General features: G+C 37.4%; 2 protein-coding genes and 2 pseudogenes across 5 annotated transcripts; 3 read left to right on the top strand and 1 right to left on the bottom strand.

The window, feature by feature from the left end:
* The first annotated feature begins 38,510 nt into the window (after positions 1–38,510).
* Positions 38,511–165,090, top strand: CATSPERB (cation channel sperm associated auxiliary subunit beta). Its single transcript, XM_061181498.1, has 26 exons — positions 38,511–38,589; positions 49,887–49,975; positions 52,140–52,280; positions 56,419–56,479; positions 66,347–66,442; positions 78,451–78,600; positions 84,526–84,621; positions 84,761–84,879; positions 86,197–86,229; positions 90,019–90,085; positions 90,383–90,429; positions 90,838–90,990; positions 92,349–92,501; positions 99,982–100,126; positions 116,184–116,338; positions 118,507–118,661; positions 131,414–131,604; positions 135,660–135,992; positions 142,692–142,831; positions 144,998–145,195; positions 145,935–146,045; positions 149,328–149,438; positions 156,179–156,314; positions 159,108–159,208; positions 159,910–159,984; positions 164,956–165,090. The coding sequence occupies exons 1-26, from the start codon at positions 38,511–38,513 to the stop codon at positions 165,088–165,090; spliced, it is 3,270 nt and encodes a 1,089-aa protein (XP_061037481.1).
* Positions 64,357–65,514, bottom strand: LOC133085789 (pyruvate dehydrogenase (acetyl-transferring) kinase isozyme 3, mitochondrial-like; annotated as a pseudogene).
* Positions 165,091–182,886: 17,796 nt separating the features above from the next.
* LOC133085649 (acetyl-CoA acetyltransferase, mitochondrial-like) lies at positions 182,887–184,294 on the top strand (annotated as a pseudogene).
* A 41,986-nt stretch (positions 184,295–226,280) lies between these two features.
* On the top strand, positions 226,281–264,718 carry PPP4R3A (protein phosphatase 4 regulatory subunit 3A). Of its 4 annotated transcripts, none has more exons than XM_061181178.1 (15): positions 226,281–227,303; positions 239,663–239,718; positions 242,782–242,880; positions 246,810–247,427; positions 250,621–250,698; positions 250,780–250,896; positions 251,341–251,457; positions 253,341–253,472; positions 253,574–253,676; positions 254,972–255,130; positions 260,258–260,427; positions 261,306–261,448; positions 262,125–262,315; positions 262,739–262,965; positions 263,984–264,718. In XM_061181178.1, exons 1-15 carry the CDS (start codon positions 227,162–227,164, stop codon positions 264,092–264,094), a joined length of 2,463 nt encoding a protein of 820 aa, XP_061037161.1. In that variant the 5' UTR covers positions 226,281–227,161; the 3' UTR covers positions 264,095–264,718. The 4 variants fall into 4 exon arrangements, with proteins under 4 accessions (XP_061037161.1, XP_061037160.1, XP_061037162.1 ...); XM_061181177.1 differs by having other exon boundaries at positions 251,341–251,496; XM_061181179.1 differs by lacking the exon at positions 263,984–264,718 and having other exon boundaries at positions 251,341–251,496; positions 262,795–262,862.
* Positions 264,719–267,234: the final 2,516 nt, after the last annotated feature.

Below are 267,234 nucleotides of genomic sequence, written 5' to 3'. Positions count from 1 at the left end.
GCTAAAGGCTGCCAAATTTATGCTTGTATACAAATCTTGCTAACGAGCTTCACTATCATTTGACTAATGTGGACATCTTTTCCTGAACATTATCCCAAACACAGCTTTTGATTTCCCATTCCTACCGCAAATCTGGCCTCCATTGCTCCCCATCTAAGTAAAATGAACTAACATCCACCTGGTTGGTCATCCCAGAAACCTAGAAATCAACTTGGAACTCCTCTCTCATCTTCCATAGTCAATCAATCACCCTATTCAGAAATGTACATCATAAGTAGATCTTGAATGCACCCACTTCTCCATCTCTACTGTAACTTACCTTGTCATCTTCTACCTGTAGTATTGTACTTTCCCCATAATCGGTCTCCCTCTTGTTTCCCTCTAATACATTCTCCACCCAGCAGCCAGAGTGGTATTTTTAAAACGCAAATATGATTGTCACTCCTTCGTTCCCATTGCTCTTGGTGTGAAGTCCAAAATCCTTCACATAGTTTATAAGGCCCTGCATAGTCTGAGCTCTGCCTTCCGTTCCAGCCTCATCTTGAACTATTCCCACTGGTCTGTTTTACGTTCTTGGAAGACAGTATTCACCTAGTTTCCTCAGGATCTTTGCACATGTTTTTTCATCCATGTGGCATAGTTTTCTTCTTTGGTCTTCCCTTTGCCAGATCCTATTGTTTTTTTAGGTGCTAGCTTAAATATCTGTTCCTCAGAAAAGCCTTTTTTTACATCTTAGGCAATGTTAGGTCCTATTTTCATATATAATTTTCCTTTATAGTTTTTTCATAGTTGTGATTAAATAATTGCATAATTTTTGTTTATTGTCTCTTCTACACTGCAGTTTCCACAAAAGCAGAGTCCTGTTTATTGTTGCATTCCTGAGGCTAGCACAGTTCCTGGCACATAATGGATACATAGTAAATATTTGTTCATTCATTCAACTGATAGGCAGTATTTTGGGTGTTAGGGATATAGCAGTGAATAAACAAAAAAATGAATGAGCACACTGAGTCATGTTATATTGCTCAGTGAAGTGATAGCTAAAGGCCAGTATCTTCCTGTGGAGAGAGATAATGCTGGATTATACACTATTAGTACATTTACTTTTAAAATTCATTGATGTATTTCTTAATTATAGAAAAGAGAAATATGATAGCCTCACACTATGAGTTACAGCCTAGGAAAAATAGGCCTAGAAAGAAAATAATTTCTGAAATTCTGAGCAGTATTTATAACATAATTGATGCTAAATTTCGTGAGTTGCTGAGTATTCATCAGATTTTATGTTATTGTTGCGTGTTAACAGCTTACTATGTATCATTACCAAGCACAAAAATTGTATTAGTTTATTTAAAAAAATTTTTTTTTTTTTTTGCAGGGAAGCAGTTAAGTTTGGTTCCTGTATAAAATAGGAAGGATACATAGATTGTGTCCAGCTTTGAAATTTTCCTGTAAGATGTAAATAACCTATTTAAGTTATTTACCAGCCTAAACAGCATTCATAAGTTTTCTGTAGAAAAGAACCTGAGTAAAAGATTGGTTAGGTCACAGTTCTAATCCTCGAAGGACAGAATGAGAATTTTGAAGACCTTTTCTGATAGAATTTAAGAAAGGGATTCGGAGAAGAGGCTGTTCAGAGAAGTAAACCTAACCATATATACAGCTCAGTATTAAGGACATGTCCTCACAGATAGTAAGTCTGGGGATAAGGAAGGTGGGTAATATTTTCTTACTCATAATGATGTAGTCGTATAGTGATCTCTCAGCAAGGTGCCTAATACTGTACACTTCCTAATACTATGCACTTTTTCTTTTTACATAAGACACCTTGTCATAATTTAGATTTCCTTCAGAGAAATGTATACAGAATTCTTATACTATCCTTCCCTTTCCTCCTTTCCTCACTCCCCTCCTTCCTCCTTCTCTCCCCCATCTCTGCTGTTTACCAAAACTCATGCTCAATTTTTGCTCTCTTCATAGAAAATCTGAAAACTAATTTGGTCAATGGTAATAAAATCATTGACTCTTGTGTCTGGACAAGACCTGAAGAGTCCTCTAGTGTAAATTCCCACCTACCTAGAACATAGGGATGTTGATTCAACAAATATTTGTTGGATAACTACCTTGTGCCACTCATTTTTAGATGCTGGGAATACACCTAATAAACAAAAACTGCCCTCATAAAGCTCATATTATAATGAATATATCAGAACACACAAGAGTATTTCTGAGTAAAATTTGATGGATTTCAGTCAATGAATGAGCAAATACAAGATCAGAAAATCTGTTCCTGGTCTTCCTTCCGTATGACTCTTTCATATACTAATTGTCATCATTTAATTTCCTTCTGTCTTAGGTTACTTCAAATGCTCATGTTCGTAATATATTGATGAGTTATCTGGGGGTTTTTTTCAAAAGAAGTACATTCGGAGGTATTATTTTCCTTGAGCTACTCTGAGCTAAAACAGGATGTATGTATATATCAAGTGACCATTTGAAAAGAATTACCTCAGAATTCTTAACCTAAGGAAGTACTGTGGTTATTGTAAGAACAACCCACTTGCAAATCAGTTTTTATCTGAGTTACTTGTATATTTGGGTTTTCCTGGCTTTAAAAGATAGTAGAGATGAGGTTGATATTCTCTTTCTTTCTTTCTTTTTTATTTTTATAAATTTATTTATTTATTTATTTATTTTTGGCTGCGTTGGGTCTTTGTTGCTGCACACGGGCTTTCTCTAGTTGTGGCGAGCGGGGGCTGCTCTTCGTTGCGGCGCGTGGGCTTCTCATTGCGGTGGCTTCTCTTGTTGCGGAGCACAGGCTCTAGATGCGTGGGCTTCAGCAGTTGTGGCACGCGGGCTCAGCAGTTGTGGCTCGCGGGCTCCAAAGCGCAGGCTCAGTAGTTGTGGTGCATGGGCTTAGTTGCTCCGTGGCATGTGGGATCCTCCCGGACCAGGGCTCGAACCCGTGTCCCCTGCATTGGCAGGCGAATTCTTAACCACTGCGCCACCAGGGAAGCCTTGAGGTTGATTTTCTAAATGTGTTTTTTTTTTTTTAATTGACTTTAACCAAAAAAGACAATGGACGTCTTTGTATTGTAAGAGATTATTTTTAGAGTATCTGGGAAAGCCAAAGAGAAAGTATGCTCAGTTTTCTGCATTTACTTTCTCCGTGTGTGTATGTGTGTGTGTATTCATACTTATACTCCCCAATGTAGTCACATATGTTAATTATTTTCTGTCTTTTAAGACTGGAAAACGAAGGAGAGGCAAAAGGCATCAGAAACATTTTCTTAAAATGTTAAAACTAGATTGTTTATTAACTAAGCACAGTTTCTTCTCTGGGACATTGAAAAAGTAGGCTTTTCTTAAAACATTTTATTTCTATTTTTCTTAAAGGTATTTTTAATTTCTTGAAACATATGGACAAGGCAAAAGGAAGAGTGGGCTAAAGACAGGGGGCTCTTTCAGGGAAATAGTGTTATCAAGGGTCAAGAAAGTAACATTAAGTGGTAGGATTTGCCGTAAAGTGTGTGTGTGTGTCCATGCACGCAACACACATGTCCTTTATCTTGTAGAATTAGAAGAATGACATCTGTTTTCTTGAAAGTGAGGGGAATAAATGATTCCAACAGGGCTGGAAGAGTGATGGAAACATTATGACAGATTTGATCACAGTCAAGTTTCTTTTCCCAGTCCAGAAAACACTAAGCTTGAGAAATAACAAAGGGGAAAAGTTTTCCTTTTCCTAGTCCAGAAGAAAGTAAGTTGCAGAAACAACAAAACAGGAAAATGTTTGGAATGATGTCATTGTTTTTTGGCTCAGAGTGTACAGTTCTAAGAGGCATGAGTTGCTCCCTGTGTCTAGCATTCTGTCTCTGCTGTGGAGATAATAAATGCTCTGCGGGTTCCTATTCCTGGTTCTTTCTTGAAAGCTGACAGAATTAAAAATTTTTTTTCCTAATGATATTACCTGGGTATATGAAACAAGATAATAGTTTTTCACTTTTTTTCTCCCCCAGCATACCTGAGGGGTTTAACACACTTCATCAGTAACAGTGAGTCACAGTGGCAATAATTTACATCCAGGTTGTGAATCTTGGCAGGGAAAAAAAAACCTCTAGGTGAATTTGTTATACCTATTATAGAATTATTGAAGTAGGTGGACCATAGTGAAATTCATACACATACCTAGGCTATGTAGTTTTGTGGGGTTTTTTTTCAGTTTTTATAATTGTGGTAAAATAGATATAAAGTTTACCATCTTAACCGTTTTTAAGTGTATAGTTCAGAAGTACATTCATAATATTCTGCAGCCATCACCACCATCCATCTCCATACCTCCATCTTGCAAAACCTAAACTCTATATTCTTTAAATAATAACTCCCCATTCCTTCCTCCCCCTAGCCCCTGGAAACCACCATTCTACTTTATGTTCCTATGCTTTTAACTGCTCTAGGTCTGTCATGTAAGTGGAATCATACAGCATTTGTCTCTTTGTGACTGACTTATCTCACTTGGCCCTCAAGTTTCATCCATGTGGTAGCATAAGTCAGAATTTCCTTCCTTATTAAGGCTGAATAATAGTGCATTCCATGTACATATGATATTTTGCTTATTCATTCATCCAAAAATGGACACTTGCTTCTTCCATATTTTAGCTATTGTGAATAATGTTGCTACAAACATGGGTGTACAAATATCTCTTTGAGACGCTGCTTTCAATTCTTTTGTGTATATACTCAGAAATGGAATTGCTGAATCATGGTAATTCTGTTTTAAATTTTTTGAGGAACCACCATACTGTTTTCCAATAGCTACTGTACCATTTTACATTCCCACCAACAGGATGGGGGCGACAAGGGTTCCAATTTCTCCACATCCTCACAAATACTTGCTATTTTCTGTTTTTTTTGCATTTTGTGTTTTTGTTTTTGTTTTTTGATGGTAGCCATCCTAAGTGATGTGAGGTGGTATCTCACTGTAGTGTTGGTTTGCATTTCCCTAATGAGTAGTACTGTTGAGCATCTCTTCATGTCCTTATTGGCTATTTGTGTACCTTTGGAGAAATGTCTATTCAAGTCCTTTGCCCTTGTTTGAATTGGGGGTTTGTTGTTGTTGCTGTTGAGTTTTAGGAGTTCTCCAAATGTTCTGGATATCAATACCCTATCAGAGGTATGATTTGCAAATGTATCCTCCAACCTTGTGGGCTGCCTTTTTACTCTGTTGATATTGTCTTTTGATGCGCAAAATTAAGTAATTTTTATGAAGTCCAATTTGCCTATTTTTACTTTTGTTGCCTGTGCCTTTGGTGTCATATCTAAGAAACATTGCCAAATCCTAGGCTATGTAGTTTTATCTTCAGGCAAGTCACACGTTAAAATGTAACGTATCTTTTCAAAGTTCTCAGTTACTTGTTCCTTATTAACATTGCGGTGTTAAGTATTTTTCATGGCCTAGGAATGAGGAAAATAAACTAGGTACACATATTTTATTTTAAAATATGTTTTTTAAATTTTTTTAAAAGAGTGTTGGAAGGTATTAATGTTTTGATCTTTGGGCCACATTTGGAAAACATTGATTTAATTCCTCAAATTATTACTTTGAAAAGTAAAAATAACTCTTTTCAGGGCCTGGTGTGATTGCTGTTGCTTGCCATAAGACAGTAGATAAACTTGGTTGTTGTTTGAGAAGGGAGGTGGGAGTAACTTGGGGAGACCAGGACTGCTCAGGACAGCTTCACCCGATTGAAGTCTCTGAGTGCAGCATCTGGACCCACAGTTGTGTGAGGCTTGAATTTTCATTCTCTCAGAAGACTAATAAATTAGAGGAATTGGCTTAGCTAACAAAACTTTCCAAAGTCTGATGTACAAACTACAATACCAGTTTATTAATTTATTAAGGGAGGATAGTCCCTTCCAGTGACAGAAATATTTATGTGTGCTTTCGCAATCCACCTCTGTTTTGTGTCAAGGCACCTACAGAATTGAATTTCAGAAGCCAGATAATTGTTGGGAGAGCATGAAATCAAAGCAAAGGGAAGCAGATTGTAGACAGAGGTATATTCCAGGTTCTGGTGTGGCCGGTTTAACATCCTGCCCCAGACAGGAGACTGCTAAAGATCCTTACTGTCTGATGCCCATATTTAGTGTCTTTCTCCTGGAGAGTATAGGACTCACACGGTTTATTCTGCCTCTTTGATTTTCCCTTTTTCTGTAATTCATTCTAATGATCCCCACCTATTTACAGTCTTTGGCCAGGCAAGTTATCATTTAATTGATGAGGTTTCAGCTTGCTAAGTTATAATATAATTACATTTTACGATGTCTACCAGGCATGCCCAGGTCATCCAAAGCGCAGTTTTAGAAATTCCCCCCGCTCTTTTGATAATATATAAATATATGTTTGGTAACAGATAAATGAAGTCTCTAGGTTTGCAGTTTTTATTCTATCAATAGCACTTGAAGCATTTGACACAGTTAATTACCTCCTCCTTTCAAAAACACTTTTCTTCATTTTTGAGAAAGTTGTTTTTTGATTCATTTGTTACTGCATTAGCTGGGGTAATTTAAAGCACTAAATGAAATATGAAGGAAAATACGGCACTGTCATTCAAATGGTAAGGAGACTAGACAGGGTTTGTATTATACTTGGTTGGGAGGCTTCACAGCACAAGGAAGGTAAGAGAAATTTATCAGTGCAGAATTCCTCTCCAGCTAGTCAAAGAACATCTCAGGTTATCAGCATCCTCATATCTGCATCCCAATGATATGTCAGTTTGGGATTTGGCATTTGGATCACTATTGTTTCCAAATAGTGATCTGTTTTCCATAGATAAAGGGAAAATGTTGTTATAAAACAGCTGTCTCTGTCTTTGTATGTGCCTCACACTCACTAGCAAGATTTCTGTTTTTATTGCAGGGTCATTTGAAAGTGTGAGAAGTGTACTTTTGATACTATCTGGCATCTTAGTTTACTGATCTGAAAGTGACAATGTTCTATCATTTTTCTGCCTTAGGAAGAAAATGATGAGAAACAGTTTTTTCATGCCAAGTATGGTGTAGAGCTAAAGAAATGTAGTGTTACATTGGTATTATGTTTTAAAGATTTACTGAGATTCCCTGTACGTCACACTATTTTCTGCAAGTTTCAGTAGAGTTTCTTGAGAACATTAGTTTATGATGTTACCTAAATTTTAAGGAAAGAGATTCTTTCACTCAGTGCTGTCTTTACCCGTTTTGTGGGATGAAAGTTACTGGAAAGCAATTTATCATCCACAGCATTAACCAACATGGCAGGGTAGTCATCACCAGTTTAGTATACACAGCATTATTTGCTAGAGAAGTTACAAGTCCTTAGAGCTAAGCTACTGAGGAATTTACTTAATCTGAGATTAACCTTTCTGCTTACTGTCTCTAGGATATGGTCACAGTTACAGAAACCATCAATAAAATTTTTTGAAGGGAGGAGGGTTACTATAGCGTACTTATAAAAAACATCTGGAAGCTTACATTTATGGAAAAGACTATATCTGCTAAGATTCCAAATAATTTCATCATAGAGGTGGAGTGATAATGAGGAAACAAATACGTAGAAACAAAGTTCTAGTTTCCAAGCATGGAGGAAAAAACAGGAATAAAACATCACTTACCATCACCAAGCCAATTGGTCATAAGTGTAATCATGTCCATTTGAAGAAGTTCATATTCCTACCCAAAGAAAATTATAAGCACATGAGAAATGCTTTATCTTATGCAGATAGATGACTTAAAACTAAGTAAATGTAGCTTTCAAATCAACTGTGTACAGGGTATCGATTGTATGTGGGTTCCAGAGAAAACTGTATTTCTGTATTTTTTTCTTTTTTATAATTAAATCTGTGTGCCAGTCATTTAAATTTTTAACTTTTAATTTTTTCAGTGTGTGTTTATATACTGCCTCACATGTATGTCTATGAGAAAGTGGTGGGAAGAAGTGCTCAACTGATTTTTGTGTAACTGAATGACCATTAATGGTTGGATGTCTTCCAAATTGAATCTGATTCAAGTTAAATAGCGATAGTTAATAATAACTAACAGAGATAAATTACATGCCAGAAGTCTCTTGAAATAGTCCTGAGAAAAAGAGAAGTAATTTGATGATATGTAAATCTATGGTCCTTGGGAATACTTATTTCTCCTTTTCTCAGGATACAGAATAAGAGACAGACTCTGATAAAATCTCAATACCTGGTATCGTTAGCTTAGGTCTAGGGCTTTCTATGTGGGTGTCTCATATACATTCTTGCCCTTTGGAGCTATGCTCATGTTGTTTTCCTTTGCCTAAAACACTTTAGTCAGTGCCTTCCGCTTTCTTTCACACTTCACCTACCTAATTTCTACATATTGTGAGTGTTTCAGAATCATTTTCTCAGGAAACCTTCTGCTTTAGGGTTCTCTAGAGAAAAAGAACCAATAGGATATGGAGATATAGAAATATATATTCATAATCATTTATCATTATAAATTAATATAATTCATAATAAAATATATAATTATATATTTAATGTAATTAATATATTTAATAATTTTAAAATATGTACACACACATACATATGCGCACACACACACAAATTGTAAGCAATTGGCTCACACAATTTTGGAGGCTGAGAAATCCAAAATCTGTAGTGTGGGCAGGCGGGCTCAAGCCCCAGGAGAGCAGATGGTGCGGTTCCGGTCCAAAGGCCAGTAGGCAAGGACCCAGATGAGGTCTGAAAGTCACTCTGCTGGAGAATTCCCTCTTGCTCAGAGAGCTTGGTCTTTTCATTCTATTCAGGCCCTCAACAGATTGGTGAAGCCCACCCACATTAAGGAGGGCAGTCTACTTTACCCAAAGTCCACCAATTTAAATGTTAATCTAATCCACAAACACCTTCCAAGTTGACACATAAAATTCACCATCACACCTTGCCTCTTCTCACCCAAACCCAAGTTTGGGTTTAGGGCCCTGGATGCCTGAATTAATAATTATCAGTGCTATGCAACTTTTTCTTTTGAAGAAACATTAGAAATAATTTATTTTATAAAATTAAGAAATTGCAGCATTTCTGGTTTGCAGTTATACTAAATGTTCTAGATATGATCTGACCAGCTCATAGCAGTTGCAAAAAGATTATTCCCTTCTGTGGTCTAGCTGCTATACTTCTATTACTGTGACCCAGGATTTCGTTCATTTTACCCCATTTTATCACTCTTGGGATTTGCAGTAAAACCACTGTCTTAGGCCAATTTCCTTCCTCCTCTTCCAATCCTATTTTATAGTAATTGATGACATTTAACATGAGGTGTGTATTTTCAAATTATTATTCCTATTTTAATATATTAATAGCTACTTAGCCCATCTGATTGATCTTAGAATCATAGAGCCTTAGAGACAAAGTGAACATTTTATAAAAAAAGACTGGGATATAAAGTAAATGTTGCATAGATTTATCAGCTAATTTGTGACAGAGCTGAATCAAGTATTCATGTTACCTGATGTCTAGTCTAGTGATCTTTGACTCAACAAACATCAAGTACTTGTTACATCCCCAGGTAATGTGTTAAATGCCATATTTTGGCTAAAATCATTTTAGAATATATAATAACTTTATAACATAAGTTACTGCCCATTTTAGTTGTAGAAGAAGAAATACTGAGATATCAAATATTATCCAGGTAATAAGCCTATGTCTTTGTATAATTCAAAATTTAATAATCATTTTGTTATATCTTTGTGCCTTAGTTATTGATAAAGTTTTTAAAGCAGCCAAGGTAGAGATGTTGCTCAAATGTTTGCCACTAGGAGCTGTTCCTCTAATATGCATGTTTTAAATATCATTGATTTAACCATTATTTAACCAATTAGAGATCTACCTAGTTGAATTACATTCATTCCCTTCCTTGACCCTTCTTTTTTTTTTTTTTTTTTTAATTTTATTTATTTTTTGGCTGGGTTGGGTCTTCATTGCTGCGCGCAGGCTTTCTCTAGTTGCGGTGAGCGGGGGCTACTCTTCATTGCAGTGCTTGGGCTTTTCATTGTGCTGGCTTCTCTTGTTGTGGAGCACGGGCTCTAGGTGCGTGGGCTTCAGTAGTCGTGGCACGCGGGCTCAGTAGATGTGGCGCATGGGCTTAGTTGCTCCGTGGCATGGGCATCTTCCCAGACCAGGGCTCGAACCTGTGTCCCCTGCACTGGCAGGCGGATTCTTAACCACTGCACCACCAGGGAAGCTCTGTCCCTTCTTTTTGAGTAATGAAATGGAATTATTTTGACATGACTGGAAAGGAAACATAACTTACTATAAGCTTGTCCTTTGCCTTGACTTCTTGTTGTTTTTACATCAAATATTGACAAGTCAAACTGTGAAGAAATAAAGGAAATCTAGTTTTTACGTTTATTATTATTTCTTAAATACCCCAAGTGGCAGTAAAATAGCCTTCATTTGAATTAGTACCCTCAGTTGCCTCCCTGCCTTTAAGAATAAGTGCATTTTGTAAAACATACTGGAAAATTTAGAGTTGAATCTCAAATGTTCATTCCATTTCTCTCCGATGATATATAGTGTCCCCATGAGATGAAAGGTTATGGTAATTTGCATTAAAAAAATCATTGCTATTTCGTTTTTTAAATTTTGCATTTAGTAACTGTAAGCAGTGTAAATCACAGCTTTAAATGTTTGCTTTGCTGCTGGCTAAAACATGGGCAGTTGTATTATTGAGAGTAAAGTCTCAGCTTTGAGACCTTAGATCTGAAAAGTCAAAACTCTGCCTTTCTGTTAACCATGTATTGATTGGTTCGGCCATTGACAGCAGGTGGTCAAAGTGCCTTGTGGTGTTATTGTGGTAGACGGAATCTAGGCCCTTCTAATGGGATCAATATGCCTCTCCTTGCCTGACTCCTGATGGGCAAGACTTAGGTGAAGTGCAGGGTGCAGGACATCCACCTCGGAGCCAAGTGAAAACTTTGGGCTCCTTCTCAACTGTCACCCTACCTTGTAATTGACAGCGCTAGTCTTTCAAAAATTTAAGCACCTTAGAAGCTTTTCTGATGCGTATTTCAGTATATTATTGCAAAGATGAGAAAGAATTCATTATGTCAGACCTACTTCAAAAATTTTAAGTTTGTTCCTTAAACCACTTTCAGAGAAATAAACAACCCAGCAATGAATGTGTTCATTGTATCCTACCTATTGTGGTGACTGGAATAGGGCACCTAACTAATAATGAAACTGAGAAACCCTTTCATTCCTGGAACTTCCTGTTGGGAGTGTAGAGTTTTCTGAGCAATATGTAACATTGGCTAGTTATACAATATGTTGGATTTTACTGCCAGCTCTTTGTTTAAAAAGGGCGTGAGAGGTTTGGGCCAACAGGAATGTCAAGTCAAAGTTAAGTATGGCGTCATCGTACCACCTGTCACATGAATAGACCCGGATTCGTAAGCAAATATGTTGTACACTTAAATTTTTATCAACTCAGATAAGCCAGCTATAGAATAATTAGTCTTCTCTAACTCTTACCTATGTATGATTTGGGGAAACTTTTTCACTCTAGGAAAATGTATAGAGGAGAAAACTCAGCCCCCAAGGTTGTATCCACAGGTTAATGGACACTTGAGGGAGGTTTCTTTGGTGGTTGCAGGGGAGAGGGATGCATAATCACAGAATATTTAAATCCCAATATGTGACTGAGAGCTGATTCTTCAGAATAATGTCTAACTTGCTGAGATTCAGGCCCCAGCTCTCCTCTGTCTAGCTTCTTGGATAGGTGCTTAGTTCTGCCACATAACATTTCAAGATCTGTTTTGAATAAGCCCATCCAAATCTTAAACAGAAAAGCAGCTATAGTCTATGCTATTTTTAGGGATGTATTTAGAGACTATGCTATAGTTTCCTTCAATAACACATTGCCTCATCTAATAAAGTCTAACAATCGGGAATGCCTTAAGTTTCCTAACTTCTCAGTGTCTTTTCCTACTATACCCCATACCATGCTTTCCTGGTTTGGCTTTAACATACTCTAACTCTCTACTTATGGGCATGTCCAACTACATGGGTTCTGTTAGGGCAGAGCCAACCATTTAGTAACCTACCCCACAGTGTGTACATAAAATCTGTAGTTATCCTTACAACTTGTACATATTGTTTTGAGTTGTTTTCCCAAAGTAACCCTGAGATGAAGACCTGTGTAAATGGTTTATCAGGAAATATTCTGTGGAAAGGTTGGTAGGGCAGTGGGGAAGTGGACAGGGAAGAGAAGGAAACCAAACAAGGATACAATAGCAGGCAAACTTCCAAGGAGGTAATTTTAAAAATATTTTAAAATTTTATTGGAGTATAGTTGATTTATTGGAGTTTAGTTGATTTTTGTGTTAGTTTCAGGTGTACAGCAAAGTGATGCAGTTATACATATACATATATTCATTCTTTTTTAAGATTCTTTTCTCATATAGGTTATCACAGAATATTGGGTAGAGTTCCCTGTGCTATACGGTAGGTCCTTGTTGGTTATCTGTCTTATATTTAGTAGTGTGTGTGTTCATCCCAAGCTCCTGATTTATCCGTCCTGTCTATGTTTCCCCTTTGGTAACCATAAGTTTGTTTTTGATATGTATAAGGCCAAGGAGGTAATTCTAGTTCAGTCTCACAGGAGTGCTCTGGAGACAGCATAGGTCATATCTCAGAAGTATCCAAATCAGGTCCAAGAGAACTGGAGTGTTTATACTTCCCTGCCAGTCAGTCATTGTTTAAGATGAAGTTTCTGATAGTTCTTTGTTCTTTGTTGCAAGAGTCTGTCCTATGCAGTGTAGGTGTCCAGCAGCATCCCTGGCTTCTACTTGCTACGTGCCAGTAGTGACACCCCCTTCCATACCCAGTAGTGTCAACAAAAACTGCCTGTAGACAGTTTGACCCCTGGAGGTCAGAATTGCCCCCAGCTGAGGACCACTGGTTTAAGGGTTGCCCCTGAGGAGGTATGAATTCCCAGGAACCTCAGGCTATCAGGCAAAGTGGTCTTTGGCAGCCTGAGAGCAGCCCTCAGACAGAGACACAGGTGCTGGCTGTGGAAAGTGAAAGCCCCCCAGGAGCCAGTGTGCAGGAAATGTAAAAGTATCGCCACATTTAGATAGGAAAGTTCAATATCATCATCATATCGATTCTCCATAAGTTAATCTGACTAACCCCAGGAGGGTGTTTTTGTTGTTGTTGTTTTGTTTGGAACTGGACAAGCTTATTCTAAAAATCATGTGGAAAAATTAAGAAGTAACAATCACAGTAAGTCCCCTACATATGAACCTTCAAGTTGTGAACATTCAAAGATGCGAACGTGTGTTCGCATGTCCAGTCTCGTAAGTTAGTTCACGTGTCTGGCATACATTGTCACGTGTGTGCATCCTCTACAAGTGGTTGTGCTTTTGTGTACTTTACAGTACTGTATAGAGTACAGTAGTGCAGTATCTTTATTTCAAGCCCAGGACGTGAGTGAGTGAAAGTGCAGCTCGCCCTCCATCTCCTGTTGCTGATGATCCTTCAGCTCTACCGTCTCCCACCCCTTCTCCCTCCTCCACTCAGTAACTCTTCTTGCCTGTTCACTCAATGCCAGCCCCTGTATGCCAGCTGTTGTACTGTACTACTGTACTTTTCAAGGTACTATACTGTAAGTTTAAAAATGTTTTCTTTATTTTTTGTGTTTGTTTTTTATGTATTATTTGTGTGAAAAGTACTATAAACCTATTACAGTACAGTACTATATAGCCGATTGTGTTAGTTGGGTACCTAGGCTAACTTTGTTGGACTTACGAACAAATTGGACTTACAAATGCGCTATCGGAATGGAACTCGTTCATATGTAGGGGGCTTACTGTACCAGGAAAGTTCTGAAAAGAGATTAATGAAAGGGCACTAACTGTACTAAATATAAAAACTTATTCTGCAATAATAAAAACAATGAGATACTGGTACGTTTGTGAATCAACAATTCAAAAACAGACTAGAAAACCCAGAAACAGACCCAAAATACATACAGCAATTATATGAAGGTTTTATTTCAAAACGGTGGAGGAAAAGAGGATTATTCAGTAAATGGTGTTGGGACAACTGAGTAGCCATCTGAAAAAAAAAAAGTTGGATCTCTACTTCACAGATTATACCAAAATGATTTCCAGATGAATCAAAGAAGTCATGTTAAAAAATGAAACCATAAATTACCACAAGATAAAAGAGAAAATCCATTTATTTAACTACAAAAAAATCATGTCACCATAAAAAAGTCAAAAGACAAAGGACAGATGGAGGAAATTCTTTGTAATTCACCTCATAGACAAAGGGCTAATTTGCTTAACATATAAGAATGCTTACAAATCAGTAAGAAAGAGATCAACATTCCAGATAAATGGGCAAAACCTCAGAAAAAGAAAGTATATACTATGAGAAATGCAACTACAGTGACAACATGGTATTTTCTGGGACATAATAGCTTGTGGTCAGCGAGGGTGTGGAGAACTGGCCCTCACGTGCTGTTGGTAAGAGTGAATATTAATTTCCACATCAACAGTGATGGACGATTTGATAATAGTATAATTTTAAAAGCACTTTTTCTTTAAGCCAACAATTTCATTCCCAGAAACTTATAGCCATATTTATACATGTGTGAAATGACATGTGGATGACAATATTCTTTACAATAGAAAAAGATTGGAAACAACTGCAATGTCTATCATAGGTAGCTGGTTATATAAATTATGGTACATCCACACGATGGAATAAGAAACAGCCATTAACAAGGAATAGGGCAGCTATAAGGAAAGAGCTTCAAGATGCATTGTTAGGTTCCAAAGTATAGAACATAACAGGGTGTATAGGAAGCTACTTTACAAGGAAAAGCAAAAGTATATATGAATACACACACATACTATGTGAGATAAGTAGTAGTATTATCCCCGTTTTTCAGAGATGGAACCTGAGGGTTAGAGGGGTAAGTAACCTTTTCAAAGTAGCACAGTTAACAAAGACCATAGGAATAAGAGTCCAAGAAATCTAACTGCAGAGTCCCTTCTCTTTACTAATCTATATTGTCTCCATTGGGGAGGAAAATTTTATACACACACACACACAGAGATTTTTTTTTTTTTTTTTTTTTTTTTTTGCCATACCGCACAGCATGTGGGATCTTAGTTCCCTGACCAGGGATCAAACCCGTGTCCCTGCAGTGGAAGCATGGAGTCTTAACCACTGGACCACCAGAGAAGTCCTTTTTTCTTTTTTCTTTTTTTTTTTCTACTTTTTCTTTTTTTTCATATATTTTTAAAAAGCTGTCCAAATGTTGCTTTCTTTTATTTAAAGATATACAAATATGTGGTAACAAAGTAGCACCAAAGAAATAATGACGAAAAGCAATAGTTTCAGGCTCCAGTCAGTTCTTGCCTTAGTCCCCCTCTCCAGAGACATGTTTTCTCATAGTTCCTGTGTTCGTCCAATGATTATCCCGTATAACTTTATAAAATATGATGATTCCTCTATTTTTTGATTTGCCAACCTATGCTTTTTCAAAAAGTTCAGTTTAAACGTCAGAAACCGGTCAGTAGCATTTATTATTATTGTATTGGAGTTCAGCCAGAGAAGCAGAACCAGAAGGAGATTACCTGTCTGTCTGTCTATCATCTATCTACCATGTGTCTTTGTATAAATAGAGACATATATGTGAATGTGTGCACGCACACACACACACACACACACACTAGTTTGTTTATTATGAGGAAGTGGCTTATGCAAATATGGAGGGCTGGCCAAGCAAGCCTGACGTCTGTAGGGCAGGCAGTCAGAAAGGGAAGATCGCAAGCAGCCTGGAGCCCAGGAGCAAGAGCTGAAGCTTGAAGCCTCTGAATTGATTAAGTTAGGTCAATCCAGGATAATCTCCCGTTTCCATTAGGGTCTTTGGCACCTGCAAAATCCCTTCACAGCAGTACCTAGATTAGTGGTTGAGTAACTGGGAGAAGGTACATGGACTCTACAAAATGGCTGTGGCTTTCTGTTTGTCCTCCAGCTCGTGAGAAAATATCCCTTGTAGCCCAACCTAACTAGAAACGTGGTAGAAAGAGAATTCCAAGGAATGTAGCCAAGCTGACACATCACAAAGCCATCACAGTCTACCCCTTGTCCACTTGGCTCTCATACACATTTGCTTAAATCATACTTAATGTCCAAATAAAGACATAACAGAGTCATATTTCTGCCTCACATAATGCAGTTCTGCCCAGCACAACTGAAACAGGCTAACCTTTCCCCCAGAAGAGGACAGAGTCCTTCAGTGATTGCACTCTTCTCCTTTGCTATGCTGTAACTTAAGTACTGAGATGTAAAATTAACTATGATTAACACATGCTAGATGATGAGGGGATGAGAGAGGGAAAGCACAAAAATATTTGGATATATATATAATACTTGGATATGTATATTTATATATGTAAATATATATTTACACATATATGTACACAAACATTCATATTAAAATTAGGAAATACTTATGACTATTATCATCTTTGTTTCTATAACTGGTCATGCGGTCATTGTTGGTATGTATAACTACCTTCTTCACTCATTCCATATCTCCTTTGCCCTCAGCAAGCATCTCAGCTGACTGTACTTTTTTGCCTGGTGGGGTGACCCTACCTTCATTCCTGAAGGGTCTGGCCTATTAGCCATCCTGCTTGAATTGAGTTGTTGTAGTTTTCCACTGACTCTAATCACAGGACATGAAAGTGCTAAAAAATGCTCTGGGGGATTCTCCTGTAAGCCATACATACCCCTGCTTACTCCCTTTTTGTAGGACCAACCTGATTTCTGCTTGGTAGTCAAGATCAATCACCCCAGCCAGTAGACTAACCTCCTTCTTCATCTGTTGATTCGGAGGCAGAAGAACCTGGAGTGGCTGGGTAGCAGTCTCTACTTGCAGGTCAATGAAATCCTTGTTGTGACCTGTACTAATTCTCCACTGCTGTGTAACAAAGCACCACAGACTTAGTGGCCTAAAACAACACACATTTATTACCTCACAGTTTCCATGGGTGAGGAGTTCAGACACAAGTTAGCTGGTTCTCTGTTTAGAATATCATAGGGCTGCAATCAAGGTATTGGCTGGGCTGATTTTTCATCTGGAGGCTCAACTGGGGAAGAATTTTCATCTTAGCTCAGATTGTTGGCAGAATGTCTTTCCTTGTGGTTGTATAATTGAGGGCCCTTGCTTCTCACTACCTGGGGCCACCTTCAGTTCCTAATGGCTGCCTGCAGTTCCCTGCTGCATGGCCCTCTCCATAAGCAACTCCCAACATGGCTATTCGCTTCTTCAAAGCCAGCAGGAAGATCCCTCCAGCCTGCTCAGTCTTCTTATATAATGAACCATCATCCTGGGAGTGACATACCATCACCTTTGTCATATAATGTAACCTAATCAGAGGAGTGACATATCATCTTTGCCATATCCTATGGGTTAGAAGCAAGTCATGGGTCCTGCCTACACTCAGGGAGAGGGGATTATACAAAAACATGAATCTTTGTGGGTCACGTTAGGTTATGTCAGCCACAATGGTTGTGTAAATACTGTTCATTTCCAGTCCTGGGTCCAGTGGGTCCAATGTCATAACCTCTAGCCCATCAAAGAGAATGTTCCTAGATGGATGTTAACTAAACTTATTGTGATCATTTCACAATACAGTATACACAAATCAAATTATCATGTTGTACACCTGAAACTACCTAAATTTTAAAAAAGAATGTGCCTATCATCAAAATCAAGTGGATTTCTTTTTTACTACCCTCCTTCAATTCTTTAAATTCATGGCACATTTAGGATTGCTGTTTATTGGTTTTAAACACACATATTTACTCTCACTCCTACCAAACTGAACACTAAAGGGATTTCCAAAGTGGCATAGACCCACAGGGACAGAGAGAACTGGAGAAATGACTGTAGGAACAAAATTTAGAAAGCTGCAAAGCAGATAGATAAATGGTAACTGAATTAGCAGACCTAGGAAAGCTAAATCCTAAACTGGCATGGAGGCAAGATTGGAAGCAATGGGGTTTGTACTGCAGAACCCCCAAAGGGCTCAGGACTTGTGGCAACAAGTACCTCTTGAACTGGAGATGAAAGTGGGGCTAAAAGTAGGATTGTTTAAATACCCATGGAAGGAGTTTTTAGATCCTCAGTATTCTGTACCCTAGCAGCTGCCCTTTCCCACCCAGCCAGTGGCTGGAGGTTTATTCTTGGGAGAGGGTAAAGCAGAGGGTTGCTGGACTGATCGAAATCAATTTGAGAAAGGGGGAGATGAATGCTTAAATACTAAATACTGACACCCCAGAGTGCTAGCAGCCAGGCTTGTACTCTTTAGAAAGAAGATGGGAAGACCAGGGGAAATTTGAGAAGCCAAAGAGAAAAGAGCTAAAAACATTGAGATTGTTCCCAAATGAAACAACTTCTCCAGAATACGCTACTCTTTCTTATCTCTTTTCACAGTCGATAGGCCATTCTCTTGGATCCAGAACTTCAAGTAAACTTCTTAGTACCGGCTTTTAAATCTGAGAAAACAACCAAGGATCATGAAGAATGCTGGGAACGTCTCAAAATTGAAAGACTTAGACCAGAAAAAATTAAAAGAAAAAAAAATGACTTGGAGGAATCTAGCTATGCAAAGAGATTATACAACAAACACACACACCCTATCATTGATAGCCTCAGAAAAGAGAGAATGTTACGTAAATGAAATAAGAATAGAATCTATGGAAAGGAAAATTCTGAGAGTAAAACAATTATTAGAAAATAAAAGTACTATAGGAATTGTAAAAAAATTAATATAAAGGCTTTGGAAGACAAAATTTAGAAAACTCATAAAATTAAAAAGACAGGAAATAGGAGTGGAAAGAAAATTAAATGAACAGATCAAAAGATAGTTGGATAATGGAGGAATAGAAAGAGTTCATATGTGTTGGGAGAGTGGAGGAGAAGAGAGCCAAATCGTCTCTTGCAGAGTGGAAAGCCAGTAAATGCCTAAAATGAACACAAAACAAAGCAAAACAACAAAAGATTGAAAGTGATTGTCTCTGGGTGGAGAAAATGGAGTGGAGGATACAAGGAACTACTGTATTTTTGCAATAAGCCTTGTAGAACTATTTGTGCATATATATATATATGCATATATATGCATATATAACTGATTTTAAAAAAACAGAAAAGTAAAGCACCCTAGCTTTAAGAAGTGTCATCTTTTATTATGATTTGGAACATTGCTTTATTGTAGAGCATTTTGATTTTTCTAGACTTTCTTATTCCCTTTCATTTTGCTTTTATTAACAAGAGAATAATGTGACTTTAATATCTTCAAGTTTTCTTTCTGAGTCCTAGTTGTATCAATTAGATCCTACAGTATAAATAGACTTGTAACTTAATCAAAAAGGAATTTATTTGAAGGATAAGAGGGTGCTCACTGACTCAAAGGCTGATGAACCAGGATTAGAAAAGATAAAGATTAGGCAGCTCCAGAGAGGATTATACAAAAAGTGCTTATCAATCTGGTTTGGAACCTGCCTCAAGAATGGACTCCCACCATCACCAGTCTTTTTGTCGTTCTGCTCATGATTCCTGCTCCAGGAAAGGAGCACCTGTTTGTCCTGACTTGAGGCACGTGCTCGTGCTTGCTAAGAGGCTAGATCTTAATTATTCCAGCTGGCTATGGAAAGAAGGCAGGGGTTCTTTTTTTTTTTTTTTTTTTTTTTTACTTTTTAAAAAAAAGTATAGCTGCTTTACAATGTTGTGTTAGTTTCAGGTGTACAGCAAAGTGATTTGGTTATATATATATATATTTTTTTCTTTTTCAGATTCTTTTCCCTTATCGGTTTTACATAATATTGAGTATAGTTCCCTGTGCTATACAGTAGGTCCTGTTGGTTGTCTATTTAATATATAGTAGTGTGTATATGTTACTCCCACACTCCTAATTTATCCCTCCCCCGACCTTTTCCCTTTGGTAACCGTAAGTTTGTTTTCTATGTCAAGGCAGGGAATCTTGATTAGCAGTCCCACCAGACTATAGAGATAGGGTAAGTTCCCCAAAGTAAAAAAGCTATTTTAGACTCCATATATATGCATTAGCCTACGGTATTTGTTTTTCTCTTTCTGACTGACTTCACTCTGTATGACAGACTCTAGGTCCATCCACCTCACTACAAATAACTCAATTTCGTTTCTTTTTATGGCTGAGTAATATTCCATTGTATATATGTGCTACATCTTCTTTATCCATAAAAAAAAAGCTATTATTATCAAAGAGTAATGGAATAGATGTTTTAAAATTTTTTTGTTAATTGAAATAATATGTGACATATAACACTGTATAAATTTAAGATGTACAAAATGTTGACTGGATACATTTATATATAGTAATATGATGGCCATTATAGTGTAATTAACATCTCCATATGTCTCATAATTACCATTTCTTTTTAGTGGCTGGAATAATTTAGATTTAGTCTCTTAGCAAGTTGATGATTATAATACAATACTGTCTATATTTACAGTACTGTGCATTAGATCTTTAGGGCTTATTTACTGCTCATTGCAAGTTTGTACCCTTAACATCTTTCCTATCCCTCCTCCCACTCCATTCCCTGGTAATCACCGTTTTACTCTGTTTTTATGAGTTTTTGGCTTTTTTAGATTCCACATATATGTGTTGTGATACAGTATTTATCTTTTTCTGTCTGACTGATCTCACTTAGCATAATGTCCTGAAGGTCCATCCATGTTACTGCAAATGGCAGGATATCCTTATTTCTCATGGCTGAATAATATTCCATTGCGTGTGTGTGTGTGCATGCATGCATGCACATGTGTATGTGTGTGTGTGTATATATAATATATATATATATATATATATATATAAAATATATACCACATCTCCTTTATCCATTTATTGTTTGGGGTTTTTTTTGAATTTTTGAATTTTATTTTATTCATTTTTTTATACAGCAGGTTCTTATTAGTCATCAATTTTATACACATCAGTGTATACATGTCAATCCCAGTCTCCCAATTCATCCCACCCCCACCCCCACCCCCCCCTGCTTTCCCCCCTTGGTGTCCATACGTTTGTTCTCTACATCTGTGTCTCAACTTCTGCCCTGCAAACCAGTTCATCTGTACCATTCTTCTAGGTTCTAGGTTCTTCTAGGTTCCACATATATGCGTTAATATATGATATTTGTTTTTCTCTTTCTAACTTACTTCACTCTGTATGACAGTCTCTAGATTCATCCACATCTCTACAAATGATCCAACTTCGTTCTTTTCTATGGCTGAGTAATATTCCATTGTATATATGTACCACATCTTCTTTTTCCATTCATCTGACGACGGGCATTTAGGTTGCTTCCATGACCTGGCTATCGTAAAGAGTGCTGCAATGAACATTGGGGTGCATGTGTCTTTTTGAATTATGGTTTTCTCAGGGTATATGTCCAGTAGTGGGATTGCTGGGTCATATGGTAATTCTATTTTTAGTTTTTTAAGGAACCTCCATACTGTTCTCCATAGTGGCTGTATCAATTTACATTCCCACCAACAGTGCAAGAGGGTTTCCTTTTCTCCACACCCTCTCCATCATTTGTTGTTTGTAGATTTTCTGATGATGGCCATTCTGACTGGTGTGAGGTGATACCTCATTGTAGTTTTGATTTGCATTTCTCTAATAATTAGTGATGTTGAGCATCTTTTTATGTGCTTCTTGGCCATCTGTTTGTCCTCTTTGGAGAAATGTCTATTTAGGTCTTCTGCCCATTTTTGGATTGGGTTCTTTGTTTTTTTAATATTGGGCTGCGTGTGCTATTTATATATTTTGGAGATTAATTCTTTGTCCGTTGATTCCTTTGCAAATATTTTCTCCCATTCTGAGGGTTGTCTTTTCATCTTGTTTGTAGTTTCCTTTGCTGTGCAAAAGCTTTTAAGTTTCATTAGATCCCATTTGTTTATTTTTGTTTTTATTTCCATTACTCTAGGAGTTGGGTCAAAAAAGATCTTGCTGTGATTTATGTCAAAGAGTTTTCTTCCTATGTTTTCCTCTAAGAGTTTTATAGTGTCTGGTCTTACATTTAGGTCTCTAATCAATTTTGAGTTTATTTTTGTGTATGGTGTTAGGGAGTGTTCTAATTTCATTCTTTTACATGTAGCTGTCCAGTTTTCCCAGCACCACTTATTGAAGACACTGTCTTTTCTCCATTGTATATCCTTGCCTCTTTTGTCATAGATTAGTTGACCATAGGTGCGTGGGTTTATCTCTGGGCTTTCTATCCTGTTTGATTGATCTATATTTCTGTGCTTGTGCCAGTACCATATTGTCTTGATTACTGTAGCTTTGTAGTACAGTCTGAAGTCAGGGACTCTGATTCCTCCAACTCCGTTTTTTTCCCTCAAGACTGCTTTGGCTATTCGGGGTCTTTTGTGTCTCCATACAAATTTTAAGATTTTTTTTCTAGTTCTGTAAAAAATGCCATTGGTAATTTGATAGGGATTGCATTGAATCTGTAGATTGCTTTGGGTAGTATACTCATTTTCACAATATTGATTCTTCCAATCCAAGAACATGGTATATCTCTCCATCTGTTGGTATCATCTTTAATTTCTTTCAACAGTGTCTTATAGTTTCCTGCATACAGGTCTTTTGTCTCCCTAGGTAGGTTTATTCCTAGGTATTTTATTCTTTTTGTTGCAGTGGTAAATGGGAGTGTTTCCTTAATTTCTCTTTCAGATTTTTCATCATTAGTGTATAGGAGTACAAGAGATTTCTGTGCATTAATTTTGTATCCTGCAACTTTACCAAATTCATTGATTAGCTCAAGTAGTTTTCTGGTGACATCTTTAGGATTCTCTATGTATAGTATCATGTCATCTGCAAACAGTGACAGTTTTTCTTCTTTTCCAATTTGTATTCCTTTCATTTCTTTTTCTTCTCTGATTGCCGTGGCTAGGACTTCCAAAACTATGTTGAATAATAGTGGTGAGAGTGGACATCCTTGTCTTGTTCCTGATCTTAGAGGAAATGCTTTCAGTTTTTCACCATTGAGAATGATGTTTGCTGTGGGTTTGTCGTATATGGCCTTTAGTATGTTGAGGTAGGTTCCCTCTGCCCACTTTCTGGAGAGTTTTTATCATAAATGGGTGCTGAATTTTGTCAAAAGCTTTTTCTGCATCTATTGAGATGGTTATATGGTTTTTATTCTTCAATTTGTTAATATGGTTTATCACATTGATTGATTTGCATATATTGAAGAATCCTTGCATCCCTGGGATAAATCCCACTTGATCATGGTGTATGATCCTTTCAATGTGTTGTTGGATTCTATTTGCTAGTATTTTGTTGAGGATTTTTGCATCTATATTCATCAGTGATATTGGTCTGTAATTTTCTTTTTTTGTAGTATCTTTGTCTGATTTTGGTATCAGGGTGATGGTGGCCTCATAGAATGAGTTTGGGAGTGTTCCTTCCTCTGCTATGTTTTGGAAGAGTTTGAGAAGAATGGGTGTTAGCTCTTCTCTAAATGTTTGATAGAATTCACCTGGGAAGCCATCTGGTCCTGGACTTTTGTTTGTTGGAAGATTTTCAATCACAGTTTCAATTTCATTACTTGTGACTGGTCTGTTCATATTTTCTATTTCTTCCTGGTTCAGTCTTGGAAGGTTATACCTTTCTAAGAATTTGTCCATTTCTTCCAGGTTGTCCATTTTATTGGCATAGAGTTGCTTGTAGTAGTCTCTTAGGATGCTTTGTATTTCTGTGGTGCCTGTTGTAACTTCTCCTTTTTCATCTCTAATTTTATTGATTTGAGTCCTCTCCCTCTTTTTCTTGATGAGTCTGGCTAATGGTTTATCAATTTTGTTTATCTTCTCAAAGAAGCAGCTTTTAGTTTTATTGATCTTTGCTATTGTTTTCTTTGTTTCTATTTCATTTATTTCTGCTCTGATCTTTATGATTTCTTTCCTTTTGCTAACTTTGGGTTTTGTTTGTTCTTCTTTCTCTAGTTCCTTTAGGTGTAAGGTTAGATTGTTTATTTGAGATTTTTCTTGTTTCTTGAGGTAGGCTTGTAGAGCTATAAACTTCCCTCTTAGAACTGCTTTTGCCACATCCCATAGGTTTTGGAATGTCGTGTTTTCATTGTCATTTGTCTCTAGGTATTTTTTGACTTCCTCTTTGATTTATTCAGTGATCTCTTGGTTATTTAGTAACGTATTGTTTAGCCTCCATGTGTTTATGTATTTTCTGGTTTTTTCCCTGTAATTGATTTCTAATCTCATAGCGTTGTGGTCAGAAAAGATGCTTGATATGACTTCAATTTTCTTAAATTTACTGAGGCTCGATTTGTGACCCAAGATATGATCTATCCTGGAGAATGTTCCGTGTGCACTTGAGAAGAAAGTGTAATCTGCTGTTTTGCGATGGAATGTCCTATAAATATCAATTAAATCTATCTGGTCTATTGTGTCATTTAAAGCTTGTGTTTCCTTGGTAATTTTCTGTTTGGATGATCTGTCCACTGGTGTAAGTGAGGTGTTAAAGTGCCCCACTATTATTGTGTTACTGTCGATTTCCTCTTTTATAGCTGTTAGCAGTTGCCTTATGTATTGAGGTGTTCCTGTATTGGGTGCATATATATTTATAATTGTTATATCTTCTTCTTGGATTGATCCCTTGATCATTATGTAGTGTCCTTCCTTGTCTCTTGTAACATTCTTTATTTTAAAGTCTGTTTTATCTGATATGAGTATTGCTACTCCAGCTTTCTTTTGATTTCTGAATCAAAAGAAATTGCTGAATTTGTCTTCTAAATTTAGAATTTATGCTGAATTTGTCTTCTAAATTTAGAATTTAGAAGTTATTACTTAAGGTAATTTTTGTTTCAATGTGCTAATCCTTGTTTCAACATTTTAATTCAGGTTAGAGTGTTGTGTTACAGTTTTTACTGTTTTATAGTTTTTCTGTTTGTTTTTTGTTTGGGGCAGAGAGAATATTCTTTTCTGCTGAAATATTTCAATTCACGTTTCTATCTTATAGCTTTGCATGGATATTTCCTGCTATTTTGTGTTCATTTTGAAATGTCATATGTTTTTTGTACAAGCCAGCAGGTAGGGGGCAAGGTTTGAGTATCTATGTCCCTTTTTTTCCCGTGTGATTCTTTTATTTTTTTTTTTCAAATTTATAGAAAAAAATTTTTAGAGCAGTTTTAGGTTTTACAGCAAAATTGAGAGGAAGGTACAGGAATTTCCCGTATACTTCCTACCCTGACACATGCATAGCCTCCCCTATTATCAAAATCCTCCACCAGAGTGGTACATGAGTTACGACTAATGAACCTACATCAACGTATCATAATCACCCAAAGTCCATGGTTTACCTTAGGGCTCACTCTTGGTGTTGAACATTCTATAGGTTTGGACAAATGTAAAATGGCATGTATCCATGATTATCATATCATACACAGTATTTTTCACTATTGCCAAAATCCTCTGTGCTCTGCCTATTGACACCTTCCTCCCCACTGCCAACTCTTGTCAAGTACTGATTTTTTTTTTTTTGGCTGCATTGGGTCTTTGTTGCTGCACACGGGCTTTCTCTAGTTGCAGCAAGCAGGGGCTACTCCTTGTTGTGGTGCACGGGCTTCTCACTGCAGTGGCTTCTTGTTACAGAGCACAGGCTCTAGGTGCGTGGGCTTCAGTAGTTGTGGCACACAGGCTCAGTAGTTGTGTGTCGTGGGCTCTAGAACACTGGCTCAGTAGTTGTGGCGCACAGGCTCAGTTGCTCCATGGCATGTGGGATCTTCCTGGACCAGGGCTCGAACCCATGTCCCCTGCATTGGCAGGCAGATTCTTTTTTTTTTTTTAACATCTTTATTGGAGTATAATTGCTTTACAGTGTTGTGTTTGTTTCTGCTGTATAACAAAGTGAATCAGCTATATGCATACGTATATCCCCATATCCCCTCCCTCTTGCATCTCCCTCCCACCCTCCTTATCCCACCCCTCTAGGTGGTTGCAAAGCACCGAGATGATTTCCCTGTGCCATGCAGCTGCTTCCCACTAGCTATCTATTTTACTTTTGGTAGTGTATATATGTCAGTGCTACTCTCTCACTTCGTCCCAGCTTACCCTTCCCCCTCCCTGTGTCCTCAAGTCCATTCTCTACGTCTGTGTCTTTATTCCTGTCCTGCCCCTAGGTTCATCAAAACCGTTTTTTTTTTTTTTTTAGATTCCATATATGTGTGTTAGCATATGGTATTTGTTTTTCTCTTTCTGACTTACTTCACTCTGTATGACAGACTCTAGGTCCAGCCACCTCAGTACAAATAACTCAATTTCGTTTCTTTTTATGGCTGAGTAATATTCCATTGTATATATGTGGGCAGGAAGATTCTTAACCATTGCACCACCAGGGAAGCCCAACTACTGATATTTTTATTGTCTCCATAGTTTTGCCTTTTCCAGAATGTCATATAGTTGGAATCATAAAATAAGTAGCCTTTTCAGACTTTTCAGACTTAGTGACTTTTTTCACTAAGCAATATGCATTTAAGTTTCCTCCATGTAAGAAGCTCATTTCTTTTTAGTGGTGAATAACATTTCATTGTCTGGATGTACCACGGTTTAGTTATTCATTCACCAACTGAAGGACATCTTGGTTACTTCCAAGTTTTGGCAATTATGAATAAAGCTGCTATAAACATCTGTGTGCAAGTATTTGTGTGAACTTAAGTTTTCAGCTCCTTAGAGTAAATACCAAGGAGTGCAATTGCTGGATCATATGGTAAGAGTATGTTTAGGTTTGTTAAAAACTCACCAGGGACTTACCTGGTGGCATCACTGTCAAGAATCTGCCTGCCAGTGCAGGGGACACGGGTTCAATCCCTGGTCTGGGAAGATCCCACATGCTGCAGAGCAACTAAGCCTGTGCGCCACAACTACTGAGCCAGTGCTCTAGAGCCCTCAAGCCACAACTACTGAAGCCTGTGTGCCTAGAGCCCATGCTCTACAACAAGAGAGACCACCGCAATGAGAAGTGCACGCACTGCAATGAAGAGTAACCCCCACTCAATGCAACTAGAGAAAGCCCGTGCGCAGCAATGAAGACCCAACGCAGCCAAAAATAAAAAGATAAATAAATAAAAATTAAAAAAAAAAACCTCACCAAACTGTCTTCCAAGTGGCTGTACCATTTTGCATAATCACAGCATTGGTGCTGTCAGTGCTCCAAATTTTGGTCATTCTAATAGGTGTGAAATGGTATTTCATTGTTTTGACTTGCATTTCTCTGATGACATTTGATGTGGAGCATGTTTTCGTATACTTGTATGCCATCTATATATCTTCTTTCATGAGGTGTCTGTTAAGATTTGTGGCCCGTTTTTTAATCAGGCTGTTTTCTTATTATTGAGTTTTAAGGGCTTTTTGTATGTTTTAGATAACAGTCCTTTATCAGATGTGTCTTTTGCAAATATTGGGTTGGCCAAAAAATTCATTTGGGTTTTTCTGTAAGATGTTACGGAAAACCCCAAACGAACTTTTTGGCCAACCCAGTATTTTTTTTCTTCCACTCCATGTTTTTTTTTCTCTTGACAGTGCCTTTCACATAGCAGAAAACTTTACTTTTAATGAAATTTGGTTTCTCAATTCTTTCCTTTTTTTTTAAATTTAAAAAACATTTTGTAGTGACATTTATTGGTTTTCTTTCTAATTTTACAAGCAATACACATTCATTGCAGACAACTAGAAATACATAAAAGCATAAAGTAAAAATCAACAATCACCTATAACCCACCCCCCAGAGATAACTATCATTAGCATTTTAATACATTATTTCAGTGTCTACATATTTTTTTAATTGAAGTGTAATTGACTCACAATATTATGTTAGTTCCAGGTATATAACACGGTGGTTCAATATTTCTATACATTACAAAATGATCACCATGATATATCCAGTTACTGTCTGTCACCATTCAAAGATATTACAATATAATTGACTATTTCCCTGTGCTGTACATTTCATCCCTGTGACTCATTTATTTTGTAGCTGGAAGTTTGTACCTTTTAATCTCCCTTACCTATTTTATTCATACCACCACTCCCCTCCCCTCAGACAACCACCAATTTGTTCTCTGTGTCTAGGACTCTTTTGTTTTGTTATGCTTGTTCATTTGTTTTGTTTTTTAGATTCCACATTCCATATACACTGACATATAAGTGAAATCATATGGTACTTGTCTTTCTCTGTCTGACTTACTTCACTTAGCAAAATCCCCTCTAGGTCCATTCGTGTCGTCGCACATGGAAAGATTTCATTCTTTTTATGGCTGAGTAATATTCCATTGTACATATTTATATACACACCACATCTTCTTTATTCATTCATCTGTTGATGGACACTTAGGTTGCTTCTATATCTTAGCTATTGTAAATAGTGCTGCAGTAAACATAGGGGTACAAGTATCTTTTTGAATTAGTTGTTTACATTTTCTTCATATAAATATCCAGAAGTGAAATTGTTTGGTTGTATGATAGTTTTATTTTTAATTTTTTAAGGAACTACCATATTGTTTTCCATAGTGGTTGCACCAGTTTAATACATTCCCACCAACAATGCACGAGGGTCCCCCTTTCTCTACACCCTTGCCAATATTTGTTATTTGTTGTTTTTTTGATAATAGCAATTCTTTCTTTCTTTTTTTTTGGCTGTGCCATGCAGCATGTGAGATCTTAGTTCCCTGACCAGGGATCGAACCCACGCCCCCTGCATTGAAAGAGTGGAATCTTAACTACTGGAATGCCAGGGAAGTCCCTGATAAAAGCAATTCTGACAGGTGTGAGGTAATATCTCACTGTGGTTTTGATTTTTATTTCCATGATGATGAGGGATTGAGCATCTTTTGATATTCCTGTTGGCCATCTGTATGTCTTTTTTGGAAAATGTCTAGTCAGGTCCTCTGCCCATTTTTTAATTGGGTTGTTTGTTTTTTTATGTTGAGTTGTGTAAGTTCTTTGTATACTTTGGATATTAACCCCTCATCAGGTATATTGTTTGCAAACATCTTCTCCATTCAGTAGGCAGCCTTTTCCTTTTGTTGATAGTTTGCTTTGTTGTGCAAAAACTTTTTAGTTTGTTGTAGTCCAATTTGTTTATTTTTGTTTTTGTTTCCCTTGCATAAGGAGACAGATCCAAAAACATATTGCTAAGGCCAGTATCAAAGAGCATACTGCCTATGTTTTCTTCTAAGAGATTGATCGTTTCAGGTCTTACATTTAAGTCTTTAATCCATTTTGAGTTTTTTTTTTTTTTCTTTACAGTGTGAGAGTGTAGTCCAGTTTCATTCTTTTGCATGTAGCTGTCCAGTTTTCCCAACACCAATTATGAAGAAGCTGTCTTTTCCCCATTATGTATTCTTACCTCCTTCGTTGTAGATTAAATTGACCATATAAGTGTGGGTTTATTTCTGGGCTCTCTGTTCTGTTCCATTGATCCATCTGTCTGTTTTTGTGCGAGTACCACACCATTTTGATTACTATCGCTTTGTAGTGTGGTTTAAAATCAGGGAGCATGATATCTCCAGCTTTGTTCTTCTTTCTCAAGATCGTTTTGACTATTCGAGGTCTTTTGTGTTTCTATACAGATTTTAGAATTATTTGTTCTAATTCTGTGGAAAATGCCATTGGTTCTATCTAGGTTTCTTAATTCAAAAGCATCCTCTTCTGTTGCTAAAGGGAAGTTGAATTTTTAAGTAGATGGAAACTTTTGGGGGTGGGGTCAGTGTGTTTCCCGATTTTGTGGTTCTCTTTTGTTTCTGTAAGATCTTTAATTCCCATTGTTTCCTTTCTTTTTTCTCTTCACCATCAAACATCTGAGAAATTCCTCCCCATTCAGAGGCTACCCCTTCTTCTGAATGGTGCCTTCCTAAAACTGCAAGGAGATTTTCAAGCGAGTGTTCTAATCTACCAGTTCTCAAACCTTTTCTCAGTATTTCTTTTCTCAGGTAGAACTCTATTAGAGAGGATTTCAGCTGTATCCTACCACTGCTATACTCCTGTGAACCTCTGTTCTTTTCCACACAATCTCTACCCCACTTTGCTCTGGTGTGGACTCTGGATTTGATCCTGCTGGGTTTAGATGTTTATTTTTCTACTTTTATGTAAATTGAAATTCTTAGTAATCTCTGTGCAATGGTTACTCTAGGATTGTTTTATTAATTCTCCTCTTTATTTATGTGATTTTTTTTTTGGTGAATATGTGGAGAAATACAGTTTTGAGTAGCCACAATGTATCTTCCATAAAGTTTATATATATATATATATGTGTGTGTGTATATATATATATATGTGTATATATATATATATATATATATATTTTTTTTTTTTTTTAAAGACTGGCCTAGCTCCCAAATTATGGTTTCTAAATACCATTTCCCAGTAAAAGGAATCAGAATTCCATACAGAAATGACTGATTCCATGTTTGGGACAGAAATGTATAAAGTGAGCCTGGAATATTTTGTCCTAGAAGAAAGGAAGAAAGCAAGCAATCAAAGACTCAAGTAGAGCCATGTCAAAAGGACTCAGGAGCCAACTTTAAGAAGACCATACCTGCCAAAAATTGGACACTTTGAGCATCAGTAAGGATAGTAACTGTAACATATAAACACTGAAATATATTTAAACAGAAAGCTATGAGTTCATAATGATACTTAAAAACAAATCTTATTGGTTGCTTCTATGAGGATGCTAGAAAATCAATTCTAGGGAACCAATGCTAGGGAATCAAAACTGGTAAGTGAAGGAAAAGAATGAAGCATTTATCTTGCCTTTCCTTAGGAAATATACCTCTGGGTAACCAAAATAGCTGGTGAAGGAAATTTTATCTTTATAGAAGTATTCCAGTGAATGAATAAAGAATGAATGATAAAATATCACCATCTTGCAACCTCCAATGAATTTAACAGATCTAGGCAATAAATGATTGCTGATGTATCATGGAAAGAGAGAACCAGTCATTATGTACCTCCTGTTAGACGTACTCAACACCACCTATGAAGTGTCCCTGCCAAAAAAATTAACCTGAATCTGATCAAGCATTTAAATCTACTTAGCAATTTACAGGACAAATGAGATAAACTTACGGTGTAAAAGATACCACGATGATGCAATCAGCAAAATCCAGAGGAAAACATTAAAACGAACTACTTCTTCAACTAATAAGCTGCAAGGAAAAAGAGAGAGAAAATGGGGGTAAAAAGGAGAGTTATCTGTGGATTTAAAAACTTCAAAAATATATCAACCAATTGCAGAGATGAACCCTATTGGATCTTGACTCATACAAACTATAAAAAAATTTAAGAATGGTATACTGAAGAAATGAAAACAGTCACTGGGTGGATATCCAGGAATCATTATTATTTTAAGGCATGATATGGTATTGTGGTTTTTTTGTTTTTTATTAATTTATTTATTTTTGGCTGCGTTGGGTCTTCGTTGCTGTGCGTGGGCTTTCTCTAGTTGCGTTGAGCGGGGGCTACTCTTCACTGCGGTGCACGGCCTTTTCATTGCAATGGCCCCTCTTGTTGCAGAGCATGGGCTCTAGGCGCACGGGCTTCAGTAGTTGTAGCACACGGGCTCAGTAGTTATGGTTCACGGGCTCTAGAGCACAGGCTCAGTAGTTGTGACGCACAGGCTTAGTTGCTCCGCGGCATGTGGGATCTTCCCAGACCAGGGCTCGAACCCATGTCCCCTGCACTGGCAGGCAGATTCTTAACCACTGCGCCACCAAGGAAGTCCAGTATTGTGGTTTTGTTTTATTTTAAAAATGGCATTTTGGGACTTCCCTGGTTGTCCAGTGGTAAAGTATCCACCTTACAATGCTGCGGACACAGGTTTGATCCCTGGTCAGGGAACTAAGATCCCACATGCTGTGGGGCAACTAAGCCCGTGTGCCACAACTACTGAGCTTGCGCGCCTCAACTGGAGCGCCTCTGTGCCTCTAACTACAGAGCCCACGCACTCTGGAACCCGCACACCACAGCTACAGAACCCACATGTCCTGGAGCCTGCGTGCCACAAGTAAAGAAGAGAAAATCAGCACGCCACAACTAGAGAGAAGCCTGCACGCTGCAACAAAAGATCCCACATGCATCAATGAAGATCCCGTGTGCCGCAGCTAAGACCTGACACAGCCATAAATGAATGAATAAATAAATAAATAATAAATTAAAAATGTCATTTTCTCTTAGAAATATATACTGAAATATGTATAAATGTCTAGGATATCTTCAAGATTATCCTGAAGGAGGATGATAAATGGGTGTGTGTATTGATGAAACAAGACTGAAGCTGGATGATGGATACAGAGAGGCTGATTGTACAGTCTTTCTTTTCCTTTTGTTTGGAATCTTTTTCTAATGTTGGAATATCCCCTAATAATTTTTTTTAAACTGGTAGTAATGTGAATCTGGGGTGATCAAAATGTCCTTGTTATTTTATTCTTTGAACCTTTTGAGTCTTTAAATTTTTTCTTTAACAGCTTTACAATGTTGTGTTAGTTTCTGCTGTATAACAAAGTGAATCAGCTATATGTATACATATATCCCCATATCCCCTCGCTCTTGTATCTCCCTCCCACCCTCCCTATCCCACCCATCTAGGTGGTCACAAAAAGCATAAGAAAAGTATGTCTCTGGATGGGAGTAGACTATGAAACCATAAGGCAACAGAAACAAAGGAGAATACTGATAAATTTGATTGCATCAGATTTGAATTACTATGCATCAAAGCCCATTGTAAACAAAATTAAGTGACTAATTGGGTTTAATATTCATTGTAAATATTGCAAGAAATTCTTTTACCATTTCACAAGCAAAACACTAAAATTCCAACAGAAAATGGTCAAGAATATGTCCAGATAATTTATAGAAGACAAAATGGCTAACAAGCATATCTTAAATATTAAATTGTACCAATATTTTAAAAAGTAAAACAATGAGATACTTTTTTGCCTATCAGACTATTACAGATTATATCTAATTCTCAACACTGCATTTTATTTTAACTGTATGTCCCACAGACATTTCTTTTTTTTTTTCTTTTAATTAATTAATTTATTTATTTTTGGCTGTGTTGGGTCTTCATTGCTGCGCACAGGCTTTCTGTAGTTGGGGTGAGTGGGGGGCTACTCTTCGTTGAGGTGTCTGGGCTTCTCATTGTGGTGGCTTCTCTTGTTGCGGAGCACGGGCTCTAGGGCACGTGGGCTTCAGTAGTCGCGGCTCACGGGCTCAGTAGTTGTGGCTTGCGGGCTCTAGAGCGCAGGCTCAGTAGTTGTCATGCACGGGCTTAGTTGCTCCGTGGCATGTGGGATCTTCCCAGACCAGGGCTCAAACCCGTGTCCCCTGCATTGGCAGGCGGATTCTTAACTGCTGCTCCACCAGGGAAGCCCCAAACACTCCATTTTCTGGAAAGCAATTTTCCAACATATACCAAGAATCTTAAATATGTTTGTATCCTAAAGAAATATTTTTAAATGCAGGGAAAGATTTTTGTTCAGGATTATTCAGTTATACTATTCATAACAGGAAAACACTGGAAACAACTGAATGACTTATGTTTAAATAAATTATAGTTATTTTAAATATGTAATTGTGAAAAAAAATTTTTTAAGTTGAATTACATGAGAAAATGGTCAGAATAACAATGACTGAAAGCTATATACTGAAGCTATATACAGAAGGATCCTACATGAAACACATAAATGTGTAGGGAACAGATTGTAGAAATAGGTCAAAGTGTTAATAGTGGTTATATCTGATTGTGGGTTTATGGGTAATTAATTTCTCTATACCTGTTTGTATTTTTCAAGTTTTGCACAATGAGCACTTTTATAGTCAGAGAAAAATTACAGAAAAAGTCAAAGTCATCCTTCCAATGAGCCCCCTTCCTTGTCCCCAAATTTCCTAACTAGATGCCCTGTGCCTGTCTTGTTTTCCAGGGAGAAGAACATTTTCATTCCACTGTTACAGATAAAAGCTCTGCTATGGGAGCTTTCCTTCAAATCAAAATGTAATTCAGCAGTAACTGACTGAAAGCAGATCCTTACCCTTAATAGGGGAGGAACTGAGTCTTTATTGGGAGAGAGATTTTGTTGAGTTTTGCACATTGTTGCAGGTTGAGGAGTAACTTTTTTCTTTCAGTTAAAGTCACCAGAAAAGGTGAGAGAAAGTTTTTCTTACATGGGCTCTTTAGGAATAGATAACCCAGATACCAGCTATCTTTCATGATATGGGTATAAGCAGATTCTACATGGCCATGTGAAGGGACTTCTGAAGGAAAACATGAATGTAAAGTAGGTTTTATTATCATCATTTAAAAAATTATTTGTTAGCCTCTGTGACCTTGATGACTAGTTAGGGTGCTAAGTAAGAAAGGTTCAGTCTCAGCCCACTAGTCAAAGGCAGCCTGAGTGGGTATAATCAACCCCACCAAGGACATTTACACAAGAATGAACCTGAAGAACAGATTGGCGTATCATTTGGTCTTACTGATTCCCATGCACAAGTAGCTCATTCCTATCTTTTTGCTTTGTGTATTTACTTTTCTTGCTTACCCTATCAATAAGGTCTTTATTCTTTTAAGTCCCACTCTTCCTTCAGGACACTGATGTGAACACAGAAAATGATCTTTGGTGCTCTTTGAAGAGGCAGTTAATTGGAAATTCCAACTGCCTGTCCTGTAGATTTTTCTAAGCATGCTTCTGTACTTGGTAGCAGCTGATTGGCTGTTACCAAAGTTAAGTGGACTACTAAACCAGTAAACTGTGAAAACTCAGCTCCGAGTTTTGGGTCTCCTTTCTCAGCCTGTATGGAAGAAAGCTTGGGAAAATATAAAAAAGACAAGTGCAACTGGTTGGGCATCCCACTAAGAGGGAATTACAGTAAGAAATAAGGGCCCTACTATAGTATGAATTTACAGTGTAATCACTCTTCCATGATAATAGAGTAACTAACTACAAGTGAACCGGTAGGTTCCTCCTTTGGGACAATTCCCAATATTTATTTGATGCCAGAGAATAGAAAATACCCAGATATATGACCTATATCTGACCGTTACATGAAACTCATAAGCATTAAATGGGAATAATAAGTGGGGATAATTTGACTGTTAAGGATGTGTAGGAGAGTGTGATGAAGATAAAGAAGTTGCTTCAATGTATAAAGATATGGATTCAGAGCTAATATTTATCAAGTGCTTAGTTTGTGTAAAGTAGCTAGCTGTTAGATGTTTTAGTATATTATTCATTTAATTCTCACAACAACCCTGTGAAGTGTTATCCCTATTTTACTGAATAGAAAGTAAACTTGAAGAAGTTAAGTAACTTTCCAAAGATCAAACATCTTAGTGGGCAGAGCTGATCTTAGGCCAAAGTCTGTGCCTTTTCTCTAACCATGAGATAATTGTTGAAAGAAGGTAGTGAGAAACTGAGAAAAGTCATAATATTGAAGAAGGAGAAGAATGAGACTAATGTATGTATGAAGCAGAATTATGGTGAACAAATTTAGCAGTTTTGGTGAGAGGTCAAATCTACTCAAATATGTAGTGTGGAATAAGTTTTTAAATTTTCATTTTGTGGCATCTTTGTATGCTGACTAGATCAATTCAATCAGGAGACCTTGGTTCTAAGCCCAACTCTGTAACTAACCAGTAATGGACTTTGGACATGTTACTTAATGTCTCATATGTCAACTCTAAAGTAAAGTACATTTCATCTCTAAATTTAAAAAAACTTATATATATATAAGTATATATATAGGCTATAAATATGAATTTATATATATGGGCTGAATTATTAGAGTAAGGGAATGTGCAGCTAGCACAAAGCCATGGAGAGTTCAAAGATCACTCCTTGGCTGTCTTGCCCATAAATATGCTCTCTCGGATTTCCTTTCCTTAATGAAAGCATTTAAAAGCCTTTCAAAGCAAGTTTTTAGTTCTTGACTCAAAGACAGATACAGTCAAATCCACTTAAATGAAATTAGAGATCTTCTTATATTTACTTGGAGAACTGAATTGGAACAACTTTGAAGATAACTTATTAAGAGGTCATCCAAACTGGGGTCCTGGAATATAATACATTTCAGACAGTATTTCAGGGATGAGGAAAGCTTATGGGTTCCAATAATGGTGTTATGTCATTTAATTTGAATGTTTAGCAAAATAATACAAGATTTTCCTGGTAAGGGCACTATTTTCAAAGTTTGTCTCTGGTAACTTCTCCATTTAATGTTAAATTCATTCTTATACCAAAAATAAAATTGAGCATAGCACTGTGCAGATGTAATTTTGATGGACCATTTATTTCCTCTTACCTTGTGAAAACAAGTTGTTTTCTTAGATGACTAAAAAATGCACTTAAAAAACAATTCTCCCCTAACCATGTGATAAGGGTGAGGAATTCAAAATCCAACAAATGTTGAGCTTTCTACTGTCAGTTAAATGTATTGAATCAAGCAAATCAATTTTGAGGCAAGAAAAACTTCAGTTAAATTTAATTTACTCAGCAGTTGTCAGGAACCCCAAAGGATCTGGATTTTACTCTTCCTATAGCTGGCAAGTCAGTCTGTTACTGTTTCTTGGGTGCTGGCAAAAGATACAGACTCCTGGGTCAGAGATGTAGGACTTTATCACTCACAGAAAAGCAGTAGTCACTGTCAACATGATGCTCACTCCAGTTCCCCATGTCCCCTTCCTCCCTCCCCCTTCCCACCCTAGTCCCATGGAGTCTCATGCTGTATTAGTTTACTAGGGCTAACAAGGTACCACACACTGAGTGGTTTAAGCAACAGAAATTTATTGTCTCACAGCTCTGGAGTTTAGAAATCTGAGATTATCCCGAACCTGGATTTGGGTCGGTTTCCCTGATGTGCAGCAAAGCCAATCTGACACCGGGTTGTGGTGAAGGAAAGTACGTTTATTGCAGGGTGCCAAGAAAGGAGAATGTGCAGCTAGTACTCAAAAGACCTGAACTCCCTGATGGCTTTCAGGGAAGGGTTTTTAAAGGCACCATTAAGGATGTGGGTTGCAGGGTGCCTGATCAGTTCGTGGACATTCTTCTGATTGATTGGCAGTGAGGTAACAGGGTGATGTTTCCAGAGTCAACACCATCAACTTTCTGATCCCAATTGGTCTGGGGTCTACGCGCTTGTGGTCAGCTGTTTCCATCTGGTGGGAGTCTAGTTTCTGTAAAAACAACTTAGGAATGTGCTTCAGACATTGTTATCTATGTCCTTCATGGACGAACTAAAGGTCCTGTGACTCTGCTATATGGCTGATCTTTTGTTTAAATTGTTACCAGTTTACTTTCCTGGCCCAGTAGTTATTCTTTATTATTATATGTTCACATTTTCCTAATCATTAACTCCTTAGCCAGCCTTTTGAGACTCGGGAGAAACCTGAAGACGTCAGGAGAAACCTCTTTTACTTCAAGAGATGCGGGGCACAGAGAGTCCCGAACGAAGTGAGAGGGTACCAAAGGGTCCTGCTCAGTTTCAACATCAAGATGTTAGCAGAGCTAGTTCCCTCTGAGAGCCACGAGGGAAGGATCTGTTCCAGGCCTCTCTCCTTGGCTTGTAAACGGCTACCTTCTCCCTGTGTCTTCATATCATCTTCTACCTGTACAACAGTGTGTCCAAATTTCGCCTTCTTATAAAGACACCAGTTATACTGGATTAGGGCCTACCCTAATGATTTCATTTTAACTTAATTACTTCTGTAAAGACCCTATCTCCAAATATGACCACATTCTGATATACTGGGGGTTAGGACTTCAGCATATGAATTTGGGAGGGGGGAACAATTCAGCCCATGACAGACACTTGCTAACACACATAGTGGTGTGCATTACAGGAGAAGAACACGGAGTTGGGAGATTCACCATGGAAACAAGCCTGTGCTTGTCCAGAGGATGTTACCTCATGCCTCAAGGTTGCTTGCTGCAAACACAACTCTGAGAAAAGGGCCTTGCATTCCTGGCACACAGCAAGGATGTGCAGGGATGCTCAGGACTCACATGGATTGTGTCTCCCAAGAGCAATGCTGTCACAGTCTCAGATCAAGGTACAACTGTACCATCCTGAGTCTTTATCAAGTCAGGTTGTGTTTTACACAGATGTAGAATTGATCATGCCTTTCTAACAGTTGCAGAAAACTCTGAGCCACAGCTCTTTAGTTTGCAATAATTATATTTATAAATATCTTTAATACCAGTTAAGGAGTAAGTGTAGAGCTTAGTCAATTGTTGTCTGCTTTTGTCACATAATGAGAAATATTTTTAATTCAAAGAAGAGATGATTTCTTTACTATGCCATTGTTTATAGCAAAAGGAACTAAAAAAATATCTTCAGAATAATTGAATGGAAATAATTCTTTTTTCTTCCAACAGATGGAATTGCCACTTTTATATGTTATGATTTTACTTTTGAACATTTTTGATTTTTCATCAGGAATAACATATAATAAAGGTAAGTTTCAGACTCTTTTTACTCTCTAAAAAAGAGAAGATCTTCTCAAGACTTCCCCTTTATATCCCTTCCTCACTAACAGTTAAAATATTTTTCTTTTAGTACTTCTTCTTTACCTTATCTTCCAGTTTTTCCCCGGTATTATCTATTGTACTCTGGTCCAGAGGTTTCTAATAATATCGTTGTTTATATCGGGACTTTTCTTTTGTTATAGTATTTCATTACTTATAAGTCATAGAATATTTAAATTTTAAGGAACATTTTATATTTGCAAAACTTGAATTATTTGGATAGAACTTTTTGATTTTTCCTCCATAAATGGTTGCATGTAGGATGAATTGTAAACTGAATTATAGGCTAATAGACTGAGAATTTTCTGAAATTAATACATGGATTAAATTGCCCAATAGGACTTTCATGGTGTAAAACTTTGCAAAAGGAATAAGACAAATCCACCTTCATTTGTGCAGATTGTATAAATTCTGTAGTATCCTGAACTGGATCTACCAGAACATAGTCGATGGTCAAAAAATTGTTGACTGAGTGGATGGAGAGACTCAGGCTCTCTTCTACACATGGGTGTGTTGCAGAATTGGGTGCGTTCTGGGATGAACCAGTTCTAGTTCCTATATTCCGCTAGAGAATATATTACACAAGTATGGACATAACCGAAGATTGGATAGTCACCAGCAAACTTATGAGATTTCAGAGAAGGGAGAATGTACTTCCAACTGGGGCAGGGGATGGAGTGAGTCAAAGAAAACACTGTATGAAAGATATCAACCCATATGTGTCCCCCAAATGTCTGTACATGCATGGGGAAGAGCATCCTACAAAGACAACATCAGGTAAGTGATGAATAAAGTCGTGGAGGTAGACAAACACAGAACGTGATGGGAGCAGTAAATAGTTCATTCTGACTTGAAAGAAGGAATAGAAGAAGTAAAATATTTTGGAAAGATAGGAAACTGGCTTATATTATAGAGGTACTTGAATGCCAAGCTAAGGAATTTGGGCTTTAGTCTATATTCACTGGAAAGTCATTTAAGATGACTGGGTAGGGGAGTAACATCTCAAAGCTACAATTTAGGAAGATTAATATGGCAGCATTATGTAAAGTAGATTGGTAGAGGGAAAGTTGGGAGGCAGAGAGAACAGACAGAAGACCATGACAGTAGTTTACACCAGATCTTCAGTCATGAAGTCAGTTTTTTGGTCATGCATTGCATCAGTTGAAAAAAAAAGTGTAAGCTTGGTTCTCCAATATTTTCTATTTATTTTTAAATTATGTACTTGTACTACTGTACTAATATATTGTGTACCTTGTAAACCTACACAAAAACCAGAAATTAAAAGGGGATGAAAAAGGATGAAATAATCTTTTAAAATTATTATAAAGTGTACTGATCAACATCATAAAATTCTTTGAAATTTAAAGATTTTTGGTGAGAAAATGTGATGTAAATATAGTTTTTGAAATCTTGGAGTCAAAGTTTATAGAGATTTGAATATCTGGCTCTAATTCAATTTATTTTGGTATTTGACTTTAATTAGCTATTATATTAAAAATATATCTCGCAAATTTTGGTATATCTAAATGGGATAAATGCATGTTGGCTTAATGAATAAATCATGATACTCATTTTTCAATCCCATCTATCAACTTTGTAAAGGTTTTTATTGAAAAAATTTTAGTAAGCTTCCAGCTTTCTGTATGTCAGTCAACTTTTTTCCATTTTAAGCAAATAGTTCCAAACTTCATTGAAATTCATTTGAAATATTTAAATCAAGTAAAAAAATTTCCATTTTCAAGTTTCTAAAGTATTGCAGATATGACAGTAATTATAGATGATATATTTATGAGATTTCCAGTAACAAAATCACATACTAATGTAAACATTTCCAGCTGCCTATATTCAAAATGCTCACTCCACAGCATGCATTTTTTAAGGTATTTAATTTAATGTTCATTGTTCAAATGAACCTTCAGTTTGGAAGGACAGACTGAGTCCTGATTTACTTTTTGAAACTATCTGTCAGCATATTCCTGACAGCAATTTGGCATTTCAAAAAGATAAATGGAAATCAAAAAAGCTGGAGTAGAAATTCTTATATCAGAAAAAATAGACTTTAAAATAAAGACTATTACAAGAGACAAAGAAGGACACTACATAATGATCAAGGGATCAACTCAAGAAGAAGATATAACAATTGTAAATATTTATGCACTCAGCATAGGAGCACCTCAATACATAAGGCAAATGCTAACAGGCATAAAAGGGGAAATCGACAGTAACACAATAATAGTAGGGGACTTTAACACCCCACTTTCACCAATGGACAGATCAACCAAAATGAAAATAAATAAGGAAACACAAGCTTTAAATGATACATTAAACAAGATGGACTTAATTGATATTTATAGGACAATCCATCCAAAAACAACAGAATACACTTTCTTCTGATGTGCTCATGGAACATTCTCCAGGATAGATCATATCTTGGGTCACAAATCAAGCCTTGGTAAATTTAAGAAAAATGAAATCGTATCAAGTATCTTTTCCGACCACAATGCTATGAGACTAGATATCAATTACAGGAAAACATCTGTAAAAAATACAGACACATGGAGGCTAAACAATATGCTACTAAATAACCAAGAGATCACTGAAGAAATCAAAGAAGAAATCAAAAGATACCTAGAAACAAATGACAATAAAAACACGATGGCCCAAAACCTATGGGATGCAGCAAAAGCAGTTCTAAGAGGGAAGTTTAGAGCAATACAATCCTACCTCAAGAAACAAGAAACATCTCAAATAAACAAACTAACCTTATACCTAAAGCAATTAGAGAAAGAAGAACAAAAAAAACCCAAAGTTAGTAGAAGGAAAGAAGTCATAAAGATCAGATCAGAAATAAATGAAAAAGAAGTGAAGGAAACGATAGCAAAGATCAATAAACTAAAAGCTGGTTCTTTGAGAAGATAAACAAAATTGATAAACCATTAGCCAGACTCCTCAAGAAAAAAAGGGAGAAGACTCAAATCAACAGAATTAGAAATGAAAAAGGAGAAGTAACAACTGACACTGCAGAGATACAAAGGATCATGAGAGATTACTACAAGCAACTATTTGCCAGTAAAATGGACAACCTGGAAGAAATGGACAAATTCTCAGAAAAGCACAACCTTCTGAGAATGAACCATGGAGAAACAGAAAATATGAACAGACCAATCACAAGCACAGAAATTGAGACTGTGATTAAAAATCTTCCAATGAACAAAAACCCAGGACCAGATGGATTCACAGGTGAATTCTATCAAACATTTAGAGAAGAGCTAACACCTATACTTCTCAAACTCTTCAAAAATATAGCAGAGGGAGGAACACTCCCAAATTCATTCTACGAGGCCACCATCACCCTGATACCAAAACCAGACAGAGATGTTACAAAAAAAGAAAACTATAGGACAATATCACGGATGAACATAGATGCAAAACTCCTTAACAAAATACTAGCAAACAGAATCCAGCAGCACATTAAAAGAATCATACACCATGATCAAGTGGGGTTTATCCCAGGAATGCAAGGATTCTTCAATATATGCAAATCAATCAATGTGATGCACCATATTAACAAATTGAAGGATCAAAACCGTATGATCATCTCAATAGATGCAGAAAAAGCTTTTGACAAAATTCAACACCCATTTATGATAAAAAATCTCCAGAAAGTAGGAATAGAGGGAACTTACCTCAATATAATAAAGGCCATATATGACAAACACACAGCCAACATCATTCTCAATGGTGAAAAACTGAAACCATTTCCTCTAAGATTAGGAACAAGACAACATTGCCCACTCTCACCACTATTACTCAACATAGTTTTGGAAGTTTTAGCCACAGCAGTCAGAGAAGAAAAAGAAATAAAAGGAATGCAAATCAGAAAAGAAGAAGTAAAACTGTCACTATTTGCAGATGACATGATACTATACATAGAGAATCCTAAAGATGCCACCAGAAAACTACCAGAGCTAATCAATGAATTAGGTAAAGTAGCAGGATACAAAATTAATGCACAGAAATCTCTTGCATTCCTATACATTAATAATGAAAAATCTGAAAGAGAAATTAAGGAAACACTCCCATTTACCATTGCAACATAAAGAATAAAATATCTAGGAATAAACCTACCTAAGGAGACAAAAGAGCTGTATGCAGAAAACTATAAGACACTGATGAAAGAAATTAAAGATGATACAAACAGATGGAGAGATATACCATGTTCTTGGATTGGAAGAATCAACTTTGTGGAAATGAATATACTACCCAAAGCAATCTACAGATTCAATGCAATCCCTATCAAACTACCAATGGCATTTTTCACAGAACTAAAAAAAAAATTGCACAATTTGTATGGAAACACAAAAGACCCTAAATAGCCAAAGCAATCTTGAGAAAGAAAGATGGAGCTGGAGGATTCAGGCTCCCTGACTTCAGACTATACTACAAAGCTACAGTAATCAAGACAGTATGGGTCTGGCACAAAAACAGACATATAGATCAATGGAACAGGATAGAAAGCCCAGAGATATACCCACGCACCTATCGTCAACTAATCTATGACAAAAGAGGCAAGGATATACAATGGAGAAAAGACAGTGTCTTCAATAAGTGGTGCTGGGAAAACTGGACAGCTACATGTAAAAGAATGAAATTAGAACACTCCCTAACACCATACACAAAAATAAACTCAAAATTGATTAAAGACCTAAATGTAAGGCCAGACACTGTAAAATTCTTAGAAGAAAACATAGGCAGAACACTCTATGACATAAGTCACAGCAAGATCCTTTTTGACCCACCTCCTAGAGAAATGGAAATAAAAACAAAAATAAACAAATGGGACCTAATGAAACTTAAAACCTTTTGCACAGCAAAGGAAACCATAAACAAGATGAAAAGACAGCCCTCAGAATGGGAGAAAATATTTGCAAATGAAGCAACTGACAAAGGATTAATCTCCAAAATATACAAGCAGCTCATGCAGCTCAATATCCAAAAAACAAAGACCCCAATCCAAAAATGGGCAGAAGACCTAAATCGACATTTTTCCAAAGAAGATATACAGATTGCCAACAAACACATGAAAGGATGCTCAACATCACTAATCATTAGAGAAATACAAATCAAAACTACAATGAGGTATCCCCTCACACTGGTCAGAATGGCCATCATCAAAAAATCTACAAACAACAAATGATGGAGAGGGTGTGGAGAAAAGGGAACCCTCTTGCACTGTTGGTGGGAATGTAAATTGATACAGCCACTATGGAGAACAGTATGGAGGTTCCTTAAAAAACTAAAAATAGAACTACCACATGACCCAGCAATCCCACTACTGGGCATATACCCTCAGAAAACCTTAATTCAAAAAGAGTCATGTCAAAGGATTAATCTCCAAGATTTACAAGCAGCTCATGCAGCTCAATAACAAAAAAGCAAACAACCCAATCCAAAAATGGGCAGAAGACCTAAATAGACATTTCTCCAAAGAAGATATACAGATGGCCAACAGACACATGAAAGAATGCTCAACATCATTAATCATTAGAGAAATGCAAATCAAAACTACAATGAGATATCATCTCACACTGGTCAGATTGGCCATCATCAAAAAATCTAGAAACAATAAATGCTGGAGAGGGTGTGGAGAAAAGGGAACACTCTTGCACTGTTGGTGGGAATGTAAATTGATACAGCCACTATGGAAAGCAGTATGGAGGTTCCTTAAAAAACTACAAATAGAACTACCATACGACCCAGCAATCCCACTACTGGGCATATACCCTGAGAAAACCATAGTTCGAAAAGAGTCATGTACCACAATGTTCGTTGCAGCTCTATTTACAATAGCCAGGACCTGGAAGCAACCTAAGTGTCCATCATCGGATGAATGGATAAAGAAGATGTGGCACATATATACAATGGAATATTACTCAGCCATAAAAAGAAATGAAATGGAGGTATTTGTAATGAGGTAGATGGAGTTAGAGTCTGTCATACAGAGTGAAGTAAGTCAGAAAGAGAAAAACAAATACAGTATGCTAACACATATATATGGAATCTAAGGGGGGAAAAAAAAAAAAAAAAAAAGGCCATGAAGAACCTAGTGGCAAGACGGGAATAAAGACACAGACGTACTAGAGAATGGACTTGAGGATATGGGGAGGGGGAAGGGTGAGATGTGACAGGGTGAGAGAGTGTCATGGACATATATACACTACCAGATGTACAATAGATAGCTAGTGGGAAGCAGCCGCATAGCACAGGGAGATCAGCTTGGTGCTTTGTGACCACCTAGAGGGGTGGGATGGGGAGGGTGGGAGGGAGGGAGATGCCAGAGGGAAGAGATATGGGAACATATGTATATGTATAACTGATTCACTTTGTTATAAAGCAGAAACTAACACACCATTGTAAAGCAATTATACTTCAATAAAGATGTTTTAAAAAAAAAAAAAAAAAAAGAGTCATGTACCACAATGTTCACTGCAGCTATATTTACAATAGCCAGGACATGGAAGCAACCTAAGTGTCCATCGACAGATGAATGGATAAAGAAGATGTGGCACATATATACAATGGAATATTACTGTCGATGGAATATGGTCTGTCATACAGAGGAGTGAAGGAAGTCAGAAAGAGAAACACAGATACCGTATGCTAACACATATATATGGAATCTAAAAAAAAAAAAAAAAGGTTCTGAAGAACCTAGGGGCAGGACAGGAATAAAGACGCAGACGTAGAGAATGGACTTGAAGACACGGGGAGGGGGAAGGGTAAGCTGAGACGAAGTGAGAGAGTGACATTGACATATATACACTACCAAATGTAAAATAGCTAGTGGGAAGCAGCCGCATAGCACAGGGAGATCAGCTTGGTGCTTTGTGACCAACTAGAGGGGTGGGATAGGGAGGGTGGGAGGGAGATGCAAGAGGGAGGGGATACGGGGATATATGTATAGGTATAGCTGATTCACTTTGTTATACAGCAACAACTAATGCAACAATGTAAAGCAATTATACTCGAATAAAGATGTTAAAAAGAAAAGGTCAGAAAATTTAAAACACTTTTTAAAAAGTAATATAAAAACATCCCTAACTCATCTTTAGACAGTTTTTTAAAAAGTACTTTGCCATTGTATACCACCAAAACCCATGTTTGTTACAAAAGATGTTTGTAGTTACCCTTCATCTAGCCTTACCTCTGATGTCCTTCAGTACTTTTGCAGTATCTGGCTTCAACTTCATTGTGCCAAAGAAAACCAGAGCTGGACAATATTTAAAGCTGTAAAACTACAATTTATTCAGGGACTATTGCAATTGAGGAAAAAAGATCTCAGTATAGAACTAGTCTCAATTCCAAATACAACATAGGCAAGTGGGAATTTATAGCCAAGGAGCAGGTTCATTGTGGGGGAAATTGTGTCTTTGGATGGAAAATTACTAAGAGGAGACATCAAGAGTAGGGAGGATTCTTGCTCAGCTAACCAAACAGTATTCTTGCTGAGGGCAGGCCAGCATGACCATCTGGGTAGATGGTAGGGGATGAAGAATTTGAGTAGATATTGAGAGTGGTTAGATATCAAGGATGGAGGGGGGGGCTTCCTGGTGGTGCAGTGGTTAAGAATCCGCCTGCCAATGCAGGGGACACGGGTTCGAGCCCTGGTCTGGGAAGATCCCACATGCTGCGGAGCAGCTAAGCCTGTGCGCCACAACTACTGAGCCTGTGCTCTAGAGCCTGTGAGCCACAACTACTGAAGCCTGCAACAAGAGAAGCCACCACAATGAGAAGCTTGCACACGGCAACGAGGAGTAGCCCCTGCTCACCGCAACTAGAGAAAGCCCGTGTGCAGCAACAAAAGACCCAATGCAGCCACAATAAATAAATTAATTAATTTAATTAAATAAATAAATTTTTTAAAAAGGATGGGGGGGTTTCTTTCTCAGATGACTTAGCAGGATTCTTGTGAAAATAGCTATGCAGGTCTAGCAAGGGATAGGGCCTATCCTCTTCATCAAATCAAGTCCTGCCTTTTTCCAAGAAGGAGTCTGAATTTATACCCCAGATTAGAGGAATACCTATGACATTGATGAGTGGTCCCATCACAGCCTCTTTCCTCAAACTCAAGATAAGGAGAAGGGATAGAGGATTCTGGGAAGATGGCAGGTGAGAAGCACAAGAAATCTGCCTCCCCAGCTGGACAGCAACTGCACTGGCCGAATCTGTCTGATGTAACTTTTTTGGAACTCTGAAGGCTGCTGAAGGCTTACAACTTCTAGGGGAAGGCTTGGACAGTAAGTTGCAGTTAACTTCAGTCATTGTCAACCCTTATCACTGTAGAAACTACCCATTCCCCACCCTCAGCCTCATGGCATGCAGCTGTGCACGTGTTCCCGGAGCAGTCACACACAGCTTGCAGAAGCTAGGGTGGGCAAAAAGGACCCTGTCTTCCAAATATTGAGGATCTGTACTCTGATTGCTGATTGCTGCTTCTGATCACAGAGGTGCAGACAAAGAGGCAGACAGCCATTGTTGTTGTACCTCCCCTCATTGTTGCAAGCTCCTCTCCCTCAGCTGAACAGATTTTCAAGGGACTTAAAGGGCCAGTGCCCTTTATACCCCCTTTTTCATTTTTCATTTTTTTCCTCTTTGGGAGCAAGACATTAAAGACTATCAAAAAAAACAAAAACAAAAAAAACTGCATTTAAGGGGATAAATTACAAAGTGCCCACACATGCCCAGGGAAAAACGACACAGGCTCATAAAAGACCTAAGAAGACCTTAAATTTACACCTGAGGTTGATCCTTGATACAGAGCCAACATACAACAATTTTTTAAAAACCCAAAAGACAAAAACAGTAACAAAAAAAAGCAAATCCTGGGGAATGAGGAGAATCTAATTTCCAGAGTTACCACACTATTAGATTCAACTGTCCAGTTTTCAACAGAAAATTATAAGACATACAAAGAAACAGGAAAGTATGGCCCATTAAAGGAAAAAATAAATCACCAGAAATTATCCTGAAAAAAGATTGGATGGCACATCTACTAGACAAAGACTTTAAAACAACCATGTTAAAGTTGCTCCCAAAACCAAAGAAGATGTGAAGGTCAAGAAAACAATGTATGAGCAAAATGGAAGTATCAATAAAGAAATAGAAAACCTGAAACGAAACCAAGAAGAAATGCAGGGGCTGAGAAGTGCAATAACTGAAATGAAAAACTCACTAGAGGGATTCAAAGGCAGATTTAAGCAGGCAGAAGAAAAAAATCAGCAACTTGAAGATAAGACAATTGTAATTATCAAGTCTCAGGAACAGAAAGAAAAAAGGTTGAAGAAAAGTGTAGAGTGTAGGAGACCTCTGGGAAACCGTCAAGTGGACCAACACACACATTGTGGGAGTAACAGCAGAAGAGAGAGAGAAAGGAGCAGAGAGACTATTTGAAGAAATAATGGCTAAAAACTTCCTAAATTTGATGAAAGGCATAAATATGTATAATATATATATATCCAGGAAGCTAAGCAAACTCCAAGTCAGATGAACTGACAGAGACCTACACCAAGACACATTATAATCAAACTTTCAAAAGCCAAAGATAAAGAGAGAATCTTGAAAGCAGCAAGAGAGAAGTGAATAACCACACACAAAGAATCCTCAATTAGATAATAAGCAGATTTCTTACCAGAAACTTTGGAGTCCAGAAGGCAGTGGACTGATATATTCAAATTGCTAAAAGAAAAACCAGTCAGCCAAGAATCCTATATCTGGGAAAACTGTCCTCAAGAGTGAGGAAGAAATTAAGGCATTCCCAGATAAACAAAAGCTGAGGGAGTTTGTTACCACTAGATTTGCCATGTAAAAAACGCTCAAGGGAGTCCTGCAAGGGGAAATGAAAGGACACTAGACAGTCACTTGAAGCCATAGGGAGAAATAAAGGTAAATATGTGGGTAATTATATTGTAACAGTGGATTGTAACTCCACTTTTTATCTTCTACATGATTTAAGAGACTAATACATCTAAAGAAAAAAATTATTAGTGCAAAAGTTACTATCATTGTAATTTTGGTTTGTAACTCCAAATCTTGTTTTCTACATATCTTAAGAGACTAATGCATTCAAAAGAATTATTAGTTCATGTTTTGGGGACACACAATATTTAAAGATATAATTTTATGATATCAACAACTGAAAGGGGTGGGGATGGAGCTTTAAAGGAGCAGAGTTTTTCTATGTTATTGGAGTTAAGCTGCTATAAATTCAAATTAGGGTAGTATACCATTAGGATGTTAAATGTAATCCCCATGGTAATCACAAAGGAAATAGCTATAAAATATACATGAAAGGAATTTACATGTTTCACTACAAAAAAAAAATCAACTAAATACAAAAGAAGGCAGTAATGCAGTAATGAAGGACAAAAAAGTTATAAGGTATATAGAAAACCAATAGCAAAATGATAGAAGTAAGTCTCTCCTTATCAGTAATCACTTTAACTACAAATGGATTAAATTTCCCAATCAAAACTGGGAGATTGGCAGAATGGGTAAAAACACATGATCAAAACAAAAACAAAAACAAAAACAAATACTCACACATGATCCAACTCTATGCTGTCTATGAGAGACTCTGTTTTATTTTATTTTATTTGGCCATGCCACAGCATGCTGGATCTTAGTTCCCTGACCAGGGAGCAAACCCATGCCCCCTGCAGTGGAAGCACAGAGTCCTAACCACTGGACTGCCAGGGAATTCCCAGAAAGACTCACTTTAGAACAAGATAAGAAGGAGGGATCTTCCTCCCAACACTCCCACCCTTTGGGGAGAGGAGTCACCTTCATATCAGTAGCTCTCTATCAAAACATAAATTCACTCTCCAATCTCCAACTTCTGTCCCTTTTATATGTTCACCAAGGTTGAGGAGTTTAAGAGTGAAGAACTGGTTTTTGGCCACCTCTGAAAATTTGTATCATAGCCTAGCACGTGTTATATTTTATTTTAGTGCTCAGTCAAACCTTCCTTTTTAGTGTCCTGACATTGTATCTTTAAAATGAAAAAATAAAGTGGAAGATTTAAACTTTATCTAGAGTGATGTGAATTTCAAATATACAATTATAATTCTTATACTTTTAAAAATATTTTCTGTTTAAAAAATATGGTTCTTTTAATGGAAATTCTTCATTAGTGACCTAAAAATATATATATATGTTTGTATTATTTAGGTGATACGGAGAAACGCTTTGCTTGTGCCAGCCAAGGTTTCCCCCAAAAGAATGAAATAATCAAGTTGTATCTTTCCTCTGATGACTTGGTAAGGTCCACTAATAGCATGTGCTACAACCCCTCATATTCCTTTTAAGTGCATAGGTGAAACCAGTAGCACTGTACTCTTTTCAAATACCTTCTACTATTTTCAGACTTGGGGAGGTGAAATTTGATACAAATAATCCTTTCTATGCTTTCTAATTCTTTCCACTTGGATCAAGTAAAATATTTCATTTAGCCATCGAACACCCTGGGTGGTTTGCTTTTTTTTTTTAAGATGCCTCCATCCCTTTTTTTTAAAAGATTGGCTGTAATGATCTTCATTTTTTATGGTTCTGATCTGTCCATTTGAAGTTTGACAGATGTAGCCTGTTAGAGAAAGAACGTTACCTCACATGACCTTGGGAAAGAATCTTTCCCTTTTATAACAAGTACCACATTGCAGGTGTCATTTTGGGTAAGGGATTATTTGACTCCTTTGATTCAAATAATGCCAAAATTTTTAAAAACACAACAAAATAAAATGTACTGTTAAGATAGTCATGCAACAAATGCTAACAAAAACATAAATTAATAAAAATTGCACAGATTGTCTAAAAATCTATGATAAATATAACAAAACAAAGAAAAACACCCCATGAGGACAAATACATTTATCCTAAAGTCTGTTTTGACTTAGTTCCCGGTTCCTTCTTAATATGCCAAACGTATATTTAGTTTTTTATTTACAACTATTGTGAAGTGCAAGCCCTTTGAGTCACACGTGTCTTTCCTATTTGTGATTAAATATTTTGGAAAAGGAATGGGCTCTAGAGGAAGAGAGACCTACAGAGCTGGGGTCAAATTTTGGTTCTGCCGTATATGGTATGTGTGCCCTAGGGCAGGTTAGCTAACCTCTCTGATCCTCAGTTTTGTCCTTTTGAAAGGGAAGTATAATCTACTTTTTGGATAGTTGTGATGTGGTAGTTCTAGAAGAAGTATTAGTAGAAATAATAGCTAGCATTTATAAAGTGTTTGTCAGGCATTTTTCAAAATGTTTTATGTTCCTTATGACATTTAATCTTCTGTAAGATAAGTACTGTAGGGGAGTACTGAACCTCCCCTCTTAGGTTCAGTGGCTGGAGCCTGTAAAACAAACTGACAAAAGACAGATTAAGCAGGAGATAAAAATGAAGTTTGGGAATTCCCTGGCAGTCCAGTGGTTAGGACTCGGCGCTTTCACTGCCGTGACCCAGGTTGAGTCCCTGGTCTGAGAACTAAGATCCTGCAAGCCTCACGGCACAGCCAAAAAAACCCTAAAAAACAAAAACAAACAACAAACAAACAAAACAAAAAAAAGCAAAGTTTATTTATACATGCAATGCACATACCCATGGGAGAACTCAACAATGAGTAACTCAAAGGGATCCTTAGAATTGGGAGCTTATATAACATCTTAACAAAGTGCAATAAATTGTGGAGAAGTGTAAGACAAAGGAAAAGGGTTTGGGTTTTTCTCCCTGCCAAGCCCCATTAGAAAATAAGTTCCATTAGGTCGGGGATTTTTGCCTGTTTTGTTCAATTCTGTTTTACCAGCACCTATAACACTGCCTGATTCATGGTAAGGGGTCAGTAAATATCTTTAAAATGAATATGTTTCCCCATTTTATAGATAGGGAAACTGAAATTCAGATAGGTAACTTGCCCAGAGTGATCTTAACTACTAGGAGAACTAAGTGAGATGAAGCTCTTCTTTTCCATATTGGTTTTCAGGGAAATCCACCATTTGTGATTGCTGCCTTTTCATATACCTTCTCAAAACTGGGAAATATTCAATAAAAATGCAGTAAAATGAGTTTTGCTTTATACATTTGCTTTTTTATTTAGACACAAAATAATGATTTTAATAAAATAGGAATTTCTACATATGATAGCATGTGACTTTAAGTCTATGTTTGTTAAACATAATAACTCTATGACCATTTCTATGACAGAAAAGATTATTACAGGATGAATTGAAACCTATGATGACACTAGCATAATAGGCTGATGGGTTCTGAAAGTGTACTTTTCAAAATAGATTTTTTTTCCAAGTTAAAGACTGGAATTACTAGAGATAGCAATCTTCAGCAGCATCTACTTTTCATAGATTTCTCCTCACTTTCAAATTAATGTAAAATATGCCTCTCACCATCAAATTGTCACTACTTGTTTTTTTCTCTTTCCTAAAGAAAATCCAGTGTTTTTTCCAATCTGAAATTGAGCTTACTTCAAAGGAATTTCTAAGCGTGTTCACATCAGGAGGACTTGCTCCAAGCTTGGGAATCATAAATAGTACATATACGGGCATCTTTCACTTTAATTTAACTTTGGTAATTACATTTTATTTTATTCTGTGGTTTGTTATTAACGAGAAGAATACTCTTCCTTTTAGCATGTGTTTTTAAAAACAGCTAGTCCAGTAATATTACATCTATATGTGATTTAAACCCAATAATACATTGTTATACTTTTTAAAGTCATTTTTTTAAAGAAATTAAGAGAAGAAAAGAAAAAGATTCATGTGAGTTTTTTTTTTACTTTTTATTCACATATTTACTGTTTCCACTGCTCCTCATTCTTTCTGTAGGCATAAATTGCCATCCAGTGTCATATTTCTTCAGCATAAAGAACTTTTAGCATTTCTTACAGTGCAGGTCTGCTGGCAATTAATTCTCTGGAAGTTTTTTCCCCTTGAAAATGTCTTTATTTCACCTTTTTGTGGGGGGGGGGGCAGTAACAACTTCATTAAGATATAATTTACATACCGTACAATTTGCCTATTTAAAGTGTACAATTAAATGGTTTTTAGTATATTCATAGAGTGCAACCATCACTACTATCTAATTTTAGAACACTTTCATCACTTCCAAAAGACAGCCCATACCCATTGACAATCACTCCGCATTCTACCTTCTACTCCCCAGTCTTAAGCAACCACTAATCTACTTTCTGTCTCTGTAGATTTGCTTATTCTGAACATTTCATGTAAATGAAGTCATATAATATGCAGTCTTTTGTGACTGGCTTCTTTCAGTTAGAATAATGTTTTCAAGGTTCATCCATGTGATAGCATGTATCAGAACTTCATTTCTTTTTATTGCCAAATAATATCCCACTGTTTTGGTACCATATTTTGTTTATCCATTCATCAGTTGATGAACATTTGGGTTTTTTCCACTTTTTGGCTATTATGAATAATGCTGCTATGAACTTTTGTGTACAGTTTTTGTGTGGAAATTTTGTTTTTTTATTTCTCTTCTGTATATAACTAGAAAATGGAATTGCTAGGTCATAGGGTAACTCTATATTTAACTTTTTGAGGAACTGCCAGACTGTTTTCCACAGTGGTTGGACTCTTTTACATACCCATCATCAGTGTATTTGGGTTCAAATTTCCACATTCTCACCAACACTTGTTATTTTCTGTTTTTTGTTTTGTTTTGTTTTGTTATAGCCATCCCAGTGGGTGTGAAGTGCTATCTCATTATATTTTGATTTGCATTTCCCTGATGATTAATGATGTTGAGCATCTTTTCATTGCTCAACAGTGTTATTGGCCACTTGAACATCTTCTTTGTGAAGATATCTATATAGATTATTAATTGAGTTGTCTTTTTATTGTTGAGTTGTAAAAGTTCTTTATACATTCTCAAGTCCCTTATCAGACAAATGACTTGCAAATATTTTCTTCCATTCTATGGGTTGATTTTTTACTTTCATGGTACTGTCTTTTGATGCACAAAAATGTTTTTGATGAAGTCTTAGGTATCTATTTTTTCTTTTGTTGCTTATTCTTTTGGTGTCATAAATAGGAAACCATTGCCTAATCCAAAGGAATGGAGATTTACCCCTATGTTTTCTTCTGAGAGGTTCATAGTTTTACCTTTTACATTTAGGTCTTTGATATATTTTGAGTTGAATTTTGTGTGTGGTATGGGGTAGGGGGGGTCCACATTCATTATTTTGTATGTGGATATCCAGCTATCCTAGCACCATCTGATGAAAATACTATTACTGTTTCCCTACTGAATTGTTTTGGCACTTTTGCTGAAAATCAATCAACTCTAAATGTGAGGGTTTATTTCTGGATTCTCAAATCTATTGCTTTGATCTATACATCTACCCTTATTCCGGTACCATGTTGTTTTGTTACTGCTGCTTTGTAGTAAGTTTTGAAATTGAGAACAATGAGTCCTCCAACTTTGTTCTTCTTTTTCAAGACTGTTTTTCTAGTCTCCATATAAATTTCACTAGTTTCCATATGAATTTTAGGATAAACTTGTCAATTTTTACAAAGAAACCAGCTGCGATTCTAATAGGGATTGTGTTGAATCTGTAAATCAGTTTTGGGAGTATCACCATGAATATGGGTTGTCTTTCCATTTATTTACATTTTCTTGAATTTCTTTCAGCACTTTTTTGTAGTTTTCAGAGTATAAGTTTCGCACTTCTTTTGTTAAATTTATTTCTAATATTTTATTCTTTTTGATGCTGTTGTAAAGAGAATTGCTTTCTTATTCTCATTTCCAGAGTGTTCTTTGCAAGTGTATAAAAATACAATTAATTTTTGTATATTTATCTTATATCCTGAACTTGCTGAACTCATTTATAAATTCTAGTAGTTTTTTAGTGGTCACCTTAATTTTTGAATGATTATTTTGTCAGATATAGAATTGCTGGGTGACTTCATTTGCTTTCAGCATTTTGAATATGTCATTCTGCATTTTGAATATGTCACCTGATACCATTGTTTCTGAATGAGAAGTCAGCTATTAATTTTATTATTGTCCCCTGTATGTAATGTGTTATTTTTCTCTGGGTGCTTTTAAGATGTTCTCTTTGTATTTACCCTGACAGGTTCTCTGGGCTACTTGGATTGTAAGTTTACCAAATTTGGAAAGTCTTCAGCCACCATTTCTCCAAAGAAATGTTCTACCCCTTTCTCTGTCTCTTTTCCTGCCTGGGACTCCAATTAGGCACATTTTGGAACATGTTTTATTGACCCACAGATCTCTACAGCTCCATTTATTTTTCTTTAATCATTTTCTGCCTTTTTCAAATTGAATAATTTCAGTTGTTATATATCTAAGTTCACTTATTCTTTCTTTCTTTTTTTAAAATAAATTTATTTATTTTATTTATTTATTTTTGGCTGCGTTGGGTCTTTGTTGCTGTGCGCAGGCTTTCTCTGGTTGCGGCAAGCAGGGGCTACTCTTCGTTGTGGTGCACGGGCTTCTCACTGTGGTGGCTTCTCTTGTTGCGGAGCATGGGCTCTAGGCACGCAGGCTTCAGTAGTTGTGGCACACAGGCTCTAGAGCGCAGGCTCAATAGTTGTGGCGCACGGGCTTAGTTGCTCCGTTGCATGTGGGATCTTCCCGGACCAGGTCTTGAACCCGTGTCCCCTGCATTGGCAGGCGGATTCTTAACCACTATGCCACTAGGGAAGCCCTAAGTTCATTTATTCTTTCTTTTGCCATCTCCAATCTATTGAACTCATCTAGTAAATATTTTATTTCAGTTATACTTTTCAGCCTCACTATTTCCATTTGGTTTTATTGTTGTATTTTTCATTTCGGTGCTGGATTTCCTATCCATTCCCTCATTAACACATTTTCCTTAAATCCGTTTACCTATTTGTAATAGCTGCTTTGAAGTCTTCATCTGTATCTGAACTCATTCTGAGTCCGTTTATGGTTTATCTTCTTTTCCCTGAATATCAGTTACATGTTCCTGTTTCTTGCCATGTCTTGTCATTTTTGGGAGAAAAGTGGACATTGAAGATAATAAGCTGTAACAACTCTGGATTCTGCTATTTTCTTACAAGAATTTGCTGATGTTTTTGTTGGTGGTGGTCTAAAAGGCTATTAATTGCCCTGGCACAAATTGCAAAATGTCTTACCTATTGTTTCAGCAGCTGATATCTCTGCTCAGTTCTACTAACTTCCACTGCTGACTTTTTTTTTTTCACATGGCCTTCTGAGGATCTCCCCTGCACTTGTGTTGCCCAAGGATATGGAAAGAGTTTATATTTAACTCTTAGATCATTATTTTTAAAGCTCCCTTTTGCCTGGGATTTTCCTCTTAAATTCCTAAATTTTCTGTCAGCAGCATGTTCTGTCCTCTGACACATCAAGTCAGTAATGCTTCAGCTTTGTGCTGTCTGAACTTGGCTGTATGATATTCCATTTCATGGCTATATTCTTACACATAACTGATGAATACTTTAGTTATTTCCAATCTTCTACTATCACAAACAATGATGAAAAATATCCTTGAACACATTTCATTTCACACATATGTGAGTATAATGCAGGATAAATTCCCAAGAGTGAAATTGCTGGGTAAAGGACATATACGTTGGATGTTTTTGTTTAATTTTAGTTTTTAAAATATAGGGTAGAATATGCCAAAGTAAGTGTTGCTATTAACATTGTAAAACACTGTTTTCTGATGTCTTCTTTATTCAAGTTCAGTGATCGAGTTTATTGGTTGATTGATATTCCCAGAGAAAACATTACAAAAAATACAGGTAAGAATGATCTGAATTCACTATTTTACACATGGGTCTGGATTGCCAAATTTATCAAATAAAAACAATTTATTATGTTAAAAAATTATGTTATCTCATGTTAATGTCTCCTGTGGTATTTGGGACATACATACTTACTAAAAACTAGTGATTCATCTGAAATTCAAACTTAACTGGGCTTCCTGTATTTTACCTGGCAGTTATATTATAGATAGATGGTTCTGACATACATAGCATTTATATTATTCTTTAGTTAAAGTAAACTCATTTTCTAGAACTTGAAATTCATAGTATTGAGAAAGTCAGGTACCAATTAATTTTAATGAAATGGAATCATTAATTTTAAAATGTAGTATGTAGTGTATTAGTTTACCATTGAGTCTACTATTAAGTGCTATGTGGCAGCCTAGTTTATATACTACTGTAAATACCAAGAAGGAAAGAGCAGGAAAGTCAAATTCCAGAAGGTGTGAGTATTGAGCTAGTGGACTGAGCTAGTAGATCTTCAGGCATGAGATACAGACCCATAGTTTAAAAATGATAAAGGGTATATTATTCTAATATGGTAGGTGCAAGAAATAGAAACCATCCTGACCTCACTAAAGGAAAAAGACTAAATTTCTTTTTGTTGTGGAACCCAAAGACAAAAATGAAGCCAGATTATAAGAAGGAATTAGAAGTAAGAAATGGAGAACCATCAAGAACCCAGGGAATATTTTCACCGTTTCTCTTATCTATATTTTCTGTACATCTATATTTATTTTTCCTTTTATGCAGACTAGTTTCCTAAAGCTGCCTCACTGCTGTCAAAGTTTTATATGTATTTCCTAGGGGCCAGCCCAATTTCAAATCCCCAGGAGAGTATCTTCAACTGGCCTAGAATTGATCCTGCACCCACTTGTGTGCCAATCAAATGTAGCAGGTGATGAGGAATTGGGACAGTGGGATGGGGGGATCATACAGGCAAACCCCTCTAAGTATGGGAAAGTTAAAGGCCGAACCAAATTGTGTGTCCTAAAGAGTAAATGGCAGGGGGAAAGTGAGAATAAGGCAGAAAGGATAGAAAAGACTCTATATAAGGAAGCATCAAAGATAAAAGACTGCAAAAGAAGCCCCAGTATTATAACAGCTAACATGGATTATATCACTATTTTTATCCTTTATTCATCTCAGTTTTTTCAAATTAATCTATCAGAACTTTTTGTGATTTTTTTTCAAGGAATTCATCCTGAAAATTGTACTCCTTTAAAAAAAAAAAAGGGAGTACAGTCTAATGATGGATTGTTCTAGCTGCTTGGCCTAATATTGACATTAGTTTGACAATCGAAGAAGTGAAGATCACTTGTTATTTTCACTTCTTCTATTTATAAAATTTAATTTCAGAAATGCATTGATTCTAAGATCACCCAGGCAAGAACAAAGGTGATCTGAAAACTTAAGTATTTTATGGAAAGAGACCAAATGATCTCTGCCTATCTTGATACAACTTCTGGATTGAGTAAAAAGAAATATATTTGAGCTTATAATGTAATAGAAGAGAATGGTCTAATATTAGTAATATGATAGAAATCAGGAAAGAAAATCTTCAGGGGGAAGGAGACCATATTTGCTCATTCACTTTTTACTCCTTAATCATATCTTATTTGCTGCCATGCCATGAATTTGAGTATTATGTATCTGTAAAATCTTGGGAAGGGTAGTTTACGTAACATCAACAGCAAAGGTAGCAAAATAATCATCATAGTAGTAGTAGAACTTGCCGGTAGCATTTACTGAATTCTTATATTTTCAGCACGACTCTAAACACTTTACCTAACTAAATTCATTTATTACTCAATATGTGTTAGTTACTATTGTTAGCTCCATTTTTGAATGATTTAACTGAGGCCTATGGAGCCATATGGAGATTTGGTGATAGCTAGAAAGTGGTGAAGGCAGTTTGAAATTTGAACTACATAGAACTGTTGAAGGTAAAAAGAGTCCCTCCTTAATTTATACTTCACAATTTGTTCTCTTTTTCATTTTAAAATAAGGTATAATTTACATTCAGTAAAATATACCGTTTTTAGTGCCCAGCTCTATAAGTTTTCACAGATGTATACAATTGTGTAATCATGAATTGAGATTTAGAACAGTTCCATCATCCAATAACATTACCCCAGCAGTATTCAACTCTCTGTCTCCTGAGCCCCAGGAACCATGGATCTGTTTTCTGTTCCTATTGTTTTGTTTATTCCGGAGCCATATAAATGGAATCATCAAATATGTAATCTTTTGAGTCTGGCTGCTTTCACTTAGCATAATTCATTTGAGATTCACTATGTTGTAGTTTTTTTTGTTTTCTTATAGTTCCATAGTTTATTTTGTTGCAGGGCATTTGGATTTTTTCAGTTTTTGGCAATTATGAATAAAGCTGCTATAGGCATTCTCATACAGATTCTTGTGGTGAACACAAATTTTTGTTGCATTTGGCTAATACCAGATAGTAGGATTACTGTGTCATATGGTAAGTGTAAGTTTAACTGTGTAAGAAATTATCAAACTATTTTCCAAAGTAGCAGTATCATTTTGCATTCTCACCACCAGGTTATCTGGATCCATGCCAGCACTTGGTATATATAAGTGTGTGTGTATGTTTGCATACATGTATACATATACATTTATACATATATGTATATTTATACAATATGTATATATGTATACTTATATATAAATATATTTTAATATGTATGTAATTTAGCCATTCTAATAGGTGTAGAGTGACATTTAATTATGGTTTTAATTTGCATTTCCCTAATAACTAATGACAATGAACAACCTTTTTTGTGCTTATTTGCCATTTGGTGAATTATCTGTTCAAATCTTTTGCAAGTTCATTGTATGTTCTGGATACAACTCCTTTATCAGATATATGATTTATAAATATTTTCTCTCAGTCTATGGCTTGTATTTTTAATCTCTTAAGAATGTCCTTTGTAGATCAGAGTTTTTAATTTTGATGAAGTCTAATTTATCAGTTTTTTATTTTATGGATTGTACTTTTGGCATCATATCTAAGAAATCTTTGCCTAACCCACAAAAAGGTTTTCCTATATTTACTTCTAGAAGTTTATGGTTCTAGGTTTTGTATTTAGGTCTATGACTGAATTTAAGTTAGTTTTTGTACATTATATGGACTGAGGGTAATTTGGGGGAAATATGGATATCCAATTATTCCACCACCTTTGTTGTAAAAGCTATTTTGTGTCCAGTGAGTTGCTATTTCTGGGCTCTCTATCCTTTACCAATACCACACTTGATTACTTTAGCTTTATAAATAATAAGCTTATAATGAGTAATATTAACCCTTCAACTTTGATCTTTTTCTTTTGTTCTTTTAGTTCTTTTGTCTCTCCATGTAAATTTTACAATCAATTTGTTTAGTTCTACAAAAAATTCTGCTGTGATTTTTTTTTTATCTCAATTAGAATTGCATTGAATCTATAGATTAGTTTGGGGGAATTGACGTCTTAACAATATTGAGTCTTCCAATCCATGGACACAGTATATCTCTCCATTTATTTACATCTCCTCTGATTTATTTCATCAGGGTTTTGTCGTTTTCAGCATAGAGATCTTGCATATACTTTAAGAAATTTATATCTAAGTATTTCATGTGTTTGGTATTACTTTAAAAGGTTATTTTTAATATTTTAATTTCCAATTGTTTATTAATAATATGTAAATATGTAATTGATTTTTGTAGATTGACTTTGTATCTTTCAACTTTGTTAAATTCACTTATTAGTTCTAATAGTCTTTTGTATATTCTTTGGGATTTTCTACATGGATAAACATCCATCTAGAAATAGAGATAATTTTATATATTTCTTCCATTCTAATATGATTCATTTTATTTATTTATATATGTATTTACTTACGTACTTACTTACTTGTTTATCTTTGCCTTATTGTGCTGGTGGGATCTCCAGTACAATGTTGAATAGGAATGGTGAGAGAGGACATCTCTGCCTTGTTTCCAACTTTAGGGAGAGAATATTCAGCCTTTCCTCATTAAGTATGATGTTATCTGTAGGTATTTTGCAGATGCCCTTTATCAGGTTAAGGAAGTTCCCTTCTATTCCTAGTTTGCTGAGTTCAAGAATTGATGTTGAATTCTGTTAAATGCTCTTTCTGCGTCTATTGAGATGATTATAAGGATTTTCTTCTTTCATCCCATTATATGAAGAATTCCATTGATTCGTTTTTGAATTCTCAACCAGCCTTGCAATCCTAGGATAAACAACTCTTAGTTACGATGCATTATCCTTTTTGTGCAGTGCCGGACTCATTTGGCTAGTGGGTTCTTGGGGTTATCAGTCTGGAGTTTTATTTTCTTGTAGTATCTTTATCTCGTTTCGGTATCTGGTAATGCTGTCTTTACCAAATGAATTGCTCAGCTGTTGCTGATGATGAACGCTGGGGGCGGTGCTCAGCTTTAAGCTGAAAACCAAGGGCGCACAGGGCTTTGGGCAGGAGTTGAGGGAGCCCAGCACAGGTGATACCAGACTTGAGTTCATACTGAGCTTAAGAAACTTTAGAATCTTCATCGCCCTGGGGAACTTTCCATGAGTCCCACAGGATCCTGCTGTTGGCTCTTGAGCCCCAGATATGGAACTCGGAAGACACGCGCTCAGACACCAAGTCTCCATTCCTCTGTTCCCTACGACTTAAAGAATGTTTTTGACGGGAAAGCCAAGCCAGTGACCTTATCAGAAAACCCAGGCTCGTGGTGGGTAGGAAAACGTTTGCCAAGATGCACGTGGTTTTCCAGCCACATCACTGTTTTCCTTTCAAAGGTATTTCCACTTTGATTTCTGAACTGAAATGCTGTCTATAAGGAGTATCAGGAGGGCTTGTGTAAGGGGCTGATAACACTGCATTCCCCATAGACAAAAGGACTTATCTAGATCGTTTTTATCGTATTGGAATCCGTCTTCCAACAAGCTTTTACTAGAAAGTTGTTTCTATTTCTTGATTTTCTTTTGAATAATCATCTTTTGGTCTGAATTACACAGATTTTTAAAAATCGTTTTTATCCAGGAATCTGAGCAGAAAATTTAGCTTCTGAGTTTTATGGTAGCCTTTTTATTGGACAGTGTTTATGAGTAAGGAGCAAGTTCATTGTTTCTGGGTCTGACAGCAGTGCTGGGACCAGCAAGGAGCCCTTTGTCTACATTCCTCCCCGGTGGGATCCGGCTCTGCTTGCCAGGTGGGGTCGTCTCCAGGACTTTAAGAGTGAAGTATTGCTGATTCCCACGGAAGACAGTTGGCAGATGCAGACAGGGGTGTTACGAGAAATTTTGCCTTGCCTTGAAGCCCTCTGTTAAATAAAGGAAATTTTGGGGCTATTAATTGTACAATTGCTAGAATGAAAGTGATTTATGTGGTGATATTGGGACTGAGTTCTAAAAGTTTGGGTTTCTGGGTCTTCTTTTTAAGTGGGTGAATTCAAGGTGGAAAAACAATGAGCCTCATTCTAGGAAATACGGCGTTTTGCACAGAAGCTTCTTTCAAAGGGAGTCCTGGTTTAATTGCCACAATGAAACGAAGGTGGGCGCTGCCCAGAATCTCACAGGTGTTTGATTTGCTTGCAGTTTTTGAAATCCTGACTGGTAGGTAGACCTGGTCAGAGGACAAAGTATGTAGGCTTTTAGATCTAAATTGCTTTGAAATAAAGCTCTTTTCTAAAAAGGGAAATACATAAATATGAGTTGAGAAGAGTTCCCTCCTATATTATGGAAGAATTTTTGTAGAATTGATATCATTTTTTTCACTAAATGTTTGTGGGATTCACCAGTGGAGTTTTCTGGGCGTGGAGTATTCTTTGTGGGAAGGATTTTAACTACAAATTCAGTTTCCTTAGTAGATATGGGAATATTCAAGTTTTCTGTTTTTTCTGAAGTGAGTTTCGGCAGTTTGTATCTTTCAAGGAACTTGTCCATTTCATCTAAATTGTTAAATTTGTAACTAAAGCGTTTTTGTGACATTCTTTTATTAACCTTAAAGGGTCTATAGTGATGTGCCCTATTTCATCTCTAATATTAGTTATTGATATTTGCATCTTTATTTCCTTCTTGATTCATCTGGTGGAAGTTCATCAACATTATTGATCCTTTCAAAGAAGCATCTTTAGATTTCATTGATTGTGACTATCGTTTTTCTGTTCTTCATTTCGTTGATTTCACTGTTTCATCCTTCTACTTCCTTTGGGATTCATTTGCTCCTTTTTTTTCTAGTTTCTTAAGTTGGGGACCTTTAGATCAGGGGGTGGCAAACTACAGTTTGCAGACCAAATTTGGTCTGCTGCCTGTTTTTGTAAATAAGTTTTATTGGACCACAGCTGTGCTCATTTATTTATGTTTTCTATAGCTGCTTGTTGGCTACCATGGCAGAGTTGAAGTGTTGAGACAGAGACCATATGGCCCACAAAACCCCAAATATTTACTATTTGACACTTTATAAGGCCAGTACTATCTTTTAATCCCTGCTTCAGATAATTGATTTGAGATCTTTTTTAATATAAATATTTTACTACTATATATTTCTCTTTAGCACTGCTTTATCTGCATCTCATAAATTTTTATGTGTTTTCATTTTCTTTCAGAATATTTTCTAATTCCCCATGTCACTTTCTCTTTGACCTGTGGTTATTTAGAAGTGTGTTGTAAAATGTCCATATATCTGGGAATTTTCCAGATATCTTTCTGTTACTGATTTTTCTAGATTAATTCTATTATGTTCTGAGAACATATTTTGTATGATCATTTGTTGAGATGGTTTTTATGGCCTGTTTGGTGAATCTTCCCCGTGCACTTGAAAAAAATACTTACTTCGCTGTTTTTCACTGGAGTGCTCTATAAGTGTTGATTGGGTCAGTTGGTTGATAGTGTTATTCAGCTTTTCTATATCCTCACTCACTACTCAGTTACTTAGAGAGGAGTGTTGAAATATCCAACTATAATTGTTGATTTGTTTATTTCTCCTTTTAGTTTTATTAGGTTTTTTTTTTTTTTTTTTGGCCATGCTGCACAGCTTGTGGGATCTCATTTCCCGGACCAGGTATTGAACCTGGGCCACTGCAGTGAAAGCCCGGAATCCTAACCACTAGACCGCCAGGGAAATCCCCAGTTTTATCAGCTTTTGATTCATGTATTTGGAAGCTCTGTTAGGCATGTGCACATTTAGGGCTGTCATACCTTTTCAGTGAATTGATCCCTTTATCATATGTATTTTTCCTCTTTATTCTTGATATTACCTTGATCTGAAGTCTCCTTTGTCAGATACTGATATAGCCATTACACCTTTCTTTTGATTAGTATCTGCATAAGATATATTTTTTCATTCTTTTACCTTTTTTCCCCAAGACAACTTTTAGAACACATTAATCAACAGAATAGAAGTACACAAGTGAATTTTAAAGTAAAATCAGTGCATCAGTGAGTGCGATCTAACACAAAAGTACAGATGCCTCACAATGGGGGAGGAAGGCATAAATCTAAACCAGAGATTGGAGGAGAGATGCATATAAGGGAGGAAGGACCTTGGCATACTGACTTATCAAGGTAGATTCAACTGATGTCTTTAACTTCCAAATACCTTGGGCCCTAATTTGTAGTCTGAGATAAGCACGATACTTGGTCACAAAGAGCAACAGTAGGTATCTGCTGTGTCTGGAATGGGGAAGAAGTTCAGAATCCTGAAGAGACTGTGGACACTCAACTCTATAATAATGAGGTGGAGGGTATGAGGCTACAAGAACCATAGGGAGACTGCACTCTTCTATGTCAGGCAGTAACCACACTGCAGCAAGGTAAAATGAAAAATTACTCAAGTTACTAGTTTAATGGAAGAACAGGAGTAGCTGTAGGAAGGACTCCATGGAAAATGTCCAGCTGATATAGAGAAAATAAACATTCGATCAGTGGAATAACTATGGTGCTATTTTTCAGAATAGGTACCATCACCTTAGTCACTGATCTAATGGATGTGTCTTCTTAACCTAAAGTAACAAAGGTTTTAACAGCCAGATAGCCCTCTTTTCTGTAACTCTTGGTGCAGTTCTATTGTTGTTCTCACTGAGTTGTTAAATAGCATATGAAACAGATATGAGGTCACATAAACTACCTGAATAGGTTTGCCTGGAGCTTTGGCATTGACCTCTTCAACTTCCAGCTGTGGGTCTACCAGTTGACACTGTTCACACAGTCTCTTGGCTGCTCATATACATCTTTCACTGTATGAGCCACATTACAGGTGAGATTAATATTTCCTGTGTGTTTAGGATGAGCAGGATTAGTATCACCACCAAACAGAAGTGTATGCTGGTTAATATGCATGTGGGAAGAGATACAGTTGGTATAAAACCAATCCAGAAAATATTGGCTATTACTGCTGATGAAACCCATACTTCCCCTTATATTCAATCACTCCATGTACCATTATAGGAACCACATTGTTGTTTCTATTTGTGATTTTTATCAAGACTTGTAGAAAGTTATACAAGACCTGTGGATTCTCAGGGCTCTTATTTTCATGTTTCAGAAGTTCAAGAAAGCTATGCATATACCAACTTTGAACCAGTCACACTGAAGGCCAGTTAAGTTACCCATCAGAAGATTGACTTCTCTCATTGTGTTGGCCAGTTGTGCAGGAAGCTCCTTTTGTAGAAACATATAGGATATTTTCTCACACCATTATCTTTCCCCCAATCCAGGAATTGCTTGATAAAGAGCAGTGACAGCAAGAAGCATAAATAGCACTTGATCTACTTGTTTACCAGCTGTTTAAGCAGCCACTAGAAGAGCCATATCCTCGCCAGGGTGGTGCACAGATCCACCTAGAGGCCTGGATGGACATGAGGGCTTGTGCAGCTGAGCTGTTCGGGTCAGGCGTGTTCTTCGTGAGCACACCCTGGTTTCAGCCTCAACTTATGGGTACAACTGCTGCAGCACCCAGGCTGAGTTCATCACCTTGGCTTCCCCAGGCCCACCCATTCTTTAACTTTTAACTCAGTTATGCTTTTGTATTTAAAGTGGGTGTCTTAGAGTTAGCATATCTTTCAGTCTTGATTTTCACATCTAATCTGGAAATCTGTCTTTTAATTAGTATTTTTAGGCCGTTTACATTTAACACAATTTTTAGTATGGTTGTACTGAAATCTACCATTAGGGTTTTTTCTATTCTATCTCTTCTGTTTTACTTTTCTTTTTCTGTCTTCATCCATATTAATTATTTTTTATGATTCTGTTTTGTCTCAACTATTGGTTTATTATTCTTTAAAAAAATTTTTTGGTGTTGGCCCTAGGGTTTATACTATTTATTTTATTTTATTTTATTTATTTTATTTATTTTATTTAATTTATTTATTTTTGGCCATGCCACGCAGTTTGTGGGATCTTAGTTCCCTGACCAGGGATTGAACCTGTGCCCTGGGCAGTGAAAACACAGAGTCCTAACCACTGGACCACCAGGGAATTCCTGATATACTAAATATTTTAGTTAATCGTGGTCTACTTTCAAAAAATATTATACCACTTCACCTGAAGTGTCACAGTTTGCTTCTTACCAAGCTACAAGAGCTCTCAGAGAAAAATTATAATCTAAAATACTATTATCTGGGTTCATTGCTGTGTTGGTAAGATCACTTCATAATTCTTTTTTCCTTATTTTATCATCAAAATGTTTGCTGGGAAAACATATATAAATGCAATCAAAATGATTGCGAAATAAAAGGTAATTGTGGTTGGTAATGTTCATATAGTCTTAAATTTCACCAACATGACATACAAAAAAATATCTGATTGTTTGCCTTTTGTTTTCAAACAGATATTGCAGCTGTAGAAGAATGGTTAGTAAGGATCACTTTGCAACATGGATTAAATATTTATACTACTGAAGGAACACTGTTGGATAGTATTCGAGGTAAATGCCAGTAGATAAAAGTGAAGTGAAAATCTGTAATATTCTTTCAACAAACCTTGTAAGCTATGATATGCCAGACTCTGTGCTAAGTGCTAGAGATAGATAAATAAGACATGATCATGACTCTTGAAGGGCTTACAATCTGATGAGGCAAAGAATTAAATACACATGGGTAATTGTTAATAGAGCTCTGCAAAGAGTGCTATAGAAATATGGAAATATATGTTTTCTGTAGCCATATTGGGGAGTCATCATAAACAATGGCTTTATAGAGTTAGTTTTTGCATCTTCTATAAAGATGTTATAGAAGATATTGTTTATTGCATCACAGTCTACTTTATGACGACCATCAAGCAAAAAGTTTTGCTCAGTCTTAGTAAGAACATTTGTATTTCTTCATAAAAAAATTGGCTATTTTAAGGTTATGAGCACTGAGGAATATAACTGACTAGCTTTTCTTTTTCAATTGTCTGATCTATAGCCCAATTTTTGGGTCAGCCATAGTATACAGAAAAAAACCTCCGTCCTGGAGTTTGTATTTATTCTCATTTTCCTCACCTTCCCTTTTTACTTTTATTCTTTTGCACCCACTTTGATATGGTGGTATGTAGAAGCCAGAGTAAAAATAAATATTTCATCTTATGGAAAGAAACACCTGGGTAGCTTTAAGAAAATAATGATGATTCAGGGCCAAGATTTTGAAGTAGGAAGACCCTGAGCTCACCTCCTTCCATAGGCACACCAAAATTACAAATATTTACAGAGCAACTATCTATGAGAATGACCAGAAGACTAGCAGAAAAGATTTCCCACAACTAAGCAAATAAAGAAGGAACCAAAATATGATGAGTGGAAGGGGTAGAGACACTGTATAGTCAAGACCAACATCCCCAGGTAGGCAACCCACAAATGAGAGGATAATCACACTTTCAGAGGTCCTCCCTAAGGAGCAAGGGGTCCAAACCTCACATTAGGCTCCCTAGACCAGGGGTCCTGCACTGGGAAGACAAGCCCCCAGAACATCTGGCTTTGACGGCTAGTGGGGCTTGTGTGTGGGAGAGCCAGAGAGCTGTGAGAAACAGAGACTCTGCTCTTAAAGGGCACACACCAAATCTCACATGCTCTGAGTCTCAGTGCAGAGGCAGTAATTTGAAAAGAGTCTGGGTCAGACTCACTTAAGAGATCATCAACTTAAAATAATCATGTGTATTATCATGTAAATAATCATGTACATAGATTGTTATATATGAACCTCATGGTACCCACAAACCAAATACCTATGATGGATAAACAAAAAAAGAGAAATGAATCCAAACATAATACTAAAGATAGTCATCAGGCACAAGGGAAGAGAGCAAAAGAAGAAGAGAGGAACAGAAAAAAGAAAAAAAAAACACAAAACAAACCAGAAGACAATGAACAAAATGGTAATAAGTATATACATATCAATAATTTTGCTTTAAATGCAAATGGACTAAATGCTCCAATAAAAACATAGTGGCTGAATGGATTAAAAAAAAACCCAAAACACAAGAATTAACGTTGTTAAAATGACCATACTGCCCAAAGCAATCTACAGATTCAATGCAATCACTGTCAAAATACTAATGGTGTGGGGGAACTTCAAGACAGAAGAGGAGTAAGAACACATGGCATGCCTCAGGCTGTTACAATGTCATGCCAGCCTCTCCCGCCACAGGCTCGCCCCACATTCCATACCTCTCCCTCCCCCAAGCCTGAGTGAGCCGAACCCCCTAATCAGCTGCTATTTTAACCCTGTCCTGTCTGGGTGGGGAACAGATGCCCTCAGACGACCTACACACAGAGGCGGGGCCAAATCGAAAGCTGAACCCCAGGAGCTGTGCGAACAAAGAAGAGAAAGGGAAATTTCTCCCAGCAGCCACAGGAGCAGCAGATTAAATCTCCACAACTTCATATACCCTGCGTCTGTGGAATACCTGAATAGACAACGAATCATCCCAAAATTGAGGCAGTGGACTTTGGGAGAAACTGTAGACTTGGGGTTTGCTTTCTTCATCTAATTTGTTTCTGGTTTTATGTTTATCTTAGTTTAGTATTTAGATCTTATTGGTAGATTTTTTCATTGATTTGGTTGCTCTCTTCCTTTTATATATATATATATATTTTCCTTTTTCTCTTTTGCTGAGTGTGTATGTGTATGCTTCTTTGTGTGATTTTTGTCTGTATAGCTTTGCTTTTACCATTTGTCCTAGGGTTCTCTCTGTCTGTTTTTTTGTTGTTGTTGTTTGTTTTTATATAGTTTTTAGCACTTGTTGTCACTCACTGGTGGATTAGTTTTTTGGTTTGGTTGCTCTCTCTTTCTTTTCTTTTATTACTTTTAAAACTTTTTATTTTTAACAATATTTTAAAAATTTTTTATCTTAATAACTTCATTTTATTTTTCTTTCTTTCTTTCTGTCTCTTTTTTTTCTCCCTTTTCTTCTGAGCCATGTGGTTGACAGGGTCTTGGTCCTCCGGCTGGCTGTCAGGCCTGAGCCTCTGAGGTGGGAGAGCCGAGTTCAGGACATTGGTCCACCAGAGACCTCGCAGCCCCACGTAATATCAAACGGCGAAAGCTCTCCCAGAGATCTCCATCTCAACGCTAAGACCCAGCTCCACTCAATAACCAGCAAGCTACAGTGCTGGACACCCTATGCCAAACAACTAGCAAGACAGGAACACAACCTCACCCATTAGCATAGAGGCTGCCTAAAATCATAATAAGTTCACAGACACCCCAAAACACACCACTGGACTTGGTCCTTCCCACCAGAAAGACAAGATGCAACCTCATGCACCAGAACACAGGCACCAGTCCCCTCCACCAGAAAGCCTACACAACCCCCTGAACCAACCTTACCCACTGGGGGCAGACACCAAAAACAACAGGAACTACAAACCTGCAGCCTGCGAAAAGGAGACCCCAAACACAGTAAGTTAAGCAAAATGAGAAGACAGAGAAATACACAGCAGATGAAGGAGCAAGGTAAAAACCCACCAGAAAAAACAAATGAAGAGGAAATAGACAATCTACCTGAAAAAGAATTCAGAGTAATGATAGTAAAGATGCTCCAAAATCTTGGAAATAGAATGGAAAAAATACAAGAAACGTTTAACAAGGATCTAGAAGAACTAAGGAGCAAACAAACAATGATGAGCAACCCAATAAATGAAATTTAAAATTCTCTAGAAGGAATCAATAGCAGAATAACTGAGACAGAAGAATGGATAAGTGACCTGGAAGATAAAATAGTGGAAATAATTACCACAGACCAGTATAAAGAAGAAAGAATGAGAAGAATTGAGGACAGTCTCAGAGACCTCTGGGACAACATTAAACGCACCAACATTTGAATTATAGGGGTCCCAGAAGAAGAGAAAAAAAAAAGGGACTGAGAAAATATTTGAAGAGATTATAGTTGAAAATTTCCCTAATATGGGAAAGGAAATAGTCAATCAAATCCAGGAAGTGCAGAGAGTCCCATACAGGATAAATCCAAGGAGAAACACGCCAAGACACATATTAATCAAACTATCAAAAATTAAATACAAAGAAAAAATATTAAAAGCAGCAAGGGAAAAGCAACAAATAACATACAAGGGAATCCCCATAACGTTAACAGCTGATCTTTCAGCAGAAATGCTGCAAGCCAAAAGGGGGTGGCAGGACATATTTAAAGTGATGAAAGGGAAAAACCTACAACCAAGATTACTCTACCCAGCAAGGATCTTATTCAGATTAGACAGAAAATTAAAACCTTTACAGACAAGCAAAAGCTAAGAATTCAGCACCACCAAACCAGCTTTACAACAAATGCTAAAGGAACTTCTCTAGGCAGGAAACACAAGAGAAGGAAAAGAACTACAATAACAAATGCAAAATGATTAAGAAAATGGTGATAAGAACATATGCATCGATAACTACCTTAAATTTAAATGGATTAAATGCTCCAACCAAAAGACATAGACTGGCTGAATGCATACAAAAACAAGACCCATATATATGCTGTCTACAAGAGACCCACTTCAGACCTAGGGACACATACAGACTGAAAGTGAGGGGATGGAAAAAGATATTCCATGCAAATGAAAATCAAAAGAAAACTGGAGTAGCAATTCTCATATCTGACAAAATGGACTTTAAAACAAAGACTATTACAAGAGACAAAGAAGGACACTACATAATGATCAAGAGATCAATCCAAGAAGAAGATATAACAATTGTAAATATTTATGCACCCGACATAGGAGCACCTCAGTAAATAAAGCCAATGCTAACAGCCATAAAAGGGGAAATTGACAGGAACACAATCATAGTAGGGGACTTTTAACACCCACTTTCACCAATGGACAGATCATCCAAAATGAAAATAAATAAGGAAACACAAGCTTTAAATGATACATTAAACAAGATGGACTTAATTGATATTTGTAGGGCATTCTATCCAAAAACAATAGAATACACTTTCTTCTCAAGTGCTCATGGAACATTCTACAGGATAGATCATATCTTGGGTCACAAGTCAAGCCTTGGTAAATTTAAGAAAATTGAAATCGTATCAAGTATCTTTTCTGACCACAATGCTATGAGAATAGATATCAATTACAGGAAAAAATCTGTAAAAAATACAAACACGTGTAGGCTAAACAATACACTACTAAATAACCAAGAGATCACTGAAGAAATCAAAGAGGAAATAAAAAAATACCTAGAAACAAATGACAATGAAAACACAACAACCGAAAACCTGTGGGATGCAGCAAAAGCAGCTCTAAGAGGGAAGTTTATAGCAATACAATCCTACCTCTAGAAACAGGGAAAATCTTAAATAAGCAATCTAACCTTACATCTAAAGCAATTAGAGAAAGAAGAACAAAAAAAACCCAAAGTTAGCAAGAGGAAAGAAGTCATAAAGATCAGATCAGAAATAAATGAAAAAGAAATGAAGGAAATGATAGCAAAGATCAATAAACTAAAAGCTGGTTCTTTGAGAAGTTAAACAAAACTGATAAACCATTAGCCAGACTCATCAAGAAAAAAGGGAGAAGACTCAAATCAACAGAATTAGAAATGAAAAAGGAGAAGTAACAACTGACACTGGAGAAATACAAAGGATCATGAGAGATTACTACAAGCAACTATTTGCTAGTAAAACGGACAATCTGGAAGAAATGGACAAATTCTCAGAAAAGCACAACCTTCCGAGACTGAACCAGGAAGAAATAGAAAATATGAACAGATCAATCATAAGCACTGAAATTGAAACTGATTAAAAATCTTCCAACAAACAAAAACCCAGGACCAGGTGGATTCACAGGTGAATTCTATCAAACATTTAGAGAAGAGCTAACACCTATCCTTCTCAAACTCTTCCAAGGTATAGCAGAGGAAGGAACACTCCCAAACTCATTCTACAAGGCCACCATCACCGTGATACCAAAACCAGACAAAGATGTCACAAAGAAAGAAAACTACAGGCCAATATCACTGATGAACATAAATGCAAAAATCCTCAACAAAATGCTAGCAAACAGAATCCAGCAGCACATTAAAAGGATCATACACCATGATCAAGTGGGGTTTATCCCAGGAATGCCAGGATTCTTCAAAATATGCAAATCAATCAATGTGATAAACCATATTAACAAACTGAAGGATAAAAACCATATGACCATCTCAATAGGTGCAGAAAAAGCTTTTGACAAAATTCAACACCCAGTTATGATAAAAGCCCTCCAGAAAGTAGGCATAGAGGGAACTTATCTCAACATAATAAAGGCCATATATGACAAACCCACAGCCAACATTGTTCTCAATGGTGAACAACTGAAACCATTTCCACTAAGATCAAGACAAGGTTGCCCACTCTCACCACTATTATTCAACGTAGTTTTGGAAGTTTTAGCCACAGCAATCAGAGAAGAAAAAGAAATAGAAGGAATCCAGATCGGAAAAGAAGAACTGTCACTGTTTGCAGATGACATGATACTGTACATAGAGAATCCTAAAGATGCTACCAGAAAACTACTAGAGCTAATCAGTGATTTTTGTAGCGTAGCAGGATACAAAACTAATGCACAGAAATCTCTTGCATTCCTATACACTAATGATGAAAAATCTGAAAGAGAAATTAAGGAAGCACTCCCATTTACCACTGCAACAAGAAGAATAAAATATCTAGGAATAAACCTACCTAAGGAGACAAAAGAGCTGTATGCAGAAAACTATAAGACACTGATGAAAGAAATTAAAGATGATACAAACAGATGGAGAGATATACCATGTTCTTGGATTGGAAGAATCAACATTGTGAAAATGACTATACTACCCAAAGTAATCTACAGAGTCAATGCAATCCCTGTCAAACTACCAATGGCATTTTTCACAGAACTAGAACAAAAAATTGCGCAATTTGTATGCAAACACAAAAGACCCCGAATAGCAAAAGCAATCTTGAGAAAGAAAGACGGAGCTGGAGGATTGTGGCTCCCTGACTTCAGACTATACTACAAAGCTACAGTAATCAAGACAGTGTGGTACTGGAATGAAACAGAAATATAGATCAATGGAACAGGATAGAAAGCCCAGAGATAAACCCACGCACCCATGGTCACCTTATTTTTGATAAAGGAGGCAAGAATATACAATGGAGAAAAGACAGCCTCTTCAATAAGTGGTGCTGGGAAAATTGTACAGCTACATGTAAAAGAATGAAATTAGAACACTCCCTAACACCATGCACAAAAATAAATTCAGAAATGGCTTAAAGACCTAAATGTAAGGCCAGACACTATAAAACTCTTAGAGGAAAACATAGGCAGAACACTGTATGACATAAATCACAGCAAGATCCTTTTTGACCCACCTCCTAGAGAAATGGAAATAAAAACGAAAATAAACAAATGGACCTAATGAAACTTAAAATCTTTTGCACAGCAAAGGAAACCATAAACAAGATGAAAAGACAACCCTCAGATGGGGGAAAATATTTGCAAACAAAGCAACGACCAAAGTATACAAGCAGCTCATGCAGCTTAATATTAAAAAAAAAAAAAAAAACCCAATCCAAAAATGGGCAGAAGACCTAAATCGACATTTCTCCAAAGAAGATATACAGATTGCCAACAAACACATGAAAGGATGCTCAATATCACTAATCATTAGAGAAATGCAAATGAAAACTACAATGAGGTATCACCTCACGCCAGTCAGAATGGCCATCATCAAAACATCTACAAACAATAAACGCTGGAGAGGGTGTGGAGAAAAGGCAACCCTCTTGCACTGTTGGTAGGAATGTAAATTGATACAGCCACTATGGAGAACAGTATGGAGGTTCCTTAAAAAACTAAAAATAGAACTACCATACGACCCAGCAATCCCACTACTGAGTATATACCCTGAGAAAAACATAATTCAAAAAGAGTCATGTCCCACAATGTTCATTGCAGCTCTATTTACAATAGCCAGGACATGGAAGCAACCTAAGTGTCCATAAACAGATGAATGGATAAAGAAGATGTGGCACATATATACAATGGAATATTACTCAGTCATAAAAAGAAATGAAATTGAGTTATTTATAATGAGGTGGTGGACCTAGAATGTGTCATACAGAGTTAAGTAAGTCAAAAAGAGAAAATCAAATACCGTATGTTAACACATATATATGGAATCTTAAAAAAAAAAAAAAAAAAAAAAAAATTGGTTCTGAAGAACCTAGGGGCAGGACAGGAATAAAGATGCCAATGTAGAGAATGGACTTGAGGACACGGCGAGGGGGAAGGGTAACCTGGGATAAAGTGAGAAGAGTGTCATGGACATATATACACTACCAAATGTAAAATAGATAGCTAGTGGGAAGCAGCCGCATTCACAGGGAGAACAGCTCGGTGTTTTGTGACCACCTAGAGAGGTGGGATGGGGAGTGTGGGAGGGAGATGCAAGAGGGAGGAGATATTGGGATATATGTATATGTACAGCTGATTCACTTTGTTATACAGCAGAAACTAACACACATTGTAAAGTAATCATACTCCAATAAAGATGTTTAATAAAAATACTAATGGCATTTTTCACAGAAGTAGAACAAGTAATTTTAAAATATATATGGAAACACAAAAGACCCTGAATAACCCAAACAATCTTTTTTTTTTTTAAACATCTTTATTGGAGTATAATTGCTTTACAATGTTGTGTTAGTTTCTGCTGTATCACAAAGTGAATCAGCTATATGTATACATATTTCCCCATTCAAACAGTCTTGAGAAGATGCTAGAGGTATCATGCTCCTTGATTTTAAATTGTTGTACTGTAAATCTATAGTAACTAAAACTGTGGTACTGGCTTAAAAATCAGACACATAGATCAATGGAACAGAATCAAGAGTCCAGAAATGAATCCACACTTATGCGTTCAAAGCATCTACCGTACAAAAAAGGAGGCAAGAATGTATGGTGGGAGAGAAGACAGCTTCTTCAATAATTAGTTTTGGGAAAATTGGAAAGCTACAGGCAAAAGAATCAAACTGAACTAATTTCTCACACCTTATACAAAAATAACTGAAAATGGATTAAAGACTTAAATGTAAGACCTGAAACCATAAAACTCCTAGAGGAAAATGTAGGCAGTACAGTCTTTGACATCACTTGTAGCAGTATTTTTTTGGATATTTCTCCTCACACAAGGGAAACCAAAGCCAAAAACGACTGGGACTGCATCAGCTATTGTAAAAGGCTTTTGCACAGCGAAGGAAATTATCAACAAAACCAAAAGCCTACTGAATGGGAGAAGATATTTGCAAATGATATATCTGATAAGGCGTTAACATCCAAAATATACAAAGAACTCATACAGCTCAACATAAAAAAATGAAAAACCTGATTTTAAAAATGGACAGAAGAACTGAATAGACATTTTTCCAAAGAAGACATGCAGATGGCCAACAGGCACATGAAAAGATGCTCAACCTCACTGATCATCAGGGAAATGCAACTCAGAACTACAGTGAGCTCTCACCTCACACCTGTCAGAATGACTATTATTGTAGAGTCAAGACGTAACAAGTGTTGGCAAGGCTATGGAGAAAAGGGACCCTTGTGCACTGTTGGTGGGAATGTAAATCGGTGCGGCCACCGTGGAGAATGAATAATTCTTAAAGGTTGCAGCTGCAGAGAGGAGGCCAGTGTCGTTGGGGCACAGTAAATGACAGAGTGGTGTGGGGTGAGTGTAGAGAGACTGGCAGAGACCACGGTAAAGTGTGTGGATTTTATGCTAATTATAATGAAAAGCCACTGGAGTATTTTAAGCAGGACAGTGATAAATTCCGACTTATGCTGTGTGAAAAAGATCACTTTGGCTGCTGTGTAGAGAACTGACTGTCGAGGAAGGAGGACAAGAATGGAATATAGGAAATTGGTTGGCAGCTGTCACCACAGTCCACGCAGGAGATGGTCTGGGGTACTTGGGCTGTGGGACGAGCAGTGGAGATGGTGAGAAGTCAGAGTCTTCAGGATACAGTTTGGAAGTAGAGCTGATATGACCTCCGGGTGGACTGGGGATGATGGACACAGATATTAAGGATGAATCCTAGATTTCTTACTTGAGCAATCAAGTGGATGGTGGTATCATTTTCTGAGATGCTGAAGACGTGAGGAGAAAACATTGGGAAGTGGCAATCAAACATTAAGGTTAGAGTTACAGTTGGGAATCTTTCTTCATTACCTAACTCAAATGAGATGTTGAAAAATATTGTCCCTACTTCCTCATCTCTGATCTGGAGTCCAGAATACTCCACTAAAATTGCTCTTAATCACAATCACCAGTCACTTTCACATTGGTCACTTTTCCATCTCCTTTCTACCTTCTCAGCAGTCAAGACTTTTGATCACTCCCTCATTCTTAAAACGTTTAAAATAGACCACATGGGTAAAGAGGCATTTTCGATTCAGTGCAATCATGTCCCAGATACAAGCTCAAATCTCCCTGTCCTCTAAGATCTGGTCATTAATTGTACACATATGCTATACCCTGGAAAGTCAACTGCCTTACCCCAGATTTCTTTGAATTTCAGAGTGAATTAGTTTGGTTATAAATTGTGTCTCTTCTTCTTCTTGGCTGTCGCCGTGCTACACTATGTCAACCCAGATGGAAACTTAGCTCCTTTTCTTGCTTTGCACAAAGTGAAGCATATATCACCTAAAGTCTTTGGTTTTGTAGCAGATTTTATTGAAAGTTTGATGAGGAGATGGAGGAGATTCACGATGCAGAAATGTAAACAGCTACAGAGTGATTGTATCTCTATTCTTAAAAGTGCTTTGACTATTTTTGAAATTCGGACAGCAGTAATCTGTCAAACTGTCCTGGCTTACTTTTTGTATTCTCTTTTCTCATTTTTTCAGAAAAAAAAAAATCCTCCCATTTCTCATGCTTTAAAATTTGACTTTATCCAGCTCCAACCCTTTGTATATCTAAGAGTAGATTGCTGCATTGAAGGGTTGGAGATGTCCTACCTCTGATTAGTTTTTCCTGTTTGTCCCTCCCTAACTCCTTTGTATCTTCCAGAAATCCTTCTAAGTGTCTTGGCCACTGATGACAACTTTCCCTGTTCCCTATTGCTTTTCTAGATTTATTCTTATTTATATATATCTCCTGCTCTCTATGGGATTGGGAAAGTGAACAGAAAGTAAATGTGTGGCCTCTCAAAGCAGAAGTTATTCTCTGTGCTATAAATGTGCAAACCCTGTGATCCAGCAACTCCATTTCTAGGGATAGATCCTGTGGCCAATTGTATTTTCCAAAGATGTTCAAAGCAGTATCTCCCACCTCACCTGCTCTTCTGCAGTATGACCTTGCCAGGCCCCCTTCAAGGAAATTAGACTTCATTCCTCCTACTCTGGAAAATAAGAATCGACAACCTATTTTTAACTGATGAAAAGTGAGGTAATACACCCATTTTTTAAAACAATGGAACAGTTCCTTTACGTAGTGCCTTTAAAACCCAAGAAAAGAAAGCAGTTATGAATTATCAGAGAAATATAAATCAAAACTACAATGAGGTGTCACCTCACGTGGGTCAGAATGGCCATCATTAAAAAGTCTATGAATAACAAATGCTGGTGAGGGTGTGGAGAAAAGGGAACCCTCCTACACTGTTGGTGGGAATGTAAGTTGGTGCAGCCACTGTGGAAAACAGTATGGGAGTTCCTCAGAAAACTAAAAATAGAATTACCATATGATTGAGCAGTCCCACTCCTGGGCATATATCCAGACAAAACCATAATTCAAAAAGGTACACGCACCCCTGGGTTCATAGCAGCACTATTCACAATAGCCAAGACATGGAAACAACCTAAATATCCGTTGACAGATGTACAGATAAAGAAGATGTGGTACATATATACAATGGAATATCACTCAGCCATAAAAAAGAATGAAATAATGCCATTTACAGCAACATGGATGCAACTAGAGATTATCGTACTAAGTGAAGTCCGACAGAGAAAGACAAATATCATATGATATCACTTGTATGTGGAACCTAAAGTATGACACAAATGAACCTATCTAAGAAACAGAATCACGGACATAGAGAATAGACTTCTGGTTGCCAAGGGGGAGGAGGGTGGGAGAGGGACGGATTGGGAGTTTGGGATTAGCAGATGCAAACTGATATATCTGATAAACAGATATATTAGCAGATGCAAACTGATAAACAACAAGGTCCTACTGTATAGCACAGAGAACTATATTCAATAGCCTGTGATAAACCATAATGGAAAAGAATATGAAAAAGAATGTGTGTATATGTATAACTTAGTCACTTTGCTGTACAGCAGTAATTAACACAACATTGTAAATCAACTATATTTCAATTTATAAAAATTAAAAAAGAAACTTTTTAAAGACAAAAACAAAAAAGAAAACAGTAATGTTCTATTTTCAAGAGTGCTGCCACAACTTAAACACCAAAACTTGATTTCCACAGAACCTATTCTTCAGTGGAAACTTGGGACTATAATGACAAAAAACGACATTGGTAAATTATATCCACATGTGGTAGATCTCAAAACGACAAAGTGCCCATGTGCCAATGATGTAGTGTTACTTGGCTTCATTATGAACACCACACTTGATGGTAAGTTTGCGGCTTTATTCAAATTTGGAGGTGGTGTTTTGTATTTTATTACAGTGATGTTTAACTGGAAGTACAAGTTAAACACATAGGCGTAATGGAGTGAAAATGTCTCCTAAAAACACCTAAGAACTTACTCTTCATCACTTTCCCTTGTCTACTTGCTAGTGTGATAAACTTTTTTCTCTGTGACTTTTGCCATGTTACTAGTGACTTTAGTGTCTCTCCAAATTTCCTTGATACTCTGCCCTCTGTTAGTATGTTCCTCCCTCCCAGAGATTATTCATTGCATTTCTAATCCATCTTCTATGCCTGCCATATGTGAATAGGTAAAGTTGTTCTAAGGTATCACATTATTTTATTTGTTACACATGTGTTTTTCAGTTACTGTTGTAATATTTAATAGCATCCTTACACATTTCAATTACTAATCATCTTGTTCTAGTTTGTTTTTCTTAGGTCATTGATGACCTCCTAGTCCCCAAATCTAATAAATATGAGGGAAAAAAAGAATTAAAAGATAAGAAACAAAATTTTATTACTCGTAGATTATATGTGTATCTATATAAAAATCCAAAAGAATCAACAGACAAACTATTGGAACAAATATGGGAGTGCTATGGAATTGAGGATCATATTAACAATATATAAAAACCACTCCACCAAAGACTAATTAAAGATTATAATTTTTAAAATCCTATTCAGAAAGTAATAAACCCCAATAGGGACCTAGAAATAAACAAAAAACGACTTGCAAGGCCTGTTGTATAGAAATTATAAAACTTTAATGAAGGCTATAAAAAAAAGACTAAAAAAGATATTTTATGTTCATGAACAGGAACTTCTGGTACTGTAAAGATGTTAATTCTCTCCAAGTTTATCAATCAGTTTGATGCAAGTCCAAGAAAAATTACAGCAGTATTTTGTGTGTGTGGAAATTGATAAGCCAATCCCAAAATTCAGGTGGGAGAATAAAGCAACATAAATAACAAACATAATTTTAAAGAAGAATAAAAAGCACAATAGGTTGCCTACCATGACATTATAAAGTAATAGATTCAAGCAGTATGCACTGGTATAGGAATAGACAGATAGCCTTGCCCCAGATTTCTTTGAATTCCTAATGTCTTGCAGTCTTTTAGATACCTCTAGCTTGGAGTGCCTGCTTGTGCTGAATTAGTTTAGAGAACCTGTGTCTCTTTTTCCTCTCTCTCAACCAGATGGAAACTCCTTTTCTACCTTTGTTCCACGGATGCCAGGCTAGGGCCCCCTCCTCCTCTCTGTCCAAACCTGCCTTACTTTTGTGAGTCACAGGAAAAGAGCCGGTCTCTGCATCCTGCCACACCCCTGAGAGTCATAGGAGAGACGGGGCAGTCTCGACTCCTTGGGGTCTCACTCACCCGATCACTTCAACGTCTCAAGAAAAGAAACAGTTTGGAAACCTGTTTTTAGATGAAACCACCTTTTCCCCCAGCTGGCCCCCACTGTGCTGAAGCAGAAAATAAGTTCCCACAGTATCAAGCTTAACTAGCAGTTTCTTTGTGAGGCCCTGGTTTGTCCATCCACCGGGTTTCATCCCACATGGAGTTAATGGTGGGAACAGGTATCCAGGAGCCCCATGTGTTCCAGTTTCGACTTATTACCCACCTTTCTCCTCTATGACACTCCTAACGCCATCATGCCTCTCACCCCAGTTCTATGTCACCACCAGAAACCTAAGCCTCCAGGTCACTTATGGTTACTCTATCCCACATACTCTTCTGGACTTCCTTTAAATTCACCCAAACTTCTGTCCCTCTCCATCTACCCAAATCCATTCATTGGAATTTGTGGTCTGTCATCAGCAAATTCCCCTGTACTACTAATCTTTTCTCAGAATGGTCCCTTAACTTTCTTGCTGTAAAGAGTAATCTGGCCACTCCCAGTTAACATTCTTTCCCCTGCGGCCCTCTCACATGTCACATGCCTGAATCTCAAGGGTCATTGTCCTTGTTCCTTAAGGGCTACTTATTAATAATTACTCCTGTCTTCTCATTCAGAATGCCCAGTTCCTTTGAACTCAGACTTTACTCCCTCTAACTCTTCTTGGTTGGCAGACTATGATGACCTTCCCATCACTCACACTCATTGATGAGTTTAGCGTCTGGACCCCTGCCTTCCTCTCCACCCTATTTTTGTCACTATGTTTGGGGATTTCACCACCCATATGGACCCATGCTTTCAAGGCCTCCTCTCCTCCAATGATCTTTCCCCCATCTTACTTCTGTGGTCATTTTCTTGACCTTGTTGTCTCTGATGTTGTTACTGTCTCCAAAATCTCCACTACAACCATCTCACACTCTGCCCACTACCTTCTATTCTTTCAGTCTACCCTAGTACTCACACTCTGACATTTCTTTGATTTCACGGAGACTTCAATATGTTGTTTCTACCACTTTTTTCACTCCTCAACGTCCTTAACTTTTTCACCATAATTTTCGTAGTCTCTCCTTATAAATACTTCTGTAACTTCTTTGCCCTTCTCTTTCTTCCTTTCCTGCACAATCCCAACTCTCCTTAAAACCATCTCTACAGCACTGGAATAGCAGAATATTACTAGAAAAAAGTTGCACACCAGTCTCACTTTAAAATTCCAACAAGTGGTCTCACTATAAATTCATGATCACAAGTCCCAAGTGGGTACTCAGCACTGCCCAGAAATCCTATCTCTCTTCCCTGGTATGTTTATTTTCCCACTCTGCAAAATGACCTTGTCACACCTCTTCCCACTCCTCAAACACTCTACCTCACCTCCTTTCCTTCTCTGGTCTCAGCTGTGCCTTTAATACTTGATGTAGAAGACTAAGACTGATCGCAAGGCATTCCATCATCGCTCCTGTGCGTGTCTGCCACCCTACTTGCCTTTGTACTTGCGTGCTTTGCCTTCTTGCCTGTTGCATCGTGAGAAGTGTCTCTGCTGCTACCAAAGGCCACCCCTCACCCCTCATGTCCTGCATCCCATTCTCCCCCGTCATCTGGAGAACCTTGCTCCTGCATCTGTCCCGCAGTTCTCACCTTTCTCTCCTGTATCATCATGCTTTCCCTCTTTGCTGGATTAGATGCATTAGCATACAAACATACCCTAAAATCCCCCATCTTAGCCAAAATCTTCATTTATCTCACTTTACCACTATCCCTCATCCCTCTGTTCTGCTTCAGACAAAATGTATGGGAAGAATTTATTGTAGGTGGTGCTACATTTTCCACCTCCCTTTTTATCTTCATTTCACTGCATATCGGATTGTTGCCATCACTGTTCTGAAACAATTCTTCCCAAGATCACCCGTGATCTCCATGTAGCTGATTCCAACAGCCAATTCTTTATCCTCATTCTACTTTCCCTCCCAGCAGAATTTGACACAGTTAACCACTTTATTTCTCCTCAAAACACTTTATTCTCTTGGGTTCTTGACACCACCTTCAGTTACATTTATCTTACCTCATTGATCACTCCTTAGTTTTCTAAGCCTGCTCTTTTGTTGTGACCCCTAAAGTGTCGATGAAATGGGGCTTTGTCCTCGACTCTCCTTCCTTATGTAACCAGATTCTCTCTGGGAAACTTAATCCAGTCCTCTGGTAATAATGCCACCTTCAGGCTAATGATCCCTGAATTTGTATTTCTGGTGCTGACTGCTTCCTTGAAACTGAATTCCTATATTCAGTTGTCTGTTTTACAATTCCTCTTGATGTCTAATGAGCATCTCAGCTATAACAAGTCTAAGCCAGAACTCTTGATTCATCTCCCTCTAAAACTGTTCTCCTCCAGTATTCTTCATCCCAATTCATATCCAATTACTCAAAAATAAAATCTAGCGTACACTCTTGACTGTTCTTACTCTGATGGCATTCCAGGACGATGCCACATCCAGTGTCTATCCTCAGTGTGGCCACTTCTCTCCTCTGCTAAAATCTTTGTCAAGTCAGCATTGGTTTTCCACGAGACTAATTCACAGCCTCTTAAGTGGTCTCCCTGTTTCTAAACCCAGTACAACTCACCCTCCATACAGCCACCACAGTGATCTCAAATGTAAAACAAATCACATCATTTTCCTGCTTCAGACATTCCAGTGGCTTCCCTTTGCCCATTAGAATAAAATCCAAAATCTTTGCAGTGGTCTACATCAGCTTCTGTAACCCTGGGATGCAATTGTGGCCAGTGTGTCATAGAGAGTGGCCTATAACTTAATTTCAGGCTAAAATATCAACCAGAATAAAGCATTTATTTTACTGCTTACTTCTCCATTAAATATTTCTAGACTTTGCAGGAGTCCGGTCATGTGATATGCTGGATACCTATAATCATCCCCACTTAGAATATAGTGCAGTGTTATCTGCAGGACTAGATTTCACGCTTAGAAAGGCACAAGCTTGTCTTTAGCTTCCCTCTTTCTGGAAAAAGTGGATGATGATAACATTTCCTTCTACATCTTTCCCTCCACAGAAAAGAGCTGGGAGTTAAAACACACACTTCACAATACGAGTGATCCTACATTCTTCTTTTGGAAACAAAGCATGTGCCTTGGATTATCAGCTCTCGTCAGGCTCCCTCTACCCTCCACTGCCCCCATAGTTATGCCTGTTGACTAGACTTCAGATTAATGTTCTGCATTTAAAACACAAAAGACTTGGGACTTCCCTGGCGGTCCAGTGGTTAAGACTCCGCGCTTCCACTGTAGGGAGCATGGGTTGGATCCCTGGTGGGGGAACTAAGATCCCGCGTGCTGTGTGGGCGGCACAGCCAAATAAATAAATAAATAAAACTAAAGAACAAATATTAAAAAAAGATAAATAGATAAGAATTTAAAAAATAAATAAAACACAAAAGACTCTAAGCATTCCTAGCTATGGCCAAGGAAAGGTGAGATCGAGGAGCAAAGCGCTTTCAGTATTTCCAACATGCTCAGTCTCCTTTTAATAAGTTCTCATAAGTTTTAATAGGTTTAATATTCTCATATTAACAGTTTTTTTTTCTATTTTTAAAATCACAAATATTAAAGTAAATCACTTTATAAGTAAATCAAACATACTTTCTTCCCTCTTGGGGTTCACATTTTAATTTTCTTCTTTGGAGTTTTTGTACTGTTGACTATAATTGTATTCTTGAAATAGGAACATATTTTTGCTTAGAAGGATATTTCAGGGAGGAAAAGCTCTTCCTGTACCGTCTTAGGTTATGATTGGGGGCCTACAAATTAACCAAGACATTAGCAGGAGAAAAGACATGCAGTTTTTATTAATATTTATATTCACGAGAGTTCACAGAAAAGAAATTCAAAGAAGTGGTTAAACTTGGGGGCTTATATACCATCTTAACAAAGGAAAGTGGTCTAGGCCTCAAGGGACAAGAAATTGTGGAGAAGTGACAAGGAAATATGTGGGTGGACTAATGGGAGATAAGAGTTATTTTAGTAAAGTCTGTTTATGCAAACTCATCTTGGTGTCAACTCCCTGTCTCTGGTGATAAGATTGCTCTCTCTTCTCTTCCTGATACAGAGGTGGTTAGAAAATGCCCTGCTTTTAGGCAGGCAAGGGGAGGCACAGAACTCTTCCTGCATCAGTTGATTCTCAGTTGCCTCCAGCTCAACATAATCTTTATGCCAAAGTGCCATATTCTGGGGGTGGCGTATTCTGATCCCCTTCAATACAAAACAAAATCCTTAATAATTAGATGGTTGACTAAACTCCTGTGGTGTAACCCAAGTTACTTTATCTTCCAGTGGTGGGGGAAGTGAGATTCAAACTGAGGGAGGGGAGTTGAGGCAGGGGTGGAGAGTGGGCTGGAAGGTGGGGCAGATGCAGGCTCTGCCCACTAAAGACCTAGCACCTTAGGAGTTGGTTACTCACTTTGCAAAGTTGTGTTGCCTTAATTTCCCTTTTCTCTCATGGTAGGTGTTTACATAGGCCTCAGCTTTTCTGGATTTTGGAATTATGATGATACCACGTGGTATAACCTGACAGACGTGGTCTATTCCCAAGTTGGAGAAGGTAATTCCTCTAACAGTGCCTTCATCTTCAGCATTTCCTTTACATCAACACTTGATGGATATTTATGAAATGTCTTTGCTTTGCTGAGGACGTCACTTTTTCCTTACTTTTTAACCCATGGTATGATTTCTTCCTTTAGAACACACAGAGCTTTCCATGGTGGATATGGTTTTAACAAATCATTTTTTAGTTATCCTCACCTCTTTGGGTCTTTTTATAAGTGGAGATCTTCGCTATCCATCCTCCTCTGTCTTAATGGTAGGTGAATTGCTCTGTAACTAATAATTAACCTTAAATATCTTCTGTGACATAAAGTAGAAATAGTGGATACTTGAGTTATGTGTGATGTATCTTAGAACTACAATGCTTCTTCCTTTTAAAAAACGTAAAAGCGTAATATAGTGACTTTTTCCTTTGCCTTATAGTGTTGAATATATTTGGAAATGGTGCTAGCTTTATTGCTATACAAATTTATGAGACGTTTCAAATAATTCATATAGAAAATACCCTATATACTTATAAATAGTCATATATGTTCCCAAAATGCTTTAAGGTACATAAAGCCAGATATAGTATTACAAAATAACATAAATTAAAATTATGTCCTTCTGATGAGTTTTTTCTTTTTATTCTTAAATGGCTGTATCAAAGCTTCAACACCACATTTTTTGTTTTAAAGCGCTTCCTCAGCTTCTGCTTTGTCACTCCCATCTGCTCCAAAATAAAGCATTGAAAAGAGACATTAATAAATAAATAAATAAAGTAATTAAAAGTAAGTTTTGGGATTGAGAGAAGGGAAATCAATTCTTAAATATGTTAATAAATAGCTCTCAAAATTACCTCAACAGAAATAAGAACAGTAATAAAGACTTAGGAACAGTAGGAGAAAAGATTGGGGAAGTGTAAAAGGAATGATTGTACTGGTTAAGAAATAGTTATTTCTTATACATGGTAATTATTACCTTTTTTCAGGTTTACGAATATTCACAACCTTCCTTCTTCCTCATTATCTCTAAGAAAGTATCATTTGTTGCTCTGACAGCTAATAGATCTGGCCTTTTATGTGCTTATCATGTGGTTGCTAAAGAAGAGAGTTGAAACAGCCAGGAGCGTGACCTGAGGTCAAAGCACAGAGAATTAGGTGTGGGCTGTACATCCTGAGGGCCTGGTCTAGGGGCTGTACTGGGCTGGGCAGAAGACAGAGTGGCCGTGGAGAAAATAGTGGGATAAGGATGTGCCTTCCTAAACCCCAGTCGGTGGCCGACCTAGTTTCTTCCTATACACTTCCTAACTCCTCCATTTAAATCATTAAAAGGTGGGGTTTTGGTCTCAGATCCTTTCTGGAATTAAGTTAAAGTATAAATAAATTAATCAAATGGTGAAACAAGGCAAAGACTGAGGGGGAAATCTCCAAGACACGGTGCAAACTACTTAAGAAGCTGGTTTTAGTGTTTGATACTCCTAACTGCTGGGATGTAAAAAACATCGTCTCCTTTAGTATAATTTAAATTGCTGTTTTGTTATGCCTTCTGATTTACAAGCAAAGATTAAAATTCCTTTTTTTCTTTCTTCTAGTTCTCAAGGGCAGACTTTTGTGGTTTCGAAAGGGTAAGAAGCTTTCAGTTTCCAAGGGTTGGTTAAAAGATATGTGTTTCCTTAGTGACCTAAGAGATGAGGTGCAAGACAAGAATTCATAATATAGATTATTATTGCTGATACTATAATATTATTTACAGTTTGAACTAAAAACACGTATTTCCAATAACCATTAAGCAATGATATCCCCTTCTGTTTCAAAGGAGGAAATGCCCCTTCTTTGTCTCTGAGGTGGTCCCCACCCCATCTTTATATGTTCTGTCCAGGATTGCTGTGGTTGTTCAGTGCGTTCTGCACAAGGACACCCAGTTGAAAAGATAGTGAGAGCCGAAATATGGCTAACACTTGACTCCCCAATCCGCTTACCCCCCACCTCCGTGTGGGTCTGTGCCTACCTGGAGAAAGGGGCACTCTTTCTTTTTCATTTTTTATAAATGTATTTATTTTATTTATTTATCTTTGGCTACACTGAGTCTTCGTTGCTGCGTGCGGGCTTTCTCTAGTTGCGGCGAGCGGGGCGGGGGCTACTCTTCGTTGAGGTGCGCGGGCTTCTCACGCGGTGGCTTCTCTTGTTGCGGAGCACGGGATCTAGGTATGCGGGCTTCGGTAGTTGTGGAGCGCGGGCTTAGTTGCTCCACAGCAGCATGTGGGATCTTCCTGCACCAGGGCTCGAACCCGTGTCCCCTGCCTTGGCAGGCGGTTTCTTAACCACTGTGCCACCAGGGAAGTCCCGGGGCACTCTTTCTAATTTGATACAAGTACCATGTAAACTCTGATCCTACAGCTCTGATTCTGGATTTTGTTCCATCAGTTATCTCCCCTCTCTGTTACAAGGTCAAGTTCTGAGATTCAACTAAGTCATTCCCATCAACATATAAGCATGCTTTAGTTTGGAAAGCACAACAAAATTATGAGCATTTCTAGCCTTTTGCCATGTCTCCTCCCCATTCTGTCCTCATACAGGCCTGTGGGCACACACTCACCTGTGCATACCCACGCACACTCACTCAGACCGTCTAAAGCAAAGGGGCACTTATTTCTCAGGAAACAAAAGGAACTGACTTCTTGCTGTACTGATTGGAAGAAATGTGAAGCTGAGAACTGGGAAGGCCAGGTAGGCAAAACTGATTTACATCAGAAAGAGCAAGGGGGAAAACTGTCAAGAGAGAGTTCCAAACCTAGCTAAACTATATCATTCAAAAATGAGGGTGAAGAAAAGAAATTGTCACAGATAAGGCATCAGGAGAGCTTACTATTCAGAGACTCCCGTGAAGGGGTGGGGTGCCAGAAATAAAGACAGAACTAGAAATGTAAGCTGTAAGTGAGGCAGGAACCTTGTTTGTGCTTTCTACCAGACCTAAGCCTGCCGTTCTTTTTTTTTATAGCTGCAAATATTCCATTGTGTGAACTTAACCAGAGTTTACTTAGCCTGTCTCCTATTGATGGATACTTGGACTAACCTCATCAGACTTTAGGTTTCATGTCAAGAACTATCCTATTTACTATTGTATGCTATTATTAGGCTGCCTTGTAGATAGGCTGTCTCAATAAATATTTGCAGAATCCATGAGTGAATAAATGAATACGGACAGGAGTCCAGTCTTGGACAAGCTTAGTAGCCATGCAGCATGGAACTTTGAGCAGTCATATACCTCTCTGGGCCTCAATTTCTTCATTTTAAAATGGGCATGACAATATCTACCTCTTAGAGGTGAAGTGATTAAATAACATTACATAAGAAAAACCTCAGCCTGGTTCACGAATCAAGGTAGCAACTTTAAAAAAAAAAAAGCTGGGTTTTCTCCCCAAACAGATAGTCAGAAACTTCTGAAGGCAAATGACAGAAACCAAACTAAAACTGATTTTAGTGAAGGAGAGGAAGTTGTTGGCTCATGTGAACAGGGAATTCAAGGAGTGAATGAATCCAGCTTCCAGACATGACTGGATTTAGTGCCTAACAGATGTCCGTCCGACCCTGTCTTCTCAGCATTTGAGTCTGCTTTCCTCTACATTAGCTTCATTCTCAGTGGGTTTTCTCCAATTGTCAGGAAGAATAGCCACCAGGTTTATGTGCCATCAGTTTAGCACTCCCCACAGGAATAAAGTATCTCTTTCCCCGTGGTTCTAGCAAGCCTCAGGGCTGACTCATTAACCTGAGTTGGATCCTGTGTGTATTCCTGACCCATCTTTGTGACGCTAAATCAGGCCTGGGGCATGAGCTCATCCTTGGAATAAAGTCAGCCTGATCAGATTAAATTATCCCCAAGGATATTCACTGGACTATTACGAGTTTTATTCCAGGTAGGAAAAAAAAAAAAAAGAAGGAATCTAAAGAGTAAAAAAGGAATCAAGGCCCGATAAAGATTCTATACTAATTGCCCAGATATAATCATGATAATTATGGCATCCTGAAAAACTGAAGATTTATATGAGAACTCAAAAGGCTCATTTGATATAAAACCATAGGTTGAAATTCAAATAAATTATTGTCCACTCCATTTTAAAAGGCTTTTTTGTTTGTTCAGCGGTTTTATCAAGATATAATTCACATAGCATAAAATTCACCCACTTAAAGTGTACGATTCAATGGCCTTTAGTATATTCACGGAGTTGTGCAAGCATCACCACAATCTATTCTAGAACATTTTAAAGGCTTTTAATGCACAGATTATGCAGATTTTATTACTGGTCTTTAAAAATGTAAGAAGGTCTTCCTTTTGTCTCAACAATTATATGAGAGTCAGAATCTTCCTATGTTGACTAAAAAAAAAAATACACAACCTAAAAGTTGAGTTATGTTTTATTCAGTGGACAAAACTGAGGACATAAGCCTGGGACACAGACTCTCAGATAGCTCTGAGAGACTGCTCCTAAGAGGTAAGGGAGGAGGAGGATATTCAGGAGTTTTTGCAACAAAGACCAGGTAGTCGGAACATCAAAAGATTACTGTTAATTAAAGAAAACCAGATATCTCAAGTTAAGGAATTTAGTCCTTTTTCTATGTATGGGAAGATGCAAGAGTCTGGGCTCCCTGAAATCATTCCTTTGATGTGCACCTCAGCTATCTGGGGCCAGTATCCTGTGCTTTGTCATCCTGAGTCTCCTCAGGGTGCATCCTTGGGGGGTGGCTGCAGTGACTGAGGGCTTGGCAGTGGGCAGCTCATTTGTCTCCGTCCTGAGTTCCCTCAGGGCTCACCATCGGAGTGGCTGTAGTGGCTTGATGGCTGCAACATCCTTTGTTTACTGATATGGCAGGCAACATTTTTTCATTGACACCTATTACAAAACCATCTCAAATTCTTGCATATAATTCATATCCAACATATATAATCTCACCTTCTTGGAAGCTTCTCCCATATGACCAATTTTTCAAAACCTGTATTTTTGTGGCTTTTTTTCTTATTGCTTCTTGCTGCTGTCAGGCCTCTGGGAAGTCTCCTTAAACCTAGCTGCAGCTGAAGGAGAATAAAAGATAAGCATGTGACCCATTTTAACTGTAATGAAAGATCAACAGCTCCTGAGAGCCTCGGAAAGACAGCTCATAAATAGTAGCATCTTCCATTAACATATGCCAATCATGCGAAATTTCTTTTTATTCCTTTTTTGTGTGTTGTTCAAAAAGCATATTCTTGTTTCTTGTCCTCATTCTACGAACTTTTATTTTGCTGGCATACAGTTTTTCTTCTTTTATTTGCCTCACATTCCTGAACTATTGAACTTTTAAAATTTCTTATAAGTTTTTCTATTTTTACATCTTAAGGCTACATATTGCCTAAATGACATTTTTGTTTATTTATGTAGGTTGACTACATCAAAGGAAAACTGTGGTATAATGAAAGATGTTTTGCTAACAGAGAACACTTTGAAGGTAAATTTTAGTTAAAGAACTATTAATAAGCTTTTTTCAACATAGCTAGCATATATAGATTAGATAAAATGAAATAAAATAAAAACAGAATTAAATATAAAGATAGGTTTGTTTTGTATAAGTTAATGGCCTAAAACTGGGGGAAAAATTAGTTTAAATCTGACACAATAGGCATGCCCTGTTGTAAGTGCAAGAAGATTGTATTGTAAATGATACAATTAAATTGTATCATTTAATTAGTGATACGTTTAAAAATATAGATGCTACTTATAATTTCTGTACCTTTATATTTTATAGTTGATTATGTTACTATCACCTTTGAGAGAAACAGGACCCTAAGTGAGGTATGGTATTAAATATTTTTAAAAGTAAGAAATTTTATTGTTCATGATTTCATAGGTTGTTATTAATCTAAAAAATGGCAATTCTATAGACTCAAAAGCTTAACAATCACTCTTTGCTCCCAGTGGTGCCTGTACTTAGATTTAATGGTAATTACCTAATTATGTTAAATCTAGACCCACACAGTGGTTCTAGAAAAACAATTCATGCCAGAAAGGGATGCTTTGCAGTGTTTTCTGGACTCATATCCCCCAGAAGAGAAGCACAGGCATTAAAGATATATCACTATTATTTGTGACCAGTCACGACAACACAATTAGTGTTGTTCATTAGTTTATTAGCCTACAAGAACTAATTAGGAACTTTTATAGTTCAAGAATGGCATTAACTTTTCCTTTCTCTTTTTGTAGGCAAGCTCTTGTTTTTATAGTAAAGAACCATTTCTTGAATGGTTACCTTGCTTACCCCCCATTTCAAAAGGAATGAAAACTATTCTTTCAACTGTGGTAACATTTCTTGTTGACCAAGAACAAAGTTCTGGAGTCTACCTCTTCCATAACCAGGTAGGCCTTATAGCCCAGAGGTGATTGCTCTTGACACCACAGTAGTGAAAATTTACCTTTGCAAAACTTATTTCCAAGTTCTTTTTATCTTTGACAATAGAAGGTGATAAAATTGGCTACAGTGAAATTATTTATGGTTAATAATATAGTTTGATACTTTATAGATGTCTTGCCTCTTATTGTCATTCAGTTTGATGAAAATGGAAAATACAGCGCTGTTTGTGTAGTAATGCTTCTTTGCTTATTCTTCAGGAGAATGTAAGCTGAGTTTGGTCTATATAAATTTAAGTGTCTGTAAAATGGTTAGTTTAAATGAACAAAAAGTGGAACTAGCCCTACCCTCATGATTTTAGGGGAGAAAAAAAATAATTCTCTTCTACCCTCTTATGTTCAATTTTTGGGGCCCTGCAAATTAAACTGACAAAAGACAGATTAACAGGAGAAAAGAAAACAATTTATTTATGCATGCAGTGCACATACGTGTGGGTGAAAGTCAGTGGTGAATAATTCAAAAGGTAGTTAAAATTTGGAGGTTATATGCCATCTTAATAGTTTAAGGGGTTGAGCGAGAAAGGTACTTAAGGGAAAACAAATGAAAAGATAATGGTTTACAGGAGAACAAACAGGAGATAAGGAAGTTTGTGATGTTTGTTTGTACAGGTATGCGTGGTCTTTCCGGCTCCTTCAGGGCCATAAAACTCCCCTGGAGAAGGGATTTGGGGTAGGTTTTGTTCACATTCTGCCTTCTGGGAGTAGATCTGCTCTGAAGAGGAATTAATGGCAGCCTTTTATCCCAGAAGTTGCTGCTTTTAGTCAGATAATGGAAGGATTTTGTCTGCATCTCTTGAATCTCAAATATCTTCAGCTTAAAATAATCTTTATACCAAAGTGGCATGCCTTGGGGGTGCATATTCTGATCCCCTTCAAAATCATGATCTGACAGAATTGGAGTGTGGCCTAGGCATCCACACTTTTAAAAAGTAGTTTGACATTATAGTTATGAGCATGGGTCTTGGAGTCTGTTGAGTTCAGTAATGATTCTACAATAAATCCCCCCATGACATTTATTATTTAATAATAATAATTAAATTATTATTATTAAATAATAAATGGGAAAATTATTTAATCTCCTTTACTTCATATTCAACATCTATAAAATGGACATATATGGTGGGGGGACGCAGAGTAAAGAGATACCAGTAGTTGCTAATCCTTCCAATTCTATGCTGTGTTAATGGTTTTGTGCCTATCTTAATCCAAATCCAAGTAACAGGAAACTCTAAAAATTGTAACATAGACTAGTACTGTTGGTGGAAAAATTCTTATGATTTGCTTCTGCTTTGTTTATCTATTTCTAGAAAAATACCACTGTCTCTGTGAGGATCCTAAAAAACAACAAACCAAGATTAATACAAAAATTTCCACTTTTCTTATTTCCTTCATCATTCTCTTCTCCTGTTGGAATGATATTCCACCCACGAAGCCATTTTCTGTATGCTTATGGTAATCAGGTGTGTATGAAACTTCACACTCTAGTATAGATGTAAATCATTCACTTGCTCTTTGCTGAGTGATTATACATCAAGTAAAGAACAGAGTCACTCTGATGGTCAGGGAGGTGGAAAGCCTGATGAAGAGAGAATGAGAGGAGAGGAATTAGTGACAGTGAATACAAACAAATCTTTTGCAAAGTTTTGCTGAAAAGTGGAGCACGGAATTGTAGCAGTGTTTGAAGAAAGAAAGGTCAAAAGAAGAGTTTTTTTAAAGATAGGAGGAATTATGTTGTGTGCTTATGGGACTTATTTGGTAGAGAGGAAAAGCTGACGATGCAGGAAAGAGAGAAAAGAAATTGCTGGAGTGACATTTCTAAAGAGGTGAGAGGAGATGAGGTCTATGAACTAGTGGAGAGATTGGCCTTAGGAGCACAGACAGTTGTTCTATAGTAACGGGAGGAAGGAAGGATTTTCGGGTTCAAAAACTGGTAGGCAGGTGGGTAGCTATGGTAATGGAAGGTGTGGGAATTTATCTTCTATTTTCTCAACAAAAATCAAAGTTATTGTTTACTAGTGAGGATGGAGGAGGAATGTTGAGGGGTTGAGGAAGGAGAGAACAGAGTAAAATAGTTGCCTAGGAAGATGGGAGAATGAATTGACTAAGGTAATCTAATATGATTACTTGAGCTTTGTGCTCATGAATTCAACATGTGACCAGTTCAGCATTATCAAATGTTCTTTTCCACATTCAACTGTGGAAGAGGCAGGGGTTTGTATTAACCACAATACAACAGTTTCTTGGAGTTCTACCAAGAAACTATTAAGAAGTGAAAAAGTATACAGAGGGGAATGCAATAAGACAAAGAAAAAAAATTAAGAAATCAAAGGCATGAATATTAAAAAGTAGCGAACAAAATCTATTTACTTACAGAAGATCTGATTGTCTATATAGAAAATCTAAAAGATACATACAAATTACTAAAACAAGATGGGAGTTAAAGTTAAACTAGGCAGGAGGTAAAGTCAATTTCATTTCTGCACACAATCAACAATAAATTTGAAAACATAATTTTTAAGACACTATTTACAATAGCAGAAACAAAGCAAAACAAAACAGAAATACACAAACAAAAACTATAAAGTACCTAAGAATAAATCTAAGATTTCTAAGACCTATATGTAGAAAATTATAAACTTCACTGAAGGACATTTAAAACTTTATAAAGAAATGAACATAAACATGCTTGTGGACAAGAAAACTTGACTAATAATATCAATTCTTCCTTAAATGAATCTGTAGATCTAATACAACTCTAATCAAAATCCCAAGATTTGTTGTGGAGTTTAAGTTGACTCTAAAATATATATGGTATATGTCAATTATACCTCAATTAAAAAATTTTTTAAGTAAAGCAAAAAGAAAAAAATAATTATACATGGAAAAACAAAAGACCAAGAGTAACCAAGACACTTCTGAAGAAGAATAAGGGGGAGGGACTTGTATTACCAGATATTAACACTATTTTAAAAGTTGTAATAATTTTGGTAATGCAGTTTTGGCCCAGGAATAGACAAATTGACCAATGGGGTAAAATAGCCCACCAGTAGACCCATGCAAATCTAGAATATTGATAGAGGCCAAAGTGACATCACAGGGGGAAATAAGAGACTGCTCAAAATGGGATGGGAAGTTTGGTTATACATACAGAAACTGTTGAAATATATCCCCACATTGCAACATACATCAAGCTCAAGTCCTGACAGATTACTCATTTAAATATCAAAACTTTTAGAGGGAAAAAAATGAATATCTTTCTGAACTCAGTGTGGGAAAGCATTTTAAAACAAGACTAAAAAAACAATAACCATAAAAGAAAAAGAGAACTTCACCTTCATTAAAAAGAAGAATTCTGGATCAGCAAGATGGCAGACTAAGAAGCTTCAGGCCATTGCTCTTCCACAGAGGCACTGAGTTAGCAACAATATACAGATCAGAGTACCTTTACAAGAACTTTAGAGACCAGTTGAGAAGCTACAGCACTCAGACCAACATAAAACCAAAAAAGGATTCTAACAAAGGGGTGGGAAAATTTGCAGTGTGTGCCCATCTGTCCTGCCCCCATTCAATTTAGCATGGCACAACTAGGAAGAAACCTCCCACACCAGGGATCCTCCCTTGGAATAGAGACAGAAGAGTGGGCCTTGTGTCCAACATTCTGGCTTGTCTGTGGGCTGCTCAAGGGACTGGTTTCTGTCTTGCCTAACTCAGAACACTGATGCGACATGCAGCATTGTTTGGAAACTGCTGAAAAGGGGGAGTAATATTGACAAGATGGCAGGCTAGGAAGTTTCAGACCCTCACTTTCCCCCAGAACCACAAAGATAGCAATATACAAACCAGCATACCTTTGCAAGAACTCTACAGGCCTGTTGAGAAGCTACAGCACCCAAACCAAGCTAAAACCAAGAAGGGATTCCAGCAAAAGGGATAGAAAAACTTGCAACATTTTGCACATACATCCATGCCTCTCCTCCTATTTGACTTAGTGCAGCACAACTTGAAGGAAACTTCCCACACCAAGGATCCTCCCTCAGGACAGAAACAAAAGAGCTAACAGTGCATCCAATGTTCTGGCAAGACCAGGGGCTGCCTGACAGACTGGAATCTGTCTCACTTGACTGAAAGCACTGATGGAACTGGCAGCCTTGTTTGGAAACTGCTGAAAACAGATATGATCACTGCAGCACATTAGAATTGCAGTTCTGCAGGCAGATGCCAGCGGCAGCAAGAGCTTATGGGCTTCTGAGAAGAAGCAGGGATAAACAGTTTAGGGAATTTGAGACAACTAAAAGCACAGAACAAGCCAGAGAAGGCACATCCTCAGAAAAGATTTCAGAGGTCCTAGAATCTCTAACTGGGCAGATTGGTAGAGGTCTGCATAAAGCCAGTCCATAAAAACTGGAAATGTGGTTGCTTTATCTGATGCCCAAGTCTCAAAACAACAATAGCAACATCAGAAGGCATACAAAGAAACAGGCATACATGATCCAATCAAAGGAACAAAATAAAACTCCAGAAAATGACCCTAAAGAAATGCAGGTCTATGAGATGCCCGACAAAGAATTGAAAACCACTGTCATAAAGGTGCTCAATGAGTCAGACAAGAACACAGATAACTAAGAGAAATCAGGAAAATAATGCATGGACAAAATGAGATTATCAAAAAGAGATAGAAATCATTTTAAAAGGTCAAACAGAAATTCCAGAACTGAAAAATACAATAACTGAACTGAAAAACTCACTAGACAAGTTTAACAGCAGACAAGATCAAGCAGAAGAAAGAATCAGCAAATTGAAGAGAGGTTATTTGAAATCATCAAGTCAGAGGAGCAAAGAGAAAAAAGAATGAAGAAAAGTGAAGGGAACCTCAGGAATTTACAGATACTATCAAATGGACCTACATATGCATTATGGGAGTCCCAGAAGGTGAAGAGAGAGAGAGAAAGGGACACAGAGCTTATTTAAAGAAATAATGGTCAAACACTTCTCAAATTTGAGGGGGAAAATGGACATACACATTAAAGAAATTCCAATCAGAATAAGTCCAAAGAGACCAACACTGAGACACATTATAATCAAACTGTCAAAAGTCAAAGACAGAATCTTGTAAGCAGCAAGAGAAAAGTGACTTTGTCACATACAAGGGAACTTTCATAAAATTATCAGTGGATTTCTCAGCAGAAGCAGTGCAAGCCAGAAGGGAGTGGGATGATATATTCAAAGTGCTGAAAGGGAAAAAAAAACCCAAAAAACTGTCAATCAAGAATACTGTATTTGGTAAACTGTCATTCAAAAAGGAAGGGGAAATTAAGATTTTTCCCAGATAAACTAAAGCTGAAGGAGTTCATTACAACTATACCTGCTCTGCAAAAAAAATGCTGAAGAGAGTCCTGCAAGACAAAACTAAAGGATGCTAGATAGCAACATGAAGTCACATGAAAATAAAAAGTTTTGCAATAATATAAAAACATGGACAAATACAGTAACTTGTATTAATGTTATTTTGGTGCATAAGTTCACTTTTAATTCTTGTATAGGATTTACATGAGAAAAATATTTTTAAAACTATAAATATGTTAACAAGTATATAATATAAAAGCATGTAATTTATGACATCAATAACGTAAAGTGTGGGGGTGGAGCTGTATAGGAGGTGATTTTGTATACAGTTGAAGTTAAGTTGTTATCAGATTAAAAATAGAATGTAATATTTTATGTAATTGCAGTGGTAACTACAAAGAAAAATATATATGTGGAATATATACACAAGAACACAAGAAGGAAATCAAAGCATGTCACTACAAAAAAAAAAAAAAAAAAAAACACAAAGGAAGACAGTAAGAGAGGAAAGGAGGGACAAAAAGCTACAAGACATATGAAACAATAAACAAAATGGTAATAGTAAATCCTTTCCTGTCAGTAATTATTTTACATTTAAATAGACTAAATATCCCAATCAAAAGACATAAATTAGCTGAATGGATTTTAAAAAAAAAACAGGATGCAGTTATATTCTGTCTACAAGAGACTCACTTTAGATCTGAGGACATAGGCTGAAAACGAAAAGATTGAAAAAATATTTCATGCAAATGGTATCCAAAAGATCAGGGATGGCTATACTATTTTGTAATCATACAAAATAGACTTTAAGTCAGAAATCATTGCAAGAAACAAAGACATTGTATAAGAATAAAAGGTCAATTCACCAAGAAGATACAACCATTATAAATATTTATGCATGAAACATCAGAGCAAACTTTGAAATATAAATATGAAGCAAACTTTGAAAGAATGAAGGGAGAAATTGATAGCAACATAATCGTAAGAGACTTCATACTCCACTTTCAATAATGGATAGAACAACCAGACAGAAGATAAATAAGGAAACAGAAGACTTGAACAACACTGTAGACCAATTGCACCTAACTGATGTAATCAGAATACTGCACCCAGCAACTGCAGAATAAATTCTTCTCAAATACACACAGAACATTCTCTAGGATAGATCATATGTGAGGCCACAAAACAAGTCTCAACACATTTAAAAAGATTGAAATTATACAAAGTATATTTTCCAATCACAGTGGAATGAAACTAGAAGTCAATAGAAGGAAAACTGGAAAATCCACAAGTATGTGGAAATTAACACATTCTTAAACAACCAGTGAGTCAAAGAGGTAGTCATAAGGGAAATCAGAAAATACCTTGAGAAAGTTAAAATGAAAACAAGACATATTGCAGCACTATTTACAATAACTGAGACATGGAAGCAACCTAAATTTCCATCAACAGGTAAATGAATGAATAAAGAAGATGTGGTGTATATATACACAATAGAATACTACTCAGCCATAAAAAATAATGAAATAATGCCATTTGCAGTAACATGGATGAACCTAGAGATTATCATACTAGATGAAGTAAGCCAGACAGAGAAAGATAAATATCATATAATATCGCTTACATGTGGAATCTGAAAAAAAAAAAAAAAAAGGATACAAGTGAACTTATTTCAAAAACAGAAAGAGACTCACAGACATAGAAAACAAACTTATGGTTACCAAAGGGGAAAAGGGGGTGAGGAGAGGGATAAATTAAGAGGTTGGGATTAACACATATACACTACTATATATAAAACAGATAAACAAGGACTTACTGTCTAGCACATGGAACTATACCCAGTGTTTTGTAATAACCTATAAGGAAAGAGAATCTGAAGAATATATATATATATATAACTGAATCGCTGTGCTGTACACCTGAAACTAACATGATATTGTAAATCAACTATACTTCAATGAAAAATAAAAAATAATCTGTGAAAAAAAACTTACGGGATGCAGCAATAACAGTACTAACAGGGAAGTTTATAGCTATAAACACATATTAAAAAGAAAAATCTCAAATTAACAACCTAATTTTACGACTTAAGGAACTAGAAAAATAGAATCAAGAATAGAAAAATAGGAGAAAAAGCAATGAAATTGAGCTGCTTTATTGACAAGCCTTAGCTAGATTAACTAAGAAAAAGAAGACAACTAAAATTGAAAGAGGGGACATTACAATTGATGCCACAGAAATAAGGAGGATATGAGAATATTATGAACAGTTGTATGCTGACAAACTGGATAACCTAGAAGAAATGGGTAAATTCCTAGAAACATACAACCTCCTAATTCTTAAATTGTGAAGGCATAGGAAATCTGAACAGACCAGTAACTAGTTAGGAGATTGAATCAGTAATCAAACCTCCCAACAAAGAAAAGCCCAAGACGGGATGGCTTCATTGGTGAGTTGTTCCAAATATTATATTTAAAGAAGAATTAACACCAATCCTCCTCAAACTCATACCAAAAAAAATGAAGAGGAAGGAACACTTCCAAGGTCATTCTATGATGCCACCATTATCCTGATACCAAAGCCAGACAAGGATACTACAAGAAAGGAAAACTAGAGACCAAATCCCTAGAAAACACTGATGCAAAAATTCTCAACCAAATACTAGGAAACTGAATTCAACAGCACATTAAAAGGATTATACATACCGTGACCATGTGGGATTTGTTCCTAGAACACAGAGATGGTTCAACATATGAAACTGATCAATGTAATAATACACCACATTAACAGAATGAAAGAAAAAAAAACATCACAACATCATCTCAATTGATACAAAAGAGCATTTGACAAAATTCAACATACTTTCAAGATAAAAACACTTAACAGGCTAGAAATAGAAGAAAACTACCTAAACATAATGAAAACCATATATGAGAAACCCACAGTGAGCATTATGCTCGATGGTGAAAGACTTAAAGCTTTTCCTCTAAGATCAGGAACAAGGCAAGGAAGCCCACTCTCACCACTTGTATTCAATATAGTACTGGAAGTTCTAACCAGAGCTATTAGACAAGAAAAAGAAATTTAAAAGTATCTGCATATAAAAGGAAGAAGTAAAATTATCTCTATACACAGATGATATGATCTTGTATGTAGAAAACTCTGAAGATTCTACAAAACAAACGAAACAAAAACAAAAAAACCTGATTAGAACTAATAAAGGAATTCAGCACAGAAGTCTCATTTTAATATGGATAAGCACTCTCCTCCATATCCAAATACATCCAACACTTCATCCTTTTATGAACAAGGAGGCCCAGTTGGGAGATGATGGAATAACTTTGTTCTTTGGTACATTCACAATGCATACTGTTTAAAACTGAAGACTGCCACGTACACTTTTGCACAAACTCTAGGAAGGAAATAGACGGTTTACCAAGTAGGTAAGGAGTCTGTACGTCTGTGTGTGTGTGTGTGTGTGTGATGGATGTGGGAGCATGGTCATGGTTCATGACTTTTCTTATGTAGGAAGATTAGGTAACTGATGACTGTTACATGGCAGCTCTTTAGTGAGGTATTATCTTTTTATTCCCTTAGGTATGGCTTTCAATTGATGGCGGCAACACCTTTGAATTTATAGCTGACTTTGATGATGATATCATAAAGAATACTTATCATAGTTTTTATACTTCAGATATTACTTTTGTTTCCCAACGTGGAAAGGTTTACTTGACAAAGGCAGGTGAGGAATTCACTTTTATTGGTATAAGCACTACCTGTGAGCCAGGGATTAGAAGATTTATTTTAAAATCTGCCATATTAACTAATCCTAAGGTCACAGACCGATTAGGGATGATGGATTTAAAAAAATTTTTTACTGTAATAAAAATAAACATAACAAAATTTACCATCTTAACCATTTTTAAGTGTATAGTTCAGTGGTATTAAATACATGCAAATATTCTGCAAGCATCTCCAACATCCATCTCCATAACTCTTTTCATCTTGAAACTCTATACCCTTTAAAAAATAAATCCCCACTCCTCTCTTCCCCACAGCCTCTCACAGCTACCATTCTACTTTCTGTCTCTATGATTTTGACTACTTTGGTACCTCATATAAGTGGAATCATACAGTGTTTGTCCTTTTGTGACTAGATTATTTCACTTAGCATAATGTCCTCAAGGGTCATCCATGTAATAGCGTATGTCAGAGTTTTCTTCATCATTAAGGCTGAATAATATTCAGTTGTATGACATATATGACATTTTGCTTGTCCATTCATACATCAGTGGACAAGTGGGTTGCTTCCATGTTTTAGCTATTGTGAATAGTGTTGCTATGAACATGGCTATACAGATATATCTTTGAGACCTGCTTCTATTTCTTTTGGGTATATACTCAGAAGTGGGATTGCTGGATCATATGATAATTCTATTTTTAATTTTTTGAGGAACTGCAATACTGTTTTACACAGCACTGTACCATTTTACATTCTGACCCCCAGTGCAAAAGGGTTCCAGTTTCTCCACATCATTGCCAACCCTTGTTATTTTCTGGTCTTTTGATAGTAATCATCCTAATGGATGTGAAGTGGTTTTTCATTATAGTTTTGATTGCATTTCCCTAATTATTAGTGATGTTGAGCATCTTTTTATGTCCTTATTGACCATTTTTATATCTTCTTTGGAGAAATGTCTTTTCAAGTCCTTTACCTGTTTGTTAATCAGATTGCTTGTTTTTATTGTTGAGTTTTAGGAGTTTTCTATTTATTCTGCGTATTAATCCCTTGTCAGATATATGATTTGCAAATATTTTCTCCCATTCTGTGGGTTACCCTTAACTAATTTGGTTATTTCTTAAGTAGTTTTTGATGCTATTGTAAATGGAATTGTTTTCCTAATTTTATCTTCTAATTATTCATGTTAGTGTACAGAAATGCAACTGATTTTTGAGTGATGATTTTATATCCTGCTACGTTGCTGAATTCCATTATTAGTTCTAATAGGTCTTTTTTTTTTTTATTGGTAGAAGCTTTAGGGATTTCTACATATAAGATCACATCATCTGTGAACAGAGATGATTTTACTACTTCCTTTTCAATTCTGATGCTTTTAACTTCTTTCTCTTGCTTAATGGCTCTGGCTAGAACTTCCAGTACTATATTGAATAGAAGTGGTGAGAGTGGGCTTCCTTGCCTTGTTCCTGATCTTAGAGGAAAAGCTTTAAGTCTTTCACCCTTGAGTATAATGTTCACTGTGGGTTTCTCATATATGGTTTTCATTATGTTTAGGTAGTTTTCTTCTTTTTTTTATAATTTTTATTGGAGTATAGTTGCTTTACAATATTGTGTTAGTTTACACTGTACAGCAAAGTGAATCAGCTATACATATACATATACCCCCTCTTTTTTTGGATTTCCTTCTCATTTAGGTCACCATAGAGCACTGAGTAGAGTTCCCTGTGCTATACAGTAGGTTCTCATTAGTTATCTATTTTATACATAGTATCAATAGTGTATATATCTCAATCCCAATCTCCCAATTCATCCCACTCACCCCCCCATAGTTTTTTTCTATTTCTAGTCTGTTAAGTGTTTTATCATGAAAGTATGTTGAATTTTGTCAAATGCTGTTTTGTATCAGTTAAGATGATGTTGTGGGTTCTTTTCTTTCATTCTGTTAATGTGGTATATTACATTGATCAGTTTTCATATGTTGTTTGCATTCAATGTTCCTTGCATTCCAGGAATAAACCCTACTTAGTCATGGTGAATAATCCTTTTAATGTGCTGCTGAATTCTGTGTGCTAGTATTTTGTTGAGGATATTTGCATCATTACTGATCAAGGATATTGGTCTACAGTTTTCTTTTTTCTTTTTTGATACTGTTTTTGTTTGGCTTTGGTATCAGGATAATACTGGCCTCATGGAATGAGTTGGGAAATGTTCCCTCCTTTTCAATTTTTTGGAAAAGTTTGAGAAGGATCAGTATTAGCTCTTCTTTAAATGTTTTGTTGAATTCACCAGTGAAGCCATCAGGTCCAGGGCTTTTCTTTGTTGAGAGATTTTTTATTACTAATTCAATCTCCTTACTAGTTTTAGGTCTATTCAGATTTTCTATTTCTTCATGATTTACTTAGTCTTGTAGGTTTTTTTTCCTAGGAATTTTTCCATTTTATTTAGCTTATCCAATTTGCTGGTGTACAGTTTTTTATAATACTCTCTTATAATCCTTTCTACTTCTGTAGAAGTAGCAGTAATGTTCTCACTTTCACTTCCGATTTTAGTAATTTGAGTCGTCTTTCTTTTTTTCTCAGTTCATCTAGGTAAAGGTTTATTGACATTTTCAAAGAATCAACTTTTGATTTTATTGATTTTCTTTCTTGTTTTTCAACTCTCTATTCCATTTATCTCTGCTCTAATCTTTATTATTTCCTTTTTTCCTTGCTAGCTTTTGGTTTACTTTGTTCTTCTTTTTCTAGTTCCTTAAGTTTTAAAGTTAAATTGTTGATTTGAGAAATTTCTTGGTTTTTGTTTTAACAATTTTAATTGAGGTATAATTGACATATAACATTATATTAGTTTTAGGTATACAACATAATGATTTTATATTTGTAGACATTGCAAAATGATTACCACAATAAGTCTAGTTAACATCCATCACCATACATAGTTACGAATTTTTTTTTCTTGTCATGAGAACTTTAAGATCTACTCTCTGAGCAAATTTCACATATGTAATACAGTATTATTAACTATAGTAACCATGCTGTACATTATAGGTATATGTAATTTTATTGTGCTTAGCTTTATTGCACTTTGCAGATATTGCTTTTTTTTTAACGAATTGAAGGTTTGTAGCAACCATCCATTTTCAGATGATAGTTAGCATTTTTCAGTGATAAAGTATTTTTAAATTAAGGTATATACATTGTTTTAAAGGCATAATACTATTACACCCTTAATAGACTACAGTCTAGTGTAAACGTAACTTTTATATACACTGGGAAACCAAAAAATTCATGTGACTTGCTTTATTACAATATTTGCTTTATTGTGTTGGCCTAGAAACAAACTTGCAGTATCTCCTAGGTATTCCTGTACATCTCCATGGCTTATTTATTTTATAGTTGGAAGTTCATACTTTTTGGCTCCCTTCACTCATTTCTTCCTTATTTTTAATGTAAATATTTAGAGTAATAAATCTCCCCCTTAGCACCACTTTTACTTCATCCCATAAGTTTCGGTATGTTGTATTTTCATTTTCATTTGTCTGTAGGTATTTTACAATTTCCCTTGTGATTTCTTCTTTGGTAGGTTGCTAGTTTAAATGAGTGTTGTTTAGTTTCCACAATTTTGTGAATTTTCCAGTTTTCTTTGTTATTAATTTTTAACTTCATCTCCTTGTGATCAGAGGAGATACTTTGTGTGATATTTATCTTTTTAAGTCTATTGAAACTTAATTTGTGGCATAACATATGGTCTGTCCTGGAAATTGTTCCATATGCCCTTGAGAAGTGTATGTACTGTTGTTGGGTGGAATGTTCTGTGTATGTCTATTATATCCAGTTGGTTTACTGCACTGTTTAAGTACTTGATGTCCTTACCTGTCTTCTGTCTGGTGTTCTGTCCATAATTGTGAGTGGGGTATTGAAGTCTCCAACTACTGTTGTTTCAGCTGTTGATGTCACAAAATTACATCATTATACATTGTGTGCCTCCAAACATAAATTAGTAATTCTTTTAAATGCATCAGTCTCCTAAATTATGTAGAAAACGAGATTTGGAGTTACAAACCCAAGTTAACAGTAAGTAATACTAGCTTTCACATTAATCATTTTTTTCTTTAAATGTATTAGTCTCTTAAATCATATAGAAAACACAAGTACAGTTACAAACCATTATTCACTTTGCTTCAATGGTTTTTCTTTCTGTTCCTCAGACTCGCTAATTTTCATTGTCCTATTTCCAAATTAACTGATTCTTTCTTCTGCCTTTCAATCCCTCTAACAAATTTTTAATTTCAATTATTGTGCTTTTTCATCTGTAGAATTTCTTTTTGGTTCTTTTAGTTTTTCTATCTCTTTGTTGATATTTCCATTTTGTTCATATATTATTTTCTTGACTTTTTCCACATCTTCCTTTAGTTTTTTGAACATCTTTAAGATGGAACATTTCTGTTGATTTAATTTTTTCCTTTGAATGGGCTATATTTTCTGTTTCTTTGTATGCCTTGTGAGTTTTTTGTTGAATACTGGACATTTGAATCTAATAATATAGTAGATATGGAAATCAGATTCTCCCCCTTCCCCAGGGTTTGCTTTTTTGTTGTTAATGTTTTTGTTTTTTTTATTGTTGTGGGCTGTCTCTGTGCCAAGGATTAGCCTGAGATGTAAACTCAAGATCTTCTTAGGTCTTTCCTGAGCCTGTACCTTTCCCCAAGTGTATGTGGTCAGTTTCTAAATTTTCCTTGTGTATGCAGTTGCTTTTGAATGTCCTAGTCTTTCTCCCCAGCTTTATTGAGATATAATTGACATAATATTGTGTAAGTTTAAGATGTACAGTATAATTATTTGATATATGTATATATTGCAAAACGATTATCACAATAAGGTTAGTTAACACATCAGTCATCTTACATAGTTATAATTTTTTTGTGTGATGAGAACTTTTTAGACTTACCATCCTAGCAACTTTCAAATATATGTATAGTATTGTTAACTATGTCACTGTACTGTATGTTGTATCCTCAGAACTTATTCATCTTATAATTGGAAATTTGTCCCCTTCAACCACCTTTACCAATTACCCCCTCCCCATTCCCCTGCCACCACACCCCTGGCAACCACCATTCTGCTCTCAATTTCTATTAGTTTGACTTTTTTATAGATTCTACATATAAGTGAGGTCATACAGTATTTGTCTTTCTCTGACTTATTTCACTTAGCATAATGCCCTCTGTTTCATCCATTGTTGCAAATGGCAGGGTTTCCTTCTTTTTAATGGCCAAATAATATTCTATTGTGTATATATACCACATTTTCTTTATCCATTCATCTGTTGGTGAACACTTAGGTTGTTTTTCTGTCTAGATTATTCTGAATAATGCTGCAATGAAAATGGGGATGCAGATATCTCTTTGAGATAGTGATTTCATTTCCTTTGGATATATACCCAAAAGTTGAATCACTGGATCATATGGTAGTTTTATTTTTAATTTTTGTGGAGTCTTCACACTGTTTTCCACAGTGGCTGCACCAATTTACATTCCCACCAACAGTGTTCTCTTTTCTCCACATCTTCACCAACACTTGTTACCTCTTGTCTTTTTGATAATACCTCAAATGTCGTAGTCTTTAATGTCTCGTTCCCAAAAGGGAAAAAAGAGACAAATGAAGGGGTAGATAAGGGGGAAGGGCCCAGACCTTTAAATTCCCTGGAAGTCATTTCAGCCAGTGGGGAGTGGACTTGAAACACTGAAAGAGGTGCAACAAGAATGGCCACCCTCCTTTTTGTCTGCACCTCTGTGATAAGAAGCTGCAATCAGCAAACAGAGCACAGATCCCCAATATTTGGAGGACAAGGTCCTTTTTGCCCACACTGGCTCCTGCAAGCTGTGTGCAACTGCCCCAGGAACACATGCATAACTGCCTGCCCTGAGGCTAGAGGGGGGGTGGGTAGCTTCTACTGTGCTAAGGGCTGAAATTAACTGCAATTTACTACCCAAGTCTTCCTCTGGAAGTTCTAAGCCTTCAATAGACTCCAGAGTTCCCAAACAATTACATCAGATAGATTCTTCCAGTGCAATTGTTGTCCAAGTGGGGAGAGAGATTCCTAGTGCATCCCACTCTACCATCTTCCCAGAATCCTCTGGCAGGGGGTGGGGTGGTGATGATGGATTTTTAGGATCCACAAAAATGGGATCCTATGAACAACCCTAAAGCAGGGGGACTCTGAAACATCATGCTTTATTCTCATTTACAATTTCAGTGATTTTTTTTTTTACTCTCCCCAAAGACAAATAATAATAGCTCCCACTCAGTGAGCTACTATAGTTGTACTCAGCATGTTACAAATATCATCTCATTTAATATTCACAACAACCAAGTTGAAATAGGTAATGTTAAATTACTTTTACAGTTTAAATTGATATGATTAAACTCACACAGCTTGGGCTTCCCTGGTGGTGCAGTGGTTAAGAATCTGCTTGCCAATGCAGGGGACATGGGTTCAAGCCCTGGTCCGGGAAGATCCCACATGTCACGGAGCAACCACAACTACTGAGCCTGTGCTCTAGAGCCCACGAGCCACAACTACTGAAGCCCATGTGCCTAGAGCCCGTGCTCCGCAACGGGAAACCACCGCAGTGAGAAGCCCGCACACTGCAATGAAGAGTAGCCCCCGCTCACCGCAACTAGAGAAAGCCCATGCGCAGCAATGAAGACCCAATGCAGCCATAAATAAATAACTAAATAAATTTATAAAAATAAAAAAAAATAAAGTCACACAGCTTGTAAGAGGTGGAGTTGGGTAAATGATATATGGCTCTCCATTTACTTGGTTTGGTAATTTTGTGATGTCATTGATCAAGCCTACATAGCTCCTCTCAGTTTGCACAGTTGAAAGGAAAAATTCATACTGATTGACCTTATTGACAGATGCCTCCCCCCTTCCAACACAGTTAAATTTTGTCAGCCTGTCTTGGAGCCTAGAATGATAAAGGGACATGGCTTTCAATTTATTTATCTCTGTGATCTGCCTTTTCATGTTGTCATTCAGTTATTGAGGCTTTGAGATCTTGTCTTGTTGAATCTATTAATTCATTAAAGTCTTTTGATGCAAAATACAGAGGAAATTTTACCTTATCTTGGGATATGTTTTGTCTGACTGGATTCTGTATATCTCTTATATGCTATCAGTGCCTTCCTATTCTGCCTTTTCCTGTCCCCTTCCCTCCCCTATTCTACCTTCTTCTTTACCCCTTTCCTCCCTCACATCTTCTCCTCCTTCTATTCCTCCTCCTCGTTTTTTTCTCTGGTTCATCACTAAAGTGTGCAGCACTGGTAGATCTTCAATTTGCTCTGATGCAACATGGGTAAATTATTCTTGAGACTGTTTGCTTCACCTCATCTAGGTAGCACTTGATTCATTCTCTCAACTCAGTAAAGGACCTTGGAAGGTGGTGAACCTGACTTCACTTAAGAGGGCTGGGTTTTCCCTTTACTTTTCCTTTGGAAACCATCTCATCCACTGTCAACCTCTGTCTCCTTAGGAGGATATTACTGAGAGTCCTCAGGATTTTGTTGATTTACCTTCCTTCTCTCTATATTGCTTTAAAGGGTTAGACATAGAGTAGTGTGACCTGTTACATCAGAATTTTCTCTTCCTTTCCTTAGCTCATACTTTTCTACATTTTGGCATAATATGGTTCTTTTTTTTTTTTTTCCTTGATTCCTGCTGGTGGTTTAGTTTACTCCAATTTATTTATTTGTTAAAATATACACAACACAGACTTTAACATTTTAATTTCTTTTAAGGGTATGGCTCAGTAGCATTAGGTATATTCACATTGTTGTGCAACCATCATCACCATCCATCTCCCTCCAGAATGTTTCCATCTTTCTAAACTTAAACTCCATAGCCATTAAACAATAACTCGCCATTCTCTCTTCCCTCCAGCCCCAGGCAACTACTTTCTGTCTCTCTGAATCTGACCACTCTAGATACCCCATATAAGTAGAATCATACAGTATTTGTCCTTTTGTGACTGACTTATTGATTTAATATAATGTCTTCAAGTTTCATCCATGTTGTAGCGTATATCAGTACTTCATTCCTTTTTATGGATGAATAATATTTTATTGTATGGATTTGGCATATTTTGTTTATCCATTCATCAGGATATTTGGGTTGATGGACATTTGATGTTTTTTACACTTTTTTGGCTATTATGAATAATACTATTATGAACATCTGTGTACAGGTTTTGTGTAGACATATGCTTTCAGTTCTTTGGGGTATATACTTAGGATTCTCATTGCTAGGTCATATGGTAACTCTATGTTTAACATTTTGAAGAACTGTCAAACTATGGCTGTACCATTTTACATTCCCACCAGCAATGTATGAGGATTATTTCTCTACATCCTCACCAACACTTATTATTATCTGTCTTTTTAAAATTTTAGTTACTGTAGTGGATGGGAAATTGTATCTCGTGGTTTTGATTTGCATTTCTCTAATGACTAATGATATTAAGAATCTTTCCATGTGTTTATTGGCCACTAATATATCTTCTTTGGAGAAATACTTATTCAAATCCTTTGCCCATTTAAAATTGAGTTCATTGTTTTTTTATTGATGAGTTATAAAAGTACTTTATATATTCTGAATGTAAGTCCCTTAAGAGATATATGATTTGCATGTATTTTCTCTCATTCTATGGGTTTTTTACGTTCCTGATGGTGTTTTATGTGGCACAAACGTTTTAAATTTTCATCAAGTCCAATCTCTTTTTCCTTTTGTTGTTTGTGATTTTGCTGTCTTATCTAAGAAACCATTGCCTAATTCATGAACATGAAGCTTTACTCTTAATGTTTTCTTCAGAGAGGTTTCTATTTTTCATATATTTTAGGGTTCATTTTTTCAGGTGTTCATGAGATAATAAAACTACCAATTGTAAAAAAAAAATAATGCTGAAATTCAATAACTTAATAGGCAAGGAAGATCTACCTTCAATACTAGTCTCCTACTAGCCATCCATTTTACATTTGGTAGTGTATATATGTCAATGCTATTTTCTCACTTCATCCCAGCTTCCCCTTCCCCTAGTAGGAAGCTACCGCATAGCACAGGGAAATCAGCTCGATGCTTTGTGATGACCTAGAGGGGTGGGATGGGGAGGTTGGGAGGGAGGCTCACAAGGGAGGGGATATGGGGATGTATGTATACATATAGCTGATTCACTTTGTTGTACAGCAGAAACTAACACAACATTGTAAAGCAATTATATTCCAATAACAGTTTAAAAAAAAAAAAGAAATACAGTCTCCCCAAAGGTAGATCTCCCAATGTTCAAGTACACTTTTATAGATCATTGGGTAAGTTTGGAGATTGGGGTAAACTTGGAGATACCTGATTAGGTATAACCAGAGTAGGAAATGTACTAATTGTCTCCAAGACAAGAATGAGTCTGGGGGTTTTTGTTTGTTTCTTTGTTTTTAACATTGCCAGCATTCTTGACTGTCCAAGCTTAAAACCAGGTTCTTCTGATCTTGTAAGTCTATGACATGATTCTAAACAACAAGCTTTCTAAAGGTTTCTGATATGACTTCATAAAGCATGGTTTCTAAGGCCTCGATCCTGTGTCCTTGATGCTCGCCAGCAGGGACAGTTTTACCATCATAAAATCTCCTCAATGGTCCTTCCTTATTCAAGGATAAGGAGAGAGCACAAAATTCTTATTCTATTCCCTCAGATCTTCCCCACAATGTTTATTTATTCTCGTTTCTGTCAATAAAATTTTGTTCAATTTATGTTGGTATCAAGGTTAATCTTGCGGTTAATTTGTCTGAATCATTTGTTGAGACAGCAGGTGTGCAGTAGTAGCATTCAGAATTCTGACGATCAGGCATCCTGTGACTGTGAAATAAACAAAAATAACTATCGGTATCATTGGGAGGGGTTGGAAAGTAGAGCAAGCTATGGAACATTCCCAGTACTCTGGAAGGGTCCCACATGCCCTTTCTTGTCAGTATACCTCTAAGGGTAGCCATTATCCTGACTTCTAATACCATAGATTAGTTTTGTCTCGTTGTGAACTTCATATAAATAGAATTATGTGGTATATATTTTATGTCTGACTTTTTCCAGTCAATATTATGACTTTGAGATTCCTCCATATTGTCACAAGTATTAGTAATTTGCTCTTTTTCACTGCTGCGTGGTCCTCCATGGTCTGAATATACACCAATTTATTTATCCATTCCACTGCTGGTAGGTATTTGAGTTGCTTCCATTTGGAGCCTATTATGAATAAAGCAGTTATGAACATTCTTGTATAAGTCTTTTGCTAGACAGAGCTTTCATTTCTGTTGGGTATAAATGTCGGAATGGAATTACTACATCATAAAGTATATGTTTGTTTAGCTTTTTGTGAGAAAAAATATTAAGTGCTGCCAACATTTTTCCAACATGATTTTATCAATTTACTGTCCCACCAGCAATATGAAGGAATTCCAGTTGCTCCCTCTTCTGGTCAACACTTAGTATTGTCTTTTTAATAGTTAGCCATTATGGTGAGCATGTAATGGTATCTCATTGAAGATTTAGTTTCCATGAATAATAATGTTGAGCACATTTTCACATGTTCACTGGTCAATCTTTTTTTTTAAATTTTATTTATTTTTTGTCTGCATTGGGTCTTCGTTGCTACGTGTGGGCTTTCTCTAGTTGTGGCGAGTGGGGGCTACTCTTCGTTGCGGTGCTCGGGCTTCTCATTGCAGTGGCTTCTCTTGTTGCGGAGCATGGGCTCTAGGCGTGGGAGCTTCAGTAGTTGCAGCACGCAAGCTTCAGTAGTTGCAGCGCTCGGGATCTAGGGCATGCAGTCTTCAGTAGTTGTGGCACGTGGGCTCAGTAGTTGTGGCTCGTGGGCTCTAGAGTACAGGCTCAGTAGTTGTGGCACACAGGCTTAGTTGCTCTGTGGCATGTGGAATCTTCCTGGACCAGGGATCGAACCCGTGTCCCCTGCATTGGCAGGCGGATTCTTAACCACTACGCCACCAGGGAAGTCCCTCATTGGCCAATCTTTGTATCTTTTTTTGTAAATTATCTCTCCAAGTCTTTTTAATCAAGTTTTATTGGATTGCCTTTTTTCTTATTGATTTCTATGAGTTTTTAATGTATTATGGATATGAGGCCTTTTTTAGAAATATAATTTGCAAACATCTTTTCCCAATTAGTGGCTTGTAATTTTTATTCTTTTCGTGGTGTCTTTGGATGAACAAAATTATTAATTTTTTTAAAAATAAATTTATTTATTTATTTTTGGCTGCATTGGGTCTCCGTGGCTACATGGGCTTTTCTCTAGTTGCATCAAGCAGGGACTACTCTTCATTGTGGTGCATGGGCTTCTCATTGCGGTGGCTTCTCTTGTGAAGCATGGGCTCTAGGCGTGCGGGCTTCAGTAGTTGTGTCATGCGGGCTCAGTAGTTGTGGCTCCCAGGCTCTAGAGTGCAGGCTCAGTAGTTGCAGCACACGGGCCAAGCTGCTCCGCAGCATGTGGAATCTTCCCAGACCAGGGCTTAAACCCGCATCCCCTGCACCAGCAGGCAGACTCCCAACCACTGCGCCACCAGGGAAGTCCAAAATTATTAATTTTTAAAAGATCAATTTCTCAGCCTTTTCTTTATAGTTAGTGCTTCTTGCTTCTTATATCCTGTTTAAGAAATCTTTGTCTATCCCAAACTTATGAAGATATTCTCCTGTTTTCTTCTAGGAGATTAATTGTTTTAGATTGCTTATATAGGTCTGTTTAAAATTTCTAATTTTGCGTGTGGTGAGGTAAGGTTCCTTTTTCCCCATACAGCTGTCAGGTTCTCTACTCTGGCCTTGAGCTGGATATTCAAGGTCATAAGTTGGTTGTTTTGTTGTTGTTATTGTTGTTGTTTTCGGTAAGCTTTCTAATACATCCAATAAGTCATGCTAAAAACCATGATTGTTATTGTAATCAAGCACAGCCACCCCATTTGATCACCTAAAGTCTTGCCCTCCACAGACCTACTCCATCCAATATAATTTGAGTAATTGTGTTGCCCTTGCTTGGTATGGATTGCCAGTTCACAATATCTGCCGGGCATAAGAAGTCATCTTTGCATTCCTTAAATGTATAAGCAACTCAGTCCCAGAATCCCACTTTGATACTGTTTCTAGGGACATGTCTGGTAAAAAAAAAAAATATACTGTATCAGTAATAATCCTGGCAAGAACCTAATACCACTCAAGTGTTTCACCTGAAGAGCCTTTATAAGGGAATTATTTGCAGAATGGTGGACAGAGTTAAAGGAACCAATAATAATATTAAAATATCCAGAGACTAGCAATGGAAGAAAGCCATTACAGTCCCTTTAGTTAAAGGGGTAATGCAAATAAATAGATGATAGATAGATTGATAGATAGACAGATAGACTTCTCTTTCCTTCCCTTGTTCTTATCTCCTCCTAGTGCCCTTCACTGGCCAAACCCATTCAGAAGCCAGCTGGAAAAAGAGTGGAAGTATTGAAATACATAGGGGTGAGCCTTTCAGTGCACTGAATAGGGAAGAGGAAGTCTGAGAATGTATCCAGGGGAATGGGCAAATAGAGAATAAACACATATTATGAAACAGAAGTCAAAATAGGCTAAGCAAGATTACTTTGAAAATAGTAAAAATATTTAATACCTCCGAAAACTAAACTAAATTGGCAATATAAGTTATTACAAATTATAGATATAAACTATAGAAACATGTCCACATATAGAATGAATAGATAATTAGAAAGAATCTCGGATGACAAATATAGATGCTAAAGATTGAGAAATTGCAAGTGGTAGGGATCTTCAGTGATGAACAAAGGTGGTGGCTCTGTATTTCTCTTCCTGGCACATTGTAGCCCTCTGATATGAATGAATGGATGAATAAATACTGAAAATAGGAAGAATAAAGGAAACCAAAATTGATAAAACATTAATTTTTTTAACTAAAAGCAAAACCAATAATAACAGCAAAAACACTTCTGAATTATTTGAAATAGAAAATGTAAAGCCAGGGACTTCCCTGGTGGCGCAGTGGTTAAGAATCCGCCTGCCAATGCAGGGGACACGGGTTTGAGCCCTGGCCTGGGAAGATCCCACATGCCGCTGAGCAACTAAGCCCGTGCGCCACAACTACTGAAGCCCACATGCTCTAGAGCCCGTGAGCCACAACTACTGAGCCCATGCTCTGCAACAAGAGAAGCCACCACAATGAGAAGCCCGCACACCACAACAAAGAGTAGCCTCCGCTCGCCGCAACTATAGAAAGCCCGCGCACAGCAATGAAGATCAAACAAAGCCAAAAAAAAAAAAAAAATTTTAAAAGCACATCAAAAAATCAAGCCAGACTTGGATTTTTCTGCTGCAACAATGAATATCACATATTCTTTTAAAGAACTTTCAGAGAAAAATATTACCTAAGAACCAACTCAACTAGTTGTTCATATGCAAAACCAACAGAAGAATGTTGTAAACATATTTCATCAAATGTGAGCTTCATTGAGTGTAAGATACACTTTGTTCTATTAACACAAAGAAAGGAAAAACTCTTCCAATTAAACTTTAACACAGTGTTTTAACAGTGATCGTGGATGATGCATGGATTGTGCTGACATTTCCCCAGCATTCTGTGTGATAAGGCAATAATTTCATGTGTATCTCCATAGTAAAACATAATGTAATTTCATCTACTTGTAGGTTTCTTTGTTCTTAGGTCTTATAAAATACTTGGTGATTGTTCTACAAGAAAATGTGGCAGTGTGGTAATTCTTTAGCTACTTTTGCTTTATTGATAAATCTATGCCCTGCTTTGTTTTTCTCTCTTGCTGAACCCATAATAATTTTGTTTCAATACCAGATTATAATGTAATATTTTAAGGCATTTTAAGCAGCATTAAAACTCAACATGTATTATACCAGTGATTCAGGAAAGTGATGACAGTATAAAGAGTGGAGACAAAGTATAATACGTACATGTGTAGCCAATTGACCATTATGGCGTGAGTGCCACCTAGTGGACAATGATTATAAGACAGATCAATTATAAAATATCTCCATTTCCAAGATGTTAAAATGTGAAGGAAAAAAAAGTGTATCTTATGGTTATAGATGAAATATGGCATATTGAACCTTAACAATTGTAATGGTTAATTTTATGTGTCAACTTGACTGGGCCAAGGCGTGCCCAGATTAAACATTATTTCTGTGTGTGTCTGTGAGGGTGTATCTGAATGAGATTAACGTTTGAATCCATAGACTGTCCTCCTCAGTATGGGTGGACATCATCCAGTCTCTTGAGGGCCTAAGTAGAACAAAAAGGTGGAGGCAAGAGGAATTCACCCCTTTTGCTTCTTGCCCGTCAGCTTGAGCTCAGACATCATCGGTCTTCTCCTGCCCTCCCACCCCACAAGCCCAGTTCTCAGGCCTTTGGGCTTCAACTGGGATTTACACCATCAGCTCCCCTGGTGCTTGGGCCTTTGGTTCTCTACCTTACAGACAGCAGATCATAGAACTTCTCAGCCTCCATAATTGCATGAGCTAATTCCTCATTATAAATCTCACAATAAATAAATATATATATTGGCTTGTCCAGGGTGATTGTGGTGAGAAGTGGCTGGGTTCTATATGTATTTTGAGGCTAAAGTCAGTAGGATTTGCTGATGGATTAGATACAGGGTGTGAGAGGAAGAGAGGAATTAAGAACGGCTGTATGGTTTTTGGACCGAGCAGCAGGAATAACACAGTTGCCCTTCCTGGGAATGAGGAAGGCTGAGGATGGAGGAGGCTTGTGAGAGGATTGGGAGTTCAGTTTGGGATGAGTTCCATGTGAGATGCTCGGCTGACATGCATATGGAGATGTCATTAGGCAGTTAGATAAGTCTGGAGTTCAGGGAAGAGAATGAGACGGGAGGTTTAAATTTGGGAATCATCCACATAAAAATGGATTTAAAATCCTGAAAGCAGAAATAGAGACACAGAGATAGAGAACAAATGTATGGATACCAAGGGGGGAAGGGGAGGTGGGATGAATTGGGAAATTGGGATTGACATATATATACTACTACATATAAAATAGATAACTAATGAGAACCTCCTGTATAGCACAGGGAACTCTACTCAGTGCTCTGTGGTGACCTAAATGGGAAGGAAATCCAGAAAAGAGGGGATATATGTATATGTATAGCTGATTCACTTTGCTGTACAGCAGAAACTAACACAACGTTGTAAAGCCAACTATACTCCAATAAAAATTAATTTAAAAAAATAAAATAAAATCCTGGAACTGGATGAGATCTCCAGAGATAATGGTAGAAGATATCTAAGAACTGAGTCCTGGGGCACTCCAGTGTTTAGGGGTCAGGACAGGAGAAACTAGGGAGGATTAGGGAGCTTGGTGGGGGCGGGATGTGGAAATCAACCTGTCTCATCCTGAGACCTCAGCGTTCACTCTGTCTCCATCCTCCATCCAGGGGAGGGGACGCTTTCTTTGTCTGGATCAGTGTTTGGTTCAGTGAATGTTGCTGCATCACCAGATGACTGCCAGTTCCTCTCAACGTGTTGCCCTAAGACACAAGAGAAACGCAAAACACCAAGTTTGGTTCAACATATTAATCCTAGTATAGCTAATGACCCAGTGGTCTCTACTGATAATTCCCCCTTGCCTCCCCAAGGGTTATTTTCTCACTGCCTTCTACCTACTCAGGAGTCTGATTTCAGTGTTAGGAAGAGAACTCACTGCCGGAGGAGCTAACCTCTTTTCCTCTATACCTCTAGACACCCCCTCACTCAGTCCTTCACCTACTTCAGCGAACAGGTTCTGTAATGAAATGGAGCTTGAAAAAGACTTTCCAGGGACTTACCGAAGACTAACATGAATTTTGCTAATTCTGGAGTCTCAGAGCCCTTCTCCCACCTCTTAGTTTAAATAGAGTTTTCATAAGGTATAGTTTTTAAAGTTCTCTAGTTGTATCGTACCAATATCAAGAGATGTCTGTTTCTTTCCTAACAGGGTTAGGAAGATATAGTAAAATTGGATCTATTTCTGATAAAATTTTCACATTATACTATGACCACATGGGATTCATACATAAACTGACTCCGGATCATTTTGAAGCTGGTGGGTCACTTGCTGCCTTTGGAAATTCTAAAGGTATTTTTGGACAGGTCAGTGATATAATGCATTGAAACAGTTTGTCTTGTTTTAAGTGGAAATGGGAAAGTGTTTTCCTTACAAACTCTTATTAATGCTCTTTGCTCTATTTAACTAAAGGAAAAACCTCCATATATCGGGGAACATCTCCAAAATCTTTCAAGTCACATACAGAGCTATATAGATTTACATCCACCCAGAATATTTTCATATAAATGTCTTCACAGCAAGCCACCAGATATTCTAAGCTAGATCCAACCCAGGTCCATGGTGGGTTTGATTCTCTGCCTCTCAAGGTTGACCTTGAAGAAACATGAGTTCTGTTTTTTCCCAATGTTTGACCTTTCTTCTTTCATATTAACCCTGCCCCCCTTGTTTCTTCCTTTTCTAATGCTAACAGAGAAAGGCGTTATGTGTGTCACAGAAGATACTTCATGCAGATTTTTCTAATAATTTTAATGTATAATGTGCCACTTATGAAGGTATATATGCCTAAGAACTCATCATGGGGCACATAATCATGAATTAATAATAATTAATAATGAATTTTCATCAGTGTATCAGCAAAGAATCAAACAGATTTTTTGACCGGGACTTAATAAAACCTGCCCTTTGGCTTAAAGGAAACAGAATAAAGGAGGACTCAAGGATGACTCTAGTTTTAACTGTGGTTCAGAACATGGTGTTTTAACTTCCCTGTCTGTACGAGATATTTGTAGAGAGTAAAGTGGAACTTTCTAGTGACAGTAAGATGCCATCACGTGACTCCTTGTGTATTTATTTGCCCATCTGTTGTGTGGCTCTGCATAGAAATAAATCAAACCACGCGAGCGGGAGGGTAGCACTAACCATAAAAGCAGTTACCCCAATTTTCACTAACTTCACAATTTGTAGAAAATGTCTTAGTTCTCTTATGTGAAAGTTTAAATTATTAAAATCAAAAGCCAGTGGGGGTTTTTATACTCAGGGCGAGTGAGTTCAAGGAACTTACACTCAATATTATGACCTCCCTCTCCCAAAACAAACTATACATATATTGTCTCTGGATACAAATGATCCCTAGACCTTATTTGGCTCTGACTAGGTGCCAGGCACTGTCATGAGCACTTAATCTTTATAACAATTATTTACCCTCATTTTACCCGTAAGGAAAGTGAAGTGCAGGGAGGCTAAATAATTCACCCCAAATTACACACATCACTGGTTAGTCACTGGAATCAGACATCGAATCAGGTAGCAAGTTCCAAGGCCTCTGCTTTCAGTCATTCTGCTGCCTTTCCCTGGACTTGCACATTCTTTTCATGGGATGTTCTTGCCACTCCCAGGCTAGAACGTCATGCAGAACTCTTAAAGCATTGTCAGTAATTTTCAAGACTCCTTAAGCCATCTGTTCAGTCCCACATGTATTCTCCTGGCATCTGTTACCCACTCTCTCTTCTCCGTGGGTTCCCAACTTTTAGAGGCCAGAGGAAAAGGCATGACAGAAAATGGGTCTGGAAGGCACTACTTGATGGTGGCGTCCCAACCAGTCTGTACCATCTACCACCCCTCCTCCTGTCATAGCATCAAGGGCAACTCCAGCATCCCCTTGGGGGCTGGTCCCTACCTGTCTTCTCACCCCTGCAAGTTCCCAAATCTGGACAAGATCAGGATCAGAGAAGGGTGTGTTGGAAAGAAGACCTGCGGGTCAGAAATCTGGTCCAAAGGTGCCCGTGTTGACAGTGAGGGAAAGCCTTGTGAACCACCAGTGTTGGGGACTCAGCGGCAGCTGTGCAGAGTCACCAGCGTGAGATTGAGGGGGGGGCAGCTCTCAAGTGACGAGAGGTTCTTCCCTGCCCCTCGCTTATAGAAAACTCCAAATAGGAACTGAATTCTAGAATCTGCACCTCCAGACTCCTCCCCCACACACAAGGCAAGACATTCACATCTCCCACTGCAGCCTTCTTCACGGGAATCTTAAACTGAACTTTACTTCTCAGAATTTCTTCTCCTCCTCAACAGAAAAGTGTGTTTTCCCTTGCACATGCGTGGATATTCAGACAGAATGTGTTGAAATATTCCTCCTATTGATAAGCAAAGCAGTATTGTTTTGATGTGAACTGGAAGCAAATCTTATTTTCATTTTGTCATAATGGAAATATAAGCTCGTTTAAATTCAATATTTTCTTTTTTCGTGTTCCAGGCTCCTGACATGGGCTTTGAGACTGTCCTTGCTCCACAGTATATCACCTTAAATGAAATGATCTTTTATGCATATGTGCCCGAGAATGAACCGAAGGAAAGTATATACACCAAGAAATTCAACGACATTCACCTTGGAAAATTGATACACTCCAGGTAGGTACTGATTATCTTCACATTTTACTTGGATTGCACACCAGTATCGATATTCTAAATCTTGAGCCTATCTTTTGGAGTAATTTTCCTAGTCAAGGAGAGTAAGTCTTTTTTGGACACCTCGCAAGGCCAAATACATTTACTTATAGACTCCAAGGTGCCTTGCACAGTGCCCCAGTTTGAGAAACATGGGGCCAGTTATATCAGCACCATCTGGCCAAGCTAAAGAAATGTGTGTTTGTCGTCCTGAGTATCAAAAATGTCTGGGCTACACTGGATACTGCTTATCCTCTGAGTTCACTCCCATGGCAGTTGTCATATGTCCTAAAGACAAGCACATCTAACGTAGAGGAGGCCATTCTGCATGAAATACTGCATGGCAAGGTATGCAGAGTTCTGAGGAACGCTTATTTCGAAGATGTTGGCAAGAGCCAGGGACCCTGAAAGCTGCCTTTAAGGCCTAAAATCTTTCTTTGAAAAACAATATAAATTCTATAACCCCTCACCCCCACATCTAACAACCAGAAAAGAAACAGTTTCAGATTACCAGAAACTCACCTATCTCCAAAGTGGTGAGCCCTGTTCCACCAGGTTGAAATCTATTATACATGCATTGGGCTGTCAACTTGGATCTTGTCCCATAGCCAACAACTCCAGCTCTACGGGACAGCTCACTCAGAGGTAGAGATGGGGACAAGAATCAAACATAATATAGCAAATGCTGGCATTAGGGTTTTCTTCCACAAAGACTGTAGAAGCTTCAGCCTCTGAGAAAAGTATCTGTGATCACCTAGAACTATTTGTTTTTGATGGCTTTTGGATGTGTGATATTCCAGATCAGTTAGTGCATGTTTACATAGGTATGTCCTTGTAGAAAACATAGAGAATCACTCTTTAAAATTAACATATGATTAACATCATCTCAACATTAATATCAATTTCTTATATCCTAATTATTTTTAAAAGCATATGATAATTCTCTAAAGGATCAGAATATTTGAAAACCAGCATAGCATGTTCTGAGATCAAATTCAATAACTGTGCTCCACTTGCACAGAAACTAGAGAATGAGCATCTCCGAGGAAGGAAATGGGAGCAGAGAGCTGGGATCAGGGAACTGGAAGCAAGTGGGACTTCAAGCAGGAAGGTCAAGGATGTGGGAGCTGGAAGTTATGAGGTCAGCTGTGGGCCAAAGGCAGATATCTAGATAGTCAGGAGGTGAAGCAGGGTGAGCCCTTCATTCTTCTCTTCCACAAATAGTTATTTAACACTTACTGCATGCAAGGCACTCTGGAAGGTGCTGTGATAGAGAGTGAGGAAGACGTTCAAACCCATGTACTCCTGGAACTTGTATTCTAGCACAGGATATAGACAGTTGTGTAATTACCGTTGATGTAAGTCTGCAACAGAGGAGCATGGAGCATTGAGAGAGTGAGTTCCTGGGGGTTGAGCCCTTATTTGGAGGATCTTGGAAGGTTTCCCAGAGGCAGTGATGCTTATGATGAGATCAGGAAAATGAGGGTGAAGGAAGGGGATAGGGTGGGGGGAAGGTTCCAGCCTGAGAGCACAGCGTGGAAAAGGCCCCCAGGCCAAAAGGAACATGATGTGTGCTTGAGAAACCCAAGAAAAACCAGAGTGACTTCAGTGTTGTGAACCAAGGAGAAAAGTCATTCTGAGACCAGGTCAGGTGGGGCCTTTTGAGTCCCAGTAGGGAATGTGGATGTTATTCTAAGGGAGGGGGAAGCATTGAAGGCTTCAAATTAGGTGAATAACCAGATCAATTATGTGTAATTTGTTTACTGAATCAGCTGGATATCAACTTTTTTTTCCTCCTGTCTCTTCAGACCACCTCTGTGGACCTATTTCCTTTCTGCCTCTAGATGAAGTATCAGCAAGTCCCATAGATTTTCCCTTAGAGAGTAAATAAATATTTCCTTAGCTTAAAAGAGTCTAAGTCAGTCAATTACCACATGACTCCATTCCTGCGCAGTGTTTTAAGAAACTTCAAACCCTTATCCAATTTAAGTTTGTTTTCCAGCCCCAGTTTTAGCCGGACCCAGCCTGGGGAGCCTGGAATGTGGGGAGGTGGAGAATTTCCTCATTCTTATTATTTTTAGATTCATATCCTCCCTCCCTCATAGCTGATGGTTTCCAGCCCCTTCCGGAGTTTGGGTGAGAAAATGGAGGTGAGATAAAGGGGCAAGAGGTCTGCTGATGGGGGTGACACTTCTACCTGGAGACAACTGCCCCCGTCACCTCTGGGCCTCTGGAAGTCTTCCACTCTTTTGGGGCCCCTGCACCCTTCCAGCTGTGCTTCTGTGTAGCTTTCCTTTTCTCTGCTGCCTCTTCCCTGCCCCAACACTCTGCCTCCTCAGAAATAAACATTATCTTGAATTTTGTGTAAACATTTTAAGAAATGTTTCTCTATAGCTTTAACATATATGTGTATCAAAATATATTGTTTAGTTTTGCCAGATGTATTACTTAGCAATGTATACCTTTTCCTGTGACTTGCCTTTTTCATACAACCTTATGCTTTTTAAATTACCCCATATGCTTTAAAAATGATTTGGTATTGATGTATGTGTCTGTATTCACTCATATGAATATACCACAATCTATTTAGCTATTCTCCTATTTTGTCTTGTAGTTTTTAACTTTTGCTTTGTATTTTTAAGTTTTTAATCTGTCTAGAATTGATGTTGAGTGTAGTATGAAGTGGGAATCTGATTTCTTTCTTTTTTTATATATATAGATAACCAATTGTGCAAACAAGACCCGTCTTTGCCCCTGATCTGCAGTGTCACCCCTGTGATATATCCTAGTTCCACATGTACATCAATCTGTCTCGGTCTCTCTTCTCCTTCATTGCTGTATTTGCCCTTCCCTAGATAACAATACCAGGTAACTCCTATGAATAGCACCCCCTCTTGGATTTTCTTGGCCTTTGTTCTTGCATTTAAATGTTAGATTCAGCTTGTCAAGTTCCATTAAGAAAAAAAAGCATAACAACCTGTTAATAAAAATTACCTCTTGCAGCCAAATTCTGCCTTGTACCTGCAGTTAGATCTTAGGTGGAGATTCCTGATTCTTCTTGCAGCAAGGTAACTCTGTTTGTTCTCCTAGAATTTTAGGCCCAAGACAGCTCCCTGACTCTCCATAAGGATAGAGAGTTATTATTTTAGCTTCCCTTATCCATGATGTGTCTTTGCCTGTGTCCCAGTGATGGTGGCTTTGCTTCCTCTCTCTCAGTAGCTTCAAGCTTCTGCTGCGTAGGGGATAAGAGGGAGGGAAGGAGCCAGCGCTTCAGTGCCAGCACCCTCCAAGCACTTCCCCCCAGCATGGATCACCTCTTTTGAGGCCTGTGTGCAAGTGTTGAATGCCCAACCTCCTGTAGCTTAAGGCTTTTGCTTCTTATGGAAGAAGGTTCAGGGAAGCGAGTGATGCTTGCTCCCATCCTCCCCACCCACCCCCCACAGTGACCTCTCCCGCACTTCCTTGATGCCTGCACCACCAGCAGGGACTCTCTGGTCTATTCCCTGCCCCAGTCTTTCTCCTGAGCGTCCAGGGAAACCCATGGGAAGGAGCTTGCAAGTGAGTGCAGACTCCATTTTGAAAGGTGCCTCAGCATTTCCAGACTCACATACCAGCACATACTTGACTTTTGACAGTTTTTTACAATTTTAGCTATTTCTTACTTGCTTCTTTTGTGGCCAGCACTGTTTCTCCCTCTCATGCTCTTCCATAAGTGAGTCTGTTCCTGTGTTCAGATTCTCCTCGGAATGGCTTATTCCCTTGGATTTCAGGTTAGTTGGTTATCTTGTGACTTTACTTATCTGATGGCTTAAGGAAAATGATGACTTAGTGATTTATCTGTTTTGTTTCTTGTTGGGTTGCTTCTTTCTGCATTGAAAGCAAAAGCAGATGTCTTGTAATTGACTTTTGTGTAACAATCTTTTTTTTTTTTAAGTATTTTGTTTATTTATTTTTGGCTGCATTGGGTCTTCGTTGCTGCGCACGGGCTTTCTCTGATTGCGGTGAGCATGGGTACTCTTCATTGTGGTGCGCAGGCTTCTCATTGTGGTGGCTTCTCTTGTGGGAGAGCACGGGCTCTAGGCGTGCGGGCTTCAGTAGTTGCGGCACGCGGGCTCAGTAGTTGTGGCGCACGGGCTTAGTTGCTCCGCGGCATGTGGTATCTTCCCGGACCAGGGCTCAAACCCGTGTCCCCTGCATTGGCAGGCGGATTCTCAACCACTGTGTCTCCAGGGAAGCCCTTGTGCAGCAATCTTAAATATTTCAAATTTGCTACATTCTTTTGATGATTCCAGTACTTTTTCTATATATTCTTTTGGATTTTCTGAGTAGAGGTAAATATTTTTCTAAGCAGATAATCACATCACCTGCAAATAATTTGTTTCTTTAACATTTCTTAGCATATTATACATTTTTTTTTCTGTCACAGTATCTAGGAGCTCATTAAATAGAAATGAAGATAGTTGGTGTCAGTCCGTTCAGGCTGCTATAATCAAATATCAAAGACTGGGTGGCTTATAAACAACAGAAATGTATTTCTCATAGTTCTGAAAACTGGAAGTCTAAGATTAGGGTGCCAGCATGGTTGGGTTCTGTGCAGGCTCTCTTCTGGTTGTAGACTGCCAACTTCTCGCCCTGTCCTCGCATAGTTGAAGGGGGCAGGGGATTGCTCTGGAGCCCCTTTTATAAGGGTACTAAACTGATTCACAAAGCCTTCACCCTCATGACCTAAATCACCTCCCAAAAGCCTCACCTCCGAATACCATCACTTTGGGCTTTAGGTTTTCAACATAGGAATTTTAGAGGGATAGAAACATTCAGACCATAACAGTGGGCTTCCTTGTTCCTGACTTTTTAAAAGAATGTTTTAAACATTTCACCATCACGTATTGTCCTTTCCATAAATTTTTTAAACTCTTTTTCATTTATAGACAGTTATCTTTTTTTTCAGTTTAAGAGGTGTTTTATTTTTGTTTTTAAATGTTTCTTCTATATCTATTGAGCATATCTATAGATTTTTTTCCTTTAACTTTTTACTTAATGTTGTAAATTATATTATGGATTTAATGCTGAACCAGACTTGAAGTCATGGAATAAACCTATCTTGGTCATTGTGTATTATCTATGTTTATACATTTCGTACATTGTTGAGTGCAATGTTAGTATTTATTTGTTAGATTAATCTTGTTAATTGTGATTTTTCAATCTTCTGTATCCTTACTGATTTTTTTTCTGTGTGATCTATCTATTATTGAGTTATGTTAAAATTTTCTGATGTGATATTGAATTTGTTAGTTTCTTTTGTAGTTCTGTCAATTTTGCCTTATATATTTTGAGGCTGTTTTTGATACATATAAGTTTAGAATTGTTACATCTTCTTGATGAGTTGAACATTTTATTGGTATTTAATTATTATTTTTATATTTATAATGCTTTTTTGCATTATAGTACTTTGGTTGTAGTAAAATATACATAACATAAAATTTACCATTTTAACCATTTTTAAGAGTGCAGTTCTGTGACATTAAGTATATTCACATGGTTGTGCAACCATTGCCACTATCCATCTCCAAAACTATCTCATCTTCCCCAACTGAAACTCTGTACCCACTAAACAGTTCATTCCCCATTCCCCTCTCCCCACAGCCTCTGGCAACCTCTGTTCTACTTTCTGTCTCTGTGAATTTGACTATGAACAATTGTGGATACACCTAGATCAGTTACATAGGTGGAATCATACAGTATATATCTTTTGAGACTGGCTTATTTCAATTAACATACTGTCCTTAAAGTTCATCCGTGTTATAGCATGTGACAGAATTTCCTTCATTTTTAAGACAATAATATTCTGTTGTATGCATATGCCACATTTTGCTTATCCATTCCTCTATTGATGGGCATGGGTTGCTTCCACTTTTTGGCTATTCTGAATAATGTCGCTATGAACATGGGTGTACAGCTATCTCTCCGAGACCATACTTTCAGTTATTTTGGGTATACCAAGAAGTGGAATTGCTATATCATATGGTAATTCTATGTTTAATATTTTGAGGAAACTCCATACCATTTTCCACAGCAGCTGCACCATTTTGTATTCCCACCAACAATGTACAAGGGTTCTAATTTCTCCACATCTTTGCCAACATTTGTTATTCTCTATTTTTTTATTTTATAATAGCCATTCTAATGATATCTTGTGGTTTTGATTTCCATTTCTCTAATTATTAGTGATGTTGAGCATCTTTTAATGTGCTTATTGGCCATCTGTATATCTTCTTTGTAGAAATGTCTAATTAAGTCCTTTGCTCACTTTTTAATCAGATTATCTTTTTGTTGTTACCATGGTTTTTGTTTTATTTTTGTTGTTTTTAATCTGTTATTCATATAGTTGCACTAGCCTTCTTTGGGTAATATTTGTCTAGTATATGATTTTGATCCTTTTACTGCCACCTTCCTTATGTATCTCCATAAAAAACATATATAGGTTTTGTGGGCTTTTTTTTAGCCAATCTCTGTCTTTTAATTGGAGAGTTATGGAAAAACCCAAATGAACTTTTTGGCCAACCCAATGTATTTGAATTTATTCGTACCATCTTCTTTTGTGCTATTTGTCCTACTTTTTTTATGTTTCCTTTTTTGTTCTCTTTGTTTACCTCACTTTAAGGTTCTTTTTTTCCCCTCTTCCATTTTATTTTCTTTTACTGGATTGGGACTTTCATACTCCTTTCTTTTTTTTAGTGTTATCTAAGATTTTCACATGTGTGTTAACTTAAAGTCTAAAATGTATTGACATTTTTCTCCCTTTCCTACCACATATGTAACTTTAAACTCTAGGTGTCTGATTTGTCTCCACTCCTTATATTTCTCAGGATAAGTCCAACTCTGGTCCCTATGTCCCTCAAACCTCAGAAGGCATATTTCAAGTTATAAAGTGGTCCCCTGGAAGCCCTTCTTGACATATCATGAGGAGAAGCCCTTTCTTCTTCTCCATGTAGGGTAGAATGGAGATGAGAGATGAAATGCACAGCACACCATTACTCCTGCCTTCTTTAAACTCATAAACTCCCATTTATCTCAAATGGCCTAGCTTTTGTTTAGAATACCACTCTGCTGAGATGGGGAGAAGGAAGTAGATGGTAACAACTGTGGATGCACTGAGATCAGTTAGAAGGATTTCGCAATAGTATAGGCTAAAATTTTCCATGTTTCAGTCTAAGATGTTGATAGTAGAAATGGAGAGGAATGGATTGATTTGAGAGATATTTGGGAGGTAGACTCAACAGGACAATGGATCCAGAGTAATTTCCATTCCTTTACTCTATTGCCTGGCTCTTTGCTTTATAAAACACATCTATGCTTGTCTTCTGTGTGCCACATCCAGCCACATCTTGTCTTATTATTGTGAGGGAATCTGAGGTTCTCATATTGTGCTTAAGAAGACAGGTGCTTGTGGTAGACAGACTGTTGGGTGAGGAATCATGCAGTGTGGAAATGACAAACAGTAGGCTTGGAATTCAAAAGAGAATTTGAGGAATAAGAGGAACTAAGGTTAGATGATGGAAACAGACAAACAACAAGAACCTACTGTATTGCACAAGAAACTATATTCAATATCTTGTAATAACCTATGATGGAAAAGAAGCTGAAAGTATATATATATATATATATATATAACTGAATTACTTTGCTGTACCCCTGAAATTAACACAACATTGTAAATTAACTATACTTCAATTTTTAAAAATGGTTTAAAGAAAGATTCGATGATGGAACACAAGGGATTCAGAACATTAGCAAGGATTTTGGATTTGGGGGGCACTACCTACGAGATGTTGGATACTGAATCAAAATCCTTTCCACAGTGGGAATTGATTATATACCCACAGGTAAAAAAACTGTATCTGCTTGATAATGGGAAGTATAGTCGTTCCACAAATGGTGAAGTATTGAGAAGGAACTTCTCTCATTTCATAACAAGGTCAATTGTTTTTGAGAATCTCCACAAAATCCTAAAAGTGATAACTTAATGTCAATAATTCTACTAAATTGCTCAGAAAGAAAACATCATCAACATTTACACAAAGTTTTTGGTAAAGCTATTTGTTAATTCCATGAATATTATTGAGTGACGATTTCACATCAAGTCTTATGCTAAGACTGGGAAAATAGTGGTGAATAAGATAGACAAGGTCCTTGCCCGCATGGAGGTGACATTCTAATGAAGAGAGACAGATGATAAACAGGTAAGCAAAAAACAAAATAGTTTTAGATCTAATACATGCTATGAAGAAAGTAAACATGGTGACAGAGGGAATGAGAAGGATAAGCAAACAGCTGAGAACAAAGAGCGAAGAGCTTTCCAGGCAAAAGAAATTGCAAGTGTAAATGCAGTGAGGCAAGAAAATATGTGGGTGTATTTAATAAACAGGAAGGAGGCTGGTGTGGATGGTGCAGAGTGAGATGGTGTGGTGGAAGGTGAGCGAGGGGGTAGGTAAGTGCCAGATCATATAAGGCATTGTAGGCTGCATGAGGAGTTTACATGTTATTCTTGGTGCCAGGGGAAGCCATTGGAGAGTTTTACATAGGAGAGTGAAATTATTTTTATTTTCGAAAAGATCACTCTGCTGTGAAAAGTATAGGACAGAATGAGAAGTCAAAGTTTCCAGGCCCCTTGGAAAGCTATTGAAGTAATTAATACAGGTGAGAAATGAAGGCGGTTGAAGCAGGTGCACTTGAGAAAAGACAGGATTTGATGACAGATTGCCTGGTGTGGGTATTAGCAAGAGAGCAATCAAGAACTATCTAGGTTTTTGGTTTGCAGCTAGGTAGATCATGCTGTCATTTTATGAGATGAGGAATGCAGAGTTAGGCAGGGCGAGTGAGAGTTCCATATTAGAAATATTAACTTTGAAATGCCTGTTAGGTACCCAAGTGAAGATGTGAAGTTGGCAGTTGCATGGATGTACTAATGCATAGCACACAAAGTCAGAGCAGGAGCTCTGCATTTGGCAGTTGTTCCTGTATAAATGGATGTCTGTAGAGAAGAAAAGGCCTTGGGCACTTCAGGAAGAGAGCTTAGGCAGAAGAGGAGGCCCCAGCCAAGAAAACGAAGACAGAGCAGCCAGTGAGATAGAAGAAAAACCAGGGAAATGTGGGATCCTATAAGCCAAGGGAGGTGGGTGTTTTGGAAAGTATGGAGTGGACCACTGTGACCCATGTGGCTGAGAGACTGAGTAAAATAAGAACAAAGAAGTGAGGTGACCTTTGGATGTGGCAACATTCCAGGCTGTAGTAACCTTGATTTAAGCAGCTTCATTGCCATGGGGTGAGGGCAGTGGGCTGGGGAAACAGCATGAGTACTGGAATGGGAGCTTAGCATTACAGGCAGTTAAGTTTGATGGTGATTGTCTTTTTGCAGTGTTTTCCCCCCTCAACAGATATTCCTTTCCATCTCAGGAACTCCCTGACTCCTAATTTTAAGCCCATCCTTCATTGCCCAAACCCCATTCCCTCCTTTAAAAGCTGACTTCTTACCTCTCCTGGAAGACTGGAGCTTGATCACCCCCAAGAGCCATCCTAGACACTTGAGTACAAGAGGCTCATTTACCTCGCCAGTGGTGGGAGAAGTGGGAAGAAAAGTTCAGTAATAGCCTGGCTATTGGTCAATGACTTCAGATACAAAGAGGTTAATTTTTTTTAATTACGGTAATAAACTTTATTTTTTAAGAGCAGTTTTAGGATCATAGCAAAACTGATCAGAAAGTAGAGTTCCCATATACCCCCTCTCCACACATACCTCCCTCACTATTGATGTCCTACACCATAGTGTAGGACACTATACTATAGTATAATGCAGGTACATTTGTTACAATCCATGAACCTGTATTGACACATCATCAGTCACCTGAAGCCCATAGTTTACATTAGGGTTCACTCTTGGTGTTGTACATTCTATGGCTTTTGACAATTATGTAATGACACGTATCCACCTTATACTATTAATATCATACGGAATACTTTCACTGCCCTAAAAGTCCTCTCTGCTCTGCCTATTCATCCCTCCATCCCCACTAACCCCTGACATCTATACTGTCTCCATAGTTTTGCCTTTTTCAGAATGTCATATAGTTGGAATCACACAGTGTGTAGCTTTTCAGATTGGCTTCTTTCACTTAGTAATATTCATTTCAGCTTCCTTCATGTCTTTTCACGACTTGATAACTCATTTCTGTTTACCACTGAATGACATTCCATTGTCTGGATGTACCACAGTTTTTTTGTCCATTCACCTACTGAAGGACATCTTGGTTGCTTCCAAGTTTGGGCAATTTTGAATAATGGTGCCATAAACATCCTTGTTCAGGTTTTGTGTTTAACTCATTTGAATAGATACCAAGGAATTTGATTGCTGGATCATATGGTAAGTGGCTTTCAAAGTGGCTGTACCGTTTTGCATTCCCACCAGCAATAAATGAGAGTTCCTGTTGCTCTACACCCTCACCAATATTTGGTGTTGTCAATATTTTGGACTTTTGCCATTCTAATAAGCGTATAGTGGTATCTCGTTGTTGCTTTAATTTGCATTTCCCGATGATATATGATGCATATAAGCATCTTTTCATATGTTTATTTGCCATCTGCATGTTTTCTTCAGTGAGGTGTCTATTTAGACCTTTTGCCCACTTTTTAACTGGGCTGTTTCTTTTCTTACTGTTGAGTTTTTTTTGTTTGTTTTTTTAATTAATTTATTTATTTATTTTTGGCTGTGTTGGGTCTTCGTTTCTGTGCGAGGGCTTTCTCTAGTTGCGGCGAGCGGGGACCACTCTTCATCGCGGTGCGCGGGCCTCTCACTATCGCGGCCTCTCTTGTTGCGGAGCACAGGCTCCAGATGCGCAGGCTCAGTAGTTGTGGCTCACAGGCCCAGTTGCTCCGCGGCATGTGGGATCTTCCCAGACCAGGGCCCGAACCCGTGTCCCCTGCACTGGCAGGAGGACTCTCAACCACTGCACCACCAGGGAAGCCCCTTACTGTTGAGTTTTAAGAGTTGTTTGTATTGTAGGGGATTGGCATATGGCAATCCAAAATATACCACTTTGGCATGAAGATTATTTTTAGCCTAAGGCAATTAAGAAGAAGCAGACAGATGAAAAAATCCCTTGCCCTCCACCTCTCTACCAAGAAAGGCAGGATGATTCCTAATCACCAGAGACAACTGGAGACTCTTACCAGTTCAGAGACACTGAGAGGAATCTGCATAACAAGCATTACTAAAAACAACCCTTATCTTCCAATAGTTTCTCCCATATATTTACTTTTCCACTGTTTGCCGCCCCTAAAAGCCTTAGCCCCTTTTTCTTTACCTTGTCACTTCTCCACAAACTTATTGTTCTTTATTAAGATGCTAGACAAGCTCCAGGTTCTAACCACCCCTTTGAGTTACTCATCACTGAGGTGTCTCCCCTGTGTAAGCATGACACACATTAATAAAGTGTTCATTTTTTATTGTTTATCTGGCTTTCATCAGTTTAATTTCTAGGGTCCCAGGCACAGAACCTAGGAGGGCAGAGGAAAAAGAGGTTTTATTCCTCCCCTACAGTTTATTTTGGATAACAGTCCTTTGTCAGATATGTTTTTCACAACTATTTTCTCCCAGTCTATGGCTTGTCTTCTAATTCTCTTGACAGTGTCTTTCACAGAGCAGAAGTTCTTAATTTAATAAAGTATGGCTTGTCAATTTTTTTCTTTCATGGATTGTGTCCTTAGTGTTGTATCTAAAAAGTCATCGCCATACCCAAGTTCACCTAGGTTTTCTCCTATGTTCTCTTCTAGGAGTTTTAGAGTTTTGCATTTTATGTTTAAGTCTGTAATTTATTTTGAGTTAAATTGTTTGTGAAGGGTGTAAGGTCTCTGTGTAGATTTATTTTTTGCACATGGATATCTTAGCTTAACGTTTTAAAAATAGGTTGTTTTTCTTGATTATAAAGCACGTGCTCACTGTAGAAATTTCCTAAAAGACAGGCAAATATAAAGAAGACAATTGAAATCATGACTGTTAACACCTTGATGAATTACTGATTAGTCCTTTTCAACATGCATTTCAACATTCTTCACTATGCTTCTTTCATTTTGACATTATAATGTGACCACTTTCCTTAGGTAATTAAAAACTCTTTGTAAGTAGCATTTTAATAGATGTATTTTGCCTAGGTAGATCAGGTATTATCATTTACTTAATTTTCCTATTGTTGGCATTTTTATTTCTAGCTTTTATCATAATGCTGTGATGAACATCTTTGTATGGAAAGCTTTTCTCCCCCTCTGTGTTTCAAGTTCTTTCCTTAGGATAGAGCCCTATCAGTAGATTTATGGAATCAGAGGGTGAAGAAAATAATATTAGAGCTCTTAATGCATAATGTCAAATTGCTTTCTAGGAATCTTGTACCAGTTTACAATCCCATTAGTGCCTATCTCCACTAAATTCTTACCACTATTAAACACTGTCTTTTAAAAACCTTTCCTAATTTGATAGGTGAAAAATCATATCCCATTGCTGTAATTGACATTTCATTGATTACTAATGAGGTTGAACAAATGTTACTCAAATATTCATTTGTTAGCCATTTGTGGTAAATTTTATTTATAAATTATATGGTTATGAACTTGCTAATTTAAGCCACTGTTTCACCCAAGTTGCATGATGTTTGTTGGTTTGTTTTTAGGAAAACTGGAACAGCTTACATAAGAAAGATATTGCAACATAACACTCCTGAAGGATTTTTGTCGTCAGTTATTGCAGAAATTATAGACCCTTTTGGAATAGAGGAAGTGCATGAAAGCTCTTGTTTGTCTAGTTCCCTTTCCATTAATCAAGCTGGAAATTTCTCCTATAAGCTTAGTCTTCAATTACAAAGTAAGTGTAGTAATATATCTCTCTGATGGCTGGGGAAAATGAGAAATTATCTTTTGGGAAGAGTGTTCATGCTCTTTTATAGAAAAATAGATTTCAAAATTTAGTCCAATTGGTAATCTACAGAAGTCTACATATACTTAGATTCCTGGAGGAATTCTTTATTTCTAATATAATGAAACTTAGCTATCACTTCATTGATATTTCATCAATAGTAACACCTATCATTTATTTCTATAATATGATGTTATTTTGTCTTAAACAGTGCTCAGGAACAGTGAGAAAAGTCAAGAAGTCCAGACTTTACCCTACATAATGAAATAATTTTGAATCACTGTCATGTAGCATATTTCTATTTCAAAGGATTATATGATAGATACATAGCAAAAGTTAGTATAGTTTATTGTAAGGATTTGGGTTTTACTCTGAGTAAATGAGCCTTTGGAGTGTTTTGAGCAGAAAGTGACATGATTGAACTAGCTGCCCTGTTGAGAACAGACTGGGCATGTGACAGAGAGAGGGCAAGAAGGAAAGCAGAGAAATCAGTTAAGAGGCTATTGCAATAATCAGGTGAGAGATCATATTAAATGTAAGATGTCTGTTACTCATCCAAGTGGAAAAATAAGGTAGATATATAGAAAGACAAGTCTGGAGTTCAGGAAAGACCTCTGGACTGGAGAAATACATTTGAGCAGTCAGAAGGAGGAGAGAGAAAGGAGCAGAAAAATTATTTGAACAAATAATGGTTGAAAACTTCTATAACCTGGGGAAAGAAACAGACATCCAGATCCAGGAAGCCTATAGAGTTCCAAATAAGATGAACCCAGGGAGACCCACACCAAGACACATTATAATTAAAGTGTCAAAAGTTAAAGACAAGAAGAGAATCTTAAAAGTGGCAAGAGAAAAATAACTCATTATCTACAGTAGAACCCCCCCATAAGACTATCAGCAGATTTTTCAACTGAAACTTTGCACATCAGAAGGGAATGACATGATATAGTCAAAGTGCTGAAAGAAAAAAATTGCCAACCATGTATATCTATCTATCAGCAATGTTGTCATGGAGAATTGAAGGAGAGATAAAGAGTTTTCCAGACAAGCAAAAACCAAACAAGTTCATCATCTTAGACTGGCTTTACATGAAATGTTACAGGAATTTCTTTAAGGTGAAACAAAAGAGAGCTAATCAGTAATAGGAAAATGTGTGAAAGTATAAATTTCACTGGTAAAGGCAAATATATAGTAAAATTTAGAATAATCTTATGTTGTAAATGTGGTAGTTAATCACTTATAAAGCTAGTATGAAAGTTAAAGACAAAGGTAGTAAAAAAACTAACTACAATGATTAGTTAATGGATACACAAGATAAAAATATGTAAATTGTGATATCAAAAACATAAATTGGGGGGGTAGAAATGTAGAGCTCTAGAATGCATTCAAACTTAAGTTGTTATCAACTTAAAATAGACTATTATAAATATAAGTTGTTTTATGTAAGCCCAGTGGTAACCACAAAGCAAAAACCTATAGTAGATACACAAAATAAACAGGAATCTAAGCCACTACAGATAACCACAGAAAATCATCAAATCACAAAGAAAGAGAGCAAAAGAAGAAAGGAACAGAGAAAGTATAAAACGCCTAGGAAACAATTAACAAACTGCCAATAAATACATACCTATCCACCTTAATACATAAGGTGGTATGTATTCGGCCTTAACATGTTAACATATACATTCTTTGGTGCAGGTATGTATTTATCCACCAGTAAATACATACCTTCGCCTTCCCTGGTGGTGCAGTGGATAAGACTCTGTGCTCCCGATGTAGGGGGCCCAGGTTCGATCCCTGGTCAGGGAACTAGATCCCACATGCATGCTGCAACTACGAGTTCACATGCCACAAGTAAGGAGCCCCCATGCCGCATTTAAGGAGCTGGTGAACCACAACTAAGGAACCCTGGAGCTGCAACTAAGACTCAGTGCAACCAAATAAATAAATATTAAAAAAAAAAGGCAATAAAAATTGTTGGGGAGGATGTGTAGAAAAGGGAATCCTTGTGCACTGTTGGTGGGAATGTAAATTGGTGCAGTCACTATGGAAGACAACATAAAGGTTCCTCAAAAAATTAAAAATAGAGCTACCATATGATCAAGCAATTCCACATCTGAGTATTTATCCAAAGAAAATGAGCATGCTAACTTGAAAAGATATATACTCCCCCTTGTTCATTGCAGCATTATTTACAGTAGCCAAGATATAGAAGCAACCTGTGTCCATTGATAGATGCATGGATAAAAAAAATTGGGTTTGTATATATATATATACAGTAAAATATTATTCAACCATAAAAAAGGAGGAAATCTTGCCACTTGCAACAACATGGATGAATTTTGAGGGCATTAATTGTGAGATAAGTCAGACAAAGACAAATACTGTATGACGTCACATATATGTGAAATCTAAAAACAAGCAAACAACAAATAAATAAACTCAGAATAGATTGGTAGTTGCCAGAGGTGGGGGTTCGGTGAAGGGATCAAAAGATATAAACTTGTAATTATAAAATAAATAAGTCATAGGAATGTAATGTAAAACATGGTAACTATAGCTAACACTGCGTTGTATATTTCAAAGTTGTTAAGAGAGTAGATCTTAAAAGTTTTCCTCACAAGAAAAAAAGTTGTAACTGTGTGTGGTGATGGACGTTAGCTAGATTTTTGTGGTTATTATTTTACAATATATACAAATATCGAATTGTGTTGTACACCTGAAACTAATGTTATATATCAATTATATCTCAAAAAGGGGGGGGGAATCAACTGGTCAGCATATATGATAGTTAATGCTATGAGATCAGATGAGATCACTGGGAAAGCTAGTGTAGGTATAGAAATGAAAAAGTCTGAGGTCCAACAGTTAGTGGTCAGAGAACAGGAAGACCAGATGGTCTGCTAGGAGAAGAACTAAGAGAGTGTGTCTCAGAAACCAAGTGAAGAAGGTACTTGAAGAAGGAGGGAATGATGCTGTGCTACATGCTGCCAAGAGGTGAGGTAAGATGAGGAGAGAAAACTGCCCAATGGATCTGTGTCAAGTCATTGGTAACCTTGATAAAAGCTGTTGTTTGGTGGAGTCATGTAGACAAAAGTCTGATTGGGTTAGGTTTAAAAACTTATGAGAGGCGAGGAATTGAAGATAGTGAATAAAGGCAGCCCTTTCAGGGAATTTCACAATGAAGGGGAGGAGAGAAATGATGTGGTAGTTGGAGGGACTGTAGGAAAGGATTTTTGTTGGTTTGTTGAAATGGGAAAAATTAGAGCGTGTGTGCATAATAAAGGGAATTATGAGATTCTCTTCTGACTACTTCTACTTATTTTTTCAGAACGAGATGAGTATCATTGTTGACATGTTTCAAAAACATTTAAAATGATGACTTCCCTCTCCTTCAAACAGCCATCTTTTGGCTTCCCTCATATCCTCTCTGATGGATTTTCTCCAATCATTTCTTCTTTGTCTCCTTTGTGGAGTTTTTTTTTCCTTCCCATTTTTACATGATGGTGTTCCTTATGGTCCTGCCCTCAAGCCTCTTTTCTTCTAAATCTTCATGCTCTTCTTAAGCAATCAATTATTCATTTATTCAACAAATATTTATTGAGCATCTGCTATGTAATAGGCAGACCTTTAGGCCCTAGGGAAAACACTAGCTACATTATCCTTCTCTTATAAAATCACAATAAAGACTCTGGGTTATTAAGGCTCTTACCAGTTCTATGGTAAAGAAATCAGATTTCTTATAATTACTTAGCCCTATGTGGTTTTTTTCTGCTGAGAATTTTATAGAACTAGTTTCACAGTAAAAACTGTGCTTGGCATATTTGCAATACACTTTCTACAAAATAATTTGAATTATAACCTGAAATCTGGCAAATGTGTCCGCTAGTTAAGACCATAATTTAAAAACTCAACTAGTGTATTCCTCAGTTATGTCCACCAGTATTGCTTGCAGAACATTGGCTGTTTTATTTTATACCAAATCATTCCTGTTTTAGCTTCAGGTGTTACTTCCTCATTTCAAGATTCGGATATAGAAAAGACTGTGGTGATTCCCGGTTACAGCAGCTTCCTGATCACAAGGATTTTAGATAATGAGAATGCTTTAGCTATCGCTACCATGCCTGAAACAGTACCCCACAATATGACCTTTCTAAAAGGCTCCTGGTTCTTATACAACTTTGGACAAAGGGATGGACGAACATGGAACATACATTCAAAACCATGTAATTACTGGTTTCAACAACATGATGATTCACTATCCCTCAATGTCCTGAAATACATTGATCTGGGGAAATCTCATGCTTTAAAAATTAAAGTCATACCTAATACAAAAGGTAAGTTTATTTTTATTGGGAAATATCAAAAGGAGATGTTATTGCTTTTCTTGAATGTAAAATATACTCTTTGCTATTTCCTTTATCTTTGGTTTCTGTAGTAGGTGGCATTCTACCAATAACAGTATTAGTTCTAATTATTGAGCACTTATGCAAAGCTCTGTATTAAATGATTTTTTTATTCATTTTAAAATTTAATGTTTATAACAACCCTAAAAGGCTAGATTATAATCCTTATTTTATAAATAAGCTTAAATTACCAGCCCCAATATACACAGGCTTTTAGTTTAGATTTTTGCTGCCCTCTGAAAAGAAAACATTATAATTACCTTGGTGTTGTGATAATCATTTCGAGTATTTATTTTAAGCCACAAAAAAAAAAGACTTTTAAATAGAATTCTATACTTTTCTCCATTTTTCAAGGTATTTATTTATTACAAAACTAATATAAAACTTACTAAAAATGGGGCTTCCCTGGTGGCACAGTGGTTAAGAATCTGCCTGCCAATGCAGGGGACACGGGTTCGAGCCCTGGTCTGGGAAGATCCCACATGCCGCGGAGCAACTAAACCCGTGAGCCACAACTACTGAGCCTGCGCGTCTGGAGCCTGTGCCCCGCAACGGGAGAGGCCGCGACAGTGAGAGGCCCGTGCACCGCGATGAAGAGTGGCCCCTGCTCGCCGCAACTAGAGAAAGCCCTCGCACAGAAACGAAGACCCAACACAGCCAAAAATAAATAAATTAATTAAAAAAAAAAAACTTACTAAAAATGATGGGGATATGGCACACTGGAAAGAAATAAAACAAAAAATTTTAGTAAATTACTGAGCTAGAAATTGAGGGGAAAATATGGAAGGAAGGGGAGGGAAAATAGAAAATCCTGTCACCAGAAATGAAAAGGGAACTCAAAGTCGAAAAAATTAGCTAATATGTGGCTCCTGGAAGGTTTTGAGGCTCAGACATAGGCCATATAGGCAGTGGGATGAATTTTAATGCCCAAGCATTGGTAGAAGATGTAGACCTTTAGACATTTCTACCTTGTGGTAGGAAGTTGGAAATGAGAACATTAAGTAAAGCTGGAACCATCAAATCATGAAGGGTGAAGAGAAGATAAGGGAAACACTACCCAACAACTCAAAGAAAGAGGTAGGGAGATTGTCATCTCCACAGGACTCAAAGAATTTCTTGTAAAAAACCCAAACTCCAAGACTGTGTAACACCTAGACACTACCCACCAAATACAAGAATCCCAAACTGAGACATCATTACAATGCCTGGGTCCCAGCATAAGGAAGCACAAAACCCTCTGTAGGAATACTTTCATAAACAAGGTAACATGGAATTCCACAGAAAAATCAATCTTCATGAACATAAATTGAGGAAAAGAATTTTAAAACCACGTAAGGAAATGACCCAACATAAGAGAAACTCAACAAGCATAGGAAACAAAGTTTTAATCTTGAGTTAATGGAAAAATCAGAAACATACTATAAAAACAATTGTAAAGTATAAAATATGTAAAACTGTTAAAGAGATAAAAGAAAGCATATGAACCATAATGAAAGGACAAAACACTATTTAAAAAAAACAAGCTTTTTTGAAAAACATAACCAAGTGCAATTTATAAAAATGAAAATTATAGGCTTTGAAAAAAATTGGAGACATGCATTTCTATTTCCGTCAGTATTGTGGACTAAATATTCTGAAAAAACTTCTTTCTGAAACCCTTAGAACTTTCTCTTTGATTATATGACTAATTGTCCATATTTCCTTCAAGTAATTTTAGGGTTTTAATTTTATGGCTTTAACTTTCCATCTAATTATTTAATTTATCTACACTTTGTTTTGGTGTATTACAGGTGGTTAGGTAGTTGTTCCAACATCACTTATTGAATAATGTATTTTTTCTTCACTGATTTTTAAAAACAATGCAATTTACCTATTATTTTGACCATTTCTGGGTTTTAAAAATTCTGTTCCTTTGTTATTTCTCTGTATTCTAGTACAAATCCCAAATGTTCTAACTATTTTAGCTTTAATTGTATTTAACAACTAATTTGTTATATTTTAAACTTGTTCAGTTTGAAGAAACAAATAATAATCAGCAAATCAACTCAGTTACCTCTTTGAAGAAAAACCTAGTCCATGCTATTCAAGATGTGGTCCCTGGACCAGCTTCATTGGCATCACCTGGGTGCTTGTTAGAAATGCACAGTCTTTGGTGGTTGCATACAAATTTTAGGGTTTTCTTTTGTATTTTTGTGAAAAATGCCAATGGAATTTTGATAGGAATTACAATCAATCTGTAGATTGCTTTAGGTGGTATGGACATTTTAACAATATTAATTCTTCCAATTCATGAACATGAGATGTCTTTCAGTTTATTTGTGTCATCTTCAGTTTCTTTCACTGGTGTCATAGTTTTCAGTGTACATGTCTTTCACCCCCTTGGTTAAATTTATTCCTAATACTTTGTTCTTTTTGATGGTGCTGTAAATGGGGTCGTTTTCTTAATTTCTCTTTCAGCTAGTTCATTGCTAGTGTATAGAAACACAACTGATTTTTGTGCATTGATTTTTTATCCTGCAACTTTGCTGAACCTTTTTATTCTAACAGTGTTTTGGTAGAGCCTTTAGGGTTTTCTAAATATAATATTCTGTCATCTGCAAACAGACACAATTTTACTTCTTCCCTTCTGATTTGGATGCCTTTTTTCTTTCCTAATTGCTCTGGGTAAGTCTTCCAGTACTGTGTTGAGTAGAAGTGGTGAGAGGGAACATCCTTGTCTTGTTCTTCATCTTAGAGGAAAAGCTTTAAGGTTGAGTATGATAAGTATGAGTATGATGTTAGCTATGGACTTGTCACGTATGACCTATATTGTGTTGAAGTACATTTCTTCTAAACCTAATTTGTTGAGAGTTTTATTCATGAATGGATGTTGAATTTTGTCAAATGCTTTTTCTATATCTGTTGAGATAATAATTTTTATCTTTCATTCTGTTAATGTGGTGTATTCACATTAAAGACCCTGAGTAGCCAAAGCAATGTTGAGAAAGAACAAAGCTGGAGGAAGCACACTTCTTAATTTCAAACTCTATTACAAAGCTATATTAACCAAAACATTATGGTAATGGCATAAAAACAGACATATAAACCAATGGAACAGAATAGAGATCCCAGAAATAAACCCATGCATACACAGTCAACTAAGTTTTGACAAGGGAGCCAATGGGGAAAGAATAGTCTCTTCAGTAAATGGTGTTGGGAAAACTGGACAGCCATGTGCAAAAGAATAAAACTGGACCCCTATCTTACACCACTCACAAAAATTAATTCAAAATGGATTAAAGACTTAAATGTAAGACTTGAAACTATAAAAATCCTAGAAAAAAAACATAAAGGAAAAGCCCCCTTGACACTGGTCTTGGCAATGATTTTTTTTGGATGTGATACCACAAGCAAAGGAAATGAAAGCAAAAGTAAATGGGACTATATCAAACTAAAAAACTTTTGCACAGCAAAGGAAACAAAAAACAAAATGAAAAGGTAATCTTCAATAAGTGGTGCTGGGAAAACTGGACAGCTACATATAAAAGAATGAAATTAGAACACTCCCTAACACCATACACAAAAATAAACTCAAAATGGATTAAAGACCTAAATGTAAGGCCAGACACTATCAAACTCTTAGAGGAAAACATAGGCAGAACACTCTATGACATAAATCACAGCAAGATTCTTTTTGACCCACCTCCTAGAGAAATGGAAATAGAAACAAAAATAAACAAATGGGACCTAATGAAACTTAAAAGCTTTTGCACAGCAAAGGAAACCATAACAAGACAAAAAGACAACCCTCAGAATGGGAGAAAATATTTGCAAATGAAGCAACTGACAAAGGATTAATCTCCAAAATTTACAAGCAGCTCATGCAGCTCAATATCAAAAAAACAAACAACCCAATCCAAAAATGGGCAGAAGACCTAAATATACATTTCTCCAAAGAAGATATACAGATTGCCAACAAACACATGAAAGAATGCTCAACGTCATTAATCATTAGAGAAATGCAAATCAAAACTACAATGCAATATCATCTCACATCAGTCAGAATGGCCATCATCAAAAAACCTACAAACAGTAAATGCTGGAGAGGGTGTGGAGAAAAGGGAACCCTGTTGCACTCTTTGTGGGAATGTAAATTGATATAGCCACTATGAACAGTATGGAGGTTCCTTAAAAAACTAAAAATAGAACTACCATACAACCCAGCAATCCCACTACTGGGCATATACCCTGAGAAAACCATATTCAAAAAGAGTCATGTACCACAATGTTCATTGCAGCTCTATTTACAATAGCCAGGACATGGAAGCAACCTAAGTGTCCATCGACAGATGAATGGATAAAGAAGATGTGGCACATATGTGGCACATATATACTCAGCCATAAAAAGAAACGAAATTGAGTTATTTGTAGTGAGGTGGATGGGCCTAGAGTCTGTCATACAAAGTGAAGTAAGTCAGGAAGAGAAAAACAAATACCGTATGCTAACACATATATATGGAATCTAAAAAAAAAAAAAAAAAAAAAAAGTGGTCATGAAGAACCTAGGGGCAAGATGGGAATAAAGACGCAGACCTACTAAAGAATGGACTTGAGGACACGGGGAGGGGGAAGGGTAAGCTGGGGCAAAGTGAGAGAGTGGTAGTATATATATGGACATATAAACACTACCAAATGTAAAATAGATAGCTAGTGGGAAGCAGTCGCATAGCACAGGGAGATCAGCTCGGTGCTTTGTGACCAGCTAGAAGGATAGGGAGGGTGGGAGGGAGGGAGACGCAAGAGGGAAGAGATATGGGATATATGTATATGTATAACTGATTCACTTTGTTATAAAGCAGAAATTAACACACCATTATAAAGCAATTATACTCCAATAAAAACGTTAAAAAAAAAAAGAAAAGGCAACATATAGAGTGGGAGAAAATATTTGCAAACCATATATCTGATAAGGGGTTAGTATCTATAATATAAAAGGAACTCATACAGCTAAATAGCAAATAAACAAATAATCCAATTAAAAATGTGTAAAGGGCCTGAATAGACATTTTTCCAAAGATATGCAAATGGCCAACAGGTATACGGAAAGGTGTTCAATATCACTAATCATCAGGGAAATGCAAATCAAAACTATAATGAGATATCACCTCACACCTGTTAGAATGGCTGTTATCAAATAGACAAGAGATAGTTAAGTGCTGGTGAGGATGGGAGTAAAGGGAACCCTTTTGCACTCTTGGTAGGAATATAAATTTGTTCAGTCACTATGAAAAATAGTGTGGAAGTTTCTCAAAAAAGTTAAAAATAGAGCTACCATATGATCTAGCAATCCCACTTCTGGGTATATATCTAAAGGAAACAAAATCAGTATCTTGAAGAGGTATCTGTACTCCCACTTTCATTGCAGCATTACTCACAATAGCCCAGCTATGGAAACAACGTAAGGGTCCTTCAACAGATGAATGGATAAAGAAGTGTGGTATATATGCACAAAGAAATATTATACAGCCATAAAAAAGAAGGATGAACAACATGGATGAACCTGGAAGACATTATGCTGAGTGAAATAAGCCAGAGAAAGACAAGTAGTGTGTGATCTCACTCATATGTGGAATCTTAAAAAAAAAAAATGTCTAACTCATAGAAATAGAGTGCTGGTTGCCAGGGGCTGGGGGATGGAGAAAATGGGCAGATGTTGGTCAAAGAGTACAAACTTCCGGTTATAAAATAAATGTCTTGGGGATATAATACATAGCACGATAGCTATAGTTAATAATACTGTACTGTACAGTTGAAATTTGCTAAAAGAGTAGATCTTAAGTGTTCCCACCACACACACACACACACACACACACAATGTGAGGTGGTGGCTGTATTAATTAACTTAATTGTGGTAATCATTTCACAATGTATAAGTACAACAAATCTCCACATTATACACTTTAAAAATATACAATTTTATTTGTCAGTATACCTCAATAAAGGTATGAAGGGGACAGGATGTGGAATCTCAGCCCCCTCCTCAGAACTGTTAAGTCAGAATTGGCATTCTAACAAAATCCCCAGTTATAGTTTAGGAAGCACTGGCCAGATCACTTTGATTTAAGGGAAACTGCTAGAGCTGAGACTTGAGGCAACTTATTTACTACTCAGCTCTGATTTACTAACTAGTAAAGATGGCAATTAGATTACATGGTCTTTCAAATCTCTCTTTCCATTAAATTTCTCAGTATGGAGAGGTTGCAAACAGGAGCCCTGAAGGCAGGAAATGGCCTAATGACATATTGTGTTAACTGCCTAGGGTTTTTCTCTTGGCAGCAACTGATTGACAGCCCTTTAAATTGAGCGTGTATTCTCAGTTTCTCTACTGAGTTAGCCAACTCAGTGTGACCAAGACTATCCAAGTGACTGCCTTCGAGAACCTGGCTGAGGAATGAGGGGTGGAGGGGAACAATATTTCTTTGAAAAAAATTAGGAGAAAATATTTGCAAAGTTAAATTTTTCTAAGAACTATTAAAGTTAACTCTGTATAAATAGATTCTGTAGATGTTCTAGAATTCTGATCAGCCAGTCATTATGAAATTGCTTAAAATTTTCATGATTTCATGTTCACTCTTGGCTTTGTTTCCAAAGGTGTTCAGACACTTGAAATCCCGCTACTGAAAGTAGTCGTTGGAAACCCAAATTTGTTGGAAGTTAAAGTTGAAGGCTATTTTGATGGCGCTGATAGTTATCTAATGGAAATTTCTGCAGCCAGCAAAACTTTACGTCAAGTAAGTTTTTTCTTTAATTATTAAAAAATATCTATTGATTATAGAAAATTTAGAAAATAAGCTAAGAAAAAGGAAAAATTGTGCATAATCCTACCTATCAAGGATGACTAAACACTTTTAACATTTTGGGAATTACGAAAAGGCTGTATGTGATAGAGATTAAAAAAGTGAGCTCTGGGAAAGACTACCTGAGTTAGTTTTTACTGCTGGTACTGTTTTTGTGAGCTTAGGAAAGTTACTTTAAGTTTCCTCATCTATAAAATGGAAGTGATACTAATAATACCTACCTCATAGGACTGTTTTGAGAATTAAATGTGATAATTCAGGTAGGCCATCTAAAACAATGTCTGGCACATAGAAAATGCTCAATCACTATGAATTTATAGTATTTTCCTTTTTTTCCCCCTAAAACTGGGAGAGCATTGTATATACATTTTTAAAAATTTGCTCCTTCCACTTAATTATATAGTTTAATCCTTTTATGTCAATAAATATTTTTCTGCAAATTCTACAATCTGTTTATCATGAAAATTTTCAGATATAGACAAAAGAAGAATTTCCCTATACCTATTTCTCAAATTAAACAATAGTCAAGGTTTTGATACTTCTGTTTTATCATCTCTATTTAATTTTTTTTGGTTTCTATTCTGACGTACTTTTAAATGACTAGCAGACATTATGTCATTTCACTCCTATATGCTTCCATACATATCTCCAAAAAATATGTGTATTATCTCTCACATAACAAGAATGCCATTATCCCTGAAATTTTTTAAACGAATTTTTTTTTTGGTATCCTATAAAACCCAGTCCATAATCAAATTCCCCCAATTTTCTCAAAAAAAAAAAAGTTTAGGGTTGGTTTGTTTGAATTGGGATCCAAACAAGAGTCACACAGTGTGTGGTTATTTATTAATCTCTTAAGTTTCTTTTAGTTTAAGGTAGGTATGACTCCATTTTCTTCCCCTGCCATTGAATTGTAGCAATTGAGTCAGTTATGTTGTAGAATCTCTAGTATTCTAGATTTTTCTGTTTACTTTCTTATTTCTTATTGAACTTGTGCCACCCCCCTCCTCCCACCCCAAATTTCCTTTAATAGTAGAACCTTGCTTAGATTCTGGTTCAATGTGTTTTAGCAAAAATTCATTAAAAATAGATTATCTTTAATGGCTTACAGAGTATAGAGATGGGGGCAAAACTACTAGAGTCTACTATATCAGTATAATTATTAGTATTTCTACATTTTTTAATTTCAAGAAGTACTTAAAAATTTCAAACAGAATTTATCAAATTTTGTTAATGTTTAATATCATGCAAGGTTCAAATATTGTTTTTGTACATAAATTTCTACTAAAAACATATCTTTGTGAAATACAGTGATTGCTAAGTGAGTATCTTCTTTTCAAAATGTATACCAGTGGAAGTTATTTTACTCGTATTATCCAAGCAAATGTCAATGCTCATCAATGAATGAGGGAAGCCTTGCCATTCTAAGTTGGATTTACATCCAACTACATCCAATAATAGTGTTTATTTAATAATAAACACTTGATCCTTGCTCATTTCCAAATGTCACCCACAGGCAATTAGATTGGAATGTATTTCTTCCTGGAAAAGAATATGTCTTCTGTTAAGATTTATCCTCAAACAGATCGTTATGATCAAACTTATGACTCTATTTCTGTTTTCTATTATCTTTCTTTTTCTATTTCTTTTCATTTTCATTTTCTGTATTCTTTACTTGGGTACTGTGCTAGTTTGCCAGGGCTGCCATAACAAAATACTATGGACTGAGTGGCTTAAACAACAGAAATTTATTTTCTCACAGTTCCAGAGGCTAGAAGCCAAGATCAAGGCATTGGCAGGGTTGGTTTCTTCTAAGGCCTCTCTCCTTGGTCTGCAGATGGCTGTCTTCTCCCTGTGTCTTCACACGGTCTTCCCTCTGTGTGTGTGTTTTCAAATTTCCTGTTGTTATATGACACTCATCATATTGGATTAGAGCCTACCCTAATGATCTCATCTTAACTTTTGCCTCTTTAAAGGCCTTATCTCCAAATACAATCACATTCTGAGATACTGGAGGTTAAGACTTCAACATATGGAGTAGACACAGTTCAGCCGATAACAGTTACTTTAAATAACCTTCATTTATTTGGATATTTCCAGGGTTCAACTTCACTGGCGTTTATTGTCTGGGGAGCATCGACTGAGTGTCTTGTTACAACATTCGTGCCAACGTTGAAAAACAGCTGTAGTTATCTCAAGTCTATGCATCACATTCCTAGTGAAATTATCCCATTGGAGGACTGGATCAGTGGAGTTCACATGGACAGTCAGGGTTTTAATATGATCAAAGTTTTGCCAGTAAGAAACCTAAGCAGATTGTTTGAAGGGTACCAGTGATAGATTACTTTTGTATGATCGGCTGGCCATTCAGTCTTAGCATTTCTTTCCTGAAATGCTCAAAACAACCCAGTTATTTTTCAATCCTCATGTCATTTTGAGGATATGATGACTAAAATGTGAAAACTTTCTGAAATAATGATTTTTCTTGGTAACTTAGTCTTATCATTATTAATATCACGTTTTATGCTATATTATGGTGGCATAATCTTGGGCTTTCACAATATATACAGTTATTTGCCCTTAAGTTGACTCATTCTCATCCTGAGCTGATATATCTTACAGGTCCCATTTCAATGTAATAACAATTTTAATTTTTGCCTTGTCAGACTCTGTGACTCTTTTAAAAATATCTTTGTTAACTTATTACTTATAATTTTCTTTGTGACAAAAAAAAAACCAAACTTGAAGAATTGTTTACTAAATATGTCACTAAGCCTCTTTATAAGGTGTTTAAACTTTATTGCATTGACTTTATGACAGCTACTTTAGGTTCTAAAACTTTTTTCACTTATTTACAAGGTCCAAGTTGTATTACCATGGGTTGAGGGAGTGCTGGAGAAAGAGAAATTTACTTAAATACCAGGAGCTGAAAGTGAAATATTTGTTTTGAATGCTTTTCTGGAAAATCAAGATTTTTAAATGAAAGACTTAGTAAATAATAATGAACTTTACACTAACTTTGTTTAATCATTTTCAGATAAACTACAGGCCTCCCTCTAATATGGGAATAGCTATTCCACTTACAGATAATTTTTATCATGCAGATCCTAGCAAACCCATACCAAGAAATCTATTTCACAAGTCAAAGGTAAATATTTTTTCTGCAGATATACTAGTATTCATTTGAATTCAAGAAATCATTCAGTAAAATTACAGATGGACAGACCTAGCTGTGGAGATTAAATGAGAAGGTGCATTAAGCATAATCCGCCCTGATAACATCACTACTTCTTCTCCTCCTCACCCTCCCTCTCCCCCTCCCCCTCCAGCTCCTCCCCCCACTTCCCTCTCCTCCTCCCTCATTACTACTACTACTACTATTACTATTACTACTACTACTAATACTACTACTAATACTACTGCTATCCCTGTTCCTCCTACTACTTCTTTAGCCTTTTCTTCTCTTAGTGCTACTCCTGGATACAGTTTTGGAACCAAGAAGTCTAAATGGACTCTTTCCCCTTGACCTCTCCCTAGCTCCCATTTGAATTTCAAAGAGCATAGGTAGAGTGAGAACATCGTTTTTTAAATGAAAGGGGCCTCAGACCCATCTCACAGCTCTGTGAAAGGAATGATGTCCAAAAGGAGAGAAGAGTGTTTGCTCCAACATAGACTCATTTGAACTCCTGCCGAGGATCCGCCTAGAAAATAACCAAACCCCAGCAGCACTCTGGCTCTCTGGAGTCAGGGTGAGCAAGGTAGAACAGAGAGAAACCACTAGACTCAAAAGAAAAATACATCAGGACTTCCCTGGTGGTCCAGTGGGTAAGACTCCAAGCTCCCAATGCAGGGGGCCTGGGTTTGATCCCTGATCAGGGGAACTAGGTCCTGCGTGCATGCCGCAACTAAGAAGCCCGCATGCATATGTAACTAAAGATCCCGCATGCCGCAATAAAGACCTGGTGCAGCCAAAATAAATAAATAAATAAATACTTTTTTAAAAAAAAGAAAAGTACATCATGGGGTGGCTTCCCAAGGAAACCTCACAGATACCTGTAATATCTCTCTCGAGAAAAACGCACCTAACTGCATATACATATGGACAAGCAGACATTCATATCCATTCATGAACATACACACACACACAAAGACAGAAGATGGTTGTTTCTTTTATTCAAAATTCTTCATCATCTTCCCATCTCATTCAGAATAAAAGCCAAATTCTTACAATGGTTTATAAGGTCCTCTGTGGTTCAGCCTTGGCTTCACATCTGACCTGATTTCCCACAGGTCACTCTGTTCTGCACACATTGGCCTCCTTGCTGTTCTTCAAGTATACCAGACATATTTCCACCTCAGGGTCTTTAAGTTTCAAAAATTTCCTCTGTCTGGAATGTACTTCTGCCAGATATCACATAGCGCATTCCATCACCATCTTCAGATTTTTGCTTAAATGTCACCATCATTGTGAGACCTTCCTTGGCCACTCTATTTAGAATTGTAACCTCCACCTCCACTGATGCCCACTCCTGTCCCCCTTCCCTGCCTTATTTTTCTTCACTGCACTTTTACAATTTTACATATTTTACCCATTTATTTATTGTATTTCATTAAAAGGTAAGCTACATAAAGCAGGGTTATTTTGGGGTTTTTTTAATCTGTTTTATTCTCTACAATATCTTTAGTACCCAGAAAAGTGCCTGACATAGGGAGTGCTTAAAAATTGTTCAACAAACGAATAATACACATTTATACACATATGATTACAGACACACACACACACGAGGTTGACTTCTTGTTGAATCTTGGATTTCAGGGTAAGCAGCTCTGCTCCAGGCAATGAGCAACTCAAATACTGAATTCTTCAGTTGCAGTTTCTTCCAAAGATAAAGTCTGATATGTCACTATACGCAAGCCTCCTCTGTTGAAACATGAGTTTAATATATTTACATGGAAATCCTTCGTTTGGATTTTTTTTTTTCTTCTGGAGTTTCTTGGGAGTTGAATAGATAATGTATCTAATTTACACATAAATAAATAACAGGTTTTGGGGGGGCACTTTTTATACATTCAACAAATGTTAATTTCAGCATTTCCAGAGTTATCAGACACTGTACAAACAGATATTCTCTGGGGAGACAACAGTGAACAAGATAAACATGACATCTTCGTGGTTCTTTAATGGGGGAAAATAAGCTTTAAAAGTTATACAAATTAAATAGCATCATCTAGTGGAGCAGACTGCTCAAAATTTATGTAATTCTGCCTCTGATCACCTCAAAATATAACAGCTGGGAAAAAAGTACATCTGAACCAACACTGTGACTTCTTGTTATGCTGGCATCATCCCCTTACTAGACAATCATGTGTGATGTCATTCCAGATACAGAGTTGGCAGTTAGACTCTCCAAGGATAAGCAGACAACTGTAAAACACCAAATATTTGAAGAAAAATCCCACAATAAAAAAGAAGCATAAATCTAAACAACTAAAAAACTCATGCCTTGGAAAACAGTATCATAAATACAAGCAAACTTTAGAATAAGCAAAATAATTATTTCAGAACAGTTTCGGTCATATTGCAACCATGAAAAAAAAATTGGAGACAGACATCACACACAAAAAAAAGATGTCAGAAATTTAAAATGTAATCGTGAAACAGCTCAAAAGATTGGAAGAGCTGAATGAACCTAACTAAGCAGCAAATTCGTTCTGAAATTAGATAGTGGTGATGACTGAATAACATTGTGAGTATACTAAAACCCACTGCATTGTACACTTGAAAATGGTAAATATTATCTCAATAAAAAGAAGAAAAAAAGAAGCAGTGAGGATGAGAATGGTAATCTTAAAAGAAGTAGAAAGAAGAATAACGTTTTTAGAAATAGAGTTGATTATCAAAATCAAAAGCCAGTTCTTTGAAAAAACGAATAAACCAATCTCTAGCAAGAGTGATCAAATGAAAAAGTGAATGACAAGTGGATGGTTATAGTGGAGATTTTAAACAGCCTTAGTGACTGCTATGGGGAGAGATAAGTACAAAATAGTAGGTTTGGAGAGTATCCATAGTCGGCAGCCCATCATATCAAGTCTGTTCTTTTAGGTCTCAGTTTCCATGCCAGCGATGGAGGTGGGCATCTTAATTACTGCATTCAGAAAGACACAGGCTTTCTGGGTCCCATGCATGTTGACTATCAACTGCCCTGAGGTAAACTGGCAAGCAGCTGAGTGATACTTGGGTTCATTCCAAGCAAGGAGACAAAATTCAGAAATACTGTGCTTTTACCTTATTATTAATGGATTTTTTCCCTTTTTAACTTCTCAGGGATTTTATTCATTCAGGCAACAAATATTTATTGCACATTTACTCAGTTTGCAGAAATCCTGCCACCAAAAAAAGCACATCAACCTATTTTAATTCTATTTGCAGAAGTCTGGTAAATTCAAACAGTGTGCAAATGTGTCTACTCGGGAGGAGTGTAATTGCACAAATGATCAGAAGTTTTCACATGCTGTTGCTTTCTCAGACTGCAGAGAAAAGGTAAGATAATCTTTAATTTCCTGAAGACAGAGTATTTTCATATTAATAAGATTTTGAAATGCACATTTTGGTTAAACATGAAAACTAAGACATAGAAATACTGTTTTATTATGACATAGAATTAAATATGACATAGAGCTAAAAATATTTGAATTTAAATGTCCCCAGACATGGTAATTAACCTCATCTGTAGAATAGAATAATATCTGCATTGCCTTGTTCATTTCACAGGTTCTTATAAAGATACACACACACACATGCTTATATCTATGTGAAAACAATGTATAACCTGCCAAACGTTACACTAGATTATGGTGAATATTGATTCATTTAAAAAAGTATTGACTATCAAACATGTATCAGGTTCTGAGAATATAGAACTTAAAGCTCAAGGTACTGGTGACAAAATAGAAGACAGTATAATATATTGGTTAAGAGAATGGGTTCTGTGTCAAATACTTCATTCTGTTAGGCTCCAAACATTCAGACATGTATCAAGTTGATGTTGGTATCTGCATTAGCTGACTTACCTGTGCACTTGGTATAACTTTCAGGTAGATCTATTTCAAAGGCCTTGTTGGACTGTATACGGCATTATTTTAAATTACTTTGTACAAAGATAAAATCGCTTACTATAATATTGGGCATAGAGTCAGCAGTCAATAAACTATGAGGGTTGCTATTGTATACCTCCACAACTCCACCCTTGCTGAATTCCAGTATTTCTTGAGCATTTACTGTCTACCATGTACTGCTCTAAGGCTTCTCCATAACTTGTCTCATTTCATTTGAGGCACAGAGAAGCCTGGTAATTTGCCAAAGACCACATAATTAATATGTGATGGAGCTAGATTTGAACTCCAGAGCCTGAGTTTAATGAGTGTGGTTGAAAGATCATGACTGGGAGGGCAGCCAGCAGAAGCAAGAAGAACTACAATCCTGCAGCCTGTGGAACAAAAACCACATTCACAGAAAGATAGACAAGATGAAAAGACAGAGGGCTATGTACCAGATGAAGGAATGAGATAAAACCCCAGAAAAACAACTAAATGAAGTGGAGATAGGCAACCTTCCAGAAAAGGAATTCAGAATAATGATAGTGAAGATGATCCAGGACCTCGGAAAAACAATGGAGGCAAAGATCGAGAAGATGCAAGAAATGTTTAACAAAGACCTAGAAGAATTAAAGAACAAACAAACAGAGATGAACAATACAATAACTGAAATGAAAAATACACTAGAAGGAATCAATAGCAGAATAACTGAGGCAGAAGAACGGTTAAGTGACCTGGAAGACAGAATGGTGGAATTCACTGCTGCAGAACAGAATAAAGAAAAAATAATGAAAAGAAATGAAGACAGCCTAAGAGACCTCTAGGACAACATTAAATGCAACAATAGTTGCATTATAGGGGTCCCAGAAGGTGAAGAGAGAGGGAAAGGACCCGAGAAAATATTTGAAGAGATTATAGTTGAAAACTTCCCTAACATGGGAAAGGAAATAGCCACCCAAGTCCAGGAAGCGCAGCAAGTCCCAAGCAGGAGAAACCCAAGGAGAAACACGCTGAGACACATAGTAATCAAATTGGCAAAAATTAAAGACAAAGAAAAATTATTGAAAGCAGCAAGGGAAAAACGACAAATAACATACAAGGGAACGCCCATAAGGTTAACAGCTGATTGCTCAGCAGAAACTCTACAAGCCAGAAGGGAGTGGCATGATATACTTAAAGTGATGAAAGGGAAGAACGTAAAACCAAGATTACTCTACTCGGCAAGGATCTCATTCAGATTCAACGGAGAAATCAAAAGCTTTACAGACAAGCAAAAGCTAAGAGAATTCAGCACCACCAAACCAGCTCTACAACAAATGCTAAAGGAACTTCTTTAAGTGGGAGACACAAGAGAAGAAAAGGACCTGCAAAAACAAACCCAAAACAATTAAGAAAATGGTCATAGGAACATACATATTGATAATTACCTTAAACGTGAATGGATTAAATGCTCCAACCAAAAGACACAGGCTTGCTGAATGGATACAAAAACAAGACCCATCTATATGCCGTCTACAAGAGACCCACTTCAGACCTAGGGACACATACAGACTGAAAGTGAGGGGATGGAAAAAGATATTCCATGCAAATGGAAATCAAAAGAAAGCTGGAGTAGCAATTCTCATATCAGATAAAATAGACTTTAAAATGAAGAATGTTACAAGAGACAAGGAAGGACACTACATAATGATCAAGGGATCAATCCAAGAAGAAGATATAACAATTATAAATATATATGCACCCAACATAGGAGCACCTCAATACATAAGGCAACTGCTAACAGCTCTAAAAGAGGAAAACAGCAGTAACACAATAATAGTGGGGGATTTTAACACCTCACCTACACCAATGGACAGAACATCCAAACAGAAAATTAATAAGGAAACACAAGCTTTAAATGACACATTAGACCAGATAGATTTAATCGATATTTATAGGACATTCCATCTCAAAACAGCAGATTACACTTTCTTCTCAAGTGCGTATGGAACATTCTCCAGGATAGATCACATCTTGGGTCACAAATCAAGCCTGAGTAAATTTAAGAAAATTGAAGTCATATCAAGCATCTTTTCTGACCACAATGCTATGAGATTAGAAATCAATTACAGGGGAAAAAATGGAAAATACACAAACACATGGAGGCTAAACAGTACATTACTAAATAACCAAGAGATCACTGAAGAAATCAAAGAGGAAGTCAAAAAATACCTAGAGACAAGTGACAATGAAAACACGACATTCCAAAACCTATGGGATGCGGCAAAAGCAGTTCTAAGAGGGAAGATTATAGCTCTACAAGCCTACCTCAAGAAACAAGAAAAATCTCAAGTAAACAATCTAACCTTACACCTAAAGGAACTAGAGAAAGAAGAACAAACAAACCCAAAGTTAGCAGAAGGAAAGAAATCATAAAGATCAGAGCAGAAATAAATGAAATAGAAACAAAGAAAGCAATAGCAAAGATCAATAAAACTAACAGCTGGTTCTTTGAGAAGATAAACAAAATTGATAAACCATTAGCCAGACTCATCAAGAAAAAGAGGGAGAGGACTCAAATCAATAAAATTAGAAATGAAAAAGGAGAAGTTACAACAGGCACTGCAGAAATACAAAGCACCCTAAGAGACTACTACAAGCAACTCTATGCCAATAAAATGGACAACCTGGAAGAAATGGACAAATTCTTAGAAAGGTATAACCTTCCAAGACTGAACCAGGAAGAAATAGAAAATATGAACAGACCAGTTACAAGTAATGAAATTGAAACTGTGATTAAAAATCTTCCAACAAACAAAAGTCCAGGACCAGATGGCTTCACAGGTGAATTCTATCAAACATTTAGAGAAGAGCTAACACCCATTCTTCTCAAACTCTTCCAAAAAATTAGAGAGGAAGGAACACTCCCAAACTCATTCTATGAGGCCACCATCACCCTGATACCAAAATCAGACAAAGATACTACAAAAAAAGAATATTACAGACCAATATCACTGATGAATATAGATGCAAATATCCTCAACAAAATACTAGCAAACAGAATCCAACAACACATTGAAAGGATCATACACCTTGATCAAGTGGGATTTATCCCAGGGATGCAAGGATTCTTCAATATATGCAAATCAATCAATGTGATACACCATATTAACAAATTGAAGTATAAAACCCATATGATCATCTCAATAGATGCAGAAAAAGCTTTTGACAAAATTCTACACCCATTTATGTTAAAAAAAAAAAACTCTCCAGAAAGTAGGCATAGAGGGAACCTACCTCAACATAATAAAGGCCATATACGACAAACCCACAGCAAACATCATTCTCAGTGGTGAAAAATTGCAAGCATTTCCTCTAAGATCAGGAACAAGAAAAAGATGTCCACTCTCACCACTGTTATTCAACATAGTTTTAGAAGTCCTAGCCACGACAATCAGAGAAGAAAAAGAAATAAAAGGAATACAAATTGGAAAAGAAGAAGTAAAACTGTCACTGTTTGCAGATGACATGATACTATACATAGAGAATCCTAAAGATGCCACCAGAAAACTACCAGAGCTAATCAATGAATTTGGTAAAGTTGCAGGATACAAAATTAATGCACAGAAATCTCTTGCATGGGGGGCTTCCCTGGTGGCACAGTGGTTGAGAATCTGCCTGCCAATGCAGGGGACACAGGTTCGGGCCGTGGTCTGGGAAGATCCCACATGCCGCGGAGCAACTAGGCCCGTGAGCCACAGTTACTGAGCCTGCGCGTCTGGAGCCTGTGCTCCACAACAAGAGAGGCTGCAATAATGAGAGGCCTGCGCACCGCGATGAAGAGTGGTCCCCACTTGCCACAACTAGAGAAAGCCCTCACACAGAAATGAAGGCCCAACACAGCCATAAATTTAAAAAATATAAATAAATAAATATTAAAAAAAAAAAAAAACAATTCAGCCAGGAACTTGAAACTTCTCAAAAAAAAAAAAAAAAGAAAAGAAATCTCTTGCATTCCTATATACTAATGATGAAAAATCTGAAAGAGAAATTAAGGAAACACTCCCATTTACCACTGCAACAAAAAGAATAAAATACCTAGGAATAAACCTACCTAGGGAGACAAAAGACCTGTATGCAGAAAACTATAAGACACTGATGAAAGAAATTAAAGATGATACCAACAGATGGAGAGATATACCATGTTCTTGGATTGGAAGAATCAATATTGTGAAAATGACTATACTACCCAAAGCAATCTACAGATTCAATGCAATCCCTATCAAATTACCAATGGCATTTTTTACGGAACTAGAACAAAAAATCTTAAAATTTGTATGGAGACACAAAAGACCCCGAATAGCCAAAGCAGTCTTGAGGGAAAAAAGCAGAGCTGGAGGAATCAGACTCCCTGACTTCAGACTATACTACAAAGCTACAGTAATCAAGACAATATGGTACTGGCACAAAAACAGAAATATAGATCAATGGAACAAGATAGAAAGCCCAGAGATAAACCCAAGCACCTGTGGTCAACTAATCTATGACAAAGGAGGCAAGGATATACAATGGAGAAAAGACAGTCTCTTCAATAAGTGGTGCTGGGAAAACTGGACAGCTACATGTAAAAGAATGAAATTAGAACACTCCCTCACACCATACACAAAAATAAACTCAAAATGGATTAGAGACCTAAATGTAAGTCTGGACACTATAAAACTCTTAGAGGAAAACATAGGAAGAACACTCTTTGACATAAATCACAGCAAGGTCTTTTTTGATCCACCTCCTAGAGTAATGGAAATTAAAACAAAAATAAACAAATGGGATCTAATGGAACTTAAAAGCTTTTGCACAGCAAAGGAAACCATAAACAAGACGAAAAGACACCCCTCAGAATCCGAGAAAATATTTGCAAATGAATCAACGGACAAAGGATTAATCTCCAAAATATATAAACAGCTCATGCAGCTCAATATTAAAAAAACAAACAACCCAATCCAAAAATGGGCAGAAGACCTAAATAGACATTTCTCCAAAGACATACAGATGGCCAAGAAGCACGTGAAAAGCTGCTTAACATCACTAATTATTAGAGAAATGCAAATCAAAAGTACAATGAGGTATCACCTCACACCAGTCAGAATGGGCATCATCCGAAAATCTACAAACAACAAATGCTGGAGAGGGTGTGGAGAAAAGGGAACCCTCTTGCACTGTTGGTGGGAATGTAAATTGATACAGCCACTATGGAGAACAGTATGGAGATTCCTTAAAAAACTAAAAATAGAATTACCATATTGACCCAGCAATCCCACTACTGGGCATATACCCAGAGAAAACCATAATTCAAAAAGACACATGCACCCCAACGTTCATTGCAGCACTATTTACAATAGCCAGGACATGGAAGCAACCTAAATGCCTGTTGACAGACGAATGGATAAAGAAGATGTGGTACATATATACATTGGAATATTACTCAGCCATAAAAAGGAACGAAATTGGGTCATTTGCAGAGACGTGGATGGACCTAGAGACTGTCATACAGAGTGAAGTAAGTCAGAAAGAAAAACAAATATCGTATATTAACGCATATATGTGGAACCTAGAAGAATGGTACAGATGAACCGGTTTGCAGGGCAGAAATTGAGACACAGATGTAGAGGACAAACGTATGGACACCAAGGGGGGAAAGTGGCGAGGGGTGGTGGTGATGGTGGGATGAATTGGGCGATTGGGATTGACATGTATACACTGATGTGTATAAAATGGATGACTAATAAGAACCTGCTGTCTAAAAAAATAAATAAAATTAAATTAAATTAAAAAAAAAAAAAGATCATGACTGGCAGGGAGAGGGCCATTAAGGGATTTGGGCAAGACCCAATTCATGCAGTATCTTAGGGTATATGGGTTGGCCGAAAAAGTGTGCATACCATAATAGCAAATTCCTGTGAAAACTGACAGAAAGGCATGAGTTTTGTTACCACAGTCTTTGTGCACTACTTTTGGAGTTCACAGTGATTCTACTATAAGACAGATTTTTTTTTTTTTAATGCTCTGAGAAGGCAGAAACCCTCAGAAGCACATTTCATATAGAATAGACAAATTCTTGGGAATACATCTATTCATTCTTTACCGGGAAATGAAGAGTTAGTATTGAATTTTCCAAATTTACATTCATTCTTGGCATTTGCATTTTAGGTTCCTCGTTTTAAGTTTCCAGTTACACAATATCCAATTTCTTTGAAAATTTACAGTGAGGATGGACATATCCCAGTGGAAACTCCATACCTGGTTACTGTGACTGAAGTGAATAACAGGGAAAACTGGAAACTAAGTAAGGTTTGCTTTCTTCTACAATTATTACAGCTATGCGTACTGTTGTTACTATGTAGAGAAGTGGTTTACAAAACTGTTTACACAAAAGATAGCCGAGAGTTCTTTGGAAAAGAAGTCAAATCATTTGTCACGTTGCTGTTCATGCTGCTTCTATCATCTCACACTTTTTTTTTTTTTTTTGAAGTATAGGTGATTTACAATATCATGTTAGTTTCAGGTATACAGCACAGTGATTCAGTTATACATATATATATATATTCTTTTTCAGATTCTTTTCCCTTATAAGTTGTTAAAAAATATTGAGTAGAGTTCCCTGTGCTATACAGTAGGTCCTTGTTGGTTATCTATTTTATATATAGTACTGTGTATATGTTAATCCCCACCTTCTAATTTATCCCCTCTCCACCTGCTTCCCCTTTGGTAACCATAAGTTTGTTTTCTATGTCTGTGTGTCTCACACTTATTTCATCATCACTTCCAGTGACCTGGACTCAGAGCCATTATGTAGATTAGCAGCAAAAATGATTGAATTTGTGCTACACGTTGGTCTGGTGTCTCCTTTCATTGCTTTTGCAATGTTATGGAGGAAGATATAAAACGTGTTGCCACATTATCTATAGGATCTATCTTCTAATTATATGAGAAAAGTTTCTTAAATATTTTATGGTAAAATAATTGAAAGGATGCAGAAATATTTCTAAATAAGTAAAATGAAATCTACCACAATTCAGTTTTACCTCAAATATATAATTTTTTGTTGCACATTTGTGTTTGTTCACGAATGTGTACTTTTAAGGAGATCAATAGGTAGATAGATTGATAGATCAATAGATAGAGTTAAATGAAATTTCCAAATGTTATCAAACATTCAGACATTTGGTATTCAGTGAGAGTCTTACTCTGCCCAACATATGCATTTTTTTTTAAATTTATTTATTTATGGCTGTGTTGGGTCTTCGTTTCTGCGCGAGGGCTTTCCCTAGTTGTGGCAAGCGGGGGCCACTCTTCATCGCGGTGCGCAGGCCTCTCACTATCGCAGCCTCTCTTGTTGCGGAGCACAGGCTCCAGACGCGCAGGCTCAGTAATTATGGCTCACGGGCCCAGTTGCTACACGGCACGTGGGATCTTCCCAGACCAGGGCTTGAACCCGTGTCCCCTGCATTGGCAGGCAGACTCTCAACCACTGCGCCATCACGGAAGCCCCAACATATGCATTTTTGAATTGAAAAATTGAGCAAAGAGAATTAGTAAATATTTTGCTTTAACTAACATCCTCATTTTCTGTGGTGTGCTGGAGCCTGCTCTTTTTGAGCACTGATTGTTAAATATTCAAGCATATGGCATACTGGTTGTTAAACCATTCATTGCTTAAAATTAGCCATGGTGATATTCACATCCTGTATGGAGAGAAGGGAACCCTCCTACACTGTTGATGGGAATGAAAATTGGTGCAGCCACTATGGAGAACAGTATGGAGGTTCCTTAAAAACCTGAAACTAGAACTACCATGTGACCCAGCAATCCCACTCCTGGGCATGTAGCCCAACAAAACTATAATTCAAAAAGATACATGCACCCCTATTTTCATAGCAGCACTATTTGCAATAGCCAAGACATGCAAGCAAGCTAAATGTCCACGGACGGATGAATGGTTAAAGAAGATGTGACATATATATATATATATATATATATATATATATATATATATATATACACACACACACATACACACACACACATACATATATACATACACACACACAATGGAATATTACTCAGCTATAAAAAAGAATGAAATAATGCCATTTGCAGCAATGTGGATGGACCTAGAGATTATCATACTAAGCGAAGTAAGAAAAAGACAAATATCATATGATATCACTTATGTGTGGAATCTAGAATATGACACAAATGAACTTATTTACAAAACAGAAACAGACTCACAGACATAGAAAACAAATTTATGGTCACCAAAGGGGAAAGGAGGTGGGCGAGGGATAAATTAGGAGTTTGAGATTAGCAGATACACACTACTGTATACGAACTAAATAAATAAATAACAAGTCCTACTGTATAGCACAGGGAACTATACTCAATATCGTATAATAACTTAGAGAAGAATATGAAAAATTATTTATATATATAAATATATATATATATAACTGAATTACTTTGCTATATACCAGAAACTAACATAACATTGTAAATCAACTATACTTCAATTAAAAACAATTCGTACCCTGAAAATTGGCAAACGCTACAGTCGGAGCTTTTTTTTACCCCTTTAGATCCTATGTACCTTTACACCACTGCCATTTCTAACCCCCACACTACATGTCTGGTTTTAGAAAGAATTACAAGAAGATAGGAGTAACTGATCACTTCTTTCAGAAAAGATTTAAGTGATCTTATTGTGGAACTTCTCTGCTACCTTACTGGAAATCATTTACCAACTGCTAAGGTAGTCCTGAAATTATCTCATTGCCAAATACCCAAAACATCTGCAGGTCAGGATAGTCATAAGCATAGGGCAGGAAAGAAAGGTCAGCCTGAATTAAGGTGGTAAGAGGTCATCCTTCTTGACGATGCCCCTGAGAAGATGCAGTGTCAGATGCTAGGCCTAATTTCCTCTAACTATATTCTCCACAGAGTCAAGCAGAACTAAAATTATGTATAATTTAGCCATGTTATGGAGTGGAATCTTTCATTGTACCTTACTGTATTTAAGAAGCTTTACACAGAATGAGAAAATAGCATACATGTGCTTAAAATATACTTTGTGTAATTTTAGAACACACTGTGCCAGAAAATGTAAAAAAAATGAAAGACTACTTAGAATCGATTCTTCATGCTCCAGTGTATAATCCTTTAGGCCTCAACCTAAGTATAAAGGTAAGTTGACAGCATTTTTATTTTTCCTGTTTTGAGTTTGGATAAAACCTGTATGTCTTTGGTTTTAGTTTTAAAGGATAGGTATCCATGAATGGTGGAAATAGCATCGCTATTTGGAGTTTATTTTTCCTCCATTTCCCTTGATGCTATTATAATATTTCTAAAGATATCTGAATGTTGAATTTAACATTAACTTACCATTTTTTGAGCTAAAATCAAGACTAATAGATTATCAAGGTGGAGCAGAAAAGGTGTTTCCAAAAGTTAGGGGGAAATGGGCTCAGTATTCTTCACCTGGACATGTACAGACACATGTCTTCTGGGTTCAGCTGCCCCTAAGAACACATCAAGTTGACATAATCTAGGTGATTGTTGTGAAAGCCAATAAAAGTTAGGGGACATCTCAAAACCATGAATATGTGGATTAGCCCAAAGTACTCATCAAGGCCATGTTAGATTTTATGTTTCTGTTTCTTCATTCAAAAAGAAAAAAGTGTCAGCTATCGAATCCCTCTGTTTCTAACTCTTGTCCTTCTCCCTCCATTTTTATTTTGATACATGAAGTATATGCCCAAGAACCTTAGAAAAGAGATTGGAATTTTTCTATGCAGAATCTGTAGGGAAAGTGGCCCCAGTGTATATTTTTACTTAAAGGAACATACATGTCAATGTTGCTAATGCCTGGTGTGTTTCTTCCACAGGGCTCTGAGCTCTTTCACTTCAGAGTGTCTGTTGTTCCGGGGGTCTCGTTTTGTAACTTAGGTGAAGAATTTCAGGTATAGTGAAGGCACAGGTATCCAGTGGTATCCAAGGGAGTGATGGCTGGGGACGTAATATGACAGGCATCCGTCCAGGAGACACTTAAGAGAAAAAAATGGCAGAATTTGTATGATAGACAAGACCTGGAGATGGGGGACCCTGGAGACTGGTGGTGACATTATCAGCAGTGATGAAGTTAGGGCCCTTGATAGGTTGCAGGACCAGTTAATGCTGGGAAAATTTTAATAAGTGCCTGTATTTGTTTTTGTTCCCTCTCCACCTTCCATATTTAGCTTGGTTTTCTGACACCACCACCCACCCACCCCCACCCCCCCCGCCAACTCCCCACAGAGACCTATGTCTGTAACACTTTAGTTTCCAGTATTATCCTCCCTTTGGTTATTTGCATTGTAACGGTAGAGTCTTAAATACTCCCAAAGCCGTCAAGATCCAAAAGAATTGGAAACCAAAATCAGTCTCTCCAAATCACCCTATGATGTTCAATGACTCATTTTTGTTTATTCATGTAATGATATCTGCTGCCTGTGGCGGGTGGGAAGGAATAAGGATTTGATTAAATTGATTAATGGCTCATTCATTGTCAAATACTGGTACCACATTATCAAAAACAAAATCTCTTACTCTCTCTTTTTTCCTTTTTCTATCCTGGCCCTGCCTCAGTAATGAATCTGCACAACTGTGGTGATGGGTGCCATGGCAGCAGTGCAGACATCTAAGACCCTGAGAAAAAATCCATCCCACTAGATCTAGGAAAAGAAGCATCTGTCATATGAGGAGCATGAGAGAAAATCCCCATTATTTTTCTCTCTTTTTCTCATCTCTTTGTCCCAAGGTCAGCCCCAGTTTCATGGAACAGTACAGTAGTACAGAAGGCTAAAACTCTAATGAATCCCAGCTTTCTTCCCAGAGGACTAAGGAAAAGGGCCTCTAGGAGTAGAGAGTGCGGGGGAAATCCCTAAGAGAAGAGAGCTGGAGGAGGAGATTCCTAATTGTGTATATGTACTAGCGCAAGTACCAAGCAGCACACGAGTAGAACACACCTAAAGAAGCTTAGCAAAGGCTTCAAAATAAAACGACAATATAAACACCCACTTAAGTTCCCCTAAGTGGCAAAGGAGACAGGAAGACATGATAGCATAGCTAAGGCTTTTTTTGAAAACTGAGCAGACATTGGAGCCATACCCACAGACAGTAAGGCATTACTTGTGATCTGAATGCAACCAGTGTGATTGACTGCTGAAACAAACAAAAAATTCAACATTTTCCAGAGAATTTTTAACAGGACCCAAAGTCTCTAAACATAATATCTTAAATATCCAGGATACAATCCAAAGTTACTCAGTATACCAAGAATTAAGAAAATATAAGCAATTCAGGGAAAGAAAAGACAATCAGCAAAGGACAGCAAATGGAATTATCAAGACAGATATTTTAAACCAGCTATTATAACCATGCTCTAGGTAAAGGCAAGCACTTTTGAAATGAATGGAAAGGGAAAGGAAGAAATTCTCAGCAGAGAAATAGAAGCTATTAAAAAAAAAAAAACCCAATGGAAATTTTAGAACTGAAAAGTACAAATATTTAAAATTTTAAAATCACTGGATGGACTCAATAGCAGAATGGGTATTGCAGAGAAAAGGATCAGTGAATTTGAAAATAAATCAGTAAAAATTCAACCTGAAGAAAAAAGATTTTAAAAAGAATAGCCTCAAGGATCTATGCGACAGTATCAAAAGGTCTAACATTTATGTCACCAGAGTCCATGAAGGAGAGGAAAAAAGAGATTAGTACACGGAAAAAAAAGAAAAAAAAACTGAAGAAATTAAGGCTGAAAATGTCCTAAATTCGGTGAACACAAAATTGACAAATTCAAGAAGCTTAATGAATCCCAAACAAGTGAACTTAAAAAAAATCATGCCTAAACACTACACCTGAATGCCTAAATCATAATCAAGCTACTAAAAATCAAAGACAAAGAAAAATCTTGAAAGCAGCCAGAGAAAAACACTACATGTAAGTGAACAACAATTTGAATGACTGCTGATTTCTCATCAGAAACCACAGAAGAAGAAAGTTGTACAACATCCTTAATGTACTGGGGACAGTTGTAGTGTAGGGAAGAAGGACTGTCAACCCAGAACTCTATAGCTAGTGAAAATATCCTTGAGGAATGAGGGGAAAATAAAGGTCATTTTCAGATGAAGGAAAAATAAGATAATCCACTGTAGACAGAACTTTTTTGAAAAAATGCCTAAGGAAGTTCTTCAGGCTAAAAAGAAGTGTCAACAGAGAGAAACAAAGCTTCAGGAATGAAGGAAGGACCACGAAAATGAATACAAAAAAATAGGAAGTGATTGCATAGTTAATAAAGGAAGAGAATCATTAAGAAACAATAGAAAAAGACAAAGGTTCCTGAAATCTACTTTTGCAAGTATCCTGAAACAATGGAATGCAAAGCATGATCTTGGATTTTCTCTCATCCTAAAGGACATTATTGGAATCATTGATAAAATTTGAGTAAAATCTGGAGATTAGATAATAGCATTGTCTCAGAGTTAATATCCTGGTTTTGATAACTGCACTCTGGTTAAGTGAATTCTTTGCGTTAAAGAAGCACAAATTGAAGTATTTTGATGATAAAAAGACATTGTGTCTAGAACATACTCTTTTATGATTCTGGGGTTCAACTTTTTTTTAGACATGGCATGGAATATTTAGATAATCATAGAAGATTGGGAGGGAAACATTTAAGAAAAAACTGTTTTCAAGAACTTTAGAGATAGCAGTTTAGCTGGAGAACACAGGATTCACAGGTGACAGAGGTTTCTACTCTTAGAAATATAATAGACGACTTAAGCAAGTGAAATTTTTATATTTTCTGATAAGGTGACTGAAATTTTGTTTTAGGCAGAAATGGGTAAGGAAGGCATTCTGGGTGGAAAGAATAACAGCAGCAAAGACACAGATATAGGAAGTCATAAAGCAATCTCTTCAATAGTAGATCCATTTGGCTGGAATGTAAGGTTATATATAAGAAAGTGGGTAGGTTAGGGTCCCATTGTGGGAGACCTTGAATGTCCGAATGAGAACTTTGGAACATTCCTGTCAACAATGAGAAACTATTAAACATTTTTGAAAAAGGGTGTTCAGGGATGAGCACATGATTTACGCCTGCCCAGTCAGAGTGAATCACAGGACTTTTGCTCGAAGTGCTGGGACATGGACTTGATCTTTCTTAATGACATTGAACAAGGAAGTTTGCAGCCCCAGGAGCTACTGTCAGCCATAAGGACTGTTGGGACAATGGAGGGAGTTATCCAACGCTGAGGAAGCAGAACAGAGAAAAAGATTGATTATGATTACAATGGGTGGTTTCCTCTGGCTCTTCCTAACTTTAGCATAGAAAAGAAAATTCAGTTTTGAGATTACATGTAGCGCACAATTGTCTCTCTCATTTACCACAAACAGACTAGATCACTCTTACAAAGCTAATTATCCAACCTCCTCTGGTGGGCCACCTTTAAAAGAAAGATTTTTGGTATCTTGTAGCACCATATTGAAAACCACAAGTAGCATATCATATCCAATATGTAATATTTGTCTATCAAATCCCCAATAATTCCAGTAGCATTGGGCACATTGTCTGAGCCTCCAAGTACAATAGGACATGGTTAAACCAGCTGGTCCATTACCATGAAGATAATTATCTTCCCAGATTGGAAAGCACAGTTTCTCACTGCTTTCCACACCACTTGGCCAGATCCACCTTCTAAATTCTGTTGCTTACAATACTCCATTTCTGGTACCAGTTCTATATAGTCAAGATTCTTCTCGTCACAAATGAAGCAATCTCTCTTTGTTTAAAAAAAATTTTTATAGACAGACTGATGTTTTATAAAGATTAATCTGGCAAAGTTATTATGTCAACATGGATTGACAGCATGGAAAGCTGTTAGGGGAGCTTATTTATACAAAGTGAGGTATTAAAACTCACAATAGCAGCAACAAAAGTGGAATAGAAAGAATGAATGTGAGAGAAATTATAAAAGAACTCATAGCTTATGGGACTGTTTCTTAAAAACCAGATACATCCTTAGGTCACTGGGAGGATGGAGATACCTTTAACTTGATCTATACCCTAAAGCAGCTTTTTAATCCTTTATCTTGTCCTGGCATTTTCCCACATTCCTGCCATCCTGTTTTCATTCATCTCTACTTTCTTCTACCTCCAAAGATGATCTTCCTTCCTACTTCACTGGGAAAACATAAGCTTGAACCACCTTATTCTCCATATGCCCCCACTTCTACTTATAATGTCTATGGCACCCATCTTTGCCTCTAGTCTCAGAGAAAAAGATGACTCTGTGCCTCTGTCAATGATCCTGTCTCCCCTCCAGGAACTTGTTTTTATTAATTAGCCATTCAAGCAGAGGAAACATTTTGAATATACAGAAATTTCCCAACGTTAGCACTTGTACAGAGGATTTCTAAACAGAGGATAGTTTGGAAGAGCCCATGCTTATTCCCTCTACCTTGAATGTACCTTCTCCTCCTTCTCTTATTCTTCAAGATCCAGCTCAGGAAGCACATTACCTGATAACTCTAAGCAGTTAGGCACTTCTAACCATGTTCCCGCAGCACTTTGCCTGTTCCTCTGTAACTGAACACAGAATGTTTTCCTGCTGTGTAAGTGTTCTATCTGCCCGCCTCTGCCACTAAAGACATAGGATAAAGGAATAGGATATAAATCGAATTCCTATTCCCTGTGTATCATGTGGAAATTCACCACCTGTCAAATTGTCAAGAGACTGTTTGTAAGCTTTGTGGAAGGTAAATATCTATATCAGTCTGGACGGAATGTTGCTAAATGACTAACAATGTCTCCACCACTGTGGGAATCATGTCAAGTTCAGCGTTTTGAATTACTGAGTTCAGAAAGCTTAAATACTTTGCTTTTTCTGTTGCAGATTTATGTTGACGAAGCCCCTCTGCCATTTCCAGGACACACACTTATTGCCCTCGCAGCAGCTGTACTGCTAGGGGGATTAATTTTTATAGCATTTATGTTCCAAATACGTAACATCCACCCATGGGATACATGAAAAAATTGATTAGGACAAACAATGTGAATTCAACAAATATTACTGCTAATTAGCTGGCTCATCGACTGAAAATCTGAATAGTGAACAAATGGTAATCATAATTTTCTCTTTATTTCCTAGTTTCATTAGACAACTCCTAGAAAAAAAATATATTTAAATGTTAATGTAAAAACTAGCTAAAATACTATAGAATTACCATTTTAACCCAAATTGCTATTTGTCAACATGTTTACCATTCCATTCTCTTATTTTGAATACATGGAAAATTTCTTATGTCAACACTTATAATAGAGGATTTTCCTTGAGGTTTTTAGAAAAATACAAAATGATAACCATCTCTGTGTGGAATGGGTTTTCTGTATTTTTCAGCTTTTGTTGACTGGAGCCCATTCTGGGCCTTGCCCTTTTCAGATTGGAATATGAGTAGAATGCAATCCTGCCAGGGAAAGATAGGTGATAAAGGAGGCTCCTGTCCATGTGTGCCTTCAGAGCCTCATGGAAATTAAAGATGAAACCATTTGGGTTTCTTGAGGCAGCTTCAAAACCAGATTGTAACACCTAAAGGGAATGAATTGTGACCCCCATCGTGGGGTTGGACGAACACGGGGTCTGGGTGAGGTACTTATTTACAAAACTACATGCAACATGTAGAATTCCAAAAGATTCACCTCTGTGTACTCTCAGAGCACCTGCCCCCAGGTAGTCAGAAGATGGCCAATGCATTTGGAGATCAGAGAGTGACACCCTCCTGGAAAAACTCAGGAGGAGCTGCAGACTGCTCTTGACAACATAGGGAGAGGCTAGGCATCCGGTCCAGGAGAGCCCAGCTCTGAGAACTGTAAACCGTGGCTGTACCTGTGTATCATGAAAGTTCTTTTGAGAGGATAGTGGGCAAGGTAGATACAACAGTTAGACTCCGGAGCCAGACGTCCCAGGTTTGCCACTTCCTAGATGTGTGACCTGAGCAAATTATTTAATTTCTGTGTGCCTAAGTGTTTTCACCTGTAAAATGGGGATAATATTAATACCTACCTAATAGGGCTGTTGTGAGGGTCAAATGAATTAATACATGCAAAGTAATCAGAACAGTGCCTGGCTCTGTGAATACTCTAAGTGTTAGCTGTTGTTGTTAGGTTGTAAGTGATAGAAAGCCATTCTGTCTAATTATAATAAAAAGGGACATTTATTGGAAGGATACTACAGAAAGCCAGAAAATCAAAGCAAAATCTGGACAATCAGTTCTTGTCCACGGGGAGGAATGAGAACCATTCTGGAGACCTAGGAAAACAGGAGTTTGTCAACACCTCAGAACATCACTTGGGCCAGGGCTCTAGAGATAAAACATGGCACAGAAGTTAAAAATGTAAGCTCCAGAGTCTAACAACCTGTGTTTCTTCTTTTAATAAACTTTTTTTTAGAATAGTTTAAGATTTACCGAAAAGTTGTGAAGGTGGTACAGAGGGTTCTCGTATAACCCACACTCATTTGCCCCTAGTATTAATGTCTTACAGCCTGGTTTTTATCTAGCTCCATCACCTACTAGCTGTGTGATCTTGGGAAAGTTATTTAACCTAAGATTCTGTACTGTGCTCTATACATGTCATCTTTTGGCTATTTGAGCATGTAGATGCATGCCGTGTACACATCTGTCTTCCTGTGTGTTCAAAGATGCCCCTGCTAAGATAATTCATTCTACATGTAACCACAAATTCATTCACCTCTTCCCCCCAAAAACACCATCCAAAGTCATATCTAATGATGGGGTCCAGAAGTAACGTCATAGAGCCACTGTTCTTGGGAGTCCAGAATCTCTAGGTGCTATCAATTTCTCTTAATTTCGGTTGAAAAGGAGGAAATGGTGATGATTATTATACTTTAGCAAAAGTCAAGAAATGTGAATTGTTTATGACCCTGTAACTAACGCTAAAGCTGGCATTAGATTTCTCTCTCCACCACACATTCCATGTGCTGCCCTGCCTCTGAACAGCACCTCGCCTGATTAGGATCCTTTGCCCAGCAGAATGAAATGTCTTCATTTGTGAAGGATCCAAGCCTTTGGTAAATCTGCCCTTTGGTAATCAGATATCTATTACTCTGTAAGTTAGTTTCCATTGATTTTTATTTTTTCCATTGATTTTTTTCCATTGATTTTATCCATTGACGTTTACCAAGGATATCCGGGGTTATCCTTGGTAGTAGAAGTTTGTGGCCTTGGATCCACCCAATTAATCTTGGTCCTCAGTGTGTTATAGCATCTCTATTTTTCCTCAGTAAGGTTGATTATCCTCTTTTGTGCCTGTTTTCCTAATACACCAGGAACCAAAAATGGCTACATGGCTGTCTTGGTTTCCAATTCAGTGGGATCATTATTGCTTTCACTGGTATTTCTACACTGGTGAGATAGGCCACTTGATTATCAGAGCTCAAAGTTTAGAACACAAAAAAACAAAAATTTTGGTAGGTTTATTAAGTGAAATCTAAAAATAACCATTCACTCTCCACCCCTTATTTCCCAGATTAATGTGTTCTAGCTAGCAAACATCCCTGTATACTGGGGATTTCCAACATGGAACATATATTTCATCCAGCCAGAGAAATCTCAGTGTCCAAGAGACCACTGTGCATGAACGTTCAGTAGGCTTCCTTATATCATAAGACCACCTGTTTCTGGATGACAGAGTAACAGTAATGCAATTAATCCCCAAAACATCCACCCATTGCCTCACTTCTTTTTGTGAAGTGAGTTGAGGATAGGGCCAGAGGCAAATTGTGAGGGATTAAACTGTTTAGAGTCCCAAAGTGCTGAAAAGATTATTGTGTCTCCCTATGGGTAATTAAAATTTTAAATGTTTGATTATAACACAGCACTTAAATATACGTGGAAATTAGAATAACTTCTTTCCAGATTTTCTGATTGGAAAATTCTGAATAGGGCTTCCCTGGTGACGCAGTGGTTAAGAATCCGCCTGCCGGGGCTTCCCTGGTGGCGCAGTGGTTGAGAATCTGCCTGCTAATGCAGGGGACACGGGTTCGCGTCCTGGTCTGGGAGGATCCCACATGCCGCGGAGCAACTTAAGCCCGTGAGCCACAACTACTGAGCCTGCGCGTCTGGAGCCTGTGCTCTGCAAAAAGAGAGGCCACAATAGTGAGAGGCCTGCGCATCGCGATGAAGAGTGGCCCCCGCTTGCCGCAAATACAGAAAGCCCTAGCACAGAAACGAAGACCCAACATAGCAATCAATCAATCAATCAATAAATCTTTAAAAAAAAAAAAAAAAAGAATCCTCCTGCCAATGCAGGGGACACAGGTTCGAGCCCTGGTCTGGGAAGATCCTACATGCCACGGAGCAACTAAGCCTGTGCGCCACAACTACTGAGCCTGCACTCTAGAGCCCGCAAGCCACAACTACTGAGCCCTCATGCCACAACTACTGAAGCCCGCATGCCTCGAGCCCATGCTCTGCAACAAGAGAAGCCACCGCACTGAGAAGCCCGCATACCGCAACGAAGACCCAACGCAGCCAAAAAAAAAAGATTCTAGTTCCCTAAGTTCAGGGTTCCTTTCAGGTAATGCCATATGTGCACGTGTCATCTGGCCCGCTTTGTGTTACCCTGGGGCTCAGGGTGCTGCAAAGATGCTAATACTCTGGCTACTGCTGTTGTTGAAAGTAATAAACAGTCCTTTGTTTTGTCTCAGGTGTCTTCTGTCCTCACCCAGCATTCCCAGAACTACCTCATTAGTTAACAAGTAGGATAAAAACCTCAGATCCTTCACAGTTCTTGACACAAACAAGGCTTAAATTTGTTCACAGGTCTGCTGGGTCATGAGAGAAGAGTAACCAATTTGTACTGCAGCCTGAATTGGGCTAGGTCCCACTCAAAGCTGTCCATTTTTGAACCAAAATTATTAGAGCAGGAATTCTAAATGGTATGCTGTCTGTATGGCCTCACATTTCCAGGTGTTGTTTGTCTTCGTGGTAGGGAATGCGTGGTGCTCTGGCCTGTTCTTTACTTTGGAATGGGAGATCCTCACAAGCTCCATAATACTGAATTAATCCAAACTTTGCTACAGCATATTCTTATCAACTTTGACCTTCTATCTCATCACACATGAATCTTACCAAGATGTCTTAGGAAGTTGTTTCTTTATGCTCTTCAGGTCCTTGCAACATAATGTCCTATTGCATAATGAGGTGATCACCTTGCTCCCCACTAGACTGGGACACAGAGCCAGAGTGCAGAATAGTAACAGTGTACTGCTACCCAGCCAGGGGAAGGCCTGTGCTTGACATGGAGCAATATGCCAGGGCCCTTAATGGTTGTCTCTGTACCATGATTACTGTGCCCACTCTGCTGTCACTATAATGAGCACACAGGGTGTAGTCATCTTAGGCACCTCTCATTTCTATCAGTATCAGGGATCCAGTTTCCAACTGTGTCATCTTGAGAAAGTTATTTAATTTCTCTGTGTCTCAGTTTCTTTGCCAATATAATAGTTGTTGCTTGCCTCGTTTGATTGCTTGGGAATTGAAGGAGTTAATATATGTAAAGTGCTTAGAACAGAGCCTCGCCCCTAGAAAGTGCTGTGGAAGTGTTAGCTATTATACAGGGAAGGTCAGGGAGCACATCTTAAAAGATTCAGATGCTTCTCTTATCAATCTGCCCCTAATGACAAGAAAGGGGAGACAGACTTCTGGGTGCTGTCAGTCTTTGAACTCTTCTCTCTCTGCTGGGTCAGGTGCTTTCTGGCCTTTCAGTGTCACCTAGCGTGGTGCAGGTATTGGGCTAGATTTGCATTAGTTAGTCCAGTCCCTTAGAACCCCAGCCAGCAGCCTTAGCTAGCATATCAAATACAGTATCACTATGACAATGAATTGAGAATAATCACATATTATATTCTTCAATCTTTGGTCAAACATTTCAAAAGTCCTCGTCCATAAAAATTTCCTTGGAGTTTTAACAATGAAATGAGCACATTCTATAATTGGCAATTCTATCGTGTAACTCTTTTCTATTCTGATTATGCTTAACACTCTCCTGCTTGAGTCAGAATCCACCATTTGACAAAAGGACGGATTTTGAGATTTCGTCTACAAAGGGAGGCATATTAGGAAGTGGCAAAGATTTCACTGAAGGAAGAATTTAGATGATACTTGGTTGGCCGAGCATATTAGTCAGTTTTTACAGCAGTATCAACCCTCAAATCTCAACTCTCAGTGGCTTGTGACAATAAGCATCTGTTTCTTGCTCACCGGTCTCTGGATCGGCTGTGCTGGTTCTGCATCCGCTAGATCTGCCCCACATGTCAGTCATTCTGGAACACAGGCTAAAGAGCAGGGCCCACCAGGGCAGCTCTTCTAATGGCACAGGTCCAGACACAAGAGACCCAGCCAAACCATCTGAACTATCTGAAGCCCGTGAGGGATGTACATCATGTCTGCTCATATTCCATTATGAGATCAAATCACATGGCCAAGCCCAACACCAGCAGGACAGGGATGGTTACTACTCTCATTCTAGATGTCAAATATTAAGATCTCACTCTTACCTCATTGCTTTGATCATCTATTGCTATGTAACCAACTCCACAATTTAGTGACTAAAAACAACAACCACTTTATTTGTTCAAGACGGTAGCCTGGGCTGGACTTAGCTGGGTGATTCTGCTGGTCTTGCCAATGGTCCCTCTTGCACATCCTTCAGCTGGCACGTTGGCTGGGGGCTGGGCTCAGCTGGGCACCTGATTTCTGAGCTTCTTTCTCTCTCCATCTAGTCTCAGGGCCTCTCACTTTTCCACATGGCCTCTCTATGTAGCTTCTCTACCAGGGTAGCAGGACCTCTTACATGGCAGCTCAGGGCTCCTAAAAATGCAAAAGGGGAAGCTGCCACACTTGGGCCTAGTAGTGGTACAACACCATCCACATTCTATTGGCTAAAGCAAGTCACCAGCCTAGCCCAGATTTAAGGGAGGAGGACTGTGCCTGATCGTGAATATTGAGAGATGAGGTTCACTGAAGGCCACCAATGCAGCAGACTTATCAGAAAGCACCCTCCTCCAAAGGAAGAAGTTGAGGCTCCTTTGTATGCTGGGGCTGGAACGTCCAAGATGGCTTCCTAACTCACATGTCTGGCTCCTCAACTGGGCTGGCTGGAGCAGCTGGGGTCTGGCCAGGAGGCATCTGTCTTCTTACTCACAGACTTGTAGTATCATGGTGATTGGATTTCTTACATGGCGGTTGGCTTCCCCCAGAACACAAAGGTGAGAACTGCCAGGTTTTCTTTAATACTAGGACTTCAAAATCTCAGAATATCAATTCTGCTTCATTCTATTGGTCAAGGTGGTCCCAGGGCCAGCTCAGATTCAAAGGCAGGAGAAATAAACTCCACCTCTTTTGAGTGGCAAGGCGACATGACAAAAGAACCTAAGGGTTGAGAGGGATCATTGTAGTCATCTGTGGAATTGTAATCTGCCACTTTGATGTTCATGAAAGAAATCTACTTGGGCTGTGAACTCAACTGGCAATCTACTTCAGAAATCCTCAAAATCAGTTCTAAACTGGGTTTTCATTGTCTCAACTTTTGGCCACAGCCATGAGAGCTTCATTCAGAAGGGTCACAAGACAGTTCTGAGGAAGACTATTTTGTCTATATCAGTATTATTGGGATTTGAGTCTCTCAGCACCACTAGAAGCAAACATCCTAACCTAAGTTCCAACATTCCTCTTTCAGTGGTAACTAATATCCACCCCCTCCTCCTGCCCAACCCCATCTCATGTCACACTCAGGGGGTCCATGACCCTGCACTAACCCAGGCAGCTCCAGGCCACAGCAGCAGGAGTTCCTGACTGACCATCTGACATGCTACCATTGTGTGACTAAGCTCCCCACAAATACACACACCTACAACTTCCATCTCGGGTCTCTGATTCAGGTTAAAAGTCCTCAGCAGGAACCTGACTGGCTGAAGGTGTCTAAATCAGATGGTTATCCCTAGATCAATCAGCCATGGCCAGGGACGGGGTCATGCACCATTCCCAGAAAAGGAAAAATCATTGATTAGCTTGGCAATCCCTCCAATTGGTGAGGAACAAAAACTTGGATGCAGCCTATGGAGAACAGAGAGGATGACTGAGTATGGTGAGTGTCAGTGACTGAAACAAGGGGGCACTGGGCAAATTGCAATGCAATTCAGATGGAAAAGAAGGGAAAAGAGCTGGGATTGGTGAGTGTCAATGACTGAAACAAGGGGGCACTGGGCAAATTGCAATGCAATTCAGATGGAAAAGAAGGGAAAAGAGCTGGGATTGGTGGGTGACTGGACAAGGCTGGAAGGGTCAGCAAACTGTCCTTCCACCTCCAAACAAGCATGTGTGCTCCAACCCCATCGGCCCCCTCCATGCCTTTGGTGGTAGATGCCAGCCAGTGTCATTAGAATCTCTGTCTGCCTTGGAGTTGGGAGCCCTCCCTACCACCCCCAGCTCGCCCCACAGAGCCTCCTGCCAGCCTCCTCCTGCCTGCCAGCCTCCTCCTTTTTCATCCACGATCATTTGACCCATCATTCAAGGCCCAGTTGAAATATCTCCTCTACTTAGAAATTCTCTCCCAGCTTTCTTTGGTAATGAGTTTTTCTTTCCTTTGAGTAAGCATAACACTGTGCACATTTCTAGGTCATCACACCTATTAACCTGGTTCTGCTATTTACATACTTTATCCTGTGCACTAGGTGTGGTGCTAATTTTCTGTCACATTTCTTTTTAATGCCTGTCCAGTATAGTGACTAATACATGGTCAGCGTTCAATAAGTGACTGAAGAGTAAAACCCCTTTATTATCAAACTCAGGCATGAGCAGGAGAACATAAAGACGATACAAGAGCATCTTTCTATGCGAGAAGTTCAGATAAAGTAGCACTATACCTACATCCCACAGGCACAAAGTAAGCACTCAAATATTTGTTGAAAAATGAATAAACAGATGAATACAAAGAGAAGATTCAAAGGGAGAGGCTTTGAAGATCATACATGATCTGTATAAAATTATAAGGGAGTGTTTCTTTTTAGTCTTTGATTTTAAGAGTAGTAACTGGGAAATTTAGAAAACAAAAGTATGAGGAAGAAAACTTAAAATTATACCACTTAAAATTTTGGTATGTTTTCTTAGTCTTTTATGTTGTGTGTGTGTGTGTGTAAAAGTGTACATTAAGCATACCCAGTATAGAAAGTAATTGGTGCCTAAATGGAATGTAACACGAAGAAGAGATTACTGCCTAATAACTCACATCAGGGGTAGTGGAGCTGCCCTGCCTTAGAAGCCCCACTTCCTAGAGGAGCAATATCGCTTGTGACAACTTTATAGGCATATCTTCCAGGTGACTAGAGTCACCACACTGAGGGAAGCCCAAGGATATCAGGTATTTATAGTTCTCACAGCCTGGATGCAGCTTACCAGTAAGGATTCATTTTTACCATAAGCAACACTGTCTAATAACATAGTTAGCACATCTTATTGAGCAGATTACCAAGGAAACAGAGTTAGAAAGTTAACAGGAGTTCAAATGCTCATGCAGAAGGTTTTTGTTAACCTCATGAAAGAATTTTGTTAACCCTTTACCCATTGGTTCTAATCTAGTTCTGCCACTAACTAACTACATGTTTTGAGCAATCACTTTCTGGGTCTCTAGCCCATCATCTATAAAATGAGGGCATTTTACTACAGCTTCCATCCTTTTATTCTGAATCATATCACGGTATAGTGAAAGCAGTACTATGTTAGAAGTAGAAAGTATAGGTTCTAATCCCTTTAAGTAGCTCTCCTACTTATTAGTTATCTGACCTGGGGATAATGTTACCTGCTAGTACTCATAGTGTTAGGATAAGGATACAAGATTAGAATACATACGATAATGCTTTGAAAACTACATAACATTATAAAATGTAAATGACAAGGACTAACATTTACTGTACACCACTTATGTTACAGACACAAGTAAGATGTTTTCAAAAAAATATCTGTTAGCTTGAATCTTTACTAGAATAAAGTTAACTATTTTTCCTAAGGTCCTCAGCCTGTATTTTGCAGAGCTAAAATTCACAAAAGATTGCCTTGTTCTGAAAGCCCATGTCTTTTCACTCTGTCAGTTTTAGTAACATAATCTGTAATTCTGAAACTGTAATTGTAAAGGTTATTTTTTGTTACCTTGAATTAGACATATTAATAGCAATAACTGTCTCTTGTTTATATGTACTTTAAAATCTCTCCCTTATTTAAGGATAAATATGATGTACTCTTCTCTCTAGTTATTTAACTTTTCCTACCCTACTCTAGGTCGATCCACCTCACTACAAATAATTCAATTTTGTTTCTTTTTATGGCTGAGTAATATTCCATTGTATATATGTGTCACATCTTCTTTATCCATTCATCTGTCGATGGACAATTAGGTTGCTTCCATGTCCTGGCTATTGTAGATAGAGCTGCAATGAACATTGTGGTACATGACTCTTTTTGAATTATGGTTTTCTCAGGGTATATGCCAGTAGTGGGATTGCTGGGTCATATGGTAGTTCTATTTTTAGTTTTTTAAGGAACCTCCATACTGTTCTCCATAGTGGCTATATCAATTTACATTCCCACCAACAGTGCAAGAGGGTTCCCTTTTCTCCACACCCTCTCTAGTGTTTATTGTTTGTAGACTTTTTGATGATGGCCATTCTGATCCGTGTGAGGTGATACCTTGTTGTAGTTTTGATTTGCATTTAATGATTGCATCTAATGATTAGTGATGTTGAGCATCTTTTCATGTGTTTGTTGGCAATCTGTGTATCTTCTTTGGAGAAATGTCTGTTTAGGTCTTCTGCCCATTTTTGGATTGGGTTGTTTGTTTTTTTGTTATTGAGCTGCATGAGTTAATTGTATATTTTGGAGATTAATCCTTTGTCAGTTGCTTCGTTTGTAAGTACTTTCTCCCATTCTGAGGGTTGTCTTTTCATCTTGTTTATGGTTTCCTTTGCTGTGCAAAAGCTTTTACGTTTCATTAGGTCCCATTTGTTTATTTGTGTTTTTATTTCCATTTCTCTAGGAGGTGGGTCAAAAACGATCTTGCTGTGATTTATGTCATAGAGGGTTCTTCCTATGTTTTCCTCTAAGAGTTTTATAGTGTCTGGCCTTACATTTAGGTCTTTAATCCATTTTGAGTTTATTTTTTTGTATGGTGTTAGGAAGTGTTCTAATTTCATTCTTTTACATGTAGCTGTCCAGGTTTCCCAGCACCACTTATTGAAGAGGCTGTCTTTTCTCCATTGTATACTCTTGCCTCCTTTATCAAAGATACGGTGACCATAGGTGTGTGGATTTATCTCTGGGCTTTCTATCCTGTTCCATTGATCTATATTTCTGTTTTTGTGCCAGTACCATACTGTCTTGATTACTGTAGCTTTGTAGTATAGTCTGAAGTCAGGGAGCCTGATTCCTCCAGCTCTGTTTATCTTTCTCAAGATTGCTTTGGATATTCGGGGTCTTTTGTGTTTCCATACAAATTGTGCAATTTTTTGCTCTAGTTCTGTGAAAAATGCCATTGGTAATTTGATAGGGATTGCATTGAATCTGTAGATTACTTTGGGTAGTATAGTCATTTTCACAATGTTGAATCTTCCAATCCAAGAACATAGTATATCTCTCCATCTGTTGGTATCATCTTTAATTTCTTTCATCAGTGTCTTATAGTTTTCTGCATACAGGTCTTTTGTCTCCCTAGGTAGGTTTATTCCTAGGTATTTTATTCTTTTTGTTGCAATGGTAAATGGGAGCGTTTCCTTAATATCTCTTTCAGATATTTCATCATTAGTGTATAGGAATGCAAGAGATTTCTGTGCATTAATTTTGTATCCTGCTACTCTACCAAATTCATTGATTAGCTGCAGTAGTTTTCTGGTAACATCTTTAGGATTCTCTATGTATAGTATCATGTCATCTGCAAACAGTGACAGTTTTACTTCTTCTTTTCTGATTTGTATTCCTTTTATTTCTTTTTCTTCTCTGACTGCTGTGGCTAAAACTTCCAAAACTATGTTGAGTAATAGTGGTGAGAGTGGGCAACCTTGTCTTGTTCCTAATCTTAGAGGAAATGGTTTCAGTTTTTCACCATTGAGAACGATGTTGGCTGTGGGTTTGTCATATATGGCCTTTATTATGTTGGGGAAAGTTCCCTCTATGCCCACTTTCTGGAGAGTTTTTATCATAAATTGGTGTTGAATTTTGTCAAAAGCTTTTTCTGCATCTATTGCGATTATCATATGGTTTTTATCCTTCAATTTGTTAATATGGTGTATCACATTGATTGATTTGCATATATTGAAGAATCCTTGCATTCCTGGGATAAACCCCACTTAATCATGGTGTATGATCCTTTTAATGTGCTGTTGGATTCTGTTTGCTAGTATTTTGTGGAGGATTTTTGCATCTATGTTCATTAGATATATTGGCCTGTAGTTTTCTTTCTTTGTGACATCTTTGTCTGGTTTGGGTATCACGGTGATGGGGGCCTTGTAGAATGAGTTTGGGAGTGTTCCTTCCTCTGCTATATTTTGGAAGAGTTTGAGATGGATAGGTGTTAGCTCTTCTCTAAATGTTTGATAGAATTTGCCTGTGAAGCCATCTGGTCCTTGGCTTTTGTTTGTTGGAAGATTTTTAATCACAGTTTCAATTTCAGTGATTGTGATTGGTCTGTTCATATTTTCTATTTCTTCCTGGTTCAGTTCAGAAGGTTGTGCTTTTCTAGGAATTTGTCCATTTCTTCCAGGTTTTCCATTTTATTGGCATATAGTTGCTTGTAGTAGTCTCTTAGGAGGCTTTGTATTTCTGCAGTGTCAGTTGTTACTTCTCCTTTTTCATTTCTAATTCTGTTGATTTGAGTCTTCTCCCTTTTTTTCTTGATGTCTGGCTAATGGTTTATCAATTCTGTTTATCTTCTCAAAGAACCAGCTTTTAGTTTTATTGATCTTTGCTATTGTTTCCTTCATTTATTTTTCATTTATTTCTGATCTGATCTTTATGATTTCTTTCCTTCTACTAACTTTGTGGGTTTTTTGTTCTTCTTTCTATAATTGCTTTAGGTGTATGGTTAGGTTGTTTATTTGATATGTTTCTTGTTTCCTGAGGTAGGATTGTATTGCTCTAAACTTCCCTCTTATAACTGCTTTTGCTGCATCCCATAGGTTTTGGGTCATCGTGTTTTCATTGTCATTTGTTTCTAGGTATTTTTAAATTTCCTCTTTGATTTATTCAGTGATCTCTTGGTTATTTAGTAGCATATTGTTTAGCCTCCATGTGTTTGTACTTTTTACAGTTTTTTTTTCCTGTAATTGATATCTAGTCTCATAGTGTTGTGGTCAGAAAAGATACTTGATATGATTTCAATTTTCTTAAATTTACCAAGGTTTGATTTGTGACCCAAGATATGATCTATCCTGGAGAATGTTCCATGAGCACTTGAGAAGAAAGTGTATCCTGTTGTTTTTGGATGGAATGTCCTATAAATATCCATTAAGTCCATCTTGTTTAATGTGTCATTTAAAGCTTGTGTTTCCTTATTTATTTTCTGTCTGGATGATCTGTCCATTGTTGAAAGTGGGATGTTAAAGTCCCCTACTATTATTGTGTTACTGTCGATGTCCCCTTTTATGGCTGTTAGCATTGCCTTATGTATTGAGGTGCTCCTATATTGGGTGCATAAATATTTACAATTGTTATATCTTCTTCTTGGATTGATCCCTTGATCATTATGTAGTGTTCTTCTTTGTCTCTTGTAATAGTCTTTATTTTAAAGTCTATTTTGTCTGATATGAGAATTACTACTCCAGCTTTCTTTTGATTTTCATTTGCATGGAATATCTTTTTCCATCCCCTCACTTTCAGTCTGTATGTGTCCCTAGGTCTGAAGTGAGTCTACTGTAGGTAGCATATGTACAGTTCTTGTTTTTGTATCCATTCAACGAGCCTGTGTCTTTTGATTGGAGCATTTAATCCATTCACATTTAAGGTAATTATCGATATGTATGTTCCTATGACCATTTTCTTAATTGTTTTGGGTTTGTTTTTGTAGGTCTTTTCCTTCTCTTGTGTTTCCTGCCTAGAGAAGTTCCTTTAGCATTTGTTGTAAAGCTCGTTTGGTGGTGCTGAATTCTCTTAGCTTTTGCTTACCTGTAAAGGTTTTAATTTCTCCATTGAATCTGAATGAGATTCTTGCTGGGTAGAGTAATCTTGGTTGTAGGTTTTTCCCTTTCATCACTTTAAATATGTCCTGCCACTCCCTTCTGGCTTGCAGCGTTTCTGCTGAAAAATCAGCTGTTAACTTTATGGGGATTCCGTTGTATGTTATTTGTTGCTTTTCCCTGCTGCTTTTAATATTTTTTCTTTGTATTTAATTTTTGATTGTTTGATTAATATGTGTCTTGGTGTGTTTCTCTTTGGGTTTATCCTGTATGGGACTCTCTGTGCTTCCTGGACTTGATTGACTATTTCCTTTCCCATGTTAGGGAAGTTTTCGACTATAATCTCTTCAAATATTTTCTCGGACCCTTTCTTTTTCTCCTCTTATTTTGGGACCCCTATAATTTGAATGTTTAATGTTGTCCCAGAGGTCTCTGAGACTGTTCTCAATTCTTTTCATTCTTTTTTCTTTATTCTGCTCCCTGGAAGTTATTTCCACCATTTTATCTTCCAGCTCACTTATCCGTTCTTCTGCCTCAGTTATTGTGTTATTGATTCCTTCTGGGGTATTTTTAATTTCAGTAGTTGTTTTGTTCATCATTGTTTGTTTGCTCTTTAGTTCTTCTAGATCCTCGTTAAATGTTTCTTGTATTTTCTCCATTTTGTTTCCGAGATTTTGGATCATGGTTACTATCCTTACTCTGAATTCTTTTTCAGGTAGGTTGCCTATTTCATCTTATTTGGTCCTGTAGGTTTTTACCTTGCTCCCTCATCTGTAACATTTTTTTTTGTCATTTCAGTTTTTTTTTTTTTTTGATGGGTGGTGCTGTATTCCTGTCTTACTGGTTGTTTGGCCTGAGACATCCAGCACTGGAGTCTGCAGGCAGTTGGATAGAGCTGGGTCTTGGTGTTGAGATGAGGACCTCCGGGAGGCCTCACTCCGATTGATATTCCCTGGTCTGAGGTTCTCTGTTAGTCCAGCAGTTTGGACTCAGAGCTCCCACCACAGGAGCTTGGGTCTGACCTCTGACCTGGGAACCAAGATCCTGCAAGCTTCATGGCACTGTTAAAAATAAATAAATAAATAAATAACAGGAAGAAAGAAAAAAAGGAGCAGTATAATACCAAAGAATAAAAAACAAAATAAAATTAGAAAGAAAAAAAAATTAGGAAAAATAAAACTATAATTGAAACAACTGCAACATGGTAAAATAAAACCACAACAGAAAAAAGAAAAAAAAAAGCGGGGGTGGCGGGGGAACAAGCCAAAAGGAGAGATCACTAACAAAGTATAAAGAATAAAATAAAATTAGAAAAATACAAGATTTATTAGGAAAAATAAAAATGTAAAAGAATCAACAACAATGAATCAACAAGGTAAAACAGAAGCCCAATCTAAAAGAGGAAAAAAGAAAAATAAAAAAGCCTTGGCTATGGGGGCGGAATTTAGGTGGGGGTGGAACTTAGGCAGGGGCGGGGTTTCGGGTGGGGTGGGACCTAGGCGGGTGGGGGGGTGACGTTTGCACGTGGGGCGGGGCCTAGGCGGGTGACGTTCAAGCATGGGGCGGGGTGTCTGCTTAGGACCTGCACAGAAGGGGAGAGGCAGCAGTTGGAAAGGAGGGCGTCTGGAGTGTGGAGTTCCGGAGTTTGGAGGTAAGGCCCTGGGTGAGGGTGTGTGGGCGGGGTTTAGGCCTATTGTGTTGGAGGGTGTCTCAGAGGGGGTCTCTGAGTGTAGAGGTGGGGCCCTGAGTGGGGGGCGTAGGGGTGGGGCTTGGGCTTTGCATGGCAGGAGGGAGGCTCTGAGGGCAGAGGATTAGGCCCAAGAGCCCAACAGGCTCCCCGGTGCCTAAGTGGACAGGGAAAGCACTGGTCCCGTTCCCTTCCGTTCCTTTGTGCCCCTCCCCTACCATCTCCCCCAGGTTCTCCCCCGTCGCCACTGGACCTCTAACCATGGGTGGATCCCACTGGGTGTAGGAACTCCTCCCCTCCCCAAGCCACCCCTCAGGGGTGCAGGTCCCGGAGGTCCGGCCTTTACTTTTGCTCCCTCTCTCCTCCCTCCCACTCCCTCAGGACCCACGTGGCTGGAGGGAGCCTAGGTGGGCAGAGGATCAGGCCCAGGATTTCAGCAGGTTCCTGGGGGCCCAAGTGGGCAGCAGAAACCTGGCCACGCTCCCTTTTGATCCTCTGCCCTCCCAATGGTTCCCCAGTTTCCCCCTTCGGGCGTGGGATCCCTTCCCCTCCCCCAGCCGCCCCTCAGGGCCACCAGACCCGTCCCGCCTCCAGTTCTCCTCCCCCTTCACTCCCCCTCACACCCCACGTCCTACCCGGTCACTGGGGGCTCCTCCTGCCCCCTTAGGTGTCCGTGGTCCCCCACCGGTGCCAGGTAGGTGCCCTAGTTGTGAGGAGACGCGAATCCCGCATCCTCCTAGTATGGCATCTTGACTCTGCCCTCCAAAAAGTAATTTCTTATAAGGCACTTGTGCTCAATGTAGTAACAAAGTGAAAAGGAGGTGTTATTGCAGCAGAGGGGAAGAAACAGTTCAGTGATGTTTGAATTGAATCTTGAAGGATGATAAAGGTTTTGAGAGGTCAAAAACAGAGCAGAATGCAGGCAGAAGAAACAACAGTAACAAAGGTGTAGAAGAAAGAAATTCAAGGAAATGAACATTGAGCAGCCTTGTGTAGTACAGGAGAGCATGGTAGGATGTGTGCAAAATATTTGAGGCTGTGTATGGATTTAAATCTCTTAAGGGAACGCTTGTGCACTGTTGGTGGGAATGTAAATTGTGCAGCCACTGTGGAAAATAGTATGGGGATTCCTCAAAAAACTAAAAATAGAACTACCGTACAATCCAGCAATTCCATTTCAGCTACTTATTTGAAGAAAATGAAAACACTAATTAGAAAAGATATATGTACCCCTATGTTCATTGCACCATTATTTACAATAGCCAAGATATGGAATCAACCTAAGCATCCATCAGTAGATGAATGGATGAAGAACATGTGATACACACACACACTGAAATACTAGTAAGCCATAAAAAAGAATGAAATCTTGTCATTTGTGACAACGTGGATGGATCTAGAGGGTATTATGCTAAATGAAATAACTCAGAGAAAAACAAATACCATATGATTTCGCTTACATGTGGAATCTTAAAAAAAATAAATAAATAAACAAACAAAACAAAACAGAAACAGACTCATAGTTACAGAGAACAAACTAGTGGTTGCCAGAGAGGAGGGGCTGGAGGGCAGTGAACGAAATAGGTGAAGAGGATTAAGAGGTACAGACTTCCAGCTCTAAAATAAATGTCATGGGGATGTAAAGTACAGCACAGGGAATATAGTCAATAATATTGTAACAACTTTGTATGGTGACAGATGGCAACTGGTCTTATTGCACTGATCATTTCATAATGTATAAAAATATAGAATCACTATGTTATACACCTGAAACTAATTTAATGTGGTAAGTTAATTATAACTCAATAAAAATTTTTTGATTAAAAAAAGACATTATTGGGCTTCCCTGGTGGCGCAGTGGTTGAGAATCTGCCTGCTAATGCAGGGGACACGGGTTCGAGCCCTGGTCTGGGAAGATCCCACATGCCGCGGAGCGACTAGGCCCGTGAGCCACAATTACTGAGCCTGCGCGTCTGGAGCCTGTGCTCCGCAACAAGAGAGGCCACGATAGTGAGAGGCCCGCGCACCGCGAGGAAGAGTGGCCCCCACTTGCCGCAACTAGAGAAAGCCCTCGCACAGAAACGAAGACCCAACACAGCCATAAATAAATAAATAAATAAATAAAAAGAAAAAAAAAAAGACATTATTTACTTTCAGTTTGCATGTCTGAAAAAAGATGCCAAATGATCTAAGGTTTTCTAACAATGAAAACAGAAATAGGAGCTGTCCCCTGCTCCTATTATAAATGTAAACAACCTTGTGAGGACCCTTCTATGCCTCTTTTTCTGCGTGTGTATAGTCCCACCAGCCCAGCATAACTGAGCTGAATGGCTTTGAAAGGAGTGATTGTGGGAATAAATGAATGCAGGCTCTATTCTCAATGATCTTGTACTTTTTCCATGTCAATAAAAAAAAATTTATACTCCAGCATCTGTTAGATTGCTGCTATATCTTCCAGCTCTCACTTGAGGTGGAAGGCCTTGACTTCAACATTTTTAGTAGGACCCATACATTTAAACCTCTTAATAAAGTGGCTGCTGTCCTACTCATAGAAAATATTCAAATTTGCCCTCAAACTGAAATCAATTTTAACAAGTACTAATCACTCATTTGTGCATCCAGCACTAGTTTGGTATCTGCAGGGAAAACTGAAGAAGTCAGTCACAGTCATTGCCTTCGAGGAGTTTCTTAGTTCATTTTTATGAATAAATTTTAGTTCATTCCATATTCTAAACAGGGCTGTTCTCATGCATAATTTTTTTTTTTGTTACACACATCATTCCAGGTAAAAGATATAAGCATCACTGGAACACCTTTAAAACCATAGAGGAAGCGGGATCAGGGACCCGCCGCGCGCGACCGCATCTCTCCGCTGGTAACTCTCCGCCCCGCGCTTGGTGACCATGGCTGTGCTGGCGGCCCTTCTGCGCGGTGGCGCCCGCGGGCGCAGCCCCCTGCTTCGGAGGCGGATGCAGGAAATAAGATATGTGGTACGAAGTTATGATCAAAACCCACTTTGAATGAAGTGGTCATAGTAAGTGCTACAAGAACACCCATTGGGTCCTTTCTAGGCAGCCTTTCCTCTCTGCCAGCCACTGAGCTTGGTTCCATTGCAATTCAGGGAGCCATTGAAAAGGCAGGGTTTCCAAAAGAAGCAGTGAAAGAAGCATACATGGCTAATGCCCTACAAGGAGGTGGAGGACAAGCCCCTACAAGGCAAGCAGTACTGGGTGCAGGCTTACTTATTTCTACTCCATGTACCACTGTAACCTAAAGTTTGTGCCTCAGGAATGAAAGCCATCATGATGGCCTCTCAGAATCTTATGTGTGGACATCAGGATGTGATGGTGGCAGGTGGGATGGAGAGCATGTCCAATGTTCCCTACGTAATGAACATAGGAGCAATGCCATATAGTGGGGTAAAGCTTGAAGATTTGATTGTAAAAGATGGGCTAACTGATGTCTACAATAAAATTCATATGGGCAACTGTGCTGAAAATACTGCAAAGAAGCTGAATATTGCATGAGATGAACAGGATACTTATGCTGTTAACTCCTATACCAGAAGTAAAGCAGCATGAGAAGCTGGAAAATTTGGAAGTGAAGTTGTTCCTGTCACAATTACAGTAAAAGGTAAACCAGATGTAGTGGTGAAAGAAGATGAAGAATGTAAACATGTTGACTTTAGCAGAGTTCCAAAGCTGAAGACGGTTTTCCAAAAAGAAAATTGTACAGTAACAGCTCCCAATGCCGGCACACTGAATGATGGAGCAGCTGCTATGCTTCTGATGACTGCAGATGCAACCAAGAGGCTCAACGTTAAACCACTGGCAAGAATAGCAGCATTTGCTGATGCTGCTGTAGAACCTATTGATTTTCCAATTGCACCTGCATATGCTGTACCTAAGGATCTTAAGGATGCAGGATTAAAAAAAGGTAGTACAATGTGGGAAATAAAGGAAGCCTTTAGTGTAGTCGTACTAGCAAACATTAAAATGCTAGAGATTGATCCCCCCAAAGTGAATATCAATGGAGGAGCTATTTCTCTTGGACATCCAGTTGGGATGTGTGGAGCCAGGATTGTCGTCCATGTGGCTCATGCCTTGAAGCAAGGAGAATATGGTCTTGCCAGTATTTGCAGCGGAGGAGCAGGTGCTTCTGCCATGCTGATCCAAAAGCTGTAGACAACTTCTGTTGTCTAAGGCAACAACCCTATGTAGCCAGAAAGGCCTGCTGTAATCAGGGTGACTGATTACCCTGGGTCAGCTTGTATGAAAATAATGTTTCACTTTTTATTATTTTCAACTCTTTTTAAAAAATAAGATAAAAAGATCAAATCCCAAAACCTGTTGAGATTACAAAATAATTTTTTCTTCTACTTTACAGTTTTTATAATCTTGAACACATTTTTGTTATAAAGCTATACTGCTTAAAATACCATTGTGCAATATTAGTGACTTATAAGTAGCTAGAAGCTTCCATTTTAGAGAATAAATCTTAATTTACATTTTTTAAAAAACCATAGATAAGTACTTAGTATTTAGAGACACTTAAATTTTTAGCATAATGGTAAAACTTTAGGGTCATAGCAGTAATGACATTAAGGCCCTTTGTTTTTTTTTGTTTTTTTAAATTTATTTATTATTTATTTATTATTTATTTTTGGCTGTGTTGGGTCTTCGTTTCTGTGCCAGGGCTTCCTCTAGTTGCGGCAAGCGGGGGCCACTCTTCATCGCGATGCGCGGGCCTCTCACTATCGCGGCCTCTCTTGTTGCGGAGCACAGGCTCCAGACGCGCAGGCTCAGTAGTTGTGGCTCACGGGCCTAGTTGCTCAGTGGCATGTGGGATCTTCCCAGACCAGGGCTCGAACCCGTGTCCCCTGCATTAGCAGGCAGATTCTCAACCACTGCGCCACCAAGGAAGCCCAAGGCCCTTTGTTTTGATGATAGCTAACCTTATCCAGTTTGTGGCAACCAGCACTCTCCTTTCTAGACTGGCAAAACATTTTTCCCCCTCTTCAATTCAGGACCTAGTGAATACACTAGTGTATTTAGTAGAAAGCTAGTGATCCTCAGGATCTCAGTATTTATAATGAGGGAAGCCTCCTCTCTGGCCTTGGAGAGGTTGCTAGTTAATTATGCTGACTAGTCTCTTGGGCATGTTGAAGAAAAGGTTTATTTTTCTAATGGAAAAGTTCTTTTCTGGCAGAGGAAAAATTATGACCAGTCTTTCTGCCTTGTAGACTTGCAATTTGACCTCACTTGAACCCTTCTTTCATTCCTTGATTGCTAACACACTGTTGAGTCTGGCTAGCTAATATTTTATTCTGGATTTTCACAACTATAAATGTAAGTGAAATGAACCCATTATTTTCTTTTCTGGTACTACCTGTATCTAGTTTTGGCATAAAAGCAGTTCAGTCATAAAATGAGTTTGGCAGTTTTCCCTCTTTTTTGGAAGTGTTCATTTAAGGTATGGATTATCTGTTCCATTAAGATTTTATAAGCTCACCAATAAAATCTCGATGGTAGGCCTCACTAGGCTTCACTCTTCTTTCTACTTTACACAACTTCCTGGATTGATTTATTTTTAATTTTACTAAGTACTATTTTTTTAATCCCCATTTTCTACTGCAGTGCCTTCTAGGAACCTTTCTTCTCTTGATCCCCTAGATTACTGCTTTCTTCTTCAACTATCAGTTTGGTCATTTATTCCCATTATATTGACTTTCTTGATTTGATATTATTCACTTATTTGACAAATATTTATTGAGTGTCAGGCAGTGTTCTGGACACTCACTAATCTGTATAGACCTTTATAAGGACTGGAATAGTTCTTTTTCCCTCAGTGACGGTAGTGACATTTTGTCCCTTGGTTGAACCCCTGTTTTATATTAGAACAGATATGTTTATTTGTAGTACTTCTGTCTTTAATTTTATTTTTATTCCATACTAAAAATACTTTTCTTTTTCCCTAATACAGTAATATCTATTTCAGGGTTGAAGTGCTCATTTTCTTTCATTTTGGAGTTTAGAAATAGCATATACATCATGAAGCAACAAAACTTTGGGATTCTGATAGTTTTAATTTTGTAAAATAATTTTCCTTTTGTTTTCTTTCCTAACTTGAGAGTGTTGATAACTACTTATTCACACATATCCATTCATTCGTTTAGTGATTCTTAATTTGTTTATTTAGCAGGTTCTGTGTACCAGGCCACATGTTGGCTGTTAGGGCTATAAAGATGCTGGAAGCGTGTTCTCTTCCCTTATAGAACCTGGAATCTACTGTGAGGGAAAAACATATAAGTTTAACCAAAATATTCAGATATGATGCCATCATAAGGAAATTGAATAAGTTAAAAGGAAAGGAGGATTTCAAGTCAATAAAATTAGCCAAGAGTTTAGGTAAGGGAAAGGCCTTGCCCTATCTATACTTACCAGGGACTGCTGTGCATATGAGCTGAGTCTTGAATGTGAAGAAGGAAGGGTATTGACACACGAGAAGAGTAAGTTATTGTCATTGTTTTTGCTTTCTCTCTATGGTATTTTTTTCCAGATTATGGTTAGATTTTGAATAATGTTTGGGCACTGTTAACCTTCCTAGAAATAAAAAGACAAATGGAGTTAGAAGGCCTCCCATTCATAGCAATGCTGACCATCATCATGGCTCTCTAGATCACTTTTTATCAAAATATGTCCTTTCCCCACCCACTTTATACAGAACAAAAGAGTAATACGTGAAATCTGATTTATTTACTTTTACTATTGTCTATAAACAGGTGCTATTAAGATTATAAACCCTTTTATGATGTGTCCTTTGTTAAAGAAAACCAGTAGAAAAAAAAAAAAAGAAACAAAACCAATAGGAACCCTCCTACACTGTTGGTGGGAATGTAAATTGGTGCAGCCACTATGGAGAACAGTATGGAGATTCCTTAAAAAACTAAAAATACAGCTACCTGCAATCCCACTCCTGGGCACATATCTGGAGAAAACCATAATTTGAAAAGGTACACGCAGCCCAGTGTTCATTGCAGAACTACTTACAATAGGCAAGAAGACATGGAAGCAACCTAAATGTCCATCAACAGATGAATGGATAAAAAAGTTGTGGTATGTATATATACCATGGAATATTACTCAGCCAGAAAAGAGAATGAAATAATGCCATTTGCAGCAACATGGATGGACCTAGAGATTATCATATTAAGTGAAGTAAGTGAGACAGAGACAGACAAATATCATATGATATCACCTATTTGTGGAATCTAAAAAAAATTTTACAAATGACAGTTTGGGATCCACCCAAAAAAAATTAGTTTCAGAAGGATACTGTCTGGTTTCCAAAGATTTTTTAATGTGAGAAAATCAGAAGAAAAGAAAAAATAGAGTAACTCTCTGAATGTATGCTTAATCCAAGGTTAAAATCAGAGGATCTATAGCAATGGACGATCAGTCAGTCCTTTAGAGAAATGCCTCTTATTTTTATAAGAATTGGGCAGCAGGCTGATGGCACCCTTGCTCAAAGGCCCTGGAATGGAGCTATGTTAGGCCAATGATTACGCAGTGAGAGAATCCTCATTGGTCCAACTATCTCTAACATGTGCCTACATAGAAAGCCAACCCCTGTCCCCCACCAGACCCTGAGAGGTGAGCTAAGCCAGTGCTTGTGCGCTGGGCAAGAGTTCCCTCAGAAAATAATATTTAACCTATGAGCAAATTTTTAAAGTTTGTTTTGAGGAGTATAATTAAATAATCTTTCCACAACATGAGAAATCAACTATACTTCAATAAAATAAATTAAAAAAAAAAATCTCTCAAATGCTGAAGGAAATGATAATTGTTTTAAAAGTTTATTTAGTTCTAAAGGAGCAACAGGGAACAGAACACTTTGGATATAAGGTGTTTAACTTGTCAGACTTTTTTTCAGAGTGAAAGACAGTGTGGCAAAGGAGAGTGATCTGGACTTTGCCATTTGAGGAAATAATCATTTGGAGTTACTGAAGTGCTGAGATGTACAGGATCTTAACATTAAAATGTAACAAGAAATTGGTAAAGATCGAAAACATAATAATACCTAGTGTTAATGAGAACGGCTGTCTGAGTCTAACTTGGTAGAATCTTACAGGAAGGTAAGTTGGCAATATATTCATACTGTTTGTCTCAGCAGTTCCACTTCAATGAATTTATCCTAATGAAACAACATTAACTAAACACTAAGAATTAGGTAGAAGCAGGGGTGATATTCAACCACTGGTAGTATAGGATCGCCAGTTAGCATGAACATCTATTAAATCAGAAGAGTTGCTGCTTGTAAACATCCACTTTTCTTATACCAATGCCTATGAGCCAAATGTCAGCCTCTATTAGAGGGTGTTCACTGCAGGATTGTTTATAATAGTAATCAGTTAGAAACCACTTAAATGTACAATAGGAAATTGGTTAGATTTGCTTTGATATGTCCATATGGTAGAATGCAACAAAGTCAGGTTTTTAAGGAAAAAATCACATCGTAAACTCATTTAATACAGAGTTAAGGAAATAAAAAAATTATAAAATACTACATACTATAGACTCAAATATGCAATACAATCCAACTTTTATTTAAGACATAAAAATTGAGAATATAGACCACAAAATTAATAGTGGTTATACTCTGGGTAAGAGGATACTAGCTGTTTCTACTTTTTATGTTTTATAAATTTTACAATGAGCTTGTATTAATTTTATAAAAGACAAATATATTTAACCATATTCCATATTATGAAAAGATACTTTTCATATTTTGTGTTTTTCTTAAGTAATCAGCCTTTGTTTGGAGACAAGTCTGTTGCTCCCAACTAGTGGATAGTAATTCATGTTATAAGTGTGCATTGACCACATTTCAGGTATCCATTTCCCTAATGATAAAACCTAGATTTCCTCCAACTTCCCCAACCATAAACACCACCATAAGAAGCACCCCAGTACGTGCCATCCTAAGGGCATGAGTGGAGATATCCATGACATATAGCCCTTGAAGTGGATTTGCTGGGTCAAAGAGAATTCACATTCTTAATGTCACTAAGGACCTCCAGATGATTACTTTTAGAATGACCTTACCAGTTTATACTTCCATCAAAACTGCAAGAGTTCCCATATACCCCATCTTCTCCAACACTTAATGGCAGACATCTTTTTTATTTTTGCCATTCTGATGGGTGTAACATGGTGTCTATAGTTTTAAAATATATCTCCCTGATTGCTAGTAAGTTTGAGAACCTCTTCATATACTCGTTAGCTGTTCAGGCTTCGCTCTCTATTTATTGCCTGTTCATATACTTTGCCCAATTTTCTGTTGAGTATCATTATCTTTTTCTCAGTGATTTGCTTGAGCCCCTTAAATACTGAGTGTTTCACTGTTTTGATCATAATCAACAGTAAGAAGTATATGTTACATCACAACCAACACACATTATATATAATATATAATACATTAATATATTAATATATAAGATGTATATTTATAATCTTATAAGTATACGTATATACTTATGTACATACATACATATATGCATATATGAGTATACATGTTATATATCAATATATTATTAATTAATTAGAGTATATATTGATTATATCAGTAATATATAATTATATGTGTCTATTAAGTCTATATAATTAAATATATGATTAATTATTAATATGTATTAATGTACTATATATGTAAATATATATATTCCCAACAAATACACACTATTGTATATATGTGCATTTTTAATTTTACATTTTCATTTACATGATGTAAACAAAAGGCTGATGAGTATTTTCTGCTAATACTTGTTATGCACTCTGATATTTTCTATTCTTTCCTACTTTATTTTTTTAAATTATGCTTGCAATTCTCTAAGTTGAATTTATCACTCAGTAATGGTCTACAAATCATAATCTAAAATCAATTGTCCTTGATATAATCCCTGGTTAGTTATAGATTTGCAAACATCTCCTGGTTTGTCATGTCTCTGTTAATTTTGCCAAATGGGTACATTGTTTATCAGAAATTTTTAATTTTGATGCAGTCAGGTTTATTCATTATTTGAGTCTTGGTTAGGAAATTTCCCCACACTTCTAGTTCACATGGATATTCTCCTACATTTTCTTCAATTAGATTTACAAATTTACCTTTTGAATTTAGGACTTCAGTCTGAGACCCACCCTTTTTAGTTAATATAAGTTAAAGATTCAACTTTATTTTCTTTACTTTTCTCCATGGAGTGAGCTAATTTGCCCACTACCATCGAATAAAAAATTTTTTTTGCCATTCCTTGGTGGTACCTTATTTATCATATATCACATTTACACATAACAGAGATTGATTTCTGTTTCTTGGTCCATTTGATTTTGCCCTACTACTCTATTGTCTGTTCACTTTTAGTGTGATTTATATCAAAGACAGAAGTCAGTCAAGTAAGGAGATAGGTTGTTTTCAGGCAATAGGGGGAGCATCGAAGATCCAAAGATCAGAATGTCTCCGCAGGGTGATTCTGCCTTAGACTTTTATGGTGAGGAGTAAATAAGTTGCAGAAGGGGTGGTTTATACTTGGGGTTGTTTTTCCAGCAGAAGTCTCAGTCAATTATGTGAAGAGGAAATGGTTTTCTCTGTGGTTAGCTAGTTTCAGAGGACAAATAATTTTAATCTTAGGAAATCAATCATGAGACAGAGAATGGGAAATTGGAGGGTCAGTATCTGGCCTCATCAGATTCAGGCAAAAGGGGAAAGGTCTGTATTTGGCCTGGTCAGTGCCCCCTCTTGCTCCATACAAACATCATCTGTCTTAGAACAATCTCAGTAATTTCCATGGGTTTTGGTCAAGGCTAAGTGAAATTGTCCATGGAGTCAGTAGTTTCTTGTTGGCACTCCCCTTGGAGCACTAGCTTAATCATCTGTTGAGCTCTGATGGTGGTCTGAAGCTGAGAAAGTGTTCTGGAGAAAAAGCACTTAATTAGGATACTTATAAAAGAAAGCAGAAAATCGATCATTAGAGGCTATGATAAGGAGTAAAACCAAGACCCAAGGCCAGCGAGAACCAGTCTAGTGGATTCCAGGAAATTGGTGTGGAGATTCTTCAAGGATGGGGTCAGGATTGTGGAGGCAATGCAGTGAATTTTTTGGTTAGCATCTCACATGTTCTTGCTTATGATGTAGAGGTCAGAGAGGTTTGGGGGAGCAAACGTGAAACAATTGGGGACCCTGCATGTCTGTAGATAAATGAGGAATAGAGAAGGAAATGGTAAGGAGGCCAGAAATGGGAAGGAATAGGGAAGACATGGCTCAGGAAGTTCTGAAACTAATGGACAATAGAAAAATTAAAGAATGATGAGAAGGATACAAAGGAGGAACATGGAGAGCACTGGATAGGGGAATCCCAGGCAATTGTGTTCCAGCATTGTGGGTGGAAGCTGACCCCATTGTGGTGCCATCTGCTTGTTCCAAAATTCATGAGAAAGCAGTTTGTCTCATGTCATCATCTGCTTCTGGGAGCTCTCAAGGACCCTCAGTTTAAGGTCTGCTGCTAGGGTGAATTTTCCTAACTTCAAAATAAGACTTGTTAAAATATTAAAACATGAAAGGTTGTATTCCTTATAGTTTTGCAGCAGTACAACTGGTTAGGAAGACAGTATAAGGTTCCTTCCACCTGGGTTCAAGATTGGTCTTTTGATGGTATTTTTTTCCAGAAGACCAGGTCTTCAACATGAAGATCATGTAAGGGCTGAGGTGGGAGGTCTGAGGGAAAGGTACATTTGAACTATCAGTAATAAATATGAGTGTATTGAATGAGACCTTGGCAGTACTTAAGAATACCAGTCTGGATCATATTTGAACCTCCTATGGTCCAACAAGAGTAAGGAATCTTCATGGGCCTGCCAGTAATTATTTCATAAAGGGATAATCAATGTTGAGAGGAAAGCGAGAATCAAAGTATTATCAGAGTTAATGGCAAGACTTCGGGTCAAGTTAGGTTGAGTTCCTCAGCATTTGACTAACTTGAGTGTTCCGTTGGCTCATTCTTTTTTCTTTTGCGGATTAAGGATGGTAAGGACACTGCCGTTTTTGTGGGAGTGGAAGTACTTAGCAATGTGGTGAGTTCCTCTGTCGCTAGAGAGGAACAGAGGGATTCCCCAGGTGGGAAAAATTCTAGGAGCAATTTAGCTCAAGCTGTGGCAGTAGCCTATTTGCAGGGCAAAGCTTCCAAGCATTATTTTTTGAATGCAGACTATGGTTAGAACATATTTGTACCCATGAGACCATGGGAGTTTGACAAAATCCATTTGCCAATGGAGAAAGGGGCCTGAGGGAGCTGGCTGGCATCCTTGCCCCACCTTTACCTTTTTAACAGGATTGTGTTTCTGGCAGATGGGACAAATTGAGATTACCTGTTCAGTATGAGAGCTGAAGCATCCCTGCCAATATTTGCAGAGGAGACTTTTAAGATTTCCTCTATCATGATAGGTAACTTATGGAAGCTCTGGACCAATTTGGTAATGCTCACAAATAGAAGGAAAGCGCCTGAGCCACTGGAGCTAGAATGAGGTTAAAGTGCCCAAAAGGCCAATGGCTGCCACTGAAATAAGACCAGAATCAGAGGATTAATTAACACCTGAGATTTATTTAACCAATAAGGAATAGATAATGTAATTCCAATGTTATTTGAACATTTACACACTGTAGGAAAAAGGTGGGAAATCTCAGATCTTTTTATAAAGCTTACATAACTTTAGTAACAAAAATGAGCAAATGCACTTTTGAAAGTTGATGCAAAATTTCAAATAAAATATTAGTAAATAGAATCCAGTAGTATAACAAATGAATAGTACAACATGATCAAGTCGTATCTTCCAGGAATGCAGGGATAATTCAGTATCAGGAAGCTAATCAACATATTTCATTACAGATGCATCAACAAGTTAAAAAGAGAAAAAATAAATAATCATACCATTTCATCCTTAGAAAGCATTTGATAAAATTTGGCAGCTCTTCCTTTTAAAAAATAGGAATGAGGGCTTCCCTGGTGGCGCGGTGGTTGGGAGTCTGCCTGCCAATGCAGGGGACACGGGTTCGGGCCCTGGTCTGGGAGGATCCCACATGCCGCGGAGCAACTGGGCCCGTGAGCCACAATTACTGAGCCTGCGCGTCTGGAGCCTGTGCTCCGCAACGGGAGAGGCCGCGATGGTGAGAGGCCTGTGCACCGTGATGAAGAGTGGCCCCCGCTTGCCACAACTGGAGAGGGCCCTTGCACAGAGGCGAGGACCCAGCACAGCCATAAATAAATTTTAAAAAATTAAAAAAAAAAAAGGAATGAATCGTTATGAAAAATCAATAGCAAATAATGTCTTTAAATGGCAAAACACTAAAGCCACAAGATGAAAATCAGAAACATGAACAAACATTTGTGGAACAAAGGTACTCAAAGTCCCTCCACGGACCCCCTTCTAGAATGTAAACACCATGTGTCCAGGGACTTTTGTTTTATTCCCCAGAGTACTCTCAGACCCTAGGACACTGCCTGATTCTCAGCAAATATTCACTGGGTGTTCAAAACCATCAGGAACAAAACAGGACTACATGCTACTACCATAATATTCAACGTTGTTTTGGAAGTTACAGCAAGAAGAGTAGGGTGAAGAAATGAAGTAACTGGTTTAACACTGGAAAAGCAGAGATAAAAACCATCTATTTGCTGATGATATTATATTATACCAAGGAAGCCTAAAAGATTCTAATAAGAAAATGCATTAGTATTAATAAATTTCATAAGGTGGCCTATAAGTACTAAAGTCAATAACCTTTCTCTATTTTAATAATAATTTCCTAGGAAAAGAAATGGAATTTTTCCATTCATAATAGCAGCAACATCTGTCAAGTACTTGGAAATAAATTTAACAAGACTGGGATCTACATGAAGGAAACTAAAACCTCTTTGAGAGCCATCAAATAAGGTTTGAACAAATGGAAAGAGGCATCATGTTCCTGACTGAGAAAACGTAATTTTAAAATGTCGAGGATTGGTTCAAGATGGCGGAGTAGAAGGACATGCGCTCACTCCCTCTTGCGAGAGCACCTAACTGCTGAACAATCATCGAAAGGAAGACACTGGAACTCACCAAAAAAGATACCCCACATCCAAAGACAAAGGAGAAGCTGCAATGAGACAGTAGGAGGGGCGCAATCACAATAAAATCAAATCCCATAACTGCTGGGTGGGTGACTCACAAACTGGAGAACAATTATACCACAGACATCCACCCACTGGAGTGAAGATTCTGAGCCCCACGTCAGGCTTCCCAACCTGGGGGGTCTGAAAACAGGAGGAGGAATTCCCAGAGAATCAGACTTTGAAGTCTAGTGGAATTTGATTGCTATTCGACAGAACTGGGAGAAACAGAGATTCCACTATTAAAGGGCACACACAAAGTAGTGTGTGCATCAGGACCCAGGGGGAAGGAGCAGTGACCCCATAGGAGACTGAACCAGACCTACCTGCTAGTGTTAGAGGGTCTCCTGCAGAGTCGGTGGGGGGGTGGCTGTGGCTCACCATGGGGACAAAGACACTGGCAGCAGAAGTTCTGGGAAGTACTCCTTAGCTTGAGCCCTCTGGAGTCCGCCATTAGCCCCACCAAAGAGCCTGTAGGCTCCAGTTCTGGGTCGCCTCAGGCCAAACAACCAATAGAGAGGGAACTCAGCCCCACCCATTAGCAGACAAGCGGATTAAAGTTCTACTGAGCTCTGCACACCAGAGCAACACCCAGCTCTACCCACCACCAGTCCCTCCCATCAGGAAGCTTGCACAAGCCTCTTAGATAGCCTCATCCAACAGAAGGCAGACAGCAGAAGCAAGAAGAACTACAATCCTGCAGCCTGTGGAATGAAAACCACATTCACAGACAGATAGACAAAATGAAAAGGCAGAGAACTATGTACCAGATGAAGGAACAAGATAAAACCCCAGAAAAACAACTGAATGAAGTAGAGATAGGCAGCCTTCCAGAAAAAGAATTCAGAATAATGATAGTGAAGATGATCCAGGACCTCAGAAAAAGAATGGAGACAAAGATCAAGAAGATGCAAGAAATGTTTAACAAAGACCTAGAAGAATTACAGAACAAACAAACAGAGATGAGCAATACAATAACTGAAATGGAAAATACACTAGAAGGAATCAATAGCAGAATAACTGAGGCAGAACGGATAGGTGACCTGGAATACAGAATGGTGGAATTCACTGCTGCAGAACAGAATAAAGAAAAAAGAATGAAATGAAATGAAGATAGCCTAAGAGACCTCTGGGACATCATTAAACGCAACAACATTTGCATTATAGGGGTCCCAGAAGGAGAAGAGAGAGAGAAAGGACCCGAGAAAATATCTGAAGAGATTATAGTTGAAAACTTCCCTAACATGGGAAAGGAAATAGCCACCCAAGTCCAGGAAGCGCAGAGAGTCCCAAGCAGGATAAATCCAAGGAGAAACACGCCAAGATACATAGAAATCTCAGCGTGTTTCTTTAATTAATTTGACAAAAATTAAAGACAAAGAAAAATTATTAAAAGCAACAAGGGAAAAATGACAAATAACATACAAGGGAACTCCCATAAGGATAACAGCTAATTTCTCAAGAGAAATTCCACAAGCCAGAAGGGAGTGGCACGATATATTTAAAGTGATGAAAGGGAAGAAGCTACAACCAAGATTATCTGGCAAGGATCTCATTCAGATTTGATGGAAAAATCAAAAGCTTTACAGACAAGCAAAAGCTAAGAGAATTCAGCACCAGCAAACCAGCTCTACAACAAATGCTACAGGAACTTCTCTAACTGTGAAACACAAGAAAAGAAAAGGACCTACAAAAACAAACCCAAAACAATTAAGAAAATGGTCATAGGAACATACATATTGATAATTACCTTAAACGTGAATGGATTAAATGCTCCAACCAAAAGACACAGGCTCGCTGAATGGATACATAAACAAGACCCATATATATGCTGTCTACAAGAGACCCATTTCAGACCTAGGGACACATACAGACTGAAAGTGAGGGGATGGAAAAAGATATTCCATGCTAATGGAAATCAAAAGAAAGCTGGAGTAGCGATACTCATATCAGATAAAATAGACTTTAAAATAATGTTACGAGACAAGGAAGTACACTACATAATGATCAAGGGATCAATCCAAGAAGAAGATATAACAATTATATATGCACCCAACATAGGAGCACCTCAATACATAAGGCGACTGCTAACAGCTCTAAAAGAGGAAATCGACAGTAACACAATACTAGTGGGGGACTTTAACATCTCACTTACACCAATGGACAGATCATCCAGACAGAAAATTTATAAGGAAACACAAGCTTTAAATGACACAATAGACCAGATAGATTTAATTGATATATATAGGACATTCCATCCAAAAACAGCAGATTACACTTTCTTCTAAATGCACATGAAACATTCTCCAGGATAGATCACATCTTGGGTCACAAATCAAGCCTTGGTAAATTTAAGAAAATTGAAATAATATCAAGCATCTTTTTCAACCACAGCACTATGAGTTTAGAAATAAATTACAGGGGAAAAAACGTAAAATATACAAACACATGGAGGCTAAACAATATATTACTAAATAGCCAAGAGATCACTGAAGAAATCAAAGAGGAAATCAAAAAATACCTCGAGACAAATGACAATGAAAACACAATGATCCAAAACCTATGGGATGCAGCAAAAGAAGTTCTAAGAGGGAAGTTTATAGCCATACAATCCTACCTCAAGAAACAAGAAAAATCTCAAATAAACAATCTAACCTTACACCTAAAGGAACTAGAGAAAGAAGAACAAACAAAACCCAAAGTTAGTAGAAGGAAAGTAATCATAAAGATCAGAGCCAAAATAAAGGAAATAGAAACAAAGAAAACAATAGCAAAGATCAATAAAACTAAAAGCTGGTTCTTTGAGAAGATAAACAAAATTGATAAAGCTTTAGCCAGACTCATCAAGAAAAAGAGGGAGAGGACTCAAATCAATAAAATTAGAAATGAAAAAGGAGAAGTTACAATGGACACCAAAGAAATACAAAGCATCCTAAGAGACTACTACAAGCAACTCTATGCCAATAAAATGGATAACCTGGAAGAAATGGACAAATTCTTAGAAAGGTATAACCTTCCAAGACTGAACCAGGAAGAAATAGAAAATATGAACAAACCAATCACAAGTAATGAAATTGAAACTGTGATTAAAAATCTTCCAACAAACAAAAGTCCAGGACCAGATGGCTTCACAGGTGAATCCTATCAAACATTTAGAGAGGAGCTAACACCCATCCTTCTCAAACTCTTCCAAAAAATTGCAGAGGAAGGAACACTCCTAAATTTATTCTATGAGGCCACCATCACCATGTTACCAAAACCAGACAAAGATACTAGAAAAAAAGAAAATTACAGACCAATATCACTGATGAATATAGATGCAAAAATTCTCAACAAAATACTAGCAAACAGAATTAAAAGGATTATACACCATGATCAAGATACTAGCAAACAGAATTAAAAGGATCATACACCATGATCAAGTGGAGTTTATCCCAGGGATGCAAGGATTCTTAAATGTATGCAAATCAATCAATGTGATACACCATATTAACGAATTGAAGAATAAAAACCATATGATCATCTCAATAGATGCAGAAAAAGCTTTTGACAAAATTCAACACATATTTATGATAAAAACTCTCCAGAAAGTGGGCATAGAGGGAACCTACCTCAAAATAATAAACCCATAAATGACAAACCCACATCAAACATCATTCTCAATGGTGAAAAACTGAAACCATTTCCTCTAACATGAGGAACAAGACAAGGATGTCCACTCTTGCCACTATTATTCAACATACTTTTGGAAGTCCTATGCACAGTAATCAGAGAAGAAAAAGAAATGAAAGGAATACAAATTGGAAAACAAGAAATAAAACTGTAACTGTTTGCAGATGACTTGATACTATACATAGAGAATCCTAAAGATGCCACCAGAAAACTACTAGAGCTAATCAATGAATTTGGTAAAGTTGCAGGATACAAAATTGATGCACAGAAATCTCTTGCATTCCTATACACTAACAACAAAAGATCAGAAAGAGAAATTAAGGAAACAATCACATTCACCATTGCAACAAAAAGAAGAAAATACCTAGGAATAAACCTACCTATGAAGGTAAAAGACCTGTACTCAGAAAACTATAAGACACTGATGAAAGAAATCAAAGATGACACAAACAGATGGAGAGATATACCATGTTCTTGGATTGGAAGAATCAATATTGTGAAAATGACTATACTACCCAAAGCAATCTACAGATTCAATGCAATCCCTATCAAATTACCAATGGCATTTTTTACAGAACTAGAACAAAAAGTCTTAAAATTTGTATGGAGACACAAAAGACTCCTAATAGCCAAAGCAATCTTGAGGGAAAAAAACGGAGCTGGAGGAATCAGACTCCCTGACTTCAGACTATACTACAAAGCTACAGTAATCAAGACAATATGGTGCTGGCAAAAAAAAAGTAATATGGATCGATGGAACAGGATAGAAAGCCCAGAGATAAACCCACACACCTATGGTCAACTAATCTATGACAAAGGAGGCAAAGATATACAATGGAGAAAAGACAGTCTCTTCAATAGATGGTGCTGGGAAAACTGGACAGCTACTTGTGAAAGAATGAAATTAGAACACTCCCTCACACCATACACAAAAATAAACTCAAAATGGATTAAAGACCTAAATGTAAGAACGGACACTATAAAACTCTTAGAGGAAAACGTAGGAAGAACACTTTTTGACATAAATCACAGCAAGATCTTTTTTGACCCACCCCCTAGAGTAATGGAAGTAAAAACGAAAATAAACAAATGGGACCTAATGAAACTTAAAAGTTTTTGCACAGCAAAGGAAACTATAAACAAGATGAAAAGACAACCCTCAGAATGCGAGAAAATATTTGCAAAAGAATCAGTGGACAAAGGATTAATCTCCAAAATATATAAACAGCTCATGCAGCTCAATATTAAAAAAACAAAGAACCCAATCCAAAAATGGGCAGAAGACCTAAATAGACAGTTCTCCAAAGAAGACATACAAATGGCCAAGAGACACATGAAAAGCTGCTCAACATCACTAATTATTAGAGAAATGCAAATCAAAAGTACAATGAGGTATCACCTCACACTGGTCAAAATGGCCATCATCAGAAAATCTACAAACAATAAATGCTGGAGAGGGTGTGGAGAAAAGGGAACCCTCTTGCACTGTTCGTGGGAATGTAAATTGATACAGCCACTATGGAGAACAGTATGGAGGTGCCTTAAAAAACTAAAAATAGAATTACCATATGACCCAGCAATCCCACTACTGGGCATATACCCAGAGAAAACCATAATTCAAAAGGACACATGCACCCCAATGTTCACTGCAGCACTATTTACAATAGCCAGGTCACGGAAGCAACGTAAATGCCCGTCAACAGACGAATGGATAAAGAAGATGTGGTACATATATACAATGGAATATTACTCAGCCATAAAAAGGAACGAAATTGGGTCATTTGTAGAGATGTGGATGGACCTAGAGAGTGTCATACAGAGTGAAGTAAGTCAGAAAGAGAAAAACAAATATTGCATATTAACGTATATATGTGGAATCTAGAAAAATGTTACGGATGACCCAGCTTGCAAGGCAGAAATAGAGACACAGATGAAGAGAACAAACATATGGACACCTAGGGTGGAAAGCGGGGGGGTGGGGATGAACTGGGAGATTGGGATTGACATATATATATACTAGTATGTATAAAATAGATAGCTAATAAGAACCTGCTGTATTAAAATAAAATAAAATAAAATATTTTAAAAAAAGAAAAAACAAATAAAAAAGAAGAAGAAGAAATTCTGCCTATGGACAGCAGCTTCAGATTGTGCAGGAGAGCCCCAGCCTGCCCTTCCTGATGGCCTGCCCTATGTATTAGTGCCCTTATAAGAAGGGACACGTCCCTTATATAAGAGAGAGAGAGAAAGAGTACTTACTTTCTCTTTCTCAGGAGAAGTGCTCTCACCAGAACCTGACCCTGCTGGCACTCTGATCTGGACTTCCCAGCCTCCAGAACTGTGAATAATTAAAGTTTGTTGTTTAAGAAAAAAAAAAAAAGGGAAAGTTGAACATTTTGACTATATTAAAGTTAAAATCATGTTTAGGAAAAATACCATAATCAAAGTCTAATAATTTGGAAAAATATTTTTAAATCAGAAAACAAATTTAAGATCTCTGATATATAAGGAACTCTTACATTTCAACAAGAAGGGATTAGACAGAACAGTGGAAAATTAGGTTGTCCTCAGATAAGCAAATCCAAATGAAAACAAACAAAAAACTCTGTGGTAGTCAAGGAAATACAAACTAAAATGATAATGAGATAGATTACTCTCTTACTAGCATCCTGGCAAAAAAAAAAAAGACATATAATATCTATTCCTTATAGGGATGTGTGTTAAGAGTACTCTCATATGCTGCTGATAGAAATGTCAGCTGTTAGAGACCTTCTGGAAAATAATCTGACAACAGCCAGCAGTCCCTTTCCTGATGACCTAGCTGATAGAAATAAAGGAATATATGTCCTATGAACTTTACTGCAGCTTTATTTGTTCTAGCAAAGTGAATGTTTATCAAGAAGGAAATAGATACACCACCCCCCCCCCGACTATGGAATATGACACAGCTATTGTAAAGATTGGGTTAGAGACACACTGGTTGACTTGGATGAATTTCCATGAGTTATTGTTGAGTAAGAAAAGCAAGATGGAGATAAGAATGTTTAATATTCTAGTTTTGATTTGTTTAAGACTCTAGTTTTGTTAAACAATATATGTTTATGTGCATGTGGGTTTCTTAATATGATTAAATAAGCATAAGGAAAAAATGGAATGATGTCAATTAAGTTATCAACATAAATTACCCTGGGGGAGGGGTGAAAATAGAGGAGTATGTAATAGAGGAGAGGAAGGAGGATGGGAAGGGGAAGGAACCAAAAAGCTAAAGGAAAAACTGCATTAAAAAAAGGTACATATGTATTTTTGTAAAATTATGTGTGTGCTTGTAAGTTTACATACAGCCAATCCTCACTGTTTGCAGATTCTGTATTTTTTAATTTGCCTACTTACTAAAATTTATTTGTAACCACAAACCACTACTTAGAACGCTTTCAGGTCATTCAGACACACAAATGCTCAGACTGGGGAAAATGTTTGAGTCACCGAATGTGCACCTTCCCAGCTAGGGCAGAACAAGGTGACCCTCTGCCTTCTGTGCCAGCTCTCAAAATGTCAACAAATGCCCTTTTCACAATCTATTTAGTGCCATGGTTTTCACATTTTTGTGCTTTTTGTGGGTGATTTTGCTGTTTAAAATGGCCCTAAGCAGAAGTACTGTCTAGTGTTCCTAAGTGCAAGGCTGTGATTACCTTACAGAGAAAATATGTGTTAGGTAAGCTTCCTACAGGCATGAGTGACAGCCTTTTTTTTAATAAAAAAATTTTTTTATTTTGGCTGTGCCGGGTATTAGTTGCAGCGCACGGGATCTTTGTTGTGGCATGCGGACTTCTTAGTTGCAGCATGCAGGATCTAGTTCCCTGACCAGGGATTGAAACCGGGCCCACTGCATTGGGAGTGTGGAGTCTTAGCCACTGCACCACCAGGGAAGTCCCCTGAGTGACAGTGTTGTTGGCTGTGAGATCAGTGTTAGTGAGTCAACACTATATATTAAATAAAGTGTCTTTAAACAGAAACACACAAAAAGCAAGGTCATGTATTGATCAGTCGACAAAAATGTTGTGACCAGAGGCTCACAGAAACCCGTCCCTGTGTTTCCCCTAGAAGCAGTGGTTCAATATTCACTAATTCAGAGTTTGTGGCAACTTTATAGAACTTAACTACCACACATAACAAGAACCAACTGTATTTAGCACACATTTTTAAAAAGATGAGGTGAAACTAACACAACATTGTAAATCAACTATACTGCAATTAAAAAAAAAAGATGAGGTGAGGGAGAAATTATCTCGCTGAAATACTAGAGCATTATTAATAGCTACATTTATCGAGTCACAGTCATTTTATTAAATCTACTGATTAGTTCTGATAGTTTGCTAATTTATTTGGATTTTATACCCTACGATGATGTCACATTTTATCTTCATCATTTCCAACAGCTGCTTCTTGGTATTTTTTTCATGCCTTCATATATTACCAATACTTTTTAAAAATAGAGGAAAATGGTGAAAATGAGCCTCCTTGTAATATTTCTGAATTGAAAAAGAATACCTGGAGCACAGGTCACAAACTCTACTGCCCTATAAGGCCAGGCATGTCATTTAACCCAGTCAAGTGTTCTGGAAGCGCCCCCTTGTGGATGCTGCACTATAGTATTGTGATTTTCAGTGTTTGCAACTACGGTAATTCAAAATTTTTGAATACAGTGTGTGGGACAGATATAGTAGTAGGGCTACCAGTTTATGGCCTCTGCTCTAGAATTTTGCCACTGAGTATAATGTTGACTTTTTAAAAACATAGTTAGTTTTTCATTATCTTGCCAGGGTAACGTTAATAGTTGTTCTTCATCACAGCAGTGGCCGCCGACGTGTTGTATGTACCATTTATTCAAGTGTTAGTTGGAAATCTGAATGTGCTTGAAATAAAAATCAAAAATTATTGGGATGATACACACAGCTACACAGTGGAAAAATAGCTTCTAGTAAATACCATCAGGCAACATGCCTGCTTGGTTCACAGTTCAATATGTTAAAAAAAATATATTATTAATCACTTCAGAAAGAAAAAATAGCCTTGGTAAAGTTATTATTAGTTTGGTTTAATTCTTAGTTTCAGTTAAATTTTCGAATGTCTTTAGCAAAAGAAAGACAAATTAGATAGATATATAGATGATAGATAGATAATAGATAAATTAACTAATGAAAGAATTAAGGAACTTCAAAAGTGATATAAATCACATAACCTAGGGAAATTTTTCTTCTTTTTAAGTCTGTTGAATGTTTGGAACTTAATTTTCTTGCAGTTATACTAAACACACACACACAAATTTTCAAAAACTGTTCTGCTGGCTCATCTATATAAAATGTAGTTATCTGTCTCCTCGGCAGCAAGGCACTTACTGATCTGCTAAGAACAGTCAGAAACTTAAGGACCTACAGGAGCCAGGCATCAATAAGGAAGCAGGAAAAGTAAAACTTGATGGGCATGGTACACATAGTAGCTGACTGGAGCTGGGGTGTCCTCTCCAAAGCTAGTTTCTACTGTGTATCACCAACCCATTGTTGTCCTGTGGGAATGTAAGCAATGTGGTCAGATTTCCCAGTCCCTCAAGAGAAGTCAGAAATCAAGATTTTTATGTAAGTTTTCCCAATTTTTAAACTATTCAGGAAAACTTAATAGGTCAGTGAACTGGATTTGACCCTCAGATTAGCAGTTTGCAACCTCTAATCAGAGGACAAAAATTTCTCCTGGTAAGGGACCTAAGAGGTTAAGCATGCAGAAATCAGAAGCATGTTGATTACTAGAACGTTAACTGATACTAGTGGTCCAACGCTATGAAATCTCTTTTCCTTTAGAACCATATAGTCCCAATTTCAAATGTCTTTTAAAAATGCAGCTCTCTGCCAAGCAATCTCACATGTAGTTAATCAAATGAGCCAACATTCATTTAGTGCTTGTTATATTATTTAATGTTTTAAAATTCAAGAAGTGAATGCCATTATGAATTTTCAAAAAGCTGACTCCCTAATTCCAAAAGAGAACGCTGAACTTCCTGGGTCAGGAAGGGGCGGAGGGGTGACTACTCTAATGAGAACTATCGCCACCTTCTGGCGCAGATGGGAAATGCAACATAAAACACTACAGGGAGCCACTTTGGTGCCAAAGCAGTCAAGGACTGAAGGCTTTTTGAAATGACTATAAAATTGGTATTTTAGTATGTATACATTTTGACTAACTGCGTACATAAAATGTTAGGTTCATATGTAGGGGACTTACTGTATGTGTATCCTTAGAACTCTATCCCTACTGTGGAAAAGAGGAAACTCTATAATCCATGTCCCACATGGTTCTAATGTTAGTATGGTAAACACCCAAAAGAAGCAAGAAGAAAACATAAAGGATGGATGCTTGCAGTCTGTAATATGGGAGGGTACTCAATGTATTCTGAATGCATATCCAGTTCTCCCTAGAGCAATCACTGCTAACATTTCAGAGTTAATATGCCCAGTTTCCATGCAGCCTTAGATATTTTTGTATGGAAGACAAACACACGTGTAACCACTCTCTTTTTTAGGTAACTGGATGTGAGAGGAGGATCTGACTGTCATGATTTAAGTAAGAGACACTAAGGGAAGGTGGAAGAATGAAAAAAGTATAAGGAATAACTTGGACACTCCAAATTTGACCTGGAGCAATATTCAAATTTATTTCTTAGCAACTATTATTCATCTTAACAAGATTTTATCACAATAGCTATATTTAATTTTGTTTTGCATCATAGCACCTGTAGTGGGCTCAGTGGTGGCCCTTAAAAAGATAATCCATGTCTTAATCCCTGGAACCTGTGAATGTGACCGTATGTGGGGGGGAAAAAAAGCCTTTGCCGATGTAATTAAGTTAAGGATTTAGGGATGGGGAGATTATCCTAGATTACGTGAATGAGCCCTAATGCCATCACAAGTGTCTTTATAAGAGAAAGGCAGAGGGAGATTTGATAGACACACAGAAGACTCAGAAGAGGAGGAAGCCATGTGACCATGAGGGAGATTGAAGTGAGGCGGCCACAAGCCAGGGACACCTGCAGCCACTAGAAGCTAGAAAAGGCGAGGGACAGATTCTCTCCGGTAGAGCCTCTGGAGAGAGCACCACCCTGCTGACACCTTGATTCCAGACTTCTGGCCTCCAGAACTGTAAGAGATGAGTTTCTGTGGTTCTAAGCCACACAGTTTATGGTAATTTGTTCTTAGCAGCTCTAGGAAACTAATACATTACCTTAGTTACACTACTTTCTGATGTGTTTCTAGAACTTCAACTGCTTTTAAATTTTCTGGTCTTCCATTGTTGCTTATATTTATTTGTTCTACTAATAGAAACTTAAAAGAGCACTCAAGAGAGGACTATTATATTTTGGACTCAAAGATGTTTTAATCTATGATGAGAAATCACAATGCTTCCTGATCTTATCAAATGAAGTTTTAATTGTGGATTTTTTTTCTTCAGATCCCGTTCTTTAACTTTAGAACTTTGTAGCTATTAAGAACTTTATATAACTGATAAAAGAAGATACCATATGTCATCCTGTCATTGAAGGCTAATTTATATGGTGAAAACAACAAAAAGTGTGGGTAAAACATTTTTAAAGATCTTCATAGCATGAAAACATATAATACAGTAAGAAATTATGAGGCCAAAATTGAAGAGAAACATTTATCCAGGATAGAAGGACAGAATCAAGCCCAGGACATTAGCAGGGAGTCTAATGAGACAGGACGAACCAGAAGTACAACAGCCCTCACAGAATTATGGCCAGTTTTCAAATCACCTGTCTTGACAAGGCTTCAACTTGCTTTAAAGTGATTCTGAATTAGTAGTAACCCAGGAATCTGGCAGAGGCAAATGCAACTCTTCTCTGAAGTAAAGCACCTGAATTCTTGGCCTTAACTTATTTATACAAATAATTTTTCAAATACAATGTCCAAACTGTAGCCAAAGAATAACAAGAACCCTCCCCTGACAAATCAGACTCTATAAGCAAAAGGAAGCAGAAATAACAAACCAAACCAGACCCACAGCATCTTCAGGCATTGGATTTAACAGGTACATACTATAAAACAGCTGTGCAAAATAAGTTTAAATAAATGAGAAACAAGTGTGACGATATAGCTAGGAAAAGAAAGGGTTAGTTAACTGGATCATAGGTTGTTATAACTAAGCAATCCAGTTAGAAAGAAAATAATGTCAGACTAGATTAGAAAGACAAAAAGATAGAAAATACAGAAGATATGGTAGACTTTGAAGAAGCAGTATGAAAATCTAAAATACAATCAGATGGAGTCCCCCAAGGGGAGGATAAGAGGGCAGAGGGCAATACTTGAAGAAAGGATGGTTGATGTTGTCAAGCAAATGATGAAAAACAGTTCTGACTCAAGAAGCTCAACACATCCCAAGCAATACAAATAAAAGTGAAATAAATAGCAAAACTAAAGAAAACCGAAAAATAAAGCGTTAAAAAGCGGCCAGAGAAAATGAAATATATTATCCTCAAAAAGGCAACCATTAGTAGCAATCAGAAATTATCTGATTTCTTCAGCAGAACAACAAAAGGCAGAAGACAATGGAAAAATATCTTTAATATATTTAAAAGAAAATAACCATCAACCTAGAATTCTACAGCAACCAAAAATATCTATCAGGGATCAGGAAAAAAAACTTTTTTCAGACAAAAACTAAGAGAGTTTGCCAAGAGCACAGTCTCACTATAGGAAATTATAAAAAGGTGCCTTTTAGGCAAAAAGAAAATGATCCCAGATGGAAAGTCCAAGTTGGGAGAAAAAATAAAGAGTAAAAAGCTAACACATAGATGGGTAACTCCAAATGTATTAAATAATAAAAAGAATGTCTTGTAGGGTTGTGAATAGATATACTATGCAAACGTTAACAGTAAGAAAGCTGGTATGCTGTATTAATATCAGATGAAATTGACTTTAAGGCAAGAATCAATACTAAATTAATGACAGTCACTTTACAGTAATAAAAGGTCAATTAACCAGGAAGCTATAGCCAGTTAAAATGCGTAAGCCCTTAATAAGATGACCTCACAAAAAGTGAAAGCTCAGAAATAGAGGAATCCACCAGCATAATGGGAGATTTTTAAGTCTCAGTAATTAAAAGAACAGCAGACAAAAATCTGTAAGAATATATGATTTGAATGGCAAAATGAGCAAAGTTGACCTAATGGTCATATATAAAATACTGACCATAACTACTACCATATTACAAATACTTCTAAAGCACATACAGATAAGTTATGAAAATTGAGCATATACTGGCTATAAAGCAGTCTCAGCAAATTTAAAAGGATTGTAATTAATCAGACTCTGTTCCCTCACCACACTGCAGTTAAATTAGAAATCAATTACAAAACAACAACATAAAAGTTAATCCCTGTGTGGGAGTCAAAAAAGAAATCATAGTGATCTTATAAGATGTTTTTAACACAGTGATAATGAAAATACTTCATATCAAACCTGGTTGGGGATGCAGCTAAAGCAGTATTTAGAGGAAAACATTTCATCTTAAAAGTGTATACTGGCCTTTGAAAAGGACAAAGTCTGCAAATAAATGAGATAAGCATTCATCTCTTGAAGTTAGAGAGAGAACAACAATGTAAAGTCAAATAAAATAGAAGGAATGAAAAAACTAAAAAATAAACAGAAATAAATAAGCCAGGAAGTAAGCATGCAGTAAACAGAAAAAAAAAAAAAAAAAAAAAACCACAGGAAAAACTCTGCTATCTTGGAGCATGCAAACTTAGGTGGTAAAACTATAAACATAAGCCAGAAAGTTAGTACCATAAAAAGTCAGAACAGAGGTTACTTTTAGGGGAAGGAGTAATTTTGAATGGGATGAGGTGGGCAGAGGGCTTCTGAGATGCTGGCCAACTATATAGGGTGGTTACACAGTTGTTTGCTTCATAATAATACTATTATTAAAATTTTTATTTTGAGAACACTACGGATTTACATGTAGTTATTATAAGTAATACAGAGGGATCCCAAGTACTTTTTACCCAGTTTCCTCTAAGGAAACAACTTGTAAAACTATATATAGTGCAATACCACAGTCGGGATATTGACATGGATACAGTTAAGATACAGAACATTTCCATCACCGCAAGGATGCCTCCTGTTGCTCTTTATAACCACACCCACTTCCTTCCAGCTCCACACATGCCCACCTCCTCAACCCCTGGCAACCACTAATCTGTTTTCCATTTCAATCATTTTATCATTTCAAGAATGTTATGTGAATGGAACCATAGGGTATGCATCCTTTGGCTTTTTTCACTCAGCATAATTCTCTGGATATTTATCCAGGTTGTTGTGTGTATCCGTAGTTTATTCCTCTTTATTGTTGCATAGTATTCCATGGTATACCATGGAAGTTTCTAATTTTTCTAGGAAGTTTCTAATTTTGAAATCCAATTTATCGATTTTTCTCCTATGTCTGTTGCTAGAAGTTTTATAGTTTTACATCTTACATTTAAGTCCCTGATCCATTTTGAGTTAATTTTTTAATAAGGTATGACTTGGTTTTTAGACAGATTTGAGGGGTTTTTTTTAAACTATAGTTTCTTTAACCATTCACCCATAAAAGTTCATGAGGGGGCCTCCCTGGTGGCGCAGTGGTTGAGAATCTGCCTGCCAATGCAGGGGACACGGGTTCGAGCCCTGGTCTGGGAAGATCCCACATGCCACGGAGCAACTGGGCCCGTGATCCACAATTACTGAGCCTGCGCGTCTGGAGCCTGTGCTCCGCAACAAGAGAGGCCGCGACAGTGAGAGGCCCACGCACCGCGATGAAGAGTGGCCCCCGCTTGCCACAACTAGAGAAAGCCCTCGCACAGAAACAAAGACCCAACACAGCCATAAATAAATTTAAAAAAGATTAAAAAAAAAAAAAAGTCTCTTTAAAAAAAAGTTCATGAGGGTTGTTTGAAGTTTTTAACTATTACAAAGAAACTTCTATAAATAATTGTGTACAGGTTTTGTGTGAACATAGGTTTTCAATTCTGTGGGATAAATGCCCAGGAGTGCAATTTCTGGGTCATACTTCATTTTAGTTTTTTAAGAAAATGGCAAACTATTTTCACTAGTAATATATGAGTGATCCTATTTCTCTGCATCCTCACTAGCATTTGGTGTTGTCACTATTTTTTAATCTTAGTCATTGTTAGGTGCACATGATATCTCATTGTGGGTTTAATTTGCATTTCCCTAATGGCTAATGGTGTTGAACATCTTTTCGTGTATTTGCCAGCTGTATATCCTCTTTGGTGAATGTCTGTTCATATCTTTGGTCATTTTCTAAGTGGATTGTGTGTGTGTTGTACTGTTGAGTTTTGAGCATTCTTTGTATATTCTAGAAAAAATCTTCTGTCAGATAATGTGGTATGCAAATAAATCCTCCCAGTCTGTTGCTTATCTTTTCATTCTGTTAACAGGATCTGTCACAGAGGAAGTTCTAATTTTGATAAAGTCTGATTTGTCCATTTTTCCTCTTATAAACTGTGATTTCGGAGTTGAGTCCAAGAATTCTTTCCCTTCTCCTAGGTCCCAAATAATTTCTCCTGTGTTTTTTTGCTAAAAGCTGTATAGTTTTACATTTTAAAGTACAGGATCCATTTTGAGTTAGTTTTTAATAAGGTGTGAAACTTGGAGAGAGGTTCTTTTCTCCCCTCATGGATGTTCTAAATCTCCAGCGCTATTTGTTGAAGTGGCTTTCTTTCTTTTTGTATAACATCAGTTGAGCTTATTTGTGTGCATCTGTTTCTGGGTTTTCTATTCTGTTTCATTGATCTTTACGTTTATTTCTGCATCAATATCACACATCTTGATTACTATGGCTATATGTAGTAGGCTGAATGGTGGCTCCTCTCAAAATATGGCCACATCCTAATCCCCAGAACCCATGAATATCACTTTATATGGCAAAAGGGTGAATATTATCTTATATGCCAAAAGGTGTGGTTAAGTTAAGGATCTTGAGAGGAAGTTTCCAGTGAACCCCTAGTTTCTTGGGTTGAAGATTTCTTTTTGAGGAGATTTTAATTACAAGTTCATAGGGCTTAATAATCATAGAGCTATTCCAATGATCTGTTTCATATTGGGTGACTTTCTACTTTTTCACTTGTGCAAGTGCGTTTGTAATTGCTAGTTCAGGCATTTTTATGATGGTTACTCTATAATCTTTCTCAGATAATTCTAACATCTCTATCACCTTGGTGTTAGCATCTGTTGAATGTACTTTTTCATTCAATTTGAGCTCTACCTGGTTCTTGGGATGACAATGACTTTTCAATTTAATTTGGGACATTTTGGTTAACATGTTATGAGACTCTGGATATTCTTTAGGCCTTCCTTTTGGCTGCTTTTTTCTGACTCCACTCCGGGAGAAGGAAGGAGTGGTGCCTTGTTACTACCAGGTGGAGGTAAAAGTCCAGGTTCCCACTTGGCCTCCTCTGACATCCAAGCTGGGGTACTCCTCATTACTGCTGGGTGGAGATGGGAGTTCCAGCCTCCCTACAGGCCTCCACTCATACCTTCCTTCCTGGGAGTGATAGGAGTACTTGAAATCTATTCCTTCCCCTCTATACTCACCAGAACTGCTTTAATTCTATAATTTGGCATTTCTTGTCTGGTCTGGGACAGTTACTTTATAAATAGGATCCCCCCCCCTTTGGTATCACCTCTCTCTGATCCTTCCTCCACAATGCTTCCAGATCTTTAGAAAACACAAATATTCCTCTACTTAGAATTCTTTCATAAATCCCTGTACCCTCCAGAATAAAATCCCAAACAAATAGAGGCCTTCAGGATTTGGGTCCAACTGAGTTTTCCAGCACCATCTCAGTCCACTATATATCTCTGTACTCCATCCGCAACAAACCATTTTTCCTGGGATGTGGGCCCTGACAGAACTGAGGCCATGAGGCAATAAGAAAACAAGAGAAAAAATAACACATTCACTTTTTCCTCGTGTTTCCTCCCCCTCAACAGTCTCTTGCCATTCCTCCTACAGACTAAATCCAACCAGAAGGAAGAAGCCAGAGGGCAAGAGAGCCTGGTAAAAAACTCCATGGAGATTGGTCTCCCAGGCCACAGAGCAGGGAAGGGAAGGGTAAAGAATGGATGTGGCTGGGGAGGAGCAGCCAGATGGAGAGTAACCAGCACATTGAACTTCAAGTCAATCTAAGTTTTCGAGCAGCTATGAACCAAAAGTCTCAAATTGCCAAATGCCATTCTTATCCCCCAAGATCATAAAATTTTCTAATAGAGTTCATCAGTGTGTACATACCAGCATCCCAGGTCTCAATTCAAGTGTAAGGGTGTTATACAAAATTCCCTTTTCATTGTATGGGTAGCATCATTATTTTGCTCTCTATGCTTTCAAAATTCTTCATATTTCTGGGCTTCCCTGGTGGCGCAGTGGTTGAGAATCTGCCTGCCAATGCAGGGGACATGGGTTCGAGCCCTGGTCTGGGAAGATCCCACATGCTGCGGAGCGACTAGGCCTGTGAGCCACAATTGCTGAGCCTGCGCATCTGGAGCCTGTGCTCCGCAACAAGAGAGGCCGCGATAGTGAGAGGCCCGCGCACCGCGATGAAGAGTGGCCCCCACTTGCTGCAACTAGAGAAAGCCCTCGCACAGAAACGAAGACCCAACACAGCCATAAATAAATAAATTAATTAATTAATTTTTAAAAAATCTTCATATCTCAAAAAAGAATTAAATAATTATACCCATAATCATAATCTGGTTAATATAATACAGTTGGTTAAAAACATCCCCAAGTATTCTCATTGACCAAAACATCTTCTCATGCCGCTTACAATAGCCATTTCCTAGGATGTAGAATGTTTTTTATTATTTTCAGGGAAAACATTATTCTTCAGCAGAATCATTTAAATCCACCCAATGGACTTTTAAGCAAATAGATAATCTTGTCATTATATGTGGTTAAATGCTGCACAATAGCTGCTAGAATCCATAAGTAGAACAACTTGTACTATATACTTTGGATACTAAGTAAATATTAAAAATGAATTTTTAAAATGAACTTTAATATTTTAAGAGTGAAGATTAAGCACTTACACTGTCAATAAACTTGAAAGCAATATTTCTTAGACTAATCACAATTGAATAACAGGGATTCCACCCAATAGACATTTAGTAAATAACTTCACGGGTAATTTCAGATATTAATGGCTTTTAAAAAATCATTCACCAACCTGAGTTAGCTCTAGCCTGCTCTTTTTAAGTTTTTCATTTAGTTAGAATTGTTATTAAATGTGTACCTCCATATAGTTCAAAAAATTCAAATAATTCCACAAATATTATGATAAGTAACAGTTCCCTGTAGACAATATTCTCCCCATTTCTTTTCCCTTAGAGGCAACCACATAAAATTCTTTTAGCTGTTTGAATATTTACCCCCTTTATTTCTAAAAAACCTGCTTTTATTGCCACTTTTGTGTTTTTTTTGACTGCACCCGCAGCTTGTGGGATCTTAGTTCCCTGACCAGGAATTGAACCCAGGCCCTCAGTAGGGAAAGCACCGCGTCCTAACCATGGGACCACCAGGGAATTCCCTATTGCCACTTTTTTAAAAGTTATAATCTATTAACTTTCCACCTTGGAAAAGGGGGTTTAGCTTTCTCATGAGCCCCACCACGACCACCATACATTAACACTCACTCTTCCCACCCCCCCACTATAGTTTTATCAAAATTTAGTCAGATCATTATTCACTGTTTACATTACTTGAACAATGTAAACCACTTTCACAACTAAGCCATGTTTCTTTTCCTTCTCTGAAAATCTTTTCGTTTTTCTTGCTTTTAGTTTTCTTTTTTTTTAAGATTTTTTAAAAAATAAATTTATTTATTTTTTATTTTTGGCTGCATTGGGTCTTTGTTGCTGCACACGGGCTTTCTCTAGTTGTGGCGAGCGGGGGCTACTCTTCATTGTGGTGCGCGGGCTTCTCATTGTGGTGGCTTCTCTTGTTGCGGAGCACGGGCTCTAGGTGCGCAGGCTTCAGTAGTTGTAGCACATGGGCTCAGTAGTTGTGGCTCGTGGGCTCTAGAGCACAGGCTCAGTAGTTGTGGCACACTGGCTTAGTTGCTCCATTGCATGTGGGATCTTCCTGGACCAGGGCTCGAACCCATGTCCCCTGCATTGGCAGGTGGATTCTTAACTACTGCACCACCAGGGAAACCCCTGCTTTTAGTTTTCGATGCACTTTTCACTATTTTATCCCCATAACCTCCCTTTGCTGGATCTTCTGTTTCCTGGCTCCCATATATTCTGCTTTATTAGTTTAATACCTCTTTTGGTGGGACACATCTTGCAGTAGCTTCCAGAGAAAAAATATATGGGTGGCCAATTTTCTGAGATCTTTCATGTCTGCAAGTGTCTATTTACTTTCCACTTGATTGGCTAGGTATAGAATTCTATATTAGAAACCATTTTTCCTCAAAATTTTGAAAGCATTGCTCTATTGTTCCCTAGTTTGCTGTATTGCTGTTGAGAAGTCTAATGCCATTATTTTTCCTGATTCTTTTGTGTGGGAAGATTTAAATATCTTTCTGTTGTCCCTAGGGTTCTGATATTTTGTAATGATGTGCTTTGGTTTTGCTCTATATGCATGTTATGGGTCAGACACCATGGTGGGCCTTTCAGTCTGGACACTCATGTCTGTCAATTCTGGGAAATCTTTTTGAATCAATAATTTTAATAATTATTTTCCTTCCATTTTCTCTGTTCTCTCTGTAACTCCTAATATTCAGGCTTTCTTCTTTCTGGAAGCTCCTCTGATTTTCTTATAATTTCTTCCTATACATGTTCTTTTGATCTACTTTCAGGAGATAGTCTTAACTTTTCTTTCCCACTCATCTACTGAATTTTTCATTTTTGTTATTATACTTTGTTCTCTGAATGTTCCTTTTTAAAAGCACCGCATTTTTGTTTCATAGGTGCCACATCCTCTATCTCTGAGGATATTAATAGGTTTTTAGAAATTTCCTTTTCTAAGAATAGTTCCTGTTTCCTCCAAGTTGCTTTTCCCTGCTTGCTTGTTGCTTTGGCGTCCGTATGCCATGTTATGAGCTTTTCTCTTGTGGGCCTAAGATCTCTACTCATATTTAAGAGTAACAAACTAAAAAGCTGTTTGGAAATTATGCGAATGGGTTGGGTTTGTCAACTGTGGATGCATTGTGGAATGACCTGGCTAGACCATTTTGTTGAGAAACCCAGTGATTTAGCATCTTTAAAATTTTTCCCTTTATGATCAGATTGTGCAGAGAAGTCTGCCACCTTTTGCCTAGAAAGGGGGAAAGTCTTCTCAGGGGTCCCATGATTCAATATGAAAACTTCCACTTATTAACTATGTTTTCAGATTAGTCGCCCCCCCCCCCCATACTCTCAGACTCATCTCTCTCTTATTCCAGGCACTACTGTGGTGACCAGTGCTGCTTGGGCACTCATCACATTCCCACAGATGCAACTTAACAAGCCTCACCATAGCCCTGTATCATATGCTTCTCAGCTCCCTTCCAGGGCCTCTCTGATGCTATAATGTGGGGATGCCATGATGACCTGCTCTATGCCCATGCAGGCAAAACCCAGAAGTGTAGGGGAATTAACACTCCATGGGGTAAAGTTTTGACTGAGCGACACTGGAGCTAATGAATAAATGCTTTCCATCTCTCCCCTCAGACTAATGGCCTTGTAGGATCAAGCAATCATCCACACACAGCAGGGGCCATGTTGGCTAACACCTCCCCATATTGGCTTCTCATCCTTTTCTGCCTTGTACCCCTCTTCATTGCTTTTCTCCATGAGATCACACTTCCCAACAAAATACTCATTCCCAAGTCTTTGTCTCAGACTCTGCTTCCTGAGATACCTTAGCTAAGACACCTCAGCTTCAACTGTGCTTCAACTCTCCCCTTTCCCACACTGATCTTGCAAGCCCAGTCTCTCAGTTTTAATCAGTCCTGCACAGAACCTGAGAAAGTAACACCGACTCTTAACTGCCATTCAGATAAAACACAGTGTTCTCGTTTAGTCATTGATCAAAGGAAAGTCCTATTCTCATTCTTTATCATATTTACTCCCCTCATTTTTTTCCTTTGATCCAACTTCAAATAGAAATATAATAATAATACCAGTATAAGTAAAAGTTAAGTTTAACTAAACAGAAATTTTGAGACCACCTAAGGGGGGAAAAAGATACCACAGAATTTCAGTATAGTATAAAATATCTATACAGTCCCTATACAGTTGGTTTAATCAGATCTGATCCATATTTCCCAAATCAAATCTCAGAACGAGAGTCAGATGTTTGAGATATAGACTGTGCTCAAAAATCCATTTCATACAGTCATTGTATCTACTTAAGTAAAGAGTTCTTCCATAAGAGATAAGGAGCATATCAGAAGAAAGTTTTTTAAAAATGCAAAACTATTTCAATCCCATCTATTCTATCCTTGGAAAATATACTACTACCCCCATCTCTTTGAGCTTAGAATCAATTACCCAAGCAAATACATGTCCTAGTTACTATTGCTATGTAGCAAATTACCTCAAAACTTAGTTGTGCTTCCAGAGAGAAAAAAATGCAAAGCATTAGGAATCAAAATGGCTCCAGACTTTGCAACAGTTGCACCAGAAACAAGAAGACAATGGTGAAACACTCAAAATTCTGAAAGAAAATTACCTCCAACCTGGAATTCGATACTGAACTAAACCTTCAAGTAATATTGAGTCAGACGTGCAAAAGTTTCAAAAAAGATTCCCTTCCCATGAACTTTTTTCAAGAAGCTACCAAAGAATGTGGTCTACCAAAACCAGAGGGTAAAACAAGAAAGAGAGGGCACGGATACAGGAGGACTAGAGCTAGTCCATGGTCTACTTACGAGCAGAAAATGACTGTGCTCATGTCAGGCATCAGTGCCTGGCCCCTGCTCAGCCCCACCAGATGCCCCCCAAATGGAAATCTTTCATTTCCCGGACTCATTCACAGCCTTGCTCCCTGAATTCCCCAAAAGGGCCCTTCTGAATTTTCATGAAACCTGAATCCATTTAATGCCCGCAGACTATGATGACCTTAGTCTGCTCGGGCTGCTGTAACAAAATGCTATAGACTGGGTGGCTTCAACAACAAACATTTATTACTCACAGTTCAGGAGGCTGAGAAGTCCAAGATCAAGATGCCAACAGATCCCTGTCTGGTGAGAGCCTACTTCCTGGTTTGCAGATGTCTGGTTGTGTCCTCACATGACAGAGAACAGAGAGAGAAAGCAAGCTCTCTCTTGTCTCTTCTTATAATGGCACTAATCCCACCATGAAAGCCTCACTTTAACTACCTAATTACCTCCCAAAGGCCCCCATCTCCAAATACTGTCACACTGTGGAGGTCAGGGCTTCAACATATGAATTTGGGGGGAACACATTTAGTCCATAGCAACGACTGAGTCTAACAGTGGCACTTTTGTCCTCTTTCTTTGCACAGCTAAATTTGTGCTTCTTACTCAGTTTTCAAATCTAAACAGCATATTGCTTAGAAATCCATACATTGTAGGTAAAGCTAAAAAGAAAAGCAAAGGAACAAGTGATCCTCCTGAGGGAAGATGGAGGGGGAAGGTGACACAGTGTACTTCTGAGATCATTTTAGATGGTGGTACAGTTTTTCATTTTATTATTACTCAATAAACTGTATATTATGTTTATATACTTTTCTGTATGTGTGATTACCTCATAATTTAAATAATATAGAATTTAGACTCATCTGATAAAGCTCTTATCTCTTGTACCTCGGATGTCATGAAATTTAGGGATAGAAAGAACAAAACGTGGCAAAATGCAGTCCAAATCTGGAACCTGGCTCTTAGCCACATTACTGAGCGTTGGTAGTACAAATAAACCAGAACAGAAAGAGTTGACCACACTGCATCTAGATAAAGGGGCAAATAATTGCTTTATATTCCTTTAATTTAAATTGATTTCATATTTTGTAAATGACACAAATACCTATCAAATTTTCTCCTGCAATCCCTTTCCTATCTTCTTATTGTCATATGACCTAGAAACCTTGATCATCCATAACTCATCTCCACCTCAGTATTCAGTTAGTGTCTAACTCCTATTGATTGTACATCTAAAATAGCCCTTGTAACTACCCTTCTCTTTCCATTACTCTGCCCTGGTGCTGATGTAGACCCTCCTGAGAAACTCTGATTGTTATTATATAATCTGCAAGCAGGCCTCCCAGACTCCAGTTTTTACCTTCTTCAATCTATCTTCAACAGTGCCACCAGAATTCAGCTTCTAAACTGTAGACTTTTTTTATTGTGGTAAAATATATGTATCAAAATTTTACTATTTTAATCATTTTTAAGCATACAGTTCAGTAGCATTGAGTACATTAATTGTTGTGCAACCCTCACCACCATCCATCTCCAGAAATTCTTCATCATCGCAAACTGAAACTCTGTACCCTATAAACAATAACTCCCCATTCCCACCTTCCCCAGCCCCTAGTAACCACTACTCTACTTTCCATCTCTATGAATTTGACTATTCTGGGTACCTCATACAAGTGGAATCATACAATATTTGTCCTTTTGTGTTTGGTTTCTTTCACCTAGTATGATGTCCTCAAGGTTCATCTATGTTGTAGCACATGACAAAATTTCTTTCCTTTTTAAGGCTGAATAATATTCCATTGTATGTGTACACCACATTTTGTTTATCCATTTATCTGTCAATAGACTTTTGGGTTGTTTCTACCTTTCGGCTATTGTGAATAATGCTGCAACAAACAAGGATGTATAAATAGTTGTTCAAGTCCCTGCTTTCAATTCTCTTGGGTATATACCTAAAGTAGAATTGCTGGATCATATGGTAAATTTTTTGTTTAATTTTTTGAAGGACATGCCATTCTGTTTTCCATAGCAGCTGCACCATTTCATAGTTCCACCAGCAATGCACAAAAGAGTTCCAATTTCTTCACATCCTGGCCAACAACAGCCCTCCTAATGTGTGTGAAGTGGTATCTGATTGTGGTTTTGATTTCCAGTTCCCTAATGATTAGTGATGTTAAGCATCTTTTCATGTGCTTATTGGCCATTTACCTATCTTCCTTGGAAAAATATCTGTTCAAACCCTTGCCCATTTTTTTTAATAGCGTGTTTTTTGTTGTTGTTGCTGAGTTGTAGGAGTTCTTTACATATTTTGGATATTAATCCCTTATCAGATATGATTTGCAAATACTTTGTTTCATTCTATGGGTTGCCTTTTCACTCTCTTGATAGTATCCTTTGCATAAAAGTTTTAAATTTTTATTCAGTCTAATGTATCTGTTTTTTCTTTTGTTGCCTATGCTTTTGATGTCCAAGAAATCATTGTCAAATCCAATGTCATGTCCTAAGTTCTTTTCTAGGAGTTTCACAGTTTTAGCTCTTATGTTTAGTCTTTGATCTATTTTGAGGTAATTTTTGCATATGGTGTAAGGTAAGGGTCCAACTTCATTCTTTTTACATGTGGATATCTTTTTACATGTCCAACTTCATTCTTCTTCATTTGTTGAAAAGACTGTCTCCCACCCTGCCATCCCCCCACCCCCCCATTGAATGGTCTTGGCATCCTTGTTGAAAATCACTTGATCATACGTGCAAGAGCTTATTTCTGGGCTCTCTATTCTATTCCGTTGGTCTGGATGTCTGTCTTATGCCAGTACTACACTGTTTTGATTACTGTAGATTTGTAGTTGGTTTTGAAATAAGGAAGTGTGAGTCCTCCTATTTTATTCTTTCTTAAGACTATTTTGGCTATTCAGGGTCCCTTCAGCTTCCATATGAATTTTAGGATGGATATTTCAATTTCTGCAACAACAAAAAAGGCATTAGAATTTTGATAGGGATTGCATTGGACCTGTAGATTGCTTTGGGTAGTATTGTCATCTTAACAATATTAAGTCTTCCAATCAATGAACATGAGACATCTTTCCATTTATTTATGTATTTTAAAATTTCTTTCAGTAATATTTTGTAGTTTTCAGTGTACAAGTCTTTCTCCTCCTTGGCTAAGTTTATTCCTATTTTATTCTTTTCGATGCTACTGTAAATGTAGTTGTTTTTTCAAAGTGTAGACTTTTATCCTGTCACTTTTATGCCCCAGAAACTTTTCATGTCTCTCCATTCATCTTCAGAATTACATCCAAACAAATATCCAAATGACATTTCAGGCTTTCACAATCTTGGCCCAAACTCCCTTTTCTGCCTAATTTCCTACTTTCCCTCAGTTTGGGCTCCCCAGTCATGCTGATCTGCTTACAGTTTCCTGAATTTCCATATATGTTCATATCTCCTTGCTATAAATATTTTTTCTCTTAATCCTGCAGCCTCAGATGCTATTTTTCCCATTCTTTTGACATCAAACTCTTCAAGTCTCATCCCAATGCTGCCTCTTCCACAAAACTCTTCTCTGACCCCTGCAATCATCAATTTTACCACAACTTCTGTGTTCATTCAGCATGACCTTTGCCTTAGTTTAACACTTATTTCCTTGTAGCTAATCTGTGCTCAATTACTAGGTGACCTTCCTAATTAGACAGTTTAGCATTCAGTTCAACAAATATCTACTGAACATTAACCAAATTCCAGGCAATGTACTTGACACTGAGTATACATAAGAATGAGAGAAAGTCCTGCCTTCAAGGAGCTTCACAAGCTAGTAGAAGAATCAGGCTTGTTAATAAACCAATAGTGCACAGGTGATAGTTTAAGTATTGAAAAGACACAGATTGTTATAAAAGAGAGGATGGCTAAGGCTGTCTGGGATGGGAGCTGTCAGGGGAGGTCTAACAGAGTAGGTGATACCTATACAGAATTTAAAAGGAAACAAGATGGAAAGAACATTCTAGACAGAGGCACAAGGCTTAAGACACAAAACAAAAACTAATATTTAGGGAACTAGAAGCAGTCAACATCCCTGGAGTGGTGTTAAAATTCAAGGGGCAAGTAACAGATCATGAAGGGAGATGCTGACTGTTTCAGCCTTTGAACTTTTAGGCAAAATAGTAATCTGATGAAGAGTTTCCAGCATATCCCATAGCAGCGGTCCCGAACCTTTTTGGCACCAAGGACTGGTTTTGTGGAAGACAGGTTTTCCACGGGTGGGGGTGGGGGTGGGGATGGTTCAGGCGGTCATGCCAGCGATGGGGAGCGATGGGGAGCGGCAGATGAAGTTTCACTCACTTACCCACCACTCACCTCCTGCTGTGCAGCCCGGTTCTAGCACCGGTCCGCGGCCCAGGGGTTGGGGACCCCTGTTATATATCACTGTATATAGGGCTACGTATATCAAACATATGTAATTCTGGTAGCAGGGCATTCCCTGGATTGGAGTGAAGGGGGAAGCTTTGAAATTAAAAAGTACCCAGGACTTCCCTGGTGGCCCAGTAGTTAAGAATCCGCCTGCCAATGCAGGGGATGTGAGTTCCAGCCCTGGTCTGGGAAGATCCCACATGCCGCGGAGCAACTAAGCCCGTGCGCCACAACTACTGAGCCTGCACTCTAGAGCCCGTGTGCTGCAACTACTGAAGCCCGCGCACCTAGAGCTCTTGCTCCACAACAAGAGAAGCCCCCACAATGAGAAGCCCGTGCACCACAATGAAGAGTAGCCCCCGCTTGCTGCAACTAGATAAAGCCTGCGTGCAGCAACGAAGACCCAACACAGCTAATAAATAAATAAATATAAAATTAAAAAAAATAAAAGTAAAAAGTACCCAAATATTTAAGCTACCCACCTGTTCATTTTAATATACATCATTAGTAAAATAATGACTTCTATTTATCCTGCTTATATTATTATTCACTGGGGCACACACAAATGACTATTTCTAGGACTAGACTGATACATTTATTGACAATTGAACATGAATAAAGCTCTTGGTTGGTTAATAAAAATTAAGCAACATCACAGATTTTCGCTTTTATTACAGATCTATGTCAATGAAGTACCAATTGGGTTTCCAGCAGGAAAGCTTATCTTGCTACAACAGCTGTACTTCTGGGAGGGCTTGTCTTTATCAAATTTTTGATGGAAAGGAATAATAAACACATATGGAATTCATATTAAAAGCTTTTCAAGAGAGAGGACAAACTACCTTCCTCTTTCTTTCAAGATTTTTTGGTGAGGGGAGGGGAGGTGGATAGAATCCTGAACAATGAAAAGAACAGGGAACAAATCATAGTAATCCCAATTGTGATTTCCATTCCCAGAAGTATCTTAAATGATTTCCAAGCATGCTAATTGAATGACAGACTTAGGGAATTTTGTTTTCAATTTAACTTGTTCTTTGTAAATAAATTTAACACTTGTTTTGCTTGTTGTTAACCCATGAAGAGTTGCTATTCAGCATTTTGTAAGGTAGTTTTTATATTTAAAGAAATGAATTGTGGGTGGTAGTGAGTTCTCAGCTGGTCAAAGTCTGTTGTTGCTACAGGGTTTATCTAAAATTACCTTCATTTTCTGATTTGTTCATGATTACATTATGTTGAGGGTAGGATAAGAGAAACTGTAACTTTTTTTTCAGAAGTATTATATAGCAAATTAAATATTTATCTAACTTATGAAAATAGTTTAGAACAAAAATGGATGACTGATGGAACATTTTTCTGCTGAGTGTTTTTTCTGATTATTTTCAGCTGTTTATATTACATGGTGCTATGTAATAAAATGCTCATGAATGTCATGAAAATGTTTATGTATGCTCATATGAGCATCTGCATTTATGGGGAGAATTTTTTAAAAATTTATTGAAGTATAGTTGATTTATATATTGTATTAATTTCTACTGTACAGCAAAGTGATTCAGTTATATATTATTTTTTGTATTCCTTTCCAGTATGGTTTAGTACAGGATATTGAATATAGTTCCCTTGTTAACACAGTAGGACCTTGTTCTTTATCCATTCTATACATAATAGTTTGCATCTGCTAATCCCAGACTCCCAGTCCATCCCTCCCCCACCCCCCCTTGGCGAACACAAGTCTGTTCTCTATATCTGAGTTGGTTTCTGTTTCATAGGTAAGTTCATTTGTGTCATATTTTAGATTACACATATAAATATCATATGGTATTTGTCTTTCTCTTTCTGACTTACTTCATTTAGTATGATAATCTCTAGGTCCATCCAAGTTGCTGCAAATGACATTATTTCATTCTTTTTTATGGCTGAGTAGTATTCCACTATATATATATATATATATACATATATATATATATATGTATATATACATACCACATCTTTTTTATTGCCTTTATGGGGAGAATTTAATAATTTCTATTATTCTTACCATCATTGCTCCACAGTTATGGAATTTGAAAGCTAGAAGTATCCTTAAGGATCTTCTCATCAGAATTAGAAAACTGAGGCCCAAGGAGGTTAAGTGTCTTATCCTAGGCCACCAGTTTATTGGCTGAACCACAATTAGGGTTCAACAATTCCAGCATTGGTGCTGTGCCCTTCCCCCCATACAGACACCATTATCTTCATGGCCTAACATGGGGGTGATCTATAGGGATGGAGCATTCTGGAGTTGGGCAGTGCATAATCCAGCATCCTTGTCCCTGTTCTCTCCAGGGTTTTTAGTTTAAAGGAGGTAACACTATAAAACTAATGACTGTGACATGGATAAAGGTAAGTAACATAGAGTAGGTATAAATATTGTGCAATGAATAGACTCCACTGCATATTTTATAAGTTTATGTTATGTATGTAGGTGAAGGTACAGGGTTCAGGGGAAAAGCTTTATATTTAGAGCACAGGAGGAGTCAGTATCTTATTTAATCCTTACAACAACCTTAGAAGTTATTATTATTCCTATTTTACAGGTGAAGAAAAGGAGGTAGAGAGGTTTAGAAACTTGCAAATATCACATTGCTACTAAGAGGCAGGACCTGGACTCACAATCCAACACCCACATCCTTGACCACTATGGTAATGTATCTCAACCTTTTGTGATTTGCAACCTCCCATTAGGAATTTTCTTAAATTGTATGACTATTTGCGCATGGCATATGATTGATTATAAATTAAGGTATTTATTTATTACTGTGATGGTTAGTTTTGCGTCAATTTGGCTAGGCTATAGTACCCAGTTATTCAGTCAAACACTAATCTAGGTGTTGCTGTGAGGGTATTTTGTAGAGTGATTAACATCTACAATTAGTTGACTTTAAGTAAAAGAGATTATCCTCAGTAATCTGGGTGAGCCTCATCCAAATCAGTGGAAAGGCCTTAACACCAAAACTGAGGTTTACCTGAGGAAGAAATTCTCTGGATTGCAGTGTCAGCTCCTGCCCAAGAGTTTCCAGCCCGCTGCTGACCTGCCCTACGTACCTCCAGACTTGCCTAGCCAGATCCCACTACCGTATAAACAAATTCCTCGAAATCTCTTTCTCTCTGTAGATGTGTCCTACTGGTTGTTTCTCTGGTAGAACTCTAATACAACTCAACTGTTATTTAAGATTATATTAAAAAGTTCATTTAAACATAATTATTAATATTAGTTGTATATATAATTTAAAATCTTTTTGCCATTTAATAAACCCTGCTGTTTAATTTACCTTAAAAAGATATAAAATAAAGTATGTTTTTTTTCCCCACAAATTACTTGATGTTTGGTTTGGGGATCGAATAAGTAATAACATGTGAATACATTTAAAGATGTCTGTGTCAAAAGTAGACATAATTGCTGTCATGCCCATATGCTTGAAATTATTGCATCTTACTTTTTAGAAAAAAAAATTGCTCTGTTTTTATAATTTTCCAGTTTTTTTTGTAAATGGTGAAAGTCTCAGGCTGTTCTTGGCAAGTACTTCTTTGTATTTGACGTGGTAGGGGAGGAAGGTTCCAACTTCTGACTTTAAAACTGATATTCCCACATCCTGTGAAACCCCTTTGCCCTGGTCATTCAGTCAAGGCCTCTGTCTGAATAGATGGGTATAATTCAAAATGCTGTACATTGCAGGTTTGGTGAGATTTCTGATATTAAGCACCTGAACCTGCCAAAATGGTAGCCAGTAGCCACATGTGGGTAATGATGCCAAAAACTCAGCCTCTGTGCACTGGTGCCGAATCAAATCTCAGAGACAGTTTTGGGTGAAGTAGAAAAGGATAGCTTTGTTGTTTTGCCAGGCAAAAGGGGACACAGTAGGCTCCTGCCCTCGAAAACTGTGTGTCCCAACCCGGGAGGATTTGGTGAGGAGTTTTATAGCAATGGTTCAAAGGTGGGGTTGCTGATAAGATTAGGGTGTGTGCCGGAACTGCACTCCTTTCATCTGGTCTCAGGTAATCTCTGGATGAGCTTTTCTGGTTCCTTTAATCTGGCCTCAGGTGGTCTTCTCTGGAATGAAGAATCCTGACATCTTCCATTTGTTAGGGGTTTTAGTTCTATAAAGAGCTTAAAGATATTGTTATGTGCATCCCTTGAGGAACCAGGATCCTGCCCCAAGGCTGCACTATTGTTTCTTGGCTGTTCTTCCCTTGTCTCTGCATCCCCTCCCTTCCCTGATTGCAACTGTTTGAATCTGCCCTTTGGGACTCAGGGAAGATCACAGAAGCTGGGGTCTGTTCCCTACAAACAAGGAACGGGGGACACAGAAAGGCTTCTGTGCCCAGGAGCCCCATAGGGTCCTGCTCGGTTTCAGTACTAAGGCCTGGAAATGTGGCTAGTGGGACTGAGGAACTGAATTCTAAACCTTACTTAATTTTAATTAAAGTTTAAAAATACTCGATTTATTTCTGGAAAAAAGGTAAGTATATCTCAAGTAACTTTAGTATGTGAATCTACTATTTCAACTGTAAATTTAGTGAAACCTAAATACACATCAGGTATTTCCAATGAAAATTCAGCATCCAAATAGAAATTTACACTAAAGGTAAAATACACATCACATTTTGAACTTAGTATGAAAAAAAAGTAATTCAAAATATCTTTCATTTTATATTGAAGATACTGCATTAGACTGTCGACTGAAGTAAAGAGGCAAAATGTAAAAGTTGTGAGTTAAGTTCTGTTCTGGGACCTTACTGAGGGCTACAGGCCAGGAGGCAGCCTCTCGGATAGCTCTGAGGAACGGCTCCATAGAGGTCAGGGAGGAGCCAGGAATATATACGAACTTTTTTGCTGTGGAAGACATTTGTAGTCGAGCATGAAAAGGTTACTGCTCATCACAAAGAACAGACATCTCAATGATTTTAGTGCTTTTCTACGTTTGGGAAGATGTTAGAATCTCGGGGTCACTGAAATTTTTCCTTAGCTATGTTTCTTATTTTTCCAGGGGCCAGTGTATCCAAAGCACAGAATGCTTCCTGTTTTTCTCCTTACTGAATTCCCCTCAGGGTGCACTGTCCGTGAGCCACTGCAGTGGCTAATGGCTGGAATCTTGTAGAAGTGGAACGGCAGGCAACATTTTTTTCTTAACACAACAAAATACATTAGAAAAACAAATTTCAGCAGTTTCTTCAAACATTTTAAAGAAGCGGCTACCATAAATGTAAAATTACATACGCGCCCCACATTTTATTTCCAGTGGCCAGCAATGACCTAGACGGCGTGGCAAAGAGTAAAAGCCCCCCAAATGGTGGCTATCATTTGTGTGATAGGAATGGGAACGATATTCCTTTGTGAAGATTAACAGTGCTTAACAGTGAACGTTGAGAATTACTCATCCTGATTATACAGTACCCCGTTTGTTTTTGTAAGCCCCTCAAGTTCTTTTTGCAACATGAAAAGCTAGAAAATAACAATTCTGGAGGAACAGAGGTAGCAGCTATTGTAAGGAGAGGTTTTAGACTCGTCACTTCAGGCTTGGTCCCACACCCAGAAATAGAAAACTGTGCCAAGTTTCTAGACTCCCATCTCAGTGCGTGCCCTATGGCAGCTCCCAGGACCTGCGGCTGACCTCGCTGCGCAAACCTGCGCTCTTTCCAGAAAACTTCTCAATTTCTTCCCAAAGGAGAAAGGCCTGAGTCTGCGAGGCTCCGGCGCCACCGACCTCCGCGCTCCGGGTGCGCAGTCCAACCCCAAAGGCGGCTCGAACAGCACAGTCGCGGAGGCGGGCGCGCCGCGGGAAAACCCCAGGCCGAAGCCGCCCAACGCCTGCAGGGAGCGGCGGCTGAACAGCGAGCCACCCGAGTAGGCGGCGGGCGGACCCAAAGCCGGAGCCGCCAAGCCCCCGGCGGGCAGAGAGCAGCTCAGGGCTCAGCAGCCGGAGGCGGGCTCCACGCCCCTTTCGAATCCCGAGGAGGGGCTGATGACGAACACAGGGAGCGACGGACGTACACACGCCCCGCGCTCGCACGACAGTACGTGCAGGGAGCGCGAGGGAGCCTCGGTCCGTCACCGGCGCGACCAGCGTTCCGCCTCCTCCACTCTCTGCGCTCCCGCCACCTCGGCAACCCGACGCCCGCCTACCGCCTCCGTCCGAGGCCTCCGCCGCTGCGAGGCTGGCGGCTTCTCTCCTGTCTCTTTAAATGGTGGGGCCAACGGGCCGCCCCTGCAGCTGCTGCCGGGGTGGCCCCGCGCGCCGCTATTGAGGGGCGAACCAAGATGGCGGCGGCTTTGGCTCTGTGAGGAAGACGGAAGAGGCGGCGGCAGCGGCGGAGGAAAAGGGACTCCCGGTAGCCAAGAGCGCTCGTGCGCCAGGGGGCTCTCGGAGTCTCCCGCGTAGTGGTGGCAGCTGCAGCAGGACCAGGCGTCGGTCGGCTTGGGACATTTGAAGCTGGGGAGCGGAGCGCAGTCCCCGGCTGCGGTGGCAGGGCCAGGTGTAAGGAAGGAAAACATGGCGGCGGCGGCGGCCTGAGGAGGCGGCGGCGGCGGCGCGGGAAGCAGATTCACGGAGATCATGGCGGAGGCGGGAGCAGGGCAGTGAACGGCGCCGCGAGTTCCTAGCGCGGCGGGGCGGGAGGCTGCGAAGCGCTGCGCGGCCCCCTCGGGGCGGCCGGGCTTGCCGGGCCTGGACAATAGCGCCGAGGAGCCGGAGGCGAGGAAAGGCGGGGGCCAGAGCTCGGGCCCGGCGGCGGGCCATGCGGGCGGCAGCGCGGCCCCGGGGTGGCCAGCGGCGGCAGTGAGGCCGGGGAGCCCTCCGCTCGTGGGCGTCCTCTCGCCTCGGCTCCCGCCTTCCCCGGACCCCCTTCCCGGGCGACTCCGGCGGGGCCTTTGCCCCGGCCCCCGGGCGGCACGATGACCGACACCCGGCGGCGGGTGAAGGTTTACACGCTCAACGAGGACCGGCAGTGGGACGACCGGGGCACCGGGCATGTGTCGTCCGGCTACGTGGAGCGGCTGAAGGGCATGTCCCTGCTTGTCAGAGCCGAGAGCGACGGTGAGTGAACCCCTCGCGGCGGGACCCTCGCCTCGCCCGCGCCCGTGGGCCACCTGCCCGGTCCTGTGGGGCTAGCGGCCCTGAGAAGACGGAGGGGACGGAGGCGACGGCCGCCGCCTCGGGGGAGACGGGCCCCCGGCACCCCTGTCCTCCCGGAGCTGCCCGGAGAGCGCTCCAAGTGTTTCTTTCTCTGAGCGCCCCGTCGCACTTGTGCGGGCCCAGGCGGAGCCAGGCGCGTCTGAGCGGTGCCGCCGGGACGTGTGCAGAGGTCGGGGGCCTGGGAGCGGGAGCCCGGACCGTGCCGTTCTTTGCACTAGAGTGACCTTGAGAAAGCTACTGATCTAATCGATCTCCTGTCTTAGTTCACGCGTCTGTAAAGCAGGCACGAAACTTTTCTCGGAGCTGAGAAGGTTCTTAGCTGTTTCACTTTTTGGAGCATAAACATTTTGTTGTGCTTTTCTTTTTCTTCTTCTTTTTTTTTTTAAACGTATCATTGCTGCATCTTTCCGATCCTGTTGCAGGTTCGCAACCCTGGTTCTGGGTCTGGCAACTCTGCACTCGGCAGAGGAAGTGCTGCTTTGCCGTGGGAAGAGAGATTTGTGTTCCCGCAGCGTTAGTTGTCTTTTTCATTAGAAATGCAGAACTTTGTGTGTAGTTTCACTGGGTAAACGGCCTGCAAGTTTGGAATCATTTTATCCGAGCATTTTGTCCGATTGCTTAAATGTATATTCATAATTTGGTTCAGCTAACAGGTGGGGAGAAGTTGACAGAAACCTTTAAAACCTTTCGAATCTGCCCTAGTGATGCATATGCTTCACATATTTTGAAACAGCCCTTCAAGATTCAAAGACCAAGTTGCTTGAAGATAATAAGTGTTTCACATTTTTAAAGACTTAACTCAGTTTAGGGATTGCCACTTCCTCTGGTGGCGTACCATGAATTTCCCTTAAAGAAAATGTTCACATCAGGTAAAACTTTTTTCAAAATAGTTCCTTCTGAATTTGAAAATCTGCCTTGTAACGATAGCCTATAATTTTATGGTAGCTAACTGAGTTTATTAGTTGTAGGTCTGTATCTAAATTATTACAAACTCATTTCAAGGACCTTTAATTGGACTTCCTACCCAGAATTCCAATTCCACGGAAAACAAGTAAGACTCGCCATTCTGTAATTAAAGACTGTAGGGACATTGCTTTTCAATTTGAATTGAAAGAAAAATGGTAACTTGGAGTATATTGCCCACAGATTACTTTGTAAGCCTCCCCAAGATAACTTAAAACTGGAGAAAAATTATTTTTCCTTGGAGGCATTTAAAGGGTTTTGAACACATTGGGTAAATTTTTCTGAGGCCTATATTATTTGTCTCTTAAAATACAAGTTTGAATGTGAAGTGTTCGTGTACTTTTCTGTATGACTATCATATAGTAACCAACTACTCGAACTTCTATGTTTTTGCTTGTTTGGAAAACTTTTTACATAGTGAGTTGGAAAGTATAGGCTTTATAGGTTCAGTTAATCATGTGTAGGTTTGAGATGAATTCTTTGAAACCTCATAATAATTTGAAATAAGACATACCTTCACATCATGTGTTTAATTGGACTCATTATACAAAGTCCTTTGTTTAAAGTATTTTTAAGCATTAAGTCTTAATGTCATATTGTCATTGGGAATCATACTCTTCTAACACAATAATATAGGAATCTCGGTTTTTTCCATTTTTATCTAATAGGGAAAGAGCTGAAATAAACTGTGCCATTGTTAAATTTACAAGTTGTTAGGAAAACTAAATCCAAAGAGTAGGCTTAGAAAATTCCAGGATACTTGTGAAATACTTTGTAAATAATCTTTAATTTGATGATTTATGGGGTATTTTTTTTCCTAACAGGAAAACTCCAAATAGGAATAATAGTCAAAATTTATTGAGTATCTACTGTGTGCCAGAGATTCTTCACTTGTATCCTCTGGTGTCCTCTTGGTGTAGGTACTGTTATTAGCCGTATTTATAGATCAGGAAACTGAGGCTCAAAGAAGCTAAATAACTTAAGATCACGTAGCTAGGTTAAAAAGCAAGGAAGATCAGTGTTCAAACTGAGGTGGGGGAGAGGTGTCAGGGACTGAATAAGACTTCTAGTCTATGACTTGAAACTAGTATTATTAATTATTTAATTACCATCATTAACTGTTTACAGTGTGTTTTAAATCCCCATATTATTGTCTACTTGCATTTGCTGCTTTATACTTAGATTCAAGGTTTATTTCAAAGAAAATGAAAACAATTTTTAGCCTAAAGATGTTTAAAATTATAGTTTATCTCCAAGCCACATGTAGGAGTTTTGTATTGGCTGCTAGCTTGGATTATCCATTATTGTGTGCTTCCCTCATTTTCCATTACAGGATAATTGAGAACTTTCTTTTTATTGTGATGAGCAAAATGGAAAGTTGTTTCTGGTATTCCATAAAATGAGTCATTTATCTTGTTAGAGGAGCGTATACACTTATCTGAAAATCAGGAAGGAAATTTCTGAATGGAAGTACTTGTGTCTTCCCTGTTACAGGGCACATCTCTCTGGGTATGTATGCCCTTCCCCTCGGGAGCTGAGTGCTTGGCAAATCTGTAGCTCTCCTAGCCTTGGAGGAGAGATGTCCCACTAAATTACTGAGCCCATTTTCTGGATTGCATCCTTATTCAGTAGGTTCCTACTGGCAGATATGTTGTAGGAACATATCCTTTTTTAAAAACGAAGGTAGATTACCTCATTACCTCATAGCCATGTACCTGCAAAGTTCCATCTTCCAATAAAGATTACTTAGTATTGTTTTTTTTCTTCTCCCAGTTTATGCTGTACCTGCTAGCTCGCTGAAATGAGGGTAATGATGTCATCCTTTACTTACTCTCTCACTTTATGTTCAAATCATTCTACTTTTTTTCTCCATTATTTTTACCACCTCCACCTGCCAATTTTAGAATTGATAAAGAAATTGGAATTTCTCCACACACTGAAGGATGTCTTTGAACATAAAATCATGTTTATACTCTTTATTCTGGATTATTTTGCCAACCATCAAGAATATTGTTCTTATATTTGGTTTTCACCTTAAGTTTTATAAAGTATTTTTTACGTTTCATAATGGTTTTAATTCTGACTTGTCTAGTCAAAGTTAAAAAGATTTCATTTTCACTGTTATTTGAGGCATGAAGAAATGAGACATGGGGAAATGTTTTTTTCAAGGTAGTGCTGCTAGCTAATGGTAAAAACTGGAATCTTCCTCTTGATAGAACTTGGTTGTAGGTAGATCTGCCTCTACTCCTACTATAAATAGAAAAGGAGGTCAACAGTTTGGGTAGGAGAGTCTGTTTTGTTTTGTTTTGGCTGCGGTGGTGAGAAATGAACAGAGATAGCATCAGCACTTTTTATGTTATTCTTATAAATCAGTAAGTAGTATATAATCTTGCATATAGTAAGCACTCCAAATTTAGCTACCAAGAAGAACCCAGTGTCAGTACTGGGAGAAGTATTTCACTTTGAAAAGTTGATTTAAATGTGCTTTTTTTTCTCTTGTGTAGACCTACTTTGTGGAAAATTAATAGGCTTAGGATAACCAGACCCTTATTTATCATCTGTTGCGTGTGATAACTTTTGAAAGTTTGAGGGCCATTGGCTACATTGGGTATAACTGATGGGGTTGGAGTGTAGTGAAGGCTTGACACGGGGGTGGGACCTTTTAACATAATTCTACCAACTTTTTTCTTTCCCAGGCCTTCATTTTAGGTTTTAAATGCCATGTGTAATCTGTGGTCCACAAAATTGGGAGGGTGGGACCTGGAACACAGACCTGCTATAGGTTTGAAACATACACTAGTCTCCTATCTAGATGAGATTTTGGACTTCCATTAATTCATTTTGATGGTGTTCTCTTCCTACTAAAGAAGCATAGTACCTAAGCTCTTGCCCTTAGCTTTGACCGTTGATAATGTCAATATACTGGAAAAGCCAGTATATTGCCAGTAAGGTTGAACTGCTTACTTAAGAGCAGCAGACCTGGAAGCTCTTCATTCTGAAATCCTTAAGTATTTATCCAAATCTGAACCAAGGTCAGGATCTAAGTTTCTTAACCCCAAACCATATACTCCCATATTACCCAAATCTGGTTGATTGGTTGGTATTGAAAATAAAGCCATAAAATTATAGAAACTATAATATATCATTTCTCCAGTGAAGGGAATTGTTATCTTCTGAACAAGTGAATTTTCCAGCTAAATTAAACTGTGTAACAAGATTAAAAAATCTCAACAATTGTCATGGAATATTTCCTAAATGCTATATATTAGAAGGTTTTTCTTAGGCAGTCTAATGAGCCTGTGTTGGTTAGCCTTTTATTTGTAATGTGTTTCTGGATCATTGTTATCAGTACTAATTTTTCTACTATTCAAGATTATAGTGATGCCAGGGAAATGATATTCTGATCATGCTGTTAAAAAAAAAAGTATTGAGTGCTGGTTATGTGTTAGGTTCTGGGGTAGGCACTTTAATATAAAATTTCAGTTAATATTCAAAAGCAACCCTAAGAGGTATTATTTTTTTCTAACCATAAGTCTTGGTGCATTGATTCTTTGATTGGACAGTTCTGGGGTCTTTTTTTTTCTGTACCCAGCCAGAAATCTAGATTTTTTTTTTTTAATGTAAAATCTTTCCATTGTAAAAGATTTGCATGAATTTAGTGTATGAGTATGTTTGGTAGAACTAGGAATCAAACAAGCTGTCTGCTGGCTGGATCTATACTACAGGCACTAGTTTTAAGTTCTCTGATTTCAGCTCTTCAGATGAGACTTCATTCTGCATTCTTCATAACTACCCTCCCCCTATCCCTGGAGGTGTTTGTTTTGTTTTGATAGGGGTGTATTGGGGGTTTCCAGCAGGATACTAGAAAAGTTCAAGAGGAACCAAGATGTGAAGTAGGGAGGGAACGTTTTTAATGACCTAATTGTTTATACTCATAATTGTACTGTTTGTTTTACTGTCACTTTTTCTTGCTATCAGTCTATGACAGCTTTACCTGTAGTTGTCTTGGTGATGTTATGAGTGGCATTTCCCCTTCTTTACCATCGTCCCCCCATTTCCTTAGTGTACAGATCTCCTTTTTATCGGTATATTTGGGGCCTCTATTTGTGTCAGGATATACAGATCTATCTCATCTAAAACTAGCATAGTATTCCACTGTATATATTGAATTCACACAGTACAGTGTTGGTGGCATAGAGTAACATTTCTCAAATTTTTTCCCTCAGGATACCTTTATAGTACTAAAATTGAGGATCCCTAATAGCTTTTGTTTGTGTTTAAACAAGAAATATCTATCAGTATTTACCACATTATAAATTAAAATAAGACTTTAAAAATCTTTTCTAAAACAAGAATTCAGTGACAAGAATGCCACTGTTTTACATTTTTACAAATCTCTTTATAATGTCTGGCTCAGTTTTTTTTAAAGTGTTCTTTTCTGCTTCTGCAATCAATCTGTTGCACTATCAGTGTAGACACTGTGAGAAAAATAAGAATGAAAATGGCAAATAATCTCTTACTAATATTATGAAAATAGTTTTGATTTTTCTAGGCCTCTTGAGATCCCCACACTCTCCAGCTGGCTCATACATTGTTTCTAGTTTTTTTTGCCTTTACAAACACTGCTAATGACATCTGTATTCATATACTTGGCACCTGTATGAGGGTGTAGGATAGTTTCCTAGGATTGTTGGACCAAAGAGTCGTATGTGTTTAGAAGCTTTGTAGATAAAGGTAAATGACCCTCCAAAAAGGTGGTGTTGATGTTCAGTTTTGGTAATAGTAAATGAGAATTAAGGACCCTCTTTAGTTTTTGAAGAAGTATATGTGCAAATATGGCCTTGCACGCCTGTCGGAATCTTTGGGATGGACTCTGACAAGCATTTGCTGTGCAGGAGTATTCTTTAGTTCACCTGAGCGTGGCTGATTTTGCTAGTGGTCTGAATGATAGATTCTGCAGTGACAAACTTAGTTACATGTATTGATGCATTCCCCTTAGCTACATCAATCTCTCGATTTTTGTGTTTCCATATATCCTTCCCAGTCATTTCAGGTGGGAAGTGGGAAGGCCTTTCTCAAGTCTTGATATTGGGGTTTGCTATGTAGGCTTGTCTTTCTCTTGTCTGTGTGAGTGTCTTTCTCAGATGTGTGAGGAGACGGTGTCATGGTGGGGGGGTGGTGGTGAGAATGAATTCCTCTTGGAGGATAAAGGCATCTATTTCATTGGATAGGATGAATGTGTTTCTCAAATTAATTGGGGTCGGGGGCTGTTTTACATATGTTTCAGTTACTAAGATATACTGGATCTACCCATTATCAAAAGCATGTATGGAATCTAAGAAAAAAAAAGTCATGAAGAACCTAGGGGCAAGATGGGAATAAAGACACAGACCTACTAGAGAATGGACTTGAGGATATGGGGAGGAGGAATGGTAAGCTGTGACAAAGTGAGAGGGTGGCATGGACATATATACACTACCAAAAGTAAAATAGATAGCTAGTGGGAAGCAGCCGCATAGCACAGGGAGATCAGCTCGGTGCTTTGTGACCACCTAGAGGGGTGGGATAGGGAGGGTGGGAGGGAGGGAGATGCAAGAGGGAAGAGATATAGGAACATATGTATATGTATAACTGATTCACTTTGTTATAAAGCAGAAACTAACACACCATTGTAAAGCAATTATACTCCAATAAAGATGTTTTTAAAAAAAAAAGCATGTGTTCCCCTTAATGAGAACTTTAACTCCCTTCATGTCATTTAAGGTCTCCTATTAAGGAACATTTTCCTCATTTCTCCCTTTGTTATCTCTGCTACCATGATAAATGCCTCACACCTACAGTTGAACTCTACATCCCCTCCCATACCCACTTATTATTACTGGGATGGAACTACTTTTCCCAGTACTGTAGCTGTAGCAATCGATAACAAACTTGTTGGGGGGAAGGATTGTGTAAATGCATATTAACATTCAGCTGGATCTTTTTCTTTCAATTGATTGGATAAGTGCTTATAACTTTATTCAGTAGAAACTAGGAGATGGGAGTGGGGAACCTAATAGATGGACTAGGAATAAAACTAGAAATGTGTCTTTTCATTATTATCTTACTTAGTCCCCCAGTTAAAAGGCTGTTTCCCATATTCCAGCCTCTACAGCCTACTGACATCTTAGGGAACATGGTATTTGGGGACCAGAGCTGGACTTCCTGAAGTTATGTCTTAGACTAAAGCTATTGGATATGACTGAAATGGTTTCAGGAGAGATGCTTCCCCCTGACATCTTGAATGGCCCAGGAAAAAGAAAAACTTACTAACATCAGAAGCTTCTAGTATGTGCTTATTCTTGTTTTAGCCAGCACTTTGGGAGGGAACACTTCAAACTTTGAATTTGTGATTGATTTTTCCTTTCTAGTCATCCTAACACTGTAACACCGAGAGAGTTTTGAAACAAATGCAAAAAAAAAGGCAAAAAAACTTGTACTCAAAAAATAATAGTTGGTGTTTTGTTTTAGCAGTTGCCAAGTCAGGTGTGTGTGTGTGTTTTGGTTTTTTTTTTTTAATTATTTTTTTTTGGCTGTGTTGGGTCTTCGTTGCAGTGTGCGTGCTTCTCATTGCCGTGGCGTCTCTTGTTGCAGAGCACGGGCTCTAGGGCACAGGCTCAGTAGTTGTGGCGCACGGGCTTAGTTGCTCTGCGGCATGTGGGATCTTCCCGGGCCAGGGATTGAACCTGTGTCACCTGCATTGGCAGGCAGATTCTTAACCACTGCGCCACCAGGGAAGTCCCAGGTGTGTGTTTCTTGAAATCACAACTTGAAGTGATAGCTCCAGCCCCTATGCCATGTGTCATTTTACCCCTTCTCTTAAACTTAAAAAAAAAAAAAAACTTTTTAAGTATAATACATCAAAAAGGTACACAAATCATAAGTATTCAGCTTGATGAATTTTTCACAAAATAACCAGCACAAAGATGAAGAAACAACATAACCAGCACTCTGGAAGCCTGCTTCATGTCTCTCTTCAGTCACTATCTCTCCCCTTCCCCTCAACAACCTAACTTCTAACACCATAGATTAATTTTTGCCACTTTCTGAACTTCATGTAAATGGACTTACAGTATATACTTTTGTCTGAGGCTTCTTTCATTTATGTTTATAAGATTCATACACATTTTTGCATTTACATATATTTGGTTCATGCATTAACATTGCTGTATGATATTCCATTGTATGAATATTTACACTTTAGCTTTTTTTAACAGAATTCACATGCCGTCTCATTCAAAGTGTATAGTTCAGTATTGTCTAGTATATTCACAGGGTTATGCAACCATCACCACAATGAGAGACCATTTTGTCCTCTAAAAGAAATCGTGTACCCATTAGCAATCACTACCCATTTGTTCCGCCTTCCTCGCAGTCCTAAACAGCCACTAATCTACAAATCCTCTAAATTTGCAAATTCTGGACAATTCATATAAATGCAGTCCTAAAATATGTGGTCCTTTGTAACTGGCTTCTTATGTTTTCAAGGTTCATCTGTTACAGCATGGATCAGAACTTCATATCTTTGTATAGCTGAATAGTGTTTCATTTTGTTTACCCATTCATCAGTTTTTGGACATTTGGATTGTTTCCACTTTTTTGCTATTATGAATAATGCTGCTGTGAATGTATGTGTACACAAATTTGTGTGGGCAAATGTTTTTGTTTCTCTTGTATGTACCTAGGAGTGGAATTGCCGGTAACTCTAACTTTTTGAGGAACTGCCAGATTTTTCCAAAGTGGATGCCTTTTTATATACTACAAGAAAAATGTATGAGGGTTCCAATTTCTCCACATGGTTGCCAGCTCTTGTCATTGTCTGTCTTTGATTATAGGCTTCCTAGCTGGTGTAAAATGGTTATCTTTTTGTGGTTTTGATTCGCATTTCCCTAATGACTAAAGACGTTGAGCTTCTTTTCATGTTTATTGTCCATTTGTATATCTTCTTTGGAGAAATATCTATTCGGATCCATTGCCCATTTTTAAATTGAGTTATCTTTTTACTATTGAGTTGTAAGAGTTCTGGATGCAAGTCCCTTATCAGATATATGATTTCCAAATAATTTTGCCCATTCTGTGGGTTCTTTTCACATTCTTAACGGTATTGTTTGTAGCATATAAGTTTTTAATTCTGATTATGTCCAGTTAGCATCATTTATCAATGATGTCCGATTTTTTTCCTTTGTGCTTTTGTGCAGTTTGACTTTTAAGGTGGCATTACTTACTCAGTTTGGTTCTATGACATTGGATCTCTTGCATCTTCTGAAATATGTTATAAAGTAATCCATTTGTTTCACTCTATTATTTATGTAGTTTTCTGCAGATGGATTGTTTTTGAGGACATGATATATTTCAAAGTAGGGTTTTTGGAATGTATTTTCTCATAGAAACCCGTGTTTTGAATATGATTATATGCCATGACTCATCTTTTAAAAGTTTGATCCATAATGTACCTGACATACTTTGTGATTTCATTGGGAAATAATAGGGTGCAATTTTTGTTCTAGTAATTAAACAACAAACAGTGAAAGAATATTTACAGAGATAGTTGGAAATTTTAATACTTTTAAGGGACTCTAGACATTGAGTTCGTTTGCTTGCTGCTTTTTCTTGTTATAAATATATCACTAGACAGCTCATAATAATTACCAAAATAAAAATTCGATGATTGTGCATAAAGAAAATTAAGGGGCACTGGAAAATTTATTTTGATTATTCTGGCAAAAGTTGGAAAAATGGGAAGAACAGTAATCAGGCTTCCTCCAGAATGTGAGCATATTTGTCTGAACCTCAGTGAGCCAAAAATAGTAAAAAGAAAAGAGCCTAAAGAAATGGGGTGTTGGGAGTACTGGTGGGAAAAATAGGGAGACTGTTTAGTTACCTTAAGTACAGAAAGGAGAAGAGACAGATTTTGGGTTAAGCAGTTCACCTGTGCTATACACTGGAAAGATTCAAGTAAAGTGGGAAGCTTTCTTGTGCACAAGGTGTTTGCAAATTAAGTCACTGCAACTTGGCAAATGCTGGTATTTTACTATATATATTCAATATCACTGAGCACCATTACCAGCACATGGTAGTGAATGGTCAGTAAATTACTAACACGGGGCAGTATCATAAAATTAGTAAACAAATTTTATCATTAAGGCAAAACTAGTCAAATTTGGAAATGTTAAGAGTGCCCTTTTCTCAAGTGTCTAGCCACTATTTGGAATGGATAAAGCAACTGTTAAATGTAATATGAGAAGAGTTGAAAGCTTTGGATGAGAGACAGCTGCAGAGAAAATGCTTTTTCTCAAGTATTTTGGGTCAGAACTTGGCTTTAAACTGGAATTGGTTGAGGAGGGGAGAGGTATACATTTAGTCTTAAAATTTGCTCTTTGTGGAGACATACAGATGGCCAACAGGCACATGAAAAGATGCTCAACATTGCTAATTATTAGAGAAATGCAAATAAAAACTACAATGAGGTACCACCTCACAGCAGTCAGAATGGCCATGATTAAAAAGTCTACAAATAACAAATGCTGGAGAGGGTGTGGAGAAAAGGGAACCCTCCTGCACTGTTGGTGGGAATGTAAATTGGTGCAGGTGCTATGGAAGACAGTATGGAGGTTCCTCAAAAAACTAAAAACAGAGTTGCCATATGATCCTGCAATCCCACTCCTGGGCATATAGCTGGATAAAACTATAATTTGAAAGGATATATGCACCCCAGTGTTCATAGCAGCACTATTTACAATAGCCAAGACATGGAAACAACCTGTCCATCGACAGGTGAATGGATAAAGAAGATGTGGTACCTATATACAATGGAATACTACGCAGCCGTAAAAAAGAGTGAAACAATGCCATTTGCAGCAACATGGATTGACCTAGAGATTATCATACTAAGTGAAGTAAGTCCGACGGAGAAAGACAAATACCATATGATATCACTTATATGTGGAATCTAAAATATGACACAAACGAACTTATCTATGAAACAAACAGACTAGCAGATATAGAGAACAGACTTGTGGTTGCCAAGGGGGAGACGGGGTAGGGGAGGGAATGAGGGAATGGATTGGGAGTTTGGGGTTAGCAGGTGCAAACTATTACATACAGAATGGATAAACAACAAGGTCCTACTGTATAGCACAGGGAACTATATTCAGTATCCTGTGATTAAACCATAATGGAAAAGAATATGAAAAATGTGTGTGTGCATATATATATGTATAACTGAATCACTTGGTTGTGCAGTAGAAATTAACACAACATTGTAAATCAACTATACTTAAATAAAATAATTTTTTAAAAAATTTTGCTCTTTGTCACAAAGCAGTAGTTATTTTCTAATACCTTGAGTATTATGATACTGCCAGGGGAAAAACAGAAATGTGCAAATTAGCTTATTCTGAGAAGTAAATTGATAATTTGAAGATGGAGAAGTGTGATTCCTGTATTAAACAGAAATATAAGACTTTCTGGGGCTTCCCTGGTGGCGCAGTGGTTGAGAATGTGCCTGCCAATGCAGGGGACACAGGTTCGAGCCCTGGTCTGGAAAGATCCCACATGCCGCGGAGCAGCTAGGCCCGTGAGCCACAATTACTGAGCCTGCACAGGCGAGAGGCCGCGATAGTGAGAGGCCCGTGCACCGCGGTGAAGAGTGGCCCCTGCTTGCCGCAACTAGAGAAAGCCCTCGCACAGAAACGAAGACCCAACACAGCCATAAATAAATTGAATGAATGAATGAATGAATGAATGAAATGTAAGACTTTCTGAAGGTGAATCATAATTTGGGGATGTACTGGGGCAATGGATCACATCCTTGATGTTTTCAGACTTTTACCAATGAATTCTTATTTTCGGTCTTGAGAGAGACCAGATTTTATTTATAATGCTTATTTGCATGTTTTAAGTTATTTCTCTAAATAATACTGTATATTAGAGATTTAATCCCAGATCATCTGGCTTCCCACTGTGCTGTTTCACTACCTTCTGCTGCCCAGGAGTTGTTAGATTTCTATTACCATCTAGTGCTCACTCTTTAGATGATCGTGTCTGTTTTGTTAAAAGTAAACATGTATAAAGCAAGCATTTCTTAGGTTACAGGCTATTATATTTAAATTTGTATTGTTTTAAAATAATATTTCCTCAACTAAAGTTGTATGTGCATCAATCCTTCAAAAAAGGAAATGTGTGTGTAAGGGAATATAATTTTGCTGCTTTACAGTTACATAATGGAATGTGTTTGTTTTTTTTTCCCTCTTTCCTAGGTTCTCTACTTTTAGAGTCCAAAATAAATCCTAATACTGCATACCAGAAACAACAGGTAAAATTTTGAAGATGTTGTGCTTTATCTTGCATATTATCCTCTCGATTTGGTGATTAAATGAAAATTTGCCATCTGATTTCTTACAATGAAAATTTTGGAGTAGATTGTAAGATGCTTTGCCAGTCTAATTCTAAAATCCAGTTCTACCAATCTATATGTGTAAAGCAATCATTTTAAATTAAAAAAAAAAAACGCTTCAAGTTAAGCTAAGTTCTAGATATTTGACTAACTGAGCCTTATTCTCAAAAGTTAAAACCTAAAATGACACAGTTTTCTTGTTTCTACCTAAAGAGAATTTAAAAAGTGACCACTGATGGAATAATCAGCTACTAACACAACTAAATGGTACAAACTCCTTCCTTCACTATTGTAAATGCTAGTGCAGGAGGAACATTCATATCTCTATACAGCAACTCAGTATAAATACGAATCTGATTTCTTATATAGCCTGACTGGGACCTTATAATGATGTAACAGTTTTTTAAGAACTTTCAATTTGAGTACACTCTCTTTCTTGTACCCTTCTGATGCAAGAGATATCTGAAAGTAAATCTCTCACTTAATACTTAAAAGCATTGTCATCAAAATTGGTATTTATTCAGAATATACCCATGTAGATAATACTGAGTGCTTTACAAAGCCAGTGAAATCAGTAGCAGTTCCCTCATTGCCCTGAAGGTGCATATATAAAATAACTTAAAGTAAAATATACTACCAACACATTTATATTTATATTACTTTATAAATATATAAATATATAACTTTATAAATAAATTATAAAGTGCTTTGCTTCATCATTGACCATTAAAATACTACTAGATTGAAGTTAGTTTTATTTTGCACATAAGATGATGCCTAAAGATTGTGGCTTGCTTGAGGTCACACAGATAGTACATAGGAAATCGGATATTTACTCCTAAATTTATTTAATGGTGATTTATTTGTCCAACAGGTATTGGTACAATATGAAATATTTTCTTGATGGTTCAGTGGTCTGTTAAATACACTTTGTTGCATTTGTTGTTCTTAAGAAAACTCTCAGGTTAGATTGCAGTGGCTGGAGACTAGAGTATTATTTGGTTTTGATATTCTATACTTAAATTCACGTTTTGAGTTTTCAGTCAGCTGAAGAGTAAAAGCACATCCTAAGAAAAAGAAAAGATCAAGTCTATTTTGAGGATGAATGAACATATCTGTATGTCTTAACCTATAGGTTGTTGGATGATAAGCAAGCAGGATGATTTGGTGAAAATTAGTCTCTTCAAGGAAAACAGAAGAGTAATTCCTAAAAATTTTCAAACTTATGAATTTGTCAAATGGATAATTAAGAGCGTATTTCTAGCTATGCCCTGATGTAAGCCTCCAAATGATTCTGAATATACATCGTAACAGAGTAGTTGCTTACAATTGTCTTAAACTTATCTTATTACTAATGTGATAGTGGTTTTAGACTTCTTCCAATAGATCTTACCTTATTACTGGTTTTCAAAACAGTATGATCCCATTTATTTAAAGACGAAACTGAGGCCAACTGACTAATTTCTGACATGTTGATCTTACAATGTTAATGTAAATTATTTTGAGCTGGAACAGCTACTCAGTCACTGGAACAGATTGCTTGCCTGGGATCTATGATCTCTTGAAGTTCTTGAAGATAATAAAAAGGGGTCTTTGAGCTCTTTTTTAAAATTCTGAGTAAGACTTGCGGATTTATCCTCTTAGTAATGCTGCACAGCCTAATCAGAGGATTGTTTATTTACTTCTGGCTGGCATCACTTTAGTTCAGTAAGAGACTATTGGTCTCATGATTGACAGTTAAATAATTGACTGAACAGAGTAAATATGCAATTTAGCAGACAAATTTTTAAACATGGGATCCATTTGTGTACCATAAGCGGTGTCCTTATGAGGTACTGAAAAGTATTAGAAATTACATAGATCTTTTAAGATACCTTAAAATGTAGGCATGTTTCCTCCTCAATACAGGAACTTTTATCATTTCAAAAGATGCTCAGCCAGCCTTGGCTTGGCTCCTTTCAGTTACTTATTAAATTATTTTTCTTTATATTGTGTTCACATCTAATTTCTACTCCCAATTCGTCTCTTTGGACCAGTTTGAAAAAGGCTACATGGTAGCTGTTACATGAGGCTTCTTTTTCAAGTGTAACTCTCCCTAGTGCCATTCAGAAATTCTTAATATGATTCATAGATCCCTCTGGAAGAAGGCTCTTTTTTGAAATGGTTAATTGCTATGAAAGTGTATGTGTTTATTTATAGTCAGTAATTTCGAAAAGATACCTTAGACCCTATAAATATTATACCATGCATATTGTAGAATACAGACTGTTTGTACTACAGGAAATATAAAGTGGTCTCAGTATTATAATTGTAGTGTCTTGCTGAGATTACATTGTAGTAAAAACTGTTGAACTGTTTATTAAACTTACTATCATTAAAAAACCAAAAATTGGTATGAAATGAATAAAAGGGTGGTAGGTGGTAGGAGCATCTTGCTTCTTGAACTTTGGTAAAAGTTAAAAAAACCTCTGTCCAGGTAAATGCTCACATATTACAAATTTAGCCAATAATTTCAGGGGCATCATGGGCCTCAAGTGCCCCAGGTAAAGAACACCCGATACTGAAAATTAGAGAGGAGGAGGAGCTATGTTTATTAATCTCATCCTCCTAACATGCCCTTGTTATTGAATACTCAAGACTTCCTCTTTGAGTGTTTTGACTAGAGCATAAAATGTAACTTAATGTGCAAGCAAAGGATTGACATAATGTTTAGTTTGTATCTTTTGATATATTTAGATTGTGTGCTCAATTTGTAGTGCTTTTCATATATTGGTTCAACTTCTCCTTAAGGAGAACGTTTTTTTCATTTTATAGATTGGATAAAGTGAAGTGCAAAAAGGCATTGGAAATTACTGACATCAATGTTGCAAAAAGTAAAAATGAGTACTGTTCTCAATTCCCTATTGCTTTGTTCATTTGCCTTATACTTTGAAGTAGTTTGTGATAATATATGTTAATCATTCAGACTTCTTTTCTCTCAAGGACACTTTGATTGTGTGGTCTGAAGCAGAAAATTATGACTTGGCCCTTAGCTTTCAAGAAAAAGCTGGATGTGATGAAATTTGGGAGAAAATATGTCAGGTAATTTTAAAAATCAGAAAATCAACATGCTTTCTTTTTAAGCATTTTGTTTTTTGCTGTGCTTTATGCTAATGCCCCAAATTTTAAATAGAGACACATTTCATATAGATCTTCTAAATTCACTGCTGTCTGTGAAAAGCTTGATTTATAGGAAAGTACAGTTTATTGACATTAATCTACCCAGCCCAGACCTTTTCTGAACTGCAGTTTTATATCCAGCTACCTTTGAGAGCTCCTCCCTGAGTGCTAACTAGCATCTCAAATTTAATAGTCTAAAACTGAACATAATCTCACAGAGATTTGTTCATTCTCCTAGCTATCTCTCTTATCTCAGTAAATGCCACTCAGTTGCTGAAGCCAGAAACGTGTTTATCCTTCCTTCATCCTCTATATCCATTCAGTCCCTCAATTGTAAGTCTTAATCTTCATTTTCATTGCTATTAGTTTACTAAGCCACCATCATTGCTTGCCTGGTTTATTGCCTTCATCCTAAATCTGTACCACAGCTGGAGTGATCTTTTTAAAAATGCAAGTCTGATCATGTTACCCCTTGTTCAGTAACTTCTTGTGGCTCTTGACTATCTCTTCAACGTCATCATGCATGTTCTCAATTGATTCTGGAATTCCCTAGTGGTTCTAGTACCTCAGTCTAGTGATAAAATCTCCACAGTCTTTTGAGAATGGTCATTTTTTATGCGCTCTGATGGCTAAAGCCACTGGTTCTTGTTATGGACTTATTTAGACCATTACATCCTAAGGACACGTTCTCTATCTTCATGTTTATTTTATCTGGAGAATAAATAACTTTCAGGAGATTCTTTAATTCATTGGTTCTCAAGGTGTGGTCCTCAGACGAGCAGGATGAGCATGACCTGGGATCTGATAGAAATATAAATTCTGAGACCCCCATCCCAGATCTACTGAATCAGAAACTATGAGTAGGTACGAGTAATTCTATTTTAACAAGCCCTCTAGGTCAGATTTTCTCTGTAAAGGGCAAGATGGTAAATATTTTAGGGTTTGTGGACCATACAGTTTAACAGCTATTCTGTTCTGCTGTTGTACTGTGAAAGTAGCCATAGATAACACATAAATAAATGGACATCATTCTCTTCCAGTAAAATTTTATTTACAAAAACAAGTGGTCGCCAGGTTTGGCTCGTTTGTCAACGCCTGCTTCAGGTGATTCTGATGCACCCTGAAGTTTAAGAGCCACTGCCTTAAGAGAAGCCACAGTGCTCTTGAGGCACAGTTTCTCCTTAACTTGCAGAATTTATTTCTGCTATATAATTCTACTCAGCTGTGTTTTTCATAAATTAACCTGCCTGTTAAGCTGTCCCTTTCCTTCTCTTAACATGTGAAAAACTAACATTTGTATTTATGCTTTCTTCATGTTTTCTTTGCTTTCTGTCTCATACAGTTGTTTTTACAGCATGTTCCTCTAGATATTTGTCATGTGGAGTTCTTCCATAGAAAGAGAAGAGATTAATGAGCTCAGGGTGGTGCTGAAAGCACCCGTTATTCAGACAAATCTTGTTCTCTTTCACCTTTCTAAGATGAACAGTCCCACCCTGGACACAATCTTTTATTAGGTCAATATTTAACTCAGACCTGGACTCAGTCTGTTACTGTCATGCCTGGCTCTCCTTTAAAATTGTCAGAGCTTTATTATACTTTTCCTTAGTCTGTAACACTATAAATTTTTCCGGCATTTTCTCTTGGGGCACAAGTAGTAGTACTTGTATACTTTTCTCTACAATAACGTTCCTGGGAATCACTGCCTGCTTTGTTGTTCCTTTCTGATCTTCCCCTCCCAACTTTTACATAGTTTATGTTCAAGATGTCACTTCTCAATGACTCTTAAGATCCTGACTGTACTTCTCAATTAATTTCTGGATCCTGGCTTATTTTGGGGAATTTACTATATTTTGTTCTCTGAGATCTTATATGTTTCTCTGTTTCTTGAACTCATCATTTTTTGATCTAGAAACATCTAAAAAATCTCCCCATTTTCTAGTACTCTCCTTGATAGCAGTTATGTCTGGGTGCATCTCTTTTCCTTTTTATATCTTTATGATCTTCACATTCTCACTTTCTTCGTATCTGTCCAGATTGACTTCTGAGATTTATCCTTTCTCATAAGTAAAGCTCTCTCTTCTAGCTTAGTCTACTTTCCTTTTTAAATTTTCATTCTTCTATTGCTTCTCTTCTGAAAGTAAGACTGAAACATATTTGTCAGATTATTACAGTTTCACCATGTTTCCCTGAGCAGATCAAATTCCTAAACACAGGTCTTTTTGATTACCTGTTCAGCCTTTGTATTTGCAAGTTAACTCCAGAAGATGGCATTTTTCATTATAATAAGGGCTCTCATCCCTTATCATTGGTTTTGTAAACAAACCCCTACCATTTTTCTATAGGTAGAGCCATAGCTTGAATAGTAGGAGTCTAAAGCTGTGATGAGATCTTATGTAATTTTTAAAAATCCAGGGCCAACTTGAGACCATGCCAGGTAAGAGCTGTGAATGTGCCTAGCCTCCTTTTAGTGGCGCTGCCCACTGGGTTAAGGTCAAGACGGTATTGCCTTGCAGCATTTTTCTAGACTTAGTCCAGGACTTCTTCCCTTCTGGTATCCATCAACATCTCTTAACCATGCTAAGCAATTTAAGTTTGTTGGTCATTTCATATAAGGCCTAATTTTTCCATCCCTTTGCCATTCAGCTTGGCCTTTTGGGCTGGTTTAGTGGCAGTGTCTCAAATTACAGGGCCAAGATAGCAAAACTCATTTCATTTCAAAATACGTCTTTGACCTTTTGTAAAAATTTTCTTTTACCTTAAAATGTATTTAATGGTGAAGACTGTAAGTTATCTTTTTATAATTAGAGCCCCTACACTGACATAAAGTTGGGGTTTATGACAAACTTTAGAGCTTCTAGGGGATCATGAGAGGTATAGGTTTGGGTGTGTAGAAAGGAGAACTTCCATGGTTTGGTTACTTTAAGCAGGTATTCTTAGGGGATAGCTCTACTACACATAGGTTGCAGTTACTTTTTATGTGGTTTTATTCTTGTGTGGGTGCACTTGTTTCCCACTCAGTTTTTCTTAATCATCATTTTGGGCTACCAACCAGCGTCTTCATACCAAATCAGTGACCTACTTTGGTCCAAAGCCAGTTTGTAAATGCTCTTGGCCCTTGGTTTCTAAATTAACTGATATTAAATATTTTTCTTATTGCTTACAATTACATATATTTTCTATGGTCACAGCATTTGTTTGAATTTTACTTAAACTTTGAAGAGTTTGGTGGCTCTACCAGAGCACAGTGCTAGGAGTGTTTCTGAGATTTGCCCTGGTCTGTTGGAAAAGAGGGCCATGGATATAAAATGTGAGTGGATGTTTTACCATCAGGCCTCTATATATTATGCGTCTGCAGGGCACTCTAAGTCACAGTCACAGTTAGTTTAGTGGATCTTTAGAATGTTTCCGTTGCTGGTAAACCTTGTACTTACGAGAAAGCTCATTCCATTTCTGAACTTTGAACTTCCTTCCTTAAAATTGAAAGTGTATGTTATTTGTAGAAATGTGTTTAGAAAAGTAGGCAATTGTGTCGAGCTTTGTTTTTTTTTTAACATCTTTATTGGAATATAAATTGCTTTACAATGGTGTGTTAGTTTCTGCTGTATCACAGTGAATCAGCTATACATATATCCCCATATCCCTTCCCTCTTGCATCTCGCTCCCACCCTACCTATCCCACCCCTCTAGGTGGTCACAAAGCACTGGTGTCAAGTTTGAAGACTTAAAGTTTGTCTAGTCTTAAACTTGAAAATTATCATTATAGTTTTCTTATAACATCTCTTTTATCTAAGAATATCATTTAGATTTGCTTTGATTATATTTTGTCAGCTATCATAAATCTTGTTTACTAGGTTCAAGGAAAGGACCCATCAGTGGACATCACTCAGGACCTTGTAGATGAGTCTGAAGAGGAGCGTTTTGATGATATGTCATCGCCAGGTTTAGAATTGCCATCTTGTGAATTAAGTCGCCTTGAGGAAATTGCAGAACTTGTGGCATCATCTTTACCTTCCCCCCTGCGTCGTGAAAAACTTGCACTAGCACTGGAAAATGAGGGTTACATTAAAAAGCTCTTAGAGCTTTTTCATGTGTGTGAGGATTTGGAAAATATTGAAGGACTGCACCACTTGTATGAAATTATCAAAGGCATCTTCCTCTTGAATCGAACTGCTCTTTTTGAAGTTATGTTTTCTGAGGAATGTATAATGGACGTCATTGGATGCTTAGAATATGATCCTGCTTTATCACAACCACGAAAACATAGGGAATTTCTAACAAAAACAGCCAAATTTAAAGAAGTGATTCCCATATCAGATCCTGAGCTGAAACAAAAAATTCATCAGACATACAGAGTTCAGTATATACAAGACATGGTTCTACCTACCCCTTCAGTCTTTGAAGAAAATATGTTATCAACACTTCACTCTTTTATCTTTTTCAATAAGGTAGAAATTGTTGGTATGTTACAGGTGAGTTAGATCATTCTTTTTTTTCCTACTTAAAAAGATACTGATTGCCTTCAGCAGAAATAATTTTCTGTTCCTTTTAGGCATCCAAATTGAATTTTAATTTTTGTCTAAAGGTATGTATTTTGGTGATACTACAAGAGACTATAATATATAATACTGTGGGACCAGAAGGTTGTGTTGGATTAGGGATGATAAATGTAATTTTTAAAAAAAAATCTAGCTTGAAGAAATTATAGGAAAAGGATCTTAATGAAATGCTTGAATGTGGAATTTTAGGGATATTAATCTATCAGTTATGCATAGAACAGAATAGATTGGAAGAGGAAAGAAAAATAAAAGAGAAGCCAAGAAATATGTCATTATTATAGAATACAAATTCTATAGCATTTATAGAACTCCCAGGTAATTATTTATTAGAGGTACAGCAGATGTTGGCAAGTTATAGCTGCATGTCTCCCTACCAGAAGGCATGCTCTTGTAATGGATGAGAGTGTGGGGAGGTTAGGCTTGAGTATGAGTTTCAGCTCTGCCTGTCACTTAATAGCTATGTGGCTTGGGCAACTTTCTTAATCTCTTAAAGCTTCAGCTTCCTGATCTTAAGTTGGTGATATTAGTACCTACCCTATAAGGTCATCTGAAGATTAAATCAGATGCATGCTTATAAAGCATTGAACATGATACAAGACTCTTGAGTATTATTTTAAAGTATCTATTAATAATTGCCTATTAAACTCCAAATTTTCTTTTTATAGTATGCCCAGTCTCTCGGGTGTGGTGTGTTAGGGTGCTTGCATCAGAACTGCCTAGGATGCATCCTGGATTCTGCACATAACACACAATCCAAATGTCTGAGCTGGCCGGTAATCTGCATTTGTAAACACCCCCAAAGTCAGAGAATCTCTCAGTAAATTATCCCATGGTGCATGAATTAGTCTAGTCCAGTTGAAATATAAGTTTGCATAGTGCGAAGATTTGCGAGTTGCACACTTCCTGTGTGTTTTGTTTCTTTATGCCCAAGATATTGTAACAATAACAGCTATGTGATATGATTTGAAAGCTATTGTAAGACCTTACCTCAGATCTACAAATAAAATAATTATTTGAAACCTGGATTTGAATTTTAAAAAAAGAGGCAAATAAATGTCAGTAAGAGCTGCTTGGTAGCACATGTTATGAGTAAAACAGTAAATTTAATTTTTGTCTGTTCCTTTTTAGAAAATTGCTGTATTTTCAGTGACCCTGGTTTTATCACCGTAATATATATATATATATGAATTTAGATAGAAAAGTCAGTTTTACCAAAACTGCTTTCCTGAAGCTAATGATTAAGTCCAGTTCACGTTGATTAATTTGACATGTTTTCCATTCATTTAAGACAGACAAATAATATAGGCAATACAGTCTGGTAAGTACAACAGTATTCCTTGACATAGTGTATTGTGATTGATAATGAAAGAAGGGTGTTCTGGTACCAATTTTCATTTGTTCTTTGCTAAGGAACTAGTTTTTGCTAGCTACCTAATAGATCCTCTGCTCTGGTCTAGTTTTGATTCCTGGTTTCCTTGGATAGTCCTAAGCACTACTGGTCCTTTTCGTTAGCTCCACATGGTTCTCATTTTGTTATATAGGGATTTGTCACTTCTTTGTTTTCTTGGTCTTCAGACCTGTAAAATGCCAGTTTTACTCATTAAGTATGAATAATTTCAAATTGTTAAGTCTTTGTTTCCCTACAATATGCTCTGTAAAATGCAGGCTGCCAATGCTGTAGGTCTTTCTGTTTCTCTTGATGCTGAGCATTTATATTCAAAGTGCTGCTATGAAGGAAGGAGAGTTTTACAAATTTTTTGACAAGGAGTAATTAAAGCAGGTTCTTACCCACCTTGTACACAGTCATAACCCTTACTGTTGACTGATTCTTTTTAATACTGTTGAACCTTCTTAATTCTCTGTACTTGGCAGCAGTTCAGAGAATCTTTTTTAATCATTTGATTTCCATTTGGTGGGATATATTATGTCTGAGATGGATCTTGATATTGGATGCCATTTGAGGTGTGGCCTATTTGTACACTGCAGAAAAAGTAAAGGTGGGAATAGCCAAACTAATTTAGTGTCACAGAATATGTTTCTTGAGCACCAGCAGTGAATAAGGGGTTTATAAACTAGTGGGAGATACACACATACATACGTACATACACATATACATGTATATATACACACACACACACACACATATATATATATACACACACACGCATACATATATACATTTAGGCTTAGGCATGTCTGTAGGGCATGTAGTGTTGAATTTATTTCTACTAGCTGAGGTAGTATGGAATTAAAATAAAACAAAATCTTAACTAAAAATAGTGACAAAATTGAACAGGCAATCAGGAGGGCTCTACCACCTACCTGCTAACTGTGATTGGGCTTTGGGTAAATTTCTTAATCTGTCTCAATTATAAAATAAGGAGGTAAGATAACATAACATATGAGGTTATTTCCAAGTTCTGTACTCTAACTTTTACATGCCCAGATGAGTATCCTCTGAGAGTATCTTTTGAATCATTTCCAAAATAATTTAATACATTTTAATTTAATATAGAATAATTTAATAATGTATTAAATTATTTTGTATGTCTGTAGGTGGATAGCTTCAAATAATAGATGTTTCTTTAAAAGTTCTGAATTTAGCTTTTTACATAATTGAATCATTTCTGTTTTTAAAACATGAAGGAAGTTTTATCTTTATTTGAGTGATTGTAGAACCTTAACTTCTAAAGTTAAGATTATGAAACCCTATGAAAATCACGGGTCTACAGACCATGTTTGTTTTTGTAAATAAAGTTTTATCTGAACACAGCCATACTTGTTCATTGACATTGCCTATGGCTGCTTCCTACTATAACAGCAGAATTGAGTAGCTGTGGTAGAGTCCACAAAGCCTAAAATGTTTATAATGTGGCCCTTAACTAGACTTAGGAAATAGAGCCTTGCCGAAATATAAAGGATAATCTTTCTGTATAAATCCCCAATTTATCCTTTAATAGTTTTTTCCTTCTCTTTTAAAAAACAGCATTGCCAATACCATCTTCCCCTTTTCCAGTTGTTGCAATTTATATCTTCTGTATTAGCGTCTTGAAAATATATTATACTCTTACTATTAGCATAATTAAATTATCCTTTGATTTCACAGGAAGATGAAAAATTTCTGACAGATTTGTTTGCACAGCTAACAGATGAAGCAACAGATGAGGAAAAAAGACAGGAATTGGTAAGAAATTTGATATTATGGAGGGCATGAAGCTAAAACAACACACCTTTTATATTCACTTATCCTTTTTCCTAATTTCAGGTTAACTTTTTAAAAGAATTTTGTGCGTTCTCCCAAACGCTACAACCTCAAAACAGAGATGCTTTTTTCAAGACTTTGTCAAACATGGGTATATTACCAGCTTTAGAAGTCATCCTTGTAAGTTTGTTTCTCCTTATACTTAATTACCATCATATTTTTAATCCACAAAATAGTATATTTTTTATGTAGATGCAACTGTTTGATTATAGTCAATATTTAATATCAGTTGTGTATTACATAAAGTTAAAAAGCTATAAAATTCTAGTATTAGAGAGTCCTTGCAGAGAGTACTGAAAGGACACAGGAATTTTCCATATTTTTAATATCAATAATTTGTTAACTTTGCAGCCTATTAGTTGAAATGTTAAAGTAGAAAAAAAAACAGGAATAAAAGTAAGTATAACTTTATCCATAGAACAAGAATTTTACATAAGCAGAGTTTCCTTGACCTCTCTTTTTTTATTCAAATGTTTTCTTATAATTTGTTAGGTTTTGGATTTATATAGCTGCAAGTTCCATATTTTTATTATTATAGGAGAAATAAGTGCTTTTTATCTGCAGGGCATGGATGATACACAGGTGCGAAGTGCTGCTACTGATATATTCTCATACTTGGTTGAATATAATCCATCCATGGTACGAGAGTTTGTCATGCAGGAGGCACAACAGAATGATGATGTAAGTAAGAAGTTAACAGAGCAAAAAATAACCAACAAGGTAAATATTATTTGCACTAACAGTAAGTATTTATACATGGGAAGCTATAACTGTATTTATTATTCATTTCTTAAAGATTTAAATAGTTGATGTTTGAGAAAAGTGTAGCCATAATATCATGGCTTATTCTTCCCCTAACTGGCTCCTGTCTCAGTTTATAAATTGTCTTACAGCAGTTATTTGTTAATGCTCAACTTAAATTTCTTTAAAAATTTTTGAGATTGTTTCTTAATTCAGAAGTTAATGTGCTATGTTGTGTTGTTTAAATCATTTAATCAATAAATTGTTCTATATGTGGAATTATGAATAACTTCCCTAGGAAAAATTGGCTTTGCTAGGGATAGAGTCTCAAAATCATCAAGAATGATGAAGCACATTCCTTTGGAAAGTGTTTAGGGTGCTTTCTTTACTGCCTAACCATAGGGAACAAGCTGTTGTGTTGTATGTACACACACACACACACACACTCTCACACTCACTCACTCACTTACCCACCCATCAGTTTCAGAGTCAGTGAGAGAATGTGTCCTGGTGATGTGAAAGGTTCTCCCAGAGTCTGTGGTACATGGCATATGTGGAAGCCGTAAATGTGTGTGCTCTGTTCTTTTCAGATAATTAAACCAATCATCCTGATTTTTTATTTTCTCTTTCCCCCATAAAATCTTGGAAGTAACTTTTTACTTAAGAACAAACTAAGATATTCTGCCCTCAAACAGAGGGGGTAAAAAGACAACCTCTTAGAAAAAAATATATGTAGAATTCCAGCTTATCATATTTTTACAAAATGAGAAAATAGACTTTTTAAAGAGATCGTAATGTGTTGTGATGTCAAAATGAAGTGGAATGCCTAGTAACTTCTATATTTAACACTTGTTTAAAAAATTGTAATGTCAGGGTAGGTGCAGGAAGTGCCAGTTTGAACTGTTGAATATTATGTCACATTTTGCTTTTATAAAACAGTCCTATCTTGAAAACCAAAAAATATATATATATTAAAAATAAAGGCTATTCTTGTTGGCGCTGTAACCCACTAGTTGAACATACATTGATCTACTTCATTCATATGCAGTAGTCTTCTTGATTCCCAGTCTTGATTGTTATTTCCATGTATGTCTGCATTTTCTCTGTCTATCCTACCATTGCATATATAGGCAAGAGCAGGGATTTTTCTCACTGAATGCCTCTCAATTTTTCCTCTTCAGCCAGGAAAACCAGTCATAGTAGAGCATCAGGAAAACTAAGTCAATTTTGTATGTCATTTGGAATATCTATAATATACTTGTTCTCCTGTGTGCTCTCTAAATAACGTAATCTTGTTTGCCCCAATTTCAGACATTCAGGTACCAACTAATTTTTTCTTAAATTTATTTTAAATGGAAACTTTATATCATTTCCATAAATGGAGAATAGATGCAGTTATCATCTGCCATAAATAGAAGGAATCTATAAAAATGCAGTGAAAGAACAATGTTATAAATTCTAGCTAAACATTCTTACTGTTAAAGCCCATTAGCTTTCTTCAGAAGGGAGATTTTGTTATCCAGAGGTGTAAAAGATCTGTTAGCACCAAACTGAAACTTTGTTTTTATTTTAATCGGGATTTAAAGATAAATCCCCTTGATTAAAGATAAATTCTTTTTGGTACTATTTGTGTAATGTGCCTATACCATACTTTTGGAAAACTGCTCTGTATCCATTAAAGAAGTCAGTCAAACATTTCATTTTGTTTGCAGTTAACAAGATAGCCATAACTAGGTATAATGCTGTAGCATGTCTCATAGTATATGCTTTTTCCATTCTCTCCTATAATAAGTGATCCTTATTATGTGTATTTTTCTCACCAGGATATTCTGCTCATCAACCTCATTATAGAACATATGATTTGTGATACAGACCCTGAACTTGGAGGAGCAGTCCAGCTTATGGGCCTCCTTCGAACATTAGTTGACCCAGAAAACATGTTAGCTACTGCCAATGTAAGCCATGGGCATTTTTCTCTTTTTCATACTAGTATAATTTTTATTGCTGGTAGGAACCAATGCAGTTAAAGTTCATGGAAGTGTTTTCAATTCCTTAGAAAACAGAAAAGACTGAATTTCTGGGTTTCTTCTACAAGCACTGTATGCATGTCCTTACTGCTCCCTTACTGGCAAATACAACAGAAGACAAACCTAGCAAAGGTAAGATAATACAGGTTGGTAGTTAAGTTCTTTTTTGTTCTTGAATTCTGAAACTCAAAAAGTTGGTGTTAACCTAGAGGTCTACTAATATATTTTCAAAAGAGGTAATTTCAAGGTAAAATTTCTTTTAAGAGTGCTATAATCAGAGGTAATAGAACTGTGAAAGAAGATACTAGAGACAATTTTTTGCTTTCAGAATTTTAAAACAATTTTTTTTATTAAAGCAATGTTTGTATTCAGTTTGCATTTACATGTATGAAACAAATAGAAGGAAGAAGCTATTAGAAGATTCATTTTATTTGTACTCCAAGTGTGTAGATACAGAGCAGAGCTTGTGCTTAGTATTAAGCAGTTTTTCTTTGCATTGAGGATTATTCCAAGGTAGTAGTATTTATTTCTGCATTTTATTCCTTTAGCTTTGTGTGTGTGTGTTTGATTTAGAAAATAGTTTTTGGGTCTTCATTGGGAAATTCCTTATTGAAGCTTTGAGAATAAGTAAGTTATTTTGTCATATGAATTATCAATATAGTATATTTAACTTATGACACCACTTAGAAAAAAAATGTTAAATGTACCTTTTTTAATGACTCTAGAATCAAGTCTTGGAAATGTGATACTAATTTTTCCTGTCTACTTTATTCATAGTAGGTAAAGCTTGAGGCTTCTTTCCAAACCCACATATTCAATTCATCAAACATTTATTGAGAACCCACTGTGTGGAAGGCACTGTGCTATATATATAATCTTTAGGGGTTAAATGGGGGAAATAAAAACAGTGAGTAAAATAGTTTTGGAGGCTTACTGCCTGGTGAGGAAGATAAGCCAGTAATTATAATTCAGCATGGACTCATTATGTGTAGTAAAAGGAGGCACAAAGCACATGAATCAAAGGAGCAGAGAGAGTAGTTCCATCAAAGCCAGATGATGGGTGGTAGGAGGACCTCCTGTGATATCTGTATATCCGTTGAGGGACATAAGACATGGTAGAGCATTCCTGCCCTTTGGAATAAAACAGATCTAATGGATTGGTATCCCAGTTTGCCTTACTAATAACATTTCACACCTGGGTCTTGTGACACTAATTCTTCACAGAGTTATTTAAATTAAATGTGAAAAAATGGAAAGCACAGTTCTTGGCACATGGTAGGCATTCAATAAATGTTAGTTCCCTTTTCCTTAACTTTAACATATTTGGGTTAATAGAAGGGATTTTACTTGATTGAAATTCGGATTCTTACATTTGGGGAGGAAAAGAATATAAGTCATTAAATATAATTGTGTTTTGTTTTGTTTAGATGATTTTCAGACTGCCCAGTTGTTGGCACTTGTATTGGAATTGTTAACATTTTGTGTGGAGCACCATACCTACCACATAAAGAACTACATTATTAATAAGGACATTCTCCGGAGAGTGTTAGTTCTTATGGCCTCAAAGCATGCTTTCTTGGCATTATGTAAGTGTTGCTTCTGGTAGAATTACTTATTGTCTGTATATTATTATTGTTATCTTTCGGTCTTATTGCCTGAGAAGAAAAGATCACTGCTTTCAGGAGACCAAGGTTCTAATACTAAACTACACTGATAATGTACTTTTGCCACATTTTGAGCAGGTGATTTTCCTGACTCTTCTTTCTCAATATACAGTAAAGGGGTTAGAGTGTACCTACAAAATGTATTAAAGTATTATTAAAATGGCACCTTAAATCATTTTATTTACCGTATTTATTTATTTTTGACTTTATATATATAGCATGACAATCACAAATTGGACATTCTTGTGAGACTAGAGTCTCACACTGAGTCATGAAGAATACATTCGTAATTTGGAAAACATAGCTAATAGCACCGAGTTTCCAAAATACATCTTTTCTAAGTTACAGAATGCCTAGCACAAATGCCTGCAGATGGTCCATTCATTAATTCCACAAATATTTTTTCCCCAGCTTTACTGAGACATATTTGACATATTACATTGTGTGTACCTCAGATATTTTAGAGAAGGGGTGACAAACCACAGCTGTGGCCAAATCCAGTCCATGGTCTGTTTTTGCACAACCTGCAAAGTGAAAAATAGTTTCTATGTTTTTAAAGCATTGTTCAAAAAAAAAGAGACCATATGTGGCCCACAAAGCCTTTATGGGAAAGGTTTGTCACCTCTCTTAGAGCAACAGATAGTCTTTTAACAAGGCTGTTCTTAGTTATACATGTTTTTCAAAAGTTGACTTTCACTGTATTCTTAAGACCCTAGTTTACAGAAGTAAAACATGTTTCTGAATTAGAAATAGGTTAACCCAGAGTATTCTTCATCATGTAGCAGTCAGCCTTCTTTGGTAAGTTGGCACACCAATTTTAGAGTACCCTAGAGGCTCAATAAGAGATGTCTGTTGGTAACTAACTCTTTTTGGCCTTTTGGTTTTTATGGGTAGGTTTGGTTTTGTTGTTGTATAAAGGCATCATAATTAGAGGCCTGAACATATACATCCATTTTTGCTGTCTTTTTTTACTTCATTTTAAATTGTTTTGCTTGGGAATTCCCTGGCGGTCCCCAGTCAGTGGTTAGGACTCTGCACTTTCACTGCCGAGGGCCTGGGTTCATTACCTGGTCGGGGAACTGAGATCCCACAAGCTGTGCAGCGCAGCCAAAAAAAATGTTTTGCTTAATTGACTTTTAAAATATCCTTAAATTATGAAAACATTGTTTATAAGGATATTTCTGACATTGATTTATTCTATCAACATTTTATCTTTAAAATGGTTTTCAAAATAGAAAGTCTAATGAATTTTTCTTAGAAGGAAACCTATTAGGGTGACAGTTGTTATGTTGAATTAGTTTTTCAGTCTGGTGTACACACTGCAGTATGAACTGAGAATACATGTGGTCAGATGTTTTTCAGCCAAAAGGAATAGTGCATATAAGGGCTCTTAAACTCATATTCATTTTCCTTATAAACCTATCATAGCAAAAGTGAGAGTCCCAAAGCAAGTTGAGAGGAAGTTAATAATGAACACTTCTTTGATTTGTTCTTTCATGTCAGCATAGAAGGTTTTGTTTGAGTGTGGGAAAGGGAGTTTGAGCAGATGGGACAGAATGGGAAAACTGAATAAATTAATAAATTAATCAGTTTTATTTCAATAAATTTAACACCCACTACCATGTTTTATTGATTCTAAGATATGCATTTATCATCTCTCAAATCAAGGTGAGTCTTAAAACTAATGGCATGTCATTATGATTGGTAGCTTTTTTTCTTTGTTTTGTCTTCTTAGTAGTAGAAAGGAAGGTTTTTGCCATCAGTGGCATCTTACATTTGATGACGTATGATGCATACCTAGTATTAGGAAAAAGATGATTAAGACCTGAAGTCAGTTGTCAAGTGGCTCAGAGTTCATTAGGAGGAGATAGTCTGTAAATACCAAAACAACATCAAAAGCACTATATCGAGGTATGTTTGGATGTATAGGCGAAATGATTTATTCTCCCTGAATGAGGCAGATCAGGAAAATCTTGCAAAAAGAAGTAAAGTAAGTTGTGTCTTGATCATGGGAGAGTATGAAATTCTTGGTTGAACACACAATTCAGATGAACAAATGTGAAAGTGTGGTGTGTTAGAGGTTTGGTATAGGTAGAACACATGAGTCTAGTGGGAGAGTGGCAGAAAAGGGAAAGGCCTTTTCTTTAGTCCTTCATCTCATTTTGCTTACAGTATTGCAAAGAAAATTTCTCACAGTTCAGTGAGAACTATGAAGAGAATCATGACAAATTAATGAGTTTATATTGTAGGAAATTAAGCATGCTAGCAAAAATCTTAGTTATGTTTTATTATTGTTAATATTTTCCAAACTAAGTTAGGTTATCATTAATTAAACCTTACTCTTTCTCAAATGATTCTCAGTGTGGCTCTCTTCCCAGGATTGAGAGAATGAGTAGCTTCTGAAAGAAGATGCCAGTCATTAGGAATGCACTCTTTAGGACTGGCTATACAGTAGGAGTTTTTATCAAGGATTTCTAAAAGAACTAAGCATAAATTTGCGGAGATTTAATATCTATTCAGTCTTAGAAAAGAGTACATTAAAATATTAAGTATAATTTTTTTTTTAAGGGAGATTTTATAAGTAAATTTAGATGTTGTCCACTTGTAAAGACAAAAGATTGGTTAAATGTACACAGTTTGGGGACTTTGAATTTTTTATATCTGCTGCTGCTTAATTATTATACTTGTATCATATTTAAAGACAATGTAATCAAGTCTGTGAGTGAGAACAGCAATCCTATTTAGTCTTTATAGGTTAGATATGTATGTGTATATACACACAGACACACACACACACACACACAGTTTTATTGTCTTGGCCTTTACCAGATTCTTGGATCTTAAATTGTAGCTTTTTAGCTCATACCTATATGTTGTCTGGCTGTTTTTTAAAATATGGAAATCTATAAGAAGAATGAAGTAAAGAAAAATTTTGTGGTAGATGCTTTTATTCAGCTATCATTAGTTACATATGCGGCAAAAAGTTTCAGACTTACATAAAATGTCATGTTGTGTAAGGTAAAGATTTATTATTTGTTTTAGAGATGATTGAAACTAAGCGTAGGAGATTCCTGGCATGTTAATAAAGGTTAGAGATGTGAGTGGAAGCAGAGTGCACTTTTACACTGAAAATCCTACATTTGTGCTAACTTGACCTATCGCAAAAGCTTTCTCTAATCTCCTTCGAGCAACTTAACTTCATTAGAACTCACTGGTAAATTTTTGAAAGTAACTTTATTCAACAGCAAGAATAGTGGTTGGATATTTTTCATGCAAGTTTCTTTTTGAGGAGAGGTTTGGGTGGAAATGACACGATTCTTGATATAAATAAATGAGGGCAAATGAAGAGCAAAACACAGCCCATTAGCATTACCTTCTATCTACCTTAGCAGTTTCTGAACAAAACTGCTCTTGAGGAGATGGCAGTGGTGCCAGCTGCATACTCTGGTCTTAGTGAGTTCTAGGAAGGGAGTTTTCTTTTCACTTACCCGGGAACTGCATGCAGACCACAGGGTTCAATTAGTGTGTGTTATGGTAGGACACAAGTCTTCACAAAGCCTGCAAAGTTGGAGTAACGATTTTTAAAATAACAGCACTTGCCTTAATTACTAAAAGCTTAAAATTTGGCCTATTAGCATGAGCTCTAAAGTATTGATTTTTATTCTAACAAGTGGAACTGCCTAAGTTCCTTTATCAAGTAACATTAAAAAAAACAACAACAAGCTCTCAAATCATTGTTTTGGGAAAATAAACCCTTATTAGGCTTTGACTTATCACAAAGAAAGATGATGCTTATTGTTTAAAATGTCTTATTTCACCATGCTTATGTATTTGAAAATACTCAGTAGTTTAAAAAATAAAATGCAATTACTCTTCTATAAACTATTTTGAACTCCCTGCCCAGAGCGTCTCTTTAGTAAGAGACACTGTTAAATAAGTTGGATTGTTAAGGCAGTTTATAATCAACTGTACCTAATTGGGCATTCACTTGTGGACCTCTTTTCTGCCAACTGAAGAAAAATTGAGCTGCTTTACTCCTCTGCCTTCCTACCCAGAAACCGTGTCAGCATGGTTGCCTGGCTACCTGCTCATGAAGGACTTGATTAATAACAAATTGGCAATTTAACGAGCCACTTCCATGATCTCCAAAGAAACCAAAATACAAACACAATATTTAATCTTGCCAACCGAAGACGATGTGACTGCATGAAGTGAGTATGCTTTTTTGAACTGTTTACAATAACTGGGGCATTAACTTACTGATAATTCCATTAGGTAAAGAGGGCTTTGTTGAAGTCTAGCTGTCTGAGTATATTTGGATCTTGACGAATGGTGACTTAAGTAACTCCCCATACCTCAAGATGTAAATATACCTTTTAATCTGTAAGTTAAAGCCTAATTAATTGTAAAAAGGAAAACTAGGGAAAAAAAATAAAAAGCATACTCGCTGCAGTAAGCATAGAGGACCACATTTTAAAAACATCCTCTAAATTGATTCCTAAACTCTGGGAAGGCAAATTTTGGGTCATGCAGATTTCTGTGGGTTTGTGGCACTTCTACAAACACATCCAAAAACAAATCAATGTAAACACCATTAACCCTGATACAAAATAATAAGAGTGTCCAAAAATAAGGAAGATCAAATTATAGAGTGGATTGCCCTAATAAAACAATGTTTTTTCTATTGTTTTGAAGGTATATACAAAAGGATATATTTGGAATTTTCTCATCTTAAGTAGTATGATAGGTTAATTCATTTATTAGCCCTATCTTAGCTCTAATTTCAGATGTAAAGTACATTTTGGTAATCAGTAACTTATTTCCAGAATTCTTCTGGCTCTCTAAGACTTGTGTTCTATGATGACATACACTGCTTTTAGAATACATTTTTCTGATAACCTTTTTGTAATCCTTATCTTTAGGTTCATACTTCTGGAAGCAGTAACTTATTACTGCATGAAGAACTATGTTTATTTAACAGGTTTTTTTGTAATTCTAAAATATGAAGATATGGTATGTAATTTGAACAACAATGCCTCTGTGTTTCAGGTGCTCTTCGTTTTAAGAGAAAGATTATTGGATTAAAAGATGAGTTTTACAACCGCTACATAATGAAAAGTTTTTTGTTTGAACCAGTAGTCAAAGCATTTCTCAACAATGGATCCCGCTACAATCTGATGAACTCTGCCATAATAGAAATGTTTGAATTTATTAGAGTGGTAGGTTCTATACTTTTTAGTTAGAATTTTGGTTTTGTTTGAGAAAATCAAATATGCATTGTTGGTATTTTGGTTTATTTGAGATTATTATATTTGGAGAGAATTTTTGAAAGAAAACCAGTGTTACCAAAAGCTTATGAGATTCAATTTGAACTAACAAAAAACAAAAAATCTCTCTCAGCAGCTAGTTTCAAACTATCTCAGGATAGTTTGAAAACTGATTTAACACTGTCACAGTAGTCATTTTAAGAAAGTAAAATTATAGTTGACGTAAGTATTCGCATGTGTTTTTTGTTTGTTTTGTTTTTAACTTTGAGGTTTTTTGAATTTTTCTTGACATTCCTCCATATGTCTCTAAAGAGCAAACTTCATTCTTTAATGATATAGTAGGCTAGTATTTCTCAAACACTGGTGTGTCTCAGAATTATCTGTGGCATGCTTTTTAAAAATTTCGGTAAAATAAACATAACAAAATTTGCCCTTTTAACCATTTTTTAAAGTGTACAGTTCACTGGCGTTAAGTGTATTCACATTGTTGTGCAATCATCACTGCCATCCATCTCTAGCACTTTTCTGTAGTGTGATTTTAAATATATATGCCTAGGCACCACCCCAGACTTAGTGAATGAGAATCATCTAGGGTAGGACCTGAGCATTTACTTTGGAAAGAGCCATGGATAATTCTGAGGTACACCAAAAGTCGGGGGCTATTGAAGTAGCCAGTATTTGTTATGCCCATTTGCATTTGTTTGTCCCTAAGACTGGATAATAATTTTATGAAATTAAACCATTTTGGGTAGGTTTATGAGTTCACTACAATTAAGCCTCATATTTTGCTAATTTTTCCTATCATTTTTTATTATAATTCTTTTTTATAGGAAGATATAAAATCATTAACTGCTCATGTAATTGAAAATTACTGGAAAGCACTGGAAGATGTAGATTATGTTCAAACATTTAAAGGATTGAAACTGAGATTTGAACAACAAAGAGAAAGGCAAGATAATCCCAAACTTGACAGGTAGATTACCACATATTTGAACCTATTCATTCAGTGACAAGTTTATGATGGTAGCTCTTTTTTGCTTGTTTATTATTTAGCTTGGCAGCAGAGGGGAAAATAAACAGATGGAGGTTGTAGTTTTCTCTAATGGTCAATGTAAATGTTTTCCTGACGGTGTTAGGTGGGTATCAGTATGATCTGTAGACTTTTCTCAGGCATATATCAAGTTAGATAATGCAAAAGAAAAAAAGCAAAACACTGATATGGCAATAAGGCTACTTTTGTGTCCAAAGTAAAATCAGAATATTATTGTATTTGCTTTGCTTTAAGGTTACAAATTATTTTAATGCAATCGTGTACATTTTTTTAAAATACCTGAGTTCACATACTTGTGGTATATTTTAAAATCTGTAAATTAAGACTTAATTCCTAGTGTTAGCAAGTTTAATAACTGATCTGTAACAGTACAATTTTGATAATGGGAATTTTGATTCCACTAGTTAAGACTAGATATGGTGGAGTGTAGTTTTTTGTTATATGCTAGGTAAAATCTGTTTGTTTTTTTTTTCCCACCTCTGTGTGTATAAATCTGTATTATTCCATTTATCTATTAAGACTGTAATTTGGGATAATATTTGAAGACGAAAGTCTTTATATGAGTCTATTAATTCTACTTTCTTTTCTTTACTCATAGTATGCGTTCCATTTTGAGGAATCATAGATATCGAAGAGACGCCAGAACACTAGAAGATGAAGAGGAGATGTGGTTCAACACAGATGAAGATGACATGGAAGATGGAGAAGCTGTCGTGTCTCCATCTGACAAAACTAAGAATGATGATGACATTATGGATCCAATAAGTAAATTCATGGAGAGGAAGAAATGTATGTTGAAAAGATGGGCAAGGAAAAATTGAAGGCTTTCTCACTCTGGGTTTATCCTTTTTTTGACAGAGTATCTACTTTGTGTCACAACAGATATTAAAAGACTCTTGCTTTATAGAGTGTGAATTTAATAGCTCTGTTGGGAAGGTATAGACTAAATTTTCCTAATTTGTCTTGAGTGAGATATTTCAGGAAGGGTAGGAACACTGACTATAATACTGAAGGTCTCCTTCCTTCTCAGTAGTAAAGTCCTGTGGATAAGGATGCTTAGTATTTTGCTAAGCTTTGTTCATAAACTGAATTTCAGTTTCGCTCTCTGGCAAAGGAGTAAGCTAGTTAATTGTGTTTTTAGTGCCATCTCACTTGGAGGTTTTTAAAAAGATGAGTATGGGTGACAATTATTGACAGTATTCTCATTTTTAGTAAAAGAAAGTGAGGAAAAGGAGGTGCTTCTGAAAACGAATCTTTCTGGTCGGCAGAGCCCAAGTTTCAAGCTTTCCCTCTCTAGTGGAACAAAGACTACCCTCTCCAGCCAGTCACCTGCAACAAATCTGCCTGGTTCTCCAGGCTCACCTGGATCCCCAGGATCTCCAGGCTCTCCTGGATCCATCCCTAAAAATACATCTCAGACGGCAGCTATTACTACCAAGGTATGTTTTTGACTCCCAGACCTACCTAATTGAAGCTTTCCCAACAATAAAATTGTTGTGACTAGTAGTCCCTTTGGTTACTGTCTTTTGGAACTGATTTTGTGAACTAGAGAATAATTCTCCCACCAGCAGTTGAGAAATTTCTGAAAGTTTTTATGACCAATTCAGAAGTTTGAATATATTCTTATTTTGGTTATTTGCATTTTAGAACCTTAAGTTCACATTTGTATGTGTCAAAACATTTACAGAAATTTTAAAGTTAAATTATTATTTACTTTTATCAGCTTTCCCAATTAATACCCAGATAAAGACTTCGTAGGAAGAAGATAATCTAAATATCTGGACACTCCTAACTTAATTTTGTCAAGCAAGGTTTATAAAAAAGAATTAACTGTCTACTATCACTAACATTTCATTTAGGAAGGATCAAAATTTTACCACCAAAAATGTAGGAAAGACATAATCTCAGAAAAAACCAATTCTTTTGGCCGCCTTATGTTTCCCCGGACTAGCAGTTAACAGACTGGCATGTGGAATTCATTGATCTGCGTCAGGACTAAAGTGAGCTGCAGTGGCTTCCGGTGAAGGAGCAGGGCTGAGAGGAAGCCTGGACGGAGTAATGAGGAAGGGACAGGGCAGAGTCACTTGCCTAGCCTTGATAGTCTGTCTACCCTCATTTCTAGTGGTCTGTTTATTTTCTGTGGTTTTAATTTTGATGCTGTTTAGACTCTGTTAAAGAAAATTTTTTTAATGCATAGAGTCTTAAAACTTAAGTTTTGAATTTTAAATTCAGTAATTAGTGTTTATCTCCTGGGTGTTTCGCAAGGATCATAAACTGCTTAAAATTTTATCATGGATAACTTGGGAAATATGTAATGAACTTCAGCTGCGTACAATCTCACCTCCCAGAAATAACCAGTTAGTATACTGGGGTAGGGGGTATATCCTTTACCCAGACTTAAGACAGATGTATTTGAAAATGTAGTGTTTTCTTAAAATAATCCTTATTTCTGAACAGGGAGGCCTCGTGGGTCTGGTAGATTATCCTGATGATGATGAGGATGATGATGAGGACGAAGACAAGGAAGACACGCTCCCTTTGTCAAAGAAAGCAAAGTTTGAGTCATAATGGCAACTGCCTGTGATCAGTACCTGTTGAGAAAACTGGTTCTTTACCCCTCCCCACTACAAAATCTATAACAAAGCAGTGGTCTCTTGTGAATGACTGACACAGATCAGCTCGCATGCTTGACTTCTGCTCATCAAGTGCCAATTCAGTGGAGCAGGAGGAGGGGATAATTATACATTTAGGGGGAAGACTGACTTACACCTTTGAGGTCTCCAGCTTGGACCACACATTGCCCTTTTCTCAGGGAAGGAAATGGAAACAAAAAGCCAACAGGGCAGGGGTTTTGTAAGTGGAACTCTGGATTGACTGGTCAGTTGCTACAATCAGAATATGCTTTCTCGGACCATGTTTGAGACTCAGAAGAATAGGCTTTTCTGCCCTAATTCTTCACTAGTTAAGAAGAATGCCAGCAGTTTCTTTGTATAAAGAGACCTGCCTTTAAAATCATACATTCTGAACATTTTAGTCAAGCTACAGCAGGTTTGGAAAAACCTCGTTGGGGGAGGGGCGAATATGAAGTTTCCTCTTTTTTATCTATCTGTTCCCTTTGCCCTTCAAACTGCAGATTTTTTTTTTTTAAGTGGGGATTTGTCCCTACTTGATTAAAGATTGAGTGGAATTCTAGATGTGGTCATTTGTGTCATAATTTTTTTTGTTTCATTTTGTTTTTGATTTTTTTTTTCTCCTGAGTGTATGCTTAGTTGTTGAGTATATATATTTGGGACCATTAAAAAATTTTTTGATGTAATATAACCTAACGTTGTGCTGGTACCTGTTTTACCATGTGTAATTTTTGTTCTCCATCACAGTTCTTAATTTGTTTAGAGTTTTATGAAAGATGGTATAGTTTTTATTGACAAAAGCAAAGTAATCTTACAACTAACTATGTGCATACAAAAAGCAATACTATTTTGTGACTAAATATTTTATATTAAAATTTACATCAGCAACTGTCTTGAGAATTCAGGGAAATAGAGTGGAATTTAAAATTTCAGCAGTTTTGTTAAACCTAGAAACGTGAAATTAGTATTCCAAAGAGATTCTGAAATTTCATATCTTGGGGAAATGATGGTACATTAAATCAAAATTGAGGATGAATAATTTAAAAATAACGTATTTGACTTTTGAGTAATAAAAAAAGTGAAGAGTAAGAGAAATTGTATTAGTTGTATTTTTCTTTTTTCTTTTTTTTAACTACTCCCTTTGGAATACCAGTTGGAGTTGTAAGCGGTGGTTCCTAAATAAATACCTGGTCAGAGGACCATCAGATACCACTTCATTAAAACAGTATGTTTAAATAGGTTCTTTTTATTGTCTTAGGTGTGCTAAAATTCTTTTAAGGAAACGAAAATAAATATCTCAATTCCACATACCTTCACTTTTTTAAAAAGTGAAGATTTTAGAACTTACTGAAGAATGTATTTGCAAATGTGAATAAAAATTCATATCTAGGAAAAGGATACTATTTTAAGTATCATATACTTTAACTGGATAATCTTGCAAGCACTGTGTGCTTCTACCTTAGCTCCTCTTTTGCTTAGCCCTCAGTACATTGTGATACCAAAAATAAGGTTATATGGAGTAGCTGCATAGAAAACCAGAAAGCAACAACTTGCTACAGTCAGTCATGAAAAGTCTTATTGTTGGCTAATTTTTTTTTTAATGAAACTTTGGGTGCATTATTAACTGTAAGAGTTTAAGTGTATTTCACTACAGTATAGAGCTACTTCTGGGTCACAAGTTCTGGCAATTAATAATTTTAATCAACTTATCTTGCAAATAAAGAGAACAGAAAATAGGATGTAAGTTAATTATATTATGTCTTCCTTTATTACCTAGAAAGTCCCATGTGAAATGTTTGTGCCTTAAACATACAGTTTAAACTGACCTTTCTGATTGACTCATGGAACATGTATTTGTCTTGGTATTCTGGGGGTTCTTGGGTAGTGGGAAGAACCATCCCTTGTTTTCATGAATTGTGGTCCAGTATATTAAAAAAAAAGATACTAACTATTGGCCTTCAACATTTAAGGGATGCCCTTTCATTGCTGGACAGATGGGTTACTGAAGCGGAACTTCACACATGCTGCTACAATAGGAGAAAAGTCTAAACAGCTGCTTGTTTCATGGAGGAAGACTATTAGCAATAAATTGCTAGAAACACAACACTTGAATTGACACAGTTCCGTCTGACTGAGTCAGAATTCCACACTTTGAAGTATAAATACTATTTTGATAACCGATGTGAATATAATGATGTAAATACATATTTTAATGATACCTGTTGGTTCTTTTGCTCATTTTAAAATGAAAAATTTCACTTCTCAGAGTGATTACCTAGCAATTTCTGAAAAAGATCTGTAATTGCTACAGAAAACACCCTGACATCCCATCTTGTCCAGAAATGCTACCCTGGCATTTTTTTGATAGAATGAAGCCTGATGGGTTTTCTATGCCTGATTGTACTCAGATCCTGCATGTCATTTTCTCTGGAACACCAATGTGCAAGTCAGTTTTGTGAATTTGGAAATGGGGAGACATGGAGCAGGGGGAACATTCCTCGGTTTTTATTCTTCATTTAAGCAGTGGCCTTTGTAAAGCTTGCAAGATTAGAACAGCAAGGAGTTTACACTGGAAGATTTCTTTAAGTGGATAACTTTATGTTATCAGCCTATTTCTAGTATTCACCATGAATAACTTTGTTTAAACAGCATTGTCAAAATCCCTTTGGGGAAAAATTTAGGACCTTCGAAATTCTTCTATACAAGGAAACTTTTTCTGCCATAACATCCATTTTGAGCAAGAGAATTATAGAAACATTTTTATGGGATGGATTATTGTCTACCATTATAGTGGGACATTGACACATGAAGAAATGGGGCAATCATCAGTGTTTGTACTCAGTGCTAAATCAGTCTGATTTTTCTCTTTGGCCTTAATGCTTCATCTTGGCTCTTTTGAAAGGAAACTGTAGAGAGGCTCTCTTCAAATAGATAAACGTCCTAACTGTTGGAGTCAGATGTCTTGGTCCTTAAAATAACTCTGGTTGGAGACACAACTTTCCTTGACCTTTCTGCTCTCCTAGGTGAGTTCTTCCATGGACTCAAAGGGCACAGTGATTTCTTCAACATGATGCTAAA

This window comes from Eubalaena glacialis, chromosome 2 (assembly GCF_028564815.1).
Source record: "Eubalaena glacialis isolate mEubGla1 chromosome 2, mEubGla1.1.hap2.+ XY, whole genome shotgun sequence".
NCBI lineage: Eukaryota > Metazoa > Chordata > Mammalia > Artiodactyla > Balaenidae > Eubalaena > Eubalaena glacialis.
Note: the sequence above shows the minus strand (reverse complement) of the source record. Positions and strands in the feature narration are given on the sequence as shown.

Bases quoted from the DNA above. Each gene is read 5' to 3' on its own strand.
- CATSPERB (XM_061181498.1), top strand. From the start codon at position 38,511: ATGGAATTGCCACTTTTATATGTTATGATTTTACTTTTGAACATTTTT. The intron at 135,993-142,691 runs GTAAGTTTATTT...TTGTTTCCAAAG, and splicing joins AGTCATACCTAATACAAAAG to GTGTTCAGACACTTGAAATC. The intron at 156,315-159,107 runs GTAAGGTTTGCT...GTGTAATTTTAG, and splicing joins CAGGGAAAACTGGAAACTAA to AACACACTGTGCCAGAAAAT.
- PPP4R3A (XM_061181177.1), top strand. From the start codon at position 227,162: ATGACCGACACCCGGCGGCGGGTGAAGGTTTACACGCTCAACGAGGAC. The intron at 242,881-246,809 runs GTAATTTTAAAA...CTTGTTTACTAG, and splicing joins TTTGGGAGAAAATATGTCAG to GTTCAAGGAAAGGACCCATC. The intron at 260,428-261,305 runs GTAGGTTCTATA...TCTTTTTTATAG, and splicing joins TGTTTGAATTTATTAGAGTG to GAAGATATAAAATCATTAAC.